This window comes from Oncorhynchus gorbuscha, linkage group LG06, assembly GCF_021184085.1.
Source record: "Oncorhynchus gorbuscha isolate QuinsamMale2020 ecotype Even-year linkage group LG06, OgorEven_v1.0, whole genome shotgun sequence".
In the NCBI taxonomy this organism is placed as follows: domain Eukaryota; kingdom Metazoa; phylum Chordata; class Actinopteri; order Salmoniformes; family Salmonidae; genus Oncorhynchus; species Oncorhynchus gorbuscha.
This window is the reverse complement of record NC_060178.1, coordinates 57,114,827-57,363,953: the sequence shown is the minus strand read 5'-3', so window position 1 is coordinate 57,363,953 and position 249,127 is coordinate 57,114,827. Positions and strand designations below refer to the sequence as shown.

General features: G+C 42.4%; 1 protein-coding gene across 2 annotated transcripts; it reads right to left on the bottom strand.

Moving 5' to 3' along the window:
* Positions 1 to 69,133: 69,133 nt before the first annotated feature.
* On the bottom strand, positions 69,134 to 212,547 carry LOC124037185 (DNA nucleotidylexotransferase). Of its 2 annotated transcripts, none has more exons than XM_046351855.1 (11): positions 212,354 to 212,547; positions 207,883 to 208,057; positions 198,068 to 198,175; positions 179,426 to 179,596; positions 170,430 to 170,501; positions 170,089 to 170,212; positions 167,681 to 167,813; positions 141,350 to 141,452; positions 123,250 to 123,504; positions 120,908 to 120,991; positions 69,134 to 69,854 (listed from the first exon to the last, which is right to left on the bottom strand). In XM_046351855.1, the coding sequence occupies exons 1-11, from the start codon at positions 212,545 to 212,547 to the stop codon at positions 69,768 to 69,770; spliced, it is 1,506 nt and encodes a 501-aa protein (XP_046207811.1). In that variant the 3' UTR covers positions 69,134 to 69,767. The 2 variants fall into 2 exon arrangements, with proteins under 2 accessions (XP_046207811.1, XP_046207810.1); XM_046351854.1 differs by lacking the exon at positions 69,134 to 69,854 and adding an exon at positions 89,981 to 90,315.
* Positions 212,548 to 249,127: the final 36,580 nt, after the last annotated feature.

Sequence of the window (249,127 nt, the reverse complement as noted above, 5' to 3'; positions counted from 1 at the left end):
GAGCCGGTCCTCCTATAGCTCCTTCCAACAGCCATTCCTCTATCTTCATACATGTAAACCATTTAGTCTACTCTGAAGTAGAACTCATATATTATTGTAGGCTACTTAATAATGGGAATATACAGATTTTAGGCTACATTTTTCACTCAAGCCAATGCGTAGCCCAATATGTACTCTTAAGGAGCCTAATGTTAATGTTGTCCCACTCCTCTTCAATGGTTGTGCGAAGTTGCTGGATATTGGCGGGAACTGGAACACGCTGCCGTACACGTCCATCCAGAGCATACCAAACATGCTCAGTGGGTGACATGCCCGGTGAGCAGCCAGGCCATGGAAGAACTGGGACATTTTCAGCTTCCAGAAATTGTGTACAAATCCTTGCGACATGGGGCCGTGCATTATCATGCTGCACCATGAGGTGATGGTGGTGGATGAATGGCACGACAATGGGTCTCAGGATCTCGTCACAATACCTCTTTGCATTCAAATTGCCATCGATAAAATGCAATTGTGTTTGTTGTCCGTAGTTTATGCCTGCCCATACCAAAAAACCCTGGGACGCTCTGTTCACAATGTTAACATCAGCAAACCGCTTGCCCATATGATGCCATACACGTGGTCTGCGGTTGTGAGGCCGGTTGGACATACTGCCAAATTCTCTAAAACAACATTGGAGGCGTCTCATAGCTCTGGTGGACATTCCTGCAGTCAATATGCGAATTACACGCTCCATCAAATCTTTTGAAATCTGTGGTATTGTACTGTGTGACAAAACTGCACATTTTAGAGTGGCCTTTTATTGTCCGCAGCACAAGGTGCACCTGTGTAATGATAATGTTGTTTAATCAGCTCCTTGCTATGCTACATCTGTCAAATGGATGGATTATCTTGGAGAAATAAGCTTTTTGTGCGTATGGAACATTTCTGGGATTGTTTATTTTAGCTCATGAAACATGAGACCAACACTTGACATGTTGCTTTTATATTTTTGTTCAGTGTAAATCATTTCTCAAACGCAAAATACGCACTTACTGTACATCGTTTTAACCGGCTTGTTCACAGTTGCAGCAGACAGTATTTTTCAGTGACAACATGATTCTGGCTGTCTTCTTCCGTTAGACATAGGGGTTCAGAGCATGCTAGATAGCTAATTAGCACAGGTGGACCCTGTTTTCCGTCCGTCTCCCGTAAACATGTGCTGTAACATGTAGATATGGCCGTGTGGGAACTCTAAACCTAACCCCATGAAGGTGCGTATCAATTTAACATTTTTAAATTGTTTCAATTGTTTCTGGCTGATACGAAAGATAAGGTCCTTATGCTTGTAAAACCTTACCGCAAGTGACGCATGTTAATGTTCAGACCAAGCGTCAGGGCTCTAAAATAAACTCTCCCGTACAGAAGACGCCTTCGTCCAATGACTAATGACTTATGTGTAACATAATGGAACTGACAGTCATGATCAAGGGCCAAAGCCATGATAGAAGTGTTTGGCATCCCAATTTAATGAAGTGAATATGCATATTGGATATTTTACAGTATACATTGCAGGCTAGTAGGCCTGTGCCCGGAGCTTCATTGATCGAGTTGCATCTCTGATAAACAGATTTTACACTATGGGCAAGATGTATGTAAGGTGTCATTCATTTCAACTCTAACGTGATGCGTCTGTTTCATTCAGAGTAGCCTATGATTATTGTGGCTTTTTATTGTTAACTTCATATCGTGCTGTCTATTAAAACATCCGGTAGTAACGGATGTTTTGGTCTGTCTTCCCGTTCATCTCGGGTGTTTGTTGTTAGAGTCAAGTGTTTGTGCAAAATGTGACTCTGTGAAAAAATGTTGAACGAGTGCTGAGATGGTAAGGAATGATTTATCCCTTCTCAGTTGATAGCGAAAGTGTCTCCTTTGAAAACATCTGTAAGCTGTTTCAATAGAGGGAGTCAAACACGCCTGGACTCTATCGCCTGCGGTTCTGCTGTCCTTTCCTCAAGTGTAACAACGACTTCCAGCTTGACGACACATTCACCACAGACACGGCCTACTACATTCACATTCAATATCGGCCTACTAACTTGAACCTAGTAAAACATGTGTCACAATACTTGGCTAGCCCTGCAGCCTCCTCTGAGAGACAAAGAGAGGGCAAACAGGGGGCACATCTACTTTCACTATAGGCCTACTAACTTGAACCTACTAAAACATATGTGTCACAATACTTGGCTATCCTTGCTGCCTCTTCTGAGAGTCAAAGAGAGGGCAAACAGGGGGCACATCTATATTTCAGCAGCTCTGTGCCGACAGAAAAAACATCCACGTAAGTATTTGATTTTTTAAAATTGCATGATGTTTGTAATGCTAAAGACAGGAGCGCCAGACAGACTTCTCTCAGCTCTGACACTGGTTGATAGTGAGAGCTGTAAAAGCTATGTGCAGACTATGATAAAGACATCAAGTGAAATGTTATTTTGAGCAGTGTTGATTTGCACAGTCACCTCTCTGGGTCCAGGGGATTCATTCAGCTGAAAATATGGCTTCCAAAAGGGTTCTTTGGCTGTACACATAGGATAACAATTTTTAGTTCCAAGTAGAACCCTTTTTGGTTCCAGGTAGAACCATTTTGAGTTCCATGTAGAACCCTCTGCAGAAAGGGTTGTACATGGAACCCAAAGGGGTTCTAGCTGGAACCAAAAGGGTTCTCGCTGCAACCAAAAATGTTTCTTCAAAGGGTTCTTCTATGGGGACAGCCAAAGAACCCTTTAAGGTTCTAGATAGCACCTTTTGTTCTAAGCGTATGATTTAAAGAGGTGACACTTTGAAAAATATTTATTGCAATCTTTCATTCTTGCTCAGTCCAATAGTGACATATTTCTAAGTGACCATCAAAGGAATAATATTGATTTCCAAATATGTCATCTTTGAGTGATTACCAAAATTGCATCAATAATATCTTGATTAATAATGATATATTATTTTGAGGAATCACTTGTAGTCATGGAATTTATCAAAGTTGGCTGTAGTCTAATTATTGTGTTATCTGATTGGATGAGGTTGTAAGTGTCTCTGTTGTGTGCTGGTGCTTCTGTCATCTCCTTCCCTAGCAAGGCGACAACAGGAGCATTGTCCTGGGCTGGTGAAGACTCCAGCTGATACATTTTTCATTAAGCAGACAAAGTCAGCCAGAGTTTCAGAATACTTGTAGGAATACATCCACTTGTATTAATACGGTTCCATCAAAATACGGTATGAAAAGGTAAAGATGTCCTTACGGCTGAAGGAACCTCTTTAGGTCAGTGTTTAGGCTTTTATGTGGACTCTGATTTCCTGAACAGTTATTTTGGTTGTGACATGGCTGCGTAACGCTACTGACACCATGGCAAACGTTACATTGTCACACATCCGTAAATGTCAACAAGTGGGTATATGGTGATGAGGATTATCAGTTTCATAGCAATGGCTGTGAATTCATCTGGGTCCATTGACAGTCTGCAGACACACTACAACAACTTGACCCCTGTCATGACTGGCCTGTTTGGGTCAGATTACTGTGGCTCATTGTCCTACAGAGACATCTCTTACTCCCACCAGAGAGGGAGAGGTATAGAGGATTGATTGGGGGGGGGGGGGGGGGGGGGGGTTTATGACACCTCACGCCCATTGTAAATCTTAAGGCAGCAGACAAAATCCTTAGTCCTCTCATTTGTGAAGGATTGGAATGTTTGTGCGGGCCTATGGAGAATCTACCTCAGATCAGGAACATGCAATAAATGGACTTTGGGACAATATATTTCATCAGACAAAATGGCGGTAATAACAATAGATGGAATATGAAGATTAATGTTGTTGTTATGTTATTAAAAGTTAATTGACAACATTATAACGAAAACATTGTAACTGTCCAGATCAAAGAGAATGTTTTTGTTAAAGTGAACTGTGAATGTAGTTGTCTAAACTGGATCAGAGTAAAATCTCGTTACTAGATACGCCCCAGAGACTATGCCATGAAGACAGAAACACCCATTTCTACCCTGGGGTATAAAACATGCGAGTTAAGAATTTACAATTCAGACAAGATGACCATGTGCTGCAGCCAAGGTCTACAATTAGTTTTTTTTTTTACAAAATCACACTACCGAAACGGCACTCTATTCATAGAATGACCCTACTTGTCTTCTATTTTACCGTGGCCAATTAGCACCTTTTTCCTATCTCTGTTTTCACCTCTCTGCCACTTTAAGCTAATTGCCAATTAATTCACACATGTTTTCTGGTTAATCTATTAATTCATCTCAAACTTCATTAGTTCAAAGTAAGCTGATGCCTGTCTCAACTCTTGGTTGTATAGTACACAGTTTTATGCAAATACTCCAATAAGTGAAGACATTTAAGCAGCACAAGAACAAGTTCAGAGATAAAAACAGAATCAAAAAAAGAACAAAACTTAAAGCCTTCAAACTGTATTTCCCTGTACTTGCTCTCAATACTCCTATATTTGAACTGAGGTGGATGCAATTGAGGTGGATGCAATGTCAGTTTCATTGACATTGTCTAGGTGTACTGTTACTTACAGAATCACTTGTGTTTACCCTTAGGATACTTCTAAAATAGCATTCCATTTCCCTGCTTCACATATTAATGTGACTTCATCTGCAGAGTGCACACAGCACAATCTCTCCCCTTTAGCCAGAGCCACACACATGCATGTATGTGCGCATGCACACGCACGCACATAATATACCACTTCATGATAGAATCATGGGAGGCAGAGGCGTCATGCTCATAGGGGGCACAGGGGCACGTGCCCCCTCAGATTTCTCCTGTTTAAAACTAATCATTATAATAACACAATAAAAATTGGCTTTAGCTAGCCCAGATAGGGTCACAACAACATAACTAGCTACCAAGAAGCTATTTTAGGCTATCAATTAGGTTAGAGTAGCTAGCCTGTCTAACTATCTTAGCTGGCATGCCTGCTGGCAAGGTTGGTAGACTTTAGAAAAGCAAGCAATTACAAAATAGCAAGGTTGGTCGACTTTAGAAAAGCAAGCAATTACAAAACCATCAAGACTCACATTCCTTTCAATATTTTACCCAGATTATAGCAGAGACGCAGAGAACCACCAGTCAAGAGGGTACAGACAGCTCAAGAGGTATGCTTGGATGTGCAGAATAATAAACATATATTTTTTTACATAGAATTAAGCATAATGATTATGGCTCTATATGGACGGAAAATGTTTTTAGCTTTAGATAGATACAAAACAGTAGAAGCAGTGTATGTGTTGAGTTAAAAGAGTCAATGCAGATAGTACAGGTAGCTATTGGTTAACTATTTAACTAACTATTTAGCAGTCTTATGGCTAGGGGTAGAAGCTGTTCCTGGGCCTGTTGGTTCCAGACTTGGTGCATCGGTACCACTTGCCATGCGGTAGCGGAGAGAACAAACAATTTATGACTTGGGTGGCTGGTGTCTTTGACAATTTTTAGGGCCTTCCTCTGGTATAGAGGTTCTGGATGGCAGGAAGCTCGGCCCCAGTGATGTACTGGGCTGCACGCACTACACTCTGTTGTGCCTTGTGGTCAGATGCCAAGCAATTGCCATACTAAACTGTGATGCAGCAAGTCAAGATGGATATCAATGGTGCATTTGTCAAACTTCTTGAGGATCTGAGGGCCCATGCCGAATCCTTTCAGACTCCCGAGGGAGAAGAGGCATTGTCGTGCCTCCTGGACGGTAACGTCCCACCTGGCCAACATCCAGTGAAATTGCAGAGAGTGAAATTCAAAAATACTTCATTCAAATATTTAACATTCTTGAAAATATATGTGTTATACATCAAAATAAAGTTTAACTTCTTGTTAATCGAGCCGCTGTGTCAGATTTCAAAAAGGCTTTACGGCAAAAGCATACCATGCAATTATCCGAGGACAGTGCCCAGCACACGAAACATTACATACACTTACCAGCCAAGTAGATTAACAAAAGTCAGAAATAGCAATAAAATGTATCACTTGCCTTTGATGATCTTCATATGGTTGCACTCACAAGACTCCCTGTTACACAATAAATGTTTGTTTTGTTCGATAAAGTCCCTTTTTATATGCAAAACCTCTATTTTGTTGGCACGTTTTGTTCAGTAATCCAATGGCTCAAGGTCAGTCACAACAGGCAGACGGAAAATCCAAATAGTATCCGTAAAGTTCATAGAAACATGTCAAACGATGTTTATAATCAATCCTCAGGTTGTTTTTGGCTGATAATATTTCAACCGGACAATAGTGTCGTCAATATAAAAGAAAAACAATAAAGGCGCACGACCGAGAGTGACTTCCCAGTGCCCACTCACTCAAAGTGGTCTTACTCCCTAATTTTCCAGAATACAAGCCTGAAACAATTTTGAAAGACTGTTGACATCTATTGGAAGCCATAGGAATTGCAATTTAAGTCTTAAGTCATGGGATACTGTATAGGCAGGCAGTCAATGGGAAAACTACAAACATTTTAAAAATCCCACTTCCTGGATGGATTTTTCTCAGGTTTTCGCCTGCCATATCAGTTTTGTTATACTCACAGACATTATTTTAACAGTTTTGGAAACTTTAGAGCGTTTTCCATCCAAATCTACAAATGACATGCATATCCTAGCTTCTGGGCCTGAGAAACAGGCAGTGTACTCTGGGCACGCTTTTCATCCGGAGGTGAAAATAGTGCCCCCTACCCTAGTGAGGTTTTAACATACAGAGTTTGATTAACACTAAGGAACTTGAAGCTCTTAACCCATTCCACTACAGCTAACCTAATCCATGTGCCCAAGAATGCCAATGTAACCTGTCTAAATGACTATAGCCATGGAATGCTTTGAAAGGCTGGTAATGACTCACATCAACACCATCACCCCAGACACCTTGAACCCACTCCAATTCCTCTACTGCCCCAACAAATCAATAGATGATGATTTGATGCAATGTACAGTTCAGGAGTAAATTAACAAGTCACATAAGTTGCAGAGACTCACTCTGTCTGCAATAATAGTGTTCAAGCCTTATTCAGCCCTGCCTTACAGAGGTAATCTCAAAACACAAAGCCCCTATTGTGGAGTTACAAACAGACTATCTGCAAAGAAAATCGTATTGGACTTGCAGTAGCGCCGTAACGCTGGCTAGCTTATTAGCTCGATTTGGCCATACCCCCACGCCAAACTAGTTAGCTTTGCCAGCTAACGACTCAGAATATTGACCATACTCAGCCCTGGATGTGCCAATTTCCAACAACTGACCCAGAAAATCGCTGAATTGGAGGGTAGAGTGTCTATTCTTCATCAGATTAAAGAAGATGAACAGCTGATTGACTCTTTGCTTGATTCCGCCAAAAACGTGGTGAACGAAGCCAGTTGCCCATGGCTTGTCACCACGGCCTCGGAAGAACCTGCAGCTGTGAGACATACTTTGATCCCGCTAGAAGAGCCTTGACCATTACCATTAGCTTTTCTCAAGCACCCGGTTTGCTCCACTCCCTCTGCTCCGCCTCAGGAGCCATGGATTTCTGTACTGAAACCCAAAAACCTTGGCAGGAAAATGTCAAGGCAAAGTGATGCCTTGGAACTGGGAAACAGATACCGGGTATTGGATGAGTCTGAGGTTTCTGCTGCTGGCCCCAAAAGAACAAACAACTCTGCCCGGAAACAAGTGGACCCCCTGCCATCTGAACAATTTACAACGAAACAGCCCTACAACTAGCCCCAAACAACTTTCTAGGAGGACGATAACTCGATAACTCACTTTTTTTTTACCAAGCAGCAGTCCCATTGTCCTTATTGTGGGCTCATCCATGATCCATAATGTTTCTATTAGGAAAGCAGAGACCATCTGTTACATGGGTGCCCGGATCAAGGACACCGACTATATGATTCCGCTACTCATTAGTGAACACCCGACTGCTTCAACTATCACTGTCAATGTAGGGTAAAATTATATTAACCTACAGCAATCTGAGCAACTTCTAAAAGACTTTAAATCACTGATTCATACAACACTTAAACAATGCATTATTTCAGGTCCACTCCCGTTTCCACACTCTACGGATAAGCATTTCAGTAGTATACACCAGCTAAACATCTGTCTTAAAGTTTATTGTTGTTCAATAAGCATACAATATGTGGACAATTTTACAGCTTTTCTACATCGACTGAATTGATGAATTACTGAATAGGTATGGTACAAGCATTGTCTCCTCAAACCTGGCTCTCACTATAGCCTCTTACAGAGCATGTGAGAATTGACAATATATAGCCATAGGGGTTGATACTCGGAATTGGTCGATTCCCCATCAGACTATACTCATTGTTCCCCCCACAGCTTTATATAGCTCTACAGGTGCTGCTAACATGGATTAAACTTTTGATGGACTTTATGTTATTGTTACACTATTGTCAAGGTACCGTGTTGCCACTTCCTCACACAGGCAGAGGGGTATTGTTAGAAGTAATCTCGTCTCCATCCAACTCAGGCCTGTCAGTAGCTACACGAGGAAGCGTCGCTCATCTAATATTACCTTGAATGTTCCATCTGATATGAGCTCTCGAAAAAGTGGCCTTGGAATTATTCATTTGAATGCTAGAAACTTGATCCAAAAGTTTGATTTTATTGAAATACTGGTCTCACAATCACATGCTGACATATTGATTATATCTAAATCCCGGCTCTGTGTCTCTGTTCCAGGCTCAGATGTTCTGTTAGCTGGGTATAATATCTACAGAGCAGACAGAGTGGGTAGAGGTGGGGGTATTGCCATATATGTTAAATGCAACCTAGATGTCACTGTGTCCATTTCAACTTCTGTTCCGAAACTGCTTAGTTCTAAATGTGGTCCTTGGCCATTATGTACTATTAATGCTAGTGGGAGTTTATCACCCTCCCTCAGCTCCGGTATGTGCTCTATGCATATTGTTTAAGTTTATGTCTAATTATTCAAACTCTGAATTATTGATTATCGGAGATCTCAATCTGGACTGGCTGATGCCAGCATCATTTAAATTAAAAGACATTTGTAACGAGCTAAATCTTACTCAACTAATAACTATACCTACCTGTCCTAATCCAGAAGACCCGAAGAAATCTACAATAATAGACCTTATCTTAACAAATACACCTTACAAATACATAGCTAGTGACCACTGCCCTATTGCATGTATAAGAGATACTAGGCTAAAAAAACACTGACCCCCGTATAATTCTAAAGAGAAACTATAAACACTTCTCAGAGCAAGCCTTTATCCCATGACCTTTATTACTCAGAGCTTTTATCCATAAACTGCATAACGGACCCAATTTTAGCGCTCTCTTTCTTTTCATAAATTTTTACCTCCATGGCCCTGTTAAAGCGACTCAGGGTAAAAAATCGAACTAATCATTGGTTCTTCTCTGATTTGAAAATCCTTTACCTACAAAAGAATCCAGCATGGGCCTTGGTGAGGAAAACTGGTGAAACAGCTGATTGGCTGCTTTAAGGTAATTGAGAAATAAATGGACCGGAGGAATAAAAAACATCAAATCTAGGTATTTTATTGACGCTATGACAGTCTGCTGGTGATCCCTCTAAATTCTGGAAAACTGTTAACTCACTTAAACGAGGAAACTCCTTGTCACGTTCTGACCTTAGTTCTTGTGTTATGTCTTTGTTTTAGTATGGTCAGGGCGTGAGTTGGGTGGGTTGTTTTATGTTCTTTTTTCTATGATTTGGGATTTCTGTGTTTGGCCTAGTATGGTTCTCAATTAGAGGCAGCTGTCAATCGTTGTCCCTGATTGAGAACCATACTTAGGTAGCCTGGTTTCACTTTTGAATTGTGGGTGCTTGTTTCCTGTTTAGTGTTTTTGTCTTTCACCTTACGGGACTGTTCGTTTGTTATTTATTGTTTTGTTCAGTGTTCTAGTACGTCATTAAAAGCTATGAACACTTACCACGCTGCGCATTGGTCCGATCTCTCCTACTCCTCCTCAGGGGAAGAAGACGAGCGTTCCACTCCTCGACTTCCCTGCCGAAGCAAATTACATCAGAATCTGGGATCATCAGTGACCGAACTGAAATGAATGATGTTTTTAATAAGCACTTTATTTCTGCTGATTTTCTTTTTGAAAGAAAAAATGACCAACATTATCCTGACCGGTCTATTGTTTCAGCCCCTCTGCCTTCGGCTGATGTGGAAAACAGTGAGCCGGTTTTTAATTTTCAAAAGGTCACAGAAGATGAGGTCTTATCTGCACTATCTACTATAGATTCTAAGAAATCGTTAGGCGCTGACAATCTGGATCCATATTTACTCAAGTGTGCGGCATCTATTTTTTTTATTTCACCTTTATTTAACCAGGTAGGCAAGTTGAGAACAAGTTCTCATTTGCAATTGCGACCTGGCCAAGATAAAGCAAAGCAGTTCGACACATACAACGACACAGAGTTACACATGGAGTAAAACAAACACACAGTCAATAATACAGTAGAAACAAGTCTACATATGATGTGAGCAAATGAGGTGAGATAAGGGAGGTAAAGGCAAAAAAAGGCCACAGTGGCAAAGTAAATACAATATAGCAAGTAAAACACTGGAATGGTGCAAAGTAGAAATAAAGATAATGGGGTGCAAAGGAGCAAAATAAATAAATAAAATAAAGTAAATACAGTAGGGAAAGAGGTAGTTGTTTGGGCTAAATTATAGGTGGGCTATGTACAGGTGCAGTAATCTGTGAGCTGCTCTTACAGCTGGTGCTTAAAGCTAGTGAGGGAGATAAGTGTTTCCAGTTTCAGAGATTTTTGTAGTTCGTTCCAGTGATTGGCAGCAGAGAACTGGAAGGAGAGGCGGCCAAAGAAAAAATTGGTTTTGGGGATGACCAGAGAGATATACCTGCTGGAGCACGTGCTACAGGAGGGTGATGCTATGGTGACCATCAAGCTGAGATAAGGGGGGACTTTACCTAGCAGGGTCTTTTAGATGACATGGAGCCAGTGGGTTTGGCGACGAGTATGAAGCGAGGGCCAGCCAACGAGAGCGTACAGGTCGCAATGGTGGGTAGTATATGGGGCTTTGGTGACAAAACGGTGATAGACTGCATCTAATTTGTTGAGTAGGGTATTATTGCTAGTGCAGTGACACATATCTTTAATCAAACATTAGTCGTAAGAAAACATTGGTCGTAAAACAGCTTTTGTTTTACCATTCCTCAAGAGAGGTGATTGGATGAATTATCGGCCCATCTCTAAGCTCTCCTGTTTGGCAAAAATTCTAGAGTCATTGGTGAATAGGCAACTACAATCATTTTTAACTGTTAACAATACTCTTTCTAGCAATCAATCTGGCTTCAGACCTAAACATAGTGGTCCCACAAGGTTCTATACTTGGTCCATTACTGTTCACTCTACATAAACAACATCGGTGATGAGATAAGAAAGTGTAAAATTCATCTAAATGCTGATGACACCATCATGTACTCTATTGCTTGGCTGACCAAGCATTATCACAATTGGATACAGATTTTAAGATATTACAAGTGTCTTTTATACAGCTGAAACTTGTTTTAAATGCAAAGAAAACACGTTTTATGATTTTGAATAGGTTCAAAGGGTGGGTTGAGAAAACACTTGCACTTATGAGCTTAGATGGCTCTCGAATTAATCAGGTATCTGCATATAAATACTTAGGGATATGGTTGGATGATAAGCTGTCTTTTAAAATGCATGTTGACAAACTTTGTAAACGGCAAAAAAAGAAAGCGAGGCTTCCTCTATAGAAACAGGACAAGTTTGTCCTCTACAAATAGAAGATAAATTATGCAAGCTACTTTTATGTCCGTTATAGATTATGGGGATATTATCTACATGCATGCTACAGCATCCACACTTAAATCGCTAGATGCTACTTATCATTGCGCACTTAGGTTTATTACAGGTGCTAGCTACAGAACTCATATCAAATGTTTTATATCAAATGTGGGTTGGACTTCGCTGCCCATGAGACGAGAACAACATGCTCTCGTGTTTGACTATAAAGCACTACTGAATAAACTACCTTCTTATTTATTATCACTCATCAACATTAGAATTATAATCCCTGAAACCAGGTCTCAAGCATGGATTACAATTGAGGCCCATGCGATCTTCACAGAGTTGGGTATGGCTGCCTTTTCCAGAAGACGAGGTCGGTACAGGTGTATCAAATCTGGGACTGAGAGACTGAAAAATAGCTTCTATTTCAAGGCCATCAGACTGTTAAACAGCCATCACTAACACAGAGAGGCTGTTGCCTACATACAGTATATATTCTAATTCCATTCCTTTACTTAGATTTCTGTGTATTAGGTAGTTGTTGTGGAATTGTTAGATTACCTGCTAGATTTTGCTGCACTGTCGGAACTAGAAGCACAAGCATTTCGATACACTCGCAATAACATCTGCTAACAATGTGCATGTGACCAATACAATTTGATTTGATTTATCCAAACCTTTCAGAGGCTCATCAGAAGAGCACATGCTTTACCACACACCGTTCACAGTCAGTTTTTCACACGCAACACCCACACACTAGTATTCGAATGAGGTGCCAACTGCTTCTCTAGCCAACCCGTGGGGGTTGGGAGTCCACCTGTGCAGAGCACTTGGGTGATGAACTCTCCATAACACCAATGTGTGAATGTGCTCGGCAACATACAGACTGAATAATTTGTGGGCTGACAGGTGATTCAGGGTAAATGCTCTATACCCTTTCAGTAGGGTGGCCCTAAAAGCCTCTACAAGCCTATACAACACGTGAGTGTCGTTTTTCATCCTTGTAGTACGCACTGACTCTACCCAAGCGCACGCACGTGCGTACAACTATGTATGTTTAGTTTGTGTCGGCCCTAAAGCAGCAAAGTAGCTTTCAGAGCTGCATCCTGATAGGCTCAGAAGAATTAGCCCACTGGGCACACCACGTCATTTCAACGTGGTTAACTGGGTAATGTTTGGTTGAGACATTGATCAATGAGATTACAACCTTTATTCACCCACTCAAAAAGAAATGCCAAAATTATTTGAATTTACAATGTGTTATCACTATGCTTTCAACCACCTAAAAGCAAAACCAAATTCCAAATTGGAATACAATGTCAGATATTTCATTTTTGTTTATACAACAGATTAATGTTATCACTGTGCTTCATCCAATAGCATAACCAATCGACCTGGATTGCAGTTGAGATTACATGGTGCAAGTTCGAGATTATTACAGCAGTTGTAAAGATCTCCACAAACCTGTGACGACCTATGCATGCCATGTTATTTTGAACATGCACGCTTTATATGATTACATAAGAAGACATGTATAGTTACCGTAACCTCAAAATGTGGTGATGAATGCGTTACTCATGTCAATGTTTAATGTTACATTAGTTTGTAAAATAGCCTGAATTTTAAGCACTGTAACTTACCATATTACAAAAGTAATATTAAATTGTGTTTGGTTGAAAACGCAACCAAATATCAACATGTAAAGGAGATGTATCTACTGCTTGGATAGTTCCTTCTGATTCACTGGCTCTTTAACTTTTATTTTCCATTGAGTTTGGAGATGTGAATTCAACATATCATTTTGTTAACTTGTCGACAAGTTAATTAATAAACTAAATGTATTGGATTTCAAAAGTTATATTGAATTGTGTTTGGTTGTCAACGCAACCAAATATTAACATTTGAAGTATACATCTCCTTCAAATGTTTATATGTGGTTGCATTGACAACCAAATACAATTCAATATCACAAATAGCAGTATAGCACAAATATACAAATCAACCAGAGATCGAAACCTTAGGCCTTGTATTGTCTATTTTTAGTTGAATCCTGGGTTGAATTGAAAAAATATATGTTGATGAATTTGCAAATGCTATATGCCTAAATAGCATCATTGATGATATATGAGTCAGGTGCGTCAACTGGATATGGCGCAACTCCAACAATTTAAAATAGGCTACTAAAATCACTCCAGTTCAGATTAAAAGGCAAATGCAGTTTAGCAGTATAAAGTGGCATTAAAGGCTGACTTTTGGAACATGCTGACACCTGGGAGTGGGAGGGATATCTGTTTGTATGTCTGAAGGGCTTTATGGACAGTAGAGATCTGCACATAATGATGAGATGTTCACGTCTCCGCCATAAGAATGGGAGTCGTTGTCCTGAAGGTGGGAAGCAGGAGGCAAGTTTAAGGTCAGATGTTCGACAGATGTTGTCGAGAGTGAACTCGCTTTGCTTTTTCCTCTCTGTGGAGAGTGCATGGAAGCAGCTGCAGGGAACAGTAGGACTTTTTTCTCAACACATTGCAGAAGTAAAGATGTCTGCAGTAGATGGTAACTGCTGTTTGACTCAACATGAAACTAAGCTAGGGTTTTGATCCCGGTTCTGGGCTAGTGTGTAGCGGGCAGGTAATTCTTGTATGACATGTTTGTAGAATGTTAAAGTGGAACTGACAGCGTTTTAACTACTTTGCAGATATGAAACAGACAATCATATCAGTAAAAAAAATGTCAAACTCCCAGTTTATAATACAAAACCAACTTCATAAGAAGTTTAAAAAATAGATTATATTTGATTCAAAATTCCATGACGTACATTAAGGCAGAATAGATGGATGCAGTTCATTGCATGATTTCAAAACATTTTATCCTTTTTTCTCCCCAACTGGTCATTACAGTCTTGTCCCATTGCTGCAACTCCGATACGGACATGGGAGAGGTGAAGGTTGAGAGCAATGTGTCCTCCAAAACACAACCCTGCCAAGCCACACTGCTCACTTAACCCGGAAGCCAGCCCCACCAAATTGTCTGAGGAAACACCATACAACTGGCGCTGTGTCAGCATGCATGTGCACGGCATGCCACAAGAGTCACTAGATCACGATAGGAAAAAGACATACCGACCGGCCAAACCCTCCCCTATCCCAGACAACTCTGGGCCAATTGTGAATCACCTCATGGGTCTCCCAGTTCAGCCAGCTGCAACACAGCCCGGGATCGAACCCAGATCTGTAGTGATGCCTCAAGCACTGCAGTGCCTTAGAGCGCTGTGCCCCTTCGGGAGGCCAGTTCAATGCATGATTAATATAATTCACTGTTTTAGTTTCAATGACTCAATATTTTGTACAAAAACGGATGAATCCCAGATCTGTAGTGAAGCCTCAAGCACTGCAGTGCCTTAGAGCGCTGTGCCACTCGGGAGGCCAGTTCAATGCATGATTCATGTAATTCACTGTTTTAGTTTCAATGACTCGATGTCATTTGGTTATCTAGTAAGAAATAATAATTGCTTTTCTAGTAAGGCTGGGAATGTCAATACAGTCAAACTAGCAAGGGCAAGGGTATTTATTTAATTAACTATTCATTTAGCAAGCTAAAAATAAAGCTGTTGGGAGGATGTCATGTCATTGGCGCAGTGGGTGAGTGACCTACTTTTTCCCCTCATTGTTTTTTGGTGGCTACAGCTAGATATAATACATTTATTTTATTTAACTATTATTTAAATAGGAATTGCTTTGCTAGCTAGTTAGCTAGCTATGCTTAACTTGAAGAATTGTTATCCAGGATGCGTTTGTAAATTCATTTACGAATGCGCAACAACCACTGAATATGACTGGTGTCAGGAAACGTATGAAAAAGGGATTACTGTGCATTCAGAAAGTATTCAGACACCGTGACTTTTTCCACATTTTGTTATGTTACAGCCTTATTCTGAAATTGATTTTAAAAAATGTTTCCCCCTCATCAATCTACACACAATACCCCATAATGACAAAGCAAAAACATTCTTTTTTTTACATTTTAGAAAATGTATAAAATAAAAAAAACTGAAATATCACATTTACATAAGTATTCAGACCATTTACTCAGTACTTGTTGAAGCACCTTTGGCAGCGATTAAGCCTTGAGTCTTCTTGGGTATGACAGTGCAAGCTTGGCACACCTGTACTTGGGGAGTTTGTCCCATTCTTCTCTGCAGATCCCCTCAAGGTTAGATGGGGAGCGTTGATGCAGAATTATTTTCAGGTCTCTCCAGAGATGGTCGAATGGGTTCAAGTCCGGGCTCTGGCTGGGCCACTCATGGATATTCAGATACTTGTCCCGAAGCCACTCCTGCGTTGGCTTGGCTGTGTGCTTAGGGTCGTTGTCCTGTTGGAATGGGAACCTTCGCCCCAGTCTGAGGTCCTGAGCGCTCTGGAGCAGGTTTTCACCCTGTACTTTGCTCCGTTCATCTTTGCCTCTATACTGACTAGTCTCCCAGTCCCTGCCGCTGAAAAACATCCCCAAAGCATGATGCTATCACCACCATGCTTCACTGTAGTGATGGTGCCAGGTTTCCTCCAGTCGTGGAAATTGTTTCTCATGGTCTGAGAGTCTTTAGGTGCCTTCTGGCAAACCCCAAGTGGGCTGTCATGTGCCTTTTACTGAGGAGTAGCTTCCTTCTGGCCAATCTACCATAAAGGCCTGATTGGTGGAGTGCTGCACAGATAGTTGTCCTTCTGGAAGTTTTTCCCATCTCAACAGAGGAACTCTAGAGCTCTGTCAGAGTGGCCATCAGGTTCTTGGTCACCTCCCTGACCAAGCCCCCCCTGCTCGATTGCTCAGTTTGGATGGGCAGCAATCTCTAGGAAGAGTTTTGGTGGTTCCAAACTTCTTCCATTTATGATGGAGGCCACTGTATTTTTGGGGATCTTCAATGCTGCAGACATTTTTTGGTACCCTTCCCCAGATCTGTGCCATGACGAATTCCTGTCTTGAAGCTCTACGGACAATTCCTTCGACCTCATTGCTTGTTCTCTGACATGTACTGTCAACTGTAGAACATTATATACTGTAGACAGGTGTGCCTTTCCAAATCATGTCCAATCAAATGAATTTACCAGAGGTGGACTCAAATCAAGTTGTAGAAACATCTCAAAATGATCAATGGAAACTGGATGCACCTGAGCTCAATTTCGAGTCTCATTTCAAAAGGTCTGAATTCTTATTGTATTTACTGTATTTAAATAAGGTATTTCTGTTTTTATGTACTATATTTTCCCAAAAAATTCCCCAAAACTTTTTTAGCTTTGTCATTATGGGGTATTGTGTGTGTAGATTTGTGAGTATTTTTATTTATTTAATCCATTTTAGAATAAGGCTGTAATTTAACAAAATGTGGAAAAGGTCAAGGGGTCTGAATACTTTCCGAAGATACTGTAAATTGTAGTCAGCAGCACAGTTAGTAACTAATCCTCTAGTTAACATGCAAACAGCCTAACTTGCTCTGCTAGTGTGAGTAAAATGGCCAGTGAGGTGTTCTCTCATTTGTGTGAGAGTATTTACCAGAGGTGGGACCAAGTCATTGTTTTACAAGTCACAAGTAAGTCTCAAGTCTTAGCACTCAAGTCCCAAGTCAAGACAGGCAAGTCTGAGTCAAGTGTCAAATCAAGACCGACAAGTCTCAAGTCAAGTCTCAAGTCCTAAACTTTGAGTTTCGAGTTCTAAATAAGTCATAATGTGCTCTTCACCAAATGTAACACCATTTCATATTTGTAACAATAGTTAGTATATTAGTAATAGATAGTATATTACATTCACGCAAATCATGAATGCTTTAAAAAATATATATATTTATTACTTTCCAAATAAACTTTACATTTCCATGGAAATACATGGGTAGCCATGTGAAAGATCCCCCTTAGCGATCAACAATCAATGATCACTATGGGGCCAATCAGGCGATGTAGGCTTGTACACAATCACCCAACCTTAAACCACACACACACCCTACATTTACATTTACATTTAAGTCATTTAGCAGACGCTCTTATCCAGAGCGACTTACAAATTGGAAGTTTCCTCTCTGTGTGTGGTCACAGTAGGCTAACGTATGTCAATGGTTTTAGGAACAACAGTAACATCAGGCAGGATTTAGGCTACCAACTGCCTAGCCAGTTGTAGCTCAATCTTGGGTGCAATGATCACATTCCCGCACCGACTGACTGTGTGGAGGCTCATTGATTAAACATTACATTAACCTACATGCTACAATAGCAAAGTTATAAATGATATAACGTTAGCTGTCGGCTATATTAGCCACGTCTTACCGTTCTTTGTACAGCTTCAAATGTCAAACAAAGTTGGACGTTGTTGTGCCTCCGTCTGTCATTTTCTTCCCGCGTGTTTTGCAAGTTGCAATCCGTTCTTTGTTGATACAGCGTAGTCTTTATAAACAAAAATAATAATTTTGGGTATCATCTTTCCAAGAGCTCCATCTAAATTCACCTGCTGACGTTCCTCTGCACTACCACGCACAACTTTTCCCCAGCTGGCACAATTTGATTGGCTGCTGTCCGATTCAAACTGTAATTCGTTAAATGAAGAGTTTATGCTTTTTTTAATAGCATCATTTTTAATATTGGGCTTTGGGGAGGGTATCAAGTCAGTTTGAGTCAAAGGGCTCAAGTCCAAGTTAAGTCACGAGTCATTGGTGTTAAAGTCAAAGTCGAGTTGCAAGTCATCATATTTGACTCGAGTCCAAGTCATGTGACTCGAGTCCACACCTCTGCTATTTACATATTTGCAGAAAAACATTCTGGTGTATTTTGTGAATGCATTCTAATTATCTAAAGTCGTGCTGTTGCTACTGCCTGTAAACACACAGTCCAGTTCAAAGTGTATGATGGTAGGCCCATGTGGCAAATGGCTTATTTGTTAAGAGTAAATGAGTGAAGAGGTGTGGAGTCAGGCGCAGAGAGCAAAGGATGTGGGAAAAACAACACGCTTTAATGTCCTGGAAAATAAACATGAACAAAAGTGGAAACACAAATGAACAGAAATATAAACGGACAGCGTGAAACCCAAATGCCAACAAAAATACACTCAAACAAGGAAACAGGAGAACAAGCCCGCACGAAACAGAAGCGGGCTGAACAGACTATATATAACCCTATCCTAACAACCAAACAAGAAACAGGTGCTACCAATTAGACAGAACTAAAAGAACACAGAACAACGGATCGGCGATAGCTAGTAGACCGGCGACGACGACCGCCGAGCGCCACCCGAACAAGAAGGGGAGTCACCTTCGGTAATATTTGTGACATTATTTGCATAAATGCCTGCTGTAGCTCTGATTGGATATGGCGCACTGGTCTGCGTAAACTCCGGTCCTGGACAAGACAGATGTTTTTATTCGGTTTTATTTATTGCAATGTCTACTATTTGTCCAAACGCACAGCTGCTTTCCCACTCTGTATTGCTGTAGAATTTTCACAAATTCCTTACTATACATCATTCCCAAGTATTCTATGAATTTATGAAAACATGAAAATGACCATATCTAAACGCTGGCTTGTCAGAAAATGGTGTCATATTCTTCTTGGTGGTGTATATGAGCAGATTTTTTACAACATTTCATGTTGTTATAATGCTGTCAGTTCCACTTTAAGTCCCCTATTAACTGAGGTGAATGAAGCTACAGCAACAAGGTGATAATGACTTGAGTCAATTTTGCTTGTTTTTGCTGTTCTCCAAATTGCACGTAATAGCTTTTAAACTGTGTAGAAATACAGTAAATGAGCTTCAATTTAAAAATATATTCTTGGAAGATTGTCACTTTGCCATACCCTAAATTTAGCTGAAATGACGCCCCTGATATGAGTAATAAAGTATGGTCACAGTTCATTTGCTCTGTTAAACCTACTCTTTGGAATGACTTTGATAGCAATAGTACATCTATTTAGTTCTTAAGTGGAGATCTTTCAACAATCATTCTCACGATAGCACATTGGTAATAGTCACTCACAAAGAGAAATGGAAAAAGTACCCAATTGTCATATGAGTAAAAGTATAGCTACCTTAAAAGAAAATTACTCAAGTAAAAGTGAAAGTCACCCAGTAAAATACTACTTGAGTAAAAGTTTTAAACAATTTGGTTTTAAATATACTTAAGTATCAAAAGTACATGTATTTGATAAAATATACTTAAGTATCAAAAGAAAAAGTATGAATCACTTCAAATTCCTTATATTAAGCAAACTAGAATGCACAATTTTCTTGTTTTTAAAATGTATAGCCAGGGTCACACTCCAACACGCAGATATTATTTACAAAAGATGCATTTGTGTTTAGTGAGTACGCCAGAACATAGGCAGTAGGGATGACCACTTGTTATCTTGATAAGTGCGTGAATTTCACAATATTCCTGGTCTGCTAAGCATTCAAAATGTAACGAGTACTTTTCAGTGTCAGAGAAGTGAATGTGTAAAAAGTACATAATTCTCTTTAGGAATCTAGTGAAGTAAAAGTAAAAGTTGTCAAAAATATAAATAGTAAAGTAATGTACAGATAGCCCAAAAAATGACTTAAGTAGTATTTAAAGTATGTTTTACTTAAGTACTTTACACTACTGCTGACAAATATCAAAACTAAGCAGGCTGGGCTTGGTTAGAACCTTGGAACGGAGACCAAAGGGGATCTGGGCTTCCATGACTAAACCAAAGCAAGGTCAAAAAGATATACATACATTTACAAGATGTATGTAAATGTATAATCAATAAATCATATGCTTCTCTGAGGAAATTTTCTGAACCATTTAGCTCAACCCACTGTTCCTGGCATAGATTTACATTTTGTCTGGCTGAGAGTAATCAACTTTTTACAGTCCTGTTTCACTATGCAAATTGTTTCCATCATCACAATGTGACACGTACTGACCAAGGAGCAGAGTGGGAAATGGACAAAGCATAACGTAGGCAGACTTTTGAGAGGATGATTTTACTGATTCAGGCTCCTCAATAGTTCCCGCTGTCACATTTTATTTCACTAAGACATACAGCTCTGCGCTGATATACTTTGTGAATTGTAGCACATTCATCCAATGGAGTTGCTATTGTGGTATAGGCAGTGGGCCATGGATGACAGAGTAGGAACAATGAGGATATCAATTAGAGCAGAAAGCCTCGCCCACCTTTGTCCCTCAATACTCCATACACTCCAACACATGGGCCCCGTTAACAGTAGAGTGCTGCTCCACCATCGCCATCCCCCAACGAGAGATCATCAAATGATTAAAATTGAAAAGGAAAGACTGGCTTCACACCCCATTTAGCACAATGCAAACATAAATCACATTGGTATAAACTCACATTTCCAGGCCGGAAGCTTTAGAATGGTTCTTCAACTCAATGCATCCTCTCACTTTCCTTTCCCATATGTCCTTTTATCCTGGGAATTATTATCTTTCCTCATAATTGCTGGTGTTCTCATTTTTGGTCTGTACATTTTTTGGTTTAAAACGTTGTGATTGCTTCATGTCCCTGTCAATCATCGATGGAACAATGAGGGTGAAACAGGGTAGAGGCGTTAGCGTACAATGTCAATTACTGCCCTAACATGCTGACCAGACCGGACATGTCGCGTGCACGAGCATCGCAAAATAAATGTAGAAATCCTTGTTATTCAATTATTGCAACCACACTGCTCGAGCTTGCAAACGAGCGTCTGTGACGCCAAGGGCTAAAATAGAACTCATTCCTATTTCTGCTGCAGATCACGCTGCAAGTTCTGCCTCTCTCATCTCCTCAATGGTTATACCCACGTGGGTGAATAATATAGGTGAATGAAAGACAAACTGTTTTGCCGGTAGTCGTGGTAATACAATGAAAGTTTAGATGCGATCACCATATAAGTTAAACGATGAAAAAGCCTGGAAGGAGGAGAGATGACTAGAAACGATTCGGTTGGCCGTTTATGTGTGGATTAATTGTCAGAGTAGAGGTCCTTGTGCATTTCAGGTAAAATAACAACTCAATGTTTATATCCCAGGACAAATTAACTAGCAACAGCAAGCTAGCTAAATAGGACAAATTGACTAGCAGGAGCAAGCTAACTAGCTAAATTGTCATACATGTTTAATGCTTTTCGACCTGTCCCCAAATTAATGACGTTGGTTCAGAGTTTTTATGTATGTTTTGATATTTTAACCAATGTGTCGTGATCGCGTTTGGTGTGGGGGGTAAAATAAATGTATGCACGATAGCGCACGATGGCGCACGCGCGCATCCGGTTTGGTTCCATGTTAGTACTCTCTCCACTTTCTCTCTGGAAAATACTGGTAAATTACAATGGTTCCTCCTTTAAAAGTTGTGTCATACTGCAGCATTTTGTGGCACGTTATTTATTTTTCATTTTTTCTGTTAATGCGAGTGAGTGCTAGTTTGACCACCAGAGGGCATCTTTGAGAATCATTTGATAGTCTTCCATATTGGCATTACCAGAGATTTTTTATTTTATTTAGAAATAACATAGTATATGGGGTTGATTTTAAGAAATTTGTCTTAATTAATTTGATTAATATTATGGTGTTTCTATTCCAAGAAAAATTAAAATGGAAACCCTCAGGGAAATATGGCGCCGTACAAAGTGATGGTCGGGAATAGGCTACAGCATCAGAGGATTGGAGGACTATCTAAGGGGCATAACATTTCCACACCCTAATTGTAGTGTAACCAAACTTTCAGTTGAGCATACTTGCTCTTTGCCTTCTCTACTTCTCTGCCGGAAGTTGATGCTGTTGCTATGCAACCTCTTGCTCGCAAGTTATCATAACAAATGATTAGTTAGACATTTTTAGACTATGGGAATGTTCTTAAATTCTCAAGCATCCAAGCTAACGTTGGCTAGCTTGTTAGCTACTTCCAGACACAAATGAGACCACTCTGTGTCCGGAACCTCCTGCAACGGTCCACAGTCCGGAACCTCCAGCGGCGGTCAAAGGTTCAGAGAGTCCAGGCACGGCGGCCAGTCCCGCTCCATGGCAGGAGCCTTCCTCTGCACCGGTGCCCAGTCCAGCTCCATGGCAGGAGCCTTCCTCTGCGCCGGTGCCCAGACCAGGCACGTTCAACCCAGCGCCATGGCCGGATCTGGGGTCTGGGCGGGGGCTACGACTAGGTTTTGCGGCCACCTTTGGGGGGGGTGGTACTCTCACGCCCTTGGTTCTCTATGGTATAGTAGGTCAGGGCATGACTAGGGGGTGTTCTAGGTTTATTATTTCTATGTTGGTGCTCATGGTACGGTTCCCAATTAGAGGCAGCTGAGGTTCGTCATCTCTCATTTGGGATAATACTTAAGGGTTCCCTGTTTCCACCTCCTGTGTGGGATATTGTTTTGAGTTATTGCATGTTGCATCTCTGATGTCACGGTTCGTTGTTTGTTTCTTTTTGTTTGGTGATTTCGCTTAAATAAATATGTGGAACTTTTATCACGCTGCACCTTGGTCTGTCTCGACACACATCCGTGACACTCTGACCATTTTACTCACTCTAGCAGAACTGGTTAGGCAGTTTTTTTGTGTTAACCAGAGCGTTGGTGACTGTAACTGTGCTGCTGGAAACAATTTAATTACGCTTTATTACAGACGTTTACTGACACCGGCCATATTCAACAGGTGTTGAGCGCTTGTAAATTCATTATTCTGTGCTCTGGTACACTCAGACGAGAGTGCTCTGAAATCGGAGTAGATAGCCAGAGCGAATATACGAAAGTACCCGAATGTCCATTGGGAATGCACATGACTATACCATTTAGCTAAGAATGACGGGAATAATCAAGTCAATAAACATTGGGTAGTTAGATAGCCTATAGTTAATATACTGGCAAGTTTGATGTATAACTACTAACGTTAGGTAGATAGCTAACATACCGGTACATACTGCTGTAATGATATGCTATGTGGTTCATAAGGACAGCGTAGCTAACAAAATGTCAGCTAACATAATGTGTAAGGTAACTTATTTAAAAAGTAATTACTTTATTATATTGAGTAGCAAGCTACCACGAGGACACTCTCTATCGACTCTGCGGCTTGAACATGCTTTTGGTACACAGTTGATTAGCGAGCTGAACTTGGGGCAAGAATGTTGAGGATTCAAAATGTGTTCCCTGCTTGTTTCATTTGAAGTCGTGCACAATTATCAGTTTATTATTTGGTTTATAATTCCCATTCATTGTCAGTTAGAGATACAGTAGTGCTTTGGGACCCAAAAGCATAATCAGTGCTCTAACTCCCCCTCAGTCGTTAGGGCAAATCTGGTCTGTGATAGGAGGGGGGGGGGGGTTTCACACCTAGCTCTGCTATTAGACTATTCTTTAGTAAAGGATGAATAGCCTATTGTTCAGCTATTAGTTCCCATCCCCAACTTGCAACAAATTGTTGTTACTCCCATCTCTTTCCTCGCCCTCTTCCACACGCCATTCTCCGGCCGAGTGGCTTGCTTGTGGGCGTTCTGGCAGGATATGGCAGCACCTTCGGTTTTATGTCAAGAATTATGCATAGCAAATTTGTATGAAGGTCTGGTTATTCACAGGAAAATTATTATATACTATGGAGGTACATTTGTGTCTTTTTGTCGAGAGCAAAACTTTTTTATTTTCAATCAAAAATAATTGTTCTGAAAGCAAAAACTAGGCAATCAAATATTTTGTAATAGAGCTCAACACTTTATGCATTTTATTCCCCAAAATTATTTTGAGAACAAAAAATGTATTTGAAAACAAAAATGTAATTTCGCTATCAGCCACCCTCCATTTTGACAATTTCTTGAGTGTTTTGCTACAACCAATACTGTTCAGCCTTTCTTTCCGACACAAAGGACATCATAGCGGACACCTACGAAGGACTGTGTCATGATGGCATCTCAGGTAAGCAGCACTGGGCGATATTCCGTCGAACTTCTACATAGCTAGTAGTTAGCTCCTAAGATTCAGTGTCTGTTCATAACATTCTACATACATACATACATACATACCGTAGAATGATAAATCATGCAATTTTTATTCTCAAACTAACCAAAAACATTTCGCTATGAACACCTGTTCTCGACATTTTCAGTTGAATTCATCAAACATTCTTTCATGGCAGCTCATAAGCAGGCCATGTCCTATTTGTTTCTTAATCGAAATATAATCATTTTGCATGAAAGTATAACGGTTAGCTTTTTTTTACATAAGGATGAAAGAACACAATATGTCTCTCGGGGGAATGCTATTCTGATATGTCAGATGAAGAGTTAGACCAGAAAGTCAGTGCCATTAAGGCAAGGATGCCCCATCCGGGCTTTAGAATGGTCAAAGGAAGTCTCCAAGCAATGGGCCATCGTGTACAATGGCGAAGAGTTAGGGGGTCTCCGCAGAGTGTAGATGGTGCAGGTATCGTTGCCAGAATGATCCAGCTTCGTTGCATTGCTCTGCAAAAATACTCTGTACCTGCTCCCCTGTCTCTCGTCCACATTTATACAAATCATACATTGATAAGGTACTAGATGTATAATGTCTCCATCAAATCTTAGAAGTAAACTTTTTTTGTTCTTCCTTATTCGTAGAAAATATCAACTGGTAGTACATAAATAAAGAAGCAGGTTAAACATTTCACTTTTCATTCCAATGCTTTTTTCAAGATACAACATTGTCATATTTGGCAGTATAGATGGATTTCTGTCGTTGTTGGGGCGGCAGGGTAGCCTAGTGGTTAGATCGTTGGACTAGTAACTGAAAGGTTGCAAGTTCAAATCCCCGAGCTGATAAGGTACAAATCTGTCGTTCTGCCCCTGAACAGGCAGTTAACCCACTGTTCCTAGGCCGTCATTGAAAATAAGAATTTGTTCTTAACTGACTTGCCTAGTAAAATAAAGGTAAAAATAAAATAAATTATTTTGTATGCATATTGCATATTTCCCATCACCTAATGAACAACCACAATACCAGTCTGGTGTTAAGCTTTCTGTGCTGTATTGACGTCTCCTGAAAATGACACCTGCTGCTTTAGATTGAACAGTCAGTTATTGTTTTCATATCTACATAAAAATAAGCTATTTTCTTTACTTTCAGAGTGCGAGCTGATCAAGGGGTCGAAAATGTCGATATTGCCAGATGTATGTTCACTGTCCGAGGAACAGGCTATGGAAGCTTTATTGTTGGCAAAAGTGTCCATAACCAGAGGTAATTAAACTGTTCTGTGTTCTTTTTCTCTCTTCCTCTCTGCCTGTCTTGTTGTACATGGAACCTGTCACACATGCATTAATTGAAGATGTCAGCTGCTAATTTTCAGATTTACACCACATAAACATAGCCATTTTCACTGGACTATCAAGCCTCTGTTGCTGCCAAGTCATGATTTCCCTGGGGGTTAGCCTTGCAATAACCAAGCGGTGAGACACATAGCCCTCTATATTTAACTGTTTCAGGTACACTCGGATAGGTGTATGCATCACATACAGTCAGTAACCACTCACAGAGGCACACACAACTTGCATTTCTATAACTTCGGACCCACCTCAGTGATCACTATTCATGGAGGAAGACCACAGAACCACAGAGATTAGCCCCCCCCCCCCCCCCCCCCCCCCCCCCCCCCACACACACACAAATCCTTTTCTTTCTCTCTGTTAGAGTGGAACGCTTATGGACAGATGTTTGGAGTGCTGTGACATGTCAGTACTACAACTTTCTGCACAGTTTGGAGGAAGAAGGCTACCTTGACCTGTCAAATTCTTTCCACATCTTCTGTGTGGGATATGTGTTCCTACCTTGTCTGCGGGCAGATCTGCAGTGTTTCACAGAGAGTTGGAATAATCCCCCCTTTAAGTACAGAGGTCAACCTGACACCTCACCAGATGTTGCCTTGGCACTACACAACTGATTCAAATGATCAAGTCATCATCAAGCTTCAAGTGGTATTTATGTATTCATTTATGATCTGGTAATGTAAAAGGCTAATAATGACATTATCTTCTATTTTTTGTCCTCATGTGTCTGTTTTTCAGCATAAAGTACTCTGTAGTCACTTAGTGTGGACACCAGGTGAGACTACACACAGAGATTCCTGTTGAACACAGTTTCTTTAACTACCTTATTTTCTCGGTAACAGTCTCTCTCCTTGACTTCATCCCTCTCCCCCTTCTCCCTAAATCCTCTAGGTTATATCAGCTGTGTTGGTGAACCCCTCCCACATCTGAACTGTCTGACACAGTGCACAGCATGATCATAGGTGAGAGGTCAATTGGTCGGGTCAACAGGAAGTATTATTAAAGAAATGCTTTACATTGAAATACAGACAGAGATGTAGTACTCCCAGAGTTAATGATCCAAGGTCAGTTTTGCATTTCACCTCCTGATGATTATGATGACTGATCATTTAAAAAAACAAAGCTTAATCATCGGGGTGGCAGGGTAGCCTAGTGCGGCAGGGTAGCATGTTGGACTGGTAACCGGAAGGTTGCAAGTTCAAACCCCCAAGCTGACAAGGTACAAATCTGTCGTTCTGCCCCTGAACAGGCAGTTAACCCACAGTTCCTAGGCCCTCATTGAAAATAAGAATTTGTTCTTAACTGACTTGCCTAGTTAAATAAAGGTTTAAAAAAATCATGCTCTGTCTCTATCCATCTGTCACTCTCTGCAGGTATGTTTTGATGTGAGAGAGGAAGCCAGTCCCATCATCGCCACCTTACCTGCTCTTAAGATAACCTTCGGGCCGACTGGGAGCCCAAGGCTGGTTAGGAGACTGGTTAGGAGACACCTCTAGAGACACTATGTAATTGCGATGAACCGAGAGAATATTAGGATAGTACTGTAATTCATTAATCATATGCGTTCTTCCCTGCTCCTCTATCTTACCTCATTCCTTTTCTGTCTTCTACACCTCTCTCCCCACCTCCTCTTTCATCCTCTTTGTTTTATAATGCACACCATATGTACATTGAAGTACAGATTGAACTTGTATTTCTAAAATTATATTACATTTATTATATTTATATTACATGTATTGTATATTTATAACACCTGGATAATGAACTTTCAATAAAGCGTTTCACATTCTCCACTGGTTGAAATTAACTCAATTATCTAATTGAAATACTACACCTATCCTGTGTCCTCAGATGAATGCAGATGAAGGGAGTTAGATATGTATAGGAGGTGTAGACTGCTGTTTTTTCTGTATATATGAATTACAAATCAGCCTTAACTTAATTCATGTTTCTAGTCTATTGCATAGTTACAATGTGTAATCATTGATGTCCCAGGAGCAGGAGTGGTAAACACAGTTGAAGTGTATAATTGTAATACATACATGCAGGCACAGCATTATTGGATATGACTGAAAAATAATGTCTCAGAGATTCATACATGAACTGCACCTTTATTTGCCAAGGAAGAGTACATGATCAGTTAATATATTCAATGTACAGGCTACAATGTGGGGATCTCATGCTTGGTAATAACTACAGTACATGTATATAGGACTTGCATCCTTGGCACAATAAAGTATTATATTCTACTCAATCCGTAGGCTTCATTAATGCCATTCAGACTTGAAGTCGATACAACAACTATGATAGCTGAGGTTCATAGGTTCTGAACTAATATTCATACAAAACGTTTTAGTGTCCATACACAGATCGGCTACATACTGTAGCTAGCTACACATCCATAGGCATACAGTTATTTTTATCCTCCACTACACAATAAGCAAATAAATCGTTAGCGAGCTATGTTACTTCAGCTGCATTGCATTGCAAATATAAGCAAGGCAAGCTCACACAATTGTACATTCAATTTGCAGTAAATGCTTTAGCTAGCTAGATTCTTTACATCCACTGTTTCACAAGATGACAGACTGGTTTGCTGGTTTTCTCAGGAGTCCCTAACACATTAAAGAACACGAATTACAATTTCATACTCATGTCTTAGCACTAGCTAGCTAGCTGGCTAATTTTAGCTCGTCAGCTAACTTGCTAAATAGCGATTTTCATAAATGAACTTTATGACAAAGATATATGCACAATCGTTTGTCTCTACATTAACTAACATAGTCCTCTCAATTGTACATTTTTTGCTTGACTCGTTATGACGTTATAACTACTTACATTTGCTTCCACCGTAATGTTTTGTCAGCAAACTTTGCTGAAGAAAGTCACGAGTGACGGATGGCTCGCGTCAAATTTGTCATTGGAACCACTCGACATGATTGGTCATATAAAAACCTTGGCAACCAAATGCATAATGAATGCTCTAACTCCCCCTTGCTGTGGTCTGGAGATCGCAACTTTTAAAGGAGGAACCACTGTACATGTTATTATAACCAGTGGTGTAGTGGAAGGTAAATGCACGTAAAGGTCCTTTTGTGGATGCATTAAAAGTATGGGGATCAATACTTTACTCACTGCAAGCAGCGATTAGTGATCTGCATTTACCTATAGTCTCGGAAAATCCCAGACCAACAATAAGGCTGGGGATTTCCTCAACAATAAGGCTGGGGACCATTGGGGATTTCCTCTGCACCTTCCAAAGGGGTGAATAAAATTCTGGGTAGGGTGTTCCTCAGACAGACAACTCTTCCAAGCAATCACGATTTTGGGTAGGCGGATTTTAAATGCATGCGGGAATTATGCTCTTCAAAAATAATCCCCTTGGAAATGACAGGCCGACACGAGGTCCTAGTTCCTGTGCAATCATGTACACTACCAGTCAAACGTTTGGACACAGCTACTAATTCAAGGGTTTTTCTTTATTTTTACTATTTCCTACATTGTAGAATAACAGTGAAGACATCAAAAGTATGAAATAACACATATAGAATCATGTAGTAACCAAAAAAGTGATCAACAAAACAAACTAAATGTTATATTTGAGATTCTTCAAAGCAGTCTTTGCCTTGATGACAGCTTTGCACACTCTTGGCATTCTCTCAACCAGCTTCATGAGGTAGTCACCTGGAATGCATTTAAATTAACAGGTGTTCCTTGTTAATTTGTTGAATTTAAAAAAAGATGTGTTTGAGCCAATCAGTTGTGTTGTGACAAGGTAGGGGTGGTATATAGAAGATAGCCCTATTTGGTAAAAGACCAAGTCCATATTAAGGCAAGAACAGCTCAAATAATCAATTTGAAACAACAGTCCATCATTACTTTAAGACATGAAGGTCAGTCAATACAGAAAATGTCAAGAACTTTGAAAGTTTCTTCAAATGCAGTTGCAAAAACCCATCAAGTGCTATGATGAAACTGGCTCTCATGACGACCGCCACAGGAAAGGAAGACAAAGAGTTACCTCTGCTGAAAAGGATAAGTTCATTAGAGTTAGCAGCCTCAGAAATTGCAGCCCAAATAAATGATTCACAGAGTTCAAGCAGCAGACACATCTCAACATCAACTGTTCAGATGATACTGTGTGAATCAGGCCTTCATGGATGAAATGCTGCAAAGAAACCACTACTAAAGGACACCAATAAGAAAGCAAGACTTGCTTGGTCCAAGAAACACAAGCAATGGACATTAGACCAGAGTCCCAGAGTTGGTGAACGGATGATCTCCGCATGAGTGGTTCCCACCGTGAAGCATGGAGGAAGAGGTGGGATGGTGTGGGGGTGCTTTGCTGGTGACACTGTTTGTGATTTATTTAGAATTCAAGGCACACCAGCATGGCTACCACAGCATTCTGCAGAAGAAATGCCATCCCATCTGGTTTGCGCTTAGTGTGACAGTCACTTGTTTTTCAATAGGACAATGACCCACCACATCTTCAGGCTATCTAAGGGCTATTTGACCAAGAAGGAGAGTCAACTGTATATTTAGATTTGTTTAACACTACACCCTGGTGCTACCCTACAGAGTGCTGGTGAGGCTACTGTAGACCTTCATTGCAAAACAATGTGTTTTAATACATTATTTGGTGACGTGAATATATGCAGTATAGTTGAAAAAATATATATAACTTTTTTAATGTTTTAATTTGTCACAACTTCCTCCGAAGTTGGTCCCTCTCCTTGTTCGGGCGGTGTCCGGTGGTCGAAGTCACCGATTTTCTCGCCATCGCTGATCATCTTTTCATTTTCCTTTGGTTTTGTCTTGTCTTGTATCACACCTGGTTCCAATCCCATCAATAACATGTTGTGTATTTAACCCTCTGTTCACCCTCATGTCCTTGTCGGTGATTGTTTTTTTGTAAGCTATGTGCAAGGTATGTTCTGGTGTGCGAGGGGTTTTGTACCCACTTGTCTTATTTTGTATATTTTGGTTTTCGTGGCTTTTGAGCACTTATTAAACTGCTCCGTTTATACCAAGTTCGATCTCCTGCGCCTGACTTCCCTGCCACAAGCACGCACCCCCTTACATAATTAAAAGTTTATTTTAGGAAAATCACTGAGGAGGATGGTCCTCCCCTTCCTCCTCTGAGTAGCCTCCACCGGAGCTCAGGATGAGTTTCCCACTAGTAATTACCATTTGGAGGACCATTCAAATGATTTTTTCCAAGTTGTATGTGGTAAATTCCCACTTAGCACTTGATTACAAATGCAGCAATATTTCATTACGCCACCAGGACAGAGCTAGCATGCCATGATTTGTTTTACGCATACGAAACTGTTCATTTAATCTATCAGAATGTAATGTCTCATTTGCTTTTGCATAGAGAGGAACTTATCAAGATAGAGGATATGTGCATCGAGCGATACTTCTCTGTGTAGCCCACTATACTTTTCAACTGTTCAGTGTGCGCATGCGTGGGCTACATGGAGAAGCAACACAGCCGGATAGGGGAAACTGCTAGAGCTTCACAATAAAACACAATAATACTTTTCAGATAACGTTCGAAATGAAACAACATCTAAACACCTGCATCACTATGTATACTTAGAGCATTGCAATTTCTAATTTGTGAATTTTTGGTGCCTTTGTCCATGTGCCCCTGTAACTGCTGAACAAGCATTTGGAAGAATAACCCTGGTGAGGTAAACCTCTCAAAAACATGTGAGATTGCAAAAAAAGTGTCTGGGCAATTCTAAATGATGCCATTTACATCCAAAATACAGATTTGGTTCTAATAAGGTGAACTCGTCCTTTAATGTTCTGGTAACATTCAGAATATATTTTTTAGAACATTGCCAGTATATTACCAAGAACTGACTTAAAAGATCATTTAAGGTTACTTTCGTAATCCCGGTTCTCTGATAATAAGGAAGTGCAAAGGAGATGTTGTACCTACTGTGACTATTAAAACCTACCCTTACCAGAAACCGTGGACAGGTGGCAATATTCGTGCAAAACTGAAAGTGTGAACCATTGCGTTTAACCATGGAAAGGTGACTGGGATTTTTGCCGAATACAAACAGTGTAGTTATTCCCTCAGCAAGTCAATCAAACAAGCAAAATGTCAGTATAGAAACAAAGTGGAGTCACAATTCAGCGGCTCAGACACGAGACGTATGTAACATTTCAGCTGTCCTGAAAAACCCTGGGGCAGACTGCTGGCATGAACAGTGGCTGGTAGAGTGAGGTCCTCAAACTGGCTTTAGGGACGCCAAGGACTATCGCATCCAGATGAGGGTAGAGAATTGCTTTGTTCGCTATGGTGCAAAACAGTGTAACTGCCGACTGGAACATCACTGGTCATCGAATGGTTTAAAGATGAGGGGGAGGCCCTATTTCCTTACTCCGTGTAGATGGAAAAGGGAGGGTAGGCAACATACCGTAGGAGGAAAAGCATACGGGATCACCCTATTTCATGTGTTAAAACCACTTAGAGCTACCCCCTTACTTTTTTCAATTTCCACCTGAAGACATACCCAAATCTAACTGCCTGTAGCTCAGGCACAGAAACAAGGATATGCATATTCTTGGTACCATTTGAAAGAAAACACTCTGAAGTTTGTGTAAATGTGAATTGAATGTAGGAGAATATAACACAATAGATCTGGTTTAGATAATACAATGAAAAAAACATACATTTTTTATTTTTATTGTTCTATCATCATCTTTAAAATGAACAAGATAAACAAACATTCAGATAGGATGATGGGGACAATTTCATTGAAAAACATAGAGGGCAGCAGTACTTGTGCAAAGTTTCAGAATGATAACTTCCAAAATGAGTGTGCAACATGACATTTATCATGAAGTCACCCAGGTGTCCCACAAAAGTAGCCCACATGTACCCAAGTGGCCAAATTGGTGAAGGTATACATTTTTAAACAAATAACTATATACAAAATGCCAAAATGGTTTTCTAACACCCCCCCCCCCACACAAAAATGGAGAAAAAAATATGGAGAAAAAAAATATGAAGAAAAAAATATATACATTTACAAAATAACATGGGTAACTATTTACACACTTTCAATATTTGGAAGACCCTCAGTCCTCTATCAAATCAAATGTATTTATATAGCCCTTCATACATCAGCTAATATCTCAAAGTGCTGTACAGAAACCCAGCCTAAAACCCCAAACAGCAAGCAATGCAGGTGTAGAAGCACGGTGTCTAGGAAAAACTCCATAGAAAGGCCAAAACCTAGGAAGAAACCTAGAGAGGAACCAGACTATGAGGGGAGGCCAGTCCTCTTCTGGCTGTGCCGGGTGGAGATTATAACAGAACATGGCCGAGATTTTCAAACGTTCATAGATGACCAGCAGGGTCAAATGATAATCACAGTGGTTGTAGAGGATGCAACAGGACAGTACCTCAAGAGTAAATATGAACAGTTTAGGGTTCCATAGCCGCAGGCAGAACAGTTGAAACTGGAACAGCTGCAAGGCCAGGTGGACTGGGGACAGCAAGGAGTCATCATGCCAGGTAGTCCTGACGCATGGTCCTAGGGCTCAGGTCCTCCGAGAGAGAGAAAGAGAGAATTAGAGAGAGCATACTTAAATTCACACAGGACACCGGATAAGACAGAAGAAGTACTCCAGATATAACAAACTGACCCTAGCCCCCCGACACAGGGTCAGGAGACACTGTGGCCCCAGCCGATGAGACCCCCGGACAGGGACAAACAGAAAGGATATAACCCCACCCACTTTGCCAAAGCCCTACACAATATTGTGCTGCTGATGCCAGGTGCCATAGCAGTCTCTTTCTGCTGTAAAGTGAGTATCAACAGGTATAATAAACAGATATATATATAGAGAGAGAGAGTACAGGGAACATAAGGTTGAATATATTATTATAGACCTGCTAGATCTACTGTCTCCATTTCACTTTGGCCATTGTTGTGGGCCTGCCCTCCCCTTAACAGCCTCAAATAGGCTATTTCATGTGGGTTGGGGTAGGGCGGCAGACACACGCATCTCACATTTCATTACATTACATTTTTATATAATGCTTCTAAAATTTAAAAAAAATCACATTTTTATATAATGCTTCTAAAATGTAAAAAAAATCACAAATAATACTTTATATTATTAATTAATTTCAAACAAGGGCATTAGCATGAGAAGAACTTCCAATAAGGTGAACTCGTCCTTTAATGTTCTGGTAACTTCCGTCCAAAACATATCTTCTCTGTTCAAAAAATATTCCTCCACTTGAGAATCGCTAAATGAATCGTCCTACAACAATCTCTGTCCTACTTTTCCGATCAATTTCTTCTAAAATTGTGTGTACATCTGTATATCTAGACTTAGATTTAGCTTTCCATGACTTAGTCGCCATACTGATTGATATATAAACAGCTGAATCTGCGCGTTTACCAAACAATGCTGCGCGTAATATGCGTAGCTCCTTCCAGTATAAAACTTCAATAGTGAATGACTCTCTTTAATCTGGAGTTTACTACATGGGTTGGTCTTCCAACACATACACATTGCATATTGCCATTTACCTCAGCTCATTGGCTATCTACCCAGCTAGATTTCAAGACGATCAGTGGTCATTGGGTTAAAATACAGTCAATCAATCCTCAGATAATCGCATCGTATTATTTCGCAGTAAATCCTTTTTTAAATCTGACAAAGCAGTTGGATTAGCAAGATTCTAGGCTTTTGATACATGTGAGACACTTGTATTTCCATGAATGTTTAATATGACTATTTATGTAGGATCAAAGTATGTTGTGGAATTTCAGCCCGCTACCGGGTTCCGGGTTCCGTGCATTAAATGCTCTACAACAAAGCTTTCTTAGTGACCAACAAGCTTAACCTTGTTCTGAACACCTCCAAAACAAAGGTCATGTGGTTTGGTAAGAAGAATGCCCCTCTCCCCACAGGTGGGATTACTACCTCTCAGGGTTTAGAGCTTGAGGAAGTCACCTCATACAAGTACTTGGGAGTATGGCTAGACGGTGCACTGTCCTTCTCTCAGCACATATCAAAGCTGCAGGCTAAAGTTAAATCTAGACTTGGTTTCCAGTATCATAATCGCTCCTCTCTCACCCCAGCTGCCAAACTAACCCTGATTCAGATGAACATCCTACCCATGCTAGATTACGGAGAGATCATTTATTGATCGGCAGGTAAGGGTGCTCTCGAGCGGCTAGATGTTCTTTACCATTCGGCCATCAGATTTGCCACCAATGCTCCTTTTAGGACACATCACTGCACTCTATACTTTTAATTATGAGATTTTTGATGTTTTGAATTTGGTGCCCTGCACTTTCACTGGCTGTTGTTATGTCATCCCGTTAACGGGATTGCAGCCATCAAATCTGATGACGTGACGTGTCAATCAACGTGTCAATCTTTGTTCCAAAGCCAAGCAACTATCCTGTCACAAGTTGTGGGAAGGTGTTATGCCAGGTAACCATAGGACAATCACACTCTAACCATGCTCTGATGATTCTTAGAATGTTTTTTTGCTACCTGGGTTATTAGAGTTGTGCATGGGACTGCAGTCGGCTCCAGGTGCATCTGAAGAAATGGTTTCTTTATATAGTTCAGGGTCAAGCAGCATTAAGCAGGCCTCCATTTCACACTGAATATTAAATGCTTTATCATGAATTTTGTGTATTTTTGCTGCAAAGAGAACATGCACGCACACACACACACACACACACACACAGATACACACAAACATGCTGCTGTCTTTTTTTGGAGATGTGAATGATTCATGTTTTTTGAAGTTCTAATGCTTTGTGCTTCATAGCGGATGGAGTGTTTCTGGTCCAAGTCAAGGTTCCGGGCTGCACCTGTGCTAGCGGGACTACAGCGGAATTACAAACGAGACTCAGGGGAGGAGGAGGCTTTGGAGGAGGGGCGAAGGCTGCAAACAAAATGCATCTTTAATTGTGAATCTGTTTATATTTAATCCCACTTGAAGTGGAAAAGCCCATACAGTGCAGACACCTCTGCATTAATTATGCCCAATTTCATGATGGTGCATTGAGGAGAGCGCCCTTGGTAATTATTAAAAAGTCTTTACACCGCCTGCAAAGAAGGATACATCAAAGTGGCATCAAGAGTTCTTCACAGAGCTATAATAACCTTGAGGAGAGCGCCCTTGGTAAAAAATTAAAAAGTACAAGTCTTTACACCGCCTGCAAAGAAGGATACTGTACATCAAAGTGTACATCAAGAGTTCTTCACAGAGCTAATAACCTTCAAGTTATACTGTTGGTTGTCACTCACAAAGCTTTGTCACTCAGTGACTTAGTGTGGGCAAAACTGGGGCAAATAATCTGAATGAAATGAGGAGAGATAAAGAGAACAAGGTGGATACTGGATCACAGTGCTGCCACCAAATGTTTGAACGTTTATCATTGTGCTAAGATCTTTATTTTTCTGTGATCAGAGATGTTATGAATCTTATACTGAAGCAATTATTTCCTCAGATAAATGAAGAGATGGTGTAAGCATACCAATGCCATGGGATATAATTAATAATAATAATAATAATAGTAGTAAAAATAATTATTATAATTGTACCATATCTGTCGGAAACCTTACTGACAGTGCTGTCAAATCCATTTAGATGTTGTAGCTTATTTATATATATATATATATTCATATATATATATATATCACTGACAAATACAGTATAACCGACTGGACACAGACCTCAGTTCACAGACGTCAGTTCAACATCTAGAATTGTCAACCAATGGGAATTCAAAGTAAAATCAACAAAAATGTTAACCGGTCATTGGATTTACATTTTTAAAAAGACATACATTCCTTTTTGGAAATCCAAACAGTTTTCCACGTTGATTCACATTACATTCTTCTGTTGACATGAGGTGGAAATTATGATTAAATCAGTTTGTGCCCAGTGGGAACTATTAATAACTCAAATCATAAAGTTGGTTCAGCAGGCATGATCAAATCCTAAATAATTGGTGGACTATTAGTGAAATAGACAATTGTCACGCCCTGGTCGAAGTATATTGTGTTTGTCTTTATTTATTTGGTCAGGCCGGGATGTGACATGGGTTTACCCAAACAAGGGCACTGCGTTCATCCACCTCTGGCCTGCTCGCCTCCCTACCACTGAGGAAGTACAGCTCCCGCTCAGCCCAGTCAAAACTGTTCGCTGCTCTGGCCCCCCAATGGTGGACCAAACTCCCTCACGACGCCAGGACAGCGGAGTCAATCACCACCTTCCGGAGACACCTGAAACCCCACCTCTTTAAGGAATACCTAGGATAGGATAAGTAATCCCTCTCACCCCCCCCCTTTAAGATTTAGATGCACTATTGTAAAGTGACTGTTCTACTGGATGTCATAAGGTGAATGCACCAATTTGTAAGTCGCTCTGGATAAGAGCGTCTGCTAAATGACATAAATGTAATGTAAATGTAATGTAAATGTTTATTGTGGTGTGTTTTGTCTTGGGGTTTTGTTAGGTATTGGGTGTGTGGCTTAGTGGGGGTATCTAGCAAAGTCTATGGCTGTCTGGAGTGGTTCTCAATCAGAGGCAGGTGTTTATCGTTGTCTCTGATTGGGAACCATATTTAGGCAGCCATATTCTTTGAGTGTTTTGTGGGTGATTGTTCCTGTCTTTGTGTTTGCACCAGATAGGGCTGTTTCGGTTTTCACATTTCATTATTTTGTAGTTTCTTCATGTATAGTTTTTTCCTTCATTAAAATATCATGAATCATCATCACGCTGCATTTTGGTCCGATCCTTGTTCCACCTCTTCGTCAGAGGAGGAGATAGAAGAGAACTGTTACAACAATTCTATAAATGTAACGATTTATAAAGACCCATCAACTTCACACAATTGATAGTAAACACAGTTCTCTGTTAAGTGAACATCAATACAGAGGATATGAAATTGTTAATGCAATCCGATGACATGTCTTCACCTATTTTCTCCCCTGTATGGTGCTGTTTGACTTTTCTGCTCTGCTGTATTGTCACCCAGCAGCAGTCTACTGATTGGTTGAAGGTGGTCCAATTTCTGACAAATGTGGTTTGCAAAACACCATTCATTAGAAATATAGGAAGTGGTTTTGATGGAATCAGTAAAGTAAAACAATAGTGAAACAGACAGATAGTCAGTCTGGATTATTTATGGACAGCGGGAAAAACTGGCTACTGCCCACCATTAATTACAACCAAGTCAATCGGGGAAAGCATGTCAATGAGATGAGCAAAGAGATTGCGGGTTGTACGTCCTCCCACCATGGCAGCACGGCTAATATCGTGCCACTTGCAATAGGTTCATTGGAGGATCACAAAACACCATCTCACGAATACATAATTGCTGCCATGAATACACATCATCATTGTTTTTTCCACTAACATGATCTATCATCTATCAGGACAAAGTAAACATCTATGGAGAAACATTCACATTGCGACTCTCTAAGAGCGGTTCATTTATTGGGAATGTAACAGAGTATTATTGTCAATACATGGAGGGAAATGAAATATTACTACACTATTATTAAGACATGCATCCAGTGATACAGAAAGATGCATATTGGTGATGGAAGGGGGGATGATGTGTTGGTGATGATAACAGGTGATGTGTGAATCCCATTGTGTCCATTCTATATAGAGGCCAAAACGGATCCTCAATAGCAACTGCCTAGAATAATAGACAGAATTGTCAGTTTATGGCAGTGCATTGTAATATTAATTTCACTCTCCCACACACACGCACTCTCTCTCTCTCTCTCTTTTATCATCTCTCAGACACAGACTACGACTTACCTTGCCCCACTGAAGCTCAACCTTATAGCTCAGCGGCCACGACGACAGCAGCCACGTCGACGACAGCGGCGAACGTAATTGCCAGGCATATGATTGTAAAGAATACGACAACCCCATATTCCTTGCTCGCAATGACTACGTGAAGTTTGTGGCTCTCCAAACTCATCGGGTGCATTTGCAGTTTTGGTTGGGTTTTAGGTTGTTTTCTTTTGCCCAATAACTGAATGATGACTGGAGTAATTTTTTATTTCTAAGTAAGTAGATAACATGTTTCTGAACACTACTAAATACATCCTGATAATGCCATTTAATGATTAAGATGTGAGAAACTACAACAAAACATGCTAACATTTCACCATTACCAATAACAGGGGAGGTACTTTATGATCTGTCATTATTCACAATTAATTTATATCCATCATCGTAGTAGTAGAAGTGTTCAGGAACATCTTCTATTCTTACTTACAATAACGGTGACTCCAAAATGTCACAAGTCATTATTAACCATTTAGTTCTATTGGGCAAAGCATAATCCAAAACAAACTGCAAACAGGCCCAAGAGGTTTGTACTCTTACAAAACAAACAAACACCTAAAATGTGCAGTTTCACATGTGAACTACTGAAGCTGTTTCCACATGGTGAGCTTAAATGTCATATGTGAAACCATATTTTCACGTGTAGTAAGTATAGAGTTCACAGGTTAACAACACATTTTCACAGTGAGGAGAATAATATGTTTTCACCTCACGTGAATTGCAGGTACACGTGAAATGTGCGGTTTCACATGGACAAAAAAAAACTCACGTGAAAACATTGGATATGCAGTTTCATATGAGAAAAATATTCACGTGAAATTCTCAATTTCACGTGTGGAATTCCATTTTCTAGTGAACAACAGTCACATGTGAAAATCACATTTGCCGTTTACTCATACAAATTTTAAAAAACTGTGAAAATCAATCACGTGAAAATGTAAGAAAACTACAACTGTGAAAATCTCACTTTCAAATTTGGAATTGCAATAATGTTATTCTTTTCCTGTGTAAAAAAAAAAGAAAAAAAAAGATGTTAACATGTTGCAGTGGACTTAAAATCCCAAATGTGGGACAAGGGACCGATTTTGCAGAACGTTCACAGAACAGTGGAGGGCAGGTTAATGGAGCACGTTCAAATGGCGACATAGTTCTTCTGTATGAAGGTCACTGTCTGTTAAAGGGGCGAACCTTAGCTGCTACATCCATTTTTAGACTTACTGTACATATTAATGAGATGTACTGATGCCTCATGACCCTAGTTCAACTGTTATACCCCATCAGAACTCAACATATAAGCTTGTTTTACTCCGATGTTTGTAAACAAAGTAAATGTAAACAACCACTGTATAGCCTAAAAACATGGTTAAAGCTATCATTTTGATATGATGGATGATCAGTCCTTGCATCCATAGCGTGGTGTATTGATTTGTGAGTTGCATTTCTCCAGACCCATCCCTCATCTTTTCACTGAAACTGTGGCGGGGATTGAAATTAATCCTCTAGTGAGTGAGTTACTTTTGTGCCATTAATATCAAGCAAAACTTCTGAATTCAAGAACAAAATTCTTAGTATTGCAAACAGAAATAATGATGTTGAAAGTATTACATAAACCCAAAAGTTGTAACAGCTGTTGGTGGAAGAAGGTGAGGACCAAAACGCAGCGTGGTACGTGTTCATGTTTATTTATTAACACTGAACACTAAATACAAAAATAACAAAGGGAATAACCAAAACAGTCCTGAAAGATGAAAAACACTCAACAGAAATCAACTACCCACAAAAACCCATGTGGGAAAAAGCTACCTATGTATGGTTCTCAATCAGAGACAATGATAGACAGCTGCCTCTGATTGAGAACCACACGGCCAAACAACAAAGAAATACAAAACATAGAAAATGAACATAGAATGCCCACCCTAGTCACACCCTGGCCTAACCAAAATTGATAATAAAAGCCTCTCTATGGCCAGGGCGTGACAAAAGTATTGATAGCAGGTAGCCTAGTGGTTAGAGCGTTGGGCCAATAACTGAAAGGTTGCTAGATTGAATCACCAAGCTGACAAAGCAAAAATCTGCCGCTCTGCCCCTGAACAAAGCAGTTAACCCACTATTCCTAGGCTGTCATTGTAAATAAGAATTTGTTCTTAACTGACTTGCTTAGTTTAAATAAAGCTACAATTAAAAATATTGCAAGGAAAACAACTGAAATGCCTCCCTCGTTCCCTATCTTTGGTTATGTTTCCATGGTCCTTGCTTTTGCTGCCTTTTTCTATTTGCATGTTTTGGCACATTCATTCCAGCAACCTAGCACCCTGCATCCCACTGCTGGCTGTATTATGAACATAAGCAGGGTCACTCCTGGTTATTCCCTGGATAGGAGACCAGATCTAACTAGAAGTGGTGAAAAATAAAGGTGTGAAAAAAATGTAATGTGTGTTTTTTTTACAAGGGAAAACACAAATGATTAACATGTGAATCTTCACACGTGTCCAAAGACAACATGTGTCCGACTCATGTGAACATTTCAACAGCCTTTCAACGACAACATTTATATTTTTTTGCATGTGATTTGAGCACACGTGTGTTCACTCATGTTTGACCAGCACAGGTTTTTTTCACGTGAGCTTGATGTAGTCATTTTTTGTAAGGAATATGGGACTAATACTAAACTTCTGACTACTAAAACTTTAGACAAATATTATTAAAGTGAATTACATCAAATGTTTTCTAAATGGTAAAACAGATATGTATGATAATACCCTCAAATAAAAGATGACATTCTCTACTGTTAAGCTAATATGAAACACTATATTTCAAATCCAAATTGCTAGAGTATAGGTCCCCAAAAATATATATTTTTACTTCACTTTCAGGTCCAAATGTATTGGCACCCTTGATTAAAAAAAATACAATAAAATAAAATACACTCACTGGACAGTTTATTTGGTACACTACCCCGTTCATGGAAATGTATCACTCCTACAGAAAGTGAATCACATGGCGGTGGCTTGCTATGTAAAGCAGGCAGATAGGCATCGAGGCATTTAGTTACTGTTTGATTGAACGTTAGAATGGGCAAAAATGAGGGACCTAAGCGACTTTGAGTGTGGTATGATCGTCGGTGCACACCGGATCCAGTATCTCAGAAACGCCCTCTTGGTTGAAGGTTAATGGCAAGAACCGTTGATAAACGCACAACTCGTTGATCCTGTCACGGATGGGACACTCCTATCAGCTTAAAACAAGAAGAAGTGGCTCCAGTTGGCATGGGCTCACCAACACTGGACAATTGAGGAGTGTAAAAACATTGCTCGGTCCAATGAATCGCGGTTCCTATTGCGTCATGCTGATGGCAGAGTCAGGATTTGATGTCATAGGTGCCACCCTGTATTCCTTCTCGCCTCTTTGCACTTTCCTCCTCTCACCTTTTCCCTTTGTTTGTGGACTTCAATGCACTACACATAAGCTGTATGTGACCAGGTGAATATTGTCATGTTTTGTCATATATTGTCTTGTCATTATGCTTTCCCTTCTGTTCGTTTCCCTCTGCTGGTCTTATTAGGTTCTTTCCCTCTTTCTATCCCTCTCTCTCCCCCTCCCTCTCTCACTCTCCCGCTCTCTCTTCTCTCTATCGTTCCGTTCCTGCTCCCAGCTGTTCCTATTCCCCTAATCAATCATTTAGTCTTCCCACACCTGTTCCCGATCCTTTTCCCTGATTAGAGTCCCTATTTCTCTCCTTGTTTTCCGTTCCTGCCCTGTCGGATCCTATCTATTGTTCACCGTGCTGTGTTTGTGTATCGCCCTGTCGTGTCGTGTTTCCCTCAGATGCTGCGTGGTGAGCAGGTGTCTGAGTCTGCTAGGTTCAAGTGCCTTCCCGAGGCAACCTGCTGTTCAAGATCGAGTCTCCAGTCGGTTCTCGTCATTACGAGTGGAAGTTGTGTTTTTTGATTGTATTTTACTTTACTGGATTAAAGACTCTGTTTTCGCCAAGTCGCTTTTGGGTCCTCATTCACCTGCATAACAAATATGGCTTTCCAAGCCAAACCATATTATAACCGCTACACACAGCCTATATCGTGGTCCCTATATTAGCTAAAGTAACGTCCTAGTCAACATAGCTAATAGAACTAATGTGTTAGTCAACCCACTACAGTCATGCGGTAACTTTACAGTGCATAGTCAGTGAGCATAAAACCAAAAGCTGACCTTGACTTGGAAGAGTTCCAGTGTTGTGTTGAATAGTCATAGCCAGCTAGCTAACATAGCATCCCTCTGTTTGATGGGTGTTTGAGTAGGCTAAACTAAGTAAGTGAAACTGAGAAAAAAAGACAATCTCTCCCTCTCTCTCTTTCTCGCTTTCTTTTCCTTCATTTTTGAATAAATTAATTTGTTGAAAACTGTTCAACTATTGTCTTTCTCTCACTCTGAGTCAACTACTCACCACATTTTTTGCACTATAGTGCTAGGTAGCTGTAGATTATGCTTTCAGTACTACTGTAGATTCATTCTCTGATCCTTTGATTGGGTGGACAACATGTCAGTGCATGCTGCAAGAGCTCTGATAGGTTGGAGGACATCCTCTGGAAGTTGTCACAATTACTGTGTAAGTCTAGGGACCAATAACCTTCTAGGTTTTGTATTGATGTCAATGTACCAAGAGGAGGACGGAAGCTAGTGCTGTTGAGGCACTCAAGTTAGTAAGGTATACTTTTATGACTGCTGAATACCACCTATCAATCACTTAGATCATGTATTTTCAGGCTCACAAACTGCTTTCTATCCCTCTCGATCACGTGTTCTCTCTTCTGTCAGTCTCCGTGTCTGCTTGGATTAGAGCTGCGCTTTGGTCCTACAGGGATTGAGAAGCAAAGTGAAATCAGACTAATTATTTGCTGGAATATTGTGATCAGGATAATAATATAACGGGAAACATTGAACTATTAACCTTGTGAGTTAAATTGTTTTTGCTGAATCTCAAATTAATTATTAAACTAACCAAAAAAAACATTTGGGCAAAATGTATTAATTAAAACATTCCTGAAAACCATTGGTTATATGGTCACCATAGGGGTTTTACATTTTGCCTTCCTGACAAGTTATGGAGTCTGGACTGCCCCTGAGAATCAAAGGAACAGAACAAAAGAGCAAGTGAAAGGAAGTATTTTTCTCTGCTGGATACAGATCATTTTTATTCCATGGAGGTATTATCTGTGTAGGCCTGTCTTCATGCTGTGATCAATAGCTCTGTATAACGTCTGTTCCCATGCTCATCTTAATAATGAGACCTGAACACAGCCAAATTCTCATTTTGTTTGGCTTTGAAGAAGAACAAGTTTGCTAGTTGCAAAGCTTACATTGATTAATATTTATTTTCGCACAGCCGTAGATGAGAAATGATCAGTAATGGTACTTGCTAGGGCAAGAAGAATCGATTGGGATTCATGCGAATGATGAAAATCAATCCGAGTGGGATATGGGAGAAATGAAAGAGGAGACAGAGGAGGAGATCCAGGCAGAAAAGACCTCAACTGTCACACCCTGATCTGTTTCACCTTTCTTTTTTCTTGTCTCCACCCCCCTACAGGTGTCGCCCTAGTGTATATATCCCTAGTATATTTATACCTGTGTTCTCTGTTTGTCTGTTGCCAGTTTGTTTTGTTCGTCAAGCCTACCAGCGGTTTTCCCCTTGCTCCTGTCTGTTTATAGTTCCTGTTTTCACAGTTTTGACCATTCTGCCTGCCCTGACCCTGAGAGTGCCTGCCGTTCTGTACCTATTGGACTCTGATTTGGATTACCGACCTCTGCCTGCCCTTGACTTGTCATTTTGCCTGCCCCCTGTTATAGTAATACACCTTTGTTACTTCGACACTGTCTGCGTCTGGGTCTTCTCTAACACGTGATATCAAAACTAAGGAAAATTCAGGGAGTAGGTAGTTCATTTTCGTGACAGTATCTAAGCCTAAGTGACACAGAAACAGTATAAAGATTGGGTAATACTTTTTATTTTTATTGTCCGTTATACACTATTCACAGGGCATTTGTTTAGCTAAAGTTTATTAATCATTACTCACACATTAGTAAATGTTAGTAAGCTAGTTATTCACACATGTATACATATTTCCTTAAACATCCTGTGTTCTCTGCTTCTTCTTTTACCAGGTACTGCAGGAATGTTTACCAATGGCATGCCCGTCTTTATGGCAGAAATTACACTTGTCACTCAAAACATTTATGAAGTATTTCTAAAGTATAAATAGTGCTCACTTTATAGTAGTACCCCCAAAAGTCGATGTCCGCACCTGCATGGACATCTAATTACAATAAAAGAATCCCCATCAAAATCCGTCTGCTTAAGATAGAGTTGTTTTTTTTTGCATGGGCTGAGTCTCAATCCACTGAATCCGACAATATCGGCCTTCTGAATCTCCAGTGGAATGTAGCAGAGCTACAGAGGTGTATTGCAGACCCCACCATCGAAAGCTGAGACTCTCACATACTTTTCGGTTGTTTTGATATAGGACAGACACTTCAAAACATACAGTACTTCCTTTTGATTTATTTTCTGAGTATATGTTTTTACATGTATGAATCTGTTATTCAATGTTTTTCTAGGGGCTAATAGCAGTAAGGCCAAATTGAATGTTTCATCGAATCATACAAAATATAAATATTGGGGAATACCTACAGGTGTCCTAAAATTCCAACTCAAAGAGCTAAATGATACACAGTATGACCATTTTTAAACAATTGCAGTAACAAATATGTTACTGTAACTTAGTAGAACCCCCCTCATTAGAACGAAAACTCCTTGCTATAGATTTACTTTGGCTCATACACGGCACCCCTCTTGAGTTTGAGGGGCAGAAGCGACAAAACCATCTTGAGTGATTCCATCCAGTGATCCTCCTCCTTTGCTGCGTCTGAAGCAGCACACATCGGTGGAGAGCCAGATGGTGTGTTACACTAGTTTTCCGTCGTCACGGTAACTGTTATTTATACACTACCACAGATGAGATCTTTTTGTTCTCCTCCAAGCTGGAGAGGAGTGGAAGAGAGAAAAGGAGGAGAGAAGCAAGAAACGAGTGGGTGTCACGACTCAGGATAAGACCCAGATGCAGACACAGGAGGCGGACAGTTAGAATCTGAGATATTTATTATGAAACAGGTGGCAGGCAAATGGCAGGTCAAGGGCAAGCAGAGGTCTGTAATCCAAGGCAGAGTCAATCTGGGACTGAACGGCAGGCAGGCACAGGGTCAGGGCAGGCAGAATGGTCAGAATCCGGGAAGACTAGAAAACAAAACTTGAGAAAAGGGAAAAACTGGAAAAACGTTGGAACGACCTGACAAGACAAGATGAACTGGCACAGACAAACAGAAAACGCAGGTATAAATACACAGGAGATAATGGGGACAAATGGGAAACACCGGGTGGGGGGTGAAGACAAGCACAAGACAGGTCTGAAAGAGATCAGGGTGTGACAGTGGGAGAATAAAACAAATGTCCCTATCACCTCCTCAGCCCCCTGTGGAACAACTCATTTCTGTCTTTCTGTAACTCGAAATGCGTGGGCCCTACCAAGAAAGTATCATTTATTAATTTTTTAAAATGTAAAATATCACTTATATTAGCTGGAGGGTACAAGGCCATGGATCATTATAATGTTACCATGTACAGGACACTTAGGGTTGGAGATCAATGATAGATTTCACACCAAGATCTAGCACCACAACCTTTACATTCTCCAACCCCCTTCTGTAAGCTATGAGGCAAAGTTAATTTTGCGGCGCCGCCATAAACCTATGACGTTCGTAATAGAGAGAGGTGATGTGAGGTGGGAGGAAACTCGATTTCCTCTTCCAAGTAACATCATAGCAGTTGGTCATCCGATAAATACTGTTGTCATTATCTCTTCAAGAGCTTTACCTCACTCAGGCCGCAAGGTTATCATCCAGACCACACCCTGATATTACAGCAAATTAGTGAGCGGGCTAACACTTCTATTGGTATTGTTGGCATGATTCCTTGCTTGAGTTACGGATGACAGTTTGCTCTTCTGTCTTAACTCCAGCAGATTTAGATGAATGTGAACACTGAAATGTTGATGAATGTGCACTGTCCCTGTCAAAGTAAATGCCATGAGTAAATGTGCTGATTCTGGTTCAGAATGTTTGATTCAATGTCTTATTGCTTCTCTGATCACTTAATTCTCATAATCTCATGCAATCGTCTTTGCTTCAACATCTCCATGGTTATTTTGTGAGAGCGGTGTTTTGAGTGTAGATAAGAGGGAATTGGAAGGTAACAAGTGTAGCCAATTTAAAGATGCCATTTATTATAGTTAATCGCACACATGATTATATGTCCTGTTGTTTGCAGAGAGCACCGTAGGGAGTAGTGGGGTGGGGAGAACGTCCTAACCACTCATTCAAAAGCCCGTCATGGGTTTTCACAACTGCAAAATGACACTATGGTTCGGAAGAAAGCATGAGCAAGCCCTATGCAATTGAGCAAATGTGATATGAGATGAGGAGAGACAAGAGGGAAAGGAGAGAGAGTGAGAGGGGTAAAGAGGATGAGAGGAAGAGAGGACTAGGCAGACTAATCAGGCCTGTTTGTCTCCGTCTCTCTGATTGCTTTGATATTTACTTTGGACAGTAAGTCTGACCACTGCGTTTTCAAAGTCCTTGAATAATGATCGTCACAATAACATTCTCCAGACTGAAATTTGTCAAATCAAGATGCAGCTTGAGTGTGAAGAATAGTGTTGGGCACGAACCAATGAGATGCTCATTATCGGCAGCATAGCCTAGTGGTTAGAGCGTTGGACTAGTAACCGGAAGGTTGCGAGTTCGAACCCCTGAGCTGACAAGGTACAAATCTGTCGTTCTGCCCCTGAACAGGCAGTTAACTCACTGTTCCCAGGCCGTCATTGAAAATAAGAATATCTTCTTAACTGACTTGCCTGGTTAAATAAAGGTAAAATAAAAATCTCGATGAGCTCTCATGTATTGATTGAGATGTGTGTTAAAGAAATGTAGCTACATGAATTAGGACAGGGACAGGCACAGCACTTGATTGACAATTAAAGATCCCCAGAGATTCATTTTGTGATTCAAGTCTTGGAACTTAAAGGGGTTAATCAGGTGCCATCATCACACATTACAAATTGTGCGCAGCCTTTTCTTCATGCTGTTAACTGTCTTTTCTTGCCTAATTATCACCATCACATTTGAAGTAAACTTAAACTAAACTGATGGCTGTTTATTTTCACTTAGTGTTACACTATTTACAATTGGTTGTTTGATTGTTTTTATCTTAGTGTGTCTTGTCTGCTTAGGGGGTCGAACTGGTTGAGTTGTCAGGTCAGGGGAACACAGGCAGAACAGACATAAAGGGTCCAAAGAGAATCTCAGCAAATCATACCTGATGGAAGAATGACCTGTGGAAAGAGGTTGACCCTGATGCAGGAGCCACATACTGTATGTCAGGAAGCCTACTACTCATAGAACACATGGGCATTGTTGGCCTGAGAGAAACTACCCGAGCAATGCTGATTCAGACACTCACCTGCTCTGATAGACATTATGCACTTACTCACACAGACACAGTTGTGTAGCCTAAATGCACCTGAGTAAATGACCTGCTGGTCCGACATGCTAACGGCTCGATTTTCACATGAATCAACTCTAAAATTGCTCTGAATCAGAGACTCCATTATTTTAAAAATCCACCTTGTCGAATTTGTGGTCTTGCCCCCAAGGTTCCAGGCGAAGGTGTTTACCATGGCGTGAAATGAGGTGATGTCTAAAAATACAGCAGGTCAACAGGGGGGTTTGGGAGGGGTTAAACGATTGGCCCTCTATTCAAAGAGCGGCAAAATGAGCATCTCTGCCTAATTACAATCTCCAGAAGGTGGTGGGCCTATCAGGACATTTGGAGGGCCGTGGCTGCCAGACCAGACAGTGGGCTGAGAGAGGGAGGGTAGAGAATGGGGGTTGAAGACAGCTTGAGGAAGGGCAAGAAGGTCACCACAGCCCCTCCTTTAGACACAGCAGAAGGTGGAGGGTAGCAAGGTGACATGGTGGAGCAGATGGCATATCTCCTCCTTACTCCTTTTTTTCTTTCCATCTCTCTCCATTCTCTCCTATTCCACCTGCGGAGGTGGACACCTCCTGAGGCTCGGCCCACCCACCCCAGGAACCAGGATGCAGGTAATTTATCACGGAAATCCACACACACTGTACGGTAGATCCATGCCACACTTTACTCCACAGCACGCTCAGTGTCATTGTCAGGTCAAGCACGGTGTCCTTTCTGATTCCCTTTTATTTACCCTTTCATGAACAAGATATGATTCCTAAAGAAAATGTGAAACCTTGATACTATCATTACTCTTTGTACTGATGAAGACAATTGATGGAGACCAAATGGCACCTTTCATAGAATTAAATACAAAAACAATGTTTTATGTGACATGGTAAGTGGTGGCAACAGTTGTCAGTGGATGTGGGGAATACCCGGAGAAAAGACGAGAGGAAAAAGTTGGAGTTAGAGTAGAAATCAGATTGATTGATTGTTTTCACCCATGAAAGACCATCCTGCAGCGCCAGCAGCAGGTCCTTCTAAATGCCTGTCATTCCTTGTGTGGGAGACTCCAATATCTCCGAGCTGTGAAGCCAAGCAATCTGAGTATTTCCCTCTCTACCTTATTTTTTTCACATCGACTGCAGACATGTATCGGTTTCACTTCTCTCCGAGTGAGTTGACGGCCTGACGGGACTTGAGAGGAAAGGATACACAGTGTCCTTATTCTGTCACCCTCCTCCATTGGCTTTAACTAGCCCAGACATGATGCGTTCTAGCACTTACTGCACATCCAATAAATCACTGTCCTCTAATACAATACCGAAGAGTTTACTCAAGCAACTATGAAATTACCAGCCTTCAACCTAATCTATTTCTGTCTCCTCTCCTCGTTTAGTTTATGTGATGGTTGAGTAGAAAGAAAACTTTTGTCAGTAAGTAAAGCAGCACAGTGATGTTGTGACAGTGTTGCTGATTGGACAGTAATGTGTCACGTTGCGTTGGGAGTGAAAGCCCATACAGTTGCTGTGACAGCCATTCCCTAGGCTATAATATGATGCAAACCTACAGTGCCTTGCGAAAGTATTCGGCCCCCTTGAACTTTGCGACCTTTTGCCACATTTCAGGCTTCAAACATAAAGATATAAAAATGTATTTTTTGTGAAGAATCAACAACAAGTGGGACACAATTATTGGATATTTCAAACTTTTTTCAAACCTCTTAACCCCACCCGACACGCAGGCGCCCCATCTAGCCATCTGGAAATGCAAATGCGCTACGCTAAATGATAATAGCACTCGTTAAAACTCAAACGTTCATTAAAACACACATGCAGGGTACTGAATTAAAGCTACACTCGTTGTGAATCCAGCCAACAAGTCAGATTTTTAAAATGCTTTTCGGCGAAAGCATGAGAAGCTATTATCTGATAGCATGCAACACCCCGAAATACCTGAAGGGGACGTAAACAAAATAATTAGCATAGCCGGCGCTACACAAAATGCAGAAATAAAATATAAAACATTCATTACCTTTGACGAGCTTCTTTGTTGGCACTCCTAGATGTCCCATAAACATCACTATTGGGTCTTTTTTCCCGATTAAATCGGTCCATATATACCCTAAATATCGATCTATGAAAAGTGTGTGATCCAGGAAAAAACACTGTTTTAAAACGCAACCATTTTTTAAAATTAAAAAAGTCAACGATAAACTTTCACAAAACACTTCGAAATACTTTTGTAATCCAACTTTAGGTATTAGTAAACGTTAATAATCTATCAAACTGATCACGGGGCGATGTGTATTCAATAGCTCCACGTCTTGAAATCATGGTCGAAAATTTCTCCTCCAAAACATCCTGTCGGAGACCGGAAGGAATGGGCTCTCTCTTACTCGTTTGACCAAGAAACAAAGCCCAGGCAATTGACAAGACTGGCGACATTGTGTGGAAACTGTAGGACTTGCAATCTCAGGCCCATGTAATTTGGTTTCCCATAGACAATACATGCAAGGGCGCATGGATATTTTTCCCAGTTTTCGGTGATCAGTTTTTCTTGCTCTTTTCGATGAAACACACGCTCTGTTATAGTCACAGCCGTGATTTAACCAGTTTTAGAAACGTGAGAGTGTTTTCTATCCACACATACTAATCATATGCATATACTATATTCCTGGCATGAGTAGCAGGACGCTGAAATGTTGCGCGATTTTTAACAGAATGTTCGAAAAAGTAAGGGGTAACCTTAAGAGGTTTTAACAACTCAAAAACTGACAAATTGGGCATGCTAAATTATTTAGCCCCCTTAAGTTAATACTTTGTAGCGCCACCTTTTGCTGTGATTACAGCTGTAAGTCGCTTGGGGTATGTCTCTATCAGTTTTGCACATCGAGAGACTGAATTTTTTTCCCATTCCTCCTTGCAAAACAGCTCGAGCTCAGTGAGGTTGGATGGAGAGCATTTGTGAACAGCAGTTTTCAGTTCTTTCCACAGATTCTCGATTGGATTCAGGTCTGGACTTTGGCTTGGCCATTCTAACACCTGGATATGTTTAGTTTTGAACCATTCCATTGTAGACTTTGCTTTATGTTTTGGATCATTGTCTTGTTGGAAGACAAATCTCTGTCCCAGTCTCAGGTCTTTTGCAGACTCCATCAGGTTTTCTTCCAGAATGGTCCTGTATTTGGCTCCATCCATCTTCCCATCAATTTTAACCATCTTCCCTGTCCCTGCTGAAGAAAAGCAGGCCCAAACCATGATGCTGCCACCACCATGTTTGACAGTGGGGATGGTGTGTTCAGGGTGATGAGCTGTGTTGCTTTTATGCCAAACATAACGTTTTGCATTGTTGCCAACAAGTTAAATTTTGGTTTCATCTGACCAGAGCACCTTCTTCCACATGTTTGGTGTGTCTCCCAGGTGGCTTGTGGCAAACTTTAAATGACACTTTTTATGGATATCTTTAAGAAATGGCTTTCTTCTTGCCACTCTTCCATAAAGGCCAGATTTGTGCAATATACGACTAATTGTTGTCCTATGGACAGAGTCTCCCGCCTCAGCTGTAGATCTCTGCAGTTCATCCAGAGTGATCATGGGCCTCTTGGCTGCATCTCTGATCAGTCTTCTCCTTGTATGAGCTGAAAGTTAAGAGGGACGGCCAGGTCTTGGTAGATTTGCAGTGGTCTGATACTCCTTCCATTTCAATATTATCGCTTGCACAGTGCTCCTTGGGATGTTTAAAGCTTGGGAAATCTTTTTGTATCCAAATCCGGCTTTAAACTTCTTCACAACAGTATCTCGGACCTGCCTGGTGTGTTCCTTGTTCTTCATGATGTTCTCTGCGCTTTTAACGGACCTCTGAGACTATCACAGTGCAGGTGCATTTATACGGAGACTTGATTACACACAGGTGGATTGTATTTAACATCATTAGTCATTTAGGTCAACATTGGATCATTCAGAGATCCTCACTGAACTTCTGGAGAGTGTTTGCTGCACTGAAAGTAAAGGGGCTGAATAATTTTGCACGCCCAATTTTTCAGTTTTTGATTTGTTAAAAAAGTTTGAAATATCCAATAAATGTCGTTCCACTTCATGATTGTGTCCCACTTGTTGTTGATTCTTCACAAAAAAATACAGTTTTATATCTTTATGTTTGAAGCCTGAAATGTGGCAAAAGGTCGCAAAGTTCAAGGGGGCCGAATACTTTCGCAAGGCACTGTATATGATATTGGGAAGTGTGCTGTCATACACAAACACACTTCCAGTATGCCCATACTCTTTACAAAGGATTTCAAACACAGCACACAAAAGCATCCAAGTCCATTTTCAGCTGTAAAGGTGTAGTGTCCCTTTTGGGGTCCCTAACCGAGATTTGGTTGGGGGGGGGGACCGCACCTCGAGACAAAACATTTTAGTGCCTCCCCTCTTGACGGTGGAGAGAACATATTTAGTTTTACAGCTATTTTCCTCCAATTCTACACATTTTGTCATGGGTCATGGAGAGATGATTTTGAAGTTTAAAAATAAAATCCTGCAATTCTACACATTTTGAAATACCATGTTAATATGATATCTGAGCGAGAATGACTCTGAAATTCAATGTGGGTGTCCTCTGGAGGTCACAGCCCTCTTGAAGTGTCTGGTCGGTATTCGGCCATGATTACTCTATGTTTATTTAGCTGGCTAGACTAACTACCAATCAAAAAATTCTTAGCTGACATGGCTAACTACTGTCAGTGACTGGAATAACAAAAGAAAAGCTAATGCACAAACACATTTCTAAATGGCATCTGGTGTATTCTACTATTCTCACTCTCACTTGTAAGTTGAGACCCAGTCTGTGTTTCCATAAAAATTATATATACACTGCTCAAAAAAATAAAGGGAACACTAAAATAACACATCCTAGATCTGAATGAATGAAATATTCTTATTAAATACTTTTTTCTTTACATAGTTGAATGTGCTGACAACAGAATCACACAAAAATGATCAATGGAAATCAAATTTATGAACCCATGGAGGTCTGGATTTGGAGTCACACTCAAAATTAAAGTGGAAAACCACACTACAGGCTGATCCAAATTTGATGTAATGTCCTTAAAACAAGTCAAAATGAGGCTCAGTAGTGTGTGTGGCCTCCACGTGCCTGTATGACCTCCCTACAACTCCTGGACAGTCTGTGGTGCAACGTGGCAAATGGACTTGGATTGGTGGATGGAGCGAGGCATGATGTCCCAGATGTGCTCGATTGGATTCAGGTCTGGGGAACGGGCGGGCCAGTCCATAGCACCAATGCCTTCCTCTTGCAGGAACTGCTGACACACTCCAGCCACATGAGATCTAGCATTGTCTTGCATTAGGAGGAACCCAGGGCCAACCGCACCAGCATATGGTCTCACAAGGGGTCTGAGGATCTCATCTCGGTACCTAATGGCAGTCAGGCTACCTATGGCGAGCACATGGAGGGCTGTGCGGCACCCCAAAGAAATGCCACTCCACACCATGACTGACCCACCGCCAAACCGGTCATGCTGGAGGATGTTGCAGGCAGCAGAACGTTCTCCACGGCATCTCCAGACTGTCACATGTGCTCAGTGTGAACCTGCTTTCATCTGTGAAGAGCACACTGTTATATGCCAAACGCCCTGCACAGTGTCGGGGTGTAAGCACAACCCCCACCTGTGGACGTCGGGCACTCATACCACCCTCATGGAGTCTGTTTCTGACCATTTGAGCAGACACATGCACATTTGTGGCCTGCTGGAGGCCATTTTGCAGGGCTCTGGCAGTACTCCTCCTGCTCCTCCTTGCACAAAGGCGGAGGTAGCGGTCCTGCTGCTGGGTTGTTGCACTCCTACGGCCTCCTCCACGTCTCCTGATGTACTGGCCTGTCTCCTGGTAGCGCCTCCATGCTCTGGACACTACGCTGACAGACACAGCAAACCTTCTTGCCACAGCTCGCATTGATGTGTCATCCTGGATGAGCTGCGCTACCTGAGCCACTTGTGTGGGTTGTAGACTCCGTCTCATGCTACCACTAGAGTGAAAGCATCACCAGCATTCAAGTGACCAAAACGTCAGCCAGGAAGCATAGGAACTGAGAAATGGTCTGTGTTCACCACCTGCAGAACCACTCCTTTATTGGGGGTGTCTTGCTAATTGCCTATAATTTCCACCTGTTGTCTATTCCATTTGCACAACAGCATGTGCAGTTTATTGTCAATCAGTGTTGCTTCCTAAGTGGACACTTTGTTTTCACAGAAGTGTGACTGACTTGGAGTTACATTGTGTTGTTTAAGTGTTGCCTTTATTTTTTTGAGCAGGGTATATATATATATATATATATATATATATATTGCTGTTCAAAAGTGGGGTCACTTAGAAATGTCCTTGTTTTTGAAAGTTGAAAGTTAATGGAATATCTACATAGGCATACAGAGGCCCATTATCAGCAACCATCACTCTTGTGTTAGCTAATCCAAGTTTATCATTTTAAAAGGCTAATTGATCATTAGAAAACCCTTTTGCAATTATGTGAGCACAGCTGAAAACTGCTTTTCTGATTAAAGAAGCAATACAACTGGCCTTCCTTTGACTAGTGGAGTATCTGGAGCATCAACATTTGTGGGTTCGATTACAGGCTCAAATGGCCAGAAACAAAGAACTTTCTTCTGAAAGTCTATTCTTGTTCTGCGAAATGAAGTCTAATCCATGCGGGAAACTGCCAAGAAACTGAAGATCTCGTACAACGCTGTGTACTACTCCCTTCACAGAACAGCACAAACTGACTCTAACCAGAATAGAAAGAGGAGTGAGAGGCCCCGGTGCACAACTGAGCAAGAGGAGAAGTACATTACAGTGTCTAGTTTGAGAAACAGACACCTCACGAGTCCTCAGCTGGTAGCTTCATTAAACACCAGTCTCAACATCAACAGTGAAGGCGACTCCTGAATGCTGGTCTGTTGGTTCATTGCAAAGCAGAGCAAACAAACACAACAATGTATGAATGAGATCGCCAGTAATTCACTTTCGTATACAGTGGATTCTGTCACCGTTTCTCACCTTGCATCACAGAATACACACTGTAAAATGTGTGTGAGAGGTGGGAGCACTCGTCTTTGATTCAGGCAAACAGGAGCATTATATAATTTGAAATAGTCTCTGAATAGTTGTTTGCATTTATACATTGTTACAGCAGCGGACAAACATCTGGGCAGAAGGTATGCCGACTTCTTCCTCCTGCTCAGGGAAGAGCAGGGGCTGATACCCCAGGGAACACTCAAACGGAGATAGATCATGTAAAAATGCAAACAACTATTCAGAGACTATTTCAAATTATATAACGGGTGGGTCTAATCCTGAATGCTGAACACAGCAGGGGCGTTGGTAAGGCCAAATGGCATAACCAGATACTCGTAGTGACCGCTGGCCATGTTGAAGGTGGTCTTCCACTCGTCCCCTTCCTGTATCTGCACCAGGTGGTAGGTGTTACGTAGATCTAGCTTGGATAACATTGTGGCCCCCTGGAGTGTCTTGAAGGCTGAGGGAATGAGTTGTAGCGGGTAGCGGGTCTTCAACGTTATGTTGTTGAGACCCCGGTAGTCGAGGCACGGGCACAGGGTCTTGTCCTTCTTCTCCACAAAGAAGAACCCTGAGCCGGCGGAAGAAGAAGAAGGATGGATGAATCCTGCAGTAAGGGAGTCCCCAATGTAGTTCTCCATCGACTTGGTCTCTGGTCCCGACAGAGAACAGTCGTCTTCAGGCGGAGTCATGCTAGGGTGAAGGTCAATCCCGTAGTCATAAGGTCAATGCGGCGGGGGCGAAGTGGCCCGGATGGCAGGCAGGCTCAAGGTCAGGGTAGGCACTGGTCAACAATCCAGAAGTGGGGCAAAGGTGTAGGTCGGCAGGCAGGGTTAGTGGCAGGCAGAGTGGTCAGGCAGGTGGGCTCAGAGTCCGGACAGGCAAGGGTCAAAACCAGGAGGGCGAGAAAAAGAGAGACCTGAAAAAGCAGGAGCTGAGAACAAAAAGGCTGGTTGACCTGACAAACAAGACGTTTGTTGTTGGCTAGCTCCTCTGACCAACAGTGTCCTGACGAGGGTGCACATTTTCTATGCCAGGTGAAATCACTCCTCCTTAGCTCATTGTTAAGGATGTATCCAAATAAATGTCACTAGAAAACAGCTTAAACAACTCTTTGGGCTAGGTGGGGCGCTAGTGACCCACCTCGACAACATCTGGTGAAATTGCAGACCGCAAAATTTAAAATACAAAAATCAGAATATTAAACGTTCATGAAAATACAAGTGTCATACATGACGCAACAATCAGCATTTGAGCTGGCCACACTTTTTTTCAGAAACATTTTGCACAAACACAGTCGTTACAAAGTTGTCCAGAATGTGAGCAGTTTATTTTTGGATGCAATGTTCATACATTCACTGAAGTATCTACTACAACATAACACAATAATCCAATAGTTTTAGCGCTAAGATTAATGTAACACAAGCAGTCATATATTTTTATAACTCTCGGCTGACATAAACTACAATATGAATTAGCTAATAGCTATTACTATTATAATTAATCTCATCACGGGTGAGCTCACCATTTATTGAAATAATTGAGTAAAACACTTTCTAGAAATCTAAAGTAATCTGACAATGGGTAGCTTCTCACAGAAACCAAAGATAAGAGAAGACAAGATGAGTTTGGTCTGTTTATAGTATGCATGTTGAAGGGGGTGTGTCGTCTACCATCGTTCACATCCCACCATTCACTTCCAGAAGTTCTCAAAAAAATTGTGAACCCTTAATCACCTCATTTTGTTATAACATCTTTGGTCCGACAGACCTGTTCTGATACCCAGAATGCATTGTATGTCAAACATGGCTCCACACATAGCTGGAATTAGCTTAGCTCATCATAATCAGTACAACCATCAAAAAAGTATTTTACACACATAATATGTGCCCATTACAATCTATGCAAGAATTGAAATAAATGATATGTCAATAGAACTTGAAAACATGTGAATAAAACAGTAAATATGTAAATAATTACCACACTAAACATTTTCTGATAGTGATTTATTGATACAAGTGGCACGTGCCGGCAGTCAATCACATAACCTCTCACTCCCACTCTGAGCCATTCAGTGTTGTTATTGCTGTATGTTTATAGCTAGTGAGATAAACTGTAGAATTAGCAATGTCTTTCACAAGGAGACAACTCACAAATGCGGAAATTCTGGAGATGTTTTTAATTCTGACAATGAGTCTGATTATGAAAGTCAGGAATCAGATTCTGACAGTGAGGAACTGCTCCCCAACCTTGTAGCCATTGAGAACCCTGAATCTGAGGACTCCTTGTCCACTGACGAAGTCCCAGGTCCCTTTGAAGATGCTGGTAGTGATGGAAGCAGACCGACAGTGGATGAAGTACAGGAGTTCTGTGGAAAGGTTCAGCTGGAAGGCCTGAGCCATCTCACCCCAACCTGGCCCTGCTGTTTGCTTTGATGAGTCCCCGTCTGGAGTGCAACGCCCCTTGCCATTTCCATCTGAGGCAGAGTGCTTCAAGTTGTTTCTGACAGAGGAGCTGGTGGGAGACATAGTAGAGGAGACCAATCGCTATGCCTTGGAACTACAGGAGAAGAGAGCCAGGAGTGGGGGGGAAACTTGCTAAATGGGTGACAACCACAATTAGTGAAATGTATACCTTCCTGGTGAGTCCTTCTCATGGGAATAGTAAAGAAGAACTCCCTAAGAGAATACTGGAGCACAGATCCTATGTTTGCAACTCCCTTCTTTGCCAACCTCTTTTCCCAAGACCGCTTCCTAGTTCTGCTGCGATGACCGCATTTCATCAACAATGCTACTGCCATCCTAAATGACCCGTTGTACCAAATAAGAAATGTTCTTACCAGCCTGACATTGGCATTTGGTTGGGTCTTTGTGCCATACAAGGACCTATGGATTGATGAGTCCCTGATGGTATGGAACGATATGCTGGCGTTCCGTCAATATTCCCTCCAAAAGGCACAGGTTTGGGGTCAGGTTCTTTGTCATGCGCGACGTGAAGACAGGGTTTGTCCAGGACATTATAGTTTACACAGGGTCCACCACTGAAATCAAACATTTTGAGGGGCTTGGGGTGTCGGGTCCACGGTGATGACCATGCTGGCTCCTCATCTCAGCAGGGGACACACTTTGTATGTGGACAATTGTTACAGCAGTCCCACAGTCTTCCGGCATCTGCTCTCCAACAGCACAGGGGCTTGTGGCACAGTCGGGTCGAACAGGAAGGGGATGCTGGCATTCGGATGCAGGAAGATGCGGAGAGGGGAGGTGGAGTTTAAGGAGAACGGTCAACAGCTGGCAGTAAAGTGGCATGACAAACGAAACGTCCATGTCCTCTGCACTGTCCATACAGCAACGATGTCGGCCACAGGGAAGGTGGACCAGCTGACGGGAGAAAGAGAAATCAAACCAGACTATGTGCTTGACTATAACCTCAAAAAGGAGGCAGTGGATAAGGCGGACATGATAAAAAGCTTTGTGGAATGTGGACCTCGGCGTTACTCTGGACCCTGATCTCTCTTTTGAAGAACATATCAAGACCATTTCAAGGACAGATTTTTTCCATCTACGTAACATTGCAAAAATCAGAAACTTTCTGTCCAAAAATGATGCAGAAAAATTAATCCATGCTTTTGTCACTTCTAGGTTAGACTACTGCAATGCTCTGCTTTCCGGCTACCCGGATAAAGCACTAAATAAACTTCAGTTAGTGCTAAATACGGCTGCTAGAATCCTGACTAGAACCCAAAAAGTTGATCATATTACTCCAGTGCTAGCCTCTCTACACTGGCTTCCTGTCAAAGCAAGGGCTGATTTCAAGGTTTTACTGCTACCCTACAAAGCATTACATGGGCTTGCTCCTACCTATCTCTCTGATTTGGTCCTGCCGTACATACCACACGTACGCTACGGTCACAAGACGCAGGCCTCCTAATTGTCCCTAGAATTTCTAAGCAAACAGCTGGAGGCAGGGCTTTCTCCTATAGAGCTCCATTTTTATGGAACGGTCTGCCTACCCATGACAGAGACGCAAACTCGGTCTCAACCTTTAAGTCTTTACTGAAGACTCATCTCTTCAGTGGGTCATATGATTGAGTGTAGTCTGGCCCAGGAGTGGGAAGGTGAACGGAAAGGCTCTGGAGCAACGAACCGCCCTTGCTGTCTCTGCCTGGCCGGTTCTCCTCTTTCCACTGGGATTCTCTGCCTCTAACCCTAGTACGGGGGCTGAGTCACTGGCTTACTGGGGCTTTCTCATGCCGTCCCTGGAGGCGGTGCGTCACCTGAGTGGGTTGATTCACTGTTGTGGTCATCCTGTCTGGGTTGGCGCCCCCCCCCTCTTGGGTTGTGCCGTGGCGGAGAACTTTGTGGGCTATACTCAGCCTTGTCTCAGGATGGTTGAAGATATCCCTCTAGTGGTGTGGGGGCTGTGCTTTGGCAAAGTGGGTGGGGTTATATCCTTCCTGTTTGGCCCTGTCCGGGGGTGTCCTCGGATGGGGCCACAGTGTCTCCTGACCCCTCCTGTCTCAGACTCCAGTATTTATGCTGCAGTAGTTTATGTGTTGGGGGGCTAGGGTCAGTTTGTTATATCTGGAGTACCTCTCCTGTCCTATTCGGTGTCCTGTGTGAATCTAAGTGTGCGTTCTCTAATTCTCTCCTTCTCTCTTTCTTTCTCTCTCTCGGAGGACCTGAGCCCTAGGACCATGCCCCAGGACTACCTGACATGATGACTCCTTGCTGTCCCCAGTCCACCTGGCCATGCTGCTGCTCCAGTTTCAACTGTTCTGCCTTACTATTATTCGACCCTGCTGGTCATTTATGAACATTTGAACATCTTGGCCATGTTCTGTTATAATCTCCACCCGGCACAGCCAGAAGAGGACTGGCCACCCCACATAGCCTGGTTCCTCTCTAGGTTTCTTCCTAGGTTTTGGCCTTTCTAGGGAGTTTTTCCTAGCCACCGTGCTTCTACACCTGCATTGCTTGCTGTTTGGGGTTTTAGGCTGGGTTTCTATACATCACTTTGAGATATCAGCTGATGTACGAAGGGCAATATAAATACATTTGATTTGATTTTGATTTGATTTGAATGCAGTTGGAAAATGACAAAGTCGTCTTTGTATCAAAAGATAATTGCGTAATTATCGTATTTCGCCGTCCTAACGTAGTCTTCACTAGTCTTCACTAGCCAGCTAGCTAACGTCCACTGATTAGCTGCACTGGAGAAACTGTTACACTCAACTGAACGACTTGATTAGTTTAGTGTCAGCTAGCTACATAGCTGTCTTTGCTGTCTTCGTATCATCGTATCATCGTATCCAAGATAATTGTGTTGTTTAGGTTTAGAGTGTGTAGTCTTAGAGTGATTATCTTAATTTACCGAGGTTAGCTAGCCAGCTATTTGTCGTCCTTAACGTAGGTGACTCTGCTAGCTAGCCAACAGCTAGCCAACGCTAGCCAACGTCTTCTGTATAGAACTCAACTACCCGGTCGCATTCACAGGTTGTATCACATTTTCACTTCATTTTCATTACAGTACAACGGTTTGATTTGTTTGATCGTAGCTAGCTACTTAGCTAGCTACATAGCCGTCTTTGTATCAAAGATAATTGTGTAGTCTAGAGCGATTTTCTAGGTTCGCTAGCCATCTATTGTCGTTCTTTTAACGCAACGTAACGTAAACAACACTGCTAGCTAGCCTGCTAGCCCCGAATAGCAACACTGCAGAAACTATTACACTCAACGGAACGACTTGATTAGTGTAGTGTCAACAACGCACCCACTGCCAGCTGGCCTACTTCAGCAGTACTGTATCATTTTAATCATTTTAGTCAATAAGATTCTTGCTACGTAGCTTAACTTTCTGAACATTCGAGACGTGTAGTCCACTTGTCATTCCAATCTCCTTTGCATTAGCGTAGCCTCTTCTGTAGCCTGTCAACTATGTGTCGGTTTATCCCTGTTCTCTCCTCTCTGCACAGACCATACAAACGCTCCTCACCGCGTGGCCGCGGCCACCCTACTCTGGTGGTCCCAGCGCGCACGACCCACGTGGAGTTCCAGGTCTCCGGTAGCCTCTGGAACTGCCAATCTGCGGTCAACAAGGCAGAGTTCATCTCAGCCCATGCCTCCCTCCAGTCCCTCGACTTCTTGGCCCTGACGGAAACATGGATCACCACAGACAACACTGCTACTCCTACTGCTCTCTCTTCGTCCGCCCACGTGTTCTCGCACACCCCGAGAGCGTCTGGTCAGCGGGGTGGTGGCACCGGGATCCTCATCTCTCCCAAGTGGTCATTCTCTCTTTCTCCCCTTACCCATCTGTCTATCGCCTCCTTTGAATTCCATGCTGTCACAGTCACTAGCCCTTTCAAGCTTAACATCCTTATCATTTATCGCCCTCCAGGTTCCCTCGGAGAGTTCATCAATGAGCTTGATGCCTTGATAAGCTCCTTTCCTGAGGACGGCTCACCTCTCACAGTTCTGGGCGACTTTAACCTCCCCACGTCTACCTTTGACTCTTTCCTCTCTGCCTCCTTCTTTCCACTCCTCTCCTCTTTTGACCTCACCCTCTCACCTTCCCCCCTACTCACAAGGCAGGCAATACGCTCGACCTCATCTTTACTAGATGCTGTTCTTCCACTAACCTCATTGCAACTCCCCTCCAAGTCTCCGACCACTGCCTTGTATCCTTTTCCCTCTCGCTCTCATCCAACACCTCCCACACTGCCCCTACTCGGATGGTATCGCGCCGTCCCAACCTTCGCTCTCTCTCCCCCGCTACTCTCTCCTCTTCCATCCTATCATCTCTTCCCTCCGCTCAAACCTTCTCCCACCTATCTCCTGATTCTGCCTCCTCAACCCTCCTCTCCTCCCTCTCTGCATCCCTTGACTCTCTATGTCCCCTATCCTCCAGGCCGGCTCGGTCCTCCCCTCCCGCTCCGTGGCTCGATGACTCATTGCGAGCTCACAGAACAGGGCTCCGGGCAGCCGAGCGGAAATGGAGGAAAACTCGCCTCCCTGCGGACCTGGCATCCTTTCACTCCCTCCTCTCTACATTTTCCTCCTCTGTCTCTGCTGCTAAAGCCACTTTCTACCACGCTAAATTCCAAGCTTCTGCCTCTAACCCTAGGAAGCTCTTTGCCACCTTCTCCTCCCTCCTGAATCCTCCGCCCCCTCCCCCCTCCTCCCTCTCTGCAGATGACTTCGTCAACCATTTTGAAAAGAAGGTCGACGACATCCGATCCTCGTTTGCTAAGTCAAACGACACCGCTGGTTCTGCTCACACTGCCCTACCCTATGCTCTGACCTCTTTCTCCCCTCTCTCTCCAGATGAAATCTCGCGTCTTGTGACGGCCGGCCGCCCAACAACCTGCCCGCTTGACCCTATCCCCTCCTCTCTTCTCCAGACCATTTCCGGAGACCTTCTCCCTTACCTCACCTCGCTCATCAACTCATCCCTGACCGTTGGCTACGTCCCTTCCGTCTTCAAGAGAGCGAGAGTTGCACCCCTTCTGAAAAAACCTACACTCGATCCCTCCGATGTCAACAATTACAGACCAGTATCCCTTCTTTCTTTTCTCTCCAAAACTCTTGAACGTGCCGTCCTTGGCCAGCTCTCCCGCTATCTCTCTCTGAATGACCTTCTTGATCCAAATCAGTCAGGTTTCAAGACTAGTCATTCAACTGAGACTGCTCTCCTCTGTATCACGGAGGCGCTCCGCACTGCTAAAGCTAACTCTCTCTCCTCTGCTCTCATCCTTCTAGATCTATCGGCTGCCTTCGATACTGTGAACCATCAGATCCTCCTCTCCACCCTCTCCGAGTTGGGCATCTCCGGCGCGGCCCACGCTTGGATTGCGTCCTACCTGACAGGTCGCTCCTACCAGGTGGCGTGGCGAGAATCTGTCTCCTCACCACGCGCTCTCACCACTGGTGTCCCCCAGGGCTCTGTTCTTGGCCCTCTCCTATTCTCGCTATACACCAAGTCACTTGGCTCTGTCATAACCTCACATGGTCTCTCTTATCATTGCTATGCAGACGACACACAATTAATCTTCTCCTTTCCCCCTTCTGATGACCAGGTGGCGAATCGCATCTCTGCATGTCTGGCAGACATATCAGTGTGGATGACGGATCACCACCTCAAGCTGAACCTCGGCAAGACGGAGCTGCTCTTCCTCCCGGGGAAGGACTGCCCGTTCCATGATCTCGCCATCACGGTTGACAACTCCACTGTGTCCTCCTCCCAGAGCGCCAAGAACCTTGGTGTGATCCTGGACAACACCCTGTCGTTCTCAACTAACATCAAGGCGGTGGCCCGTTCCTGTAGGTTCATGCTCTACAACATCCGCAGAGTACGACCCTGCCTCACACAGGAAGCGGCGCAGGTCCTAATCCAGGCACTTGTCATCTCCCGTCTGGATTACTGCAACTCGCTGTTGGCTGGGCTCCCTGCCTGTGCCATTAAACCCCTTCAACTCATCCAGAACGCCGCAGCCCGTCTGGTGTTCAACCTTCCCAAGTTCTCTCACGTCACCCCGCTCCTCCGTTCTCTCCACTGGCTTCCAGTTGAAGCTCGCATCCGCTACAAGACCATGGTGCTTGCCTACGGAGCTGTGAGGGGAACGGCACCTCAGTACCTCCAGGCTCTGATCAGGCCCTACACCCAAACAAGGGCACTGCGTTCATCCACCTCTGGCCTGCTCGCCTCCCTACCACTGAGGAAGTACAGCTCCCGCTCAGCCCAGTCAAAACTGTTCGCTGCCCTGGCCCCCCAATGGTGGAACAAACTCCCTCACGACGCCAGGACAGCGGAGTCAATCACCACCTTCCGGAGACACCTGAAACCCCACCTCTTTAAGGAATACCTAGGATAGGTTAAGTAATCCCTCTCACCCCACCCCCCCTAAGTTTTAGATGCACTATTGTTAAGTGACTGTCCCACTGGATGTCATAAGGTGAATGCACCAATTTGTAAGTCGCTCTGGATAAGAGCGTCTGCTAAATGACTTAAATGTAAATGTAAATGTAAATGGATAAGAAGACATTTTTCCATCTGATTGACACTGCTGCCCTCAATGGCCACATAGTTCACCGCCATCTAACAGGTGAGGTGATTACTGAACAAGGTATTTTTGGTAAATGGACATACAAATCACATACAGAAACTATTATAATGTAATAAGTCACTTACTTTGATAGAAACGTAGCCTGGATTTGAACCAGGGTGTCTGTAGTGATGCCTCTAGCACTAAGATGCTTACCGCTGCGCCACTTGGGAGTCACAAGGCCAGGGTAGCTTCAAAATACAACACAAGATAATACTTCCCGGACTCAATTAGCATTGTTTTACAGAGCTAATAGGAGAATGTAGCTAGCTACATAAGCATGATTGAACATAACACCATAAAGGTTATGAAATGAGTAAGGTTTCTTCGTGTGTCTGCTTGTAACGATTTTCCTCCTCTTCTGAGGAGGAGTAGGAAATATCGGACCAATGTGCAGCGAGATAAGTGTCCATAATATATTTATTAAACTGAACACTGAACTAAAGTCAGGAGGTGACACCGCAGTTATAAGGAATATACACAAATATATTATGCTCCATACATGCAGTGAGCTGCAGTAAAAATGGCATAATGCGACATACAGAAACTATTATAACGCAATAAGGCACTTACTTTGAAAGAAAGGCACACATTTCAAAGTTATTATTTGAAACACAAACAACAATGACTGTGATGCAGATGCAAAATATGAACACGTGTGTTGCAGATCTTGTTCTGACGGGAGTTGCGCAAATATCTGCAGACTAGAACTGCACAAACAATTGGGAAATTGCATTGGGTAAATTCTGCCTGGGTCAGAAAAAAAAGAATTGTCCACAAAAGACTTAGTCTTGGGCCTGACAACACCCCTGTCAATATATCCTCCAAACACCGGCTTCTTGTGCATTATCCCTTAAATGTAGGTAACTTCACTCAATAAGATTTAGTACAGACCAAGCCTGACACAAAATGTAGAAATGTAAAAAGAGTAGCCTACTTTGACAACAATTCAGTGGATGTAACAACTATTAGATAGAGAGAGATAAAGAGGGAAGATACATAACTCTTCAGAGACAATGAATGATTTGTAGGATACATTCATATTTCACACAGTCACTTTAGTGTTTGCATTTAGCCTACAGCATGTAATGGAACTTGCGGAAGCACATCCCCACCCTGCAAAGTGGCACAGAACAGTAGAGCACCTAAAGGAGGGTTTTACACATCTCCCACTCATCTCCCACTCTTCGCCCTGCATCCACTTCGGATGCACACCACACACACTCTTGAGCCCTTCAAACTTCACCTGCCTTCAAATGAGTTGTAACTCCGTCCACACACCCCGGTGCCACATTCTTGGCTCCCCTCTTCCTGCCATTGTGCCCATGTCACAAAGTGAATGCAAAAGCTGCATTTTGAATGCACTTTAGGCCCAGACTGTGTGGTGAGTGGTGGGACTTGGGGCAGACACATGCCATGGAAACGTAGGCTCCCCTCTCGGGTGTGATCTCCCTCTTCTTCCTCATCTCCCGCTGCTTCATCCTCTGCTTCGTCCTCTCCCCCCTCTTCTTCCTCCTCTCCGTGTTCCTCTCCCTCCACTCTCCTCTCCCTCTCCTTCACTCGCCTCTTCTGCTCTCCCTCCTATTCACTCTCCTCTTCCTCTCGCCACATTTCTATCCCTCCAATCATCTCTAACTGCTCTTGCTCCCTGCCTTTTGCTGCTGAGCCCCGACTCTCAGAATCACTTACCTCACGTTCACTGACCTAGAGGAGCAGAGTAACAGAGGAAAAGGAGAAGAGCAACAAATAGAATACATTTTTAGTCAGGAACATCAACTTTCTCTCTTCCTCACACTGTCTCTCTTCCTTCCCTTTTCTTTTTTCTCAACCATACACATACTCTCTTCCTAATAAGGGTTCTCCATAATAAATTGTGTGATATAGTTACAGGCCTCCCATTCCACACACACACACACACACACACACACACACACACACACACACACACACACACACACACACACACACACACACACACACACACACACACACACACACACACACACACTCGCTCTCTCTCTCTCCTCCAATCAACTCTTGCCTGACTGACTAACTACAGAGTTCGCCAATGTTAGCTGGTTAGTTACGAAGCTGGGACAGTTTCCAAATGAATTACATAGGTATTAACAAGACAAAACAAACATCTAGTTAGCTGATTATATACGACTAAGCACTGCAACTGTTTCTATGAGACAGAGAGCAATCATTCAAGATCCACCACTAAAGTACCAAGTTATCATGACATGACAGCATTTGTTCATCTGTGAGCTATTCCTCAAGTTTCACAGCATCAGACAATGACAACACCAAACATATATCTGTTTACTTATTCCACTCAAGATCATCACTTTTCAAGGTGCAAGGATGTGTGAGAATCCGTATCACTAGCCTACATAGATAAAGCCTCTTTCACAGTGAAAAGTTGTGTCTGCTTCGGGGGCCGTCATTTTGAGGAATGATTTTGATTTTTTATTCAAAATGGCAGCATGCCATTTCTCTGGTTGATGGCAACAACCACGTGAATACGACAACAGGTTGTTAGCAATTTTATTTTGCGATATTGACACAGATATTATTGTTTAAAAAACTAGGATGTTCGCATCTGCTATAGTGATTTAAAGAAAAGCCGTCGATGGCCGCTTTTGGTTCTAATTAATATTCAGACTTACCTTACGCAGGTACGCACCGAGCTCTTTGGGAGTCTTTTTACATCAGCAGTTGTCAAAGTGCTTGTACAGAAACCAAGCCTAAATTCCCAATCAATAGCTCTTAACCAATTAGTAAATGACAGTGCATAGAGAACGGTGTTATTTATGTCAGGAAAAAATGTATTTGATGTTTTTCCACTTGGAAACAACAGGTTGCGCAACCTTATTCATCGTATCCTTATTCAAATGTGTACCTTGCTGGCACTGGCTTTTCCCATGCGTAAGTTTAAGGTCAGAATACGGGTAGAGAGAAAAGTGCATAAACATTGAATTATGTTCAATTTACGCACTGGTAACTCGGGTCTGAATTCCTCCCATAGTTACTGAAGACATCACAGCTAAAAAGTATTTGTCCATGCAGTATTAAATAAGCTGCCTCAGCTGGACAGTGAAACATTCATTGCCATCGTTTTATTATTATACAACCCAATGACCCAGGCCTCCAGAGAAAGGCAGATAGAGCTCCAGTTTCAACACCACTGTGTAGGCCTGTCTCAGAATGCAGTTAGTGTGACTCTCTGTTTGACCGGCCAGCCAGGATAGGGGAGAGAGGGGGGTGAGAGGGAGAGCTAGGCCCTGGGGTCGAGTCCTCAAAGTGCCTGTTATGCTCTACTTAAAGATCTTTAAATAGGGTGATTCACTAGGATGTGATAGCCCCAGTGATCTTTCAGCGGTATCATGGGATGTGCTTGATCTGAGCATCATGGGAAACTGGGCTAGGTTGTGGACAGGACAGCAGGCCATGCTACTGTGCGGCTGGAGGACTGTGCTCTTTATATCTTCAGCAGATGAATCTGTATGACCCAGCACAGCTACCATAAGAAGAGTAATAGCATGCTTCCTAATAAGAGGCCCTTAAAACAGCAACACTTACTACCGATGTAGGATGTTAATTTGATCACTCCTTTGTTGCCGAGAATTGTTCTGCACAGCAGGAAATGCCAAATTGGTTTCGAAAGTTTGTCGAAATTTCTGACTTGATTCCACTTTGGAATTTCTGAATTTGAATTTCTGACTTGATTTGAGAAAAAATGTCTCAACCCCTACAAAAATGTCCATTAATTATAATCCACACAATAATGCGCATTTCCTGTTGCTGCAAGATTATTTTCCTGCTGTAGCAAACTGTCTCAAATTAAAATTCTACATCTGTAAATGACTGTATTTACAATGTAAACTGACCTGTCATATGAAGCCTGGTGATTGCAGTATCTCCAGTACGGTTGATTGGCCTTAATCAGCACAATTCATTCCTGCACCTAGGGAAGGGATTCATTGCGACACAGCAGACTGAGGGGAGGAGGCTGTAGCAGTAGTGGGCGGTTGCTACTGTAAATGCCCTCCAGTGGATGTGGAGGCACTAACGGAGGCTAAACGGGGATGCTGAATGCACCTCTATCTGCAGCTCATTACCTTCCTCTCCATTCCCAGGAGGCTTGGCTCCGGTTCACTTCGAGTGCTGTCCTGCCAGGAGGAGGGTGATTACAACCATTTTACTCAACAAGGGACTTTCTCTCTCTTGCCCGCGCTTATGCCCCTCTCCTCTTCCCTTTTTACCTCGTAGCCATTTGATTTATGTAGTTATGTATCAATCACATAAGAATACTCAGAGAAAAAAGGGTTTTGAATGACAGAACAGAATTTTTATATACTAAGAGGCTAAGAGAAAAAAGCCAGGCATGATGAAAAGAATATAATCATGAATCATACATCAGTATGTAGTCTGACAACAGAACACAAGTATAAAAATCAACCCAGATTAGGCTCTTTGAAATGAGATTGCAGTGGTGTGTAGCCGAGGGGGGAGACAGATGGGAATTATGTACTGCAGTGGTTCCCAAACTGCGGGGGATCAAGGGGATGGCAGTTGTGGCGCGGAGTTCCCCAAAACATATTTTTTTAAGGAACTCAGTCGGGCTTTCAACTTACTCTTGAAAGTTGACATTTCTAAATTGGGTGGTGCATCAGCAGTTTTTCCTATTGTCATGTCAGTTATTAGATTGCGATTTATAACTTGTCAGAAATGTCCAAATCAACTAGCCCATGTCAGCTAATGTTTTGTAGCTAGGTTTTTAGCCCATTCATTTTGTTGTAATGTTTAACTCACTCAGATATTACATAAACATAAGTAAGACATGCCAAAATCTGTAGAACTGCAGGAAATTAGCTTTAAAACAGCTAACTATTTCTACACCCCATTGCAAAATGTGTTTCCCAATGTTGGAAGGTGGGCTGAGAATTAAAAAGTTGGGAACCCCTAATGTACTGTATGTATAAAGGTGGTATTGTATGGGTGTCTGTGAGAGGATGATGCTTATGCATTTCTCTGCCAAGGCTCCACATACTCCAAACCCAGATGGGCAAAGATGTCCTCCTCAGTAGTCGCCAGTAGGCATAGTTTCTGGAGAAAGAACAAAGACAAAATTGATGGTTGGATTCAGAAATATAGTAGACATAAGAGATATGTGAGAGACTGTGAGCGTTGACATGGCTTGACAGCAAGATGCCCTGCACGCACTGAAACATCTCAAGTTGTAAACCAAACAAGCCCAAGTATGAGCAAATTGGAGGACACTCATGTTAGTCTCAGATGAACACAAAGATAACATCGCTATACAGTGGCTTGTGAAAGTATTCACCTCCCTTGGCATTTTTCCTATTTTGTTGCCTTACAACCTGGAATTACAATAGATTTTTGGGGGAGTTTGTTTCATTTGATTTACACAACATGCCTACCACTTTAAAGATGCTAAATCATTTTTTTGTGAAACAAACAAGAAATAAGACAAAACAAAACAGAAAACTTGAGCGTGCTTAACTATTCACCCCCCCCCCCCCCCCCCCCCCCCCCCCCCCCCCCCCCAAAGTCAATACTTTGTAGAGCCACCTTTTGCAGCAATTACAGCTGCAAGTCTCCTGGGGTATGTCTCTATAAGCTTGGCACATCTAGCCACTTGGATTTTTGCCCATTCTTCAAGGAAAAACTGCTCCAGCTCCTTCAATTTGGATGGGTTCTGCTGGTGTACAGCAATCTTTAAGTCATACCACAGATTCTCAATTGGATTGAGGTCTGGGCTTTGACTAGGCCATTCCAAGATATTTAAATGTCTTGAATGAGTGTTGCTTTAGCAGTATGCATATGGTCATTGTCCTGCTGGAAGGTGAACCTCCGTCCCAATCTCAAATCTCTGGAAGACTGAAACAAGTTTCCCTCAAGAACTTCCCTGTATTTAGCACCATCGATCATTCCTTTAATTCTGACCAGTTTCCCAGTCCCTGCCGCGAGGAAAAACATCCCCACAGTGAAGCATGGTGGTGGCAGCATCATGCTGTGGGGATGGTGTTCTCAGGATGATGCGAGGTGTTGTGTTTGCACCATACATAGCATAGCAAACCTGGTCAAGAACTACAGGAAACGTATGCTCTCTGTAATTGCAAACACATTGTTCTGTACCAAATATTAAGTTCTGCTTTTCTGATGTATCAAATACTTATGTCATGCAATAAAATGCAAATGAATTACTTAAAAATCATACAATGTGATTTTCTGGATTTTTGTTTTAGATTCTGTCTCTCACAGTTGAAGTGTACCTATGATAAAAAATTACAGACCTCTACATGCTTTGTAAGTGGGATTACCGGCAAAATCGGCAGGGTATCAAAAACTTGCTCTCCCCACTGTATGTGTTGGGCCCCTCTGACAGCTAAAGGCAGATGACAAACAATCATAACTGGTAGGAGAGAAGGAAAAGTACTTCTAGGCATGTATTCTGCCATTCTAGCCCGTTACTTACAATGCAAATAACAAGGGGGACATTACAGGCCCTGAGTGCATGCTGGGTAAAATAAGTCAGTCCAGCCCAGGTCCAATCTGTGTAAATATCACTCCCTCTGTCTTCATTTGACTTCTGTCTCTGTTGATAAAATCAATTACACAAACAGTCCAGGCTTAAATCTTGATCATCTAAATTTGATTATGACCTGACACACATTAAACGCAGTCATGCCCGCATGTCTGACAGGGGCACACACACACACACTTTAAGTCTCTCCACCAGCTAAGTGGATGATTGGTTCTCTGCAGGTCACTAACAGGTCACTAACTCTCACATACATTAAACTCTAGAGAAAACACCCCCATTGTTACAGCAGATGAAAATCTTTCCACAGAGGTGCAATTTGCTATATTCTTCCCAACAACTCCCTTGTACAAGAGCAGACCACCAGATACTTTTTTCCTCTCAGGAAGTAAATAAGACAACATCCACACAGTGATTGGGGAACTGGTGAAGTAGTCACATATAAGAGCTTTGGACAGTCAGATCTGAAGGTGATATAGCTCGTAGAGCATCATGTTCAGGCATCCCTAACAAGATGCATGCTTACTGTTCAAAAGGCTTAACGGAAAGCTATGGTAAGCTCTAACATCCAACTAACAAAGGAAATGTGAACTCTGTCCAATCCTTCCAATCCCCATGGGGGAAATTTTTTCATTACATACTGACAAGTTATGTCTATATTAACTTTTCAGTTATTTGTGCCCCAATAGCGGGGGCACTGGTTAGATTTCCTCGACTAAGAGGTACCCCCTGTATATAGCCTCGCTATTGTTGTTTTACTGCTGCTCTTTAATTATTTGTTACTTTTATTTCTTATTCCTCATATATATATATATATATGTGTGTGTGTGTGTGTGTGTGTGTGTGTGTGTCAAATACAATTTGAATTGATTTGATTTGACCACAGCAAACTCTCTGAAAGCTTTGACCAATAACATTTTGTTGCTCTTCTGAGCCTGGCCTTACTTGACTTAAACCCTTTTACTCCGTAAGGAGCATATGCCATGCAAATATAAGACTACTTACCATGTACTACAATAAGTACTACTTTATTCAGACAGAACTATGGTAAGCATTTCTGACAGGAGGAGGAGCTGGAGTGTGAGTTACTGCATGTCAATGTCCTTGACTTAGTGACCGGCTGACCAGCTGTGTATTTCCTCTTCCCGCTGCAAATTTACAGCTCTCGTGGATGTGAACACAGACATCAGGCCATCTTAACATCTGCCTTCTGTCATTGCCTCCATGCCATGACCACACAGGCTGATGGAAGGGTCTGATGGAAATGATTGGCTGCCACTCGAAGAGCCATGCACATCCACACACAAATTAATGCACACCCACAATTTCAAACATTTGTTTTACTAGATTTGTGTGGAGCAAACAATTGATTCCCATTCAAAAACATGTTTGACCTAACTCCTAACCCTAATCCCTAACTAGTATTTTTCCGTGTGGGGAAATGTCCGAATTTTCCATGTTTTACTATGTTTGTGAGTCACCACAAGGATAGTAAAACCAAAAACACACACACACACCACACACTGGAACAGACTTGCTGGCTTGTGGATCCTCAGACACAGTGATATGCAAACACAGTTGAATAATATGCAAATCCACACTAAATGAACAACTCATAGGAACATGTAAATACAGATGTTACACAAACACTACAAACACACACAACAGGTGGCCTGTCAGAGAGTATTTTCGTTTGATTGTATTCAGTGTTGATATTCATAATCTATAATACACCGGTAGTATGTCTGAAGGACATGGCAATTCGGGACTGTTGCGTTTGTTTTCCTCTGTTGGACAGCAAGCAATGAATTTAAATTATTCCAAAGAAAATCAGTATTTTGAGATAGTCCCCTTTGAAAATCACCCATTTACATTTTGTGTCCAACTCGTTGACACTGAAAGATCCCCCAGGACTAAAGAACACATTGTTTCTGTAAGAGAGGAACATATACATCCACCTATAGTCTACCGTATCATATTTCTCCGTATCCATAGCGTACTACTCCCGTGGGTCTCTCCATTAGAAATCCATAGATATCACATCAGGACTATTACATAAGGCATACCAGCGTGGGCCACAGCCTTCCTCCCTCTCGTTGTTTAGATAGTTTTCTTCTTACTGTCACCACCTGGAAACATGTTATTGCCAAGAGGGTGGTGAATCGAAAAATGTTTTGATTGTCTCTAAGTTAATCTATCTTTATTGCAGCTCACAGGAAAGGGCTGACAGTGGCGGAAAAGCGGGAGTCGATTAGTGCCTCTGCTGTCCTACTGAAACGATCCACCCACGATCAGCACGCAAGCACGTGCTCACACGCGCACACACCTAGCCTTCTCCAGGCACACTGGGACAGCAGAATAGAACCTGGGAGAGAAAGGAGGCGATTCAGACACCTCACTAATCAACCCAGCAATTAGTGTTAGCATCATGAACCCCTCTGAACCATAAAAAGGCTATTGAGCTGAATGGGGTTTACATTGCCTAACTCTCTCAGCCTGCTAATCAGCCAAATAAACTGGGCAGTAAGGGGAAACAGTGCCAGATAATCAACCATTTAATCATACACAGAAAATGAGTTTATTTGGCCACCAGGGTTTTGCCACATAAACATGAGTAAAAAATACATAATTGTTGATTAGAGTGTCCGAATGTAACAAGCAAAGGAAGACAAAGTCATTATGCCAGTGTAATATGACCTCCTCTGACATGATCTCCTCTGACACGTTCCTTCAACCCTTCATAAGGCCTACATAACACATCACTGTCACACAGCTAACATAAGCCCAAATCACACGGAAGGACATCTGTCAACTATGTGAATTTTGGGTACGCGAGAGTAGCGTAGTGTAGTGTTCGCCAGCGTAATTGTGATGAAAAGCCATTGTAAACAGTTGTATTCTCTTTGAAATCGGAGTTACCTCATTCCTCAAGTTTTCCAGCCTATGATCGAAATCAACACAGGTAGGCTGCCATTGTTTTCAAATAGGTAGGCTAATTGTCAGAACAAACACAGCCTATACATCCCAATAAACGTTTTAACCGTAAAACTTTACTTGGCAAAGTAGAGAAGTTTAAAACAATTAGTCTAATTCCCTTTCGACCCACTCAATCTCTAGTCCAGACGTGAATATTTGGAAACCAAGGCAATCAATAACCATGCACTTTCTTTTGAGGCTCCCTAAATGTTATCAGCATATCGAATGCGCGACCCGGGCTGGCAAAACCAGGATCATTGTTATTCTAACTTCCGCGAAGCATATAAAGCCCTCCCCCACCCCCAATTCGGAAAATCTGACCACGACTCCATTTTGTGCTCCCAACCTATAGACAGAAACTAAAACAGGAAGCACCCGTGCTCAGGTTTGTTCAACGCTGGTCTGACCAATTGGATTCCACGCTTCAAAATTGCTTCGATCACGTGGACTGGGATATGTTCTTCATTGCGTCGGACAATAACATTGATGAATACGCTGATTTGGTGAGCGAGTTAATTAGCAAGTGCATCTGTGATGTTGTGTCCACAGCGTCCATTAAAACAATCCCCAACCAGAAACCGTGGATTGATGGCAGCATTCGCGCAACACAGAAAGCGCAAACCACTGTATTTAATCAGGGCAAGGTGACCGGAAACATGACCGAATACAAACAGTGTAGCTATTCCCTCCGCAAGGCAATCAAACAAGCTAAGCATCAATACAGGGACAAAGTAGAGTCCCACTTCAACGGCTCAGACACAAGAGGTATGTGGCAGGGTTTACAGTCAATCACGGACTGCAAAAGGAAAACCAGCTCTGTCGCGGACCACGATGTCTTCCTCCAAGACAAACTAAACAACTTCTTTCCTCGCTTTGAGGACAATACAGTGCCATTGACACTACCAATGTACCCGCTACCAAAACCTGCGGGCTCTCCTTCACTGCAGCCAACGTCAGTAAAACATTTAAACGTGTTAACCCTCGCAAGGCTGCCAGCCAAGACAGCATCCCCAGCCACGTCCTCAGAGCATGCGCAGTCCAGCTGGCTGGTGTGTTTACGGACATATTCAATCAATCCTTATCACAGTCTGCTGTTCCCACATGCTTCAAAAGGGCCACCATTGTTCCTGTTACCAAGAAAGCTAAGGTAAGGACTTTCGCTAAGGACTATCGCCCCGTAGCACACACTTCCGTCATCATGAAGTGCTTTGAGAGACTAGTCAAGGATCATATCACCTCCACCATACCTGACACCCTAGACCCACTCCAATTTGCTTACTGCCCTAATAGGTCCATAGACGACGCAATCACAATCACACTGCCCTAACCAATCTGGACAAGAGGAATGCCTACAGTGGGGCAAAACAGTATTTATATATGCCATTTAGCAGACCACCAATTGTCATGTGTGCAAGTTCTCCCCACTTAAAAACATGAAGCTAGAAGGACCACCAATTGTGCAAGTTCTCCATCATGAAAGAGGCTACATCATTCACTTCAACTATGACAGACAAAGTGAGAGAATATAATCCAGAAAATCACATTGTAGGATTTTTAATGAATTTATTTGCAAATTATGGTGGAAAATAAGTATTTGGTCACCTACAAACAAGCAAGATTTCTGGCTCTCACAGACCTGTAACTTCTTCTTTAAGAGGCTCCTCTGTCCTCCACTCGTTACCTGTATCAATGGCACCTGTTTGAACTTGTTATCAGTATAAAAGACACCTGTCCACAACCTCAAACAGTCACACTCCAAACTCCACTATGGCCAAGACCAAAGATCTGTCAAAGGACACCAGAAACAAAATTGTAGACCTGCACCAGGCTGGGAAGACTGAATCTGCAATAGGTAAGCAGCTTGGTTTGAAGAAATCAACTGTGGGAGCAATTATTAGGAAATAGAAGACATACAAGACCAATGATAATCTCCCTCGATCTGGGGCACCACGCAAGATCTCACCCCGTGGGGTCAAAATGATCACAAGAACGGTGAGCAAAAATCCCAGAACCACACGGGGGGACCTGGTGAATGACCTGCAGAGAGCTGGGACCAAAGTAACAAAGCCTACCATCAGTAACACACTACGCCGCCAGGGACTCAAATCCTTCAGTGCCAGACGTCTCCCCCTGCTTAAGCCAGTACATGTCCAGGCCCGTCTGAAGTTTGCTAGAGAGCATTTGGATGATCCAGAAGAAGATTGGGAGAATGTCATATGGTCAGATGAAACCAAAATAAAAAAAATTGGGTAAAAACTCAACTCGTCGTGTTTGGAGGACAAAGAATGCTGCGTTGCATCCAAAGAACACCATACCTACTGTGAAGCATGGGGGTGGAAACATCATGCAAATTGTGCGTAAACACAGGTGTAAGGATTGGCTGAGTGAGTTTTGAACAAGTGGTCAACATCTGAATTAAAAATGTTCAGTTTAATTACACAACAAGCCTCTTTGCATTTGTAACGCAAAGCTCTTAGACACTTACCCAGTAAGACTACTGGTAAACAGCTGTAATCGCAAATTGATTATAACATGTATTGACTCAGGGATGTGAAAACTTATGTAAATTAATATCTGTATTTCATTTTAAATACATTTTAAATACAATTTAAAAAAATACAAAAACAAGTTTTCACTTTGTCATTATGGGGTACTGTGTGTAGATGGCTGAGAAAAACATCTACACTTGTAATGAAGTTCGTCTGTTGTTTGAAGTGAGTCAGACCGAAATGCAACGTGTAGGTTACTCATGACTTTTAATGAAGAATAATGCGGTACATGAAATAACTGAAAATACAAAAACAACAAACGAGTGAAACTAATACAGCCTATCTGGTGACTAACACAGAGACAGGTACAATCACCCACGAAATACAACGCGCACTCAGGCTGCCTAAATACGGTTCCCAATCCGAGACAACGAGAATCAGCTGACTCCAATTAGGAATCGCCTCAGGCAGCCAAGCCTAACTAGACACACCCCTACTAATACACACTCCCAATTAATACAAACCCCAATACGAAATACAACATATAAACCCATGTCACACCCTGGCCTACCCAAACATATAACAAAAACACAAGATACAATGACCAAGGCGTGACAATACTGTATATTTTGAATTAAGGCTGTAACAATAAAATGCGTAATAAGTCAAAGGGTATGAATCCTTTCTGAAGGCACTGTATACAGTTGAAGTCGGAAGTTTACATACACTTAGGTTGGAGTCATTAAAACTCGTTTTTCAACCACCACAAATTTCTTTTTAACAAACTATAGTTTTGGCAAGTCGTTTTTCCAACAATTGTTTACAAACAGATTATTTCACTTATAATTCCCTGTATCACAATTTCAGTGGGTCAGAAGTTTACATCCACTAAGTTGACTGTGCCTTTAAACAGCTTGGAAAATTCCAGAAAATAATGTCATGGCTTTAGAAGCTTCTGATAGGCTAATTGACATCATTTGAGTCAATTGGAGGTGTACCTGTGGATGTATTTCAAGGCCTACCTTCAAACTCAGTGCCTCTTTGAAATCAAAAGAAGTCAGCCAAGACTTCAGAAAAATAATTGTAGACCTCCACAAGTCAAATTCCAAATTCCTGAAGGTACCATGTTCATCTGTACAAACAATAGTGCGCAAGTATAAACACCATGGGACCACACAGATGTCATACCGCTCAGGAAGGAGACACATTCTGTATCCTAGAGATGAACGTACTTTGGTGCGAAAAGTGCAAATCAATCCCAAACCAACAGCAAAGCACCTTGTGAAGATGCTGGAGGAAACAGGTACAAAAGTATCTATATCCACAGTAAAACGAGTCCTTTATCGGCATAACCTGAAAGACTGCTCAGCAAGGAAGAAGCCACTGCTCCAAAACCACCATAAAAAAGCCAGACTACAGTTTGAAACTGCACATGGGGACAAAGATTGTACTTTTTGGAGAAATGTCCTCTGGTCTGATGAAACAAAAATCGAACTGTTTGGCCATAATGACCATCATTAAAAAAGGGGGAGGCTTGCAAGCTGAAAAACACCATCCCAACCGTGAAGCACGGGGATGGCAGCATCATGTTGTGGGGGTGCTTTGCTGCAGGAGGGACAGGTGCACTTCACAAAATAGATGGCATCATGAGGGAGGAAAATTAGGTGGATATATTGAAGCAACATCTCAAGACATAAGTCAGGAAATTAAAGCTTGGTCGCAAATGGGTCTTCCATATGGACCATGACCCCAAGCATACTTCTAAAGTTGTGGCCAAATGGCTTAAGGACAACAAAGTCAAGGTTTTGGAGTGGCCATCCCAAAGCCCTGACCTAAATCCTATAGAATAGTTGTGGGCAGAACTGAAAAATTGTGTGCGAGGAAGGAGGCCTACAAACCTGACTCGGTTACACCAGCTCTGTCAGGAGGAATGGGCCAAAATTCACACAACTTATTGTGAGAATAATAATAATAATAAATGCCATTTAGCAGACGCTTTTATCCAAAGCGACTTACAGTCATGTGTGCATACATTCTACGTATGGGTGGTCCCGGGGATCGAACCCACTACCCTGTCGTTACAAGCACCATGCTCTACCAACTGAGCTACAGAAGGACTGTGGAAGGCTACCTGAAACATTTGACCCAAGTTAAATAATTTAAAGGCAATGCTACCAAACACGAATTGAGTGTATGTAAACTTCCGACCCACCGGGAATGTGATGAAAGATATAAAATCTGAAATCATTCTCTACTATTATTCTGACAATTCACATTCTTAAAATAAAGTGGTGATCCTAACTGACCTAAGACAGGGATTTTTTTACTAGGATTGAATGTCAGGAATTGTGGAAAAACTGAGTTTAAATGTATTTGGCTAAGGTGTATGTAAACTTCCGACTTCAACTGTACTTTCGAAACACAACCCAGTTGATAAATGTAGAATGTCGTTGCATTCATGCATTGCTGCCACATTCATATTAAAGCACTTGCCAATAGATCATGCTGACTTGCAGTTAAACATATCACTAAATACACATGCTAACAATACATCACAATTTCAGAGGTAACAACGCACAACCAAAGTGTAAATTTCAGTATGAGCTGGTGGGGACATTTAAGTCCAATCGAAAGCTGATCTTAGCTGTGAAGCAGTTGGTCTATGGCAGGGTTTCCCAAACTCGGTCCTGGGCATATAGCCTACATGGAGGGGTTTTTACACACATCCAAAATAATAACAGTAGCTGGCAAAAATAATGTAATAGCCTACATATATTTATAGATAAAAACGGGATGTCCGCTCACTGTCCTGCTGCTGCCTAACTTTATCTTTTAATAAAGCTTTGGCGATAAAGATTTATTTCAAAGCCGTCTCCCGAGCCAAACCTTTTATCGATGGTCTTAGTCCTGGGGCCCCGCCTGGGTGCACGTTTATTTTTTTGCCCTAGCACTACACAGCGGATTCAAATAATCAAAGCTTGATGATGAGTTGGTTATTTGAATCCGCTGTGTAGTGTTAGGGCAAAAAGAACCTGTGTTGTCACATAGATTTTGACAAATGAAGCTCATCCTATCCAGCTGTGATGCAGTGCCCATTATGCACACGGAACAAGAGAGTGTTTTTTGTGCCCATTAACCTCATTTTTAGAAACATAAACTAATGATTTCTCCCATTTTGTTGAAATTTATTAAAAACCAAGCATAGCCTCCCCTCCTGTTTCTTTTGTCATGCCCAATGCATTCGCCATGTAGTCAAGACTATCGATAAAAGGCTTTCCTCATGAGACCTCTTTGAAATAAACTTTTATCGCCAAAGCTTGATTTAAAAAAATCAAGTTTGGCAGGACAGTGAGCGGACATCCCATTTTTATCTATAAATATATGTAGGCTATTACAATATTTTTGCCAGCTCCTGATATTATTTTGGATGTGTAAAAACCCCTCCATGTAGGCTATATGCCCATCTTGAAATGAGAGATGAGCCCATGTTATTTAATAAACTGTAGTATCAATCCATAATTGTTGCGTTTACCAGCGAGAAAACCAAATAATGTTGCTCAAACAGAAGGGGGAACGAACAGTCACTGACAACAGCCAAAACGATGGGGTTTTAGGAGGGATTCTGAAAGAGACTCATGGGGGTGTCCACTGAAAGTTGACTAGCAAACAACAACTGGAACCTTAAAGACACCCACCATGAGTGCCCACTAAATTTGACGAAAAACAGGCAAACAAAAATAAAACCCACACCAAACTTAAAGACAGGAAGCACACCAAAAAGTGGAGCAAAATGAAAACAGGGAAGATCAGATAAAGGTACTTTTTTCAATAAATCAAATAGGGAGAGACAACTAAAGGGGTTAACCCTCTACATCTCTCAAGACAACTGGAACACTGGGCCAGCCATTCTTAAATATCACCTGGGTGTAAGGGTTTTCCTGTGGTGAAGGAGAAGCGGACCAAAGTGCAGCGTGGTGGTTATTCATGTTCTTTAATAAAGGAACTAGACTTGAAATAACTACCAAAACAATAAATGTGGAAAACCATAAAAAGTCCTATCTGGTGCAAACACAGAGACAGGAACAATCACCCGCAAACACACAGTGAAACCCAGGCTACCTAAGTATGATTCTCAATCAGAGACAACTAATGACACCTGCCTCTGATTGAGAACCATACTAGGCCGAAACATAGAAATACCCCAAAACATAGAAAAACAAACATAGACTGCCCACCCCAACTCACGCCCTGACCATACTAAATAATGACAAAACAAAGGAAATAAAGGTCAGAACGTGACACTGGGTCAGCAAAGGTGAAACACCTACCCACTAACGAGATGACAAACCTGTGCGCGTCCCATGTGCTAACGTCCAGTCTTGAAATATAAATGGAAAAACCAATGCCTGTAACAATAATGGACTAGGAGGATAATATGTGGTTACCCCTGCCGAAATTGGAGTTTATTACTATGCAAATACTGTCAATAACATACAGATCTCGATTGCACCTTGATTGCCAGTGAGTGGCCAAGCCTTCGTTACACTTACAACTTGTTTATTCATCAAACCCAGCCCTTTTCGCGCCACCGCCAGCTATTGCGCTCATAATAATGGCTGTGAAAATAGCAATAAATATTTCTCACACACCCATGGATCTATAGTGCTACCGCTAGCGCTTAGACTCACCATTGAATAAGGTTTGTTAAAATAGAGCCCTGGGTGTTTTTCTCGGCTCTCTCTTGTACGCACCCCAACAGAATGCTCCATTAATGATTACAATAAATTACGTTTCACTGGTCTACTGAAGCCTGAAAATAATGAATTGGTTTGTTCTAAAGGGGCTGGTTTTGCATGACCAATTTAATTCCTTCTGCATTCACACAATGTGATCCGATGCTGCTGCATCAGCAGAATGAAGGTTCTGCTCAATTAAAAAAGTATCTGCAAAACATGAGCTTTGTTTGGAAGTTTTTCTTTAACTGTGCTTTCATCTTATAATGAGGTCATTCTTAAAAGTCTAAGCTGTGGTGGATGGGGGGGATCATTTAGCTATTTGATTAGAATTTTAGGACCCCTTTAGGTATAAAAAATATATATAAAACAATATTTTATAAAATATTTAATTTGGACTTTTTTATTTTACTAGGCAAACCAGTTAAGAACAAATTCTTATTTTCAATGACGGCCTAGGAACAGTGGGTTAACTGCCTGTTCAGGGGCAGAACGACAGATTTGTACCTTGTCAGCTCGGGGGTTTGAACTTGTAACCTTCTGGTTACGAGTCCAACGCTCTGACCACTAGGCTACCCCTCTGGACTAATATAGACCAGAGAAACGCATTGAATAACACATTTATAAATGGAAAAAAAGTCAGTCAAAAAATGTATAATAAGAAACAAGGTTTGTAAAGTGTCTGTCCTATATCTAGGAGATACAAGAAAGCTCAGGAAATATTATCATAATTTTATTTGAACACATATTTAACCTACCTTCATACTTCCATTCATTTTTTAAAACAGTACCGGTTACCTGTGACACTTGTGGGTGATGTAGAACAAAACCACCATCAGGTTCTTGAGTCTTCTCTTTCCATAGAGTGCTCACCATAGTTTTGTAGGTCAAACCGTTCGGAAGCTGCAGACATTTACTTGTGAAGTCAGATTTTTGGGATGTCTCAGTCTGACAAACACCGCCCTAGCTCTGCCACCTTTCACCGCAGATACGGAAGTGCGACATACATAGTAGGTGGATGCTGAGATTGAGATTCATCCAATGTTGTTTATTATGTTACTTAGATTGACACACAGGTGTATCAATCGACTCTAGGGGGATAACTGATTTGAATGTTTATTCTATTGTATTGGAAAAGTTGCTGTTGAAATAGCTGTTTTCACATGTTGAGCCGACCTAAATGTCGCATGTAAAACCATAATATCATATGTATTAAATTTAGTTCACATGTCATCACCACCTTTTCACATATGAGGAGAATAACATGTTTTCACCTCATGTGAATGGCAGATTCACATGTGAAAATCACATTTGCCCTTTCACATGTAAAAAAAACTCCACGTGTAAATCTCACTTCCACATGTGTGATAGCATTTTCAAGTGAAATAAATTCACATATGAGAATCACATTTGCCGTTTCTAAGCTTGGACGGTATACCATTTATAACGTATACTAGCATATTTGGAAGTAGTCATGGGATGGTTTCTCAATAACGTTGAAACTATTTCATTAAAGTTTTTTTAATACATTTGAATATTTGTAGCTACTTTTAAGGAAATACCGGCAGTCAACTTCTGCAATATGTTAGGCGATAAAGCAGATCGCATTCTTCATTTCACCTGTCACATTATAATTCATTATGAAGTTTGCCGGTAGTCTTTAGCCACATTGATTGTTTTGCTAATTTAGTAGCTAGTTATTAGCTAAGTGGTTAGCTTCTTACAAAAATCAAGCTTCTCTTGGTAACAGCAGAGAATCGCTTCCTGGATCAAGTGCCTTGCTGTCTTATATATGTTTTGTGTGTGCAGCAAACTTGTTTTGTTACTTGTATAATTTTATTATCTGGGATGTATGTCCTGTCAAAGAATGTATAAAAGGTTAGCATTCACTATAGGATTTTACATGTACTTTACATGTAACCTTCGAATTACAGAGGCTCAGTGGGGTTGGAAAATGTTGCCCCTTGTGTTTACTACCAGTATTACCGGGATGGCACAAGTTTGGAATGAAGGTATAACTGTCTGGAATTAAAAGTTCACATGTGAAAAACAATCACATGTAACAATCTAATTTGCAGTTTAATATACTGTATGAAAAACGTTGACGTGATTGTTACTCACACTTGAACTTGCAATTCCACATGTGAAAGTGAACATCAAATTAGCAGTTTCACATGTAAGAAATCTCCACATTTACTCCAATGTAAACAAAGTAAATGTAAAACACTGTATAGCCTAAAAACATGGTTAAAACTATCATTTTTATATCATAGATGGTTAGTACTTGCATCCATAGCGTAGTCTGGGTTGCATTTCTCCAGCCCCATCCCTCAGCTTTTTACAGATACTGTGGTTGGGAAAACAGAGTATTCATGGGGCAAATATATTATATATTGTTTTATCATAAAGCAATTAATTAAAATGCCTCCCTCTTTCCTGCAATTTTCCCTGTCTTTGGTTATGTTACGTTGGCCTTTGCTTTCACTGCCTTTTTTCCAGTTGCAAGTTTTGGTACATTTATTCCAACAACATAGGGTTAGGGTTAGCATCCCACTGCTGGTTTGCCTCAGAAGTTAAGCAGGGTTGGTCCTGGTATATCCCTGGATGGGAGACCAGACACATCTGGAAGTGGTCAAAATAATGATAAACAGTGAAACATCACATGTCTGACTCTAGCGTTTCACTGTAGTAACATAACACATAGATCATGTATGTCATGGTTACTGTACTGCACACAAAAGCAGGAGGTTCCATCTGATGCAGGACATTTCAATGTATGTTCAGTGGAGTGTCCCGTGAATTATTCATGGTCCAAACTGAAATTGGATATATGGATGGATGGGTGCCACCCACCCCAAGGGCCATGTCAATTAATGTTACATGACAGGCAGACAGACCCAACATCGGAGCCGGAGTGAAAACCTCTGCCATTCACTTTCATCAATAATGCAGCAGGACCTGTCTCTAGAGTTAGCCCGATTGACAACACCCCACTCCTATACACTCCACCCATCTCTCTCATCCTCCCCCTCATATTCTCTTCTGAGTTCAGAATATTTGTTTTCTTTTTCTAATTCCATAATAATAGATTGCAACAATAGTTGTGTATTCATGGATAATAGCTTGAGATTGAATTTCATTTTTGACACAAAAACATCTGCAAGGAATAGGATCTATAAATACCACTCCTTTTATCTCCCAGGATAGAGTGATAATGGGCCTAGTGTGGGAGGATGGGAAGGAGGGGGGATGGGTGAGGAAATGAGGGGGCGATGGTGAGAGGGGTGGCAAAGAAAGAGGAAAAGAGGATATGAGAGGAACTTTCAGTGTGGTATTGTTCACCCTGGCGGGGGGACTGTTCAAATGTGTGTTTCCCCCCCTATCTGTCTCGGTCTGTATGTCTCTGTTCTCTCTTTTCTCTCACAAGTTTTCTTGATCTCTCCATCCATATCTCCAACTCAGTTTCATTGATTCCCTCAGAAACACTAGACTCCTATGAACTCTTGCGAGCTTACATTCTGTTTCATTACACAGATTAACAGGGGCACAAATTTGGTTTTAGAAGTGGGGGGGGACATAACATATATATTTATTTTATATATAGTTGAATAAACACTCCAAACAGCCTAACCAACCGCTCGGAGGCGTCCGTATGGTCCTAAAGCACGTTTTGTATCACATTCTAATTATAAAACTAGTTGCACAGCTGCGGATAGGTTCTGGCCACAACCAGATTCAAACTATTTGAGTCCCTCCCTTCCCTCCACTGTATGGCTGATCTTGAGGAAGTTGGTGTTGATGCTGCTGTAGCAGAAGTTATAACAGGAGAGCATAACTTAATTGAAAGAACGGAAAACTGCATTGAAGGCTTTTCTCAGGGAAAAAGATATTTTGGCTTTTCTGGGTTGGCAAGAGCTTGATTTACCACCTGCCTCCTCTGGTAGTGAAGAAAATGTGACAGATCGAGGAACCAATTCTCATTGTTTTGTCGCCTTTGGTCGCCCTCATGCAATACATTACCATGTTGTTTTTGGTAGCCCAGGGTCTTGGTATAAGTTAAATAATAAGACCAAATAAAATAAAATGCACTTGAAAAAAATTGGGATTTGATTTATTCCTATTCTTTAACTTTAATTATTGGTTGAGATGGAGATGTGAATCCAACATACCAATTATACATTTGTAGACTAATTGGAATTAAAGCCAGACTAAATGAGCAAATCTGATCATAATTCTATCGTCCCTATTCCTACTTACAAGCAAAAACTAAAGCAGGAAGTACCAGTGACTTAATCAATACGGAAGTGGTCAGATGACGCAGATGCTAAGCTACAGGACTGTTTTGCTAGCACAGACTGGATGGAATATGTTCCAGGACAAATCTGATGGCATTGAGAAGTATACTACATCAGTCACGGGCTTCATCAATAAGTGCATCGATGACGTTGACTCCAGTGACCGTACGTACATACCCCAACCAGAAGGCATGGATTACAGGCAACATCCACATTGAGCTAAAGGGTAGAGCTGCTGCTTTCAAGAGCGGGACACTAATCCGGACGTTTATAAGAAATCCCGCTATGCCCTCAGACGAACCATCAAACAGGCAAAGCTTCATTACAGGACTAAGATTGAATCGTACTACACCGGCTCCAAAACTTGATGAATGTGGCAGGGCTTGCAAACTATTACGGACTACAAATGGAAGCCCAGCCGCGAGCTGCCCAGTGACATAAGCCTACTCGCTTCGAGGCAAGTAACACTGAAAATGCATGAGAGCACCAGCTGTTCTGGACGACTGTGTGATCATGCTCTCTGTAGCCGATGTGAGTTAGACCTTTAAACAGGTCAACATTCACAAGGCCGCAGGGCTAGATGTATAACCAGGATGTGTACTCTGAGCATGCGCTGACCAACTGGCAAGTGTCTTCACTCACATTTTCAACCTGCCCTGGCCGAGACTGTAATACCAACATGTTTCCGCAGACCACCATAGTCCCTGTGCACCAAGATAACCTGCCTAAATGATTACCGACCCGTAGCACTCATGTCTGTGGCCATGAAGTGCTTTGAAAGGCTAGTCCTGGCTCACAACACCATCATCCCAGAAACACTAGACCCACTCCAATTTGCATACCGCCCCAACAGATCCACAAATCTCTATTACACTCAACACTGCCCTTTCCCACCTGGACAAAAGGAACACTGTTCAATGGCTACAGCTCAGAGTTCAACACCATAGTGCACTAAAAGCTCATCACTAAGCTAAGGAACACTGGGATTAAACACCTCCATCTGAAACTGGATCCTGGACTTCCTGATGGGCTGCTGCCAGGTGGTAAGGGTAGGCAACAACACATCTGCCACGTTGATCCTCAACACGGGGGCCCCTCAGGGGTGCATGTTTAGTCCCCTCCTGTACTCTCAATTTACCCATGACTGCGTGGCCAAGCATGACTCCAACACCATCAGTAAGTTTGCTGTCTACAGTGGTAGGCTTGATCACCGACAACGATGAGACAGTCTATAGGAAAGAGGTCATAGACCTGACCGTGTGGTGCCAGGACAACAACCTCTCCCACAACGTGACCAAGACAAAGGAGATGACCATGGACTACAGGAAAAGGAGTGCCGAGCATGCCCCCATTCTCATCGATGGGGCTGTAGTGGAGTTGCGAGCTTGAAGTTCCTTGGTGTCCACATCACCAACAAATTACCATGCTTCAAACACACCAAGACAGTTGTGAAGAGGGCAAGACAACACCTATTCCCCCTCAGGAGACTGAAAGGACTTGGCATGGGTCCTCAAAAAGGTCTACAGCTGCACCATCGAGAGCATCCTGACCGATTGCGTCACTGCCTGGTATGGCAACTGCTCGGCCTCCGACCACAAGGCACTACAGAGGGTAGTGCATACGGCCCAGTACATCACTGGGGCCAAGCTTCCTGCCATCCATGACCTCTATACCAGGCGGTGTCAGGGGAAGGCCCTTAAAATTGCCAGAGATTCCAGCCACTCTAGTCATAGACTGTTCTCTCTGCTACCACACGACAAGTTGTACCGGAGCGCCAAGTCTTGGTCCAAAAGGCTTCTTAACAGCTTCTAACCCCAAGCCATAAGGCTGCTGAACAGCTAATCAAATGCTACCCGGACTATTTGCATTGACACCCCCCTCTTTTTTTGAGCTGCTGCTACTCGCTGTTTATCATGTATGCATAGTCACTTTACCCCTACCTACATGTACATATTACCTCAATTATCTCGAATAACCTGTACACCCGCACATTGACTCAGTTCTGGTGCCCCCTGTTTCCGGTGCCACCTGTATTATTATTGTTATTCATTGTTGCTCTTTCTTTTATTTTTTAGTTTAGTTTATTTAGTAAATACATTTCTTAACTCTATTGTTGGTTAAGGGCTTGTAAGTAAGCATTTCACTGTAAAGTCTACACCCGTTGTATTCGGTGCACGTGACAAATACAATTTGATTTGAAAACACAATTCAATATCACTTTCGCTATACATTAAATAGCCTATTAAAAACAAGTTATCAAATGTTATATTGGATTCACGTCTCCAACTAAAATCCAAAATAAAAGTTGTTCAGTTCAGTTGTGTTGACGATCAAACACAATTCAACATTAGTTATTTTATCATGTCTATTGCATTATTTACACTTTTGAAATGTATTTATCATTGTCATTATTACACTTTTTTGAGAACCATACTTTTTCCCCACGTAGCTTTTTCCCCACATGTATTGGTGGGTAGTTGTCCATGTATAGTTGCCTGTGAGCAATACATTGGCTTCACGGTTTCGCTTGATGTTTATTGTTTTGTTGGCGACAGCTTAAAATATAGATAGACGCTCCCCACGCTGCACCTTGGTCCACTGTTTCCACCTTAGACGATCATGACACAACCTCTACAGAGAAAGCATCCCATGCCCTATGCCAGGTTGCAGAAATGTCTACACATACAGCAAAGCAAGGGAGAACCATGCAAAAAATATGACTTGGTAATAGATTCAGTGCCAGATGCAACCAGGACTAGTGAGGTGGACCACAAACAACAACATACTGAGGTAAGACTCAGCTTTGGCTTCTTCCTGTCCAACAAGCAGGATGCAGTGAAAGAGGGAGATGGGGAGAGGTTGTTGAAGTTATACATTGTACCTCTGTTGTTCTACAAGGCCTATGGTCATGTCCAGATAGCCTACAGTACCCTTCTACTGACCTTGCAAGTCAATGCCACTCCTCCCTTTGGATGGCACACAGTCTTACCTGGAACAAATTTTAAAATGGGAAAGAAAAAAACATGGGAAAGAATATACCTGTTGACTTACACCTAGACCACATCAACAACTTCTAGAAGTCGTTTTTAAGGGTCTGGGTCCAAACATGTCAAAGCAAGAGGGAGACAGGATTAAGCAAATCCATTGGTGCCCTCAAGTACTTGATAGACATCACAGACTCTGAGTTCAAGGTATCTACGTCTAGTGGCATCCATCATGCTGCTCATCAGACCGAGGACATTCTAACCCTTGTGGAGGTTATCAGGGAGGCAGAGCTGTTCAAAACCCAACCAGGCAGAGAGTTCACAGCATTCATTGGTTAACAGAAACCGTCTCTCAAAAGTGAAGTACAGTGAGTTGTGGGGGTGGTTGAGGTTCAAATTGAAGTAGTGGAGAAATGTTCCAGTTTGATTTGAAACAACTTTATGTTCCAGGCTAGCTGTGGATGTGGGCTACTTAGTCTGACTATCGAACCCTGTCCAAGCGGTAGATAGCGATGGGGAGTTAAGGAGTAGGAGTAGGCTAAGTCAACTAATGTTGTCACTGTTAACATTTCGTATTGATCTGCATTTGAAATTATTTAAGTTTTGTATTTCAGTATAACTTGTATCTGTTTTTATCTGTATAACTTTTCATGCATCATTGTTCTGTTGTACTGTATTCTGTAACAACGTTAAAACTCATACTTCTTGATTAACTCATCATAATTTAAAAAAAAATCCATAATGTTAACAGTTGAAATACCTCAGATAGTTGAGCAACAGTTATGTGTCACGACTCTCGTGGGTTGAAGGAAACCAAGGTGCTAGGCGTTCATGATATTTATTATACTGAACACCATAACAAAGAGACAACAAACACGCACAGTTCTGTCAGGCAACTAAAAAGCTAAACAGAAAATAAACTACCCACAAAACACAGGTGGGAAAAAGGCTGCCTAAGTATGATTCCCAATCAGAGACAACCATAGACAGCTGTCCCTGATTGAGAACCATACCCGGCCAAAACATAGAAATAAAGAAACTAGAATGCCCACCCTAGTCACACCCTGGCCTAACCACAATAGAGAATAAAAGCCTCTCTATGGCCAGGGCGTGACATTATGACAGTTTTTGAACAAGTAACAACATACAGATAGTAACACAGTCTCATCTCTGAACAGTCGTTCAACTAACTCTCGCTCAACTAAATCTATATAGAACAATGTCCCATCCCCCCAAAAAATGACCGTTGTGTTATATCAGTTTGGTTCTCGTGGCCTACTGCTGACCAGTGGTGCCACATTTGTTTAAGTGACCCTTTAATTTATCTGTCGAAGCTGCTGTGTTGTTTTCCCATCCCAAAGTCCTCAGCTTCCTCATCATATTAACCAATGTAATCATCCTCTGGCTCAGTTAAGCTATCCTGATGGAAAGTAGGCTCTACACCGTCAATGTTACCAAATACTTCACTGATGATGTGCAGATTTGCTCTTGCATGTTGATGCTGTGAGTTGCAACACTGGTGTACCTGAAAGACAAATACATGCACCGATGCATAAGTAATAATAGCCATTATAATAGCCTGAATTTCGGGAAAGTTCCCAAAGGCATACCTGTGTCTTATCGGATGTTTTTGAAAATATTATAGACACACCGGTGTGTTTCCAGATTTAAATAAAAAAAGTTTAACAGGGGTGTATGTGCGAAGTGTTATGTCTCATGGGTTCCATCACTACGTCTTAATAACAATTCAATTATGACGTGAATCAGGAATCACTTCAACCATTTATTTGGAACGTGATATCTCAACACATACAACTCCTTTGATGCTCAGCGGTACAACCCCAAAACATAACAACTTCTTCCCTCCTACATGAACTGTCTACCAAGTGTCTAGGTGCCCTCCTATCTCTTGTAGGATAATGGTGGTCAACCTGACTGCAGACTGTGGCATTGACACAGGTGTAGGCATGTGAGTCGCCTGTGTCCCAGTCTTGTCACACACTTGTGTGGTGCGGCTGGGTCAGTGCCCTGAGTTACGTGACTGTGAGCTCATATGTGACGACTGCTGGGTCAGGGTGTCACCCATTAACAGTTCTGGACCACTCACGACTGGTTCTGTCTGTGTTGCTTTACTCAACAGTAACTGATCTGTGTGCCTTTTCCAGATGGTGTCCTCTTCAGTCTGGACAGTGTAGGATACAGGACCAGTCTGAGCAGTGACTGTAGCAGGAACCCACTTTGGTCCTTTGAGGTAGTTCCAATCTAAGACAGTTTCTCCAGGATTGAAAGCTCTGTCCTTTAATCTCAGTTCACAATGTTTGACTTGACGCTTCTGTTGACGTTGCACTGTCTCCTTTGCGTTCTGAGGTTTGAATAGGTTGAAGCTCGTGCGTAGCTCTCTCTTTATGAGTAGCGATGCAGGTGAAGCCTTGGTGGTTGCGTGAGGTGTGTTCCTGTAGAATAACAGGAAGCTTTTCAAACATTAGTGTAGTGTCCCTTGACCCTGAGATGCTTTTAAGGCATGTTTCATGGTCTGTGCAAACCTATGTGCAAGCCCGTTGGTGGATGGATGATACGGTGCCGATCTGATGTGGCGTAAGCCATTCATCGGTATAAACGTGGCCATTTCCTGTGACATCAGCGATACCTCTCATGGTGACATTCAACTGTTCAAAGTCTTTAACAAGATGTGTGCTGGCTGAAGTTGGTGTTTCATTGTCTTTTTGCAAACTGAGTCTGACACGAGATTCAGCTGCCCCTGTGTCAATTTCCATACGCACCAGCTGCCCCTCTAGCAAGGGAGAGACATAGTAGCTGTTCGGCCCCGAGCAAAAGTCAGTATATTCAGTGTGACTTCCTCGTCCGAGTCACTCACCTCTGTGTTCTTCTGCTAAACAGCGTGAACATGTCTCTTTTTCTTTCGTTGGAATGTCTCTTGTTTCCAGTCTTCAACATTTTCTCTGAGCTCTTTTTGTTTCTGCAGGCTCGTTTGACGTGGCTATTTTGTACCACATGCTCGGCAATCCATGTCTTCACAACAGCATGTAGACGCCTGATGAACCACTTTGCCACAGCTTCCACTGTGGCAGCTTGATTTCCCTGTCTCTGATTATCAGTTGCAACTCTGTGCACTTTTCCTGATGAACTTAACTGCTGAACCTCTTTAGCAGCTACAGTAGTTCCATGGACACACTGATTTCAATGGCCTTTGCCAAGGTCAGATTACTTTCAGTCAATAGTCTCTTTTGTGTAGCTTCACTCTGTGGCCCACATACTAGTCTCTCTCTAATGGTGTATTTTAGAACATCATTCATCTCAGTGATCTGATCATTTCCTTAAAGAAGCAGCAAACATTGTAACTGATTCCCCTCTAATTGATTTCGTCTGTGGAATGTAAACTTTTCAGCAATAACTAGCAGTTTTGGTGAAAAGTGTCCTTTCAGCATTTCCCAATATCCCCATACGTCTTATTACCTGGCCTGTCTGGCTGTTGCAGGCTACTTAGTAAATTAAATGTTCTTGGACCCATTACACTGAACAGTTCTGCCCCCATTGATGTCATTTACAAGGACACAATATTAATACTGTTCTGTATATGAGCTCCACTGTTCAATTCTTTCATCAAACTGTCCAAAGTTTCCAACAAGTCCAGACATTTTTCCTTTCTAAATAGGATCCTGATTATCACTCACTTCAATGTTGTCCTTAACCACCGAAATATATTCCTCAGTTACGTGAACTTCATTCACTTCAATCACTGACATTTCCACCTCAAGTTCGCTCATCTAGCAGTTTTTAATTCCAAAGTTAGTCTTCACAGTTGAATATATGTTCTTTCCTTTACTTCTGTATATTTCTCCCTTTTTAATCACACCGTCTCTAATCCGTTTCTGCCGTCCATGACGATGCTAATTCTCTCTCTTAGCTAGCTCAACGTTTGCCTCTACTAGCAATACACTGTGCTAACATTATCTTAGACTATTCCACGGAAAATAGTTTTAAACATGTAAAAAATGACTTCTTCCTGACAGAATAGCTCCTGCAGGTTCAGACTTCCTCTTCGCCAATCTTTGGTTATGTCTCGTGGGTTTCATAACCACGTCTTTATAACAATTCAATAATTAATTTAGACGAGAGACAAGAATTAGTTCAAAAATGTATCTAGAAAGTGATTATCTCAGCACATTCAATTCTCATGATGCTCTGCTGCACAACCTCAATACATAACACAAAGCTTATTTGAAATGGTTTTATCCATCATCTTAGCTAACACTACTGATATCAAAAATGCACAGGGACTGTGTTCTTTCATGTCCCTCAAACAGACCTAGGGGCTCATCAACTCAGTATAGAGTACATAGAGATATTGTCTGTTAAATTATGGGAAATCAGTTGGTTAAGGGCGACAGGATCGGGTTGAGAAGGAAGTGAAAATTACCAGGGTCCATATTTAGGAGTTACAAACAGGTGGCACCTGATCCTTGATCAACACTCCAACTCTAAGACACTTTAGGAATATGAGCCCAGGGCATGAACTGATACTGGTTTTATTTGGTGACAATGTTTTCTCACCCTCTTTGGCAATGGATCGAAGTTCTCCCAGCTTTGTAAAGCTTTCTCTGAAGACTAATCCCCTTTTGCACCCTCTTCCCTGGTTGAAAGAAAATAAGATCCAAAATTAGAGTCTAGTGTCAGAAAGTAGAATAATAACATACATAATAACATACGAACTTGCAAAAATAAGTCATCGTACTGTCCATTACTATCGGTAACATTGTAACGTGAGGTTAGAGCATGTCTAAAGTAAGCTAGCTACACTAGCTTATTGTCTTTGAGAAAGTCTGTTACTTATGCACTAGCTAGCTAACGAGCTGCTAGCTAGGAATCCAATGAATGTTTAACATAGCATGGACTCGTTTGATATAAAATGATGTAGTTATATTTACCATTTGTATGTGACATGAACCTCATCCCCATGAGATTCTTGATACAACCTGGCAACGTCCATGGAGGATGTCCGCCTCATTATTTACACCGAGCTGCATAGCAGTGATCCCAGGCTTCGCACCCTCCCTCATCTAGTACTCCATGAAGGCGACCAACGGCGACACGACAATGAAAATTGGATCCTTGATCAGTCTCTTTTTCTTGACTAGCAGCAGAGCTAGCTAGTAAATCAAGCTGTTGCCAAACCCAGTCTGGAGAAGAGCGAAAACGTCTTTCCTTTGAGATTATCTTTTAATGCAGTTATATGCTGTTCTTTCAATGAAGTTATGCCCTCCAGTTTTGATACAGTAACTGATGCTATAGCAGCATCAACGCCAACCTCCTGAAGAGGAACTATTGTTGTTATGATTTTCGACTTCTGTTTCCAAAACAGGAGCTTCTCGTTGTCATCTTCAACTAAACCACCCCCACAGATTAGCGGAAAACACTGATTGGACTAGCCATACCCTGAAGGGAAGGGAGGGGCTCAAAAGATTTGAATCTGGTCATGACCAGTTTGGATTTGTGTAGCGAAATGTAAGCTTGCGAGATCCGGATGGTTCGTACGAAGCTACAGAGAGGCACTGACCTTCAAAATAATTTATTGTGAATAACGGTCCCTTAATAGAATATGATCAGACAGCACAGACATTGCTTAGCATGGCCTTACCAGGAACAGTCTGTACAGATCTGGAAGTAAAAAGTACATTTCAATTTAATATTGTTACAACAGTATTTAAGTGTGCACTATACATCTGTGGCTTCTGATCTTTCAGTAGAATCCAATCAAAAGTCAAAGTAAAATCTCAACCCTGAAAAACAGTACAAGCAAAACAGACACACACAACTTTTTGATTACTCAAAATTAGCCACCAGCAAAATTAGCCACCAGCAAAATTAGCCACCGGCGATATGGACTCGGAAGGAGTCAGGGTATTCATACTATGTGAGATTCGCCCAGTAGAGCGTGGTGAACGAAGTTACGCAATTGCGCACACCCTCCATAGAGCCTCTGACCGCATAGCCTGATCAAGCATAAATCAGCTTTCAGTAGTCTCAGTACTGTACCACCACAGGCCATCAGTTTAACACCCTGCTCCTGTCCCTCTCTCATTGCACACCATCAATTTCACTGTAGCTCCCTCTCCCTGACTCTCCCCTATCACTCCTATTACACCAGCCTTAATTGTCTCTCTGACCTCCATGGAAAATGACCCAATCACACAGCAATTGTAGCCTGAAATGAGAGTCCATATTTGCATTGTTCCCCTGTCACTGGGGGTGTGATTTCTTTGGTGGATGGAGAGAAAAAGGGTCCATGTTCAAGGAGAGGAAGAGTGAGAGGCATTGTGAAGGGTTTGCTTTGAAGAGATATCTGTATTAAAAGCATGACAATCTCCTCACAAAAGAAATTGGCAAACAATTCAGTGCATTCGGAAAGTACTTAGACCCCTTGACTTTTTCGACATATTGTTACGATAGAGCCTCATTCTAAAATTGATTGAATAGATTTTCCCCACCCGCGTCAATCTACACACAATACCCCATAATGATAAAGCAGAAACATTTTTTTTGAAGTTTTTGCAAGTATAAAGCCAAATAAAATAAGTAAGCAAGCAAGCTCAGCAGACCTGTAATTTGGAGAGTTTCTCCCATTCTTCTTTGCAAATCCTCTCAAGCTCTGTCAGGTTGGATGGGGAAAGTCACTACACCGCTACTTTCAGGTCTTTCCGGCGATGTTCGATTTGGTTCAAGTCCGGGCTCTGGCTGGGCCACTCAAGGACATTCAGAGACTTGTCCCCAAGCCACTCCTGCATTGTCTTGGCTGTGTGCTTAGGGTCGTTGCCCTGTTGTTATGTGAACCTTTGGCCCAGTCTGAGGTCCTGAGTGCTCTGGAGCAGGTTTTCATCAAGCATCTCGCAGTACTTTGCTCAGTTCATTTTTCCCTTAAACCTAGTCTCCCAGTCCATGCCGCTGAAAAACATCCCCACATTATGATGCTGCCACCACCATGCTTCAACGTAGCGACGGTGCCAGGTTTCCTCCAGATTTGACGCTGGGCATTCATGCCAAAGAGTTACATTTTGGTTTATTCAGACCAAAGAATCTTGTTTCTCATGGACTGAGGGATCTTTTGGTGCCTTTGGCCAACTACAAGTGGGCTGTCCTATGCCTTTTACTGAGGAGTGGCTTCCATCTGGCCAGTTTACCATAAAGGCCTGATTGGTGGAGTGCTGTAGAGATGGTTGTCCTTCTGGAAGGTTCTCCCATCTCCACACTCTGGAGCTCTGTCAGAGTGACCATCGGGTTCTTGGTCATCTCCCTGACCAAGGCCCTTCTCCCCCGATTGCTCAGTTTGGCACGGCAGCCAGCTGTAGGAAGTCTCTTGGTGGTTCCAAACTTCTTCCATTTAAGAATGATGGAGGCCACTGTGTTCTTGGGGACCTTCAATGCTTCAGACATTTTTTGGTACCCTTCCCCAGGTCTGTGTCTCGACAAAATCCTGTCTCTGCGCTCTACGGACAATTCCTTTGACCTCCTGGCATGGTCTTTGCTCTGACATGCACTGTGGGACCTTATATCGACAGGTGTGTGCCTTTCCAAATCATATCAAATCAACTTGATTGGAGGTGGACTCCAATCAAGTTGTAGAAACATCTCAAGGATGATCAATGGAAACAGGATGCACCTGAGCTCAATATCGAGCCTCATAGCAAAGGATCTGAATACTTATGTAAATAAACAATCTGTTGTTTTTGTTTTATAGGTTTGCAAAAATGTCTAAAAACCTGTTTTCACTTTGTCATTAGGGGTTATTGTGTGTAGATTGATGAGGAAAATCTATTTTATAATAAGTAATTTAACAAAATGTGGAAAAAGTCAAGGTGTCTGAATACTTTCCAAATTAACTGATTATAGTCATGGCAAATTTGAATCCAAACGTTGGCTCCTAGGAGTTTTTAGCTGAATTTTACAATTCTGTGTGCACACCATGATTAAAATCTGTAAATCATTTCATTATATGTGACTCTTTTCAGGAAACTATGCGTATGTCACGCATCCCTACTTCACAGGAGTGCCATTTGAATGCAAAGTTTTTGTAAACATTTTGGCAGAAAAACCTTCTGGAACTTTCATGTGCCTTCATAACAAACTTGTTTCCAAATCTGTAAATATTAATACAAGTGTTAAATTATGAGCCTAGTTGGTTTAGCCACGGACAAATACAGCAACCTTACCGCTAGACATGATTGGCTGAGATAATGAGTGGGCTGGACATGCTGAGCGATGAGTTCGGATTGGTCTGCCTTGTAGCACACTTCTGTCTAGAATATGAGCTGGTCAGTATGTGTAGGTAATCCTTTCCAACATGGCTATTTTAAAAGATATCACATAGCAGAACTGTATACGTGTCACTCTCAACTTTCTGGAGGACCAAGTTTTGAAACCAGTGGATTAAAAATATGATAGCTAAGGAAATTAAGAAAATTCTGACATTTGATTGCAAGTATGCAGATGGAGTCAAAAAGAGAACACACAGAAGGCTGTTGTATAACACACCTGTCTCCGGATTACATCTTCAAAATAAGGGCAACCATGGCATCCATGACAGAGAGGGAGAAGTGTCCATCCATGTAAACAGGTAAGAGAGTCTAACTACATTTTCAGATATTACACGTTTCTAATTTTGTCAATAAAGTCATTTTCATGTCAAGTTAACGTGTACTGGCTGGCTAGCTAACATTACATGTTTGATCTGTGTGGTAATACAATTCGTATCTCAGAGCCATTTGCTAGTTATAACCTAATGTTAGCTAGCTAACATCATACCTGGTTGGTTAGCTACCTGCAGATTCATGTAGTATGGTAAAATTATGAGTTGGGATTATGGTCATTATTTTGCTATCTAGCTACATCTAAACAAAAGACTTCACTATGCAAGTAACTATTCAATAGAATGTTTATGATGTCACTGTGACAACTGTCGATAGACGTAGCTGGTAAATTTGCTCTGGCTATCTTCTCCGATTTCAGAGCACTCTAGCCAGTGTCAGCAAACATTGGCAAAAAAAGCGTAATTGGAGCACAGTTGCAGTCACCAACTCCCTGCATAACATAAAAATAGCCTAACCAGCTCTGCTAGGTCGAGTAAAATAGTCAGTGAGCTGTTCTCTCATGTGTCTGGAAGTAGCTAGTCAAATGTTAGCCAGTTAGCTTGGGTGCTTGACTGCTGTTTTTAGGACGCTCTGATCAACCCTACTCCTTGGCCAGTGTGCTCTCCGAATGCTCAGAGAGCGTAATGCTCTGAGTTTACTAACAGACAATCTGACAACGCTCATAGTTTACCACCGCCTAGAGCACACTCTGGCACTCCAGACTAAATTTACGAACCCACCTGTAGTATAATTCAGCGTTTAGTCTTGTAATCTTTGGTTGTTTAGTACATGGCCTCACATGTGAATCCTTAAAGAGATGGGTGGGGCTAAAGCTTAAAATGGTGTGAACACACCTAATACAATTAGTTGGTCAGAAGGTTCAAATCAACGTTTCCTATCATGGTGTCGATGTACTGTAGATCGAATTGTACTCAAGAAATGTTCTTCCCTATTATGGGTCATATTAGCAGGCTATCCCAGGGTAAAAACACTTCAAATTCATTACATATACTTCCTTTCAAAAGTTTGGGGTCACTTAGAAATGTCCTTGTTTTTGAAAGATTTTCCGTCCATTAAAATAACATAAAATTGATCAGAAATACAGTGTAGACATTATTAATGTTGTTAATGACTATTGTAGCTGGAAATGAATGATTTGTCAGAACATCTACATAGGCGTACAGAGGCAACCATCACTCCTGTGTTCCAATGGCACGTTGTGTTAACTAATCCAAATGTATCATTTTAAAAGGCTAATTAATCATTAAAAACATTTTGCAATTATGTTAGCACAGCTGAAAGCTGTTGTCCTGATTAAAGAAGCAATACAACCGTCCTTCTTTAGACTAGCTGAGTATCTAGAGCATTAGCATTTGTGTGTTCGATTACAGCCTCAATGGCTGGAAACAAATAATTATCTTCTGAACTCGTCAGTCTATTCTTGTTCTAAGAAATGAAGGCTATTCCATGTGAGGCATTACCAAGAAAATGAAGATCTTGTACAACGCTCTGTACTACCCCCTTCACAGAACAGCGCAAACTGGCCCTAACCAGAATAGAAAGAGGAGTGGGAGACACCGGTTTGAGAAACAGATGCCTCACAAGTCCTCAACTGGCAGCTTCATAAAATAGTACCTGCAAAACACCTGTCACTTCTCGATTTTGGTGTCCAGTTCAGCAATAATAGCCTTAAAATCCTCAGCGAGAGCAACACGTAGTTCTCCTTGAAGCCAAATAAGTTCTGAAATTGTCACGTTATTACCTGTGCCTTCCGCCATGTCTGTCTCATTGTTTGGTGGGGAAGAAGCCACCGATGAGGATTTATTATCCTTTAGTCGACTATTACTTGGCATGTTCACATAAAAAGTTACAATATTGTATTAGAAAGAGACTTACATTGTGAAAAGTGCTGTAAAATAGGTTAAATTAGATTGTGGGAGCCTCTCTCAAACAGAGCTATTCACTCCAACATTCTAGCTCCACCCTCAGTACCAACATGTTTTACGCAGACCACCATTGTCCCTGTGCCCATGAACACCAAGGTAACCTGCCTAAATGACTACCGACCCGTAACACTCACGTCTGTAGCCATGAAGTGCTAGCTCTATCCAGCGCCGACAGAGATGGCCGCCTTGCTTCGCGCTCTCAGGAAACTATGCAGTATTTTGTTGTTTTTTGTATTATTTCTTACATTGTTACCCCAGGAAATCTTAAGTTTTATCATATACAGCCGGGAGGAACTACTGGATATAAGAGCAACGTCAATTCACCAACATTACGACCAGGAATACGACTTTCCTGAAGCGGATCCTCTGTTTGGTCCACCACCCAGGACAATGGATTGGATCCCAGCAGGCGACACAAAACAACAGAGGCACCGTAGACGGGCACATTACGCACCGCTCCCGAGTTTACTACTCGCCAACGTCCAGTCTCTTGACAACAAGGTAGATGAAATCCGAGCACGGGTTGCCTTCCAGAGAGACATCAGAGATTGTGACGTTCTTTGTTTCACGGAAACGTGGCTCGCTCAAGACACGCTATCGGAGACAGTACAGCCACCTGGTTTCTTCACGCATCGCGCCGACAGAAACAAACATCTCTCTGGTACGAAGAAGGGCGGGGGGTATGCCTTATGATTAACGAGACGTGGTGTGATCATAACAACATACAGGAACTCAAGTCCTTTTGCTCACCTGACCTAGAATTTCTTACAATCAAATGTTGACTGCATTATCTACCAAGAGAATTCTCTTCGATTATAATAACAGCTGTATATATCCCCCCAAGCAGACACATCGATGGCCCTGAATGAACTTTATTGGACTCTATGTAAACTGGAAAACACATATCCTGAGGCTGCATTCATTGTAGCTGGGGATTTTAACAAGGCTAATCTGAAAAGCAGACTCCCTAAATTTTATCAGCATATCGAATGCGCTACGCAGGCGGACAAAATCCTGGACCATTGTAACTCGAACTTCTGCGACGCATACAAAGCCCTGCCCCGCCCTACCTTCGGAAAATCTGACCACGACTCTATTTTGTTGCTCCCAGCCTATAGACAGAAACTAAAACAGGAAAAGCCCGTGCTCAGGTCTGTACAATGCTGGTCCGACCAATCTGATTCCACGCTTCAAGATTACTTCAATCACGTGGACTGGGATATGTTCCGCATAGCGTCGGACAATAACATTGATGAATACGCTGATTCGTTGAGTGACTTTATTAGCAAGTGCATCGGTGATGTTGTACCCACTGCAACTATTAAAACCTTCCCCAACCAGAAACCATGCATTGCTGGCAGCATTCGTGCAAAACTGAAAGCGCAAACCACTGCTTTTAATCGGAGCAAGGCAACCGGAAACATGACCGAATACAAACAGTGTAGCTATTCCCTCCTCAAGGCAATCAAACAAGCTAAGCGTCAGTATAGAGACAAAGTAGAGTCGCAATTCAACGGCTCAGACACGTGAGGTGTGTGGCAGGGTCTACAGTCAATCACGGACTACAAAAAGAAAACCAGCCCCGTCGCGGACCACGATGTCCTGCTCCCAGACAAACTAAACAACTTATTTGCTCGCTTTGAGGACAATACAGTGCCAACGACATGGCCCGCTACCAAAACCTGCGGGCTCTCCTTCCCCACACCCAACATGTAAACCCTCGCCCAGACGCCATCCCGAGCAGCGTCCTCAGAGCATGCGCAGACCAGCTGGCTGGTGTGTTTACGAACATATTCAATCAATCCTTATCCCGGTCTGCTGTTCCCACATGCTTCAAGAGGGCCACCATTGTTCCAGTTCCCAAGAAAGCTAAGGCAACTGAGCTAAATGACTATCGCCCCGTAGCACTCACTTCCGTCATCATGAAGTGCTTTGAGAGACTAGTCAAGGATCATATCACCTCCACCCTACCTGACACCCTAGACCCACTCCAATTTGGTACCGCCCCAATAGGTCCACAGGCGACGCAATCCTAATCACACTGCACACTGCCCTTACCCATCTGGACAAGAGGAATACCTACGTGAGAATGCTGTTCGACTACAGCTCAGCATTTAACACCATAGTATCCTCCAAACTCGTCATTAAGCTCGAGACCCTGGGCCTCGACCCCACCCTGTGCAACTGGGTCCTGGACTTCCTGACGGGCCGCCCCCAGGTGGTGAGGGTATGAAACAACATCTCCATTCCGCTGATCCTCAACAATCGGGCCCAACAAGGGTGAGTTCTCAGCCCTCTCCTGTATTCCCTGTTCACCCATGACTGCGTGGCCATGCACGCCTCCAACTCAATCATCAAGTTTGCAGATGACACTACAGTGGTAGGCTTGATTACCAACAACGACGAGACGACCTACATGGAGGAGGTGAGGGGCCTTCGAGTGTGGTGTCAGGAAAATAACCTCACACTCAATGTCAACAAAACAAAGAGATGATCGTGGACTTCAGGAAACAGCAGAGGGAGCACCCCCCTATTCACATCGACGGGACAGTAGTGGAGAAGGTGGAAAGTTTTAAGTTCCTCGGCGTACACATCACGGACAAACTGAAATGGACCACCCACACAGACAGTGTGGTGAAGGGGCAACAGCGCCTCTTCAACCTCAGGAGGCTGAAGAAATTCGGCTTGTCACCAAAAACACTCACAAACGTTTAGATGCACAATCGAGAGCATCCTGTCGGGCTGTATCACCGCCTGGTATGGCAACTTCTCCACCCACAACCGTAAGGCTCTCCAGAGGGTAGTGGGGTCTGCACAACACATCACCGGGGGCAAACTACCTGCTCTCCAGGACACCTACACCACCTGATGTCACAGGAAGGCCAAAAAGATCATCAAGGACAACAACCACTCGAGCCACTGCCTGTTCACCCCGCTATCATCCAGAAGGCGAGGTCAGTACAGGTGCATCAAAGCTGGGACCGAGAGACTGAAAAATAAATTACATCTCAAAGCCATCAGACTGTTAAACAGCCATCAGTAACATTGAGTGGCTGCTGCCAACATACTGACTCATCTCTAGCCACTTTAATAATAAAACATTGGATGTAATAAATGTATCACTAGTCACTTTAAATATGCCACTTTATATAATGTTTACATACCCTACACTAGTCATCTCAAATGTTTATACTGTACTCTACCATCTACAGCATCTTGCCTATGCCATTCGGCCATTGCTCATTCATATATATTTTTATGTACATATTCTTATTCATTCCTTTACATTTGTGTGTTTAAGGTAGTTGTTGTGAAATTGTTAGATTACTTGTTAGATATTATTGCATGGTCGGAACTGGAACCACAAGCATTTCACTACACTCGCATTAACATCTGCCAAACATGTGTATGTGACAAATGAAATTTGATTTGATTTGAAAGGCTGGTCATGGCTCACATCAACACCATTATCCCAGAAACCTTAGACCCACTCCAATTTGCATACCGTCCTTACAGATCCACAGATGATGCAATCTCTATTGCACTCCACACTGCCCTTAAATGAATGCTATTCATTTACAACAGCTCAGCGTTCAAAACCATAGCGCCCTCAAAGCTCATCAATAAGTTAAGGATCCTGGGACTAAACACCTCCCTCTGCAACTGGATCCTGGACTTCCTGACGGGCCACCCTCAGGTGGTAAGGTTAGGTAACAACACATCCGCCATGCTGATCCTCAACACAGGGGCTACTCAGGGGTGCGTGCTCAGTTCCCATCTGTACTCCATGTTCACTCATGAATGCATGGCCAGGCACGACTCCAATACAATTATCAAGTTTTGCGATGACACAACAGTGGCAGGCCTGATCAACGACATGACAACCTATACGGAGGAGGTCAGAGACCTGGTAGTGTGGTGCCAGGACAACAACCTCTCCCTCAACGTGATTGTTGACTCCATTCTCATCGATGGGGCTGTAGTGGAGCAGGTTGAGCCCTTCAAAGTCCTTGGTGTCCACATTACCAACAAACTTACATGGTCCAAGCACACCAAGACAGTCATGAAGAGGGCACGACAAAACCTATTCCCCCTCAGCAGAGAGGGTGTGGGTCCTCAGATCCTCAAAAAGTTCTACAGCTGCACCATCGAGAGCATCCTGACCGGTTGCATCACTGCCTCATATGGCAACTGCTCGGCTTCCGACCGCAAGGCACTACAGAGGGTAGTGTGTATGGCCCAGTACATCACTGGGGCCAAGATTCCTGCCAGCCATTACCTCTATGCCAGGCAATGTCAGAGGAAGGCCTAAAAATTGTCAAAGACTCCAGCCACCCTAGTCATAGACTGTTCTCTCTGCTACTGCATGGCAAGCGTTACCGGAGAGCCAAGTCTAGGTCCAACAGGCTTCTGAACAGCTTCTACCTCCAAGCCATAAGACTCCTGAACATCTAATCAAAATGGCTACCCAGACTATTTGCATAGTCACTTTAATAACTCTACCTAAATGTACATATTATCTCAACTGGTTCCCCAGCACATTGACTCTGTACCGGTTCCCGCTGTATATAGTCTCGCGATTGTTAATTTACTGTTGCTCTTTATTTACTTGTTCCTTTTTATTTCTTATTCATATTTTTAAACTGCATTGTTGGTTAGGAGCTTGTAGGTAAGCATTTCACTGTGAGGTTGTACCTGTTGTACTCGGCGCATGTGACTAATACAATTTGATTTGATTTGAATTTTACTATTAAAAAAATCATGTATCATGTATTTCTTACCTTTTTGTTTTTCTTTTGAGTGGCAGCCAAAATATGTTCATTCATATCACAGGAGGTTGGTGGCACCTTAATTGGGGAGTACAGGTTCATGGTAATGGCTGGAGCGGAATCGATGGAATGGTATCAAATACATCAAACACATCGTTTCCATGTGTTTGATGCCATTCTATTTCCTACATTCCAGCCGTTATTATTAACCCCTCAGCAGCCTCCACTGATTGAAACTTATATTGTGCCTGTAAAACCCCAACAAAAAATTACTAAATAAATCAAACCAAAAATATATACGCTTGTTTTACTCCAATGTTTGTATACAAAGTAAATATAAAAACTCTATAGCCTCAAAACATAGTTAAAACTATCATTTTGATATCATGAATGGTCAGTCCTTGCCTCAATAGGTCTGTCTATGAATTTGAGAGTGGTATCATTTCTCCAGCCCCATCCCTCAGCTTTTTACCAAAACAGTGGTGGGGATTACGCTTTGATATTTTCTACTGTGGATTGCCCTTTTAAGTGAAGTATATTGCCAGATTTGAAAGAAAAATATATACCAAAGCTTGCATTTTCCCATCTACTGTAGATTCAACCTAGTTTTATGCCATCTCCTCAAATCCCTGACACTCTGCCCTCTCAAAGCCAGAGCTTTCCAACCCGCTCTGAACGTAAACACCCAGAGATAAGCCATTGAAAATGTCCAAAACCATTTGGTGTGATCAAAGCAAATATTTCACACCGCAAAGTCCTTGAGCTGTTCTTGACTGGCTGAAGACTACATGTTTGAAAGTTTTTAAAGCTAAACTGCCTCCTGGTCTTTGGGGTCCTTCTGTAGCTCAGTTGGTAGAGCATGGCGCTTGTAACGCCAGGGTAGTGGGTTCGATCCCGGGACCAACTGAATGTATGCACACATGACTGTAAGTCGCTTTGGATAAAAGCGTCTGCTAAATGGCATATATACAGAATGGACAGTTTCTCCTGGTCAAGGAGAGTGATTGAGAGTTTTAATTTGGGTTGTATTCATTAGGGCACGCTACGGAAAACTAAAAGAAATGTGCATTTCTATCTGACTGTGCCAATAGGCCTGTTCTGGTCCAAGCCAGCAGAGTAGGCCCTGGTTACAGCAGCTGCACTCAGATTGGATTCAGGAGGCAGCAAATTAGGATCAATCAGTGCTGTGGATGAGGGGGCCTAAATGGACTATTAATCCTTATTCACACTGCAGGCCCTTGTGCTCACATCAATTTTGTTTTTCAAATCCTGGCTGTCCAAACAGCAAATTACAGGTGACCAAATCGGATCTATGTGTGTTCAGACAGCAGTCATTTGCTGACATGGCTATGCTAGTTGTCATAGTAATGACGGGTGTGTGCAGTGGTGTAGGAGGATTGAGGCACCACCTGTGTAGAGCCATAAGCAAGAAAGAAAATATAAATCCAAAGGCAACGCTTTTCGTGGCCCGTGATTTCAATGCAGGGAAAGTGAAATCTGTTTTAACACATTTTTGCCAGCATGTCACATGCGCAGCTAGAGGCACAAAAACTCTTGATCACCTTTACTCCACACTCAGAAATGCATACAAGGCTCTCCCTCGCCCTCCCTTAGGCAAATCTGATCATAACTCTATCCTCCTGACTCCTGCTTACAAGCAAAAACTCAAACAGGAAGTACCAGTGACTCGCTCATACAGAAGTGTTCTGATGAAGTGGATGCTAAGCTACAGAACTGTTTTGTTGTTTCACTAGCACAGATTGAAATATGTTCCGGGATTCATAACATTGAGGAGTTTACCACATCAGTCACCGGCTCCATTAATAAGTTAATTCGATGACAGGCTAGAGTTGCCGCTTTCAAGAAGTGAGACACTACTTATAAAAATTCCTCTACAACCTTCTACAAGACATCAAACAGGCAAAAGTGTCAATACAGGACTAAAATCGAATCCTACTATGCCAGATCTGATGCTCATTGCAACTATCACAAATTACAAAGGGAAATCCAGCAGAGAGCTTCCCAGTGGAGCGAGCCTACCAGACGAGATAAATGCCTTTTTTGCTTGCAAGCAATACTGAACCATGCATGAGAGCACAAGTTGTTCCGGACAACTGTGTGATCTCACTCTCCGTAGCCAATATGAGGAAGACCTTTAAAGGCTGCCCTGCCAGATGGATTACCAGCATGCCTACTCAGAGCATGCACTGATCAGCTGGCAAGGGACTTCACTAACATTTTCAACATCAGTCTTTTGTGATGTATATAAAGTGTAATATTGGAATGCAAACTCCAAATTGAATACATTTCAACTCTATATCTGACACGGTACAGGTGTCTTCCTTTTTTAAAGCCCATAACAATGTACTGTATGTGAGGTGTAAACTTGTAACATGTACTCTTAACAACTTGATGAAACTTTTCTGCCCCTTGTTGAAACAAGCAAGGTGTTGTGGCGAACAGGATTGTGCTCAATTCAGAATTTTGCAGTTGATTCCTATTCTAATTGAATTGGTCACACCCCAAAGGATTTAGATTTTGAATTTGAGTGACAGGAAGTAAAATTTAATTCAGTGCAATTCGAAGAAATTCCACTTAGTCATAGAACATGAGTTTCAGTGAATCTGACAGGTCACACTTCCGGATATCCCTTTTCTCTGGAAACAATGTTCATATAGTCTTTTAACCTTAGCGCGTAGAATAGCCAATTTCATCAGTGTTTTTTTTTTCTAACCTGATACAAACTTGTCTTTGTGTGACTTAGTCATAAGACTGGGCATATACTGTAGCTAAGATCCATTTAGGTGCGACAGCACAATGTGAGACATCCCGTGGGTTTACTATCTGCAGGAAGTCAGCTGTGTTGAACCTTGCAGGAAGGAGCACATTATAGTTTGAACTGTGACAAAGCGATGTTGAGCCATCGTGCTATCAACCTCGGGGTATCTTAATCTGCACAGACAAACCAATCGCCTTTTATACTATCTTCCTCCCCTGTTTACACACATCTGCTGAACTGCCACGTAGACAAGAGGTTGTACTTTTTCTATAAATGCAGAGACCCGACTGTGTCTGTTAAGCTTTCAAATCTGAACCATTCTTGGTAATGATTTTGGGCTCTGGAGTGGCGCAGCAGTCAACGGCACTGCATTTCAGTGCTATAGGTGTCACTACGGACCCTGGTTCGATTCCAGGTTGTATTACAACCGGCAGTGATTGGGAGTCCCATAGGGTTGCACACAAGTGGCCCAACGTCCTCCAGGTTAGAGTTTGGCCGGTGTAGGCCGTCATTGTAAATAACAATTTGTTCTTAACTGACTTGCCTAGTTAAATAAATGGTTTAAGGCATTTTTGCAAATCTTCTAATAAAACTGTTGTTCCTATAGATCGTTCCCGAGGAGACCGAGGTTAACTGTGGGCCATTCCATTCCGAACATGCAGAGTTAAGGGTGAGGCTGACTTTCTTAAACGCAACCTCCAACTTTTCAAATCTGACACTTTAACATTTTTTGAAAATCTTGTTCTGGGAATATGTCACGTGTGTTGGAGATACCAAGACTATCTCAAACATTATGGTCGCTATAAGCCAATGAGCTCACATATTATACAGGTTAGCTACAGTAGACTCACATCCCTTAGCATTAACATGTGTGCCATATTCCTTGACTGACTCAAACAGATCAAGATATACAGTATATGAGAGCTCAGTGCACGTAACCGGGTTGACCTTTATCACCTGATTTCCATAGCAAAAGGAACATCTCAATAGATGGTCTCAATAAGCTTTATTTTTCCTCTTTGGGGGACCACTTACATAAAAAAACACTGTAGAACTCACTAAATTGGTGTAATTTAGCCATCTCGGGGACCGGCCAGCAACATCCCATGGAGGTTGAGAAACAGTCCAGCAAACATGGCCCCATTGGTTCCATGTGGGTATTCAGTCGGCTAGGTGAGCACGGTCTGACACACACCAGCCCAGCACTGGCTAGCCCACAACAAAGCCCACACCAGTCTGACACGGGGTCGCCATCACCAGTCAACACAAGCTAGCCCACACCAATGCCATATTAGCCTGACATGGGCCAGAACACACCAAGCCCAACACATCATACTTATTTGCAAATTGCAGTAGGATGTAACATACTTTCTCCAGCCTCCCTGGTACATACCTTATTCCGGTTACACAACAACGACTCATGTGAACATACTTTCCTATTAGACGTTTTGTCAACCACTGCTGTTTCTCTTAACTAATCATCACCTACCAACTACAGGCACAGCCACCAATACGCCTTGTGGGAAGGCAATTTAGAGCTGCGTTTCTCAACTCCAGTCACTTAATATAGGGTCAAGATGTATTGCACCATCATGCTTTATACCGTGTTCTAATTGACAGCTTAATTTACATACGTTGTCTTTTTAGATTTTGTCTTAGACCAGTACAAACACACCTGATCCACCTGGGGTGGGTTTCACAGAGCATTCAAAGCTAACAATGTACTTCATTTCTCTCAACCATCCAGACAAACGTTCGTAGAACAGCAAAGTGCTTACTTTTACTAATTTAATTCATTCACCCATCAAAATGTTATACTTTTGACTCTCTCTTCTGTGTGGCTGGGTAGTGGAGATAAATAACGTACTACTTAAACTACAAAGGCTTTAGGAAACATTTCCACCGATTAATGGGCTTCAATAAAAATGTTAGAATCACTGATATGAACTTTATAAACGAATCATCATCCATCCATTAACTAGCCTGGTTGCCAGATCTGTTGATGCCTTAGCCAAAGTCTGTTGGAAACATTGGGTTAGCTAAATCACAAAAACGCTTCAAACAGTGTCTAGAGAATGATGACAAGAACATGAAACAAAACCAAGACTTTGAGATATAGGTTGAGGTTCTAGTGGCTTCTATAACTAAATTACTTTGCTACAAACTGCAGATGTGCAAGTTCACATGTCACAGCAACTGATTTCTCCCTAACAAGGATGACATCAAAAGTTCTGCCATGATGGATGATGATGGCACCTGTATCATATGTCCAGGAATCTGCTCTTACCTTGACCACGACAGGGGAAAAAGGACACATGGAACCAAGAAAGAGAAAAAGACCATTCAAAAACTTCATGAAGATGCAGGGCAAGTTCATGAACAAAATGGATAATATTGAAGAGAAGTATGCTGTGATCGAGGACAACGAGACCTTGGATTATGACATTCTATCTGTGAAATATCTAGTACTGAGATCATGATAAAATGACATGGTATTGTTATAGAGCTTTTCTAGTACCTGGAGTTGCTTTACATAGTTATACAAATACAAGACAATATAGCTGCAAGCAGTTCGAACCCTATTGCACCGCAGTGCCACCATCAGGACAAATTTGACTCATTGCCTTTGGATGATCAACTTCTGTACTCCTTACCACACCTGCCAAATATTAGAACTCAAAATCAAACAGATCATGCAATGTGCTTTTGATTTTGATGCTTTTGATTATGTTGACTACTTTCTTGAATACTATGTTGATGGCAGATTTGCAATATGGCTTCAGTGGGCCAACTTCTTTAAACCCAATATTTTACAAGACTCCAGCTCAAACATCATGAATGAGCTTGCATGAATCATTTTTCCTGGAACAGAGTAGTATGGTTTTAGGCTATTCCCCTTCCTGAAATACATTTTCCATGAATTAAGAATGATCTCTTCTTCTTTTCACAATGCGATGTGGCACATCATATGTGTAAATGTGTGTAGTCCTGCATTTGAGTTGCTCTTGTCTATTTTTGTTATTCTGTATTATGTACATTTCTTTATGTTGTGTGGACCCCAGGAAGAGAAGCTGCGGCTTTTGCAACAGCTAATGGGGATGCTAATAAAATAACAGATAACATTGACAAACTCAAATCGCTTTGAAAAAGAGCCTTTTATTTTAGCCTTTTTCTTACCTAATAAAAGCCTGTAGCCGTCATAATAAAATAATATCTTTACATTCAATATTGTTTAAACAATCACACTTAATTTAAACCTAAATGATCAATTCCCAGAAACATATAGGCTATGCCACACAGGTTTAAACGTTGTATGGCCTGCGTATGGTCTAAATGAATGAAATCCTGAATGAATGTAATGATAAACTGATAATGTTTACTTAATTATCGTAAACAAATACTGGCTTGCACTTTTGCAGGCTGTATCCATGGGTTGTTGTTCTCCTTGTCTACAATGACTCCAAAATCCAATCGGGGATTTCACTCGTGCAGCACCTGTTCCCACGATGGTGTATACCAGCATTAGAACCTTTATTTTTGATTTCTCCTGTTACATTAGCCATTTATGAATGAACTAGGAGTCAGGGAAATATACATTTGTCAACATATTGTCAGGTGGCGGAATGGAATTTTTCTGGTGCGGATGATCAGGGGGCCGGAACATAATTACAAAAAAAACGAATACTGCAAATTGACTACAAGAAGCTAAATATATAAAAATATATAATCTTTTTTACATATTATATATATATATTACTAACATAATAATTTCAAACCTTGCTTATATTTGTATACTATCACATATAGTATTTCTCTATTATGTGTGGGAATACTATTATGCGTGGTGTTTTTACAGTATTTTATGTCCAACAATTAAAATAAAATGAAACATATAATAATTTTTGTTTTTGTTTTTTTGCTCTGAACACTTGGAGGGCCAATTGGGGAACCCTGGCCTTGGCTGTCTGCCTCACCACTTGCATAATAGAATCCGCAACTCAATTCAACACAAGTTCCTGGGTTTGTAAAAGATATTTGAACAGTCAAGCCTCTAGTGCTTTAGATAAGATATTGACTTCATTGTGTGTGTGTGTGTGTGTGTGTGTGTGTGTGTGTGTGTGTGTGTGTGTGTGTGTGTGTGTGTGTGTGTGTGTGTGTGTGTGTGTGTGTGTGTGTGTGTGTGTGTGTGTGCGTGCGTGCGTGCGTGCGTGCGTGCGTGCGTGCGTGTGTGTGTGTGTGTACTGTAAAAACTGCAAAAACTATTCAGGCAATTCCTGAACACATCTCTGAATTTAATTTATTCTGGGTCTATGGTATAGTATAAAGATTTTGCATAAGGTTATGCAAAAACAAAAAGTATTCCTTTTAAAAACAACAACTTTCATCAACTTTGATTGCTGCTCTAGGACTTGTGGGTTTAGTCATATTATTTGTTATTTACATGGAAACAACATCTACTGTCTGTCTATCCAGATTCGGAGACCCACAATCTTTGGCACAGAAAACGGAAGAAAACTTCTTCAAACTAATGCTTAGCTACAGACATGATGTCGACGTCATAGGTGCAAACAAATTGACAACCATGAAGTCTGAGGCAGACATGCTGCCCAAGAAAGATAAATGAGTATCATTAAACCTTACATGGGGACGTCAGTCCGAGAAAAGTATTATCAGGAGCTGAACAAATATGGTTAGAGAGTTTGGCCAGTAACTGAAAGGTTGCTGGTTCAATACCTGCGCCGACAAGGTGAAGTAACTGAACAATCTGTCGATGTGCACTTGAGCAAGACACGTACTTCTACATCTGCATTGCTTGCTGTTTGGAGTTTTAGACTGGGTATCTGTGTAGCACTTTGTGACATTGGCTGATGTAAAACGGGCTTTATAAATACATTTCATGACTTGATTGACTTAACCCTAATTTTCTCCAGGGACGCCATACTACTATGGCTGACCCTGTAAAACAGTGGTCACCAACCGGTCGATCGCGATATCCAAGGCATTCCTAGTCGATCACCAAACATTTCTGCAAAAATCCCAACAATAAAGCTTTGCATTCCTATTTTTCAATTCATTTTGCTCTGTTCGCGGTAGGTGCACTTGATTCAGCAGCCCTAGCACAGGAAAGGCAAAGTGTTCCCATTTTGAACCATTTCATGTGTCTGAACTTTGCCTACCCAGCAGGACCAGAGAACAAATCAAGTGTACCTATAGGCTGTGGTGTAAAGTACTTAAGTAAAAATACTCAAGTATGACAATTCAGTATGTTTTCCAACACTGCCTTTAGGCCAACCACTGGCCAATCAGATAACTCAGATCACCGTGTGCACAGTGTCATTGAGCCATAGACTGTAAAAAGAAGCCTCGAACGGATAGCAAAGTTGATGCTGTGAGATTTCAATTCTTGTAAAACCATACTAGAGAGACTCAACGAATACAGCAAACTGAGCAATCAGGGGAGAAGGGCCTTGGTCAGGGAGTTGACCAAGAACCCGATGGTCACTCTGACAGAGCTCTAGAGTTCTTCTGTAGAGATGGGATAACCTTCCAGAAGGACAACCATCTCCACAGCACTCCACCAAAGGAACTCCAGGCCTTTCTGGTAGAGTGGCCAGACGGAGTAAATGGCACATGTCCGCCCACTGGGAGTTTGCCAAAAGGCACCTAAAGTCTCTCTTAGACCATAACAAACGAGATTCTCTGGTCTGATGAAATGCCAAGCGTTATGTCTGGAGGAAACCTGGCACCATCCCGATGGTGAAGCATGGTGGTGAGAGCATGCAGTGGGGATGTTTTTCAGCAGCATGGACAGGGAGACTAGTCAGGATTGAGGCAAAGATGAATGGCGCAAAGTAGAGAGAGAGATCCATGATGACAACCTGCTTCAGAGCGCTTAGGACCTCCGAGTGGGGCGAAGGTTCACCTTCCAATAGGACAATTGCCCTAAGCACACAGCCAAGACAACGCAGGAATGGCTTCTGGACAAGTCTCTGAATGTCCTTGAGTTGCCCAGCCAGAGCCTGGACTTGAGCCCGATCAAACATCTCTGGAGAGACCTGAAAATAGCCGTGCAGCAACGCTCCCCATCACACCTGACAAAGCTTAAGAGGATCTGCAGAGAAGAATGGGAGAAACTCCCCAAATACAGGTGTGCCAAGCTTGTAGCTTCATACCCAAGAAGACTCAAAGCTGTAATCGCTGCCAAAGGTGCTTCAACAAAGTACTGAGTAAATGTGATATTTCAGTTTTGTATATATATATAAAGTATCAACAATGACTAAAAAAACGTGTTTTTTGAGTAGATTAATGAATTTAATACATCAATGCAGTGTAGATAATTTAAGTGGAGATTGTAAATTACAGTTACAAGTCACGACCAAAATTATTGGCACCCTTGATAAAGATGAGCAAAAAAGACTGTATAAAATAAATAATACAAATACTGAGCTATTTTGTATGCTCACAAATTTAAAAGTAAATAATTTGATACCACTGTCACCCCGCTCCTCCACACATTCCACTGGCTTCCAGTTGAAGCTCGCATCCTTTACAAGACCATGGTGCTTGCCTACGGAGCAGAAAGGGGAACTGCCCCTCCCTGCCTTCAGGATATGTTCAACCCCTACAGGCGAACCCGAGCACTCCGTTCTGCCACCTTTGTTCTCTGGGCCGTCCCACCTGTACGGGGGTCAGCTCCTTGTCAGCCCAGTCAAAGCTCTTCTCTGTCCTGGCACCCCAATGGTGGAACAAGCTTCCCCCTGAAACTAGGACAGCAGAGTCCCTGCCCATCTTCCGAAAAACAACTGAAACGCTACCTACCGTATCCCCACCCCCATAAAGAAATTGTGCACTTGTCTTTTCCTACTAGCACTGACTTTGCTGATAACTTTTGTATTGAGGAAAAATGTACTTCCTACGACTGTGATATGTGGTTGTCTCACCTAGCTATCTTATGATGAATGCACTTACTGTAAGTCGCTTTGGATAAAAGCACATGCTGCATGACTAAAATGTAAATGTGAAATGTATACTAATACATTTTTTGCCAAAAACCTGGTCGCATCTCTGCCAGAAGGCTGAAACACGTCCAAAAGCACACATCAAAATCCAAAGAAAGGGTTCATTGACCACAAAAGATGATAAAAACATTAACGCTCCAAATCTCAAACGACCACTCATGATGCATAAAGGCACTCCACCCTCCTTTGTCCTCTCACCTGTCTGTCTGTCTGTCTGTCTGTCACACCTCAGCGGTGTACATGTGACGCTCTGAGGGCACTGTGGCATGAGCCGCAAAATTAAATCCCGCCTCTCCTCTCCTTTCTGTGAAAGGCCTCTTTCCAGACCGTCTTCATCCTGTCTGCAAACAGTGCTTTTCAGCACCAGCTGGGGAGCATTAAAAAATGACGCTCCCCAAAGCCCATTGCAATTGCTCCGGGTTTTGTCTACCCATCCGCTTCTCTGAGAATGGAGGGAGGGATGGAGGGAGAGAGGAGGGAGGGAGGGGGAGGAAGATGAGTTGTGAACACTACACATGCTACGACTGAAATCGGACAGGCAGTTCAACTCACTGTTGACTAGTCTTTCGGGAGGAAAGATGTGATACTGAATGTTACAACTGTAACAGATGTGACCTCAACAGAGAGGTCACATCTGGATTGTGACGCTGAGAATTTCCTCTAAATGTGTGACGTATTGAGGGATAAGTGAAAAACGAGGTCTCATTTAGGTCATGACACACTTTCTTTTCAGAGTGTGCCGAAGTTCATTAAATGTTTAAATTGTCAATTCTAACACGAGCTTTGCATATTTGCAAGGCAAAATGTAGTGATGAGTTTCAGACATACCTTTAACCTTGCATGGGGTACACCAGGTTTTGAACTCAAACAGTCCTGCTTCACTCTTGAAAATAATAAGTGTTTAACAGTGTTCAAATATCAGGATATACAGTAGCCTAAATAAGAGGAAATGTATCTGTCAATCAATTTACCGCACAAACACACACACACACACACACTCACACCCATACAAACAATCAAAGACACTCAAATACAATATATAATCACACTGTATGCACATACATGACATATGCAGCACACATTCATACTTACACACTAGCACACACAGTAGTGAATAACATTTGCATACACATTTGTATCAGACAAATACTCACATACCTTTCTTGACACATATGCGCTCTCTCACACACACATACTCCCACAGGTAAGGAATTTTAATGCAGTAGAGGGCTTTGTATAGGAGGTGTTGGACAGGTCACAGAGCCCTCTTCATTGTGGAGGGAGTCAGTTTGTCTGGGGCTGATGAAATCCCCCACCTGTCCTCATTCATCAAGCCCACAAAACATATTAATTATCCCACACCTTCAGCCTACCAGCAGAGGACAGACACTCAACCTTGCTCCCATAGAACACAGGCCCTAACATCACACCTCACTCACAGACTAGGCCAATGTATGCTTTAAATACAGCTGCAGTAGTACTATATTGATCTAAGGCCTTGGGACTCTCTGCTGCCGTAATATGGACGACATACAGAATGACTGTAGCACTCCAACGATGTGATGTTTGTATAGTAAGTCCAACTGTCCGCCAGGTATTGCTATTGTATTATGACAAGCTGTCTCTGGAAGCTGTTGCATTTCTTTCTCAAGGCTATTCCCCTGGGCTTGTCCTTCCTTAATTGGGATAATTAGTGTGAGTTTAGTCATATCTTTTCTAAGCTATTCCATATTACAGTGAGACAGAGCACGTCGTCATGTGCATCCATCCAGGAAGAGCTCTTTAAAGCAAATGACGAGATGGAAGTTCTCTAAATGACCGTGTTTGGTCTTCAATGGTCAGGTGGCGACGAGTAACCCCCCCCCCCCCCTCTGAAACCCCCTCCCTCCTATTCAGCCCATTCCGATATCTCTCCGGTTTGTACTGACATCAGTCAGACGCAGAGCATCGACTCTCTGGGGGGAAAAGATTGGTCAATTATGACGGCTGCAAAGATAAAAGTGCCATTATCTGAGTGGTGGCAGCCATACGTTCATCCAATTAATGAGGGCTTTGCAACAGTGACGAGGACCAGACAGAGAGGGACCACTCCTCCCTGCCTAGAGCGAACAGAAGAACAGAAGGAATAGTCAATGATCTGTGGAGACGGAGGCTGCCCGGCGACTTAGAAAGTGAATTGATCTTCATTACCTTAATTATGGCTGTAATGTCAAGCTGACGGCTGAAAAACGGGCCACACTTTTGAAAGATATTGTCAGGAAGTACCCTTTTAAGTGATCTGCTGACCTTGAAACTAGCAGTGAAACTGCAGTGTGTGTGTGTGCGTGCGTGCAGATCACGTCAACATCTCAATTAATCAGACCGTTTCCGACCACTTTCCTCATTAAACTCAAACTCAAACATACATATGTCACGACGTGGCCCTTTTGGGGTGTATCACGTGGCTCCCCCATCTCTCACTCTCTTTCTCAGGTTTTACAACGGTCATAAATTCCTGCTAGAAACTCTCTTCGCTGCCATGGAGTATGGAGGGAGAGAGCCTATGGAGAACAAAGACATTCTTCTTCCCAAAACTCATAATCCCCAAAACTGGAGAATTAAACAATATTTCTATTTTTGAGAAGGTAGGAATGGTCCGTGGACACTGTCCCTTCAGTCATGTCGAGTGGGCTTCATTTGGTGATCTCATGAAGGACAGGAAACACACATAACTATATCTCTTAAAGTGTACATTTCCCAGCTGTCAGGTTTATTTCTGAATGTTGTATAAGATGGATGAATAAGTATAATAATACTTTTGAAAAGTTAACCATGTGATTTAGTCTTCTTAATTGCTTGTTTTATGGTAACTTATACACAGTCAGTAGCCATGCCCAGGTGGGCACAAACATGAAGAGATGGCCCCTTTTCTACCCAAGTATAAAAGCCCCTGTGACGCAATTCACGCCAGATCACGCAACCATGGTGTAAACTAAGGTTGCAAATTCTAAGACCAGAAAATATAAAGTGATAGCTACATGTTGAAATTGTTGGCACTACAACTCTACCAAAGGACAAGACCATACAGCGTGGAGCATTGGCTACACGGCTAGAAATGGTTAAACTCTGAGACTATCGATTCACTACAGAAGTAAGAAACTACCAGTCTGCAGCCGGAAATGTATGTAGCCTAGGACAAGAATACCGACAACCTCCAAAATATTTATTCTATGCGACAACCATGGGTACACCTGACTTATCCATTATGAACACAACAAGAGACTTTTTGTCGATTGACTCTCCAGCAGACGAACCGGCGACCACAAGACAACACTTGTAAATATGTCAATTGCAATTTATTTTAGAATGGGCGGTCGTTCATGTAAAGTATTAGCAATTTCTATGAGTGTAGTTATCAGCTATGAGTTTCCCGCTCTTGAGCGGTCCACACCCCTTTTCCTTTGTCTACCAAGCCATTATATCGGACTTTTCTTTGTATCATGTAATACCCCATGTATGACCTAATTGTGTGTGTTTTCATGTATTTCTGTGACTTGATTAGTTAGTTAGTAAATAAATAATTAAACCAATTTCTATATCGCTGATTCATAATTTATGCCAGGGTTCGTTCAGATATCCAAAGGTTTTTGATGTTCAGTAATGAGAACTGATGAGGTACAATTCATTAATAAGCGACTGTTTTGATAAGATATGAAAATATCTAAAGAGTCAAGTCAGGAAATAGAGACTCCAAAAACATTTTCCCGTGGTGCCCCGACTTCCTAGTTAATTAAAGTTAACATGACTAGTATAATCACTTAATAATAATTACACAGACAGAATTGATTTGATTAAATAACAGTCTTCACATTTAATGATGGTCACAGACACAACACACTCATCTGGCCTGACCCCAGATCTAATTTTGAGTGTAAATGCATGTGATCCAATCACCCTGTCCCTGCCAGCACCCAGATACTTACCTCTGCCCTTGTGTATGAATAAACAATCTCTGAGATGGCCGCATCTGTATAATATGTGTTAAAGCTGCCACCCTGCTCTCTCTATGTCCTGACCCCCATTCCCAAGGGATGGGGTAATGGGGACGTTGTGGTGACAGTGTGTCCCCCTGTCGGTGAGTCAGGTGACATGCCTGGTGCCCTTGTCCTGCTTCACTCACTCCTCAAGATGCCTGTCCCCATGCTCCCCCAGCCCTGTACATGTAAATGAGCCGAGATGCATTGCTGCAGGATGCCATGCTCTTAGCAAGGCTAAGTGTATGCATAACCTCAGCACTGACTGTCATCTGGGACTGTAATAAACATATTTATGTTTTTCATGTGACACATTCTCTTACAGTATGTCATATTTGTTCAGAGGGATTTTAGCGTTAAGCTTGAAATTAAGTGATGAAAAAAAGAGACACGTTTTAAATAAGAGTATCTAACCTCAACAATAAAGTTTAAAAAATAAACAATAAATTCACGCCATAGTCTTTAGCATGTAGTGCAATAGTAATAGTGATAGTAGTAACCCTTAGTGATAAAACACATTAATTACATCATGTATCTAAACATGAATTAAAATCTCTTAGTCCCCTATACAGTATTTTGGACTTTGAGCAGTTCTGGACCAGTTCCGACTGATAATTCTGTTTTACAATGCGCTCTGTAAATGGTGCAACATCAATTGCCTTACAATCTCGAAAAGCACTGGTTGTTCCAATTCATATATGATATATCAAGCTCAGCTATCAGTTTCAGGGACACAGGAAATTGGCTATTTGCATAAGAAGCGACATGTCATATTTTCTGGCCTGTCCAGACAAAAGAACGATTTCCTGTGCCTGTGAAACTCACAGCTGCGCTTGCAATAGTGCATATTGCACAAGTGATGTTCTCAGATGGATTTATAGCTATCAACAGGATTTTAAAAATAATAATTTCATAAAATTGAATCAAGACCACTTTCTCTTGGTCACAGACAGACGAAATCACTTTGTGCTTGAAGCTGAAGATGTAACGCAGCCAGTGTGGCTCAGCATAAAGACCACGTAGAACACGTGTCAAACTCATTCCACGGTTGGCCGAGTGTCTGCGGGTTTCCACTCATCCCTTGTAATTGATTGACAAATTAAAGTCACTAATCATTAAAGAACTCCCCTCACCTGGCTGTCTGGGTCTAAATTTAAAGGAAAAAACAAAAACCCTCAGACACTAGGCCCTCCATGGAATTAGTTTAACAACCCTGTTGTAACTAGACTGCACACATATTAATGGTGTCTCAGCACGTCTCAGAGGACGTTTGGGGGAAAAAGTATCTTTCGTCAGTAATATGAAATGGCACCAATATTGTATGTCACTAAGTATGATCATATTTATTTTACAGATATAAGAAAGGTGACATTTTATAGGAAGATGTTTATAATTGGATTGTTACTAAGAATTTCAGTCATTTGAAGCCCTTTTGGCACCACTTTTGTTGAACAGGAAAGAAATCAAATATTATTTTTCGTATTTTTATATTTTCATAATACTTCTACTGCGTTTGTGGCATCAAAGATGAGAACATGTCAACAATCTATATTTAAAACATTGAAGAGCGTTCCAGACTTTTCTAGAACCATGCAGCATTACCAGTTATTGTTATTACTTTTGGATATGTCTATTTATGAATAAATCTACATTTTGCCCTATCATTCAAGAGGTATTAAACTGAGTGTAATTAGCTCTTGCTGTGTGGGCAAGTGAGGATTAATGTCATTTGAATTCTAATGAGATGTAAATTTATATAATAGCCTTTTATCATATCAGTTCTCGATCAATCTGTTGGCTGAAACTGAGATGCAAATGTAATTCATTTGATAATGTGTAAATGAACCTTGCGCTTCCCAGTACAATTAACTTCACCTTAACAAGCCTCTACCTCATATATTGAAAGCAATAGACGGATTTGATTCACTTATAACTTAATGCTGATGTGTCATTATTTCTTCTAATTTTAGTGTGTGTGTGTGTGTGTGTGTGTGTGTGTGTGTGTGTGTGTGTGTGTGTGTGTGTGTGTGTGTGTGTGTGTGTGTGTGTGTGTGTGTGTGTGTGTGTGTGTGTGTGTGTGTGTGTGTGTGTGTGTGTGTGTGTGTGTGTGTGTGTGTGACGTGTTTAATTATACTTGTGAGGACTAGAAGTCCCCGCAAGAATAGTAAACCAATAACAATTTGACCAACTTGGGGAATTTTGTTAGCCCCCACAAGGTCAAATGCTATTTCTAGGGGTTTAGGGTTAAGGTTAGAAAATTAGTGTTAGGGTTAGAATTAGGTTCACAGTCAAGCCGCTCGTGCTTTAGATAAGATATCAACTTTATTGTGTGTGTGTGTGTGTGTGTGTGTGTACATGTATGTGCGTTTGTGTGTGTGTGTGTGTGTGTGTACATGTATGTGCATTTGTGTGTGTTTCTTACGTGCGTGTATGCATTTGCCGGTGTGGTGTGTGCGTGCATGGGTAGGTGTTTGTCTGTTTGTTTGTGTGTGCATGCCTTTGTATGTATGTGCGCATGTGTGTGTGGGGTGCATCATGCCCCTTCACAGCAAGCAGGACTGTAATTAAAAATGTTGCCCTCATGCCAATATCTAGTTTCTGCTCACTCAGAGGAGAATCGCATTGTTATAAAATTACTCAAGATAATGTGTCTGTGTATTCCCAGCACAGGCATTCTAACACCCAAGTCTAATCCTTCCAATAAAGTTTGAGGACAAGGGCTTTGCTGTAATTCACCACCCAGATTCATAAACACACACTCTGGAGGCTAGACTTTGGAGTGTGAGAGAGAGAACCAACACGACAACTAAAACATTTGTACTAGTACAGCACAATACTGTAGGTGACCAAAAGAATTGCCTCCGTGGTAAAGATATATTGAGCCGGTCTAAAACCAATTGTTGAGCCTTGTATTTATCAATTGCACTGTAATGAGAGAACACACTGTACCTTAGTTTTGTCATACAGGGCATGGTTGTCAAGAAGCATCAGCCTCTCTTTCTGGGCAAATGTCCTCAGATCTCTCCCAAACTGCTGTGGAAGAAGAGAATTGATAATCATATCTCTTGTTATCTATTTATCCCCCTTTCCTACCACCCTCCAGCCACCTTACAACCCTTGTTGTATTCTCCAACAGTAACCCTGCAGCGCAGAAAAAAATGCATAGACCAGCATAGGTTGGTAACCAGCCCATGTTGTGTTTTCGCTGGTGACCAGATTTCTATGTTAATTCGCAGGTGACCAGCCTTCGTTTCCTTTTCTCTGGTGACCAGCCTTCGTTGTGTTTTATCTGGTGACCAGCCTTCGTTGTGTTTTATCTGGTGACCAGCCTTCATTGTATTTACGCTGGTGACCAGCCTTTATTTTGTTATCGCCGTTGACCAGCCTTCACTGTATTTTTACTGGTAACCAGCCTTCGCTGGTCACCAGCAAAAACAGCATCAAGTCATATTATGCTGCCTTTGCAAGGGATGTCTAATTCCTACTGGAATCCAGCCTGAGTGGGGATATCCAACCATTTGTATATTACAGTGAAAGAACACTAAAGATTACCAGGAAAACACCAGTCTCAATGTCAACAGTGAAGAGGCGACTCCGGGATGTTGGCCTTCTAGACTTATAGGCGGAGTTGCAAAGAAAAAGCCATATCTAAGACTGGTCAATAAAAATATAATATTAAGATGGGCAAAAGAACACAGGCACTGGACAGAGGAACTCTGTCTAGAAGGCCAGCATCCCGGAGTCGCCTCTTCACTGTTGACGTTGAGACTGGTGTTTTGCGGGTACTTTTCAATTAAGCTGCCAGTTGAGGACTTGTGAGGCATTTGTTTCTCAAACTAGACACTCTAATGTACTTGTCCTCCTGCTCAGTTGTGCACCGGGGCCTCCCACTCCTCTTTCTATTCTGGTTATGGACAGTATGTGCTGTTCTGTGAAGGGAGTAGTACACAGCGTTGTGAGATCTTCAATTTCTTGGCAATTTCTCGCATGGAATAACCTACATTTCTCAGAACAAGAATAGACTGACGAGTTTCAGAAGAAAGTTCTTTGTTTCTGGCCATTTTGAGCCTGTAATCGAACCCACAAATGCTGATGCTCCAGATACTCAACTAGTCTAAAGAAGGACAGTTTTATTGCTTCTTTAATCAGGACAACAGTTTTCAGCTGTGCTAATATAATTGCAAAAGTGTTTTCTAATTATCAATTAGCCTTTTAAAACGATAAACTTGGATTAGCTAACACAACGTGCCATTGGAACACATAAGTGATGGTTGCTGATAATGGGCTTCTATACGCCTATGTAGATATTCCATAAGAAATCTGCCGTTTCCAGCTACAATAGTCATTTACAACATTAGCAATGTCTACACTGTGTTTCTGATCAATTTGATGTTATTTTAATGGACAAAAAATGTAATTTTCTTTCAAAAACAAACACATTTCTAAGTGACCCCAAACTTTTGAAAGGTAGTTTACTTTCTAAACTAATCCAATCTGTTAGTTGGAATTATTGCACCCATTACTGAAATTGTTGTTCCAGTTTAGATGGTTTAGCTAGTCTCCTTTATTCATTTCTCTAACCCTGGCAGTCATTCTTTATACAGATTGTAGGAATCCACTCTGGCTGGATTCTAACAAGGAATTAAACATCACTTTGCAAGCATGATGTTACTTGATGCTGGTTTTGTTTTAGTTTATGGTGGTCATCAGTGTCCAAAACACAGCGAAAGTTGATCATCAGCGAAAACACATAAAATAAAATACCATTTTTTAGCAGATGTTATTGCGGGTTTAGTGAAAAGTCAGTCACCAGCGAAAACACAATGAAGTAAGCATAACCAGCTAGACCATGCTGGTCAGACCAGCTTGGCCAACTAGACTGGTCATGCTGGTCAGCTAGAAGAACCAGCTAGGCCACGCTGGTCAGACCAGTGTCCAAAACACAGCATAGACCAGTATGGACCAGTATAGACCAGCTTGAAATTTATGCTGGTCTATGCTGTTTTTATCAGCAGGGAATACATCTGCCATATCATATGTGTTCCGATAGTAACTTTCTTGTTAGTGTTTAGCTATTCATTTCTCATCATCAATGTTTTATTTTTGGTTATTGACTGCTCTGTCAAACACTATCATCATGTGAATTGGATCATTTGTTTTTTTGCAAATGAAACGTTTCCTAATTCAAACTCAGCTGTCTTTAGATCAAAATTGATTAACAATTTTAGTCAATGTATCTTTGCGTGTTTTGGCATCCACATTTATTTCACAATAATTTGATCCAAGCCTACCCTGGAGCCGGTCCAGCCTAGGAGGGCAAAGGCGTAGCGGTCAACAGGTGGAGCCACCAGGTCCACCCGTACGGCCCTCCAGCCCCTGCTGTCCCCTGGGTCCCTCTGCAGCCCCCTATCCCCCTCCACCTGGCCCTGTTCCAGCCTCAGGATCAGGAAGCACTTCTGGAAGCAGTCCATGTCCTCAAACCTGCAACTAGGCAGCTTGCTCCCATCAAAGGTGGAGCCCTGGTACTCGCAGTACAGCAGAATGCCCTTGTGAGGAGAGAATATTAATCAGCGTGGACATCGTCACTGTCACCACTAATAAAAATAGATATTGACATTATAAATATAATGTAGATATTGACTTTGTCATGGGATTGGTTTATGCTGCTACCGTACTTCAGTGCCTGATGTATGTTATTATGAAAATAGTTGCGTTTTTGCACATGCTGTCATCTAGAGCCTGCAATGGGTTTGAAGGATTTATATACACACTCGCAGTAGAAGCATATAAAAACAGTGTGTCTGCCACTTAGTGTAATATGCCAACTGTGAGATTGTAATTTAGTTGCAACCTTCAAGACGCATAACAAAGTGGGGCCATTCGGACCCAATGGCACACAATTCCACTCCATGGAAAATCACTCCCAAGTAAGACATTACTTTTTAGCAGAGAGAGTGAGAGAGACAGAAAGAAAGAGAGAGAAAGAAAGGAGATGGTTGGGGAGAGATATAGGGAGAGAATCAGTGAGGATACGGCTAGATAAAACAAAGGGAAAGAGGGAGAGGAGTAGATAACTTGTGGGGTGGATAGTGGAGAGTAGGCAGTAGCAGGAAGAAGAAGAGGTTTGATTTCCTCTGGGCTTTGGCCCGGCTGATTATGCAGCTCCCCCAGTCCAGGAGCGCTAAGGTGATTAACATTACAAATTGTCAATTTAATTCCAGCACCCACAGTAATTGTTGGGATACTGTGTTCCTCTAACTGACCATTAATCTGCCAGACTCTCTTCAAAGAGCAATAATTGCAGGAGGAAGTGCAGCTGTAACTGCTCCCACTGTCGAACCAAGACACTGAGGTCAATCAAGAGACATTAAACCCTACTGAGCCAGTGCTGCCTGGTCTTGTTTGACCGTGTTTCTCCGCTTCATTAGAAGAGACAGCGTTTCCCAGAGGGCATCGGGAGAGGAGGTGATGATTTAGTCATTAACTGATGACATCAGAGAGACTGAGTGAGTGACGTGTGGACTGCACTCAGAGATGTTGTCCTCGTCCCTCATCCCCTGCCCCTCATCCATTACACCTCAGCTCCTCTAATTAGCTTCAGGCGCCGATCAGCTTGTCCTCAGAACTGAGAGAGAAACCCCTGATGTCACCCCTGTTGAACCACAGAAACCCTCTCTATCTGCAATTACTGTACAGGTAATATTTCACTTCCCACAAGGATATGAACAGATTAGAAAGTCTCCAACTCCCTCACATACTGGATACATCATCCTTCATTCTACATACATTCTCATTAACTACATTTCAAAATACTGTAGATTATAAAGCCAAATAAACTGAAATTACTGAAATACTTAATTAAAGCAATCTTTCATCCAAAATGTATAGCCTTAAGCGTGAATCATAGTCCTGAGACGCTGAGAGATGATAGTCCGATGTCCCGTTGTGACATAGTTAAGCGTCTCTGAGACCACAATCTGCAGCCCGAATGTGCACCTCCCCACAGAAACCCTCACTAACCTTTACAGGTGCACAATCGAGAGCATTTTGTCGGGCTGTATCACCACCTGGTATGGTAACTGCACCGCTCACAACCACAGGGCTCTCGAGAGGGTGGTGTGGTCTGCACAACGCATCACCGGGGACAATCTACCTACTTCAAGGACACTTACAAAACCGGATGTCACAGGAAGGCAAAAAAGATCATCAAGGACAATAACCACCCGAGCCACTGCCTGTTCACCCCTGCTTCCATCCAGAAGGCGAGGTCAGTACAGGTGCATCAAAGCTGGGACAGAGAGATTGAAAAACAGCTTCTATTTCAAGACCATCAGATTGTTAAACTGCCATCACTAGCACAAAGAGACGCAGGGCCTCTACCTTCCATGCAGCATCAGCTGTGAGGCCTGCCAGGCGATGATTGACACCAGTTCCACGATATCCCTTGTTTGGCCTGGTGTTCTTCCAGACACAGTGGGTCCTTCCCCTCTGGGTTGGACCCCTACCTTGGCTTATCTTCACACTGTGACAGGAGATCTCGCGGAAATGAAGCGCTCGCGGTCCTTATCTGTGAGAGTCAGCAATGTCTTGTTGGAGCACAAGTTCTGGTTGGGCGATATCCAAGATAACTGCATCATAGGATTGGATTCACTCAGTCAAGTACCTAGATGTTGGAATGTGGAACCTCCAGATGAAAGACTCCATGATGGGACTTCGGAACAGTGGAAGAAGACACCGGCAGCCACAGCTGACTCATCAGGAACTGGTGACAGCCAGCCCCACAAAGATCCTTCCCCCAGATGAGGAGCAACTAAAGACCCCCAAAGAGGTGAGTTCCCAAAGTAGACTGCCTATTTCTCAGGACCAGATGCTAGAATATGCATATAATTGACAGCTTAGGATAGAAAACACTCTAAAGTTTCCAAAACTGTAAAAATATTGTCTGTGAATATAACAGAACTGATATTGCAGGCGAAATCCTGAGAAAAATCCAATCAGGAAGTGACCCTTATTTTGAAACCCCTGTCTTTCTATGCATCCCTATTGCCCATTGAAAGGGATATCAACCATATTATTTTTTCTGTCTTCCCTAAGGTGTCTACAGCCATTAGATGTAGTTCCACGCCTTTATATTGAAGAATGAGCGTAAACTAACACATTGCGTAAGTGGCCAGCTGATGGCTCTCAGAGTGATTCTTGCGTAAAAGAGAGAGGTAGCCATTTTTCCTCCCGGTCCTAGTGAAAAGCCAACTGTCCCGGTTGATATATTATCTAATAGATATTTGAAAAACACCTTGAGGATTGATTATAAAAAAACGTTTGCCATGTTTGTCGATATTATGGATATAATGTTGTTTTTTTTTGGCGATGTCGAGACCGCTATTTCCGGTGGATTTCTGAACATAACAAACAAACGGAAGTATTTTGTGTATAAAAATAATCTTTATGGAACAAAAGGAACATTTGCTGTCTAACTGGGAGTCTCATCAGTGAAAACACCCGAAGATCAAAGGTAAACGGTTCATTTGATTGCTTTTCTGATTTTCGTGACCAAGCTTCCTGCTGCTCGCTGGACAACATGCTATGGTAGGCTATCAATAAACTTACACAAACGCTTGTCTTGCTATCGCTGTAAAGCATAATTTCAAAATCTGAGACGACAGGGTGATTAACAAAAGGCGTTTCGCTATATTTCACTTGTGATTTCATGAATATGAATATTTTCTAGTAAGATGATTTGATCGTTGCGCTATGCTAATTAGTGTAGTTGCTGACAATTCTCCCAGATCCGGCATGGGTAGTTCCAAGAAGTTACGCTGTGCGGAAACAAGTGTAGAGGTGTTCGGAAGGGCTGGAGCCTGAGCAGCGGGATGTGTTGGAAGCACTGTTTGCAGAGTTTGTGGATGTCTTTGCAGTATGAGATGAAGACTGCCAGAGAACCAGTCTGGTCCAGCACTCCATCGCTTGCCACTGGCAAAGAGAGAGAGAGCAGAAGATCCGGAAGATGGCAAAGACAGGGTTCATCAAGCCACCCAACAGCCCTTGGGAGGCCCACCGTAGTCCTTGTCAAGAAGAAGGACTGCTCATAGTGCTTCTGTACAGACTACAGGCAGCTGAACTATGTGACCAGGAAGATTTCCTATCTCACCAGCCATGTGAAGAGAATGACTGCAAGCACTGCCCACATTGGTGGCAATTCAGATGGGAGACAGGAGCTCAGCACCCTTGGAGAGCTAGAATAACCAGGACCTGAAGAGGGAGTAGGAAGGTGACTATCCGGGGTTGGTTGGAAACCGGTCAGTGGCCTGCCTTGAACAGTGTGCCCTGAAGCCAAGGCCTACTACTCCCAGTGTGACAACCTTGCCATTCACAATGGGGTGATGTTTAAAAAATGGAGGGAACCAACATACAACTTGGTGGTGTGGTAGCGGCTGGTGCCTTGTTCCATGTGAGCCCATGCCTTCAGGGCTGTCCATGGGTCGGTGGGGTCAGAACACTTCTGGTACACAAAGACCCTCCAACAACTCTGAAGGAAACTCTACTGGCTGGCTGCCGCCAAGGCACATTATAGTATGTGCGTGCGTGCCTGTGACGCCTGCACTGCCCATAAAGGACCAACCAGACGCTCCCATGCCCCGTTGCAGTAATATCAGGTGGGGGCCCCTGTGGACATCCTGGGTCCTTTCCCCATGACAGAGGCAGGCAATTGATACCTACTTGTGGCCATGGACTATTTTACCAAGTGGCCAGAGAACTACGCACTCCAATGGACTTGTCCTTGTTCCTGGAGCCTCAGGCTTGGAGTACCTCCACCATCTTCATCAGCACCTGGACACAGCCCATGACTTTGCACGGCATCGCTTGATGGAAGCAGGGTTAAAGCAGAAGTGGGCATACAACACCTGCTGCCGAGGTCAGCCTTTACAGCTTGGCCAAAAAGTGTGGCACCGGCACAAGCGTGGTCTGATCCTAAAACAAATGAGTCACTGGGAAGGCCCATGCAGGGTTCTGAAATGACTTGACATGGTGTACTGCATCCAGCTTCAGACTAGTGGATGAGTTGTGGTCCCCCATCAAGAATGGCTGGCACCGTACCAACCTCATACAACTCTTAAAGTGGAAAGAGAGGACAGGGAGTTGGTTACTCCTCCTCACAGCCCTGGATCATTGGACAGCACAGCGGTTTCCTCACCTGAGGGGCAAGGTCAGAATGGGACTCCACCGCTGTCACGAGGGAGCCACTGTCGCAGGCTCCCATCTCGATGTCAGGATTGCACCCCTCGACAACCACGACTCCGCCTCTGAAGACCCCTATCCAGGTTTCAGGATTTTTTGTTGGCTTTCGGGGTTGTCGGGGACAACTGGCCCATTAGCTGATCTGGAGGTGTGACTTGTTGGAGGCGTGGCCTTGGGTTAACTCTGTTGGGTCAACTGTGGGTGAAAGTGTCATGTCAGTTCATGTATTACGTTGTACTATTTTAATAAAGGTTAAGCTTATACTCTGCCAGTTTTATAGTCTTAACTTCTTGCGTCGAGCCATCCCGGATCCGGGATAATGACTACAGCCTCAAGCCCATTACCATAACGCAACGTTAACTATTCATGAAAATCGCAAATGAAATGAAATAAATCTGCTATCTCTCAAGCTTAGCCTTTTGTTAACAACACTGTCATCTCATATTTTCAAAATATGCTTCTCAGCCATAGCAAAACAAGCATTTGTGTAACAGTATTGATAGCTAGCATAGCATTTAGCGTTATCATTCAGCAGGCAACATTTTCCCAAAAACCAGAAAAGCATTCAAATAAAATCATTTACCTTTGAAGAACTTCGGATGTTTTCAGTTAGATAGCAAATGTTCAGTTTGTCCAAAAATATTTTTTGTATAGGAGAAATCGCTTCGTTTGGTACATCACGTTTGGCTACCAAAAAAAAATGAAAATTCAGTCATCAAAACGCCAAACTTTTTTCCAAATTAACTCCATAATATCGACTGAAACATGGCAAATGTTGTTTAGAATCAATCCTCAAGGTGTTTTTCACATATCTCTTCGATGATATATTGTTGGTGGAAGTGTGCTTTCTCCTCTGAATCCCATGGGAAAATGCCTGCAGCTGAAGATTACGCACCAATTTAGACAAAGGACACCGGGCGGACACCTGGTAAATGTAGTCTCTTATGGCCAATCTTCCAATGATATGCCTACAAATACGTCACAATTCTGCAGACACCTTGGGGAAACGACAGAAAGGGCAGGCTCATTCCTGGCGCATTCACAGCCATATAAGGAGACAATGGAAAACAGAGCCTCAAAAATTCTGCTCATTTCCTGTTTGAAGTTGCATCTTGGTTTTTGCCTGTAGCATCAGTTCTGTGGCACTCACAGATAATATCTTTGCAGTTTTGGAAACGTCAGAGAGTTGTCTTTCCAAAGCTATCAATTATATGCATAGTCGAGCATCTTTTTGTGACAAAATATTGCGCTTAAAACGGGTACGTTTTTATCCAATAATGAAATAGCGCCCCCATAGGTTCAAGAGGTTAATGAGACTGATATAAGTGCATATGATACCAAAGAGTCTACTGGAGTTCCATTGTTATGATAGTCACCATTTTGTTACAGTTTGAAAGCCAATACCCTAGAACACTGCTGTGCGTATGTGTACACATTTTGGACTATGATAAATGAGAAATTCTCCTCAATTAATTTATTTATTTTGCTCCTTTGCACCCCATTACTTTAATTTCTACTTTGAACATTCTTCCATTGCAAAACTACCATTCCAGTGTTTTACTTGCTATATTGTATTTACTTTGCCACCATGGCTTTTTTTCCTTTACCTCCCTTCTCACCTCATTTGCTCACATTGTATATAGACTTGTTTATACTGTATTATTGACTGTATGTTTGTTTTACTCCATGTGTAACTCTGTGTCGTTGTATCTGTCGAACTGCTTTGCTTTATCTTGGCCAGGTCGCAATTGTAAATGAGAACTTGTTCTCAACTTGCCTACCTGGTTAAATAAAGGTGAAATAAATCAAATAAAATAGGATGACATAAACTCTACAGTGGAAAGTCTACACATCAGAGTTATCGGATTCACATGGGATTGTTGTTCAATTTAAATGTTTGAATATAAAATTATCGGTGGAGAGATGAAATGTAAATTTAGCTTCCAAATGAGAGATTTGGGTTTTCATAAGGTTAGGGCTCTGCTCAATCAGTGGCCCGCCCTTGTGAAGAGACATGGGTTATAAAACTTTTCAGACACACCCTTCTCGCTCCACTATATAAAGCCTTGACCAAAATGTAACCTCCTGTTCCAAGTACGTGAGGTCTGCAGCCACTGCGTTAAAAGGACTAACATGTCAACTACAGAACTAAGCCAACCTCAGCATAAGCTTTGTTTGCGAATGGTATGAACTTTGAACTCTTATTCACTACAGAAGTGATACCTCCTAGCCGTTGAGTTAGCAACAGCAGTTGCAAACGTGGTCTAGGAAAGAATAGATTAACCCGTCTACCACACAACGACGTTACTACAACGTATCCAATTGACCACCAGAGACATTCTTCAAAGGACAAAGGACTCGGTTTGGTAACATGGCCTTCCATCTACCATCAACCTACCGAAGCGCAGCTGTCAAGATTTGGCCAGGGTTGTTCCGGTTTTTGGTCACTAGATGCCCCCATTGTGCCTTTTGACCTTTTGTTTTCCCTTGATCCCCATTATTATTTGCACCTGTGCCTCATTTCCCCTGATTGTATTTAAACCCTTTGTTTTCCTCTGTTCTTGGCTCTGTGTTTGTATGTTAGCACCCAGCCCTAGTACTCTGAGAACTCTCGTTGATCCCGGTGGACTCTCTTGTGGAATTCTGTTTTTTGTTCTTGTTTGTTTGTTTTTTGAGTATCTTTCGAGGCTTTTTGTGCTTTACCTTCCACCTTGTGGATTTACCTTTTTTGTCTTGGAGGATTACCTTTGTTCTTGTAGGATTCCTTTTGAGGTTGTGGAGTTAAATGTTTTCCTGAAGAACTTCACTTTTTACTTCATTAAATACACCGTCTCAAGTACTGCTGTGTCTGCCTCATCTTCTGGGTTCTGCCGACTATTCGTGGCTCAGTTGGTTAAGTGACTGTTTCTCACTCCGGAGACCCGGGTTCGTAACCGGGTCCTGACAGCAGCTCAGAGTAAATATTTATTGCATTTTCCTTTTCCAAATGGGCGGTAATTTAGAATACATAAGATACTGTATTTACAATAGCACAGCTTCTCCCTTTGTCCCTCAGTCTTCCCACTCTTTCACTAAAACCCAGCCCCTTTTCTTTTGTGTAACCAGTTTTCATATCTGTTCCGCCCGCAAGGGACGTTTTCCTTTATGACGTAATTTGTAATCAAGGTATAATTAATTCTGTGTCTATGTAATTCTGCGTGATTAGTTAGGTATTTAGGAAATAAATAATTAAACCCAATTTTGTATTGCTGATTCAACTTGTTATACATGATAAGCTCAATCAGGTAATATTAATTATGGAGAAAGGATTTTATAGAATAACATGTCATATCACTTAATCATTCATAGCCAAAGACACAACAATGCCTTGAGCGAAATAATTCATGAGTCAGCGACAGTTTTACAGACCATAAGTGTCTAAACATGAGTGCCCTTCCTTTGATGAAGCCTACGGCCCCACGCACACAAACCCACCATAAAAAAGTGACGCCTTAAAGTTTCTGTCTAGGATGGCTGTTTAGCGCAACGCCACACTGTAATCTTCTAAAATGCAGCAGGTGATGTCAGAGAGCATCCCATCGTAAGCTTATCTCACCAGAACTATTTACAGAGGGAATTAATGAGGCGGACATGTTGCAGGGAGTTAATCTTTGAAGTTAAGCTTTGCCTTTAAGACAAAAAACACAAATGCATGTGATGGAATTCTGTGGCTTGCCAAATTGATAAAATTCTTATTTCATTATTTATTTTGTTTCGTTCTTTTCAAGTGTGTGACAAACAACTGACAAGCAGGCTGCCACCATGGCCACCCGCCCCAGAGGACAAGCAAGCTACCTCCATGGCCACCTGCCCCAGAGGACAAGCAGGCTGCCTCCATGGCCACCTGCCCCAGAGGACAAGCAAGCTACCTCCATGGCCACCTGCCCGAGAGGACAAGAAGGCTGCCTCCATGGCCACCTGCCCCAGAGGACAAGCAGGATGCCTCCATGGCCACCTGCCCCAGAGGACAAGCAAGCTGCCTCCATGGCCACCTGCCCCAGAGGACAAGCAGGCTGCCTCCATGGCCACTTGCCCCAGAGGACAAGCAAGCTGCCTCCATGGCCACTTGCCCCAGAGGACAAGCAGGCTGCCTCCATGGCCACCTGCCCCAGAGGACAAGCAAGCTGCCTCCATGGCCACCTGCCCCAGAGGACAAGCAGGCTGCCTCCATGGCCACCTGCCCCAGAGGACAAGCAAGCTGCCTCCATGGCCACCTGCCCCAGAGGACAAGCAAGCTGCCTCCATGGCCACCTGCCCCAGAGGACAAAGGGAGCGGCGGTCAAAGCGGTGACAGGGACACGGGCCGCTGTGATCTAATGTCAAATTTTCTCTGAATCAGAGCACAAACCCTCCCTTCATATCCCAGATTAGTGTGTGTTAGCAGGCTATGTTTGATCTGTGTTTTCCTTTGATTCAAAGCTTTGCCAGAACAGTCCGGTCTGATTACTGAAATTAAAGTGGAGCATTTTGAAACTTCTGTCTGTGTGTTTGTGTGTACTGTGTAGACATGTTTAACTCTACTTGTGGGGACCAGCAGTCCAATAATAGTAAACAAACACAGATTTGACATTTTGTTAGACATTTTGTTAGTCCTACAAGGTCAAATGCTATTTCTAAGGGGTTTAAGGTTAAGGTTAGGGTTAGGGTTTTAGGGTTAGAATTAGGGTTAGGTGCTAGGGTTAGGTTTAGGGTTAGGTTTTTGGGTTTAGGTTAAGGGCTAGGGAAAATAGGATTGTGTCCCCACAAGGTCAGTTATTCAAGACTGTGTGTGTGTGTGTGTGTGTGTGTGTGTGTGTGTGTGTGTGTGTGTGTGTGTGTGTGTGTGTGTGTGTGTGTGTGTGTGTGTGTGTGTGTGTGTGTGTGTGTGTGTGTGTGTGTGTGTGTGTGTGTGTGTGTGTGTGTGTGTGTGTGTGTGTGTGTGTGTGTGTGTGTGTGTGTGTGTGTGTGTTCATCCAATGTCAGTGAAAGAACAAAAATCAGCTGTAGTTTTCTTTTAGACAACGCAACCACCAAAGCAAATGGAGACAATTGTGATAACTGCAGGCAATAGAGATATGGAGTGTCTTGTTGTTTTTATTACGTCATGTTTTGCAGTCAAACTGGGCAAAAGTGAAACCGAATTGTACATTTAGGCAAAATTCTGACTGGTTAGGGTAAAGGTTCGGGATAGGGTTAAAACAGAAAAATAAAATAACAAAACAAATCCCTAGCACTGGGATTGAACCTGCAATGCTCGAAGCCGTAGCGTTTGGTTTAAGGCCATTCTCAACCCCATCCCCAAAGCCCTAGCTCGTCCCAAGTCTACTAGATGGTAATAGGCAATCACATTGCCCTTAGTGGCGCTGACAGATAGTGCAGCCATGCTTCTAGCTCCAAAGCAACTTTGCAGTATTTTGTTTTTTATGCTATTTCTTACATTGGTAGCCCAGAATTCTTTCGGTGTTATTACATACAACCGGAAATAACTTTTGAATATCACAGTGGCGGTAATTCAACAGCATTACGACCAGGAGTACGACTTTCCCAAATTGGATCCTTTGTTTGGCAATTGAACTGATTCCAGAGGCTGATCCAAAATACCGCCGGCGGAGAAGAGGTATTCGGAGTGGACTCCTAGTCCGACTCTGGAGGCGCGCACACCACCCACCACTTCCTAGTATATTACTCACTAATGTTAAGTCTCTGGATATGTTGACGAGTTCAAGGGTAGGATCTCCTTCCAGAGAGACATCAGGGATTGTAACATACTCTGTTTCACGGAAACATGGCTCTCTCGGGATATACTGTCTGAGTCCATACAGCAAACTGGGTTCTCAGTTCATCGCACAGACAGGAATAGAAATCTGTTTCATGATTAACTACTCATGGTGTGATTGTGATAAGATATAGAATCTCAAGTCCTTTTGTTCACCCGACTTAGAATACCTCACAATCAAATGCAGACCGCATTACCTCCAAAGGGAACTATCTTCTGTTATAGTCACAGCTGTGTATATTCCCCATCAAGCCTTTACCACGACGTCCCTCAAAGAACTACACTAGACCCTATGCAAACTGGAAACCACATATCCTGAGCCTGCATTTACTGTAGGCGGGGAACTTAACAAAGATAATCGGTGGAAAACGATACCGAAGTTCTACCAACACATTGACTGTAGCATGCACTCTGAAAAAACTTTGGACCACTGCTACTCAACTTTTCAAAATGCCTACAAGGCCCTCCACCACCCTCCCTTCGACAAATATGATTTTGCTTCTCCATTCCTATAGGCAGAAACTCAAACTGGAAGTACCTGTGTTAAGGCCTATTCAATGCGTGTCTGACAAATTGGAATCCATGCTTCAAGATTGTTTTGATCACACGGACTGGGATATGTTCCGTGTAGTCACTGACAATAATATAGACGAATACACGGATACGGTGACTGACTTTATCAGGAATTGTACAGAAGATGTTGTACCCACTATGACTTAAAACATACCCAAACCAGAAACCGTGGATAGATGGCAGCATTCGCACAAAACTGAAAGCATGAACGACCACATTTAACCATGGCAAGGTAATTGGGAACATGGCCAAATACAAACAGGGTAGTTATCCCTCAAACGTCAGTACAGAGACAAAGTGGAGTCGCAATTCAACGGCTCAGACACAAGACATATGTGGCAGGGTCTACAGACAATCATGGACTACAAAGGGAAAACCAGCCACATCGTGGACACCGACATCACACTAAACACCCTTTTCACCCGCTTTAAGGATAACACAGTGCCACCGACGCAGCCAGCTATCAAGGACTGTGGGCTCTCATTCTCCATGGCTGACGTGAGTAACACATTTATGCGTGTGAACCCTCGCAAGGCTGTTGGCCCAGAAGGCATCCCGAGCCGTGTCCTCAGAAATGGCTGAAATGTTTACATACATATTCAATCTTTTCCTCTCCCAGTTTGCTGTCCCCGCATGCTTCAAGATGTCCACCATTGTTCCTGTACCCAAGAAAACAAAGGTAACTGGACTGAATGACTATCGCCCCATAGCACATATTTCTGTCATCATTTTTCCATCTACGTAACATTGCAAAAATCAGAAACGTTCTGTCCAAATATTATGCAGAAAACTTAATCCATGCTTTTGTCACTTCTCGGTTAGACTACTGCAATGCACTACTTTCCGGCTACCCGGATAAAGCACTAAATAAACTTCAGTTCTTGCTAAACAAGGCTGCTAGAATCTTGACTGGAACCCCAAAAAATGTGATCATATTACTCCAGTGCTAGCCTCTCTACACTGGCTTCATGTTAAGGCAAGTGCTGATTTCAAGGTTTTACTGCTAACCTACAAAGCATTACATGGGCTTGCTCCTACCTATCTTTCCGATTAGGTTCTGCCGTACATACCTACATGTACGCTACGGTCACAAGACGCAGACCTCCTGACTGTCCCTAGAATTTCTAAGCAAACAGCTGAAGGCAGGGCTTTCTCCTATAGAGCTCCATTTTAATGGAATGGTCTGCCTACCCATGTGAGAGACGCAGACTCGGTCTCAACATTTAACCTCTTCAGTCTACCCTCTACTTTTTCAAACATTCTGTTAAAAATCGTGCAACATTTCAGCGCCCTGCTACTCATGCCAGGAATATAGTATATGCATATGATTAGTATGTGTGGATAGAAAACACTCAGACGTTTATAAAACTGGTTAAATCACGGCTGTGACTTTAACAGAACGTGCGTTTCATTGGAAAGTGCAGGAAAATCTGATCAATGAAAGTGGAAAAACATATCCATCCGCCGCTTCAACCCATTGTTATGGGCGAAAGACATTAAATATGGCTGAGGTTGCAGTACCTACAGCTTCCACACGATGTCAACAGTCTTGTCATTTGCCTAGGATTTGTTTCTTGGTCAAACGAACAAGAGACAGCCCATTTCTTCCGGTCTCCGACCGGATATTTTGGTTGAGAAATACACGGACAGTATTTCAAGACGGACCCCTATAGAAAACACTTCGCCTCGTGATTAATTTGATCGATGATTAACGTTTACTAATACCTAAAGTTGCATTACAAAAGTATTTAGAAGTGTTTTGTGAAAGTTTATCGTCAACTTTTTTAATTAAAAAAAATGACGTTACGTTATAAGACGCTATTTTTTCCGTTTATCACACAGTCTTCATAGATCGATATCTAGGCTATATATGGACCGATTTAATTGAAAAAAAGACCCAATAGTGATTATGGGACATCTAGGAGTGCCAACAAAGAAGATGGTCAAAGGTAATGAATGTTTTATATTTTATTTGTGTGGTTTGTGTAGCGCCGACTATGCTAATTATTTTGTTTACGTCCCCTGCGGGTCTTTTGGGGTGTTACATGCTATCAGATAATAGCTTCTCATGCTTTTGCCGAAAAGCATTTTAAAAATCTGACTTGTTGCCTGGATTCACAACGAATGTAGCTTTAATTCAATACCCTGCATGTGTATTTTAATGAACGTTTGAGTTTTAACTAATACTATTAGCATTTAGCGTAGCGCATTTGCATTTCCAGAGCTCTAGATGGGACGCCTGCGTGCCAGGTAGGAGCAAGTGGTTAAGTCTTTATTGAAGATTCATCTCTTCAGTAGGTCCTGTGATTGAGTGTAGTCTGGCCCAGGAGTGTGAAGGTGAATGGAAAGGCAATGGAACAACGAACCACCCTTGCTGTGTCTGCCTGGCCGGTTCCCCTCTCTCCACTGGGATTCTCTGCCTCTAACCCTATTTCAGGGGCTGAGTCACTGGCTTACTGGTGCACTTCCATGCCGTCCCTAGGAGGGGAGCGTCACTTGAGTGGGTTGAGTCACTGATGTGATCTTCCTGTCTGGGTTGGCGCCCCCCCCCCCTTGGGTTGTGCCATGGCGGAGATCTTTGTGGGCTATACTCGGCCTTGTCTTAGGATGGTAAGCTGGTGCTTGAAGATATCCGTCTAGTAGTGTGGAGGCTGTGCTTTGGCAAAGTGGGTGGGGTTATATCCTTCCTTTTTGTCCCTGTCCAGGGATATCATCCTACGGGGCCACACTGTCTCCCGACCCTTCCTGTCTCAGCCTCCAGTATTTATGCTGCAGTAGTGTATGTGTCGGGGGGCTCGGGTCAGTTTGTTATATATGATGTATTTATCCTGTCTTATCCGGTGTCCTGTGTGAATTTAAGAATGCTCTCTAATTCTCTCTCTCTCTCTCTCTCTCTCTCTCTCTCTCTCTCTCTCTCTCTCTCTCTCTCTCTCTCTCTCTCTCAGAGGACCTGAGCCCTAGGACCATGCCTCAGGACTACCTGGCCTGATGACTCCTTGCTGTCCCCAGTCCACCTGGCCGTGCTGCTGCTCCAGTTTCAACTGTTCTGCCTGCGGCTATGGAACCCTGACCTGTTCACCGGACGTGCTACCTGTCCCAGACCTGCTGTTTTCAACTCTCTAGAGACAGCAGGAGCGGTAGAGATACTCTGAATGAACAAATATGAAAAGCCAAATGACATTTACTCCTGAGGTGCTGACCAGTTGCACCCTCGACAACCACTGTGATTATTATTATTTGACCCTGCTGGTCATCTATGAACATTTAAACATCTTGGCCATGTTCTGTTATAATCTCCACCCGGCACAGTCAGAAGAGAACTGGCCACTCCTCATAGCCTGGTTCCTCTCTGGATTTTTTCTTAGGTTCTAGCCTTTCTAGGGAGTTTTTCCTAGCCACCGTTCTTCTGCACCTGCATTGCTTGCTGTTTGGTGTTTTAGGCTGGGTTTCTCTACAGCACTTTGAGATATCAGCTGATGTAAAACGGGCTTTATAAATACATTTGATTTAATTTGATTCGGGAAACAGCAGAGGGAGCACCCCACTATTCACATTGACGAGACTGCAGTGGAGCAGGTGGAAAGCTTCAAGTTCCTCAGTGAACACATCACTGACAAACTGAAATGGTCCACCCACACTGAAGAAGGCGCAACAGCGCCTCTTCAACCTTAGCAGGCTGCAGAAAATTGGCTTGGCACCTAAAGCTCAAACAAACTTTTACAGAATCACAATTGAGAGCATCCTCTCGGGCTGTATCACCACCTGGTATGGCAACTGCACCACCCACAATCGCAGGGCTCTCCAGAGGGTGGTTAAATAGCCATCACTTGCACCTTAGAGGCTGCTGCCCTATATACATATACTTGATATCCCTGGCCACTTAATGAAACACTCTTCACTTTAATAATGTTTACATATTTTGCATTACTCATCTCATATGCATATAAATTACTATATTCTATTCTGCTGTATTTTAGTCTATGCTGCTTCGACATTGCTCGTCCAAATATTTATATATTCTTAATTCCATTTTGTTACTTTAGATTTGTGTATATTGTGTGTTTTGTTGTGAAATTGTTATATATTAATTGTTAGATATTAATGTTGAAGCTGGAAACACAAGCATTTCACTACACCCACAATAACATCTGCTAAGCATGTGTATGTGAGCAATTCATTTGATTGGATCGTTGGAACTTGTCATGGAAATAAAATGCCATAACTTTATGTGCATAATCCACTGGAGGTTGGGGTGCTTTTAGTGTGTTTTGAGTGTGACTTGATTAAACCAAATAATTGTCCTTGACTTTTAAATAACCCCAGTATTACTGTCTCTCAAAAATGTCTCTACACACGTCTCAACTGCACAGTATACAGTTTATGGGAATCAAATCTCATAACATATCTAATTCATGTGCCCTATGGCTACTGTTGTTGCTTAGGAAGTACTATGGCCAACATATCCATAATCATATAATATCATTACATCAGTACTTGATCTACATAGCGCACTGCAATGGAAATGAATCTACCACTACCACCCGGACAGTTAGAGCAGATGATTGGTGAATGGTGGAGGAGGCATCGCCCTCTCACGTTCTCCGTTGCTATTACCAGGGCAAATAGCTGCATCTCATCCGTCTACCATCGAAATGTCTGGCTGACCTTTGCTTGTGCCCCCAAGTTATGCTTTCATATCCATCAGAAGAAATGATGAAGCCCATTTTCACAAGGACATTTCCAGATAGATAGATTTTTACCTCCCCCCAAGGTTAAAGGGGGAAAAAAAGCCATGATATTCAGCATAGGCAAAGAGTTGACGACATGTGGCCCCCGGGTGACCAGATTGAAGATGACAAGGTTACACGACTTAGAGTCAACCTCTGCTACCTCCACTTTATCACGGTCTCCCGTGCTCCCTTTCCTATGGACATATTCCTCCCCCATGCCAGGGACACTATCTAGGGAAGTTTCTTCCTTCCCATCCCCCTCTCCTCTCACCAAAGGGTGGGAGGAACCAGCAATAACCAGAGTGTGTGTGTGTGTGTGTGTGTGTGTGTGTGTGTGTGTGTGTGTGTGTGTGTGTGTGTGTGTGTGTGTGTGTGTGTGTGTGTGTGTGTGTGTGTGTGTGTGTGTGCGTGCGTGCGTGCGTGCGTGCGTGCGTGCGTGCGTGCGTGCGTGCGTGCGTGTTAGCATAGGAGGTTTTATCAAAAGAATGCACATTAAAGCAAGTTAAGGCTGGGGGTAGAGGGTGGGGGTGGAAGGAAAGGGGAACGATTTTTAAAGCCAGGCAGAAATGACAAAAACAGGCCTGCAGCTACAGTAGACACCACAGCCCTGCTCTTCATCAAACAATGTTCTCTTTTCAGCCCCTCCAACATGAAATCCATCAACTGTCTCAGAGGAGAGGAGTATGGTGCTACCAAAGAACACGTCCCCCCGCACCCCATCTCTTTCTACCTCGTTCTCTCTCTGACTCTCTCTCTCAAAGCCAGGTTAACTGTATAAACCACATTTAAATAATCATTTCCTGGGCCGAGGCCCTCGATATTGGTGTGACCATCTTATTATTGCCTCCTTATGTGCCAACTCATATGCACTTCGCTCTGTAATCATCCTCTCCTACAATCACTTTATCCCTCTCCACACTGTAGGGCACTAACCCAATTCCCCTCAGCCCTCTCCTCTTTTTCTCTGTTCATATTACTCTCTCAACTCTACAAACATGTCTTTGTTTTTTCTCTACTGCATTCTGAGAACATTCTTTCTAAATTTTTTTCTCTGTTTTGTTTCAACGCATTTCTTTCTGAGGGGTGGATCTCACAGCCTCAAACATGTAGATCCCCTGAACACAGCTCACTTTCCAGCCCACTTTCCAGCTCACACGTTCAAACACCTAGATCCCCCGAACGCAGCTCACTGTCCAGATCCCAATCACCTGAATTCTAATTACCTGTTCACACACCTGTAAGTCATTATCACACTTTGTAGTTCAGTTCTTTGCACCCCATCCCTGTGAGGTATTGTTTGTTTTGTGACACATGTCTTTTGGAGCGCTGGGTTTCCCGTGATTTACTCCTCCCGTGTATGATAGTTTTTGCCTCACTAATGACGCCTTTTGCATATTCCCTGCCTGTATTTTATCGGATTTCCTGTTATCTACCTATTGCCCGATCTTGCCTTTACCTGCCTGTACTGTTGTCCCTTTTGAACACCTGTGTATGACTTTCTGCCTGGCCCTGGACCCAGCTACCTGCCTCCTCCTGTGGTCCTTTGCAATAAACACTTGCTGCGCCCTGCGCTTGAAACCAGCTCTCTGTCTCCCCTCATGTTCGTTACAGTTAGGCACATCGTACTCAGTCTTTGCGGTAGTGTATGTGCACTAGGACAGATGTGGGAGGAGTCACAAGATCCATACGTTGAGGAGACAAACTAGTTGTTCGTTGTCAGCATTGACTAAGCTGCTAATCAAGGGTTTTACTCTCTTTTCAACTTTTTGTTGAAAGAATGCAATTAAGTAGAATTTACCTTTATAATCAAACAAACCTTCACCAAAACTGCACCCTCCAATCTTTACTGAAGTGATACTCCACTTGATGTTGCCACAATCCAAACATCACTTAGTGCTGTGCTTTTCTACTATTAATCTTGGTAAAGGGTAACTAATCACCCTGGAACCTTCTGAGGGGACTGATGTTTTTTTACTGTATATCCTGTATAACTGCTATACTGTTCAATCATAGTCATTGAGCGTTGTCTACTGTATATGCAATAATACATTAATTTACCTGGTCCTTCAGTCTGTCAATCACATGAAGCAGTAGCCCCTCTTCTTTCCCCATCTCAGGCATAGTCAAGAGGAAGTCCACATCATGCCCATACTCTTTCCCCCTGGGGACAGAAAGTGACTTAAGACCATTGTCACCAGTCAAAGCAAGCAATACATAATTAAATGAGAAGATCTTTAGTCACACTGGATAACTGTTACACAGTAAGATGGCCTGTGGCCTGGCCATTGGGGGAAAGGAGTATATTACTGGATTTGACTTTTTATGTTATTCAAACAAGCAATTTGTCCTGCGTCATTAAGTTCAAAAGCTCATTTTTGTTGTCTCAGCTGTCAGCAGAGCCTTCCCTTTTATGAGAATCATAACTTTCTTACTTGGATTACTGTAATAAAGAACACTCGTACTGAGCATGGCTGCTCACACAATATGTAGTCTCTCAACGTCAGCAGAAATGTGAGCCGTGAACAGATAGACAGATGAGTAGAGGGAAAGTGTACTGATTCCTAATAGGACAACCTCAAAAACCTGTTTCTAGACCTAAAGGCCCGAAGACCTTATTTAACCAACCTATCAAACAAGAGATCTGGAGGTCTCTATTTTTCTGCTATGAATCTAATTGGAACCAGCTGCCCTGAGAGGATGATCAAAAAAGTGTATTAAATCATGGAAACCCACCAGCTCTACTAGTCTCTGGCTCAGATGGCATCAACAGTGAGTTGCACAAAGAGTATATTGATACAAAGAACCTAAGCACTGCCTGTGACTGTTGGGAGTTGGCCCTCAAAGGCCTGTAGCGAAGTTATGCCTGATTGTCATCCTGCAGGTAGTTTATAGAGGAGCAGCATGCCCCCTCAGAACCTGGGCCTGGGTGGCTCTAGGTAACCCTGTTGGTGTCATCCCAGGGCACTGAGGCAAACCACACGTTTCTTTCAGTTCCTGATCGCCCCTCTTTGATCGACAGGCACCCACAGTCATACAGTCATATAGTCATACAGTCATACAGCGCCAATCTTACGGTTAACACGTCAAAACAGCAACAAATCGGGCCGGTGTCTTAAAGCGCCGTTTGATCTCGTCCACATCGCCGCCATCGGAATGATGGGAGTAACAGAGCAGCAGGGCGTCAAAGAAAGAAAAATGAGAGGACAAACAGACTGTCTGAGGGGAAGAGGTCTGCAGCAAAAGGTCATTGTGTCTAATTCAGTGGGCAAGGAATGAGACAACAGCTGCTTAGAGCTCAACAAGGCATGCTAATGCCTCTCCAGCTCAGTTGTAGCACAGCAGGGAGGTCTACCTCGCAGACATAGACAGTACCTGGCTCACATGTTTAGTCTGACTGAAGATAAGGTCATAGCTTTATTGTGATAGATCCGGGGCATTTTACGCTTTGAAAGTACTATGGCCAGTCTGATGCACAATTACACAATCACGGACAATCTGTTGCTCAGGTTGATTGAAAAGCACTTCCATCTAACCATTAAGCAAAATTTTGATTTAGAACTAAGACATCATGTGCCAAATTGTAAAGTTGGAGTAATTTGAAGTGAATTACTAAGGACTGAGGACGATCATTCTGAGTTCCACATTCTGATTCAATGAGACACAGAGGCTGTGAGGTGAGAGAGCTAGTAAAGATTTGTAACCTTTTTGGATACACCCACATCTAATGAATGGACACTACTTTCATGAAAATATGCCACAACACACTTCTACCTAATACCAAGGCAGTGTGGTTAAGTAAATCTCTGAGCTAACCTCTGCTGTGCTAGCAAAATGCACTTGATTGCACCACGTAAGTGTGTGTCATGAATAGCAAAACTGGAGGCCGGGGGAAAATCATCAGCATAAATTCAGTTTGCCTCCAATCAAATCTCAAACACCAAGGATTTATCGAGGTGTGTGCTCCAGAAGCCAATTTCAGTCTGGTCTTATAGTCTTAACCTAGTAAACGCAGGGACTGGGAGACTAGTCAGGATCGAGGCAAAGATGAATGGAGTACAGCGAGTGAATACCTGCTCCAGAGCGCTCAGGACCTCAAACTGGGGCATAGGTTCACCTTCCAACAGGACAATGACCCTAAGCACACAGACATGTCAATGCAGGAGTGGTTTCGGGGCAAGTCTCTGAATGTCCTTGAGTGGCCCAGCCAAAGCCCAGACTTGAACTTGATCAAACATTTCTGGAGAGACCTGAAAATAGGATAGGATAGGATAGGATAAAGTTATCCTTCTCACCCCCCCCCCTTAAAAGATTTAGATGCACTATTGTAAAGTGGCTGTTCCACTGGATGTCATAAGGTGAATGCACCAATTTGTAAGTCGCTCTGGATAAGAGCGTCTGCTAAATGACTTAAATGTAAAATAATAACTACGTTCCCCATCCAACCTGACAGAGCTTGGAGAGGATCTGCAGAGAAGAATGGGCGAAACTCCCCAAATACAGGTGTGCCAAGCTTGTAGTGTCATACCATGTGATGATTTTAGCATGTAAGTCTTTGTGGGTCAAAAACAAAAAAAAAGTGGAATGCATGCCAGCAAAGCCACAACACAACACAACACTAAACAATACATGAATTGCACTATAACGGTGACAAACGGTGCCCACAAACTGTTAGGGCTTACAGAAAGCTATCTCAACAGCAGTCCCAACATCTTACCACTGCTACACATGGTTATCAGGGAGAGCCTTGTCTGGCAGCGAAACAGTTAATTCAGCCTCATTTTACTGCCTTTATAAAAACATAGCTGATATGGCTGACTTGCTTAAACAAATGTTGTTTCTAATAACAACTGAGATGTACTGTCAGGACTTCCGCCGAAGCTCCCCTCCTTGTTCGGGCGACGTTCAGCGGCCTTCTAGCCATCACCGCTCCATTTTTCATTGTTCCATTTTTTTTGTCTTGTTCTCCGCACACCTGGTTTACATTCGCTAATCAACTGCATATATATATTTCTCTGTTCCCCCCCATGTCTTTGTGTGGGATTGTTTTGTTACGTGTTTTGTATTGACGCACCAGGCTGGTTTTTCCCCCGGGTACTTTGTTTCAACCCGGCGTATGTTTAATTGTTAAACATTTTTGCTTATTTGTGACTTTGTCGCACTTTGCACTTTTGCCTTTGGCTGGAGGATGGTGGACACTGTTGCGTCCGTGTCTTGTTTGCGTCTGCCGAATAAAGTGTGCGTCTTATGACAACTCTCTGCCCTCCTGCACCTGACTTAAACACCAGTAGCGCATATGCTGACATGTACAAACCATGGCATTAGGAGACGACAAGTGTAACAGTAGAACTTTAGACCGTCCCCTCACCCATACCCGGGCGCAAACTGGGGACCCTCTGCACACATCAACAACAGTCACCCACGAAGCATCGTTACCCATCGCTCCACAAAAGGCGCGGCCCTTGCAAAGCAAGGTGAACCACTACTTCAAGGTCTCAGAGCAAGTGACATCACCAATTGAAACGCTATTTTTGCACGAGCACCGCTAACTCGGTAGCCATTTCACATCCTTTACACTCACCCCCCTTTTGACCTCCTCCTTTTCCGCAGCAACCAGTGATCCGGATCAACAGCATCAATGTAACAGTATAATTTTAAACCGTCCCCTCGCCCATACCCGGGCGCGAACCAGGGACCCTCTGCACACATCAACAACAGTCACCCACGAAGCATTGTTGCCAATCGCTCCACAAAAGCCGCGGCCCTTGCAGAGCAAGGGGAACTACTACTTCAAGGTCTCAGAGCAAGTGACGTCACCGATTCAAAATCTATTTAGCGCGAGAAGCTAGCCGTTTCACATCCGTCACACAAGCAAATAAGAGGCAATCAGTAATTTCGATTAACCCTCCTGCTGTACTCCGTTCGAATTGGACCGATTTACAAGTTTTCTCTCTGAAACATGTAGTTCATTTAATATGATTGTCATAAGGTTCCGGGCATCTGAACACACAAAATACACTTGGATGATTTTCATTAAATTTGGGGTGTTTTATTTCACTTTTGTACACCTGTGGTGTTCCCCGACTGGTCATTAGAAATGAATGGGTGAGACTACAATTAATGTGTAGCATTTAGTTCAGGCACATGCCAATTCATCAGATGGACACGCTTCCTCTCCCAGACTCCCACATGCATGGATGCCATCTATACTGAGTATACCAAATATTAGGAACACCTTCCTCAGAAGGGTTGGGTTAAATGCGGAAGACACATTTCAGTTGAATACATTCAGTTGTACAACTGACTAGGTATCCCTTTTCCCTTCCCTAATATTGAGTTGACTCCCCCTTTTGTCCTCAGAACATCCTCAATTCGTTGGGGTATGAACTATACAAGGTGTCGAAAGTGTTCCACAGGGATGCTGGCCCATGTTAACTCCAATGCTTCCCACAGTTGTGCTAAGTTGGCTGGAAGTCCTTTGGGAAGTGGACCATTCTTGATATACACTGGAAACTGAGTTTTGAAAACACAACAGTGTTAGCAGTTTTTGACACAACGCAGTGCGCCTGGAACCTACTACCCTTTCAAAGGCACTTAAATATTGTGTCTTGCCCATTGTCTCAATTGTATCTAAGCTTGAAAATCCTTCTTTAACCCATCTCCTCCTCTTCATCTACACTGATTGAAGTGGATTTAACAAGTCACATCAATAAGGGGTGTCTCTAATGTTTTGTATACTCAGTGTATATGGATGTATGAGCTCTGTGGTAACTTATTAAAATGACTATTAATAATTAATAGATTACTAATAATTAATAAATTACTCTATGCAAAGGTATTTTTGTGTCATCTTATGAATAATGTTTTATTGACATTGGTCTCATTCCTAACGCAAGAAAAAAAAGTGACAATAGTACTGTTTGTCCATCTTGAGGCGCCATAGCCAGTATTGGAGTAACTACAATGTTGTTGATCCATCCTCATTTTTATTCTATCACAGCCATTAAACTGCAACTGTTTTAAAGTCATTTTGGCCTCATGGTGAATTCCCTGAGCAGATTCTTTCCTCTCTGGCAACTGAGTTAGGAAGAACAGTTGTATCTTTGTTTTGACTGGGTGTATTGATACACCAGTGTAATTAATAACTTCACCATGCTCAAAGTGGTATTCAATGTCTGCTTTATTTCTACCCATCTACCAATAGGTTCCCTTCTTTGCAATGGTATTGGAAAACTTCACTGCTTGACTGAGGGATCTTACAGATAATTGTATGTGTGGGGTACAGAGATGAGGTAGTCATTTAAAAAATCATGTTAAACACTATTATTGCACACAGAGTGAGTCCATGCAACTTATTATGTGACTTGTTAAGCACATTTTTACTCCTGAAGTTATTTAGGTGTGCCATAACAAAGGGGTTGAATACTTAGTGACTCAAGACATTTAATTTTTTCATTTTTTAGGGAATTTGTTTAAAAAATCTAATCTAAAAACATAATTCCACTTTGACATTATGGGCTAATGGTAGCTAATCCCAATCCGTACACATTTGCGCAACAGCAGCATTCAAATGAGGCTACAATGAAAACTAATGGGACTGTAGCGACTGTCCGGGGTGTGAACTAAGTTTCGATTCAGCGTTGATTGACATGGTAATGGCCCAATAGTATTGGAGAAAAGTTGAAAGTTGAACTGACGCTGTACGTTAAAGTGTGGCGTGTCCCGTAACGTACTGTGCCGTACAGCCTCTTTACAGCAGGTGTAGCGCTTCTCTCGCAGATTAAAAACAATAAATTATCAATGGTGAGTGTAAATTACTTGTGAGTTCATCAATAGTTAATTTAATCAATTGTTAATTATTCGGGTTATCACTGCGAGCCATCATGACTCTCAAAAACCGTGACAGCCACATCGCCGCCCTAAAAACCCTACACAAACTTTCAAATAGGTATGTAATGAGACATTATATAAACTCTTTAGAATGTTTCATTTACATTTGGGGTGATAAGTTGGCAAATTCGGGTGAAAAAAGCCATTTTACCACACTATCTCCCCCTTTCACTATGATGCAGTAGCTTTCTCTTTCCAACCAGCCATTTTTTAAAAGAGCAGATGTAGCTCCATTGCCTTCAATCATGCAGAGACGGGCAGCATGAAGGTCTCGTCATTGATTTTGCTGGAAAGGGGAGAAATTGTGCTTTACAATGGTATTCATATTACAGTTGACCTGGAAGTATTATGTTTTTGGGGCGCTTAAATAAGGTCAACTGTACGGAACAGCACGATGTACAAACGTGCGTTAGCTTACATTATAGTGTGTAGGCCAGTGCCCAAAAATCTCTATTCAATCCATTTTAAATTCAGGCTGTAACTCAACAAAATGTTGGTAAAGTCAAAAGGTGTGAAGTCACTGTAATTCATGAACCATTCCTTGTTAGCATGAACAGCACGTTTTAAATGACAACGTGATCATTGGACAAACCACAGTGTTTTTTGGAAACCTTATTTATTATGCTGTGGTTGTCTTGGTTGCGCATAGGACAGGTTTAAACATTTGTGATAACAATGTATAAACATCCTCTCATTGCGTGGTGTGAGCGGGGAATAAATATCCTGACTTGTTTGAGAAATGGTGCAGACTCACCCCAATGTTTAAAACTCCTAAAATGCACTTGCCTGGAGCTCAGACGCTCTGTCTAACTGTAATTCTAACATAGCCGGTTAGCCTGAGACAATGTAGTCTCAAACATATGTTTATAACATTTAACCCTTTTATTGTTGTGTGGTAATCAGTTGAGTGTGATTTTTATTCCAATGCGTATTGTTCAAATGGCCAAGTCCATTGGATATGTGAAGATATGTGTGAGTTATGAGTTTTGTCCCACCCCTCTGCTAGCCATTGGCTGTTTTTTGATAAGCTCCACGTGATGGTCTAAGATATTTGATTGGAGTGTCCTATGTTTACATTTGTTCGCTTGTTGTTATAATGATGATTGACTATTTTTTGGACTTTTTCTGACTTTTTCTGACTCAACCTATTGCTATTAAGTCTTTTTCTAGCATGTGATCTAATCACTGACACTATGGAAAGCAGCTGAGTCCTGGGATGAATTTCTTTGCTTCGGCTCAACGATAAAAGGGAATCGCGTCGGCCTGGCTGATGCCATCTATATGGATGTAGGATCTCTGTGGTAACTTGAATCTGTACAGGGTCAATTTTAAATTACTTCATGCAAAAGGATTTATTGTCCTCTCAGGCATGTTTTCTTATTTACATTGGTCTCCCTCACATAAGCCTATGACATCCTGTAGAGATTGGGCCTGGATGATCAGGTTACTGTAAACTTGGTATCATTTGATTGATAAATAGTGGTTGGTTTTCAGAAGTTAAAAATTAAATGAAGGTCTGTGGTTCTCTTATCCTGTATATTGTCCATTGAAGAAAGGTTGGATAATATTTTTCTCATTTCCTAGGCTTCTAGGCATCTTGTTGTTCCTGCTTTGCCTGGAAACTCTTGTTAATACTTGTTAATTCTTCGTATCTTAAGCGTTATGCCTTGTATGTGATTTAATACATTTTACAAGGTGAATAAATAATATTTGCTTTGATATTTGCTTCTTATGAATATTCCTTGATCTTAGTCAGCTAAACGCATAATACTTGATTGCACATGGTTTTTCTATAATGATAAATGGAGTCAGATATTCAGTTGAAAAGACTTTGATCATATTCATTGCATAGTGTTATTTATAATAAATGCATTGATATCAAATATTACCTCACTACATAACCATAACCATAAACCTAACCATAACCCCTAACTCTAGCTAATGTCAGCCACCTAGCCAAAGGTTAGCCATAACAAATTGTAATTTGTAACATATCATACGAAATGGAAGATGGACATCCACAAATTAATACATACTATATGAAATGTAAAATATCATACTGAATGGAGAGAGATGGATTTCTATTTACTATGTTACGTCTACCCCTGAGTCCAGGTTGCTAAAATGGGATGAAAGCTCCATTACCAAGGAGAGGCAGCTTTTACAGTACAGTCACTGAGTCATGGCATCACTTTAGAGGCTTTCTTTCGTCTACAGTCGGCAGATACTTCTGAATCAACCCTGGTTTTAAAGGCCCTGGTTAACGGAAAAAGAAATGACAGCATTTCCCTGAAAACACTGTATTCTTATTTAGCTATAGTTTAAGCATCTACTCCAACTCAATCAGACGGCTCTAAAAGTGTGCTTATACGACTTCTTGAATAGAAAGACTGATGGATGTTTTAAAGGCTGTACCCATAAACCATGTGTCACGCCCTGACCTTAGAGATCCTTTTTATGTCTCTATTTTGGTTTGGTCGGGGCTTAAGTTGGGGTGGGAATTCTATGTTTTGCGTTCTATGTTTTCTATTTCTTTGTGTTTGGCCGGGTATGGTTCTCAATCAGGGACAGCTGTCTATCGTTGTCTCTGATTGGGAACCATACTTAGGTACCCTTTTTCCCACCTGTGTTTGTGGGAGGTTGACTTTCTTTATGGCACTTTGCCGTTGAGCTTCACGGTTTGGTTTTGTATTATTTATTGTTTTGTCGGCGTCCTTCTTAAATAAAAGATCATGTACGCTCCCCACGCTGCACCCTGGTCCTCTCGTTTCATCAGCCGTGACACCATGGCTGTGTTCAAGTTATCCGGCCAAAGCAGCAACAGTTTCTGAGACAACTACATCTACTACTGTGGGCTGTATACTTGATCTGTAGTTACTGTACATACAGCTTATAACACTATTACATTAGGAAAAACTGTAATATTATTGATAACTTCTGTGCAGAACATATAAAATATAAATGGATATTTACAAGTAAATGACAGGGGCGACACGGATGAATAATATATTTGTCGGTTGTTTGGCTGTGCTTAGAGTCTTATTAAAAAATACATTTTAATAAGTTAGCTATGGTGTGGCAGCTAGAAAATAATAATACTTTCCTGATTCTTTAATGTGTTTTCATTTTAACAGCTCCTATATTCTTGAGGATCTTGGGGAACAGTTTTGTTGGCTAAGATGATACACCTGAACATACTGTGGTGGGTGAGTCCACATGCTGTCAGTATCCTTAAGGATAGGCACACTTGCATCTAGCAATATTTCCCAAAATGTATCACAAAATTGGCAAAGGATTTAAGTGATGACTTATCCTCAAAAACATTCTTAGGATGCCAGAGAGAACTCTACAAACACTATAAATAATTCAAATGCTTCCTATACGATTCCACAATACAGAGAAAGTTGCAGTTCAATGGAGCAAGTTGAGCTAATGCATTTTTTAAGTGAAAAAGTCATTGACAAAAAAGAAATGTCATGACTGGGATCTGTGATAACATCACTGCAAATAAAAACAGCACCTTATTGACACCTCAGTCTTTTCACACTCTGAAGTGGCAGACAGCTTTTCTGTATCTCTTTTTAATCTTCCTTGTTACCCTCCTTCGACAGCTGTCCTCTCCATAAAGGTGAATGTCACAAGCATCAAATCACTAACGCCAACAAATCCTCACAAACTTCTCCAACTGACGTGTCATCAAGGCTATGGGCTATAGATTGTGCAGGAATGCAGGACCTCAGAAACTTTGAATGGCAAATGATTATTCTCTATGCTAGGTGGAGATTTTCTTTCAGACAGAGGCTGCGTTTCCAAAGGTAACCGCCCCGTTCCACCCCCTCCTGCCCCCTGGAAGTCCCAGTGTTATGTTCTGCGCATGTGTTTCTTTACCTCTACCTAATGCACACATTTGTGACTTGTTTCAGGAAACTAGGCCTATGTGGCACGTCACTACTTCACAGGAGTGGCATTTTAAATGTCTTCTGGAACATATGAACTTCCATGTGCCTTAATAACAAACTTGTTACTCCATAAATATGAATCAAATTGTTAAATTACGAGCCTAGTAGGTTTAGCCACGGAAAAAGGCAGGAACCTTCCCACTAGCCATGACTGGCTGAGATAATGGATGGGCAGGACATGCCGGGAGATGAGTTTGGATTAGTCTGCCATGTAGCATGCTTCTGTCTATAACATGAGGTGTTCAGTATGTGTTGACAGTCCTTTCTACCGCGCCGTTTCTCAACAACATTGATGCCCCGAATTTAGCAGCCGCTATCGACAGATCAATTGGAAAAAGTGATGGGCTACTTTCTGCACCCACCACGGTCAGCGTGACTTGACACAATGCTGGCTAAACAAGATGTTTCTCCAAGTCTGCCGTGAGGCGTTCATCCACATATACAGACGGGTAAGCTAGCTACAATCTAGCTACATTTTCAGATATAAGTTTCTAATTTTGTCAGAAAGTAGTTTTTATTGCAAGTTAAAGAATACTGTTAGTTAGCTAGCGTTACGTGTTTGATCTGTGTAGTAATATTATTCAAATCAGAAATCCATTTTCATTGCTAGTTATTACCTAAGCTTAGCAAGCTAACATTGAACCTAGTTTGGTAGCTGCACATTTATACCACAGCTATGACAATGATGTATATGGGACAGCTATGACAATGATGTATTGGTAGTAGTATGAGTTGGGATTATGACAGTTCATTGTTTAGCTAGCTAGCTAGCTACATGTCTAAACAAAAAACTCCACTTCGAACGGATTATTACACGATCCATCAAACTAGCCAGGTGTGTCTGGGGGGGATTTCGGTCATATATTGTGTTTCCTGAACATGTGTACATGTCTAGACAATCGTGACCCATCCACTTAGCTAGATGTGGCTGGGGGGTAGTTATAGAATTTCCTTCACATCACCCATCAATTTAGACATTTGATGTGTTTACCATGTGGCCTCACATGTGAACCCTTAAAGAGATGGGTGGGGCTAAGGTTTAAGAGGGTGTGAACGATGCTGAATGGGTGTAGACAAAGAAGAGCTCTCCAGTAGGTGTACCAAATTTTGGGACACCTACTGGAAAAGTGGGGTTCCATCCAAAGTGTGGTTCCAAGTTTCAAAGCAAAATTACTTCCCCATTTTTCCTCAACTGCAATGTACAATATACAATTCTATGGCTTGGAATCTCTACTTTTATCCAATATAAAAAACACAATTTCAAATGTTCTACATAAGACCGAATTGAGGCAGTCAGTCACATTTGTGGTCACCCTCCATTCACATTTCTCACTGTCAATCATGAATGATAATTATTCAAGTTATACCAGTGAAACTTCCATGCAGAATCTGCATGCCAACCATTCTTCTTGAGTTATGTACAGTGTTGTTTTGAATTTTTTAGCAAAGCGCATATTTTGCCTAGTGGTGAGTGGTGTTGAGTTTTGGCCCTATTAGAGAAAAATGTGACCATTTGCACAACCATCATATAATCTCATAAGAAATTAGGTGATGTTTTTTGTCTTACAGTAACGTAATATTATGCTATTACATTATTATCACCTTTATGTGATGTAGAGGAGGATGAGTGGAGGGCCCCTCACTGTTAAGAACATTTGAATTATGTAATAACATTTATTTTTGGTATAATAGGTCTCCACTGCAAAGGTGTTTCATCAACCCTGAGAATATCTCCATGGCAATGTGCATGTTCTCTCGCCAGTCGATGGTTCGATTATGAACTTCAGGGGGTCACCTGGCTCGAAGAACAACTCTATAGCAACCAGTCATGATGCAAATTAGATTATGGTATTTGCTTTTTGAACTACTTCCAGACCTGGGTTCAAATACAATTGGAAATCATTTAGATGTGCTTGCTTCAGCTTGCAATGGAACCAATACAAATGTCCCAAAAATCCAGGCAGGTAAAAAGGTCACTCAGGTCTGGCTGCTTTAGATTGTTTCTCTCTTCCATTGAGCTTTGAATACTTGAAACCTCTTCCTCATACCCTGCAAACAATAATGAGTCGTTGTGGCGTCCCTGTATATTACGAAAGGGTCACTTAAAGTCATCAGGATGTTGTGTCATGGTCCCCTGGAGATTTTGTCTAGTTCCAAGGTTGGTCCCAAGGAAGATCCCCAAGGAAGATTTTAGGACATTCTTGGAAAGTTATATCATGGTCCCCTGAAGGTTTTGTCTAGTTCCCGATTTGTCCCGGGGACATCCCTGAGGACATATTTAGGACTTTCTTGGGATGTTGGATCATGGTCCCTTGCAGGCTGTAACGGTTCTCTTGTGGAGAAGGAGAGTCGGACCAAAATGCAGCGTGATGATGATTCATGATATTTTAATGAAGGAAAAACTATACATGAAGAAACTACAAAATAATGAAATGTGAAAAACCGAAACAGCCCTATCTGGTGCAAACACAAAGACAGGAACAATCACCCACAATACACTCAATGAATATGGCTGCCTAAATATGTTTCCCAATCAGAGACAACGATACACACCTGCCTCTGATTGATAACCACTCCAGACAGCCATAGACTTTGCTAGATAACCCCACTAAGCCACACACCCAACACCCCACAAAACCCCAAGACAAGACACATCACAATAAACCCATGTCACACCCTGGCCTGACCAAATAAATGAAGACAAACACAATATATTACAACCAGGGCATGACAGAACCTCCCCCCCTAAGGTGCGGACTCCCGGACGCACATCAAAACAATAGGGAGGGTCCGGGTGGGTGTCTGTCCATGGTGGCAGCTCCGGCGCAGGACATGAACCCCACTCTATCAATGTCTTAGTCCCTCCTTCTCGCGTCCTAGGATAGTCAACCCTCGGCGCTGACCATGGCCTAGTAGTCCTCACCCAGAACCCCACTGGACTGAGGGGCAGCCCGGACTGAGGGGCAGCTCGGGACTGAGGCATCTCGGGACTGAGGGGTAGCTCGGGACTGAGGGGTAGCTCGGGACGAGGGGTAGCTCGGGACTGAGGGGAAGCTCGGGACTGAGGGGCAGCCCGGAACTGAGGGGAAGCCCAGCATTGAGAGGAAGCACAGCACTGAGAGGAAGCTCAGGCAGGTAGTTGGATCCGGCAGATCCTGGCTGGCTGGTGGTTCTGGCAGATCCTGGCTGACTGGCAGATCTGGAAGAGTCTGGCTGACTGGCAGATCTGGAAGAGTCTGGCTGACTGGCAGATCTGGAAGAGTCTGGCTGACTGGCGGATCTGGAAGAGTCTTGCTGACTGGCGGATCTGAAAGAGTCTGGCTGACTGGCGGATCTGAAAGAGTCTGGCTGACTGGCAGATCTGGAAGAGTCTGGCTGACTGGCAGATCTGGAAGAGTCTGGCTGACTGGCGGATCCTGACAGACTGACGGATCTGGCTGCTCCATGCTGACTGGCGGATCTAGCTGCTCCACGCTGACTGGTGGCTCTGGCTGCTCCATGTAGACTGACAGCTCTGGCGGCTTCTTACAGACTGGCAGCTCTGGCGGCTCCTTGCAGACTGGCAGCTCCTTGCAGACTGGCAGCTCCTTGCAGACTGACAGCTCTTTGCAGACTGGCAGCTCCTTACAGACTGGCAGCTCTGGCTGCTCCATGTAGACTGGCAGCTCTGGCTGCTCCATGCAGGCTGGCGGCTCTGGCTGCGCTGAACAGACAGGAGACTCCAGCAGCGCTGTAGAGGAGGAAGGCTCTGGTTGCGCTGAACAGGCGGGAGACTCCGGCAGCGCAGGAGAGAAGAAAGGCTCCGGCAGCGCTGAGAGGCGAGGCGCACTGTAGGCCTGATGCGTGGTGCTGGCACTGGTGGTACTGGGCCGAGGACACGCACAGGAAGCCTGGTGCGGGGAGCTGCCACCGGAGGACTGGTATGTGGAGGTGGCACAGGATGGGCTAGACCGTGAAGGCATACTGGAGATCTTGAGAGCAGTGCTGGCATAGGACGTGCAAGGCTAGGGAGGTGCACAGGAGGCCTGGTGCGTGAGGCTGGCACCATCTTCACCAGCCGACTAACACGCACCTCAGGACGAGTATGGAGCGCTGACCCAGGTGCCATCAAATCCCCGACACGCTCCGTCGGGCGAATTCCATGTTTAAAACACCAACACAGCAACTCCCTCATTACTCTCTCCTCCAATTTCCCCATTAACTCCTTCACAGTCTCTGCTTCGCTCACCTCCAACACCGGCTCTGGTCTCCTCCTTGGCTCCTCACGATAAACAGGGAGAGTTGGCTCAGGTCTAACTCCTGACTCTGCCACACTCTCCCTGAGCCTCCCCCCAATACATTTTTGGGGCTGACTCTCGGGCTTCCTTCCGCGCCGCCATGCCTGCTTCGCCAACTCCATTCTCCGATAACCTGCTTCGCACTGCTGCAGCGAGTCCCAGGCGGGCTCCGGCACTCTCTCTGGGTCGACCGCCCACCTGTCTATTTCCTCCCAAGTAGTGTAGTCCCGATATTGTTGCTCCTGCTGTCGCTGCCTGTTGACACGCCGCTTGGTCCAGTTGTGGTGGGTGATTCTGTAACGGTTCTCTTGTGGAGAAGGAGAGTCGGACCAAAATGCAGCGTGATGATGATTCATGATATTTTAATGAAGGAAAAACTATACATGAAGAAACTACAAAATAATGAAATGTGAAAAACCGAAACAGCCCTATCTGGAGCAAACACAAAGACAGGAACAATCACCCACAATACACTCAATGAATATGGCTGCCTAAATATGGTTCCCAATCAGAGACAACGATACACACCTGCCTCTGATTGAGAACCACTCCAGACAGCCATAGACTTTGCTAGATAACCCCACTAAGGCACACACCCAACACCCCACAAAACCCCAAGACAAGACACACCACAATAAACCCATGTCACACCCTGGCCTGACCAAAAAATGAAGAAAAACACAATATATTATAACCAGGGCGTGACACAGGCTCCCTCAAGGTTTTGGGATTTTGTGTAATGAAGGTTTTTGTCTCGTTCCAGGTTTGTCCCGGGGATGTCTCCTGATGGTCGCAAAGAAACCTTCTCCCAACAAACAAACAGAATGTTCTACCCAGGGCACGTGCACCGTAGTTTCCTAACACATCACTCCTTGATACTGTTGCCAAGCCCATCAAGGCTCTGATTGGTGAACCACTGATCCAGTCAGCTCTTTACACACAAAGAGTGCTTTTAACTTAAATATTTAGCACACTTTGACATAAATGATTACATTTTTTATGTTTATTCATACAATAATTATATTTATTATAAACTGGGTAGTTTGGATACTGGATGCTGATTGGCTATAACAGCATTTAGCCGTATGTACAGTATGTGAGACTGTATCATGACTATGATGTTTATCCTTTTCACCTTGATATCATTGCACATTTTCACCTCAATAAAATGCCTACATCAACAATAGTTCAGCATGCCAATGTAGAAAATAAGCATTTAGAAAAAAAGGGATAGATTGTGAGTTTGGGAATAGAACAAAAACTGAGCTGAACATCATCCTACGGGACTTTTATGGTTCAGTGAGAAACATGAACAGCGAAGAATATGGGATTAGCAGCTACGCTGGACACAGAGCTCGTTTGAACCGGCATATCAATGACACCCCTCTCAGTCTGGCATGAAGTATACAAAAGGACACGAATTCACAACAAGCAACAATGCTGCCAAACACTGCAAAAAAGCTGCCTCTTTCGCAGATTTAAACAAACCATTGCTTCCGAACCACCATGATCCAGAAACTGCTGGAAGCTTGACTAGAGGCATGAGAAATATTCTCTGTCTTAGGACACAGATACTCAACATCTTCAAAATTACTGGAAGCGAGGAGATGGTGGAGCACTTACTGTTCTCTGACAACAAAGCAGCAGCTCCCCCAGCTAAAATAATCGCATTCATTTCCAGCAGCGTGGCACCAAAAACAAACGATTACATGGGGAAGCCAACAACAAATGATAACATGGGACAATTTTTCATTAAATAATTGCCATGTCTTTGTCATTCTAGAAGTAGCGCTAATGCTCGGTTTTTGCATACATTTAATGTAAGCTTGTGAGCTAGCCTGTGGTTATGTTGCAATGCAACCAGTCTAGCAACGAGACTTTTGACCGGACTACCTTTTCTGGCGGAATGTATTTATTATACATTTATTTCTTAAAGCAACATTTTCAATTTACATGTGTAGTTCCTTGCCTTTCTGTGTTGGCAACCGGTATATAAAAACAATAAGGTACCTCGGAAGTTAGTTTTTTGTTGGCTCATTGCTCTCTAGCGACTCCTTGTGGCAGGCCGGGTGCCTGCAGGCTGACTTCGGTCGTCAGTTGAACGCTGTTTCCTCCGACACATTGGTGCAGCTGGCTTCCGGGTTAAGCGAGCGGGTGTTTAAGAAGCTCGGCTTGTCGGGTCTTGTTCCGGAGGACACATGACTCGACCTTCGCCTCTCCTGAGCCCGTTGGGGAATTGCAGCGATGAGACAAGATCATAATCACGAATTTGGGGAGAAAAAGGGGGTAAAAATTACCACAAAAAATACAGGCGACCATGACACTGCTTCCCAAGAACATTCAGGGAACCATGACACAACCTCCCAAGAACGTCCTAAAACGTCCTCGGGGATGTCCCCGGGACAAACTGGGAACTATTCTATGCACATGTGAGTTCCAAAATGAGATTGTTACACAAACAGGACTGCCCTAAAACCAAGGCACGCTCTCTGCTAATGATCTATAGGCTATGTTCAACTTGTCAATTCCCATGATTTTCTAACAGCAGTTTGAATTGAGGTATGTTCTGCCTCCTCATTAATTCACATAAAAGAAGCCCATTTCACTGTGGAGGATCACTTACATTTTAGGCTTGCTATGCTAATGTAGGGTGAGGATTATCCAGAAGAGCCAGACAGATTTTTCTCTTTGATGACGGACGAAGTACTCCACCAGTGCTTCAGTCAGAACAGAATCTGGCAGAACTTTTCCTCCTGGTGCATTTTCCATTTTGCCTTCATTGTCATTTTCCTTACTAAGTGCCTTATTACATTATCATAATACAATTTCTGTATATTGTGTTGTCATTTTTACTGTGGCACACCATATTTATGTATAGGGCATAATGTATTCCTTTATAACAGCGGACACACAAGGTACTGATTTCATAACCTTTATGGTGTTATACTCAATTGTGCTTATGTAGTAAAAAAAAAGAAAAGTTAGTTCTGTAAAACAATGCTAATGGCGTCAAAGCAGTATTTGCTTGTGTTGTATCCTATTGCCGATTTCAAAACAACTGGGAACTCTGACTTCCGACTTCAGTGCGTTCAAGACACCTAGGAACTCTGGAAAAAAACGAGCTCCGACTGGGAAAAATCTTTTTGAACGGTCATCCAACTCGGAATTCCAAAAGGGAACTCAGGCCTCTGTCTACAGCTCCAACTTTCCGACCTGAAGATCGCAGACATGATGATACTTTTCTGAGTTCCCAGTTGTCCGGAAAGCATCATAAACACATTATTTGAAGCTGCCCTGGTCTTACCGTGACCATTGCATTGGCCTGTGTATTCATTTGACCTGCATAGCTCTGTCCTGCCCTACACCGTTGGTACTTGTAATATTGTTTTATTTCTATATCTTGATATTTTATTTTAAATAGCGATAATTCCTCTTTATTCTGTACTTTCAGAAACCACACACACACACACACACACACACACACACACACACACACACACACACACACACACACACACACACACACACACACACACACACACACACACACACACACACACACACACACACACACACACACACACACACACACACACACACAAAGCTGTTTATCATGTCTGCCTTATCCACTGCCCCCATTTTGTAATTATAGCCAAGCGCACACTCTCCCGTCAGGTGGTCCACCCCTGTGGCTCTCTCTTCTCCTGTAGCTCCAAGGTATAGTGATTGGTCTACTCCACTATGTCTCCCACCAGCTCCTCTGCCAGAAAAGTTTGGAGCACTCTGCCTCAGAGGGAGATGGCCAGGGGCTTTGCACTCCAGACTGGGACTAGTCAAAGCCAACAGCAGGGCCAAGAGGGGTGAAATGATGTGATTGGCTGCCAGTGTGGTGATACTGATGATGTGTTACCACAGATGGTTTGTTTACTGTATGCTTTACCCTGGAAACTAATGTGACCCTGTAGAAACTAATGTGACTCCGTAAAGACATTTGTTATTATAAGAAGCTAAAATGTTGAGTAAATTACCTGTAAAAGTAATATATTGGAATATTCTGTTAATTAATTGTGAAAGCACTGTTTTCCTATTGAGATATATTGCATTGGAAATTGTACACTGTCTCTTCAGAAAATAACATCAAGTTGAGAATTCCATCATGCAAGAGGTCAGTCAGTACCGTGATTGCTATCATAGAAGACCTACACTACTAAAACAAAATATGTAGTAATTTAACCAAGCCCCTCATATAAAGTTGCCAAAACAAAGATGGACTGGAGTTGTCAGTCATTTCAAGGGTGTTTCCGGTCTAAAACAAAAATCAAGATGTGAAAATGTTAAAATACCTACAAGAGAAGACTGCAATGGGAAGAAATACATAGCTAGCTAGCATGCATGATCCTGTGGCGGATTTGTTGTATGGAGGAGAGAGAAACTACCAACCGTTAGTTGTCTTGTTTTCTAGCTGTGAACAATCCAAGTAAAGGATAAAAATGTCATCAGAAAGGGAAAATGTTGTAGTCGAAATTGAGAAGAAATTGCCTGAGTGAGACATTGCAAATTCATTTGAGTAGAGCTATGATTCAGTACTGAGAGAGATTGATCTTTTATTTAACTAGGCAAGTCAGTTAAGAACAAATTCTTATTTACAATGACGGCCTACCTCAGCCAAACCCTGATGACGCAATTGGGACTCCCAATCATGGCCGGACGTGATACAGCCTGGATTGAAAACCAGGGACTGTTGACCACTGGGACCGCTTGGACAGAGAAGCAGTGCCTTACACCGCTGAGCCACTCGGGAGGTGAGGTTACTCAGGTGAAAGATCAGGGACTTGCAGTGCTTTTGGCAGTAAATGATCAGATTGACAGCTTGGGAAACGTGGGTGATGTTGTTGAAGATGCATCAGTACATCAGGATGGGGATCATGGGCAGCCGGTTGTGTTTGACGCCCTCTTGTGGCGGATGATAGTACTACTGCTACAGGCATTTCTTCTCACAAACCAGCCAGTGCAATTGAGTCAGATAATAACCCAATACGAGTGCAGGTGTACATCCCACGTACATAAAATAGTTCTGAATCAGTAGTCAGATTGGTGAAGTTGGCCAGAAGGATAAATTGAACTTCAACAGTCTTGAGATGCAGATTGAAAGATCTGAAAAAAGTCTATGTTGAAGGTGAAATTGTTGAAGCTGTCATTCAGTCGATCTTTCCAGAGGTTAAACTCATTGACCAGTGAAGTTCAAGAACCCAAAGAAAACCCTATTCAGTTCTTAGTGCATACAATAGGCATCAGACAGAAAGTCTTCTTTGCATCAGAACGAGCTAAAGCTGGATTTCAGTACAACCCAGAATTGATCCAAACACAGTTCTTGCAGACAGTGATGACAGGTCTCCAAGATGATGTCATATCTGGAGATCTCAAGCCTAGCTTACAGGACCCAAATGTGAAGGACGAGACATTACTGGAGAAGATGAATACTGTCTACAGTCTGGAGATGGAAAAGAACATCAAAATGTCAGCCTTATTGAAGAGCAAAGAAGCTAAAGTAGTTGCAGTTCAGCAAGAGGAGAAAAATTGCACAGAACAGGTCAGTGGTCTTAGGAAGGGGAATGGTCACGCACCTAAACGAATTACACTGATTGAGAAGCTTAAAGCTGGAAACAAAGCCATCTGTGATACTCTTCAATACCTCACCACAGAAGTAGCCAGCCTTTCTCAGACCAATAGGACAAAGATAGGGAAGTACCACTCCAGCAACGTACAAAATAATATACTCTGATGGTGGTGATGGTAAAAGCAAACCAGGATGCTGTCAACAGTGTGAAGAGTCCAACCGTGAAGAAGAAATGGGCACTGTTACAAATGTTTCAGTAATGAACACTTCGCTGTAGGCTGTCATAAACGAAGAGAGAATACTGCAACTAAACTATACTGTCCTTTCATTGTCACCTGTGTTTTTTTTCAGCAAACTTAACATGTGTAAATATTTGTATGAAGATAACAAGATTCAACAACTGAGACACATACTGAACAAGTTCCACAGACACGTGACTAACATAAATGGAATAATGTGTCCCTGAACAAAGGGTGAGGGGTTCAAAACCAAAAGTAACAGTCAGTGTCTGGTGTGGCCACCAGCTGCATTAAGTACTGCAATGCAGCTCCTCCTCATGGACTGTACCAGATTTGCCAGTTCTTGCTGTGAGATGTTACCCCACTATTCCACCAAGGCACCCGCAAGTTCCCAGTCATTTCTGGGGGGAATGGCCCAAGCCCTCACCCTCCAATCCAACAGTTCCCAGACGTACTAAATAGAATTGGGATCCGGGCTCTTCACTGACCATGGCAGAACACTCACATTCCTGTCTTGCAGGAAATCAAGCACAGAATAAGCAGTATGGCTGGTGGCATTGTTATACTGGAGGGTCATGTCAGGATGAGCCTGCAGGAAGGGTACCACATGAGGGAGGAGGATGTCTTCCCTTTAACGCAAAGCATTGAGATAGCCTGCAATGACAACAAGCTCAATCTGATGATGCTATGACACACCGCCCCAGACCATGAAAGACCCTCCACCTCCAAATCGATCCCGCTCCAGAGTACAGGCCTCGGTGTAACGCTCATTCCTTCAACAATAAACGTGAATCTGACCATCACCCCTGGTGAGACAAAACCGCGACTCATCAATGAAGAGCACTTTTTGCCGGTCCTGTCTGGTCCAGTGACGGTGGGTTTGTGCCCATAGCCGGTGTTGTTGCCGGTGATGTCTAGTGAGGACCTGCCTTACAACAGGCCTACAATCCCTCAGTCCAGCCTCTCTCAGCCTGTTGCGGACAGTTTGAGCACTGATTGAGGGATTGTGCGTTCCTGGTGTAACTCGGGCAGTTGTTGTTGCCATCCTGTACCTGTCCTGCAGGTGTGATGCTTGGATGTACCGAACCTGTGCAGGTATTGTTACACGTGGTCTACCACTGCGAGGACGATCAGCTGTCCACCCTGTCTTAGCCGTCTCACAGCATGGACATTGAAATTTATTGCCCTGGCCACATTTGCAGTCTTCATGCCTCCTTGCAGCATGCCTAAGGCATGTTCACGCAGATGAGCAGGGATCCTGGGACACTTTCTTTTGGTGTTTTCCCAGAGTCAGTAGAAAGGCCTCTTTAGTGTCATAAGTTTTCATAACTGTGACCTTAATTTCCTACCGTATGTAAGCTGTTAGTGTCTTAACGACCGTTCCACAGGTGCATGTTCATTAATTGTTTATGGTTCAATGAACAAGCATGGGAAACAGTGTTTAAACCCTTTACAATGAAGATCTGTCAAGTTATTTGGATTGTTACAAATTATCTTTGAAAGACAGGGTCCTGAAAAAGGGATGTTTGTTTTTTGCTGAGTTTACTAAAACATGTGCAGCTGAAACAGAAAGACAGTTGCCACTTTCAAGGAAGCAAGAGAGAGCTGCCAAGTTTTTAGGACAAAGATGTCTAGTCCAGTGCTCTCTTGACAGAATCAACACCTTGTTGATAACAGTTGTCCCTGATGTGATATAGTGGTTGTAGGCCTCGCTATTCCCTCTACCGAAAATGGTAGAAAGATAAACAAACCATCTGGCGGCAAATCATCAGTAATTTTATCACACCGGCACGGGCATCTTGTATCAATAAATCACTATCAGAAAATGGTTTGTGTGGTAATCATTTCTTTATTTATTGTTTTTTCATGTTTTCAAGTACTAGTGACAATTCATGCATTCCGATTATTGCATAGATTGTAATGGACGCATATGATGTGTGTAAAATATATATTTTTACGGTTGTATGGATTACGATGAGGTAATGGTAAGTTATTTTCCGGCTATGTGTGGAGCCATGTTTCTTGACATCATTCAATGTGTTCTGGGTGGCACGTAAACGTCTGTCAGACCAAGGACGTTACAGCAAAATGAAGTGAAGGGATGGTAGAAGTGAATGATGGTAAACAACACACCCACGTCACATTTAACATGCATACTGCAAGAAGACCCAACTCATCTGGTCACCTCTTATCTTTGGTTGACACAGAAAAACAAACATGGTGGCTCGCACAAACTCTATCCACCGTGGGATTACTTGAGACTTTTAGAAAGTATTTTGCTCAATTATTTCAATCACTTGTGAGCTTCCCATGATGTGATGAATTGTAAATAGTAATTGGTATTAGCTAATACATATTATGCTTTCTATCAGCTGAGAGTTGGCTAAATATGACGGCTTGTGTCAGCTCATTTTTACTCAGTTAGCGCTAGGACTAATGTAGCCTACATTTTCCGATGTGGATGAGAATTATGTTATGCTGTTGCTACTGTGAATGTCTGAACATTACATCTAAAAATAAACTTCTCACATTAAGGACATAACCTTGTCAAAACTGAAAAATGTTCTATGAAGAAACATTGGGCAGCTCAAAAGCTGCCTGTTGCGTCAATCGTAACTAGACGTTCTGATGAAGTGTTCTAATCACATCGGTTTGCGCATAGCTGCAGGGACCACTGTAGAATGATCACATCCCTGTGTTCATACATGTTAAGGGGCTAGACAAAACCTCCAGGGGACCATGGCACAATGGTCCAAGGACGTTCAGGTGACCATGACACAATGTTCCAAAAACATCCTAAAAAACGTCCCCAGGTCATAAAGGTTCCCCTTAGAATGTTTCCTTGGGACCATCATGTGAAGTTCTAAGGATTAGTAAAATAAAGGTCCTTCTAACAGACTAAAAAAGTCCTGACGTTGTCCCCAGTAACATACTGGGAACGAGACAAAGGTCCCCCAGACAACGTTCCCTTGGGACAATCACACAACGTTATTAGAACATTCTCAGAACTTCACATGAATAACCTTGCGCCGAAACCCTTATTAAGAGACCTTGTAATGAATGCTCAGGGAGAAAATAGGGTAGATTCATGCGCAGAGAGCGACAGATGTTTATTAGGTTTATTAAGCCTTCGCAGAAGACAGGAATTGTGGTCACAGGCAGGCAATGGTCAAACACAGGTAGGCGGTCAAAAACAAACAATATCTCACAACCTTACAAAAATAAAGAAATTAACTAAGTAGGGAGCTGATGAGACCAGGTGAGAAACGAACACAGGTGAAATCAATGAACAAAAATGAAAGACAGGGCTACGTTCCAGAACACAAAGAAACTGGGCTACGTCCAAGAACACAAAGAAAAAGAACACAAGGTTGACTAAGAAAAGAAAAGCAGAACCTTACAGACCTACTGGGAATGTCACTGAATGTCCTCAGGACGTCCCCAGTTTTCTGGGTAATAAACATCTTGTAGCTGCAAATCAATAAAATAAATCAGCTACAGTTCCTCCTCTCAACTCCAATCATGTTAACTACCCATGATGCTTTAATCACTTTTTAATCTCCCCCTCTTCCCCCCCAGTGAAGACGATATTTACATAATCAATTATCATTCCAGCTGTCATCCCTCCATAGGGTGCAAGAGTCATGGGACATTTACAGCTGTTTCCAGAAGATCAACCACACTTGAGCGGAGAGGTTATTGGTACACAGGCCTATGTGGGATGAAAATGCTAATCGATTCAGTATGCTAGTGTGGCTGCCCAGAGCGTTACAAAGAACTATACTTCCACCATTTATTATTGAGGGAAGTATCCACAGTAAGGTGACTGGAATCTTTATAGAAATAGTCTGGGGGGGTGGGGAGTGGGACATCCTAAAAACTAGAAAAATAAAGGAAAAAAAACTACATTTGAAGAAAAAGAAATCAGTGTGTTTCTCTTTCCACCAATTTTACCAACTGTGTATAAAGGATTATACTGTATTATCAAGGATTATACTGTACTGTCAGAGAGAGAGAGAAAGAACGAGAGAGAGAGAGAAAGGGAAAGAGAGAGGGATGTAGAGAAAGAAAGAGAGAGATGGTTGGGGAATGACAACAGAGAACAAGGAGATTAGGTTGGAGTCATTAAAACTCGTTTTTCAACCACTCCACATATTCCTTGTTAACAAACTATATATTTGGCAAGTCGGTTAGGACATCTACTTTGTGCATGACACAAGTAATTATTCCAACAATTGTTTACAGACAGATATTTCACTTATAATTCACTGTATCACAATACCAATGGGTCAGAAGTTTACATACACTAAGTTGACTGTGCCTCTAAACAGATGGAAAATTCCAGAAAATGATGTATTGGCTTTAGAAGCTTCTGATAGGCTAATTGACATAATTTGAGTCAATTGGAGGTGTACCTCTGGATGTATTTCAAAGCTTACTTCAAACTCAGTGTCTCTTTGCTTGACATCATGGGAAAATAAAAAAATATCAACCGAAACCGAAACAGAAAAACAACTGTAGACCTCCACAAGTCTGGTTCATCCTTGGGAGCAATTTGCAAATGCCTGAAGGTACCACGTTCATCTGTACAAACAAAAGTACGCAAGTATAAACACCATGTGACCACGCAGACATCATACCGCTCAGCAAGGAGATGCGTTCTGTCACATAGAGATGAACATACTTTGGTGTGAAAAGTGCAAATCAATCCCAGTACAACAGCAAAAGATATTGTGAAGATGCTGGAGGAAATAGGTACAAAATAATCTATAGCCACAGTCAAACAAGTCCTATATCGACATAACCTGAAAGGCCGCTCAGCAAGGAAGAAACAAACTGCTCCAAAACTGCCATAAAAAAAGCTGGTGACAAAGATCGTACTTTTTGGAGAAATGTCAACTGGTCTGATGAAACAGAAATAGAACTGTTTGGCCATAATGATCATCATTATGTTTGGAGGAAAAAGAGGGATGCTTGCAAGCTGAAGAACACCATCCCAACCGTGAAGCACGGGGGTGGCAGCATCATGTTGTGGGGGTGCTTTGCTGCAGGAGGGACTGGTGCACTTCACAAAATAGATGGCATCATGAGGTAGGAAAATTATCTGGATACATTGAAGCAACATCTCAAGACATCAGTCAGGAAGTTAAAGCTTGGTCGCAAATGGGTCTTCCATATGGACAATGACCCCAAGCATACTTCCAAAGTTGTGGCAAAATGGCTTAAGGACAACAAAGTCAAGGTATTGGAGTGGCCATCACAAAGCCCTGACCTCAATCCTATAGAAAATATGTGGGCAGAACTGAAAAAGAGTATGCGAGCAAGGAGGTCTACAAACCTGATTCAGTTACACCAGCTCTGTCAGGAGGAATGGGCCAAAATTCACCCAACTTATTGTGGGAAGCTTGTGGAAGGCTACCTGAAACATTTTAACCAAGTTAAACAATTTAAAGGCAATGCGATATTTGGCGTAGGTGTATGTAAACTTCCGACTTCAACTGTAAGTGTTACAGACTGTTGGCTAACCAGCAGCAGGCCTGTCATTCCCGTAGAGAAGAGAAGTGCATGTCCTTATGGCAGACTGCTCTTGCATTATTTAACACCACACCACCACATTTTTACACCACCATAGAGCCCAAAGCTCCGAACTCACTGAAGCACACTGTGTCACACATAAATAGAGCACAAAGGAAATTGGCATAAAGAGCCTCCCTTTGTAGCCGCCTAGCCAGCAATTTATGTGAATGTAGCTACTGTAGTAATTACTGTAGGGCACCATATATGCTTGATGCTTCTATGCACACTCTTCTCTCTTCACTCTTGGCAGGAACTAACGAACCATGTATGTCATAAAGTATGTAGAATTAACTCCTTGTGCATAACAGATATTGGAGTAAGTCAAGGCAGATTGAACTGTCCAATTTATTTCTCTATCACTTTTTCACAAGCACATGCACACACATGCAAGTGCACGCACAAATATGCACACACACACACAAATTACAGAGGGGATTTCCTAGACTCTAGGGAATCCCCACTCTGTAATGTGTGTGTGTGTGTGTGTGCGTGCGTGCGTGCGTGCGTGCGTGCGTGCGTGCGTGCGTGTGTATGTGCTTGTGAAAAAGTCAGAGAGAATAAATTGGACAGCTAGAGGGTCATGGACCCGCTCATGGTTTGTATCATTCTTAAAAAAATTAAAATGGGCTCAATAATATTAGAAATATAGTTAATTTAATGTTCCAAGTGTCATTTGATTCCTGCAACAGTGGGGTTGTATTCATCAGACAACAACAAGGAACTAAGACTATTGCATACTGTACAGACAGTGTTGTATTTGGCCTACTATTTCAAACTCTACAAACACTCAAATACATGTACTCTAGCAAGCTGAGACAAGAGTTGTACTGTACCTGCGAAAGCCACCTGTCAGAGCCAGTATAGCATCGGGTGCGATCCAGTGGACAGTCTCTTTGATGATGCATCCAAGAGCTTTGGCCTCGGCTTTACTGACAGCCTTGGAGATGTCACTGTAATACAGGAAACCTGAAGGGAAAATGTCCAAATCGGTCTGTCTGAAGTGGGCAATAGTTGCAGTAAAATTGTGGAGGATGTACAGTATAGTAATTTACCTGTAATTTTGGAAGTATTCAAGAATTTTGTGGATTTTCATAACATGTCAAATATATAATGAAATAACAATAAATATGAACTAGAATCACAAAGCTGTTAAATAGTCTCCTGAGTATAACCTATCAACTTAGTGAATACTTTTGCTGTTTAATAGAAAGATTTCAACATGGAATATATTTGATGTTTTATACGTGCTGATGTAAAGCTACATGAAACTTATCATGCTGCATGACATACTCATGTGCAAATTAAATGTCTCATACATGGGGAATGCATTTAACACTGCACACCTAAGTGCTAAAGCTCTCTAAGCCACAAAAAATACAATTAAGAGTGAGAATATAACCTAATTGATGTTCAAGGACAACAGGTATTACTCTAAATTCATGTGACAATAAGAAATATGCTATTTTCTCTCTCCTGACTTGCCCTCCATTTCTGTACTCGCCTCGCCTTTCCTCTCTACCTTTCTTCTCCACTCTTCAGAGTTGACAATCATGGATGTTTCAAAATATATACTATATATACAGTATATACAGTATATACAGTATATATATATATATATATATATATATATATATATATATACAACATATTTAAATATAACATATAGTGTCACAATATAAGAACGTCGTATTCTAGCTAAGACAAAAAAGGTTCACGATCTGGGTTGCTCTTTCACAAAAAACTGCTCAAGAGCGACAGAGAATGCTGAAACTCTCTAACTTCAGCTTAGTTTACTGGAAATTTCACCTGCTTCCAAATAAAACGTATCTGAGTAGAAATTGAATTGAATAAAACATTATTATCCATTATAGAACAGATAACAAAAGAGTGGTTTAGGAAGACTTCACCAAGCCAATGATAAAATAACAAGGGTACCTTAACACTTCAATTAATAGCCTGGGTGTTAATTTGCTTAAATCACTGAACACTATTAGAGACAGGTTCTATTTCAGCCAGGGATCTATTTCCATAATGCACACAGCTTTTGCTCATTTGCATAGTTAATTGTTTGATTCTAGCATTCACTTCCAGCATTTTAATCCATTTCTTAATTTCCTGTGCTAATGTATTATTTACACACTGTGCCACGTTTCTTTTGTGTTAGTACCAATGTTCCCTAAAACAAAATTGCCACCAAGCACATTTAAAAAAAAAAAATTAAATGTACATTTATTTAACTAGGCAAGTCAGTTAAGAACAAATTCTTATTTTCAATGGCGGCCTAGGAACAGTGGGTTAACTGCCTGTTCAGGGGCAGAACGACAGATTTGTACCTTGTCAGTTCGAGGGTTTGAACTTGCAACCTTCCGGTTACTAGTCCAACGCTCTAACCACTAGGCTACCCTGCCGCCCCAGTTTACTGAGCGCAAACTTGAATGTTGTGAAAATTCTGTGCATTTACTGTGAACACAACCCGCCTTAAATTGTAGTTTCAGACAGTGGTCAAGTACGCTCCTGTGGCTATTTGATCAGAGTGGTCTACCATCAAAAACAATGGAGAAAATGCATCCCATAACATTTGAACATTCCATCATTCAGCCTACAGCAGCAGCCAACGTGTAGTGTTCAATGTCGGCCTACATTCCATGACACTTTTGAAAAGAACATGCAGGGCTTGACATTAATCCTGTTTATTCACTAGTTCTTCAGACAAGGAGGTGACTGAACATGTTGTTGTGTTTGTTTGATGCACGAAAGCACTTTACAAAATAAAATGCATTATTATTCCCATACCATTATTACAGAGAATCAGACAATGTATGCTACAGTACCATCTGCCTACTGGCTATCTAGTTCCCCCTGAGGTCTCAGCTTCTCTCCGTGAAGTGCTAATTGTCTGGGGGTCTACTGCTGTGGTAAATAACCTACTCTAGGACATTACATTAACATAATTAGGGACTGTTTTCAAAAATAGTATCAGATTAGTGCAGTAGTACTGATCTAGGATCCTCTCTCTTCATATAATCGTATTCATCATGACCTAAAAGTGTAAACTGATCCTAGATCAACACTCCTACTCTGAGACTTTTTGTGAACACAATCCCAGAGATAGAGATACCAGCAGAGTTCGTTATAGTAGTACTGTCTGCAGTTTGGTCAATATGAAATGTAAGTGCAGCTGGATATTTATGTTGTGATATCAAAAGAAAGAGAAGAGGTTGTGTGCCATTCCTGTTCATACCAGCTCTCTGCATCCTGTTCAACTGGATGTTGGGCTCGGTCAAAATCTCCTGGAGTGAGCGCAGCCCTCTGCGGTACCACTTCTCAGCTGTTTTGGGTCCAACCCCGAACACACTGGTGAACAGCTGGCACGGGAGGACAGATGTACTCAAGAGAACATATTGTCAGATTGGACCTCTTTGGGAAGCGGAATTACTTGTACTTGTACTATATAAATACTTAATGGCATCATTTGTAAGGTGTATACAATGATCATTTGGTGGAAATGTACAGGAAATAAAAGCCATGGTATGTCTATGACTTCAAAAGAATTTCAAAATAAGTTCCTTTTGAGCCACTTACCTTAAGTGCCTGATATCGTTCATCACACCGTATCGCTTCAACTTTAAAAGAGCGGCCAAATGTAAGGATCTCCTGTGGAAAATCAAGTAGACTACATTAATATATTGATTTTACCTGCCAAACTGCTGGTAAGTTCTAAGTCATTTCTCTAAAAACAGTTATGAAGCTTGAGTAATTGCTTTTCATTTAAGAACAGATTATACTTAAATCAAGTACCCCTTTGATGCTCATTTCCATTCCTATTCTATAAATGATATATTTGGTATGGTTAAGCATCGGATTAATTCCATAATAGCTGTAATGAAAGGTTCAGGATGTTATATTCCACAGCTCCAAATGTTTGTTTTGAACAGGCTTTGTTCCCGAGCCTAATAGTGTTCTCCTATCTGGGGAGCAGAACTAATTTGCTGGTCACATTGTAAGTGTCTCCATATCACATTTATCAAAGGGTGTAGTAAAGTGATCATCAACTAGATTCAGCCGATTTGGGATGATTTCTTCTCGAGCGCATGTTCAGGGGGCCAGAACATAATTACAAATGATTACAGAAAAGCAAAATTACCGCAATAAGATAGAAAACAGATATTTGAATATTTGACTAAAACACAATTCTTTTAAACCCTGCTTACATTTGCAAATGATCACATACTGTATATCTCTCTATTATGCGTGGGAATACTTTGGAACAGATTTCCAAAATTAAAATCACTTTATGTCCAACATTTAAAAAAATAATGATTTTTAAAAAGTATCGTTATTGTTTGCTCAGAAAATGTGGGGGGACCAAAACAAAATCGTCCTGCAGTCCACCTGTTGGGGGACCCTGGTGTAGGATTAACACTCCAAACATCATCACAATTATCTAATAGAACCATAATTGGTCATCTCAGAGGACACAACTCGTGGAGAAGCATTTACAAATTTGAGGTTAATATTGTAACAATGAACAGCAGCTACACTACTGACGATACGCTCCCCAAATTTCACCAGGCTCACTGTTCATGAACTCTTGGAAGTGCTTGCACAAAGGATAGTAACATCTCATCCTGTGTTCTTGGAATCTGTGTTATGCAGGTGAATGAGGACCCAAAAGCGACTTGGCGAAAACAGAGTCTTTAATCCAGTTTAAGGAAATAGCAATACTCCTAGACAAATCGGAGCGGTAAATAAAGCATAAGAAACAATTTCACTCGTAATCACGAGAACTGACTGGAGACTCGATAATGAACTGCAGGTTGCCTCGGGAAGGCACTTGACCATAGCAGACTCAGACACCTGCTCACCACGCAGCATCTGAGGGAAACACGACACGACAGGGCGATACAAAGACACGGCACGGTGAACAGTATACAAGGATCCGACAGGACAGAAACGGAAAACAAGGGGAGAAATAGGGACTCTAATCAGGGGAAAAGATAGGGAACAGGTGTGGGAAGACTAAATGATTGATTAGGGGAATAGGAACAGCTGGGGGCAGGAACGGAACGATAGAGAGAAGAGAGAGAGAGAGGGAGAGAGAAAAAAGGGAACGAACCTAAAAAGACCAGCAGGGGGAAAACGAACAGAAGGAAAAGCAAAATGACAAGACAATATAAGACAAAACATGACAATCTGAAAGTGGAATATACTTTTCTGCCTAGAGTTCACTGCTCAATGCTGGTAATCAACCGTCAAGCCAAGGCCAACCCTCCTCAAGCTCAGGGATATTGCTCGGACACACGTTCTCATTGGGGTGCACACACACATGGTTCAGCACTACCACTGCCTCGGTGCTCACTACTAGCTACTATAAGTTGTTTTTTAGCTTTTTCCTCTCTGATGTTCACTCAACAATACTCGACTCAGTGGTTGCTTACTGGGTGTCACTCCGATGTCCATGGACGTGAAACGTTTGGGCTTCACTCTTTTTAGTTTCACTTTGTTTTGTATCATGTCACTGGTTTAGTTTTTTTGCTTGTGTTCTGTAAGGAGCCACTCTGAGAAGTAGGTTAGGTAATGACGGACTCTCAGAGAACACCTATATCAGGCAAAATGACAGTATGAGTGGGAATCTCTAGACAGTTTCCTTTTTTACTTAACATAAAGAATTGTCATCCTTTTGGATAAAGACTGTGTCTGAGCTTTGAGAGGTTAGCTGTCAGTCCTCTCTCTCTTCTTTCTCACCATGCATTTCGTATTGAGATGTTGCCTGAATTTCAGACCTGCATGGATTTGCCCATAGATCTCACCCAGCTGTGGCTTAGCATTCAATTCAAATAGGCATTCTCTGACACTCTACAGCCTGCAACGATTTCTGCCCTGAAGATGTTTGTGAACGTGTGTTCAGGGAGGGTAGGGTGGATTGACCCGATGTGACAGGACAGTCTTCTCAAAAGTGTGTGTGTGTGTGTGTGTGTGTGTGTGTGTGTGTGTGTGTGTGTGTGTGTGTGTGTGTGTGTGTGTGTGTGTGTGTGTGTGTGTGTGTGTGTGTGTGTGTGTGTGTGTGTGTGTGTGTGTGTGTGTGTGTGTGTGTGTGTGTGTGTGTGTGTGTGTGTGTGTGTGTGTGTGTGTGTGTGTGTGTGTGTGTGTGTGTGTGTGTCTGCACATATGTTACATGGACTGCGGCTGAAGTCTGAAATGTATGTGCAAGTGTATATGGGTGATTCTACAGAAGTGGTGCAAATTGCAGTCCCACCATTAAAAAAATACATTCATTTACATCATGACACTGTATGTTCTAATTCAATTCAAGGCAATAGCAAACATACTATATATGAATATAGTCATTGTTTATACACCTATTTCTATTTGACCTTTATTTAACTAGGCAAGTCAGTTAAGAACAAATTCTTATTTTCAATGATGGCCTAGGAACAGTGGATTAACTGCCTTGTTTAGGGGCAGGAGATTTTTACCTTGTCGTCTCAGGGATTCAATCTTGCAACCTTTTGGTTACTAGTCCAAAGCACTATCAACTAGGCTACTTGCCAGCCTAAGAACAGTGGGTTAACTGACTTGTTCAGGGGCAGAAGAGATTTAACTTGTCATCTCAGGGATTCAATCTTGCAACCTTTTGGTTACTAGTCCAAAGCACTAACCACTAGGCTACTTGCCAGCCTAAGAACAGTGAGTTAACTGACTTGTTCAGGGGCAGAATGACAGATTTTTACCTTGTCAGCTCGGGGATTCAATCTTGCAACCTTTTGGTTACTAGTCCAAAGCACTAACCACTGTCGCCCATCTTCCCCACTTACACTCTGGGTATTTATACCTGTGTTTTCTGCCTGTCTGTGCCAGTTTGTCTTGTTTGTTCAAGTCAAACAGTGTGTTATCTCAGCTCCTGTTTTTCTCCAGTCTCGCTTTTGTTCTTTTGTATTTTTGACCCTTGCCCCTTGCCTGTCCTGACCCTGTACCCGCCCACTCTGCTTGTCCCTGAGCCTGCCTGCCATCCTGTACCTTTGCTCCATATCTGGATTATTGACCCCTGCCTGCCTTGACCTGCCGTTTGCCTGCCCCTGTTGTCACAATAAACATTGTTACTTCACACAGTCTGCACTTGGGTCTTACCTTGATTCCTGATACCTCAACCAAGTACACAGAGCTCCACCCCCAAAACCAACCCAATGGAGCGGCCTAGGGGATCATTGCTTGCCTTTATCCCTACTAAGACAAGAAATGTGCCATGCGCTGGGCGAGAGAGCATCAACAAAAATTCAGTGTGCAAGATATACATTTCTACCCGGACAGGAGTGCTAAACTCGTGAAGAAGGTCATCAAAGCCTGTCTCTACAAAAAGGGGATCAAGTTTCAGCTCCATCTTCAGGTCTTTAATGAAGGAGAGACCCTTACATTTGACAGACTGGACGAAGCTAAAGCAATCTATGCCCGGCGCTTGGAGTGAAGTTGATCGAGGAATGCTAACAGCCTGGCTGGCCAACCATGACAGACGGATTAGCTAACGTTACTTTAATAGCATTTACTGCCTGGCTAGCCACTCACCGACTGTCTCCTAGCTGACATTTGCATTGAAGAAATTTTATTATTTCATTCCAGGAGCACCCAAAGACATGTTCTTTTCTTTAGCTTTATGTAACTGGCTAGATGAGATTTCAGACATCAACAGTAACTGATACGTCACATTCTCACTTGATAGCTAACTGGCTAACCGAGATGTGGCTAGCTAGCTGGTTTTGGACATTGGTAATTTGACTGGCTTGCTAGCATGGCTAGATGGATGGCTAGCTGCACACAATAACCAGAATATTTCATCATTAAAATGACTATTTGAATAAGGCTGGGGACTTAAACCACTTCATTTCAAGCTGCTAGCTGGCTTCATTATTGTTGGATATTTGGTTATCTAACTAGTTAGCTACACCTAGAATCAAATGACTGATTTCCATTGTCTATGCAAGTAACTTAGCTGGCGTTAGCAACAATGTTTTCTGCTTGAGCTCTCTAAAGACGACTTAATCCTATAATCTCTTGGTAGACTTTGGGGTGATTTCATAATCTTTCATGCTTTTGAATGTTTAATTCAGTGGGTGTTTAGATACAGTATGTATTGTAGCTAAAAATGTATCCAAATGTTATTTGTCACATGCTTTGTAAACTAACAGTGAAAAGCTTATTTATGGGTCCTTCCCAACAACAACTTGGCTATATGTAGCCTTTATTTAACTAGATACGTCAGTTAAGAACAAATTCTTATTTACAATGACTGCTTACCTCTGCCAAACCCGGACGACACTGGACCAATTGTGCGCCGCCCTATGGGACTCAAATAAAATCAAAGTGTATTTGTCACGTGCGCTGAATACAACAACCTTACAGTGAAATGCTTACTTACATTCTCTAATCATGGCCAGTTGTGATACAGCCTGGACTCAAACCAGGATGTCTGTAGTCACACCTCTAGCATTGAGATGCAGTGCATTAGCCCACCGTGCCACTCAGGAGCAGTGGGATAAGAGTACCGAGTCGATGTGTAGGGGTATGAGGTAATTGACGTAGATATGTACATATAGGTGTACATATAGATAAAGTGACTAACCAACAGGATAATAAATAGTATCAGCATTTATGATGAGTCAAAAGAGTTACAAAAAAAGGATCAATGCAGATAGTCCAGGTAGCTATTTGGCTTGGGGGTAGAAGCTGTTCAGAGTCCTGTTGGTTCCAGACAAGGTGCATTGGTACCGCTTACCAACAGTCTATGACTTGGGTGGCTGGAGTCTTTGACCATTTTTAGCGCCTTCCTCTGACAATGCCTCGTATAGAGGTCCTGGATGGCAGGGAGCTTGGCAGGGAGCTTTGCAGGGAGCTTGGCCCAAGTGATGTACAGGGCCATACGTGGCGCCTTGCGGTCAGATGCCAAGTATTTGCCATACCAAGCGGTGATGCAGCCACCGGGTGTAAGGGAGGAGTTTTTAATGTGCCTCGAGCACGTTCACGAGGTGCTGAAACCCCCTATTCTTCTCAAACACTGATAACGGGAGCATATCCACAGCTATAAACAAACCTATTGCTCTTGTCATTTATTTGGCTGTGTTGTTGTTTTTTTGCGTTTCTGTCTTGCTCCGGTAGTAGGAATACTGGGGTGATGTCTGAGTAAATGTGTCAACATGTTTGAGGTTGAGCAGTGGTAATATGCTCTCTCTGTCCATCACGGTTGTAATCTACTGGGAAACCCAAACGTTCCCAAACTGGAGATTTAACGATGATGGAGAATCCTCCTGGTTTACCGACCCCATCACTTGAAACAACTCGTTTCCGGCTGCGCCTCACAAAAGGACAGTTTGAAATGCAGCAAATAATATGCCATTTTTGATTACAACGTGCAGATAGGCTCTAGTTGTTTTCAGTGGTGCAAAGTACTTAAGTAAAAATACTTTAAAATACTACTTAAGTCGTTTTTTGTGTATCTGTGCTTTACAATTTATATTTTTGGCAACTTTTACTTTTACTTCACAACATTCCTAAAGAAAATAATGTACTTTTTACTCCATACATTTTCCCTGACACCCAATTCATGGCCCAATTCACACACATCCCTGGTAATCACTACTGCTTCTGATCTGGCAGATTCACTATAAACAAATGCTTCATTTGCAAATTATGTCTGAGTGTTGGACTGTACCCCTGGCTATCAGTCAATGAAAATAAAATAAAAATAGTTCCTTCTGGTTTGCTTTAATACTTTTACTTTTGATACTTAAGGACATTTGAGCAATTCCATTTACTTTTGATACTACCATGCTGTGTTGTCATGTGTTACTGCCTTGCTATGATGTTGTCTTAGGTCTCTCATTATGTAATGTTTTGTTGTCTCTCTTGTCGTGATGTGTGTTTTGTCCTATATATTTTTTATTTTTTTATTCCCAGCCCCTGTACCCGCAGGAGTCCTCTTGGTCGGCATTCATTGTAAGTAAGAATTGGTTCTTAAAACTTGCCTAGTTAAGTAAATGTTAAATAAATAAAAAGTACATTTAAAACCAAATACTTTTAGACTTTTACTCAAGTAGTATTTTACTGGGTGACTTTCACTTTAACTTGAGTCATTTTCTATTAAGGTACCTTTGCTTAGAGCACTTTTTCCACCACTGGTTATTTTAATGGAAAAGCCTGACATTTTTTTTCAGCTCAGATTTACTCAAAAAACATACAACGCAACATAGGCAAAGTCTATAGTGTTATTATTTTTTATATATATTTTTGATGTATTCATTCAGGTTAACAGTGCGGATGTGTAGTACAATAGCGATTGTGTCATCTGTGGATCTGTTGGGGTGGTATGTGAAATGGAGTGGGTCCAGGGTGTCTGGGATAATGGTATTGATGTGAACCATGACTTTCAAAGCATTTCATGGCTACAGATGTGAATGCTACTGGGCGATAGTCATTTAGACAGGTTACATAGGCGTTCTTGGGCACAGGGACTATGGCGGTCTGCTTGAAACATGTAGGTATTACAGACTGGGTCAGGGAGAGGTTGGAAATGTCAGTGAAGACACTTGTCAGCTGGTAAGCGCATTCTCTGAGTGCACGTCCTGGTAATCCATCTGAATGTTAACTTGTTTAAAGTTCTTACTCACATCGGCTACGGAGAGGGAGCCGGCATAGGAGGATTCAATCTTAGTCCTGTATTGACACTGCCGTGGCTCGTAGGGGGTCATAGAGGGATTTCTTATAAGCATTTGGATTTGTGTCCCGCACCTTGAAAGTGGCAGCTCTAGCCTTTAGCTCAGTGCTCAGTGTTTCCTGTAATCCATGGCTTCTGGTTGGGATATGTACGCACGGTCACTGTGGGAACAACTTATTAATGAAGCTGGTGACAGACGTGGTAAACTACTACTTATCGGATGAATCCCAGAACATATTCCAGCCTTCGCATGAAGGCTGGGACAAAACATACCAGTATCGCGATCCTCATTAGTATCCTGTCAAGGAAACAAAATACGAGGCGGATTTAACTTCTTTTGGAAAACAGCCCTAATGTTGGAAAACAGCCCTAATGTTGGAAACAGTCCTAATGTCGATGTTTTTTCCCTTAACAGTGACTACGTTTCCATCCACAGTTTTTATGTGAGTAAAGCTGTACCGTAGAAGAAAAAAAATCACGACAGCTGTGATGGAAACAGGACGTCTCCGTACAATTTTATAAATGTCGACAGTTCGTTCGACATGACGGGATGTTTTTGTGTCGGTAAAAATTGTGAGAAATGGCGGTGGAAGCGTCTTCATGTGCAAATAATGATATAATAACCATCACATCGAAGTAACGCGTTGACATAGTGTGTTGTCCCCCCACTACGACTCAGCAAACCATGTAGTTGTATTAGACTAAAGATGAAATAAGTTACGATGAACTTCACAGTGTGGTGAAAGTGCACAATGATCTTGATGCTCCTTTCCAATAAATATTGAGGGTCTTATTCTGGTGACATGATGATCGATGCTTGACTGCCTTTTGACAACAACAGAAATATTCTCGCTCTTATCCATAATAATGCCATCATGTAGACTAGCCTACCCACACAGCCTACCTGCACTGTATCTGCGAGCTGTTGGCTAGAGAGAACGTGCCAAGACCAGAGTAGACACATTTGCTATTTAACACAACAGTTTTTGTGACAAAATCAGTAGAGTTGAAAATGCAACGGAAACACATTGAAATACATTGATTTTTAGTACATGAAAACTTGTATTTGTGCCATCATGGCATCTGTGACAGCATGTGCAACACCGTTGAAGCTATCTTCCATTTTAAAGTAGCATGCGCCATGCTCTACCAACTGAGCTACAGAGGACCAACATGTGGGTAGTGGACAAGTGCACACTTCAGGAAAACGTTAAAGTATTGAGATGCATAGCCAGACTCTAATCTCCCAAACATTGACATCTATTTGGCCAAAACACAATGTGCTATACTGTACTGTACTGTACTTGAGTTTCTTACAAATGAAGAAAGGGCCCATGGACTATTGATCTAGTGGTCTTGATCTTGAGACCACTTGAGACAACATAAATTTGGTCTTGAACTTATTGCGGTCTCAACTCACTGAGTCTGGATCTTGGGACCAATGACCTGGTATAAATCTTTGTCTTGGCTCCTTTATACTACCTTAGTCTTTGGTTTACAAAACGTAGGCAACTCAATTTGAAAAAGACAATACTCGCTGATTACTAAATGGTGGAAGCCCTCAATGGCAATGTCTATACTAAAACAAGTTAGATCCATCCAGAGTCCTCCATTTATCTCTACGATTATTACTTGACACTGAAACGCCAATTATTTTTACAAAATGAATATAGGATAATTTAAACATTTCACATACTTAATTAGATGCCTAAGTAATTCAATCAATCAGAAAGGTTCATTTTCATACAATCAAGAACACTTCACAGAGAACAATATAGATTATATTTCTCTAGATTAAATGTTAAAGTTTAGAAAATCCATTTAAACAATAATGTTACTCTTTAGTTAATGTGGTATGCAGTGGAGATGATATTACCTCCATAACAGCCTTGGTGTGTTCCCCCATGCAGGGGAGGCCCTGGATGGCCTCCAGACAGTGCACTGCTGACGGCAGACTCTTCAGGACTGAGGCTGCTTGACGGAATGCCAGGCATGGACCTTTACTTTCATTGAACTCAGAACTTTCAGCCAGCTCCTCCATCACATCCTACAGAGAAGAGGGGTGGATGGGAGAGAGAGAGAATGAGAGAGAGAGAGAGAGAGAGGGGGGGGGCACAATCAGAGGAGAGGGATGTGAGAAATATGAAGATGAGAAACAAAGATGAAAAGGGAAACCCAAAGGAATTGTGATATGAGGTCAGAGAAATAGAGGGATGGGAGAGAACAGAGAGAAAAACAAAGGGGGCGATAGTATGGGGAAAGAGAGAGAGATATGTCAGGTGTGCACTCCAACATCAGATGCACTGACCCGTGGTGACAGCCAGACAGGGATCGGAGTACACAGTCCCCCTCTCTCCTTTCCCTCTCCTTCTTTACCCCCATCCATCTGTCTTCCCGTCGTGGTAGGCCCAGGCGCACAGGACTTCTACTGGATGACCCGCACAGCGACATTTTGGTCGGTGTGCGCCAGAGAGGAACCTGTCATTTTCCACTTGTTGACAAAAGGCTCCTCAGGGGCCTGCAGTGCTCTTTCTTTTCTGACACAACATGGTGGTTCAAACGAAAGTAAAGAACAACTGTCAGGAGTTTTCCCTTTTGTTATTTTCAGAAGAAGGATTTGGCCGGGGGGGAGGGGGCGGGTTTATGCATGAGCTGTCCCAGAGGACACCATGTTCCAGGGAAGAGAAGCTTCCTTATTCGATACCTATTGCTCTGCATTGATATACAGAACAGACTCGTGGTAAATGTAGGTATGTACAGTCAGGTCCATAATTAATGGCACCCTTGATAAAGATTGCATGCTAAAAAATGGGAAATTATATTATTTTATTTTATGCTCCCTACCCTTGTGAGGATAAAAACACTGTGACTTTTTCGAAAATGTTTCATGAGATTGGAGAACACTCTGAAAGGAATCTTAAAACATTCCTCCATGCATAATCTTTCCAGCTCCTGGATATCCTTTGTCTGCGCTTATGGACTGCCCTCTTGAAATCAGACCACCGATTTTCAATGGGGTTCAAGTCTGACTGTGGCAGAGGCAGCCAGGTTTTTGGCCACAAGTGGATCTTCCATCAAGACAATAACCCCAAGCACATATCCAAATCTACAAAGAAATTGTTAATTGACCACAAAATCAATATACATGACCATCTCCCAATGTCTGTTGGAAAGCACTGTGAAGTCTAGCTTTTTGCCTGTGCTTAGTTCGAATCTGTTTATTTCTATCAAAAAACTCCCTAGTCCTTGCCAATGACAAGCATACCCATAACATGATGCAGCTACCACCATGCTTGAACATATGAAGAGTGGTACTCGGTCATGTGGTGTTGGATTTGCCCCAGGACATCAAGTTAATATCAGGTATCAAGGTAAGACCCAGATGCAGACATGTCGATTTGACTATGGTTTAATATTCCAACAGGGGCAGGCAAAAGACAGGTCAATGCAGGCAGGGGTCAGTAAACCAGAGGTGGGGCAAAGGTACAGGTCAGAGGCAGGCAGAGTGGTCAGGCAGGCGGGCTCAGAGTCAGGACAGGCAAGGGTCAAAACCAGGAGGGCGAGAAAAAGAGAGACTGGGAAAAGCAGGAGCTGATATCAAAAATGCTGGTTGCCTTGACAAACATGACAAACTGGCTACAGACAAACATAGAACACAGGTATAAATGCACAGGGGATACTGGGGAAGAAGGGTGACACCTGGAGTGGGGTGGAGACAATCACAAGGACAGGTGAGATAGATCAGATTGTGACAGTTAATTTCTTTGCCACATTTTTTGCAGTTTAACTTTAATGTTTTATTGCAAACAGGATTCATGTTTTGGAATATTTTTTATTCTGAACAAGCTTCCTTCTTTTCACTCTGTCATTTAGGTTAGTTTGGTGGAGTAACTACAATGTTGTAGGTTCAACCAGGTTCTCCTATCACAGCCATTAAACCCTGTACCGGTTTTAAAGTCACCATTTGCCTCATAATGAAATCCCTGAGCGGTATTCTTCCTCTCCGGCAACTGAGTTAGGAAGGACGCCTGTATCTTTGTAGTGACTGGGTGTAATGATACACCATCCAAAGTGTACTTAATAACTAAACCATGCTTAAAAAGTGATATTCAATGTCTGCTTTTTTTACCAATAGATGTCCTTCTTTGCAAGGCATTGAAAAACCTACCTGGTCCTTTTCGTTGAATCTGTGTTTGAAATGCACTGCTCGGCTGAGGGACCTTACAGATAATTGTATGTGTGGGGTACAGAGATGGGATTGTCATTGAAAAATCATGTTAAATGTATTAAAAATAAATAAAAATATTGCACACAGATTGAGTCAATGCAACTTATTATGTAACTTGTTATGCACATTTCTAGTCCTGAACTTATTTAGGCTTGCCATAACAAAGGGGTTGAATACTTATTCACTCAAGACATTTCAGCTTTTCATTTTGTATTAATTTGTAAAAATGTATAATAACATAATTCCACTTTGATATCATGGGGTCTTGTGTGTAGGTCAGTGACACAGAATCTCAATGTAATTCATTTTAAATGAAGGCTGTAACACAACAGAATGTGGGAAAGTTTGCATGCTTTTTCTCTCCTGGTCTGGTTGAGTAGTGAGCTAGATCAGTGTGGTCACCAACAGTGTGGCCGGGCCATGGGGTGATCTGTCCAGACATGGTGCCTCGGGTCAGCAGGCAAGACCTGAGCCCAGCCTGGCAGGAGGCTCCACTGACCCGTTCACAACATGCAACGAGAGGATGACCTCAAACACACCAACAAGCACGCACAGACACACGCACAAACACAAAGGTAGTTCACACGCATGCATGCACACTCACACAACACACTCCCACGCATACCACAGCTGGGCTCCCTTCACAGCATGAGATAACAAGAGGATTGAGGCCTTCATTGAGAGGATGAGGGGGCAGGCACCTGCTGTGCTGGGATACTCTGTCTGCACTCTTGGTCTGCCTGGAGGAGCTAGCTTGGTAGTATTGTAGCAGAGGGGGGCATTAGCCATAATTTAACTAGAACCACTGTACAGAGTGGGGCAGCTTTCCACTGATTATGGGGAAAGACATCTTAGCTCTATTTTTCTAGTACGGGCATCGGTTGACTAGTACAGGTATCGTATGGCATCTTTATTTTTAAAAAATTAAAAATTGTGTATAAAATTGACTAAATAAGTGAACGTGCATTTGTTTTGAATTTGCATTGGTTTTCCATAATTGCTACTGCTTTGGACCTGACCACGTTCGTGAGAGTATTTCTTATGTGTGAAGATAATGTGTCTTGAGAGTACTTTTAAATGTAGGTGAAGGGGGTGTAGTGAAGATGCATTAGGCGCGTCTCTTTCCAGAACGCGCTTTTTCCTGCCTATCCGTGTGCTTTCATTGTTTGAATTATTGTTGAGTGTTAGTGTTTATAAATTCCCCATTACATACATCACCGGTAGTAAATGAACTACTAATCCCCATAATTTCTAATCTACAATATTTGGTTACAGTCATTTCTGTTAACGTATCAATATACAGTGGGGCAAAAAAAGTATTTAGTCAGCCACCAATTGTGCAAGTTCTCCCACTTAAAAAGATGAGAGAGGCCAGACGGATTACCAGGACGTGTACTCAAAGCATGCGCGGACCAACTTTCAAGTGTCTTCACTGACATTTTCAACCTCTCCCTGACCAAGTCTGTAATACAACACTTTGCAGCTGAGCCGTTGTTACTCCTAGATGATTCCACTTCACAATAGCAGAGCTTCCCCGGCCAACTGTAAGTGCTAACAGGGCAGAAATCTGACGAACTGACTTGCTGGAAAGGTGGCATCCTATGACGGTGCCACGTTGAAAGTCGATTTTATACACCTGTCAGCAACGGGTGTATCTGAACTAGCCGTATCCACTCATTTAAAAGGGTGTCCTCATACTTTTGGCTGGACCCAGTTAATACATTGTTGCAGGTTTGCTTGCTAGAGCTCAAGACACAGAAAAGGAGACAGAGGCAGAGTAGGGTGATGAATGCGATTGAAAGAACCTATACTATGCTTTGCCAATCTCTAGCATCTCTACTTACCAGCTGTAGAGTGAAATGTGTCCGTCGCTATAAATTAAACGTCTGAATCCAACTTTTGTCCAAACCGCACCCTATTCCTGTTGAGTTAGACAGTGGGCTGCCAGGAGACCACACACTTCACGCAAGATTTCCTGCCACAAAATCTACCACTGTCTACACAGCAGGAATACGGTGGGGTTTCGACAAAAGTTGGATTCAGACGTTTATTTGATATTGAGGGTCACGTTTCACTTTACGTCCGGTAAGTAGAGTTCCTAGATATTAGACATATGTCTTTGTTGACATTATATTTTTTTCATGGTAGGGTTATTTTCTGTCCCAACCCACCAGAACGATTCACAACTCAGAGAGTCCAACCAATACACAACCTCTTGATGTTGTTTCCCAAATCTAGCTAGCTAGCTAACTTTAGCTGACCATATGCCTTGCTCTAACCTAACATTTCAACGTTACGGACAGTAATGGACAATATGATGACTTGTCTTTGTAAATCCATAACTATGTATGTTATTATTGCACTTTCTGATCTAAGCTGTTATGTTGGATCTTATTTTCTTTCCACCAGGAGAGAGAGTACAAAAGGGAGGCCAGCCTTCAACGACAGCTTTGTAAAGCTGGGAGAACTCTGATACATTGCCAAAGAGGGTGAGTAAACATTGTCTTGTCACCAAATAAAACCAGTGCCAGTTCATGTCCTGGGCCCATATTCATAAAGTGTCTTGTAACTTCCTATCCTGTAGCCCTCAAATTCAAGAGGAAGCCTAACCAGCTGACTTCCTATCATTTAACAGAACAATATCTCTATGTCATGCTGGGTTGAGGGCCTCTAGGTCTGTGTGAGGGACATGCAAGAACACAGCCGTCCACTTTTGTTATGAGTGTTAGCTAAAATTATGGATTTAAAAAACGGTATATGCTTTGCACATAAACCCCTGTAAAATAATATATATATATTACATCTTGAAATACTGCAGTGTGTCTGTAATATTTTCAAAAAATGTTAAGATGCCAAAGATTTTCCTTTGAGAACTGTAGGCTATTATAATGGCTTGATTACTGATACAATGGTGCAGGTATTTGTCTTTCAGTTACACCTGTGTTGGCGCCGGCAGCATCTGCAGACGTTGAGTCCAGAGGCCGGGTGACCAAGCTATTGCATATGGAGAAGGCAACTTAAGTGACTGTGAGCTCCAACAAGACAAACATCAGACAGATAACCTGCACTTCCTAGATTGGATAGTGAAGGAGGTCAGAGACAAAGGGAATATCAATGTCTTCCACCCTTTTTTACTGCCGATCACTTTTTTACTGCCGATTAGAAAAGGTGTTCAATGATCTTATAGCAGAACGAGGTGAAGATGCTTGCGCGCTTAGAACAAAGGGTTCCAAAAGGGTTATTTGTGGAGAGATAGTTCTACCAAGAACTGTTTTGATCTGACGTAGCCTTTCTGTAAGACAAGGGTTCTTTGTAATGCATAGGGTTCTACCTAGAACGTTTAATATCCTAAGAACTGTTTTGATCTGAAGTAGCCTTTCTGTAAGACAAGAGTTCTTTGTAATGCAAAGGGTTCTACCTAGAACGTTTAATATCCTAAGAACTGTTTTTGAAAGAAAGGATGATTCTTTCCTTGGAAGTCAAGAATGATTTTTTTCGGAAGGCAAGTGTTGTTTGGAAGGCAACAAGGGTTCTACATAGAGACATATTTCCAAGCATGCTCTATTGCAGGGTGATTTTCAGAACTGTTTGTTTTAATATCTGTGTTTTTGCATGTGAATTTATTTGATTTGGCCTGTAAACCAGGATTTTCCTAACACCACTGTGTTAGGGTATAACTAGGCCCTCAAAGAAAGGCCTTTTGATACACTATATATACAAAATTGTGTATGTGGACACCCGTTCAAATTAGTTTAGTGGATTTGGCTTTTTCAGCCACACCCGTTGCTGACAGGTGTATAAATTTGAGCACACAGCCATGCAATCTCCATAGACAAACCTTGGCAGTAGAATGGCCTTACTGAACAGCTCAATAACTTTCAAAGGATGCCACCTTTCCAACAAGTCAGTTCGTCAAATTTCTACCCTGCTAAAGCTGTCCCGGTCAACTGTGAGTCCTGTTATTGTGAAGTGGCAATATCTAGGCTCAGCCGTGAAATGGTAGGCCACACAAGCTCACAGAATGGGAGTTTTCCGAGTGCTGGGGCGCATAAAAATCGTCTGTCCTCGGTTTCAACACTTACTACAGAGTTCCAATTTGCCTCTGGAAGCAACATCAGCACAAGAGCTGTTCGTGGGGAGTTTCATGTAATAGGTTTACATTGCCTAAGAACACCATGCGCAATGCCAAGCGTAGGCTGGAGTGGTGTAAAGCTCACCGCCATTGGACTCTGGAGCAGTGGAAACATGTTCTCTGGAGTGATGATTCACTCTTCACCATCTGGCAGTCCGACAATCTGGGTTTGGCGGATGCTTGGAGAAGCAACCTGCCCAATGCATTGTTCCAACAGTAACGATTTTTGGAGGAGGAATAATGGTATGGGGCTGTTTGTCATGGTTTGGGCTAGGCCCCTTAGTTCCAGTGAAGTGAAATCTTAACTCTACAGCATAAAATGACATTCTAGATGATTCTAGAATGTCATTGTAGGGGTTGGCCCTTTCCTGTTTCAGCATGACAATGCCCCCGTGTACAAAGTGAGGGTCCATATAAAAATGGTTTGTCAAGATCGGATCGGTGTGGAAGAACTTGACTGGCCTGCACATTTCCATGACCTCAACCTCATCTAACACCTTTGGGATGAATTTGAACGCTGAGGCCTAAGCCAGAACTAATTGCCCAACATCACTAATTATCTTGTGGATGGCTGGAAGCAAGTCCCAGCAACAATGTTCCAACATCTTGTGGAAAGCCGTCCCATAAGAGTAGAGACTGTTATAGAAGCAAAGGTGACCAACTCCATATTAATTCCCATGATGTTCAAGTAGCATACTTTTGGCCACGTTGAGTATGTGTAATTATTGTCATAAAAGTTTTTATTTTGAAGGCTAATAAGGCTGTTAGAACCATTCATTGATGTTTCTAGGAAGAACCCTCCAAAGATAAAATGGTTCTCGGTAGAACCTTTAACATATGGTTCTAGGCAGAACCCTTCATATAGGATTCTAGGTACAGTTGAAGTCGGAAGTTTACATACACTTAGGTTGGAGTCATTAAAACTCATTTTCAACCACTCCACAAATTTCTTGTTAACAAACTATAGTTTTGGAAGTCGGTTAGGACATCTACTTTGTGCATGACACAAGTAATTTTTCCAACAATTGGTTACAGACAGATGATTTCACTTACAATTCACTGTATCACAATTCCAGTGGGTCAGAAGTTTACATACACTAAGTTGACGGTGCCTTTAAACAGCTTGGAAAATTCCAGAAAATGATGTCATGGCTTTAGAAGCTTCTGATAGGCTAATTGACATCATTTGAGTCAATTGGAGGTGTACCTGTGGATGTATTTCAAGACCTACCTTCAAAATCAGTGCCTCTTTGCTTGACAGCATAGAAAAATCAAAAGAAATCTGCAAAGACCTCAGAAACAAAGTTATAGACCTCCACAAGTCTGGTTCATCCTTGGGAGAAATTTCCAAATGCCTGAAGGTACCACGTTCATCTGTACAAACAATAGTACGCAAGTATAAACACCATGGGACCACGCAGCCGTCATACTGTTCAGGAAGGAGACGTGTTCTGTCTCCTCGAGATGAACGTACTTTGGTGCAAAAAGTGCAAATCAATCCCAGAACAACAGCAAATTATATTGTGAAGATGCTGGAGGAAACAGGCACAAAAGTATCTATATCCACAGTAAAACGAGTCCTATATCGACATAACCTGAATGGCCTCTCAGCAAGGAAGAAGCCACTGCTCCAAAACCTCCATAAAAAAGCCAGACTACGGTTTGCAACTGCACATGGGGACAAATATCATACTTTTTGGAGAAATGTCCTCTGGTCTGATGAAACAAAAATAGAATTGTTTGGCCATAATGACCATTGTTATGTTTGGAGGAAAAAAGGGGGAGTCTTGCAAGCTGAAGAACACCATCCCAACCATGAAGCAACACCATCCCAACCAGCATCATGTTGTAGGGGTGATTTTCTGCAGGAGGGACTGGTGCACTTCACAAAATAGATGGCTTCATGAGGGAGGAAAATGTGGATATATTGAAGCAACATCTCAAGACATCAGTCAGGAAGTCCAAACTTGGTCACAAATGGGCCTTTCAAATGGATAATGACCTCAAGCATACTTCCAAAGTTGTGGCAAAATGGGAAAAACTAATTCAAGGTATTGGAGTGGCCATCACAAAGCCCTGACCTCAATCCTATAGAAAATCTGTGGTCAAAACTGAAAATGTGTGTGTGAGCAAGGTCTACAAACCTGACTCAGTTACTGTCATTCTCTGACCTTTAATATCTCTGTTTTCTTTATATTTTGGTTAGGTCAGGGTGTGAGAAGGGTGGGTATGCTAGTTTTTGTATGTCTAGGGGTTTTGTAGGTCTATGTATTTATATGTCTATGGTGGCCTGATATGGTTCCCAATCAGAGCCAGCTGTTTATCATTGCCTCTAGGGATTTTATTTAGGTGGCCATTTTCCCTTTCATGTTTGTGGGTTCTTGTTCTATTTTTAGTTGCCTGTCAGCACTACTCATATTAGCGTCACGGTTCGTTTTGTTGTTTTGTTTGTTTGTTCAGTGTTCAGTCTTAAATGAAGAAGAATGTACGCATACCACACAGCACCTTGGTCTCCTCCTTACAACGAACGTGACAGAAGAACCCACCATAAAAGGACCAAGCCGCGTGTTCAGGAGGAGCAGACACCATGGACATGGGACGAGATTTTGGACGGTAAAGGATCCTGGACGTGGGAGGAAATATTGGCAGGAAAGGATCGCCTGCCATGGGAGCAGGGGGAGATAGCGCAGGAGGAACGGCGATGAGACGAGGGGACACGGTTAGCACGGAAGCCCGAGAGGCAGCCTCAATAATTGGAGGCTCAGGTCTCCAACCTGACTCAGCTAATCTCCTTGTGTGCCCCACCCAAAAAATTGTTTTATTGGGGATTATATTTAGGTGGCCATTTTCCCTTTTGCGTTTGTGGGTTATTGTTCTATGTTTAGTTGCCTGTCTGCACTACTCATATTAGCTTCACAGTTCGTTTTGTTATTTTGTTTGTTTGTTCAGTGTTCATTCTTAAATAAAGAAGAATGTACGCAAACCACGCAGCACCTTGGACTCCTCCTTACAACGAACATGACAGTTACACCAGCTCTGTCAGGAGGAATGGGCCCAAATTCACCCAAATTATTGTGGGATGCTTGTGGAAGGCTTCCAGAAACATTTGAACCAAGTTAAACAATTTAAAGGCAATGCTACCAAATACGAATTGAGTGTATATAAACTTCTGACCCACTGGGAATGTGATGAAAGAAATAAAAGCTGAAATGAATCATTCTCTCTACTATTATTCTGACATTTTACGTTCTTAAAATAAACTGACATAACACAGGGAATGTTTACTAGGATTAAATGTCAGGAATTGTGAAAAACTGAGTTTAAATATATTTGACTGAGGTGTATGTAAACTTCTGACTTCAACTGTATTAACATGTACAATGTGTTCTATGAGGACCTCTACATATAGGGTTCTAGGTGGAACCCTTTGCAAATGGTTCTAGCACCTAAAAGGCTTCCCATATGGGGACAAACCATGTTGGTTGACAGAGACCAGGAACATAAGGCTGAAATCCAACAGATTGGAATGTAACATGGCAAGACCCTCTCACAGTACAAAATCAGAGTTTTGTCTTCTTCGAATGGAGAGGGGAACTGCAGACAAAACTTTGATCAGGAAAATCTTAGAGGAGTAAATTAACCATTTTGCTTAAGGACACAGCACATCTTTACACCATCAATGCAGCCTGTACTGGATTTAGTACTGGACTAATTGAGGCAGTTGTAGAACACATAAATATTTGACTAAGCCTATGTTGTCAACAACCTTCCAGTATGCAGATTACAACATGCAAGATAAATTCTGCACATCATCAGTAAAGATTTTGATTACATGGGTTAAGTTGATGAGGAAGATGAAGACTTTGAGATGGAAACACAACTCAGATACCCAAAAAAAGGTACACTTGCTGTAAGGGTTTTCCTGTGGTGAAGGAGAGGCGGACCAAAATGCAGCGTGGTAGTTATTCATGTTCTTTAATAAAGGAACTAGACGTGAAATAACTAACAAAACAATAAATGTGCGAAAACCAAAACAGTCCTATCTGATGCAAACACAGAGACAGGAACAATCACCCACAAACACACAGTGAAACCCAGGCTACCTACATCTGGTTCCCAATCAGAGACAATGACTAACACCTGCCTCTGTTTGAAAACCATATCAGGCCAGACATAGAAATAGACAAACAACACACCCAACATAGAATGCCCACTCAGATCACACCCTGACCAACCAAAACATAGAAACTGGCACCACTGGTTAACAGTAGGCCACTAGAATGAAGCTTTTAATACACAACTGTCGTTCTGAAAGTATTCAGACCTGTTCCCTTTTTCAACATTTTGCTACATTACAGCGTTATTCTAAAATATATATTTAAAAAAATATCCTCATCAATCTACACACAGCACCCCATAATGACAATGTGTATTACATATATATTTGCATAAGTATTCAGACCATTTGCTATGAGACTCGAAATTACGCTCAGATGCATCCTGTTTCCATTGATCCTCCTTGAAATGTTTCTACAACTTAATTGGAGTCTAACTGTAGTAAATTGAATTGATTGAACGTAATTTGGGAAGGCACACACCGGTCTATATAAGGTCCCACCGTTGACAGCGCATGTCAGAGCAAAAACCAAGACATGAGGTCGAAGAATTTGTCTGTAGAGCTCCGATACACGATTGTGCCGAGGCACAGATCTGGAGAAGGGTACAAAAAAATGTCTGCAGCATTGAAGGTCTCCAAGAACACAGTGGCTTCCATCATTCTTAAATGGAAGACATTTGGAACCACCAAGATGCTTCCTAGAACTGATCACCCATACGTAGAATGTATGCACACATGACTGTAAGTCGCTTTGGATAAAAGCGTCTGCTAAATGGCATATATTATTATTATATTATTATATTATTAACTGGCCGCGCGTACAAACTGAGCAATCGGGGGAGAAAGGCCTTGGTCAGGGAAGTGACCAAGAACCCGATGGTCACACTGACAGAGCTCCAGAGTTCCTCTGTGGAGAAGGGAGAACCTTCCAGAGGGACAACCATCTCTGGAGCACTCCACCAATCAGGCCTTTATAGTAGAGTGGCCAAACAGAAGCCACTCCTCAGTAAAAGGCTCATGACAGCTCGCTTGGAGTTTGCCAAAAGGTACCTGAAGGACTCTCAGACCATGAGAAACAACTCTTTGGCCTGAATGTCAAGCATCGCGTCTGGAGGAAACCTGGCACCACCCGTACAGTGAAGCATGGTGCTGGTAGTATCATGCTGTGGGGATGTTTTTCAGAGGCCGGGACTGGGAGACTAGCCAGGATCGATGGAAAGGTGAACGGATCAGTACAGAGAGATTCCTGATGAAAACCTGGTCCAACTATAATATTTGTTGGTCTTTATCTGTTGTGGTGTAGTACTGTCCTTTTGCTAGCTAGAGAAATCTACTTTAAGTGCTGCTTGTCTTCCCAGTGTCCTACTTGGTGTGTGAACTGTTGACCGCTCATAACTTGCAGATAGTTGTTGACATATCAATCAGGATCAAGGGGCAGAGCAATTTGTGACTTGTTTTGGTAGTCAGTGGCTGTATTGGAGGGGAGTGGTTTCACCTCAATAAGGCAATCAACAATTAGTACAGGGAGGTGTGCTCTCAACCTCTGCTGGGCAATCATCAATTTGTGTTAGTTCTTCAGTCTCTCCTGGTTTCTCGGCCGGCAGCTGTAAGCGGCAGTCGTGATGCAAAACTAAGACCATTGCCGAAACAAAGACTGTTCTGCGGAGTTGTTTTCTGTCTCCCTTTCCTCCAACCCTAATCACTCAGCCCTTACCCAGATGGTCATGCTCCATTGCAATCTTCACCCTCTCTCCTACTACTCTCTCCTCTTCCATGATATCATATTTCCCTTCCGCTAAATCCTTCTCCCTGCTGTCTCCTGATTCTGCCTCATCGACCCTACTCTCCTCCCTTCTGCATCCTATGACTCGCATTGTCCTCTTTCCAGTCCTCCTCCTCCCCCTCCCTCCTCCCTCTCTGTGGATGACTTTGTCAGCCACTTTGAAACGGTTGACAACATCCGCTACTCATTCATTCAGTCTATTGTGTCCACTGGTGTCATTCACACAGAACAACCCTACGCCTTGACCTCTTTCTCCCCTCTCTCCAGATGACATCCGGCAACTAGTGAGGTCTGGCAGCCCGACATCCTGCCCGCTCGACCACCTCCTCACTTCTCCAAACCATCTTTGGAGACCTCCCATTCCTCACTTCCCTCCAACTCATCCCTAACCACTGGCTGCGACCCCTCTGACCTCAAAATGGCATGAGTTGTTCCACACGAGAAACCAACACTCGACTCATCTGACAAACTGAATACTTGTATCCCTTTCTTCTCTTTTCTTTCCAAAACACTTGAGCATGCTGTCTTTGATCAGCTCTCTCTGTTCTTATCTATCTAGCTGCCTTTGACACCGTGAACCACCAGGCTCTGCACATTTTTTAATTGTATCACACATGGCTGGCAGCTCCTACCAGGTGACATTGATAGGATCTGTGTCTGCACCATGTACTCTCACTACTGGTGTCCACCACGGCTCAGTTCTAGGCCCTCTTCTCTCTATACACCAAGTCACTCGGCTCAGTCATATACTCACATGGTCTCTCCTATAACTGCTCCTTCCCCCGTTCTGACACCCAGGTGGCAACATGCATCTCTCTGTGCCTGGCAGATATCTCAACTTGGATGTCGTCCCACCACCTCAAGCTCAACCTCGACAAGACGGAACTGCTCTTCCTCCCGGTAGAGAGCAGTCTATGACTTGTGTGGCTGGAGTCTTTGACAGTTTCCTTGGTCCTTCCTTTGATACTGTCTAGTATATAGGTCCTGGATGGCAGGAAGTGTGGCAACAGTGATGTACTGGGCCGTACACTCTATCCTCTATAGCACCTTATGGTCAGATGCAGAGCAGTTGCCATACCAGGCGGTGATGCAACCGGTCAGGATGCTCTTGATGGTGCAGCTGTAGAACTTGAGGATCTGGGGACCCATGCCAAATCTTTTTTAGTCTCCTGGGGGAGAAAAGGTGTTGTCGTGCCCTGTTCACAACTTTCTTGGTGTGTTAGGGGTAGGGGTTCTGGGGGTTCTGAATGTTTCAGCCGCCTCATTGCTCTGAACGGGTACCTAAAAGAAGGTCTCCTTTTGCAACAATTTTAACTTTCTGCTTGGAGCAACCAGCAATCTTTAAAAGAGATGGGATTCACCCTATTTCCAGCAACTGCAAACTGTTTTAGACACTGACGGTCTTGGTCTGGTAGTGCAATCCAATCCTCCCTGTCATAATTAGCAACATAGGACATGGGAAAGCATATTATGTCCCGTAGTGTAGTTAATTTAAGTAACCTAATTTATGTTCCTCCCCAAAAATAACATGTCAAGATCGGTTCATTGAATATAAGATTTCTAAATAAGTTGTTCACATGCAATTTCTTATTTCCAAATACATTGATATTTTCATGCTAACTGAACAAAATGGGATGACTGTCTCTCGGTACCCTCCTCTTCATTGACATTCAAGGCACTAGAAACTGATTTGTTTACGTCTTTATAATGCGAAATATATGCTAAGATGTTCAGTATTCGGCAATTATTGATATATTTTTTAAAAACTTTTGATATCTGTTTCTCTATTGAATCCTATGGGGAATTATTTATATCAAAAGTTCTTACTATTGATATCGATAATTAACATTAAATTTTTCACATCAATAGATGCTTTGATATAAAAATGTGTCATTGATATCGGAAATAACATTATTGTTGTAAAAAAAATGAAATTATTAATAGAAATAATACAATGAATATACCTGTATGTTAAAACGGCTTTCCATACTCTACTAGAATACAAAAAGAGGTTATGCCTACTGTCTACTGTTGGCCCCAACACACTGTCAATTGTAAATGGCTCCTTTCCAGCCTGCTTTAAAATTGCTCTGATCCAACCTCTTCTTAAAAAGCTCAATCTTCACCCCTCTTTACTGAGCAAATATAGACCTCTCTCAACTTGCTTTATTTATCCAAGATTTTAGACGTTTTCAACGTTGGCTTATTTGAGTATGAACACCTTATTTGGAAAATGTCATGTTTTGTCTTATATTGTCTTGTCATTTTGCTTTTCCTTCTGTTCGTTTTCCCCCTGCTGGTCTTTTTAGGTTCGTTCCCCTTTTTCTCTCTCCCTTCCTCTCTCTCTTCTCTCTATCGTTCCGTTCCTGCTCCCAGCCGTTCCTATTCCCCTAATCAATCATTTAGTCTTCCCACACCTGTTCCCTATCTTTTCCCCTGATTAGAGTCCCTATTTCTCCCCTTGTTTTCCGTTTCTGCCCTGTCGGATCCTTGTATATTGTTCACCGTGCTGTGTCTTTGTATCGCCCTGTCGTGTCGTGTTTCCCTCAGATGCTGCGTGGTGAGCAGGTGTCTGAGTCTGCTACGGTCAAGTGCCTTCCCGAGGCAACCTGCAGTTTATTATCGAGTCTCCAGTCAGTTCTCGTGATTACGAGTGAAATTGTTTTATGCTTTATTTACCGCTCCGATTTGTCTAGGAGTATTGCTATTTCCTTAAGCTGGATTAAAGACTCTGTTTTCGCCAAGTCGCTTTTGGGTCCTCATTCACCTGCATAACAGAAAAATTCCAATCGGGCTTCCACTCACTTCACACAACGGAAACTGCTTTATTAAAAGTCAGTAATGACCTTGTGTTGGCTGAGGATGCCGGGGAATGCTCTATTCTAATTATTTTGGATCTCAGTGCCGCGTTTGATACTATTGATCATTATATACTTGTTGACCGGCTGGAGAGGTGGGTGGGAATCTCAAGAGTTGCCCTCGACTGGTTCAGGTCATATCGATGTGGCAGATTTTTTTTTCAGTGAACATGGGTGGTTCAGTATCGTTCCCAGCACCTATTCACTATGCCTTTTGCCTCATCTAAGAATTATAGCTAAAGTCAAATCTTTTTCTTCAGTCCCTGATCTGGAAAAAGGTATACATGCTTTTATTTCCTCTTTGAATGCATGTCTCCGTCATCTACAGTTTGTCCCAAATGCTGCAACTCGACATTTAACAGGCAGCTATTTTAGCTTCTTTACACTGACTCCCAGTCACTTTTAGACTAGATTTAACAAAAGTAGTAATCACATTTAAGACTAGGCTTGGTTTATCCCCATCCTATATCTCTGATATTGTATCTCCCTACGAGCCAGGACACAGCCTGAGATCCTCTGGCATGGCGATCAGAGGAGATCAGGCTTGCAGAGTCAGTGGCTCTATTTAAATCCATGCTGAAGACACATTTTTATGAAGATGCTTTTAATGTTTGATTTCAATGTACCGTATTTTACTCGTTTTTGTTTTTCAACATTATTCTTCTGCATCATGAGCTTTACCCAGTACCTGGTTATTTTAGCCAAAAATCTGTTTTTTTTCTGGCTGAAACTTGACTGCAAGTGGATCTTCCAGCTAGACAAGAACCCCAAGCCACATATCAACATCCACAAAGAAATGGTTAATTGAACATAAAATCAACATTTAGCAATGGCCATCTCAGTCTCCGGACATGAAACCCATTGCAAACATGTGGTTTGAAATGAAGAGGGAAGTCCATAATTGCAAACGAAGGATATCACGGATATGGAAGGATTCTGTTCTCCAACTTATCAAACCTTTTTGAAAAGGCTCAGTGCCATTATCCTCAAGTGAGGTATTGAAAACAGGGGTGTCAATCATTTTGACCCCTACCTTTTTGAGAGAAAAAAATATTACTTGTTAAACAATTGTTTTTCATCTTTATCAAGGGTGTCAATAATTTCAGACCACACTGTATATCTCCACACCTTTTAGATGTGTTCATCCTTGTAGAGAAACATTCTAGGTGCTGTAGTTCATTCAGGCTCTTTGATATTTCACCAGACCTCCCTGGTCTTTAACCCTAATGCTCCCAGGATATTAGGATTTAGTTTAATTACTTCTGTCTCTTCTCCACAGCCACAGGTTGAACTGACATTACAATAATTATCTCAAATAACACTTGTGAGTGATGTATGTTGAAGTGGAATAATGAGTGAAACATCAGCCTGATGAGGAGTGAAGGGAGACTGGTGATTACAGAGCTAATGCAGTGGAAAGGAACAAGGGAAGGGGAACCGAGCACTCAAGTGTCTGTCTCGGTCTGTCTGTCTGTGTGGGTGGGTGTGTGTGTGTGTGGGTGGCATGAACATGTCACATGAATATGTGTGCAAGTGTGAGAGTCTGCATGTGTAGTCAGTCAGGGAGAAGTGAAAGTCATTATGAAACAGATGTCTCCATATGCTCCCAGTAAGCTCTGCTTAATAAGGCTTGGAGGAACTCTTCATCACCAAGCACCAACCTCCCACACACCAAGCCCCACTGGAAGTTTGAGATCAGATCAGCGGTAGTCAGAAGTTCTACAGCTGCACCATCGAGAGCATCCTGACTGGTTGCATCACCACCTGGTATGGCAAGTGTTCGGCCTCCAACCGTAAGGCACTACAGAAGGTAGTACGTACGGCCAAATACATCACTGGGGCAAAAGTTCCTGCCATCCAGGACCTCTATACCAGCCTGTGTCAGAGGAAGGCCCAAAAATTGCCAAACACTCCAGCCACCCTAGCCATAGACTGTTCTCTCTTCTAACGCACGGAAAACGATACCGGAGCACCAAGTCTAGGTCCACAAGGCTTCTTAACAGCTTCTATCTCCAAGTCATAAGACTATTTGCATTGACCTTGGCTTGTAAGTAACCATTTCACTGTAAGGTCTACACCTGTTGTCTTCGGCACATGGGGACAAATAAAATGTGATTTGATTTGTGTTGATACACTACGCTTCCATAGAGTATCTCTCAGGTATTCCCTAACTCCAAGTAACTTTATCTTAATTTGAAGTGCTTTGATCATCTTGGACTGTCAGCAAAACAGCCCTCACTGTGCACATAAAGACTATATTACACACTGGCAGAAATAATTAAAAACTGGTAATGAGAATAATCTGAAAACATATATTTTTTAAATGTTTGTGAGAAGGCGGCATTGTTATTGTGTCAATAAACGTTACGCCACACAAAGCAATGGCAAGCTGGAGTATTAAGGCTAGTTTATACTTGGTCTAACGACATGTCTGTAGACAACAAGAATGCGACAAGTATCGCTGGTCATTCCAGTGGAATGTCTTTAGACCGTTGCTGCAACTGTTTGTTTCCTTGTCGCACAGACATGAAAAAAGTATCTGCGACTGTCGCAACATCCGTTGTCGTGGTTGCCGGACTGCTACAGCAACTAGAACAAATCCTCTTGTGACAAGGAGTTCTAAAATTCTCTGATAGAATGACCTTTTATTTCGTCACACTGTAGTAGTAAGCTCTTTTCTGTAAATGTGCCATTACTTTGTAAATAATTATGTACTTGGGGTTTATTTTCTTGTAATAATTAATCAAAAGTAGCTAAAGTAAATACGTCATCATATACTCTGTTCATTATATGAACTGACTAGCCAGCTAGCTAGAAAACTAGCTAGCAATGAACCAAAACATTATTTAGAAAATTGCTTTAAGTTGCCTGGCTTGCAAGGTTGACATTTACCAAATTCATTTTTAAAACTCATGTTTTTTTTTGTGCTGTTTACAGACATGCCGATAGACGGACTGTAAACCAGCCTTCACACTCCCTCACATCCTCCCCCCCCCCCCCCCATCCCTCTTTCCTCTGGAATTGGCCACTAGCTGCCCGATGGCCAGATGGCGTAGAGACAGATCCGTCATTTTTGGTGAGATGCTTTACGTCAAGTGCCCATCTCAGTCTGGCGTGCCTCGCCTCAGGGTCAGCCCATACCAGCCTGTGTCAGTCCTCGTGGGCACCTCAGCTGTTCTGCCTTCATCATGGCCTACCTGCAGATGCTTCTCATTTGTAGGTTAATTTATCTGATTGGGGTCAGCGTCGGTGCATTGGTGTGTGAAGGAAGAGACCCCAATCAGAGCACAACTGGTTAGGATGGATGCTTTGTGGGAGCAATGAGCCTCACAAAGACAGAGATAGGGACATGCAATTGAGAAGGTGTGCTTGTATGGGGGTGTGTTCTGTTTTTCCTTACTGTGAATATCTTGTTGTGATTTTCCGTGGTCGTCCGCCTCTGACATGCGTATTGAGAAACATTGGCCACAGCAGTGGGTGGAGAACCGTCTGTCCCTGTGGGTGTGTTCTGTGTAAAAAAAAATCAAATAAAAAAATGTCTTTTAAATCATCGGGAAATACTTGCTCCAGTGGGAGTGATGTTCACCAGCAATCCAATGATAAGTCACCGCATCAGCCATGCAAAATGTGACAAAAGGGGATTTCAAAAAGTTACATGAAATTGTTATGAGTTCTGAAAGCTGAACAACAATAAAAGAGGTTGAGAATATCCCAGTCCCCATGTCACCAAGGCAACAGTCTAATGGCACTCATCATACAGTCTGGTGGCATCCAAGTCCATTACTCCAGCTAACCTGTAACACATAAAGAATTCTTGCAAACCCATAATCCAATGTGCCTCTCGTAAATTGCTGTTTCATTTCCTAAGAAGAAATTGTCCACGTGTGATGTATCAAAAGGATGACAGATGTAATATTAATGTTCGCGCAGACAATGAGACATCTACAATGGCACATTGTGTCTGTGAAAATGACCTAGTGGCTCCGGAACATGGTGACAGAGAAGAATCGTAAGGAGGTAATGCCACCATGCTGTGTTGACGGAGATACGTTTAAAGAAAGAACAGGGGCGTTAAAAGGAAGATCATGAAAAGGGGCTTGGCATCTCTCAGGTTCTGTCACACTGAATGACGGAATAAATCAGTAAGGGATACAAAAGAAAATCATCAGTTATTCCCGAGCCAGAGGGCTCTCCTGTTCTTAAAAGAAAAAACATTGAATAGCTCTGAATATATATTCATGGCACCAGATTTTATGCCAATCAAAAGTGAAACTTAATTTCACCTCTCCTATACAGATCAGAAAATCATTTTTTTTCTGCCTTTGCGGTATTTTAATCCTCTGACTAAATGTTTGTGTGGGCATGTGAACGGGGCTGTGAACGCCTGTGTGTGTGTGTCTACACAGACTAGTGGTATCCACACAGACAGAGAGGTGTGTTCGGGCCGCCAACTAGGGTTAGGGGTCACAGAGGCATCCACTCCTACGGGAGGGGGCACTAGCTCCTCCTAAACAGAAGATTGATTACAGCCACTGCACAGGGATAACAGGTGGCTCTGTGTTCACAGAGACACCTTACGCATCTCTTTCAAATCTTGCAACCATTCCCACAATCTTTCACTCACTGTCTCCTCTCTCCTTGCTCTCACCATCACCTATTCCACATCCCACTCCACTTACGCAAAACAGCCACTGTAGGATGGAAAGCCGTTTTAACATATATTAATTGCATTTTTTTATGTCAATAATTTCATATTTGTATATCAATAACTACATTGGACGATACTCGTTCACTCTGCTCGTTCATGCTGCTCATTCCATGGGTAAGAAAATACTCCTACCATTGTCTCTCCCAAGCATATTTGACCTGTGTTTTGGCTTACTGCCCCGCATTACTGCTTGTATCCGCAACACTAACATGCGAGTTGGTAATCTCCCGCTCGTTTAGGTAAGTGCAGCCGGGATCCATACAGTGAGCAAGTTCTACGCTTTCTCACTGTTTATCGTGCATGTGTGATCTCACTGGTGCATGTGTAATCTCACTGGTGCATGTGTAATCTCACTGGTGCATGTGTAATCTCACTGGTGCAAGTGTGATCTCACTGGTGCAAGTGTGTGTTGCTTGAGTGTGTTTGCCATTTCACTGGCGGAGCTTGTTTTTGGGAGGTGGGGTGTGGGTTGGTTGTGTTCGCAAACTCTTTTTAGCTCATAACAAGCTTGTAGCATGGCTAACACAAAAAACGCTGCAAAGCTCAATGCGAAAGAGGAATACGTATTAAGCACTACACTCCATGAACTACTCAATCAACAAAAAGAGTTCTATAAAGATCTAATAGATCTGCAGGAAAATCACTTTAAGTCCTTCCTGCAGCTCTTTTTGGATTCAACAAAAATAGTTCTATAAATATCTAATAGATCTGCAGGAAAACCAGGTCCTTCCTGCAGCTCCAGGTCCTTCCTGCAACTCTTTTTGGATTCTACACACAAAGGGTTGATGATCTGTAATGGAATTTAAACACAGTTTGGAAATAACGCTGTCGGAGGTGGAGTAGATAAAGGTCACGAATGTCACCTGCCAGACCGCATTCAAAACCATGTCTGAGGATTCCGCAAATTTCCAAACAACACATGACAAGCACTCTTCCAAAGGAGACTACCTCGAAAACAGATCGAGGCGCATTAACATTTTAATCGATGGAATTGAGGATGTAAAAACCCATTAGATATTAATGGAGAACAATAAATATAATGACTGTTTTGATACAGATTCAAATTTCCTGAAATTTACCAGAAATTATTTGATCACTTGTGCTTACTATAATGCTAAGCAATTTAACAACCTGTATAGCAGTTTATCTAATTCCAAGACAAGCTTATTTTCTAACTTTCATTTGAACGTTCGCAGTATTGGTCACGTTCTGACTTTAGTTCTTTTGTTATGTCTTTGTTTTAGGTTGGTCAGGGCGTGAGTTGGGGTGGGTTGTCTATGTTCGTTTTTCTATGTTGTGTTTTGCGTTTTGGCCTGGTATGGTTCTCAATCAGAGGCAGGTGTCGTTAGTTGTCTCTGATTGAGAATCATACTTAGGTAGCCTTTTCCCACCTGTGTTTCATGGGTGATTGTTTTATGTCTTTGTGTATGTCACCAGACAGGACTGTTTCGTTTCGTGTCATTCTCTTTGTTATTTTTGTTTTAGTGTTCTGTGTTTAATAAATTCATCATGAACACGTACCACGCTGCGCATTGGTCCTCCGGTCCTTCATACTCCTCAGACGAGGACGATGAACGTTACAGTATTCTTAAAAATAGTGACCACCTTCTTCATTATCTGTCTTCTCTCAATCATTCATTTTCCTTTGTTGCCCTTTCAGAAAGATGGTTAACTGAAGAGACAACCATGGTTTTATCACATCTCCGTATAATGCTGTTCACCACTATAGAACCTCAAGAGTCGGAGGAGGAGTGTCCATTTTTGTTCATAAACGTTTTCAACTCTTTGTTAAAGAGAACCTCGCACTTACATCTGATAACAGTGATGATGAATCTCTTTTCATAGAAATTCTCTCTGGTAAATAGTTTATTGGTAGTTTCATTGATAACCTTGCATCAACTTTGGATTTGATTAATAATGAAGATAAAATGGGTTTTCTATTGGCTGATTACAACTTAAACGTATTTAAAAGTGATGAACCCCTCACTGACATCTGGCTTTTTGAATACTTTATACCCCAGCCATCTGTGTCCCCTCGTCTATAAACCCAAAAGATTGATCAGTTCATCTGCACCTTTATTGAAAATATTTGTGCATATTCATTAAATAATGTGGCTAGTACAGGTTCCCTTTATACTGACTTTTCTGAGCACTTCACAATGTTCCACTTATCTCTGCCAGCTGGAAATGAACATATGGGAATGATTAAAGCCAGAATCTTCAACAAAAGTAATTGTGAGCACTTTAAGACGTTGATATTTCATGGGGAAATGTTTATTACTAGAATTTCCTCACATTGTCCAATTCTATATTTCACCACTGCTTTCCCTTAGTTAAACCACATAAGAAAGCAGCAGATGGGTTCTGTAAACCTTGGTTTACAACAGGTCTAAAAAAAATCCTCAGTAAAAAAAAAAGACTAGTTGTAGTAAAGTTTTGTCACAAATCCCTCTTCCCTGAATTCCCTGAAAACTCACAGGGCTGAGCTTGCTTTAAGCAGGTTTGCACCGCGTAGTCCTGCCTTATGCAACTGTAGGCCTAAATAAAAGTCAACACACCGTCTATGTCAGCTATTGTGCTTTTTGATTAATTCCAGTTCATCATTTTGGATTGAAAAAGTCTAGATAGCTTAGTCAGCTCAAGTTTGAATATAAACCAAATTTGATCCCCTCCACATTTTCTCACAAACAAATGGCCTATAACTAGGCCTACACAACGTTATTGCTTTGTTTACCCTGGCCAGAGGGACAGGGTGCATAGCAGGCTAGACTATGCAGCTGCTGTTGTTCGTAGCCTACAGTTGATCAGAATGAAAAAAAAATTATAATTTCCATACAATACAGCATGTCAGATCACTAATGTTTAGGTGCCTGGAGTGATGTTTCATCACGCTTGCTAAATAAATACTTTGAGGAAAGTGGAGAGTGGACCTTCAGAGACCTGCACTTTCCTTGAATTTGATTGGTCAGACACACACAAAGCCTGCAGCAGCACTCCAATGTGAAGAACAGAGAAATTGTGTGTTCACCATGAGGCAAATCGACAACAACAAAAACTTACTTTGCCCCTCTTTTTAATTATTTGTGTCGATGTACTGTATTTTATACATAATAAAGTACGTTGAAAAGTGCTGGGGCAAATGCCTCCTCGCCACACGTTTTCCGGCAGCCTGGCCATTGTTAATACTTGGTTGAAGCACAATTGCCAGCCATTACAGGTGTGAATCATTTTGAATAAGATGAGTATTGTGTTGGCAGCATCATGTTATGGGTATGCTTGTTACCAATAGTGGCTGTGGAGTATGTTAGAATATTGTTGTTCATCAATGATCACAACCAAATGTACTTAGCTTGAGTAATTTTGACAAAAACAATAGATATGTTGCCCTAAGTGTTGTGCAAGGTTAGTAGAATCTTATTCAAAAATGTTCACAGTTGTCATGGCTGCCAAAGGTGATTCCACCAATTATCTCTGGGGTGTGAAGACATACACAATCAAAACACTTTAATATCTTAAAAACATTTATTTTTATTAAATATAATTTGACTTTCACTTTGAAAAATATGAGTAGGTTGTGTAGTTCTACAGGAAAAGCAATCAAATGTACTAAATGAGAAAACTGTGCAAGGTGTGCATATACTTTCACTAGCGACCATATGTAAGAGCATGCAAATGTAATCCCGCCCCGTGAAGGTGATTATCATATAATATTTTATATAAAAAATATATATTTTTAAAAAATATTGATAAATACTTTGAAATAAAAAATTCTAATTATTGATATCAGTAAATACAATTATGGAGTGTACAAAACAGTGCTCTGCTCTTTCCATGACATAGACTGACCAGGTGAATCCAGGTGAAAGCTATGATCCCTTATTGATGTCACTTGTTAAATCCACTTCAATCAGTGTAGATGAACAGGAGGATTTAAAGGATTTTTAAACCTTGAGACAATTGAGACATGGATTGTGTATGTGTGCCATTCAGAGGGTGAATGGCACACATTTACAGATCCCCTTGTGTATCAAGAAAGGTCCACCACCAAAGGACATGCAGCCAACTTAACACAACTTTGGGAAGCATTGGAGTCAACATGGGCCAGTATCCTGCTTCCGACGTAGAGTCCATGCCCCGAGGAATTGAGGCTGTTCTAAGGGCAAAAGGGGTGCAACTCAATATTAGGAAGATGTTCCTAGTGTTTTCTATACTCAGTGTATGTTTTCCTACTGGTAAGTACCTAACAGAAATATTACATTTCAATAGTTTTTTAATAGGTCAAATTCCCTTCAGACACACTGTGCAGGGTACAGGGTGAAATATTTATGGTTGTAAAACGCATAATGTTTTTATAGTGTTAGGAAGACCCTGAGGCAAAAGTGTTAGCAAAGCCAGCTCTGAGAATATTGTCTCTCCACACAAGGCTCTTAAATAGATTTATAACTCTCTACTGGAAGCGTGGCACACGTAAATGACATGGTGTATTGCCTTGTGCAATTTAGAATAGGGATACATCACGGGATAAGCATTAAAAGAGGCTTGTGGTTACCTTAGGAGACAGGTCGATAAACGTTAACATTGCATCATTAGCTCAGCTTCATGATGACATAGCCACCAGTAATCTATTGATGGGCCAGATTTGAGCATTTCATATGGAATAGCACGAATGGCTGCGCAGGAATGGGAAATAGGCATTTTCATATCCGTTGCTGCATAGCTTTGGCACACACTCGTCATATCTTTGCATAATGTCGTCAGAAAGGCAGACTTGCAAGCCCTTTTGTGATGAGGTTGGTGGGAAGCGGAACTGGGTTCAAAATACTATTTGAAATATTTCAAATACTTTATTTGCTTTAGGTTGTCTGAAGTGTCCGATGGACTGGGTTTGCACATTTTGGGTCTTTCTATTGGTTTTTATTACGCCAGGCAAGCTCCATCCAGCCCAGCTAAAGTATTTGAAATGATTTCGAATCACATTTGTGCCCAGTTATGGTAGGAAGAAGAGAAGAACCAGACAGTCTATTTCTTTATTCTGTTGTAGATGCCTCCACAGTGCCTTCCAGCAGAAACAAATCTGTGTTTTGGTTAGGAGCGAGCTCCGAGTCCTGATGTTACGCCGATGGGTCTATTTGACATGCAACAGCAATACGGGGGATCCTTCTGCCGCTGTCAAGCAAACTGAAATGTCTTAATGTGAGCGGAGGCTAGAGAAAGTTAAGTGTTCTCTCTACAATTCCTCTCTTTGACACACCCACACCCAGACACACACCAATGCGCAAACACAAACACGCACATGCACACACGTACATACACACAAACACACACACACACACGCACACACCGACACAATAAAGCTCCCCCTTAATATCTGTTAGCATTAAATTAATTAACTTTAGATAAGGATTTCATATTTTATTACTCCTTTATTGAGCGTCACCAGTGACATACCGACTAATCAGTTACCATATGGTAATTAGTATTATTGCAAATGTCGTTGAGAAAATTGACTCAGTATGTTCAAGGTTGCATTTTACTATCTGTCTCTCCTTCTCCAACATCATTCTTTCATGGACTAATTCACACTACAAAGTTTACTTCAATATGATGGTTATTAAATCAATCTTTGAGCATAAAATTGTTTCCACCGCCATTTCTAGCATAAATAATTTTACTGACAAAAAGATCCCACCTTGTCTAGCATATTTTGTCTTGTCGACATTTGGAAAGTGTCCCGGCAAATTTGTTGTTTCTATCAGGCCTGTCATGAAATGTTTTATCTGATATGTACTTTACCCGCATAAAACGAATGTATGGAAACCTGATAACAGAATGGGTTTTAACAGTGTGGATACTGTAGTAGGGTGGCACTTACGGTGAACTCAGGCTACCTCACCTCCCTATAGCAGAGGATGCCTGAGAAAGTGGGCTTGGTGGAGTTGAGGTGGTATTCTGTGTGGAGGAGACCTCCGGACCAGGAGGATCCTGTCCCTGTCCCTTTCCATGGGAAATACTGGAGTATTTGCTGAATGTAGACGTCCATTTTTGATAAATGTATAATCTCAGATAGCAGAAACGAGTCGCACACCTAGTCTTGTTGCCCTAAAACTGAGTTCCAACCAACCAAACGTAATGTATTATTTTCATTTGGAATTGCCATGGAAATGGATAGAACGGGTCAAACTGGATTTAAATGAACACTGGCTCTTAGCAGGCAAACATAAAACATGTCTGCGCTGTACTCCGAGTCAATATTCACTAATAAGAAGAAAATCCCCTTGACCACGCCCACAAATTGGGAAAACATTGTCCCCACATTATAAAAGAAGCAACTTAGTTGAACATGTTTTGTCATACAGAAATAACAAAGCATGACAAAAAAGCTGCTTTGTTGTTCAATGTACACGTATCCAGGTCAAGAATCCTGACCTGTGGTTAGTAATGCTCCCGCATAGGGAAATATAGCATGCGAGAAGAGCCTGGTGGCTTCAAGCTATTTATTGTGGGTGAGCGGGAAATGTGGGGACCCAGTGTACAAGTAGGCTACACTATGTGTGGAATCACAGGTAAGACATTTAACTTGTTTAGTATAGTCCGTTTGTAACTCCACTCACTACTTGTAGCTGTACAGTCCAATTGTTTGTGTTGTTGGTCTTGGTAGCTAGCTAGCACTCACTAGCACTGTCATTAAAAGGGGCATGAGGTAAGCCATACAATATTATGTTTTTCTAAATAGTCAGAATGCTCGGGAGCAGGCAATGTTGAAAAGTCATCTTTAGACATGTTGTGCTTTTCATAAATGTTGTTTTTAAATGACTAAAACAAGCAGACAAGAAAATTGCGTTTGAAAAATGTCAAGATTTTGGTGTGAGGCAATGGGGTAACATAGGTACACTCAGGTTGTATTCCCCACAGGCAGGTGGGACTGTGATGTTCTATTTCATGCCGGCTGGGACTCTTTGACAGACACTACCGGTCAAAAGTTTTAGAACACCTACTCATTCAAAGGGTTTTTCTTTATTTAAAACATGAATTGTAGAATCATAGTGAAGACATCAAAACTATGAAAAAACACATGGAATCATGTAGTAGCCAAAAGTATCAAACAAATCCAAATGTATTTTATATTTGAGATTGTTCAAATAGCCACCCTTTGCCTTGATGACACCTTTTCACATATGTTTAACACTTTTTTGGTTACTACATGATTCCATATGTGTTATTTCACAGTGTTGATGTCTTCATTATTATTCTACAATGTAGAAAATAGTAAAGAAAATAAAGTAAAACCCTTGAATGAGTAGGTGATCTAAAACTTTTGACCGGTAGTGTAATACCATGGGCCAAGTGGCCATGATATAGACTTGAACCAATCAACATAGCTAAAATTAACACTCCAATGCACCAATCACACAGACATGTTGTAGTCTTCTGCAGCAATTAAAGGTGCACTCCAGGATATTAAGAATAACACATTATATTAAATGATATATACGTGTATATATTTTGCAGGACATAACATATCTTGCTAAATGGATGACTAGTACACAAAAAACGGAGACTACTTTTTGCTCATGAGCACCACTTTCAAAACTACTGGCTGAAATTATACAAAAGTTTGTCAGTGCATCTTTAACAAAATACTACAGTATTACAAACAGCCCCACCAAGATGCCCATCTGCTAGCAAATGGTTTCAGTGGGGGGAGAGGCCTATATTGTGTGTGACTCCTCAGACAAATTAATTCAACTCACCCTCTGTCTGTATTTTTCAGAACTACAGTATCTATACTGTATTTCCTTTGTTTTCCTAAATATACTCTCTTGCACACACACACACACATCCACACTCGCTACACACATACACATCTCCAGGCCATCAGACTGTTAAATAGTCACCACTAACCGGCCTCCACCCAGCCCTGAATTTTAGTCACTGTTACTAGCCTACTACCCTGTACTCAACCCTGCACCTTAGAGACTGCTGCCCAATGTACATAGTCATTGAACACTGATCACTTTTGTAATGTTTACTCTTTTACCCATTTCATATGTATATACTGTATTAACATTAACATTAACATTTAAGTCATTTAGCAGACGCTCTTATCCAGAGCGACGGCTCATCCTACGCAACTACTGATGTACACATATTTTCTATTCATATGCTGTCCATAATGTCTATACACACCATCATATACATATATATTTATTTTCCGGACTCATTGTCATTGCTCGTCCTGATATTTCTTTATTACTTTACTTGTATTTTGGGGATTTGTGTGTAACACAACACCCACACACACACACACACACACACACACACACACACACACACACACACACACACACACACACACACACACACACACACACACACACACACACACACACACACACACACACACACACACACACACACACACACACACACACACACACACACACACACACACACACACACAGCGGTAAATGCCCACATACACTCACACCGACCACAGGTTCCCTCACCTGAATACAGTGCCTGGTCTCCACTCTGACAGGTCTCCCCTCCCTCATGCTGTCCGTGAACCAGGAGATATCCAGCACAGCCACTCTGGAGATATCCCTCAGACCATGTCCCATCAGCCATGCCCACAACACCTCAGCCTGATTGTCCTCCGCCACCACGTGTGTGACATCATCACTGCACAAGGAACAGGAAGAAGGGAGTCACAGGTCAGTAAAATTACAGTAAAACTTTACATAAAGCCTGCAGGTATAATACCTTATGATGTGGTTACAAGTGGGGGCTACACATCGCTAGCGGAGGAGTCGTCCAGTGGCTACAGAGAGCTGAGGACTAAGGAAAATGTCAGGACCGGCAAGCCAGGCGTGATGTGCATTCACAATTGATATCCATAAAGATATGCATTCACCTACAGCAGGATTGGGAAACTTAATGTTGCGAGTTAGAATAGTAGAAATCTTAAGGTGCAATTTCGGCCTCTCGTGGTGAGTTCAGATGTTTTATGGCACCCACCCCATTCAAAGTTGCCCATCCCTGACCTAGAGTATCCCACAGCTCCATAGGGATCCTCACAACAGACGTGTCTGGTTTTCTCCCACCCGGAAACCCTCTCTGTTCCACCAGTGTGTAACTACCATACCAATGAGCCAATCAGAGCACCTGTCCATGCATGATTATCCTCCCCATGCTCCTTCTTCTCCTCCTGTCTCCTAGCTGAGGTAAAACAGCGGAACGGCTCCTTACGGCCCTCCTAGGACATCCCAACAGCCTAACAGAGCGTCACTTCAGCAGAGAGGCAAAGGCCTAATTGGCCAAATCAGCAGTGAATCTTATGCTCTGTCTGACTGCTCTGTGTACTGGTTGGTTGGTTGGCCTGCCGCTGAGACCAGGTTTAGAGAGGCTCCACAACAATAACAGCAACAGAGTAAGGCTCATCAAAGATAACACAAACAGTATGAGTGGATAGAGCATATAATCACATTCAATATCTTTGCGCAGGTGTGAGAATATGACTATATTATCACCAAACTGAGAGAAAAAAATATTCTACACACTGTCAACATCAACTTTAGAAGTTATTGTGGTGTACTGAATATTGTTATTTACGGACAAAGAAGTGGTGAAACCCATCCTCTTAGAAAAAGGAAAAATAAATTGTCCTTCAGATTAATCGCCATCTGTTGATTCTAACAAAAAAACAGGAAGCCTTTCCAAATGTCACAATCGAGTGTGTGGACTGATGTAGATATTCAACTCTGTGCTTAAATTGATATATTGGTACTGAATTTAGCCATGGTGGATAAATAAAATAGAGTGCTCTCTCAAGGATAAATAACTGAATGCTCTCTCTCATTCCCTCACAGCTATTTTACTCACTGCCCTCTAAACAGAAACACAGCCCCTATAATCTAGGCCAAAATCCTGATATTTTTCTGACTTGCGACCAGCAGTGAATATAAAATGGCACGGCAGATAGATATGCAAATGAGCAAGCATGCCCTGCTGCACCAGATTGGAGTTCCCAGGAACAGTAGGACCCTGAGCTCCAGCGCAGTGAGCAAGGACAGGCTAAAGTCAATGGGGTTCAGATAGGGAGCGCTGACGCCTGTGCTAACTGGAGTGTACACTGCATCCTACTGCATCCCACTAGGAGATCCAAGATCAAGATTACGGAAGGTGTGTGTCGATAACAGAATTATCGACATGCCATTAATTTCACAGCAGCTAAAGCCAAAATCGCAACCTAGCTGGTCACTCAAAACTCCCACGATAAACTCACAATTCAGAAAACTTGATAATGCTTAAAGTGTTGTGTATTTGCGTTTCAGAGTTGAAATTAGAATGGTGGATTTATCTAAGTGGCTAAACTGATCAGATCACACTTGATAAATTATAAATGAAGGTTTGTGCCTCTCATCCACCTCACAAACAGCATTCAGCCGCACCAAACAATGAATGTGTGCCTGTTTGCGTGTGTGTGTGTGTGTGTGTGTGTGTGTGTGTGTGTGTGTGTGTGTGTGTGTGTGTGTGTGTGTGTGTGTGTGTGTGTGTGTGTGTGTGTGTGTGTGTGTGTGTGTGTGTGTGTGTGTGTGTGTGTGTGTGTGTGTGTGTGTGTGTGTGTGTGTGTGTGTGTGTGTGTGTGTGTGTGTGTGTGTGTGTGTGTGTGTGTGTGTGTGTGTGTGTATAACATTCAAGAGAATATCTTGTTTGTGTAAGGCTGTGTTAGGGAGGTGTTATCAAAACTGCCGCTGATATCAAACTGTCTGCTAGGCAGAATGTCAGTTCGAGGCGCACACACGGCCTATTTCCTGTGGTTGGTTTCAAACAATTGTATCAAGCCAAGTGTAACCGTAGAGGCGCTCAAGCTGTGTTTCTGGGAATGCTGCCATCATCCGCAGCCTGGTGTGATGCGGAGCTGGCAGCAGCTCTGTTCTACAGCCTCCCAGTTCGCCTCCTCCCACTGGTGCCCCTCAGGCAGACCTATACAGCTCTATCTGCCTGGCTGAGCTTGATCAGCTCAGTATCGCTAGCTACCGCTGCCACCCAGCTATGGCACAATGGATCATTAAATGAACCTGTGGCTGGCTGTTGGCTCCACGTCAATTCAGCAAGCCATGACACCCACCATCTCAGATGTTTCTGAAATAGTTTCTGTAGTCAGGAAGAGAAGTTAAGCATTCCCGGAAGCATTATTTTGTTGAAATATAATTTGACCTCTGAGAAATTAAGCTAATTGATTTCACCCAAATTGGCCATTTTACATTTGAAGGATTCATATACATTGTATTTGGAAAGTATTTAGACACCTTGAATTTTTCCACATTTTGTTAAATTACAGCCTTATTTTAAAATGGATTACCACCATGCCACCACCATGCTTCACTGTAGAGATGGTCCCAGGTTTCCTCCAGATGTGTCACTTGGCATTCAGGCAAAATAGTTCAATCTTGGTCTCTTGTCTCTCATGGTCAGAGACCTTTAGGCAAACTCCAATTGGGCAATCATGTGCCTTTTACTGAGGTGTGGCTTCCGTCTGGTCACTCTACTATTAAGGCCTGATTGATTGAGTGCTACAGAGATGGTTGTCCTTCTGGAAGGTTCTCCCATCTCCACAGAGGAACTCTGGAGCTCTGTCAGAGTAACCACCGGATTCTTGGTCACTTCCCTGACCAAGGCCCTTCTCCCCCGATTGCTCAGTTTAGCCGGGCGGACAGTTCTAGGAAGTATCTTGGCAGTTTCAAACTTCTTCCATTTAATAATGATGGAGGCCGCTGTGTTTTTGGGATCCTTCAATGCTGCAGAAATGTATTGGTACCCTTCCCCAGATCTGTCTCTCGACTCAATCCTGTCTCAGAGCTCTACGGAAAATTCCTTCAACCTCACGGCTTGGTTTTGCACTATCAACTGTGGGACCTTATACAGACAGGTGTGTGTCTTTCCAAATCATGTCCAATCAATTTAATTTACAACCAAGTTGTAGAAACATGAGCTCAATTTCGAGTCTTAAAGCAAAGGGTCTGAATACTTATGTAAATAAGGTATTTATGTTTTTTAATGTTGAATAAAAAACGTTTTTTTTGTTGCTGTTTTTGCTTTGTCGTTATGGGTTATGTGTATAGATTGATGAGGAACATTTTTTATTTCATCCATTTTAGAATAAAGCTGTAAGTAACAACATGTGGAAAAAGCCAAAGGGTCTGAATACTATACGAATGCACGGTAATATTTAATAATTATAGTACCTAACATCCGATTTGGACCATTTTTTTTGCCGTCCAACATTTGAATATGACTACAACATTTTCACAACAGGCCTGAAGGAAACAGCAAGTTGGTCAGTAAACTTTCCAAATGTCTACATAACAAAATATGGTAGACAAGATGGGATCATTTTCTGCCTGTAAAATTAATTATGCAGTTCAGGCTGTAACAAAATAATGTGGAATACAAGATTGGTGTGGGTGTGTTTGTGGCTTTTGACCATTTCTTTGGATTCCTCATGTCTATCTCATTGTTTGGTCCAAATTGGATGTTAGGTAATATATTTATTCAATTTCATATATGAGTCCTATAAATTAAAATAGCCAATTTGGGTGCAATCAATTGAATTAATTTCTTAGATATTTAATTCTATTTCAACAAAATAATGTTCCAGGAATGCTAATCTTAACTGTTTCTAACAACATAAACGATGGTGGGTGTCAAAATTGTGTCTTTATTGTGCTTTTTGAGGTGGAACAACCCACCTGTTATACAGGCTATTGTGTGGTGGCTGGTGGGCGATTCCTTCTTAATACACAATGACATTGCTTGGAACCAAGAAACTTCAAACAATCAGACATAGAGCAACAACATTATGACCAGGAGGTTATGGAAAAACATGACATAGGGCCAACCATAACACGATCGATACCTTTATTTGACCGTTAAAAAATATTTGACTTGAGAATTACAGTGTGCTGGTTGGCCTACCTGAGGACATCTTCCACCCTAAAGCCTTTTGACCTGGCCAGGCTGGTCAGAAAGTTCCTTCTACTGCTGCCCATCTTCCTCTCCACCAGATACAGAGTCACCTCCTTGAACTTGACCTCTACCTGACCCTGAGCACCAGCCTCAACCGGCCTCTTCCTCTTTTTCACAAGAGCTAGCATGCCAGCATGGTTCATCTCTTTGGGATGAGCTTCAGAAAGTGGAGCACTTAAAATTGAAACTTGTTTTGCCTTCTCAAAGGTCTGTATTGTGTACCTCGCACCTCTTGCTTCTAGGAAAATGCTTGTTTTGGTGATGCCACAGTTGTTGGTCTCTTACTTGTCAACACAAGGATAAACTGGCAGTTGGAATGAGGTCTATGAGGGGCTGACAGACAGGAAGCCTCTGGCAAAGCAACAGGTGTTTATGATTTTGATTTTATTAGGCAGAGATCAACTGCCGCAATCAAACAATGACAAAGAGGAAAAAACATAAATAACTTATGGTTGGCCTTTTAGAGGGGCTTCGTGAATCCACATAGAATGGATTGAAAATGTATCTACATAGAATCTAATGAGGAAAAGCAAAGCCATGTTAACAATACCAATGAAAAGGGGCCCAGAAAAAAATTACAGTTAGATTATTATTATTATTATTATTAATCGGGATGATTCTGGACTGCAGGTTAGAGCAAAACCTTTTTCCAGGGGTCAATTATTAGGACTATTTTGTCCAAATTGGGGGTGTGCATATGGTGGTCAGTTTTGAAACATTATTAGGTCATTAAAGCATAAGTATAATTTTGAGATGTTTCTCAACTCCTCCGATAAGACACTAGAATGGACTGAAATTATTTTGTAGCTTGAGTCTTTGAATGGATGTTCAAGTCCCTGTCCAAGGATATAAAAACACTCAAAAAGGTCATCCCAAGGCAATTTGAAGTAAATGTCCCTAATCCAATGGCAAGTCTAATGGCAATGGATGGCTCTGAACTATTCAATGTCTATTTTCCAACAAAAGAACGTGAGAAACAGAGAAGAGAGGCCTGGGGTGTATTCATTCCGCCGATTCTGTTGCAAAACGTTTCTTAAATGGAAGCAAACGGAACAAAACGGGGAGGGACTTACCTGAATTTGTCCAATGGAAACCTTTGGCGGAATAAATACATTCCAGAAATCCCTCTTTGTAGCAAACAATGGGCGTGTTCGCTTGCTCAGTCGGTGAATTGCACATTCGCAGTTGCCCCTCTCCACGCATGCCAGCCTCACATGGAAAAACTTTAGACCACAGGAGGTTGGTGGCACCTTAATTGGGGAGAACGGCTCATGGTAATGGCTGGAATGGAATAAGGGGAATGGTATCAAATATATCAAACATGGTTTCCATGTGTTTGATACCATATCATTTGCTCCATTCCAGACATTATTATGTCTAAAGCAGACACCACTGCTTTAGACGTTCCTGTTTTTCTTCATTCAAAAGACTACAGTAGCCACAATTCTGTTGACAACCTATTTCCTGTAGTTTCAAAGTCATTAAACATTTTGTTAAATGTAATGAAGTAAAATGTTTTATTTCTACTTCAAAACAGAGCAGACTTTGTTAAAACTTCATTGGGATAGAGGGCAGTATTTTCACGTCCGGATGAAAAGCGTGCCCAAAGTAAACTGCCTGTTTCTCAGGCCCTGAAGCTAGGATATGAATATAATTGGTACATTTAGATAGACACTTTAGAGTGTTTTCTAAAGCTGTTAGAATGATGTCTGTGGGTATAACAGAACTGATATAGCAGGCGAAACACCGAGGACACACCATCCCAAAAAATAAAAATTCAGCTTACCACTGTTTTCAATGGCTAGTACTATAATTAAGCCCAAGTCCTCCCACATCGCAGTTCCTAGGGCTTCCACTAGACAACAGTCTTTATAAAGAGTTTCAGGCTGTTTTTTTAAATGACCCAGAAATTGTAGTTTTTCTAGGTGGCTCCCATTTTGGCTGTAGTGTTTCCAAGCACGTGGAGGAAAGCGCGTTCTTTCATATTTATCTCTGGTAACGAACATACTATTCTTCGTCTTAAATTTATCGTGTGTTTGCGTATTAGGATACCTAAGGTTTGATTATAAACATTGTTTTACTTGTTTGGAAAAGTTTATTAGTATTTTTTTTTTAGAGTGAAGTACATCGAAAAAATCAAGAGAAAACTGCAAGACTCAATAGAAGACAAAACAAGGAACAAACTAAACAAGACAGGCTTTTGAAAAATTAACTATTTTTTTCATAAAATTGTACAGTTATCTTAGCTAGGTGAATTGCTAGCAGAATTGTTTACTTGTTGCTAAGCAGTTGCTAGGGACTCTCCTGGAAGAAGCTAGCTAGCTTACAAAGAATAACAACAAAAAATATCTAGTTAACAGAAGAAAGGAAGACAAAATAAGGACAAAAGAAGGACAGAAGAAAAAGGAAAAGAAAGAGGACAACAAAGTGAAACAGTCAGCACTTCTATTGCAACTTCGTATTTCGTCGTCCTAACGTAGTCTACACTGCTATCTGCCCAGCAGCTAGCCAGCTAGCAAACGTCCACCGTCTACCGAATAGCAGCACTGTAGAAACTATTACACTCAACTGAACGACTTGATTAGTGTAGTGTTAGCTAGCTACATAGTTGTCTTTGCTGTCTTCGTATCCAAGATAATTGTGTAGTTTAGAGCGTGTAGTCTTAGAGTGATTATCTTAATTTACCGAGGTTAGCTAGCCAGCTATTTGTCGTCCTTAACGTAGGAGACACTGCTAGCTAGCCAACAGCTAGCCAACGTCTACTGAATAGAACTTCCGCACTCAACAACCCGGTCGCATTCCGCTTCGCTCCACAGGTAGTATCACATTTTTCATTTCATTTCATTACAGCACAACGGTTTGATTTGTTTGATCGTAGCTAGCTACATAGCTAGCTACATAGCCGTCTGTGTATCAAAGATAATTGTGTAGTCTAGAGCGATTTTCTAGGTTAGCTAGCCAGCTATTGTCGTTCTTTTAACGCAACGTAACGTAATCAACACTGCTAGCTAGCCAGCTAGCCCCCGAATAGCAGCACTGTAGAAACTACTACACTCAACGGAACGACTTGATTAGTGTAGTGTCAACAACGCAGCCACTGTCAGCTAGCCTACAAAGTCAACAACGCAGCCACTGCCAGCTAGCCTACTTCAGCAGTACTGTATCATTTTTAATAATTTTAGTCAATAAGATTCTTGCTACGTAAGCTTAACTTTCTGAACATTTGAGACGTGTAGTCCACTTGTCATTCCAATCTCCTTGCATTAGCGTAGCCTCTTCTGTAGCCTGTCAACTATGTGTCTGTCTATCCCTGTTCTCTCCTCTCTGCACAGACCATACAAACGCTCCACACCGCGTGGCCGCTGCCACCCTAATCTGGTGGTCCCAGCGCGCACGACCCACGTGGAGTTCCAGGTCTCCGGTAGCCTCTGGAACTGCCGATCTGCAGCCAACAAGGCAGAGTTCATCTCAGCCTATGCCTCCCTCCAGTCCCTCGACTTCTTGGCACTGACAGAAACATGGATCACCACAGATAACACTGCTACTCCTACTGCTCTCTTTCGTCCGCCCACGTGTTCTCGCACACCCCGAGAGCTTCTGGTCAGCGGGGTGGTGGCATAGGGATCCTTATCTCTCCCATGTGGTCATTCTCTCTTTCTCCCCTTACCCATCTGTCTATCGCCTCCTTTGAATTTCATGCTGTCACAGTTACCAGCCCTTTCAAGCTTAACATCCTTATCATTTATCGCCCTCCAGGTCCCTCGGAGAGTTCATCAATGAGCTTGATGCCTTGATAAGCTCCTTTCCTGAGGACGGCTCACCTCTCACAGTTCTGGGCGACTTTAACCTCCCCACGTCTACCTTTGACTCATTCCTCTCTGCCTCCTTCTTTCCACTCCTCTCCTTTTGACCTCACCCTCTCACCTTCCCCCTACTCACAAGGCAGGCAATACGCTCGACCTCATCTTTACTAGATGCTGTTCTTCCACTAACCTCATTGCAACTCCCCTCCAAGTCTCCGACCACTACCTTGTATCCTTTTCCCTCTCGCTCTCATCCAACACTTCCCACACTGCCCCTACTGGATGGTATCGCGCCGTCCCAACCTTCGCTCTCTCTCCCCCCGCTACTCTCTCCTCTTCCATCCTATCATCTCTTCCCTCTGCTCAAACCTTCTTCAACCTATCTCCTGATTCTGCCTCCTCAACCCTCCTCTCCTCCCTTTCTGCATCCTTTGACTCTCTATGTCCCCTATCTTCCAGGCCGGCTCGGTCCTCCCCTCCCGCTCCGTGGCTTGACGACTCAATGCGAGCTCACAGAACAGGGCTCCGGAAGGCCGAGCGGAAATGGAGGAAAACTCGCCTCCCTGCGGACCTGGCATCCTTTCACTCCCTCCTCTCTACATTTTCCTCCTCTGTCTCTGCTGCTAAAGCCACTTTCTACCACTCTAAATTCCAAGCATCTGCCTCTAACCCTAGGAAGCTCTTTGCCACATTCTCCTCCCTCCTGAATCCTCCTCCCCTCCCCCTCCTCCCTCTCTGCAGATGACTTCGTCAACCATTTTGAAAAGAAGATCGACGACATCCGATCCTCGTTTGCTAAGTCAAACAACACCGCTGGTTCTGCTCACACTGCCCTACCCTGTGCTCTGACCTCTTTCTCCCCTCTCTCTCCAGATGAAATCTCGCGTCTTGTGACGGCCGGCCGCCCAACAACCTGCCCGCTCGACCCTATCCCCTCCTCTCTTCTCCAGACCATTTCCGGAGACCTTCTCCCTTACCTCACCTCGCTCATCAACTTATCCCTGACCGCTGGCTACGTCCCTTCCGTCTTCAAGAGAGCGAGAGTTGCACCCCTTCTGAAAAAACCTACACTCGATCCCTCCGATGTCAACAACTACAGACCAGTATCCCTTCTTTCTTTTCTCTCCAAAACTCTTGAACGTGCCGTCCTTGGTCAGCTCTCCCGCTATCTCTCTCAGAATGACCTTCTTGATCCAAATCAGTCAGGTTTCAAGACTAGTCATTCAACTGAGACTGCTCTTCTCTGTATCACGGAGGCGCTCCGCACCGCTAAAGCTAACTCTCTCTCCTCTGCTCTCATCCTTCTAGACCTATCGGCTGCCTTCGATACTGTGAACCATCAGATCCTCCTCTCCACCCTCTCCGAGTTGGGCATCTCCGGCGCTTGGATTGCGTCCTACCTGACAGGTCGCTCCTACCAGGTGGCGTGGCGAGAATCTGTCTCCTCACCACGCGCTCTCACCACTGGTGTCCCCCAGGGCTCTGTTCTAGGCCCTCTCCTATTCTCGCTATACACCAAGTCACTTGGCTCTGTCATAACCTCACATGGTCTCTCCTATCATTGCTATGCAGACGACACACAATTAATCTTCTCCTTTCCCCCTTCTGATGACCAGGTGGCGAATCGCATCTCTGCATGTCTGGCAGACATATCAGTGTGGATGACGGATCACCACCTCAAGCTGAACTTTGCTCTTCCTCCCGGGGAAGGACTGCCCGTTCCATGATCTCGCCATCACGGTTGACAACTCCATTGTGTCCTCCTCCCAGAGCGCTAAGAACCTTGGCGTGATCCTGGACAACAAACTGTCGTTCTCAACTAACATCAAGGCGGTGGCCCGTTCCTGTAGGTTCATGCTCTACAACATCCGCAGAGTACGACCCTGCCTCACACAGGAAGCGGCGCAGGTCCTAATCCAGGCACTTGTCATCTCCGTCTGGATTACTGCAACTCGCTGTTGGCTGGGCTCCCTGCCTGTGCCATTAAACCCCTACAACTCATCCAGAACGCCGCAGCCCATCTAGTGTTCAACCTTCCCAAGTTCTCTCACGTCACCCCGCTCCTCCGCTCTCTCCACTGGCTTCCAGTTGAAGCTCGCATCCGCTACAAGACCATGGTGCTTGCCTACGGAGCTGTGAGGGGAACGGCACCTCAGTACCTCCAGGCTCTGATCAGGCCCTACACCCAAATAAGGGCACTGCGTTCATCCACCTCTGGCCTGCTCGCCTCCCTACCACTGAGGAAGTACAGTTCCCGCTCAGCTCAGTCAAAACTGTTCGCTGCTCTGGCTCCCCAATGGTGGAACAAACTCCCTCACGACGCCAGGACAGCGGAGTCAATCACCACCTTCCGGAGACACCTGAAACCCCACCTCTTTAAGGAATACCTAGGATAGGATAAAGTAGTCCTTCTCACCCCCCTTAAAATACTTAGATGCACTATTGTAAAGTGGTTGTTCCACTGGATGTCATAAGGTGAATGCACCAATTTGTAAGTCGCTCTGGATAAGAGCGTCTGCTAAATGACTTAAATGTATTGTTTGGGATTCATTTTGTATGCATTTTGATCTAGGGAAGCTGAGTCGATTATTGACTGAAGGGCGCCAGCTAATCTGAGTTTTTATGGATATAAAGAAGAACATTATCGAACAAAAGGACCATTTGTGATGTAACTGGGACCTTTTGGAGTGCCAACAGAAGAAGATCATCAAAGGTAAGGCATTTTTTATATCACTATTTCTGATTTTCGTGTCGCACCTCCCTGGTTGAAATATGTTTGTCATGCATTTGCATGATGGGGCGCTGTCCTCAGATAACCGCATGGTTTGCTTTCGCCGTAAAGCCTTTTTTAAATCTGACACGGTGGCTGGATTAACAAGAAGTTAAGCTTTATTTTGATGTATTACACTTGTGATTTTATGAAAGTTCCATATTTATAGTAAATTAATTTGAATTTGGTGCTCTGCCATTTCACCGGATGTTGTCGAGGTGTCCCGCTAGTGGGACGCCAATCCCAAACAGGTTTTAATGGCATGTTTTAAATAATTTCATTCAAATAAGTTGACTCACCCGGATAAGTATACCTGGATGCACATGTATTAACTTTGAAAAATTGATTTCTTTGTTTGGGCTAATGGTTATGGCTAATGTTTTCTACCTGAGCATATGGCACATGGTAATTGTCTGCAATTCACACCTCCCAGTATAGATGGCGATACCATTATTCCCCCACTGGGTCAAACAGCTGCAAAGACAAAGGCATGTTTACACCAGCTACTAGGCGAGTTGACTCCTTGCACGTCTAGACAGCCAATACTCTGTTGCTAGGCAGAAACTTAAGTGGTGTGTGTAATCGAGCTGTTCCTTCTCACTTCATCTAACCTGACCTCGGCCTGAATTCCTCACTCCTTCTCTAATCCACGGCAATCCAACCTTATCTGCCACACCCTGATCTGTTTCACCTGTCTTTGTGATTGCCTCCACCCTCCTCCAGGTGTCATCCATCTTCTCCATTATCCCCTGTGTATTTATACCTGTGACCTATGTTTGCCTGTTGCCAGTTCATCTTGTTTGTCAAGTCAAACAGCATTTTTGTGTCAGATCCTGCTTTTCCCCAGTCTCTCTTTTCTTGTTCTCCTGGTTCTTGACCCTTGCCTGTCCTGACCCTGTACCCACCCACCTGACCACTCTGCCTGACCCTAAGCCTGCCTGTTGTCCTGTACCTTTGCCCCACTTCTGGATTACCGACCTGTGCCTGACCTGAGCCTGCCTACCGTCCTTTAACTTTGCCCCTGTTGCTGTAATAAACATTGTTACTTCGACACGGTCTGCATCTGGATCTTACCTCTATACCTGATCTTGTCAGTGACCACAACCAAGTGATTGCCTTTTTCCTCACTCAGTAACTTTCCATACCCCTTAGTACTTATCCACCCTCCAATGACCCCACCATATACATACATGTATACATATATACTTATACATGTAATCATTAACTTCTAGTATCGCAAGTACTGTATATTTCAAGCGAGAATCCAACAGTCACTCCTTTTTTAATAGTAACTCATTCCTTTCAACATGATATACAATTTGAAATGACTTATAAATGAACAGAAAATTAAACATGATTAACATTCCCAGTTGATTTGTATGTTTACACCTCAGAGACTTTTGGCCTCTGATTTATAATCACACTATGCACACTCTTATTCCCCCTCCTATTGTACAACTGATAATGGCATTTCAGCTGGAGCGTTTGACGTTCTCCCTTTCCAGTGATAGCGAAAGACTTGAAAAGGAAAAGAAAACACAAAACATGACAAGTATTAATAATGCGTTAAGCTTTGCATAACTATATAGGCAGAAAAAAAGTTTGATACATGACGATCCCCACTCCCTCTTAGCCTGACAATATACCTTCAGGATACTGTTCTGCTGGGGTCCACAATAATGAAGGCCCTAAAATACCTCCTTAGGCTTTCACCCAGTCTTCCCCCGTTAGGGCACAGGTTAGAAAAGATGCTCCCTTCATGGTCACCCGATATACACGAGCAGTGGCCTTAATCAACTTTACCTCATCTTGAGGCAAATCGGCACTGTAACGCCTTCAGAAGCTGATATCCCAGCAATGCTAACAAGTTCACCCCTGCTACCACTAACACTGCCCACTGCTTCAAAATACACCTCATTTGTGCCGTAGTCCAGTTCTATGCTGTTACTATAGCATCCTTCACCACTACTACTGCTCATTCAGTTGCTGTCCCTACAGCCATGAGAATAGCTATTGTATTGAATCTGTCTCCTGCTCCTGATCTCCTATTGCCTTTGTGGTTCACCAATAGATCAAGAATTGAATATTTCAGATACTCCCTAATTGTCTCCCAACCCATACCCAGTTTTCTAGACACCAACATCTCCACTGATATCCTGTGTTCTGCTACAGTCTGTATCTGTGGATAATACTTCTGTGTGCTCAGGTTAGGGACACATCTCTCATCCCAAGGCCGATCTACACCCCACCCCTTTGTGAATACTTTAGTGTGAACTTTAGGTCACAACGGTTGATAAGCAGCAACCTTCTAACAATTTCCTTTTACAGTCACTTGGTCCCAATCTTCTGGGAGATATGTCAAGTGTTTGCGGGTTTGTTAGGAATGGGGGAGAGGTTAGTGGCGTTGGAAGAGTATCCAACCGTACAAAACTCTGTGTCACATGTTTCTGAATCACACTCTGTGGGAGATGTGATGCTATTATTACAGCAAACCTCCCTTCCGGTGATGTGGCCTCCTGTATACAGGGATCTGTGGCTATTCTTTCAAGCGTTGTACCTTCTTGGATGAAGCCCTCACTGAAAGTTGACAATACTGTCTGAAATGACAACACTATCTCTGCTACTCCCACCTACTCCCACCACTTGACTTTATAGTAGTCTCTATATTGTGCATTGTTAGCTGTCCTTCCTCTACTATGTGCTTTCCCCTGTATCATGATGCACAAGGAGTGGTATCGTTCCCCAGAGACTCTATTTCCCACTTCCTTAATCTATGAGCCTCACAAATCTCCGCCCCAGTCATATTAAATTCCGCTTTCCCAAATCCCTGTAATGTTAATGCCTTGGTTTTTGGAACTCCGTAGAATGCACTGATATCGATCCTACCAGGATCTGTCAACACCCTTATGGAAACATTCTGCCTCAAACATTCTGTCCCCTATGTACATTGCCTCTGACCTCAAGTACATTTGCACCTAGATTATTCCATCTAACCCATAACACGTTAATCACTACTGCTGTGCCACTCACATAGTTATAAACATACTAAGACATGCTCAAGTCAATTAGTCAGTTCTGGCACAATGATCACTCACATGTTCCACACCACCTAGAAAACATTGTTTGTTATCCCACTCAGTTGTACCCAGTCTTCTTCTTCCTCATCATTGGAGGTCAATGGTAAAACAAAGCCCCTACTATCAATGTCCCTATTACGGTTAGCCCACGCTACCATCTACTGTGTTCTCTGATAACCTCCCTCTCGGAGGACACGAAAAGATAAGGTTTCCTGGGAGGAAAGCCTCCCTAGACTCAATGGATTGTTACAAATATTGAATTAGTTTCAGAAACCACTTTGTGCTCTCCTCACAGCTTAAGGGCAGCGCTCTCTCTCTCTCCTTCTTCCCTTTCCAAATCATAATTAGAACTATTGATAAATTATCCATCCCAAATTTGGAATGACAGTCCTGAGTGCTTCACTTTGAGTCTATCATCGAATTCCAGACTCTCAACTTATCACACACCGACACTGGCAGAATGTACATTTACAGACAGGGGGAAATATATATATACAGTATGTACTACTCATATTACCAGCAGGAACTTTTCTCACCACAGCCACCATTTATCCCTGTCTCACATTGTCGTGAGTGGCATGTTAATGTATCTCTATATATTTTTTTGTGTGCAGACCCCCACAATCAACCTGATACCCCAAATACACAGTTTAGAGCAACCCTAAATCTATTACGGTTACAGTTGACAACCCCCCTCCTTCCCATGACTCATTCTTCTGACGTCTCTTAATTTTCTTCTTCCGATAGCGTTACAGTACATCTTCCCAATGGCACACATGTAACTCATGCCTGTCAAAGTTGATGGCCCTTGATAATGTCCCGATTTCAATATCTGGGGAATTATCCGTTTTTCCCAAGTGAACGAGCCTCCACCACCATTCTGTACAGTCCATTCTTTCTTTTTCATTTTCCGACCAGTGCACCAGCAGCATGAGAGGAGTTTGGACATGATCTCTCTCCATACTCACTCCACATGCACGGTCTCAGGACTCATTCCGCACTCCTTGCTAGCTCGGATTAAGGTCTCAGGTAGAAGTGGTGCAGGACAGGGCCGTAGTGAACGCCATTGTCACCATTACTTTAGTCAGTTAGAGGGGGTGAGGCTCACACTCTTCTTGGTCGAATTATCTCTTCCATGCACCTAGATGCCATCTGGAGTCACTCTCACCATAACTTCGAGACTGGACCGACAAGAACAGTATAGGGCATGTCTGATTTGGGAAATCAAGACAAACTATTCACTGTATGACAAATTATTACATTTTATTTTATGAATACAAATATTTCTAAGACAAATGTCAAATACAACACACTGTTGAAACAAATTAGCTTATACTCCCTTATCATATTGGCGACCTCACCTCAGAGTTACAGGGTCAGGGAGTTAGAGGGCTAACCCTTTGGGAGAAATCCCGACCAGACAGCAAACCCAATCTGGTTTGTATTGAAGCAAAGACAAACGCAAATCAACCAAAACAACAACACTTCATATTGTTTGATGAGGGTTAAACTTTGAACATTGAGATATTAAAGACATGATAGATCAGACACATAGTATATAAAGGAGTAAGATCTGTAGAAGGACAGAGTGGCTGTGGAATGTGCTGGGTGGACGAGAGGACATCACAGGATTGCTATAGGGGAGCGGATGGACATCTGTGGATTAGGCAAAGGAGGGGTTGAGGTCAGGAGGTCAGGTCAGATCCTCTGAAGGGAGTAATAAGGGTTTAGTATCCTGTTATCCTCTTCCTGTCGAACCATAAGATGTAAGGATTGGAGAGAAGGAGGAGTGTCCAAATTGGGGTATATATAATTGTGATGGTGAGAACATGCTTTTGTCTGAATGTCGACCCTTTGGGAAGAATTCAACTTGGTTAAGCTTCTCTAGTCTCCGTGAGTTATTTACTCTGAAATTAGAACCTAACAGACGATTTGTAGTTCAACCAAAGAGTCCAGATCAGTGGAGCAGAGCTGGCAACAAACAAGGTAGGCTAGTTCCTATATCTGTTTCCACTTATTTTGACATCTTTGGGAGATGAGAATCGTATGCTGAACAAATTATGGGATACGGACTTGGAGAGCCTGAGTTTAATTCGATAGGCCCATTGTATATCGACCGGTAGTAGCATTATGGTAGATGGTAAGTCCCGGAAGGTAAACTCGTACAGGCTGGTATCTATAGGGTAAGTCCTAGGGTGTAAATCCCTAGTAGGTTGGTTCCTGCTAGTACTATAAGTATAGATTAAGTCCCGGAAGGTAAACTCAAGCAGGTTAGTACCTGTGGGGTAAATCCTAGGGGGTAAATTCTGATTGGGATAGTTCATGTGACTACTATAAGAATAGGGTGAGTCCCGGAAGGTAAGCCTGCGCAGACTGAAACCTGCGAAGGGTAAGTCCAAGCGGAGTAAATTCTGGGTGGGGTTGGTTCCCTGCTAAAACTGTAACGAGAGGACAAAAGGCCCAGTTTCAGTGGCCATAAAAGCGTAGGGTGTGAGTGTGTCACGCCCTGGCCATAAAGAGGTTTTTATTCTCTATTTTGGTTAGGCCAGGGTGTGACTAGGGTGGGCATTCTAGTTTCTTTATTTCTATGTTTTCTATGTCATTGTTTTCGGCCGAGTGTGGTTCCCAATCAGAGGCAGCTGTCTATCGTTGTCTCCGATTGGGAATTATACTTTTTAGTCCTTTTTCCCTCTTTCATTTGTGGGTTCTTAATTTTGCACGGGTTATTATTTTACCCTGCAGAACGTCACGTTCGTATTTTGTTTTGTTGTTGTCGGTGTTCAGTTAACCTTTTTGGGATAAGGGGCAGCATTTTCACTTTTGGATGAATAGCGTGCCCAGAGTGAACTGCCTCCTACTCTGTCCCAGATGCTGATATATGCATAGTATTATTAGTATTTGATAGAAAACACTCTGACGTTTCTAAAACAGTTAGAATGATGTCTGTGAGTATAACAGAACTCATATGGCAGGCGAAAACCTGAAAAAATCCAATCAGGAAGTGGGACATCTGAGGTTTGTAGTTTTTCAAAGCTTGGCCTACTGAATACACATTGAGATATGGATGAGGTTGCACTTCCTACGGCTTCCACTAGATGTCAACCGTCTTTTGAAACTTGAATGAGGATTCTACTATAAAGGAGGGGCTCAGGAGACCTCTTTGAGTCAGTGGTCTGGCAGAGAGCCTTGGTCTCGTGACGCGTACTTCCGACAGTTACCTAGCATTCCAGTGCTTTTTCTGAAGACAAAGAAATTCTCCGGTTGGAACATCATCGATGTTTTATGTTAAAAACATCCTAACGATTGATTCCATACATTGTTTGACATGTTTCTAAAGGACTGTAATGGAACACAAGTTTTTGTTTGGATGAAATGCTCGCGCATCATGAAGATGGATTACTGGGCTGAACACGAGGCTAGTGGCTATTTGGACATAAATTATGGAACTTTATGGAACAAATCAGTCATTTATTGTCGAACTGGAATTCCTGGGAGTGCCTTCTGATGAAGAGTGAATATTTATGGTGTTGTTTCTAACTTTGTTGATTCCAAAATAGCGGACATTCCTCTGGCTGTTTTGGGCTCTAAGAGCCTTTCTGTCACGCCTTGGTCATTGTATTTTGTGTTTTTGTTATATTTTGGGTAGGCCAGGGTGTGACATGGGTTTATATGTTGTGTTTCGTATTGGGGTTTTATTAGCATTGGGATTGTGTATGATTAGGGGTGTGTCTAGTTAGGCTTGGCTGCCTGAGGCGATTCTCAAATAGAGTCAGGTGCTTATCGTTGTCTCTGATTGGGAACCGTATTTAGGTAGCCTGAGTTCGTTTTGTATTTTTGTGGGTGTTTGTTCCTGTCTCTGTGTTGTAGTCACCAGATAGGCTGTAATTAGTTTCACTTTCCGTTCTGTTGTTTTTGTATTTCAGTTATTTCCTGTACCGCTATTCTGTTCATTAAAGTCATGAGTAACCTACACGCTGCATTTCGGTCCGACTTTCTTCATTCAACAGACGAAAGCCATTACACTTTCTCAGATTATGCTTTTTCCATAAAGTTTTTTTTAAATCTGACACAGCGGTTGCATTAAGGAGAAGTCTATCTTCAATTTTGTGAATAACACTAGTATCTTTTATCAATGTTTATTATGAGTATTTCTGCAATATCCCCGGATGTTTTGGAATCAAAACATTACTGCCCGTAAAGCGCCAATGTAAACTGAGATTTTTGGATATAAATATGCACATTATCAAACAAAACATACATGTATTGTGTAACATGATGACCAATGAGTGTCATCTGATGAAGATCATCAAAGGTTAGTGATTCATTTTATCTATATTTCTGCTTTTTGTGACTCCTATCTTTGGCTGGACAAATGGCTGTGTGTTTTTTTTTTACTTGGCGGTGATCTAACATAATCATATGTTGTGCTTTAGCTGTAAAGCATTTTTGAAATTGGACATGATGCGTAGATTAACAAGATGTTCATCTTTCATTTGCTGTATTGGACTTGTTAATGTGTGAAAGTTATATATTTCAAAAAAATATTTTAGAATTTCGCGCGCTGCCCTTTCAGTGGAATGTTGTCGCGCCTGCGCTAGAAAGGTTAATAAATACATAGAATGAACACGTACCATGCTGCGCTTTGGTCCACTTCTTCCCATGACAATCGTGACAGTGTGTGTGAATGGGAGGTTAGTTTTGTGCCTTGTTGGGGTGGTGAACCATGGCAGATTATGTGGAAATAGGAAGACAAGTGTGAATAATTTTGGTGATGTGTGTTTTTAATAATAGGGATATTGGAGGAAATAAGTCATCCATATTCTCCTGTAATACATTTGCAGAGACTATGGTATCGGTTCTAAATACAAGGTATTAAGTGTCGTGACCAATTAAATATTTACCGAGGAAGTGTGTAGTGCTATCTTAGAAAATAGTTAATAGAAGGTGTGTATTATAGACGGGAGTGAAGTAATCTAAGATACCCTGAACACCGTCGGGAGAGTTTAAGGAATAATAACTATTGATATGGCGACAAACAGCTCCGATTCTCCCTGTAATGTAGAGCTAGCATAATTGTTTTCATCCATGAAGGCGCTGAAAGAAGAGCACAAGCATTCTACCAATTCGACTGGAATATGGGAAAAATTGCGCAAAGTAGATCAAATTGGACAATATTTTCCCGTTGACGGAGAATTCAAATCAAGTAAAGAATTCAGGGAGGCTATTATGACTTGGCATAAAGACATAAAAATAGAATCAAAAGCTCAATATGCCAACATTTTGATGTCAGCATTCTATCAACAAAGAATGCATCACGATAAAACCAGAATGAGTACCAGTAGGCTACCACAGAAAGACTAGGAACGGGAGTGTATTGATAGAATTTGCAATTATGCTTTGATGACAGGTTTGAACCCTGTGATCAAAACGGTATTTGCGGGGGTAGTAGATTTAATTCAAGACGATGTTTTGAGAATGGAAAATAACTCCTCTCACCTCGCAGGCGTGCGAGGGGTTAATAGGGCCATAGAGAAAATCACTACCTATAGTTTCAATGGCCAAGATAAGACAAAGGAACGTAGTGAAAAAACATCAAAGCGTGAGGAGATAGTCCCACATCTAAAACAGGGAGCTATCAGGCATTGGAAGAATGAGTGTAAGGTGATACTGGATCCTACTGCATTCGAAGGAAATGCTACTATGCAAGAGTTTGCATCTTTTTCAAAAGAGCAACAACTAATCGTTTTGAGATTAGCAAGAATGGAACTTTCACCTAGGGGTGTATAGTCTCTGTTCGATCAATAAGTTGTTCATAGAGATAAGTTGTTCATAGAGACAGTTTCTATGTGGAGGAAGACGTATGTGATCACGTTTTACCTAACCTAGGCCAGGGATTAAGTATTGCGAATTCCTTGCAATGAGAAATTGGCTAAATTTGCATGAAAATGTATTCTGGGTTGAACAATCTGTATTTTGGGTTGAATAATGGATTCTAAAGGTAACAAATTTTAATTAGATGGCCAAACACTCCTTGCAAACTCAGAAAGCCTTCTTTTTATATATATATCATGAGACATTTTATGTGGTTTTATTTTTAATAGATTTACATTTTATGTCGTCTTATTCTGGAATAGAATTCTAGAATGGTCGAAAGGGTGGAGGGGTCACGAGGAATTGGTATAGGGGTTACCAAACCTAAAATGAACTTTAAATAGTTGTATGTGGTGTGGTGGTTATGGAGAATCATGGGGTAAGGAGACCAGTGTTACACTCGGTGGAGAAATAATTGTGCCGTGTCTATGGGTAGTACATGCTAAATAATGGACAGCAGATTTACAAATAACAGGTTTGGTTTATAATTAATACTTTTGGATTGCTGACTAAAATGTTGCATAGTGAATGCTAACGAAATGTGCACTCTCTTTTCCAAAAGGGGGGGTTTCATTATTTTTCGTTTGAAGGTCCTCGGACATTGAGGGGGAGAGCAGTTTGTGATATTCGGCAGTTTTAGGTATTAACGTATCTGGATTACGCCATAAACGAGTTCCAGATAATACGTGAGGCCCGTTCATGTGTGTTCTGGACCTACGGTTCACCAGCACCATTTACTGGTTACGAATATGCGTTTGCGGTGTGTTGATACTGTGGGATTTATTTGGATGGGGTCTATTCAATTCAGTAAAATTGGGTATGCAGAAGGATGGAAATGTTTTGAAAGGTATTTAAATGGTTTCTGAAGGACAGGGAAAGAAAAGGGACAGGAAACATTCTAATGGTGTCGAATGCCCTGTATCCTAAAAATCTCTCGTGAGATTAGAAATTAACCTCACTAGAAATTAACAGAACAGGGTCATTTAATTATAAAACGAATGAGAAACACCAGTCTCTAATCAAATTGTACCATTTCTTTAGGAGATTATTATTATTACCGTAGGGAGTTATAAAGTGTTGTAATTCTAAATTGATTAGTTATTCGAATATGTTTATTTTTGATATAACATGTTTTTGAATCACGTGTTCGAATGGGGAAATGACCAGTTCCCTGAGGTCCTGGTCTTTGTGTACTTATACAGTGGTACTGTGTTCAGTCTGCATATAGAAAGGAAAATATATGTTAATAAGGGATGACAGTTACTTCAAATTGATTGTGATGTACATTTTGCTGATTTCATTTTGTGTTTTTGTTTCCATACAAATTTTACCAGATTGGATAATGGAGTGTGGAATTCTGCGAGGGGTTAGGGTGCTAACTTCACAATCTGGTAACTCTTCCGAGAGGTCGCCAGTAGTGGGAGTATGGACTCATTTACAAAATGGTTTTAGCAGTAACAGTATGTTGTTATGCTTTTGACATTTGTCGTAGAGATAAGGTTATTAAGAAATGGTTAATGTAATTATTCGTTATATAGTCAATGTTTGTCTGGATTTCCTGAAACAGAAATGAAATGAACTAAACTGTTTTGAGGTTATGATGGAAGGTGACGTCAGATCGTGTCTTAATGCATGGTAGGAATAATTTGTCCACAAACAGTGTGTGTGAACCTCAAAACCCTCCCTAACTGGCTGAAGAAAGAGCGACAAAGTCATGCAATGAGAGACAGTGACTTTTACCACTTCTATCTGAGACTGACTAATAAACCGGGGCCGTAGTAATGAGAGCGTGTGTGGAGTGAGCGTGGAGTAAGAGAACGGCTCTGGTGAGAGACTTGTGTACGGGGGAGAAACAAAAGTATCGACTTGGATAATAAAATCGGGACATTATCAAGGGCCACAAAATGTGACAGGCAAAAGTTACATGTGCCGTTGAGAAGACGATATCTGAAAAAGACACGCTAGAATGATAAGTGCCGGGTGAAGGACGGGGGGTGGTCTACACACTGCATACAATTTGGACTATGGATGCATTGAGATACTGATCTTTCATTACCAGGACACACGTGTCAGGAAAACAGGGTCAAAGGGGGGCTGTAATGAGAAGAGCTATTACCAGCAATAAAAGGTTGTTTATAAACGTATGTTCTAACAGGGATGATGTGTGCTAAACTGAGAAGCGAGAATTCAAGTCCTAGACTCAAAGTAAGCACTGAGGAATGTCATTCTAAATTTGGGTTGGATCATTTACGGTGTTGTGATTGGGAGACAGCGAGAGAGAATTGCTTCAGAATGACGAGGGGTGGGGTCGCTGATAAAATGTATTTGGCACGGGGGTTGGTTTGTTAGGGGAATCACTGGATGATAGCTTGGGACAACCATGAACGTTTTTTGTTCTCTTTTGTTTTCCCTGCATTCAGAGTTGTAATGTTACATCGCATCAATGGCTGGTGCTAGGTTATTAAACATTGTCATGACGTTGGCCTGGGGGAAGGTTTATGACAGTCATAAATACCCCCTCCCCCCTTTTTCCTCTCTCTACCCTACTGATGTGACATTTGAAAATCCTTTGGTTAACATAGAGATTCTGGGAACATCAGAAGGTGGGGGGAAATGAACCATATTCTGGTAATCCGACCACTTGAACATATGTGTTGGTACTTATGATGCCAGTTTGGTTGTCATCTGAGACATTCTCCTCAATGATAGGATGACATAGACTCTACAGTGGAAAATCTGCGCATTGTAGTTCAATTTAAATGTTTGAATATATAATTATTGGTGAAGAGATTAAATGAAATTTTAGCTTCCAAATGAGAGATTTGGGTTTTCATAGTGTTAGGGCTCTTCTCAATCAGTGGCCCACCCCTGTGAAGAAACATGGGTTATAAAACTGTGAAAGCACACCCTTCTCCCTCCACTATATAAAGCCTTGACGAAAATGTAACCTCCTGTTCCGAGGATGTGAGGACGACGGTCCGATGTCAGAATGGTTCAGATAATAACTACAGAACGGAGCCAACCTCAGCGTGAGCTTTGGTTGCGAATGGTATGAACTTTGAACTCTTATTCACTACAGAAGTGATACCTCCGAGCTGTTGAGTTAGCAACAGCAGCTGCAAACGTGAGCTCGGAAAGAACAGACAGAGTATCCCGTCTACCACACAAAGACTTTACTACAACGTATCCAATTTACCAGCAGATACATTCTTCAAAGGATAACGGACTCTGTTGGACAACACGTGCTTCCATCTACCACCAACCTACCGAAGCGCAGCTCAGAGTAAATATTTATTGCATTTTCCTATTCCAAATGGGCGGTAATTTAGAATGCATAAGATACTGTATTTATGGTAGAGACATTGCTTCTCCCTTTGTTCCTCTGTCTTCCCGCTCTTTCACTCAAACCCTGCACCATTTTCTTTGTGTAACCAGATGTCATATCTGTCCCGCCCGCTAGGGATGTTTTCCTTTATGACGAATCAAGGTATGATTCATTCTGTGTATATGTAATTCTGTGTGATTAGTTAGGTATTTAGTAAATAAATAATATTAATTACAGATAAAGGATTCTATAGAATAGCATGTCATATCACTTAATCCGGCATTTCCTTTTCAAGTCAATTTGTTTTTAGGTTTCGTGGAACATAATGGTGTTCATTGTTCCAGAGGAGGGAATGATGTATATTGACTAATAGATTTGAGAATGTGTTATTATGTTTATAACTGTAGAAAATGCATTAGGAGTAATGACTAGTGTGTTATGGGTTAGATGTAATGATAGAGGAGCATCATTCCCAGAGACTTTATATTGTTACAGAAGATAGCTCATAGGAGAGGAAGGACAGCTAACTGTACACAATATGGGGATTTAGTTTAACATTGCACATACCTAGAGCATGGTGAGAGTAGAAGAGATAGTGATGGCATTTCAGACACTATGGTAAACTTTCAGGACACCTGTGACTCAGAGTTTTGTTAGGTTGGATATTTTTCCCAAATCATTAATCTTTTCCCAATTTCTAACAACCAGTGAACATTTGACAGATGACATGCAGGAGTTATTCTCACGGCAGTCGCGGTAGGGACAGCAACTGAAGGAGCAGTACTAGTAGCGAAGGATGCTATATTGACAGCATGGAACTGGACTACTGTGCAAATGAGGGGTATTGTGAGACAATAGTCATGGGCCATGTTAGTAGTAGCAGGGGTTACTTTAATAGCATTGTTGGGATATCAGCTTATGAGGACTCGTGCCACATGGATTGGTAACTGGTAACTGGGAGACCGATGGGAGTACAGGGGAGGCTGTTTTCAAATGTCACAAATTAGTGATCTTGCCATAGGAGGAGAGTTTATGTTGTCTGGAAATGATCCATGTGTTGCAGTGTGTATATTCTCAGGTGAAAGCAGAGATAATCAAGGGCTGAATTCTGGAGATTGCGTGTACATCAAGAGACAACAAAGCGGCGGTGTTGAGACAGCGTTGGTTTGGGCCACACACACTACACCTTACAGTACCTGCAGCGGTAAAGATCATCATGACTCTCCTTGCGGGGTGCATAGTTCTCACATGAAATGAGGTATAGCTGCATAATGGGTGAGTGAAGACACCATGACAGAGGAAGCGGAGCGAGAGAGAAAGAGAGAGAGACTAGATTCCATTGTAAGACATACAGATGGGTTGGGTCTGGGAGCTACTTTAAACATCATAGTTGGGTTGGGGTTAGCTACTTTATTGGTCAATGCATCATATGATAAAGGATAGATGTTGGGGTAATTGTACTCTGAACAAAATGTTGAAGGCAAAATGTTGAAGAGCATTGATGGGACCACCCATACGAGAATTATGTCAATGACTGATGTATAAAAGCTGTAAATGATTATTATTATATTAGGATTCACGCTTGCATATCAGGTGACGTGCCTATCAGGTGAAATGGAAGAGATGAGGACAAAGTGAAAATGACATGACTTTGGAACACCTCTCGGAACCTGGGGCCGAAAGGGGACGACTGGGCGAAAGCATGAGGAAGCCTTTTTAGAGCTTTAATTTTTGTGGAACCCTGCAGGGAAGTATCCTGGAGGCATAGAGTCAGGTGACGAGAGAGTGGGAATTGTAATGGTCTCAGACTTTGGTTTTCATGCATATATAATTATGAATAGCTTATCACGTTAGTAATGCTGTTATGTTTTATGTATTTTTGTTGCTTTCCATTCTATCACTGTCTTAGGAATCAGTAGGAGAAAGTGGAGAAACAAAAAGTGTTCCAGCTGACAAGGAACAAGACAGCAGATTCAGCTGGAATGGCATTTTGTTTTGTGATGAGAGATGGAAATAGAATTGTGTAGGATGTGGTTATAGAACAGAGGCCATAAGTCTCTGAGTTTGTAAACCTCACAGTGAATGTTTGTTATCATTGATTGTTCAATTTGTAAATGTTTTAATTTGTGATTTGTTATCATTGTTTATTCATTCATATTAATTTGTTTGTTTTTTAAATGCATGTTGTATTATTGTTTTTCCATTCATTAGTAATTTCCAAGTTTGTATATATTGAACATTAGGACGCTATTGTTCAAGAGGAGGGACTGTTAGATTCGGGCTTAAATTTGAACATATATTAAAGACATGATAGATCAGATGCAAAGTATACAAAGGAGTGGGATCTGTAGAAAGACAGAGTGGCTGTGGAATATGCTGGGTGGACGAGAGGAGATACAGGATTGCAATAGGGGAGCAGATGGCCATCTGTGGATTAGGCGAAGGGGGGGTTGAGGTCAGGAGGTCAGGTCAGATCCCCTGAAGGGAGTAATAAGGGTTTAGTATCCTGTTACCCTCTTCCTGTCGAACCATAAGATGTAATGATTGGAGAGAAGGAGGAGTGTCCAAAGTGGGGTATATATAATTGTGATGGTGAGGACATATTTTTGTCTGAATACAGCTGTGTCGACCCTTTGGGAAAAATTTAACTTGATTAAGCTTCTTTAGTGTCCGTGAGTTATTTACTCTGAAATTAGAACCTAACAATATTATACTTAAATCTCACCCAATGTCTCTAGCCTTTCTGGAGAGGGAGAAAGTCCCAGAAAGTCAGAACAGAGGTCATTCAACACAAACTGATGAATTAAATATTACCACTTCCTTTTTAAAAACATGTCTATCTTTATTTCCCAAATACAATTTGTAACGATCTGAGTGTAATGGGTGAGGAGTCAAGCGCAGGAAGCAGAGAGTTCAGGTGAGTGCTATTTTAATGCACCGACAAACGGCGAACATAAGCCAACCCTCACGAACACACAGAGCGTAATGAACACACAAATGCCCCCAAACAGGGGGACTTAAACGGTCTAGGGAAAACCCACAAAATGGGAAAAACACAAAACCCATAGACGTGCACACAAGTGCACTAAAACAGATGGTCACAATAATTAATCCCGCACAAGGAACTCTGCGGGCCGGCTGACTAATAAAGCCTAACTACCTAATTCAAAACAGGTGCACTCAATCAACACATAAGGAGGGGGAGGAAATAATCAGCAGCAGCTAGTAGGCCGGCGACGACGACCGCCGAGCGCCACCCGAACGGGAAGGGGAGTGTCCTTCGGTCGGAGTCGTGACAGTACCCCCCCTTGGCGCGTGGCTCCCGCAGCGCGCCGACACTGGCCTCGAGGTCGACCCGGAGGACGAGGCGCAGGGCGATCCGAATGGAGGCGATGGAAATCCCTCAACATTGACGGATCCAAAATGTCCCTGGTGGGTACCCAGCACCTCTCCTCCGGACCGTACCCCTCCCAGTCCACGAGGTACTGCAAGCCCCTCACCCGGCGTCTCGAGTCCAGAATGGCCCGTATCGTATACGCCGGGGACCCCTCGATGTCCAGAGGTGGAGGAGGGACCTCCAGTACCTCACCGTCCTGTAGGGGACCAGCTACCACCGGCCTGAGGAGAGACACATGAAACGAGGGGTTAATACGATAATAGGAAGGGAGTTGTAATCGATAACACACCTCGTTTATTCTCCTCAGGACTTTGAACGGCCCTACACACTGCGGCCCAAGCTTCCGGCAGGGCACGCGGAGGGGTAGGTTTCGGGTCGAGAGCCAGACCCTGTCCCCTGGTACAAACACGGGGGCCTCACTGCGGTGGCGGTCAGCACTCCTTTTCTGCCGACCACTAGCCTGATGAAGGGATTCCTGGACGGCCCTCCAGGTCTCTTTGGAGCGCTGCACCCATTCCTCCACCGCAGGAGCCTCGGTCTGGCTCGGATGCCACGGTGCCAGGACCGGCTGGTGCCCCAACACACACTGAAAGGGGGACACATTAGTAGAGGAGTGGCGTAGTGAGTTCTGGGCCATTTCAGCCCAGGGGATGTATCTCGCCCACTCCCCTGGCCAGTCCTGGCAGTACGACCGCAGAAACCTACCCACCTCCTGGTTTACTCTCTCCACCTGCCCATTACTTTCGGGGTGATAACCGGAGGTCAGGCTGACCGAGACCCCAGACGCTCCATGAACGCCCTCCATACCCGGGACGTGATCTGGGGGCCCCGATCAGAAACGATGTCCTCCGGCACCCCGTAGTGCCGGAAGACGTGGGTGAATAATGCCTCCGCAGTCTGTAGGGCTGTTGGGATACCGGGCAACGGGAGAAGACGGCAGGACTTAGAGAACCGATCCACAATCACCAGAACCGTGGTGTTACCCTGAGACGGTGGAAGGTCGGTCAGGAAATCTACGGATAGATGTGACCATGGCCGTTGTGGAACGGGGAGGGGTTGTAACTTCCCTCTAGGAAGGTGCCTAGGAGCCTTACTCTGGGCGCATACCAAACAGGAGGAGACATAAACCTTAACGTCCCTAGCCAAGGTAGGCCACCAATACCTCCCCCGAAGGCTCCCCACTGTCCTCCTCACCCCAGGGCGACCCGAGGAGGGTAGGACGTGAGCCCACCGAATCAGTTGATCCCGAACACCAAGCGGCACGTACCTCCGCCCCGCCGGACACTGAGGAGGCGCGGGTTCAGCCCGTAACGCCCGCGCGATGTCCGAGTCCACCTCCCATACCACCGGTGCCATCAGCTTTGAGGCCGGAAGGATGGGAGTAGGTTCGGTGGACCTATCCTCCGTGTCATAAAGGCGGGACAGTGCGTCCGCCTTCACGTTCTGGGAGCCTGGTCTATATGATAAAGTGAACCGGAATCGAGTGAAAAACATGGCCCACCTTGCCTGCCGCGGGTTCAGTCTCCTAGCTGCCCGAATATACTCCAGATTTTGATGGTCGGTCCAGATGAGAAAGGGGTGCTTAGCCCCCTCAAGCCAGTGTCTCCACACCTTCAGAGCCCTGACCACCGCTAACAACTCCCGGTCCCCCACATCATAGTTACGCTCCGCTGGGCTGAGCTTACTCGAGAAGAAAGCGCAGGGGCGGAGTTTTGGTGGCGTACCCGAGCGCTGTGATAGCACGGCACCCACCCCAGCCTCGGACGCGTCCACCTCCACTATGAATGCTAGAGAGGGGTCCGGATGCGCCAACACAGGTGCATCTGTGAACAGCGCCCTCAACCTGTTGAAAGCTCTGTCCGCCTCTGCTGACCATCGCAACCACACCGGGCCCCCCTTTAGGAGTGAGGTAATTGGAGCCGCTACCTGGCCAAAACCCCGGATAAACCTCCGGTAGTAGTTGGCAAAACCCAAAAACTGCTGCACCTCTTTTACCGTGGTTGGAGTCGGCCAATTACGCACGGCCTTATTGCGGTCACCCTCCATCTCCACCCCCGAGGTGGAAATGTGATAACCCAGAAAAGAGACGGCTCGTTTGGAGAACACACACTTCTCAGCCTTGACGTATAGGTCATGCTCCAGCAGTCTACCAAGCACCTTGCGTACCAGAGACATATGCGCGGCGTGAGTGGCTGAGTAGATCAGAATGTCATCGATATAACCTGTTCAGGATACCACGGTTTACTGCCCCTTCTGGAGGATTGGGATTTGGGTACCCATATAAAACAGGATAATTTTTTTTCAAAAGTTGCTAATATTTGCATATAAAAAATATTATCGAATAGAAAACACTCTAACACTTCTAAAACCGTTTACATTTTGTCTCTATGTAAAGCAGAAGTGTCAGGGCATGCATTCTCCCAAAATCTCTCTTGTAATGGAAAAAGTTGCCCCTACTTTGACGTCATCTTTAACGCACTTCCCAAAAGGCTACCGCTCTGGGAACAGTTTCTACGTGTTCAGCGTGAAGGCTGCCTTCTATGGGGCTTGTCAGTGTGTGAATCGCGCGCTCACGAGAAATTGAGCGTGCCGAAAGGTCTCGGTCACGCCAAAAAAATAGTGCCCTGTATGTCGACTCCAAGATAGAGGAGTCATTATGCTAATGTGGGAGCGCCGACTCCCTATTATAGCCTAGTAAACGCAAAATGTAATGTTATAAATAAAAGTAACACAGCGTTTGCATTTAGAAGAAGTGTATCTTCCTATACATGTGTAAAACATGCATATTTAGTCAAAGTTTATGATGTGTATTCCTTGTTAGCTGACGTTATCTGCCGGAGCTATTTAATTTCTCCGGACATTTTAGTAGCATTTTTTGAACGATGCATCATTGTAAACAGAGATTTATGGATATATATAGCATATTATTGAAAAAAAATGAATGTACTGTGTAACATGTTATATTACTGTCATCTGATGAAGATTTCAAAAGGTTAGTGAAATGATTTTTCTTTTAATCCTGCGTTTGTTGATTGCATATTTTTTCCTACTTGGCTATGCTAATGAGCTATGTCTGCGGTGGTGGTTTGACATAAATATGTGCTATGTTTTCGCCGTAAAACATTTTAGAAATCTGACTTGCTGGCTAGATAAACAACTTGTTTATCTTTCATTTGAGCTATTTTACTTGTTAATGTGTGGAGGTTAAATATTTTTAGGAATATTTTTGCGCATTGTGCGTTATGGTAATGAGCTTGAGCTGTAGTCACGCTACCCGCACAGGAATATAACTCCCTAACAAGATAAACAACCACTCCCTGCCCATGCAGGTCCCTGAGAATATCGTCTACAAAGGATTGAAAAATGGCTGGAGCATTTTTTAACTCATACGGCATGACGCAGTACTCATAGTGGCCCGATGTGCTACTAAATGCGGTTTTCCACTCGTCTCCCTTCCGAATACGCACCAGGCTATACGCGCTCCTGAGATCCAATTTTGTGAAGAACTGCGCTCCCTGAAAGGATTCCACTGCCATAGCAATGAGAGGTAGTGGGTAGCTGAACCCCACTGTGATGGCATTTAGACCTCTATAATCAATACATGGACGCAATCCTCCCTCCTTCTTCTTCACAAAAAAGAAACTCGAGGAGACGGGTGAAGTGGTGCGGGATTCTCTGGCTGGCCCGGCACAATCCTAAAATTTTGTGGAAACAGGGGGTTCTCCAGGGGTGGTCAGAGGAGTGTTCTGGAAGGTGTCTGGGAGTTTCCATTGGTGCCACCTCGGTGGAAAGTCCAGACCAGGGTCCCACCGTGAGCATTCCCCCCGAGTATGCCGATTTGGCAATCGCTTTTAGTAAAAAGAAGGCGACTAAATTACCACCACATCGACCGGGAAGGGATTGTGCGATAGATCTCCAGGGTAACGCTGCGCTTCCCAAGAGTCACGTGTACCCATTGTCCCAAGAGGAGACGTTGGCTATGGAGACATATATCACGGAGTCTCTGGGACAGGGGTACATTCGGTCCTCCATTTCACCCATAATTAATCAACATTTAAAAAATGAAATACTCAGAAAATCCAGTGTTTCTATGCCAAATGGTTTTGTTATATTTCATTCTTCTGTGATGGAAACAAATGTCTTCTCACTGTCAATTGAGTTTATTTTCAGCAAACTTAACATGTGTAAATATTTGTATAACCATAACAAGATTCAACAAATGAGACATAAACTGAACAAGTTCCACAGACATGTGACTAGCAAAAATGGAATAATGTGTCCCTGAACAAAAAGGGGGGGGGTCAAAATCAAAATTAACAGTCGGTATCTGGTGTGGACACCAGCTGCATTAAGTACTGCAGGGCATCTCCTCCTCATGGACTGCACCAGATTTGCCAGTTCTTGCTGTGAGATGTTACCCCACTCTTCCACCAAGGCACCTGCCAGTTCCTGGACATTTCTGGGGGAAATGGCCCTAGCCCTCACCCGCCGATCCAACGGGACGTGCTCAATGAGATTGAGATCCGGGCTCTTCGCTGGCCATGGCAGAACACTGACATTCCTGTCTTGCAGGAAATCACACACAGAAGGAGCAGCATGGCTGGTGGCATTGTCATGCTGGAGGGTCATGTCAGGATGAGCCTGCAGGAAGGGTACCACATTAGGGAGGAGGCTGTCTTCCCTGTAACGCACAACGTTGAGATAGCCTGCAATGACAAGAAGCTCAGTCCGATGATGCTGTGACACACCGCCCCAGACCATGACGAACCCTCCACCTCCAAATTTATCCTGCTCCAGAGTACAGGCCTCGGTGTAACGCTCATTCCTTCGATGATAAAGGCAAATCTGATCAACACCCCTGGTGAGACACAACCGCGACTCGTCAGTGAAGAGCACTTCTTGCCAGTCCTGTCTGGTCCAGCGACAGTGAGTTTGTGCCCATAGGCAACGTTGTTGCCGGTAATGTCTGGTGAGGATCTGCCTTACAACAGGCCTACATGCCCTCAGTCCAGCCTCTCAGTCTGAGCACTGATGGAGGGATTGTGCGTTCCTGGTGTAACTCGGGCAGTTGTTGTTGCCATCCTGTACCTGTCCTGCAGGTGTGATGTTCGGATGTACTGATCCTGTGCAGGTGTTGTTACACGTGGTCTGCCACTGCGAGGACCATCAGCTGTCCCTCCTGTCTCCCTGTAGCGCTGTCTTAAGCCTCTCACAGTACGGACATTGCAATTTATTGCCCTGGCCCCATCTGCAGTCCTCACGCCTCCTTGTAGCATGCCTAAGGCACGTTCACGCAGATGAGCAGGGACCCTGGGCATCTTTCTTTTGGTGTTTTTCAGAGTCAGGAGACAGGCCTCTTTAGTGTCCTATGTTTTCATAACTTAATTGCCTACCGTCTGTAAGCTGTTAGTGTCTTAATTAACGACTGTTCCACAGGTGCATGTTCATTCATTGTTTATGGTTCATTGAACTAGCATGGGAAACAGTGTTAAACCCTTTACAATGAAGATCTATGAAGTTATTTGGATTTTTACTAATTATCTTTGAAAGACAGGGTCCTGAAAAAGGGACGTTTTGTTTTTTGCTGAGTTTATTACATAATAATGTAATATTGGGATGCAAACAAAAAAATTATACATTTCAACTCTATATCTGACATGGCACAGGTGTATTATTTTTTAAGCCCATAACCATGTGTATGAGATGTATACTGTTGTTTCAAAGTAGATTTGTTTCAGACTGTGTAAGAGGTTAAGACTGGCTGTGAAGATATTCACATTAGTCCAACCTCCCAAAAAATAAACCAACAGACCAATTCACCTACAATTACGTTCTCAGTAACAGTTATAGAAAAGCAGTCATGCTATGACTGTGATATGTTGTATGTAACTTAATTGATTGCAGTCGCTCTGAAAAAGAATGTGTGCTGAATGACCAAAATGTTAATGTTAAAAAAAACACTTGCAAGGCACGCTGGGTAATAATTCTAATGAGCCCCGTCCCCCAAACAAGTACACATTTGGTCGGTGCAGACCAGATCTAAATCTGATCGATTTGGTGACAGTAATGAACATGTGGACCAGGGAGCAGTGTGTGGTTTGTCTCTAGAACATTCCAAAGCTGAGCTATGACCTTATAAAGTTGAGGCGTCAAAGATATGAATCTTATTGTAATCTTACACAATGTGTGACTGTCACCATCAATTGATCTATTGACTTTCTGTAAAAGAGAATTTGTGTATTTTTCTTGAACGTGCCGTCCTTGGTCAGCTCTCCCGCGCGATCTCTCTCAGAATGACCTTATTGATCCAAATCAGTCAGGTTTCAAGACTAGTCATTCAACTGAGGCTGCTCTTCTCTGTATCACGGAGGCGCTCCGCACCGCTAAAGCTAACTCTCTCTCCTCTGCTCTCATCCTTCTAGACCTATCGGCTGCCTTCGATACTGTGAACCATCAGATCCTCCTCTCCACCCTCTCCGAGTTGGGCATCTCCGGCGCGGCCCACGCTTGGGATTGCGTCCTACCTGACAGGTCGCTCCTACCAGGTGGCGTGGCGAGAATCTGTCTCCTCACCACGCGCTCTCACCACTGGTGTCCCCCAGGGCTCTGTTCTAGGCCCTCTCCTATTCTCGCTATGCACCAAGTCACTTGGCTCTGTCATAACCTAACATGGTCTCTCCTATCATTGCTATGCAGACGACACACAATTAATCTTCTCCTTTCCCCCTTCTGATGACCAGGTGGCGAATCGCATCTCTGCATGTCTGGCAGACATATCAGTGTGGATGACGGATCACCACCTCAAGCTGAACTTCGGCAAGACGGAGCTGCTCTTCCTCCCGGGGAAGGACTGCCCGTTCCATGATCTCGCCATCACGGTTGACAATTCCATTGTGTCCTCCTCCCAGAGCGCTAAGAACCTTGGCGTGATCCTGGACAACACCCTGTCATTCTCAACTAACATCAAGGCGGTGGCCCGTTCCTGTAGGTTCATGCTCTACAACATCCGCAGAGTACGACCCTGCCTCACACAGGAAGCGGCGCAGGTCCTAATCCAGGCACTTGTCATCTCCCGTCTGGATTACTGCAACTCGCTGTTGGCTGGGCTCCCTGCCTGTGCCATTAAACCCCTACAACTCATCCAGAATGCCGCAGCCCGTCTGGTGTTCAACCTTCCCAAGTTCTCTCACGTCACCCCGCTCCTCCGCTCTCTCCACTGGCTTCCAGTTGAAGCTCGCATCCGCTACAAGACTATGGTGCTTGCCTACGGAGCTGTGAGGGGAACGGCACCTCAGTACCTCCAGGCTCTGATCAGGCCCTACACCCAAATAAGGGCACTGCGTTCATCCACCTCTGGCCTACTCGCCTCCCTACCACTGAGGAAGTACAGTTCCCGCTCAGCCCAGTCAAAACTGTTCGCTGCTCTGGCTCCCCAATGGTGGAACAAACTCCCTCACGACGCCAGGACAGCGGAGTCAATCACCACCTTCCGGAGACACCTGAAACCCCACCTCTTTAAGGAATACCTAGGATAGGATAAATTAATCCTTCTCACCCCCCCCCCCCCCTTAAAAGATTTAGATGCACTATTGTAAAGTGGCTGTTCCACTGGATGTCATAAGGTGAATGCACCAATTTGTAAGTCGCTCTGGATAAGAGCGTCTGCTAAATGACTTAAATGTAATGTAAATGTAATGTAAATGTGTAATTAAATTGAGGGTTCTTATAAATGATCATAATAATATATATTTGGTAGCAGAAGAACATTTGGGGAAAGCGGGTCTAGACTATTTTCCTTTATTGTTATTATTAAATAACTAACTAAAATGTTTTATGAGTCTTGTTAAACTACGTAGAATTGCAGGAAATTAGCTTCAACACAATTTTCCTAGGTCCCTCAAATTAAAGCTGCTGGTGTATCTATGAAATCTATGATCTATGAAATCTCTACTGTACTGTGCTCTACTGCTGCACTGTGCTGTCCAAATGTGTGAAACATAGATTGATTCAGATTTGCTTGGTTCAGATTTGGTCCGGACTGTACCAAAGAAATACGACAAGTCCGGACAGGACCAAAAAAAAGACGTCGCCGTCGGTAAATGCTTGGTGGGTATATTGGGGATGATACAAGAAGAAACTCTCCCCTTACATAATTGTCTCACTGAAAGAAATTGCTTCGTTTTTTTTCCTCAGCTGTATCGAACGTGACTGATTGTTGAGCAAAAAACTACAAGGTTGTTGTTGTCAAATGTAATGGAGTTTCGAGAGCGTTTGCCTCTCCTCTTTCTTGTGACGACAAGGGCTATGGCGTCAAACATTGAGTGGGCTGTCATTATGTTGAAGTCAAACATGACACTTTTAGACACATACAGGTTGACAAAATATAGATGAGGTCAGACTCATCTGTGAGAAGGATAATGCTGTCAAGCAATATTGTGTCATGTAGCCAGAAATGTTCACTTTCAAATGTAATTTCTCACTTTGACTATGAGAAAGTCTTTGTTTCCCATTTTCTCCCTGCAGATTTAAGTGTGACATTTGTTCCCTTACAAAAAAGATTGCAGTTTTGAAACTGCAGTAAAAGTGCAGTAACTGCAGTGGACTGGGGTATTTTGGATGCAGTAATTGCAGAATAACTGCAATGTACTGCAGTTGAACTGCAGTCCTACTGCACTTTAACTGCAATTGCACAGCAAAATTACTGCAGCAAAGAAACAGTGTTATTTTGGATGCAGTACTTGCAGCCTACTGCAGTTGTACTGCACTCTGACTGCATTTTTCTTCCATAAGGGTTTCATAAATAGAACACGAGAAAGAGAAAGAAAAAAGAGAGAGAGAGAGAGAGAAAAAGAGAGAGAGAATGGCCTGCCCCAGTGAGAGATCTCCACTCCTCCCCAGGTCTTCTTCCTGATGTGGGCTGTAGTGGAGTAGCGGAGTGTGAGAGAGGTAAGTCCATCACTTCCAATTAGAGCCTGGACTTCAGAGCTCCATTTGGTGGTGACAGTAATGAACCTGCCAACCAGGTAGCAGTGTGAGGACTGGAGTTCAGCTCAGGTGGCCAGCTTCCTTTGCCAGGTGAGAGGAGGGAGAAGTGTGTGTGTCAAATAGACCAACAGTTGTAGACCAACAGATGAAGACTAAATGCTTTCTTACAGGCCCTTCCCAACAAGGCAAAGAGAAAAAATTTGAAATAATAGAACAATTATAACAAGATGAATAAATATACAATGAGTAATGATAATTTGGCTATATTCACGGGGTACCAGTACCGAGTCTATGTGCCGAAGTAGGAAGTAATTGAAGTGTGTGTGTGTGTGTGTGTGTGTGTGTGTGTGTGTGTGTGTGTGTGTGTGTGTGTGTGTGTGTGTGTGTGTGTGTGTGTGTGTGTGTGTGTGTGTGTGTGTGTGTGTGTGTGTGTGTGTGTGTGTGTGTGTGTGTGTGTGTGTGTGTGTGTGTGTGTGTGTGTGTGTGTGTGTGTGTGTGTGTGTGTGTGTGTGTGTGTGTGTGAGAGAGAGAGAGAGAGAGAGAGAGAGAGAGAGAGAGAGAGAGAGAGAGTGATGTGGAAGGTGGTATTAAGTAGTAGAGGTGCACCCAGGTAAAAGTATTGCTAGTTTCACCAATAAGAAAATAACAACTACATTATTGTTTGCAACTGAAGGAATTGACCAAGACCACGGCAAATTATGAGTTAATCATTAGGATGTATGTCATGTTCAGTTTGTGTTTTCAACTTTTGGATTTTAGCCATGTTCAGTTTGGTGTTCTAATGATGTCAGAGTGAACAATGGACATACTCTAAATTCCCATGCAATTCCTACAGCAATTATGGCCTTGAAAGGAGTACAATAATTACAATTCCCTAATGCTACTTTTGGCAATTGCTGCTGAAAATAGTTTACGTTATTTTCCATTCTCACTAAATCCTTGTTAATTAACTGGTATTGGACAAAAAAATCCAATCCTTTCCATGCTGCCTGAGTGTGTATAAGATACGAGCAAAGCAAATCTAAACAAAAGCTGGAAAGTTTACAGGAAGTAGCCCATTATTAGTCAAGAAATCCCCACTCTGACTTCCCAGAATTATTTAAATACAGTACATTTGGAAAGTATTCAAACCCCTTGACTTTTTCCACATTTTGTTACCTTACAGCCTTATTCTATAATGATTCCATTATTTTCCCCCTCATCAATCTACACACTATACTCCACAACGCGAAAACAGGTTTTTAGAAATTGTTGCAAATGTATTAAAAATAAATACAAAACAGGCCCCCCGGGTTGTGCAGTGGGTTAGGGAGGGTTTGGCCGTTAGGGATATCCTTGTCTCATCGCACTAGCCACTCCTGTGGCGGGCAAGGCACAGTGCACGCTAACCAGGTCGCCAGGTGCATGGTGTTTCTTCCAACATATTGGTGCGGCTGGCTTCCGGGTTGGATGCGCGCTGTGTTGGATGCGGCTTGGTTGGGTTGAGTTTTGGAGGATGCATGGCATTCGACCTTCATCTCTCCCGAGCCCGTACGGGAGTTGTAGTGATGAGACAAGATACTAACGATTGGATACCAGGAAAAGGGGATAAAGTAAAAAGATTTGGAAAAAAAGTAACATTTAAAAATATATATATATACATTATTTACATAATTATTCAGACCCTTTGCTATGAGACTCAAAATTGAGCACAGATCTGGGGAAGGGTACCAAAACATTTCTGCAGCGTTGAAGGTCCCCAAGAGCACAGTGGCCTTCATTGTTCTTAAATGGAAGAAGTTTGGAACCACCAAGACTCTTCCTAGAGCTGGCCGCCCTGCCAAACTGAGCAATCGGGGGAGAAGGGCCTTTGTCAGGGAGGTGACCAAGAACGTGATGGTCACTCTGACACCAGAGTTCCTCTGTGGAGATGGTAGAACCTTCTAGAAGGACAACCATCGCTGCAGCACTCCACCAATCAGGCCATTATGGTAGAGTGGCCAGACGGAAGCAACTCCTCAGTAAAAGGCACATGACAGCCCGCTTGGAGTTTGCCAAAAGGCACCTAAAGGACTCTCAGACCATGAGAAACAAGATTCTCCGGTGCTGAAAAGTGAGTGTGAGACGGGATTAACCTGGGGTGTTCTGAAGTTGAGGTACTTGAACACATGAGAAAAAAGTGACACAGAGCAGTGGAGTAGAGGCACTTACAGAAGTTGCACACATGGGGAACATTTTTTTGTATTCTAGGGTCCCAGAAATATGTTGTGACAGCTGTTTGAAGAAGTGGACCAAAGCGCAGCGTGGTAAGTGTTCATGATTTATTAATAGATCTGAATACTGAAAAACAAAGAGAACGAACGCAACCGAAACAGTTGTCTGGTGCAGACACAAAAACAGAAAACAACTACCCACAAAACACAGGTGGGAAAAGGCTACCTGAGTATGGTTCTCAATCAGAGACAACGAAAGACAGCTGCCTTTGATTGAGAACCATACCCGGCCAAACACAAAGTAATACAAAACATAGAAAATGAACATAGAATGCCCACCCAAATCACTCCCTGACCAAACCAAAATAGAGACATAAAAAGCTCTCTACGGTCAGGGCGTGACAAATGTGGCCTTTTGTAAACACATTTCATGCAATTATACACAATTTTACATGACACATGACATTGGCAGAATCTTTTTTTAATGCCGCACAAATAAATGATGAAATGACAGGCTACTTTGACACTGACAAACTGAGAGTCTGAGATCAATAATAACAACTTTGTCTTGAATCCATCAATAGCCTTGGCCTAGGTGTGTAGAGATACATGTTGTAGGCTACAATATGAGGAGGAAATTATAGTCCTAAAAATGCTTTCCAGTTTCACTAGCTCGCCCAATGACACGCAGCTCACTCGCTGGTGATGGCTGATGGGCTCGTGCCAAAGGCCTATCTCGCTTTTGTTTTACTTTGTAAATATTTTGGTAGCCCGGGCATTGTTATTGGGCCTCTGTGGCTATAGGCCTGCTCATGGTGTAGTAGGCTATTCTGAATTATTTCGTTTTTTTTCTGAACAGACCGCAGTGATTATATAACTTTGCCAAATGTATTTACATTTATCAGAGGTGCTGCAGTTCCTTTTTAACCCTTCACTCGATTTGATAAGAAAATAAATTATGAAGTGCAATGCTGGTGAGATTAGAGTTGCAGGTTCATGTCTGTCATAGCAGAGAGTTAGAGAGATCATGTGATCATTATTTTAGTTATGTGAGAGATGCCGGCACGCTTCTCACATAGACACGGCCACTCGTTGGTCTCAAACAGGTCACAATGTTGCTCAAATCAGAAACCCGGGCCGGCCCAACCCAAATCAGCTCTTAGAATATTAGGCCCTGGCTGAAAATCTACTTTTTCACATTACGTTTTTTTGTGAGGGGCAGAATAATTAACAAAGAGGAAACTCAAATGAACTTTGATCGCTTTTGTCAGAGTTTTTACACAGCAAAAAGTGAAACATATTTTTCACAGCCAAGACAAAGCAGGAGTGGCTTCGGGACAAGTCTCTGAATGTCCTTGAGTGGCCAAGCCGGAGGCCAGACTTGAACCCGATCGAACATCGCTGGAGACACCTGAAAATAGCTGTGCAGCGACGCTCCCGATACAACCTGACAGAGCTTGAGAGGATCTGCAGAGAAGAATGGGAGAGACTCCCCAGATACAGGTGTGCCAAGCTTGTAGCGTCATACCCAAGAAGACTCTAGGCTGTAATTGCTGCCAAAGGTGCTTCAACAAAGTACAGTCTGAATACATATGTAAATGTTATATTTAATACAAAAAATTATATACATATATATTTGCAAACATTTCTAAAATCCTGTTTTTGCTTTGTCATTATGCAGTATTATGTGTAGATTGATGAGGATTTTTTTTTAAATCCATTTTAGAATCCATTTCTTCTTTTTACTTAAAGTCAAGGGGTCTAAATTCTTTCCGAATGCACTATAGTGAGGTATCTTATGTGAGAGTGAATAAGACAATTGTAACTTCCACTTTTAGAAAGCCACAGAGCTAGTTTGTGTAACATTGTGGGACATTTCCTGCCATTTCTCCCCCCACAAATTGATGATTGTTTGCACAAATATTTATTGCTATCAATAATCCCATCAACCCGATTAAGCATGTGTAAATGGAACGTAATTCCCTTTTAATGCGCTTCTATCTCTATGCGTATTCTGACCTTGACTTTAAGTATGAGTATAGCATGCTGTTCACCCACTATTTGTTTGACGTGTAGCTCGAATAAATGAAGGTGTGGTGGAAGTGAGTCTACAGATAAGCCATATTCTGACCCTGATAATATTCTGATTCCCTCATAATTTCATCACGTTTACACATGAGGAAGCCATGAATAAACTCGAGCAAAACTGCCGGTTTTAAGTGAAAAAATCAACAGAAATTACAGCATTCTCCGTGCACTGTGATTTATAAATTGATAGCTATTGATAAGAGCTAAGTAAATTAGTAATCCGTTTGGAAAATGGGACTGTAAATACACAATTTTTTTCAATTATGTTTCATGATCATCCAGGATAGCCTAGTGGTTAGAGTGTTGGATTAGTAACCAGAAGGTTGCAAGTTCAAAACCCCCAGTTGCAAGTTCAAAACCCCCAGAAGAATCTGTTGTTCTTCTGCCCCTGAACAGGCAGTTAACCCACTGTTCCTAGGCTGTCATTGAAAATAAGAATTTGTTCTTAACTGACTTGCCTAGTTAAATAAAGGTAAAATAAAAATCCCTGGAGAGGAATGTGAAACCAGCCATACGGAAGCAAACTGAAAATCATATCAACATGACATGTATTGGGCCCCTTTTCCACAGTGAAATATGTTATAAATAGCTGTGGCAATATTCAGAATTTGTATTGTGTGCCCTCATAAATTGCATAGATTAATTTGGAAACCCAAGCTATGGACTGTTTTGATTATATAACCAAGCTTTTCTCAGTTTTATTTTACAATTTGTATCATGTTAAATATTAGCCACTATCGGGAGCCACCGCCAGAAACACCCCACATACAGTACCAGTCAAACGTTTGGATACACCTACTCATCCCAGAGTTTGTCTTTATTTTTACTATTTTCTACATTGTAGAATAAGAGTGAAGTCATAAAAACTATGAAATAACACATTTGAAATCATGTAGTAACCAAAAAAGTGTTAAAAAAATCTAAATATATTTTATTTTTGAGATTCTTCAAAGTAGCCAACCTTTTCCTTGATGACAGCTTGGCACACTCTTCGCAGATCGTTTGAGACCAGCAAACCGGACAGCTGATGAAACTGAGGAGTATTTATGTCTGTAATAAAGCCCTTTTGTGGGGAAAAACTCATTCTGATTGGCTGTGCCTGGCTCCCCAGTGGATGGGCCTGGCTCCCAAATGGGTGGCCCTATGCCCTCCCACGCCCATGGATGGCTGCGCCCCTGCCCAGTCATTTGAAATTCATAGATTGATTTCCTTATA

Coding starts and splice junctions, on each gene's coding strand:
- LOC124037185 (XM_046351854.1), bottom strand. CDS start 212,547: ATGAACCATGCTGGCATGCTAGCTCTTGTGAAAAAGAGGAAGAGGCCG. Junction 123,505..141,349: donor TTGACAGACTGAAGGACCAG/GTAAATTAATGT, acceptor TCTCCTCACAAG/GGCATTCTGCTGTACTGCGA. Junction 90,316..120,907: donor CCCTGTATGACAAAACTAAG/GTACAGTGTGTT, acceptor TTTGTCTTTCAG/GTACACCAGTGTTGCAACTC.